The 285,740-nt window shown below is 42.5% G+C and overlaps 10 protein-coding genes and 1 non-coding gene across 21 annotated transcripts; 5 read left to right on the top strand and 6 right to left on the bottom strand.

Moving 5' to 3' along the window:
• Window positions 1-7,739: 7,739 nt before the first annotated feature.
• PPP1R14D (protein phosphatase 1 regulatory inhibitor subunit 14D) lies at window positions 7,740-19,667 on the top strand. Of its 2 annotated transcripts, XM_025998488.2 has the most exons (4): window positions 7,740-8,084; window positions 19,100-19,180; window positions 19,363-19,395; window positions 19,602-19,667. In XM_025998488.2, exons 1-4 carry the CDS (start codon window positions 7,830-7,832, stop codon window positions 19,665-19,667), a joined length of 435 nt encoding a protein of 144 aa, XP_025854273.1. In that variant the 5' UTR covers window positions 7,740-7,829. The 2 variants fall into 2 exon arrangements, with proteins under 2 accessions (XP_025854273.1, XP_072594399.1); XM_072738298.1 differs by lacking the exons at window positions 19,363-19,395; window positions 19,602-19,667 and having other exon boundaries at window positions 19,100-19,294.
• On the bottom strand, window positions 18,607-28,141 carry ZFYVE19 (zinc finger FYVE-type containing 19). 2 transcript variants are annotated; one of them, XM_025998482.2, is made up of 11 exons: window positions 27,790-28,141; window positions 26,417-26,538; window positions 26,196-26,249; window positions 25,681-25,799; window positions 25,436-25,581; window positions 25,052-25,160; window positions 22,422-22,631; window positions 21,911-21,990; window positions 21,507-21,605; window positions 21,288-21,415; window positions 18,607-21,203 (listed from the first exon to the last, which is right to left on the bottom strand). In XM_025998482.2, exons 1-11 carry the CDS (start codon window positions 27,841-27,843, stop codon window positions 21,125-21,127), a joined length of 1,200 nt encoding a protein of 399 aa, XP_025854267.1. In that variant the 5' UTR covers window positions 27,844-28,141; the 3' UTR covers window positions 18,607-21,124. The 2 variants fall into 2 exon arrangements, with proteins under 2 accessions (XP_025854267.1, XP_025854268.1); XM_025998483.2 differs by lacking the exon at window positions 21,507-21,605 and having other exon boundaries at window positions 27,790-28,050.
• A 29-nt stretch (window positions 28,142-28,170) lies between these two features.
• Window positions 28,171-57,927, top strand: DNAJC17 (DnaJ heat shock protein family (Hsp40) member C17). Of its 2 annotated transcripts, none has more exons than XR_011997339.1 (11): window positions 28,171-28,287; window positions 47,821-47,890; window positions 48,202-48,260; window positions 48,476-48,563; window positions 49,947-50,032; window positions 50,276-50,372; window positions 50,925-50,968; window positions 51,424-51,572; window positions 52,042-52,122; window positions 52,478-52,588; window positions 57,736-57,927. XR_011997339.1 is itself a non-coding variant. In XM_025998485.2 (11 exons), the coding sequence occupies exons 1-11, from the start codon at window positions 28,210-28,212 to the stop codon at window positions 57,856-57,858; spliced, it is 915 nt and encodes a 304-aa protein (XP_025854270.1). In that variant the 5' UTR covers window positions 28,171-28,209; the 3' UTR covers window positions 57,859-57,927. The 2 variants fall into 2 exon arrangements, 1 of the variants encoding a protein (XP_025854270.1); XM_025998485.2 differs by having other exon boundaries at window positions 51,424-51,501.
• Window positions 53,564-57,737, bottom strand: C15H15orf62 (chromosome 15 C15orf62 homolog). Its single transcript, XM_025998486.2, has one exon. The coding sequence runs from the start codon at window positions 55,481-55,483 to the stop codon at window positions 54,956-54,958; it is 528 nt and encodes a 175-aa protein (XP_025854271.1). The 5' UTR covers window positions 55,484-57,737; the 3' UTR covers window positions 53,564-54,955.
• A 192-nt stretch (window positions 57,928-58,119) lies between the features above and the next one.
• On the bottom strand, window positions 58,120-61,736 carry GCHFR (GTP cyclohydrolase I feedback regulator). The gene is made up of 3 exons (XM_025998489.2): window positions 61,493-61,736; window positions 59,714-59,808; window positions 58,120-58,617 (listed from the first exon to the last, which is right to left on the bottom strand). The coding sequence occupies exons 1-3, from the start codon at window positions 61,526-61,528 to the stop codon at window positions 58,494-58,496; spliced, it is 255 nt and encodes an 84-aa protein (XP_025854274.1). The 5' UTR covers window positions 61,529-61,736; the 3' UTR covers window positions 58,120-58,493.
• A 5,347-nt stretch (window positions 61,737-67,083) lies between these two features.
• Window positions 67,084-84,731, top strand: RMDN3 (regulator of microtubule dynamics 3). Its single transcript, XM_025998481.2, has 13 exons — window positions 67,084-67,181; window positions 67,505-67,698; window positions 69,943-70,135; window positions 70,563-70,706; window positions 76,808-77,093; window positions 77,894-77,996; window positions 80,695-80,755; window positions 82,419-82,494; window positions 82,627-82,704; window positions 83,123-83,221; window positions 83,418-83,471; window positions 83,559-83,639; window positions 84,069-84,731. The coding sequence occupies exons 2-13, from the start codon at window positions 67,512-67,514 to the stop codon at window positions 84,120-84,122; spliced, it is 1,416 nt and encodes a 471-aa protein (XP_025854266.2). The 5' UTR covers window positions 67,084-67,181; window positions 67,505-67,511; the 3' UTR covers window positions 84,123-84,731.
• A 442-nt stretch (window positions 84,732-85,173) lies between these two features.
• On the bottom strand, window positions 85,174-122,052 carry RAD51 (RAD51 recombinase). The gene is made up of 10 exons (XM_025998480.2): window positions 121,573-122,052; window positions 115,537-115,639; window positions 112,551-112,688; window positions 103,803-103,920; window positions 102,575-102,666; window positions 98,406-98,500; window positions 88,160-88,273; window positions 87,440-87,569; window positions 87,122-87,243; window positions 85,174-86,663 (listed from the first exon to the last, which is right to left on the bottom strand). Exons 2-10 carry the CDS (start codon window positions 115,621-115,623, stop codon window positions 86,540-86,542), a joined length of 1,020 nt encoding a protein of 339 aa, XP_025854265.1. The 5' UTR covers window positions 115,624-115,639; window positions 121,573-122,052; the 3' UTR covers window positions 85,174-86,539.
• Window positions 122,053-143,508: 21,456 nt separating this feature from the next.
• Window positions 143,509-207,766, bottom strand: KNL1 (kinetochore scaffold 1). The gene is made up of 26 exons (XM_025998325.2): window positions 207,405-207,766; window positions 200,455-200,508; window positions 198,696-198,735; window positions 197,711-197,770; window positions 191,436-191,497; window positions 184,540-184,592; window positions 184,261-184,294; window positions 182,004-182,038; window positions 178,412-178,464; window positions 172,675-177,606; window positions 170,290-170,413; window positions 169,800-169,867; window positions 169,328-169,426; window positions 158,688-158,803; window positions 157,166-157,256; window positions 156,449-156,565; window positions 155,486-155,573; window positions 152,894-152,968; window positions 152,699-152,738; window positions 151,531-151,632; window positions 151,022-151,122; window positions 146,426-146,494; window positions 145,669-145,778; window positions 145,352-145,470; window positions 144,524-144,646; window positions 143,509-143,760 (listed from the first exon to the last, which is right to left on the bottom strand). The coding sequence occupies exons 2-26, from the start codon at window positions 200,487-200,489 to the stop codon at window positions 143,646-143,648; spliced, it is 6,861 nt and encodes a 2,286-aa protein (XP_025854110.1). The 5' UTR covers window positions 200,490-200,508; window positions 207,405-207,766; the 3' UTR covers window positions 143,509-143,645.
• Window positions 207,767-207,868: 102 nt separating this feature from the next.
• Window positions 207,869-207,950, top strand: TRNAS-GCU (transfer RNA serine (anticodon GCU)). The gene has a single exon. It is a non-coding gene; the product is annotated as a tRNA-Ser (tRNA).
• Window positions 207,951-221,829: 13,879 nt separating this feature from the next.
• On the bottom strand, window positions 221,830-280,353 carry RPUSD2 (RNA pseudouridine synthase domain containing 2). Of its 5 annotated transcripts, XM_072738296.1 has the most exons (8): window positions 280,173-280,252; window positions 265,838-266,045; window positions 264,607-264,656; window positions 254,516-254,699; window positions 250,804-250,887; window positions 225,742-226,517; window positions 223,887-224,183; window positions 221,830-222,769 (listed from the first exon to the last, which is right to left on the bottom strand). In XM_072738296.1, exons 6-8 carry the CDS (start codon window positions 226,366-226,368, stop codon window positions 222,035-222,037), a joined length of 1,659 nt encoding a protein of 552 aa, XP_072594397.1. In that variant the 5' UTR covers window positions 226,369-226,517; window positions 250,804-250,887; window positions 254,516-254,699; window positions 264,607-264,656; window positions 265,838-266,045; window positions 280,173-280,252; the 3' UTR covers window positions 221,830-222,034. The 5 variants fall into 5 exon arrangements, 3 of the variants coding, with proteins under 3 accessions (XP_072594397.1, XP_072594396.1, XP_025854263.1); XM_072738295.1 differs by lacking the exon at window positions 265,838-266,045 and having other exon boundaries at window positions 264,614-264,656; window positions 280,173-280,286; XR_011997338.1 differs by lacking the exons at window positions 221,830-222,769; window positions 223,887-224,183; window positions 225,742-226,517; window positions 265,838-266,045 and adding exons at window positions 246,930-247,066; window positions 247,190-247,306 and having other exon boundaries at window positions 254,516-254,702; window positions 264,576-264,656; window positions 280,173-280,353.
• CCDC32 (coiled-coil domain containing 32) lies at window positions 231,703-242,779 on the top strand. Of its 4 annotated transcripts, none has more exons than XM_025998474.2 (4): window positions 231,703-231,791; window positions 233,828-234,083; window positions 238,807-238,963; window positions 241,788-242,779. In XM_025998474.2, the coding sequence occupies exons 2-4, from the start codon at window positions 233,840-233,842 to the stop codon at window positions 241,924-241,926; spliced, it is 540 nt and encodes a 179-aa protein (XP_025854259.1). In that variant the 5' UTR covers window positions 231,703-231,791; window positions 233,828-233,839; the 3' UTR covers window positions 241,927-242,779. The 4 variants fall into 4 exon arrangements, with proteins under 4 accessions (XP_025854259.1, XP_025854261.1, XP_025854262.1 ...); XM_025998476.2 differs by having other exon boundaries at window positions 231,712-231,791; window positions 233,833-234,083; XM_025998477.2 differs by having other exon boundaries at window positions 231,713-231,766.
• Window positions 280,354-285,740: the final 5,387 nt, after the last annotated feature.

Genomic DNA, 285,740 nt, shown 5'->3' with positions numbered 1-285,740 from the left:
GGCCTTTAGACTCAGGCTCCTGGGTTTAATTCTCATCTGCCACTTAGTGTCTGTGTGACCTTTGGCAAGTTATCCCCTCTATGCTGGTTTCCTTGAACACGATGTGGGGCCTTGTAGGTTATTATGAGGCTTAAATGAGCTAATACAGATCAAACATTTGATACCATGAGTGCCCAATATATGTTACCGGTAAAAGGTAACAGAGCCAGGATTTTATTCCAAGTCTCTCTGACATCAAAAACCGTACTTTTCCCACTACCTTATGCTGCTTCCTACATATTGAAAAGAATAACTGCACGAGACAGAGGAAAAAAGACTAGGATAGTCCACCCAAGTGGTGAAAGTGATGACATTGAATGGTGGGAAGATGGGGTAACATTTTCTTCTTTCTCGTTTTTAAATTCCCAAGTTCCGTTTAGTGAGCAAGGAAGACTTCCGTAATGAAGACAGAAATATATCATGACAACCTCTACATTAATCATATTTATCCCCAGATCATTCCTCTCTCCACATTCTCTCCTGGCCTCATTGTCCCTGCCACTTTGGAGTTATCTGTGCCCCCTGCCTTTCCTTGCAAACAACCAGCCAGCTCCTGGGTCCTGACAGTCTTCCCTGGGAATGGATCCAGATCAGATTTGTCCCTGATTTCTTCAGAGACACAGAGAGAGTGTGCAGCAGAGGTCACCTCCACACTTCAGGTCTCTTGACTACCCAGTCTTGGGCTCTTTATATGATTTTGCCCTGTCTTCCTGCAAAGTATTCCCAGATTCCTAATTTTTTTTTTTAAAGATCTTTATTTGAGAGAGACAGAGGCAGAGATAGTGAGAGAAAGCACAAGTAGGAAGGAGAGGAAGAATTAGGCTCCTCGCTGAGCAGGGAGCTGGATGTGGGACTCCATCCCAGGACCCTGGGATCACAATCTGAGCTGAAGGCAGACACTTAACCGACTGAGCCACCTAGGCACCCTGGTTTCCTAATTGTTTATTGCGAGCCCAAGAGGAACTGTCTGGATGCGCTAACTCTTTTGTTAAACCATGTGGCTTACCCTCCTCTGTGAGGCTGGGGAAGAGTAGGCCTGGGTTTCTGCTACAGGCTTCATTCTTATTTGCCATATCACTGGTACCAACCATTGCTCTTGGGACTGGGTGTTTTGGTGAGAATATTCAGTCCCTAACACGACTGCTAGAAAAGGAATACTGAGTGCCTTGTCCCAGATGGTGATCTGATGGTTTCTATAAGTAGGTGTGCTGGGTTGTCTACAAAGCTGGCCAGCAAAGATGGTAGACCATACCTCACCTTCCTGTATGTGCACACTGCTCCTCCCACCAAGAGGTGGTGTCTATCTTCCCTTGCCTTTGAATCTCTTTTCCTTTGACCAAAAGACATACAGAAGTGGTACCCTGTGACCATATGCTTACATTTTTCCCTCTTAGAGCCAGCTGTGATATAAAGAAGCTTGACTACCTTGCAGTAGAGAGAGGCCCCCCAAAGAGAGCCAGCCCCTGGATGATGGGAGATGTGGAGGGAGTGAGAGGCATGCAGCTAATCTCACAGCCACCCTGGCTGAGTGAAGCCATCTTCTAGCCAGAGCCCTAGTTGAGCTCCCTGGCAGAGACCAGCTGCACCTGCCAAGCCCCGCCCAAGATACAGAGTCATGAGTAAATAAGTGGTGGTGTTTGTGTTATACATTTACATTTTGGGGTGGTTTGTTATATAGCAATAGTAACTGCAATAGAGGGATATTTACAGAATAAATATTAGTTTAATTATTTAATGATAATAAACAATACACTTTATAAATAAACTTCAGTTTGGTTTTTAAAAAATAGTTATTTATTTGAGAGAGACAGAGGGAACATACCTGTGAATGGGGGAGGGGCAGAGGGAGAGAGAATTCTCAAGCAGACTCCCGGCTGAGCACAGAGCCTGAGGTGGAGCCAGATCCCAGGACCCTGAGATTATTCATTACCTGAGCCAAAACCAAGAGTCAGACATTTAACCGAATGAGCCACTCAGGCCCCCCCTAAATAAATTTCAGTTTTAATGTTCTAAGTCAAAGCCCATGAATTCTCTTGATAATGCAGAACCAACAATTTTTAGTAAGGAATTTGGGGGAAAGTAATGCAATACTTTTCAAGGTGAGGTCACTATCATTGGTTCAATCTTTTTTTTTTTTTAATATTTTATTTATTTATACATGAGAGACACACAAACAGAGAGGCAGAGACATAGGCAGAGGGAGAAGCAGGCTCCAGACAGGGAGCCCAATGTGGGACTTGATCTGGGAACTCTGGGATCACGCCCTGAGCCAAAGGCAGACGCTCAGCTGCTGAGCCACCCAGGCATCCTTATTCAATCTTTATTTTAAAAAGATGGGTCCTCTTGGATAATACCTAAAAGAGGCATTTTGAAAGAACTCTACTAGTGTCAGAAATGCTCACACAACATTCCAGTGTGGTAGGTGGTCTTTAAATGGCTACCAGTGATCCAGACCTGCTGGTATCACACCTTTGTGTAATCCCCTCCCTTTGAGGGTGACTGGGCCCAGTGACAGGGCTTTCGGTGAATAGAATACAGCAAAAGTCATGGGATGTCACTTCCTAGATTAGGATACAAAAAGACTGACCTCCATCCTGCTTGCCTACCATCCTCCTCTTAGAGCCCTGGCTCTAGTGGAAGCTAACTGTCATGTGGTGAGTAGTTCTCTAGAGAGGTCCTTGTGGCAAGGAACTGATGTCTGTGACCAGCAGCACCTGACTTGCAGCCTTCTGAGAATCCCTGCCCCAGTGGAGCCAGCTAAGCCACCTACTAAGGCTGTGATATAGTAAATAAATAAAATCTTTTAAAAATAAAAATACAAAATGAAAAGATAAACTTATTTATTGAATAATAATATTATTTAAAGTTTCCAAAAAAAAACAAAAAAATAAAGTTTCCCAAATAATTACATATTGTATATTAGCATTTTCTCAACTGTGTTATATTTGCATAGATAAAAGATTAGAAAGAAATTTGCCAGAATATCAGCAGTGGTGGTTTTTATGTGGTAGAATTTAGGGAATTTTTAATGTTTTAGAAAATTCAGAAGTGTTTCTAAAATGATTGTTTTTCTTTTAAAATAAAAAACTTAAAAAATTTTTTTAAGTAATCTCTACACCCAATGTAGGCTTGAACTCATGACCCCAAGATCAAGAGTCACAACTTCTAAAATTTTTTTTTTTAATTTTTATTTATGATAGTCACAGAGAGAGAGAGGCAGAGACACAGGCAGAGGGAGAAGCAGGCTCCATGCACCGGGAGCCCGATGTGGGATTCGATCCCGGGTCTCCAGGATCGCGCCCTAGGCCAAAGGCAGGCGTCAAACCGCTGCGCCACCCAGGGATCCCAAGAGTCACAACTTCTACTGACTAAGCTAGCCAGGCACCACTATAAATAATTTTTAATAAGAGAAGAGGCATTAATAAGAGAATAGCCTAGTTCTGATGGTGTCTATCTGTGGCTCATTTTATCCCACCATGGGACCTAGGGCAGGCCAGGGGAGCAGGGCAGACACCCTCGCCTCTGCCCAGACTGGCACCCTCTTTGTTTGCCCAACCTGATATGGCCCTGTGGTCTTGGTGCTTTTTCTTTCCATGTTATCTTGGGGCATGATTCCTTTATCTTGGGCAAACTAACTGATGAATGGTGACGCACGTATGTCAGTGAGAAGTGCATGAATGTAGAAATGGAAGAATGTTAATAAAGAGCCTTACACATAAATAATAGCCATAGCTCATTTGTGTGCCATTGAGCTTCATGGGAGCCATTCTGCATGTTCTTACAAAATCTCCCCAACCTCCAGTTTACAGATGAGGAAACAGGCTCACAAAAGCTCCACGCGTGAACTTGTCCGTGTTCCTATGTGGGCATCTATGAAGTTTGCAGATGTTGTGTCCCCAGTCCATCACCAAGTTCTGCTAAATAGTACCCCCTAAGTAGCTCTCCACTGTCCCCTTCTCACTACCGACACTAGTACCTCCCCCAGTCGAGCCCCATAGCAGTGGCCTCCTAACTGATATCCTTCAGACTTTCTGCACCCTCTGATTCTCTCTTTAACAGGCAGCGTGATCTTTTGCAAATTTAAAGCCAAACATGTCAGCCTATCCCATCACTGTTACTTAAGATTTTGCTGTGACTCCCAATGCTCTTAGGATAGGGACAAAAATTCCTTAATGGAATTTTATTTTTTAAATTTTATCATTTTTTAAAAGATTTTATTTATTCATGAGAGACACACACACAGAGAGGTGGGGGCAGAGACACAGGCAGAGGGAGAAGCAGGCTCCATGCAGGGAGCCCGACGTGGGACTCAATCCGGGTCTCCAGGATCACACCCCGGGCTGAAAGCAGTGCTAAACCGCTGAGCCACCTGGGCTGCCTGATAATTTTTTTCTTCTTTTTATACAATACCTATTGGTAGACCAAGAAACTAGTGTTCTATAAAATATACTTTGGGGCAAATTTTTTTTTTAAGATTTTATTTATTTATGAGAGACAGACAGAGAGAGAGAGAGGCAGAGACATAGGCAAAGGGAGAAGACATGGGACTCAATCCTGGGTATCCAGGATCACGCCCTGGGCTGAAGGTGGCGCTAAACCACTGAGCCACCCAGGCTGTCCTAATTTTATCCTTAATATGGATCACAGGACCCTGTGTAGATACCTCTGTCCCTTCTGCCTCAGAACTTGTGTTTCCCTCCCTCCTCTCTCTGTTCTAGTCCCATTGACCTTTTAGTCCTTGTATTCAGTGTCTCCCTCCTGCCACAGGGCCTTTGCATTTGCTCTGACTTCTGCCAAATTCACTTCTGCTGGTCTCTGTGCCTAGTTAACTTCTATTCATCCTTCAGAATTCAAATCAGACTCTTACCACTTGCTAGGTCACATCCTCAGTAGATATTTTTATAGTACCTTTGGCCTTTTTTTTTTTTTTTTTCAGATGACTGAATGCAATTGTAGCTTTACATTTATCTGATTGGTTGATTAACATTTGTTTATTTTTACACTAGACTATAAGTTCCATGAAGAGAGGAACAGAGTTTCTTTCGATCACCAATCCCCAGGATGGAACATAATGCTTGGCCTACTAGAGGAGCTCATAAAATCTTTGTTATTAAGTGAAAGAGGTAATGAATGAACAATACCCATTGAGTCTTCTGATCTGGTTCCTTTTCCTGAAAGGACTCCCAAACTCTTCACAAGACAGGAAACAGAAGATGGAGGGAACTATCATAATAATGCCTGCCCATCACAGAGAATAACAGGTCATCAAAATAACAGCTGAGTCTACAGGCTGCATTCTAGAGGCCACCCTACCACCGCTCATTTCTACCCTCTTCCAAAGAAGCCCAGGAAGGAAACCACTGCAGGAAAATGTGTCAGCAAGCCTTTGGCAGACAGAGCTTCACCAGGAAGGCAGAGAATGAGGAGACAAAGAAAGGAAGGGAATGGATGTTTACTGAGAAGGGACTCTGTATTTGGACATATATATATATATGATATTATATATATCAACTCATTTAATCCCACCCCCCTCAAAACGCTTTGGCAGATGAGAAAATGGACTCAAAGAGGTTGTGAAATGTGAAGGTTATATAAAGCCAATGCAGGGCAAAAAGCTGAGTTTGTCCAAAGTTTGGATCTGTCAGCCTTCCTCCAAAGTCTGGGCTTTTCAGGCTACTTTCATGTGGCGTGCAGCCCTCAAACACCTCCCCCACTCTGTCAACTTAGAGCCCCAGAGCTTTTCATCATTAAAGACTCATCATATTGGAGGTACCTGAGTGGCTCAGTCAGTTAAGCATCTGACTCGGTTTCGGCTCAAGTCATGATCTCATAGCGTGCATACTCTCTCAAATAAATCTTAAAAAGCAAAAGACTCATCTGTTAGTTATTATCTAAAGCTCTCTTTCAGGAGTCAGTGTAGGATGGTTTTGGTCAATACATTGGAAACAAACTCAACATTTTATTATTTTTAAAAAAGATTTTACTTATTTATTTGACAGAGTGAGCAAGCGAGCATAAACAGGGGGAATGGTAGAGGCAGAGGGAACGGGAGAAGTAGGCTCCCCGCTGAGCAGGGAGCCTTATATGGGGCTCCATCTCAGGGTCTTGGGATCATGACCTGAGCTGAAAGCAGATGCTTAACTGACTAAGCCACCAGGTCCCCAGAAACTCAACATTTTAAAGGAAACTAATTACTGCAAGACTTAAAAAGAAATATATTAACAAAAATTGGAATGTAGAAAGTAAAAGGGGATGATAAAGTTAATTTCCCATTCTTATTGAGGAGACAAGAGATACTGTTTAGAATGGAGAGGTGACAAATATATGATATTACACAAAGGGATAAATGTTGATCACAGGGGAATTAAAACAGAAGCTGTTGGTGGTGTTGCTTCTGGGGAGTAGAGCTGGGGAGAGGAGAAAAACTTTCATTTTTTGTTCATTTGTCCTTCTGAGCTGTTCATCTTATTAAAAATGACAGTGTTTTTCTGTAACTTTTCTAAAAAGTTTAGAAATTTTTGTTACAGGGTACCTGGGTGGTGCAGTCAAGTACCCTACTCTTGATTTCGGCTTGGGTGGTGATCTCAGGGTCCTGGGATTGAGTCCCGCATCAGGCTCCTCACTCAGTGGAGAATCTTCTTGGGGTTTTCTCTCCCTCTCCCTCTCCTGCTCATTCTCTCTCTCTCTCAAAATTAATAATTTTTTTTAAGATTTTATTTTATCCGTGAGAGACACACACATAGAGAGAGGCAGAGACACAGGCAGAGGGAGAAGCAGGCTCCATGCAGGGAGCCTGATGCAAGACTCGATCCCAGGACTCCAGGATGAAGGCAGGCGCTCACCTGCTGAGCCACCCAGGAATCCCCCAAATTAATAAATCTTTAAAAAAAGACAGTTTTTGTTATAAAAGACTAAACAAACATACATTTCCTTTACGATGCAAGTACTATATGTTTAGAACTAGTAGTCTTGTCACCTGGGTAAAAGTTAGGTCTGCAGGTTTCCTCAGTATCAGGAAGAAGAGTCAGGGGAGAGTCACGTGATGATCAACATGGCTTCCCAAGCAGTTGCTTCTAGGGAATGGGCCTGGGAGACAAGCTTGATTGATCTACCTTTGCAAGCACAGGACCAGGCTGACAGAGGAGCACCTCTTCCCTCACTTATTCATAAGGCAGCTCACGTTCAGACACACCCAGACACAAGAGGGTACCGATCTCTGATGAGGGCCAAGGATAGCCATTCGTCCAACTATCCCTGGTGACACTCAGGCCCCATCAGTGCCACCCTCAGAGCAGGAACTCCTACCTGCTCAGGACCCTGCTCCGGCAGGATCTATGGACTCCAGTTCCTCTTGACCCAGGTGGATCTAGTCCTAGACTAGATCTGCCATCAGGCTCTCAGGCGAGTGTGACTCCGGTCTTGTTCACAACTGGCCATAGAGCACCAATCAGAGCCTTGCACCCCTCAGAACCCAAGGGTCCCTACTTCCTCCCAAGGCATGGGAGGCTCTTGACCTTTGCTTATCAGAAGTGTATATCACTTTGGGCTCTAGTAGCTGCAAAAAAAGAGGGCTAGGGCACAGCTCAGGAGTGCCTCTCACTGGCAGCAAAGAGCCAAGAGACTGACATTCCCAGCGCCAGAAAGTCCTATTGATCTTTGACCCTCTGCTCCTCCTCCTTCCTTTCTTCCCTGCTGGCCTCTCCCTCTGTTCTCTGTCTCCTCACTTCCTTGGCACCCTTGCTCTGACCGGTGGTGTTTCCCAGATCCTTGCTCACGCCAACCCTTCTTCCATGCTGTCTTCAAGCCCTACTTCCTGCACATCTCCCAACCCTGATGGGGAGAACCCAATTAAGAAGGTCCAGTGGACTTCTGGGAGGAGGAGGACGTCATCCACAGACTCAGAGTCAAAGTCCCATCTCGACCCCTCCAAAGTGCCCAGGTCCCGGAGACCCAGCCGCCTGACGGTGAAATATGACCGGGGCCAGCTCCAACGCTGGCTGGAGATGGAGCAATGGGTGGACGCCCAGGTTCAGGAGCTCTTCCAGGTGAGTGACAGTGAGGCAACAAGGGAGAAGGCAGGATGCCTGGGACAGAGCCTGCTGGGAGACCTCAGGAGGAGCTGGAGGGCCAATGTGAGATGCTCCCATGGAGAGAAAGCTTCTCCTAACAGGTGAAGATAGATTTGCAGTCCCAAAATCTGCCTCCCTCTGGCCTGGGCTCTGCCTCTAATGCTCTTCAAAATCAGGGCCAGGTCTTTTTAACATTCCCGAGACTTAGTTTCCTAATCTATAAAATGAACCTATCAATGCCTATCATATCTCTTTTGTGGGATTTTTTTTTTTTTTGAAGTTCAAATGAGATGGAAGAGCTATTTTTATTTATTTTATGTCTTACTCTCATCCTCAACACACATACATGTCGAGAGCTACATTATCAAATACTATCGTTATCAGCCATGTATAGCTATTTACCTTCCAATTAATAAAACAAGTTCAGTCCCTTGGTGACACTGGCCACGTTTCAAATGCCGATAGTCCCATGTGGCGAGTGGCTGCCATATTGTCAGCATGTATATAGAGTATTTCCTTCCCTTCAGAATGGACAGCTCTGGACTAGAATGAGTCCTTGGCCCTGGCTCTGACTGACTCCTCTCACCTCCCCCTGAGAAAAGGACGGGTCTCTGCCCTTTGTCACGAGAAGTGGCACTTTTTTCCTCAGATAACTAAAGATCGGGATCCTAGAATAGTAACAACTGCTGTTTCTACAATGGGAATAACATTCTGGGGGGAGCCTGGGTGGCTCAGTCAGGTAAGTGTCTGCCTTGGGCTCAGGTCATGATCTCAGCCTCCTGGGATTGAGTCCTGCATTGAGCTTCCTGCTCAGCAGGGAACATGCTTCTCCCTCTCCTCCCTGCTCATCATGTTCTAACTAGGTATCTCTGTGACCCAGGATCGAGTCCCACATCGGGCTCCCTGCGTGGAGCCTGCTTCTCCCTCTGTCTGTGTCTCTACCCCCGTCTCTGTGTCTATGAATAAATAAATAAAATCTTTAAAAAGAGAGAGAGAGAGAGAGAGAAGAACATTCTGAACACTTAGTTCTGTGTTAGGCACGGTGCCTAGCACTTGACATGCATTACGCATTCGGCTGTCCCCCCCACTCCCTTAGATAGATATGTTTTACCGTGGAGGAAATGGAAGCTTGAGATGTTGAGTAACGAGCCCAAGGTCACACAACCAGGAGACCTGGAGCTGGGGCTCTGCCTGCAGAACCTGGGCATTAGGTAAACAGCTTAGTGGGTCTCCACCCCTGAGGTACTTCAGAAAAAGCCTGATGACCTGACTGCACCCCAACTGACTAAATCTATTAAGGTGGGGCCCAGACACTTGTCTTTCTTTATAATCTCCACAGTTAATTCTAGCATGTGGATGGCTGAGAACCACTGCGCCAAGCCAGAGACCAGGAGTCCTCCTTGTCTACATACCGTGGGTCCTTCCTTTCGCCTCCTCCATTCCTATCTTTTCTTTTCGGGGACAGTGGCGTGGGGGGCGCTTGTCACATTTCCAGGTAAGGGCTGTTTCCGTGGCCCTGCTGTTGGGGGTGGAGAAGAATGATGCATGTGGCCCGGACTGTCTTGTGAAGCTCACTGGGTCATGTGTTAGTTTGGTCCAGGTGTCGACCCTGCCCTCTGCAGTGTCCTGGGCTCACTTGTGCAGGGTAGGTAGGGAGGTGCTCTTGAGCTGGGCGCAGGAGAGGCATGCTTTCTTGGCTTGCTTCTGCTCTGCCTCCACTGCCAGCACCCTCCCTCTCCGGATCAGTTTCAGTTTCAGACTGTTGGGCACTTGCATAAAAAGTCTCATATTTCAGACACCTCAGAGCAAACTTTCTAGGCATCAGAGAAAGACACTAGGCAAAGCACCAGGTTTTGCAAGATCAACACGGCGGGGGAGAGCAATATAATAAAGAGCTCATAACTTTGGAAAACAGGATATGTGGGAGGACCACTCCCAGGCAATGACGGAAATAAAATACCTGGCCTGTGGTTGCCATGGCAATTGTCCAAAGGTGCCAGGCAGCAGTTCCTCTCCCAATCCCTGCTCTTTTCAGCAGGAAGCAGCCAAGTGGTGGGGGAAGCCCCAGGTGGCTGGTCATCTTGGGAGAGATTGAGGCAACAGTGTCTCCAGGCTTAGCCTGACCCAGTTTTACCTTCATAGAGCCTGTCTCCACCCAGCAGGCTCTCCCCAACATACCCACCTTGGATAGCAGTGCCGGCAATGGTTGCAGGGATGCATTGATACTTGTTCAGTTCGATTTGATGGAATCCAACCTTACTTTGTTGGAGGGCCCCACCTCTTCTCACTGGATATGCAACCTTCTCTGAGGTCTTCAGAGGAACCAAGTCTGGGTTCAACAAAACAAACAGGGATCCCTGGGTGGCGCAGCGGTTTAGCGCCTGCCTTTGGCCCAGGGCACGATCCTGGAGACCCGGGATCGAATCCCACATCGGGCTCCCGGTGCATGGAGCCTGCTTCTCCCTCTGCCTATGTCTCTGCCTCTCTCTCTCTCTCTCTATCATAAATAAATAAAAATTTAAAAAACAAAACAAAACAAAACAAAACAAACAGACTTGGGGCCTTAGAATTCCTATTGTCCAAAGGTGGAGTGTGGATTTGGCTCTGAGCAAGGATATAAACACTAATGAGTTTTTGCCAAGGGCACCAATCACTGTACAGGATATTGTCGACCACTCTGGAGTTTTGAAAACATTCCTTTCCTATAGCTTCTATGATAGCATCTTTTCCTGGTAGCAGCTGGCATTTTGATGTAGCCCTTCTGATGTGATGACATCTTAAGAAACAATCTATTAGACTTCCAATTTTATTTTTAAAAATATTTTATTATTTATTCATGAGAGACACACACACACACACACACACACACAGAGAGAGAGAGAGAGAGAGGCAGAGACACAGGCAGAGGGAGAAGCAGGCTCCATGCAAGAAGCCTGATGTGGGACTTGATCTCAGGTCTCCAGGATCAGGCCCTGGACTGAAGGCGGCACTAAACCGCTGAGCCACCTGGACTGCCCCAGACATCCAACTTTAAAAAAGTATGGTTAACGAACATATGAAACAGACACTTGTTAGCTCCTCCCTGAGCCTTGCTCCACTGCTGGTTCTCAAGGCAGAGAGTTCAGGAGGAAGGGGACTGAGTATAGAGTGAAGGTTAGAAAGCAGTCAAAACAGGCAGCATCTGGCAGGAAACCGCTATATGAAATATTGAGTCACAATTTTACACTTGTTCATTTCAGCAGAAGTCATTTGATATATCCACTCATTTTCTGAGAATTCAAAAAATACTTGAGGGAAAGAATATCTGGTTTATAAAAAAATAAAATCTGGCTTATGATATCAGCTCATAGTCTCAACTTCAGACTGTAGCTGCAATCTCTCAGTAATATGCATACCTTATATTCAAAATACATGTGGATAATATCATAAGTGATGTGAAAAGGTTTTTGGGGGGGCCAGACTACTACTTTTTATTTTTGTTTTTTTTTTTTAGAGGTTTTATTTATTTATTCATGAGAGATACAGAGAAAAAGGCAGAGACACAGGCAGAGGGAGAAGCAGGCTCCCTGCAAGGAGACCAACACGGGACTTGATCCCAAGACCCCAGGATCACGACCTGAGCCATAGGCAGACGCTCAACCACTGAGCTACCCAGGCGCCCTCAAACTAGTACTTTTTTAGAGGTAGAATTCTAGTAATTAGAATGCAGCTTTACTATTCAGCCCCCTGCTCCACCTTCTGAGATTCCAATTGCACATATGTTAGACCACTTGATATCATACCACAGGTCATCAAAGCTCTGTTCTCTTCTTCCTCTCCCTTGCCTGCCCCCTGTGAAGGTTTTTTTCTGTGTTTCATTTTGACTAGTTTCTGTCACTGTATCTTTAAGTTCAACTGATCTATTTTTGGCAACATCCAAATATGCTCTTAACTTATCTAGTAAATTTTTCATTAAAAATATTGTATCTTTTGAGGCGCCTGGTTGACTCAGTCAGTAGAGCATGTGATTCTTGATCTCTGGGTTGTGAGTTTGAGCCCCACGTTGGGTATAGAGATTACTTAAAAATAAAATCTTTTAAAAATATATATTGCATTTTTAAAAAAGATTTTATTTAATTATTTGAGAAAGAGACAGAGAGAGAGAGACAGAGAGAATATAAGCAGAAGAGAGGCAGAGGGAGAAGCAGACTCCCTGCCAGGCAGGGAGCCCCATGTGGGACTCGATCACAGGACTCTGAGGTCATGCTCTGAGCAAAAGGCAGACGCTTAACCGGCTGAGCCACCCAGGTGCCCCTATATTGCATTTTTCATCTCTAGAGGCTCCATTTGTTTTTTTTCCCATATATTTCATTTTTCTCATTACTGTGTTCATGTTTTCCTCATCTGTTGATTCCACCATCTCTGTCATTTCTCGGTCTGCTTCTATTAACTGATTTTTCTTCTCTTTATAGGTCACATTTCCTGATTCTGGTATGACTAGTGATTTTTGTTTGGATACTGGACATTTTATGAATTTTATCTTACTGGGTAACTGGATTTTTTTCTTCCTTAAAGCATTGGGCCTTGTTCTAATAGGCAGTTTAGTTACTTGTGGCTCAGTTTGATCCTTCTGAAGCTTGTTTTTAAGTTATGCTGAGTCTAGAGTAGCCTTTCATCTAGAGAATAATTTAACCCCCAGTAAAGTATGGCCCTTCTGAGGTCTCTACTGAATTCCTGCATGATAAACGATGACTGTCCACTCTGGGTGAGGGGAACTTGATATTCCTCCCAGTCCTGTGTGAGGTCTGTTCATCTCTGGGCCCTTGGGACCTCACAGTACCTGGCCTTGTGAAGCTTTACCCTATGAATGTGCATCTTGTGTTCGGCAAAGACCCAACAGAACCGTTATGCAGATTTCTGGAGGTCTCTTTCTTCATGACTTCCTCCTTTCCACAACTGTGCCTAACAACTTCCAACCACCTCAACCCTGAACTCTGATGTCTGTCATATCAATATAGTGAGACCACTGTGCTCTGCTTGGGAACTCCCTCTGCTCTGTGGTCTGGAAATTGTCTCTAGGAGGAAATTCAGGGAAATTACAGAGTTTACCTCTTCTGTTTCCCTTCTCTCCCAGGTAGTCCTGAGCCACCTGTTGTCTAATGACTGTTAATATATTTTTGTTTAGTTTTCTAGTCCCTTACGGTAGGAGAATAAATACAGACCCTGTTACTCCATCATTTCCAGAAATATAAATATCTGGTTAACTCTTACTTAGCCTTCAGGTCTCAGATTAGAGGTCATTTCCTCCAAGAAGGCTTCCTGCACCCCAGGTTTGGTTAGGTTCCCTTTCCATGTGTCCTCAAAATATCTTGTCAGAGTGTTTATCATTCTGTGTCATAACGGCCATTTCATTTGTCTGTATCCTTCAGGAGACAATAAGCTTTGCAAGGGCAAAATTATGTCTGTCTGTCTTGCTGTTATGGCCCTAGCACTTATCATAACACTTGGTGTATAGCATGCACTCCATTAAAAGAATGAAAACTGAACCAGATGAGCTAGAAACTAAGGAAGCAAAAAGGAAAGTCTAGAGCTTAGGGTGAAAGAGCTAACTTAGAACTCTAGCATTATTTATTTTAAAAAGGTATGGAAGAACCAAAACTGTTAACAGTGATTACCTGTTGGCAGTTGGAGGAATGAGAGGACAGGTGAGGCTTCTTTTTTCTTTCCTTTTTCGTTTTTAAGATATTTATTTATTTATTTATTTATTTATTTATTTGTTTGTTTGTTTATGAGAGAGAGAGAGAGCATGAGCAGGGGGAAGGAGCAGAGGGAGAGGGAGAAGCGGACTCCCTGCTGAGTAGGGAGCCCGATTCGACTCAGGGCTCCATCCCAGGACCCTGAGATCATGACCTGAGCCACAGGCAGATGTTTAAGTGACTGAGTCACCTAGGCACTCCTTTCTTTCCTTTTTTTTTTTTTTTTTTTAAAAAAAACATTATTGAGATATAACTGACAGAAAATAAAATTTGAAGTGTATATTGGGATGCACTTTGCCAGGTGTAACTGCTACCCCAATTATGATATGGAACATTTCTGTTGTCTAAAAAGTTCCTCCAAATAACCTTTAGACAAATTATACTTGTTACTTATTGTATCTGTTTCTTTTTCTTTTTTTTTTTTTTATTATTGTATCTGTTTCTATTATGTTTCTTCCACTTGCCTCTAACATGTGGACTCTTGGAGGACAGGATCTTTGTTTTGTTCACTGAAATTCCCAAGTTCATGGTACCACATTAATAACAGTAACTGAACACATATTTGTTGAGCAAATAGTTTTTAAAGGATTAAATAATCAAAAGGAAAAAGTGAAATTATCAAACCTCTAGAGAATGTAAAGGTGAATATCAAATATTTATTCAAATGAGTATGAGAAGAACTTACCAAGCATTAAAGGAAGAAGGAGAAGGAAAAGAAGAATAGCAGCAGCAGCAGCAGCAAAATCCAACCTGTAAAAGACTATTAGTTACATTAAACTATATAAACACAGATATTTCCCCAACTCCTTCCTCACACATGAATGGTATTTCCAGGGGCACATGGGTGGCTCAGTTGGTTAAGTGACAGACCCTTGATTTCGGCTCAGGTCAAATGATCTTACGGTTGTGAGATTGAGCCCTGTGTCCAGGCTCTGTGGTCAGCAGGGAGTCTGCTTGAGATTCTCTCTCCCTCTCCCTGCCCCTCCCACCACTTGTGCTCTAAACAAACAAACAAACAAACAAATAAATATTTAGGGTGCCTGGGTATCTTAGTCTGTTAAGTGTCTGCTTCAGCTCAGATTCATGATCCTTGAGTCTTGGGATCAAGCTCTGCATCAGGCTTCCTGCTCAGTGGCGAGTCTGCTTCTCCCACTGCTCCCCTTCTGCTCATGCTATCTCTGTCTCTCTTTCTCAAATACATTTTAAAAATATTTAAAAAAATAAAAATTAAAAAAAATAAAAGTTTAAAAAAAAATCTTCATTTTTAAAAGATTTATTTATTTATTATTTATTTATTTATTCATTCATGAGAGACACACAGAGAGAGGTAGAGACAAAGGCAGAGGGAGAAACAGGTTTCCATAGGGAACCCGGTGCAGAACTTGATCCTGGATCCCACAGTCATGCTCTGAGCCAAAGGCAGATGCTCAACCACTGAGCCACCCAGGCGTCCCAAGACAGCAGCTCTTGAAGCATATTCTGGTGACCCTGGTGTTCCCAAGACCCTTTCAGAGGGCTTACAGTTATTTTCATAATAATAATACTGAGATGTCAATTGCCTTTTTCACTATGTTGACATTTGCACTGATAATACAAAAACAGTGGTGGCCCTTAGTGAGAAAGTGGCAATGGGGGCACCTGGTTGGCTCAGTTGGAGGAGTATGCAAGGTCTTGGGGTTGTGAGTTTAAGCCCCACGCTGGATGTAGAGATTAGTTAAATAATAAAGGAAAGAAGGAAAGTGGCACCATCCTGTACTAGTGTTACAGGAACTTTTATTCCCTTAGTGCCTGTGGTCTTGGTCAGAGCACTTTGAAAAAATGAAGAGGCCCCAAAGATACAGATGCAATGAAACGCCGGGACACCTGCACCCCAATGTTTATAGCAGCAATGTCCACAATAGCCAAACTGTGGAAGGAGCCTCGGTGTCCATCGAAAGATGAATGGATAAAGAAGATGTGGTTTATGTATACAATGGAATATTACTCAGCTGTTAGAAACAACAAATACCCACCATTTGCTTCAACGTGGATGGAACTGGAGGGTATTATGCTGAGTGAAGTAAGTCAATCGGAGAAGGACAAACATTATATGTTCTCATTCATTTGGGGAATATAAATAATAGTGAAAGGGAATATAAGGGAAGGGAGAAGAAATATGTGGGAAATATCAGAAAGGGAGACAGAACATAAAGACTCCTAACTCTGGGAAACGAACTAGGGGTGGTAGAAGGGGAGGAGGGCAGGGGGTGGGGGTGAATGGGTGACGGGCACTGAGGGGGGCACTTGACGGGATGAGCACTGGGTGTTATTCTGTATGTTGGCAAATTGAACACCAATAAAAAATAAATTTATTATAAAAAAAAATAAAAAAAAAATTAAATTAAATTAAATTAAAAATAGGAAAAAAAAAAAAAAAAAAAAAAGAAAAATGAAGAGGTAAGCCAGACAAAGCGTGATGGGCAGGAAGGCAAAGTTTATTGAGCAATAGTACAAAGCTTCCAAAGAGAGTGGGGACCCGAGAGGATTGCCATTTTGGCATTCAAATCTAGGGGTTTTTATAAGCTGTTTTGCAGAACTATAATGAGCATCCTGAGTGTGGGGCCCCTGTGGATTGTCTCCGAAGGTGTGCCAATCAGGGCTTTGATCGTGTACCTGTATACCTATCAGGTTATTGTTCACGTGTTAATGGTCTTCTGGGCTGACATTTGGAAACCGTCTCAACTTGTGATAGTGACAAGTTGAGGTTTATGGTTAATTGTTTCATTTCAGGCAGTTTTGCAAAAGTCACTTCTGCAGAGGGTGCTAGATGGGATGCTGTTGTGGTCTCATCTAAGCTGTAAATCAGAATTCTAGTGCAGTTTTGTCTTAGCTATCCCAGCTAAGACAGCTGTTTTCTTGTTGGGGACCCTGGCCCTGACTACCGAATTGTCCAACTAACTCCTAACACAAGTCATTACCACCGTGCCACTTTCACTTAAGAAAGTCCTTGATGAAGCAGTAAACCACTAAGTTAATTAAAACTTGGTGAATTGAATTGACACCTTTGAATTCACCTTTTTAATAGACTTAATTTTTAGAGCAGTTTAGGTTCACAGGAAGACTGAGCAGAAAGTAGAGTTGCCATGTTCCCTTCCCCCCCCCCAACGTGCACAGCCTCCCCCGCTATCAACATCCCCCACTAGAGCAGTATCCTTTTACAATCAGTGAACCTACACTGATCCATCATTAGCTCCCAAAGTTCATAGTTTGCTTTTGGTTCACTCTTGGTGTTGGACAAATGGTTTGGACAAATGTGTAATGACATGTATCTACCATGATAGTATTGTACAGAGTATTTTCTCTGCCCTAAACATCCTCTGTGCTCCACCTATTCATCCCACTTTCCCTGTTAATCCCACTGATCTTTTTACTGTCTTCATGGTTTTGCAGACAGAATGTGGTATAGTTGGAATCATACAGAATGTATGGCCAATTTCAGATTGGCTTCTTTCACTTATTCTAGGTGTTTACAGTTCATTTAGATCTTTTCATGGCTTGACAGCTCATTTCTTTTAGTGCTGGTAATGCTCCATTGTCTGGATGTGCCACAGTTGATTTATCCATTTACCTATTGAAGGACAGATTGATTGCTTCCAAGTTTTGGTAATTACGAATAAAGCTGCTATAAACATTTTTATGCTGGTTTTTGTGTGGTTGTTTCAAATTCACTTGGGTAAATATTAAGGATCTTGATCACTGGATCATATAGTATAAGTGTGTTTAGTTCTGTAAGAAACAGCCAAAATGCTTCCAAAGTGGCTATACTATTTGACATTCTCACCAGCAATGAATGAAGGTTCCTGCTGTTCCACATCCTCACCAGCATTCGGATTTGGATTTTTTGCCAATCTAATAGGTATGTGGTGTATCTCATTGTTGTCTTAATTTGCAATTTCCTAATCACATATGACGTTTAACATCTCTTATGCTATTTGCCATCTGCATATCTTCTTTGGTGAGAGATCTGCTCAGATCTTTGGCCCATTTTTTTTATTGGGTTGTTTCTTTTTTATTGTTGAATTTCAAGACTTGTCTATTTTGGACAATAGTCCTTTATCAGATACATCCTTTGCAAATATTTTCTCCCAGTCTGTGGCTTGTCTTCTCATTTTCCTGAGCTCCTTGCATTTTTAATTATAAATTCTATTGTTTCAATTATTTCACTGACTATAATAACTTTTGAAGATAGCCTTATTGAGATGATTCACAATGCCATACAATTTCACCCACTTACAATGCACACTTCCTAAAGTTTTAAGTATCTTTGGGATTATACAACCATAACTTAATTTTCAGACATTTTATCACCGCAGAAAAAACCCTGTACCAATTAGCAGTCACACCTCATTCCTTACCACTACCACTCCCAGCCCTAGGCAACCACGAATGTACTTTGTGTCTCCATGGATTTACCTATTCTGGACATTTCATACAAATTGAATCATGTAATATGTGGCCTTTTGTAACTGGCTTCTTTCACTAACAATGTTTTCAAGGTACATCCATGTTGTAGCATGAGTCAATGCTTTGTTCCTTTTATTGCTGAGTAATATTGTATGGCTACATTATATTTTATTTATCCATTCATCAGTTGATGGAGATATGTTTTGTTTTCACCTTTTGGCTGTTGTGAATAATGCTATGGGCATTCATGTGCAAAGGTTTGTGTTTCCATTTCTCTTGAGAGTAGACCTAGGAGTGGGATTGCTGGGGCAGATGAAAACTTTTTTTTTTTTTAAGATTTTATTTATTTATTCATGAGAGACACACAGAGAGGAGCAGAGACATAGGCAGAGGGAAAAGCAGGCTCCATGTTGGGAGCCTGATGTGGGACTCAATCCCAGGACCCTGGGATCACAACCTGGGCCAAAGGCAGATGCTCAATCACTGAGCCACCCAGGTCCCAGATGAGAACTCTATATTTAACATTTTAAAGAACTGCCAGACTGTTTTCCAAAACAGCGGTACTATTTTATATCTTTACCTACAATATGCATAACTTTTGAAATTAAACACTCTTTTTAAAGAACTCTAGCCTTGTTTCAGATAGGAGACAGTAGGTCCTAAGTGTTAAATGGAAGAATGGTGGTTTGAGGAGGATGAGGAGATGGATTGAACATGAGAAGCAGGGTAGGAAATGGGGGAGCCCCTGACAGTGACTTTTACTCCAGCACCAGCTGGCAAGGCCTCTCTGAGCCCCATGTGATTCCCAAACAGGATCAACCAACTCCTGAGCCTGAGATCGACCTTGAGGCTCTCATGGAACTATCCACAGAGGAACAGAAGACTCACTTGGAGGTAGAATGTAGGGCTGGGCTTAGAGTGGGAGGAACCCAGCAACCCAAGTTTTGCCTCCTTGAGTGGCATGGGGAGAACCAATTCAGAAGGGAGGACTCCTGGGAGGTTGCATAGAGGCTGCATAGAGGCTTGTGGGAGACTGCTTTGGCTCAGGAACCCACTCTTTGCTCTCTTCCACTCAGGCTGTTCTCCAAAACTGTCCCCGCCCTACAGAGGTAAGGGATGCCCTTCTGCTCTGGGGGTAAGAAGGGCCTAGGGGGGAGGCAGCTAATGGAAAGGAATATTTGAGAGGAAGGCTTGGCTCTAGGTTCTTCCCCTCTTCTCCAGCTCTAGAGACATGGGGTCGGGGGGAGATTAGGGAGGGCAGTGTGGTGGGTGGGTGTGACCCCATGCCTTGATCTCACCCCTGTTTCTCTCTCAGCCTTTTATCTCTGAGCTGCTCAGTGAACTCAAGAAACTCCGGAGACTCAGTCGGCCTCAGAAATAAGCCTTGTGAGACTACTGTCAGCAGCCTCAGCACTGCCAGGCCTGCCCTGAACCTCTGAATCCTGGGCTGAGAGGGCAATGGCCCTTTGGGACACTGACAAGGAACATGGAAGATGAGGAGGGACATTTGGACACCCCTAGTATATGTGCAGTTACAGCTGGGCTTTCTGGAAGCCATTCATGGCTGTTGCCCAGTACTTCCCTTGGCAGCTAAGTGGATAAAGCCTTTGGGAGTGCCAGATGAATGGAGTGTGGAGCATATCTGTCCTGAGGGATGGGCAGTGGGGGGATGGGGGTGGGGGTGGGCAGGTGAAGTGATATACCAGAGGGTCAGCATCCTGAGCCACCAGGCTCTGTCCATACCTCCTCTGTCCTTCTATCCAAACTGGCCTCAAGAATTCAAAGGTCACAGTTCTGCTTTAGAGCTCATAATCTAGCAAGGGCCAGAGGCCAAGCGGAGGGCACCAGACTAGGACACACAGCATCCTCCATCACCAACGACAGGAGCCCAGGTTGTAAATACTAGTTCTGAATGCCAGAGGAGAGGTAACAGGGAAAACCTAGCTGTCTCCCTAAATGAGTCAGGAGGCATCAGGCTGAGGACTATCCAGAGCTGGCTCCAGTCAAGCAGCAGAAAGAGAAAAAGCAGAAGCTAAGCAGAGAGGCTAGGAGTCAGCTCTGGAGGTGTTGCTGGAAAGATACCGGGTCTGAATGGCAGGCAGGTTGAGACAGGAGCCCGGAGAGGTGGCATCCTTTGGGAGTTAGGCAGGAAGCAGGGTATGCATTCACTATTTGTGCATGCATTGTCTGAGTACCAGGGAGGCTGAGAAATCCAATATGGCGGAGCCTGGGGGCTACACTGGGGTGCCTGGAGCAGGATGCACAGTTCAGATCAACCAAGCAAATACAAATATCCATGCTTACTTCATGTGAGGCCTCCAAGGTGGATGGGACTGTTTCTGCCTGGAGAAGCCTGCAGGGTGGCCCCACCTTTTTGCTCACACCACAGGACCGAACTTTGTGTCGAAGTCCTGGTCTTGCTACCTCTCTAGGGGCTCAGGCTTAGAGTCCACAGGGTTCTAGAGATAAGAGATGCTGGGTTTAAGGAGTCAACATTTTTTATTAGATCCACTAAGTCCCAGGGAAGAGCCCTAGGCCCTTGACCAAGCTTCAAGGCTCATCACCCTTAGATTCAGTCTCATCTTTCCCCACCATGCCTCACTCTCAGTCCAGACTTGGCTGTTGGAGGGCTCCTGACTTCTGCTTTCCCTCTGGCTCCCCCAGTTATCATCTCGAATAGAGAATCCTTCCTCCTTCTGGGGACACTGAGGCTCAGGAAAGGGCACATCCACGAGCAGTCTAGCCTGACGCATTCCTCCATTGGGTGCCCTGAGGCTGGGCTCAGGGGCAGGCACACTGGCCTGCACGACTGCCTGTGGGCTTGCCTGCCTGGCTTCCTCAGTGCTCTCGGCCTGCATGCGGGGGGCAGTAGGCAGACGTCTGATGCTCCTTAAGTTCAAAGGCATCGTGGCCTTCCCTACGGAGCAGAGACAGATAGGTCAGGGATCATAGGTGGCCCTTGACTTCTCCCAGTGGAAAAGAACATTCCACCTGCCCTCACCGGAAGCAGCGGGCACAGTAGAGGTCCCCGTCACAGTCAGCGCAGCGCATGGTGGCATCCTCATTGCAGATGCAGCACCAGGGGAGTTCTTCTTCCTCAGCCTCAGGCCTGGTGGCCACGGCCTCCACCTGCCAGGACCAGAGAGGAATGGGGAAAGTAAGGTGTGGGAGATCACTGCAGGAGCAGATGGCTGTGGTGGTGGCCAGGGGCTTTTCTCACCTCAGGCTCTGCCCTGCAGGACTGGGCCTGAGCTCGGACAGCAGGCTCCGCAGGGATATTAAAGCCACTTGCCTCATCCAGGGCGGCTTCTTCAGTGAGCTGTGGACAGGGTGAAGAGGTGCAGCTCCCTGTTCCAGGCCTAGACACTGACCCTCTTCCCCACGAATAATCCCATGCTCTGTGGCCTTAACTTCTCAACTCATCTCCCTTTATCTGTTGCCTGTGGCTACTGATACCCCATCTCAAGGGGCCAGTGGGCAGGAGAGTGGGGCCCCAGCCAGAATATGAGCTGCAGAGTGGCTTCAGCATGAGAGCGGAGGCAAGGTGAATGGGGCCCAGTAGGTGGTGGGGCAATGAGACAGGGACAGGACAGGAGGTGGTCAGGTGGGTAAGGCAGGGCCTACCTGCTGCAGAACTCTCTGGATGGCCGTCTCCTCATCCTCATCCTCATCACTGTCTGGGAGGTGATAGTCCTGGAGGGTCACTTGGAGGAACAGGTACAGGGGGGGAAGGAGTAATGTGTAGAGAGTTCACCTCAGTAGCTGTACTTTAGCCCCCAGGAGCTGGTTTGCTTTCTAGTGGCACTTGTTCCAGAGCTAGGCAGCCTCTGTCACCACTGATCAGATCCTGCCCCTCCCTGCCCTACCCTTCAGGGCTAGAGGACAGGAGCGGAAGACTGCTCCTGAATGGACTGAGGGTCCCCAGGCCCTACAATGCTATGTATTCCTTTTCCATTTCTTTGCCCCAGTACCTTCCTTGTGGCTCTGGGCAAAGCTTGAGAGACCTCTGAGCACAGGAATTCCCAGCACCTGGCTCAGCGTGGCAGGGAGTAGTCATTTTGTAGAGGTTGTCCTGGGGGTGTGAGTGGGGAAGCCTGCCCGATGGACACAGTGAGCTGCTACTTTCAGCCTCTACCTTTGTCAGGGTCTTGTCCCCGCAGTACGGCCAAGCGCTTGGCGAGCGCCAGGATCTTCTCCTGCCTTGTGTTCTCTTCCCGCAGCTCAATGGCTGCTTGGGCCAGCAGCCTGCTCTTCTCCTCTTCCAGAGACTGAGTGGCCTGCCCCTTGGAAGTAGCACTTTGGCCCCCAGGGCCCCCTCGGTTGAGGTCATTCTGGATAGAGGCAGCTGGAAGGAGAGAAATAGTCAGAGAGGCAGAGACAGTCCAAGATCTCTCATCAGAAGCCAGTGAGCCCATTTCTGAACTTCCTTTAAAAATCACAGGTTAGCGGGGGATCCCTGGGTGGCTCAGTGGTTTAGCACCTGCCTTTGGCCCAGGGTACGATCCTGGGGTCCCAGGATCGAGTCCCACGTCAGGCTCCTGGCATGGAGCCTGCTTCTCCCTCCTCCTGTGTCTCTGCCTCTCTCTCTCTCTGTCTATCATAAATAATAAATAAATAAATATTTAAAAAATAAAAATAATAAAAATCACAGGTTAGGGATGCCTGAGTGGCTCAGTGGCTGAGCCTCTGCCTCTGGCTCAGGGTGTGATCCCAGGCCAGGATCCAGGACTGGGTCCCACATCCCACACTGGGCTCCTTGTAGGGAGCCTTCTTCTCCCTCTGCCTATGTCTCTGCTTCTTTCTCTCTCTGTCTCTCATGAATACATAAATAAAATCTTAAAATAAAATAAAATAAAATAAAAATCATAGATTATCAGTTTTTTTGTTCAGCACTAGCTCCTGTGGTTTATATTACAAATAAAATGAATCTTTCCTCCATTTTTCCAAATACAAAATACTAGTAATCTTAGGCATATTTTTTTTCTCAACTACATCCATCTCTACTCCTGATATTTTTACATGCTGCCCTTAGAGTGGGTATCCCATGGTATGAGCATCACTGCCCAAGATGAGGACACAGGGAAGCTAAGCCTCAGCCAGCCTCTCTGCCTCACAGGCTGGACTGCATATTTACAGAGAGCAGCACAGAGAGGACACAAAGAAGATGAAGGCTAGGCAGGAAGAGCTTTACCAGAGTGGCTGTGGCTTTGACATGGTTCCTTTTAGCTAAGCATTTCAGAACAAGAGGTTCAAAATCAGATAGCTTTGGGTTTGAGTCCCAGTTCTGTCACTTAATACCCCATGACCTCGATCAAATTCCTTAAGCTCACTGAGCCTCAGTTTTCTCACTTATAAAATATAGATAATAGTATATACAAGATTATGGAGGACATTCAATGTGATTATGTCTCTAAAGCAGGGTTTCTCATACTTGATTCATTGATATTATGGACAGGATAATTCTTTGTTGTAGGGACTGTCCAATGCACTATATGATATTTAGCAGCATTCCTAGCCTCTGCTCTCTGGATGCCAGTGGTACCCTCTAAGCTGTGACACCAGAGAGTCTCCAGATATTGTTATATGGCCCCAGAGGGAAAATCATCCTTGGTTGAGAACCACTGCTCTGAAGCATTTGAAAAGAACTGTCCAACACAATTTTTTTTATAATAACAGAAATGTGGGCAGCCTGGGTGGCTCTGTGGTTTAGCGCCGCCTTCAGCCCAGGGCATGATCCTAGAGACCCGGGATCGAGTCCCACATTGGGCTCCCTGCATGGAGCCTGCTTCTCTGCCTGTGTCTCTGCCTCTGTGTGTGTGTGTGTGTGTGTGTCTCTCATGAATAAATAAATAAAATCTTAAAAAGAAATAACAGATATGTTCCATATCATGGTCTGTATTTGTGCTGTCCAAGACTGTAGTTTATTAGCCCTTGAAATGTGGCTGTACCACTGAGAAACTGAATTTTATTTATTTTTAAAGATTTTATTATTTGAAAGAGAGAGAGCACGAGCGCATGAGTGAAGTAATGGACAGAGGGAGAAGTAGACTCCCTGCTGAGTAGGGAGCCTGATGTGGGGGCTCAATCCCAGGATCCTGGGACCTGAGCCAAAGGCAGATGCTTAACTGACTGAGCCACCCAGGTGCCCTGAGGAACCAAAGTTTCAATTTCATTTAATTATTATTAGTTTTAAGTAGATCCCACCCCCAGTGTGGAGCCCAACACAGACTTGAACTCACAACCCTAAGATCAAGACCTGAGCTTTGAGATTAAGAATCAGATGCTTAACCGACTGAACCACCCTGGTGCCCCAAATTTCACTGAGTTTTAATTAAATTTAAATAACCTGTTCCTCATCCTTATCATCATCATCGCAGAGAACATTCACTGAACACTTACTATGAGCCAGGCAGGGCCTTAAGTGCTTATTAGATGATCTCATTTACTTCTTGTGATTTCCCTGTGAGATGGGTTTTACCACATATGCCTCCATTTTATAGATGATGATAGTGATGCTTAGGGCAAGTAACTTCCCCAGGGTCACAGAGCTAGTTTAAGTGGTAGTATAAGAAATCACTGTCTGATTCTGAAGCCCACACACTTATCTGTGAGGCTTACACTGGCTCCTATTGGAGCAAACCATGGTTTACAATGTTGATTGTTCTCTGATTTACATTTGTGTCCCAGAGAGTGGGCAGCAGGGTTGTTCCCACTTGGGGAAAGAGTGGGGGGCAGGTCTCTGGGGGATTCAGGTGCAGAAGTTACCTGGGCCTCCTCGTTCTGAGCTCTCATCAATAGCCACTTCCGCTGCCAGCTGTGTCAGCAGATCCTGTGCCTGCTGGGCTTGGGTCCTGGTGTCTGGTGGCTGATGTGCCTGCTCAGAGGAGGGAACTTCAGTGGGGAGCAGGTTAGGGGGAGGGCAAAACTGTGAGGTTCAGAACAGTCTAGGTTAGGGGTGGATGCTGAAGAGTTTCCAAGGCTCAGGGAAAGGGGACTAATCTTACACTCCTTCCTGCCCCACCCCTTCCTACTGCTTGTCCCTGGTTCCTTGGCTAGAGGCTCAAGAGGTGAGGGTGGGAGGTTTTGCCAATGAATCTGGGCTTCTGCTAGGCCCTTAGCCTAGGACCCCTGTCCCCCACAAGCACCTACCAGCTGGGAGGTCTGTGAAGGCAGAACTCTGCCCTGTAGTGCAGCAAGCCGTGCCTCCACCTCCTGGGTGGAAGGGATGGAACCCTGGGGGTCATCCCTCAGTGCAGCTAGCCTGGCTTCTATCTCCGCCTGTGAGGCCACTGACTCTGAAATTGGTATAGAGAAGCCTTGTAAGACCCAGAGGAATCCTAGTCCCAGGAGGCCTAGATGGTACCTTTTAGGTCACCCTGTCTGCCCCAACTCACTGGGCTTGTTCTGTTGGCGGAGCCGTGCTAGGCGCTCAGCGATGACTTGGTCTTGCTGGATCAGTCCCTGGCTCTGAGGAGTTTTGAGCTTCCGCTTGGCTTCCAAGGCTGCCACGCGCCTGGCAGGGTATGAGATAAGGTTCTTGAAGAATGCAGAAGGAAGGGGTGAAGGCACCTACTCACTATTTCCCACTCAAATAATTTCTAGGCATCCAGGGAGGCCTCCAATGGACAATATTCTGTAGTCCTCATTCATGTCACCCTGCAACCCAATCCAGCTGACTAACCGGAGGGTCTGGCTGAGAAGACAAGGTCTACCAAAGACCTTGCCCAGCCTTCTGGGGAGAGGGCTGATGAGCTACTTTTTGAGCCCAAGAGGGCAGTCAGGAGGCTGAGAGATAATATTCTCCTGACCTTGTGCTCATTTGTTCTAGAGGCTGGGAAGAGAGTCCTACTCTTTGGCTCCCTTGTCTTTTCCCCATCCCTATCTGCCTCTCTGTCCGTTCAACACTTACTTCTTATAGTTCTGAGGTGGTGACCACTTGGAGGCATTGGCAGGAGAAGATCCTCTATAGAGAAGAAAACTGGTATCAGAAGTCCTGCCATCTGCCAGTCAGTACCTCCCACTCCAAACACGTCCTGAGCTGATCTTTAGCCACAGAGCACAAAGTTGTGTGGGCTGGCCAGCTGCCTGGTACCATGCTTGGCTAAACTCTTGCCCATGTCAACTTCTCACCTGGTCAGGACCTCATGGCACTGCTTGCAGACTTTCTGCTGAGTATTTCCAGTCCGGGGCACCGCTGCACTGAAGCTAAGGCAGCCAGAACAGAAGGCCCGGCCACAATTCTTACAGCCGTACTATAAGAAACATGAAGTAGGGGATCCATCTCTCACCCGCCCCTGCAGGCTCCTCCCTGGGACTCTCCAAACACACAGAGAGGGAAGACACTGAAGTTGTGACCAGCTGCTGGGAGGAGGAGGAGTGGGGCCCCTAAGGCCTGAGGAAAGACAGGGGTGGAGGGTAAAGCGATTCCTCAGTCTCCAGTCTTTTATTCAAATCAAGTAAAGCTTTATGCAAAATTCCCATGTTTTCTATCCTGTCTTCAATTCCCCGACACTGGGGTGTAGAAAACAAATAGGTAAAACTTCATGCTGCAGGCCACTGACTCTTCAACATAGGAGAATCAGAGAGTGCAGAGCTCTATCTTTTCTGCCTTAGCAAAGATGGAGGATGGCTTGTCTTCAGTATAACAATAGCCTCCATTTATTAAACACTTATTGTGTGCCAGGCACTAAGTTCAGTACGTAACATTCATCATCTGACAAAATGCTCACAATTTATGCACTGTAGTTACTCAATCCTGATGACCACCATTATTATTCCTATCTTAGGGTCAGAGAGGTTACATGACTTGCTCAAACCAAGGTCATTCCATGGATAAGACAGCTGAGCTCAAATCTGAACCCTGACCACCCTGATTCCAAAACCCAGGTTTCAAGTGCTACACGATCTGCCCCCCTAACTGTGCTATTCATTCATTCACTATGGTACCTAGCTCCTGGTCACAACTGAGCAGAGGAAGCTCACTAGGAGAATTTAGGGGCCTGTGCAGAAGACAAAAAGAGACGTTGCCATGTGCCCTGGGAGCAGGATGAAGTGCAGTAATCTCACTCAAGAAACCTGGTAAGGGCAGGCTGTGTGATGAAGATTTCAGGACACAGAGTAAGGGGCATGGTGTGATGGAGAGTAATCGCAGGATAGTAACTAAGACTGGGCTGCAGAGGAGCAGTGTGGAGAGAAAGAAAGAGCTGTATCTCATACACTTGGTGGACAGAAAAGCCTACCTTTCTAGAAAGGGCAGAAGGGTGCTCTCCAGTTTATAGGGTACTTTCACCTCCAGCAAGCACATCGCTGGACCCTCGTGCCAACCCCGAAAGCGAGGGAGCGCTAGCCCCATTTTATAGAAATGGAAACTGAGGTTCAGTGACTTCATCAAAACCACACTGCTGTAAGGGGCCATAAAACCAAGTCTACGGACTGCAAGTCCTGTGCTTTTCCTCCACGCCCCGTCCTCCCTGGCCCTTCGAGCCCGCGGGGAGAAGACTCGCCTCCTTCTTGAAGAGGGTAAACTTGACAGCACAGCCGTAGCACCTACTCTCCATTCTCGTGGCCGGCGCGGCGACGCAGGGTCCACAAAACCGAGACCACTCCAACCCGGTCCGGGGACCCTTGGACTTTCACTAAGTCCCGCCCCACGCCCCACACCCCCAGCGCGTGCTTGCCGCGGCCTTGGCAGGAAAACCGCGATCTGCTAGCCCGGGAGCGGGAACGGCGGGCGCGGAGGCTGCTGGGAGGCGTAGTTCATTCACGGCTGCTTCCTTCCCTCAGAGGCAGTCAAGCCCGATCCAGTACACATTTCCCAGGGGGCTAAGCGCCACTCAGTCCGTTTGGGGTGACAGTCCCCGGGAATCCTTACGCACGCTTAGACTCTTGGGAGTTGTAGTACGAATCCAGTCAGGGTTGGAACCATGGCGGTGGCCAAGGAGCTCTTACAGATGGACCTGTACGCGCTGCTAGGTATCGAGGAGAAAGCGGCGGACAAAGAGGTGAGAAGGTGGCGAGGAGGGCCGAATCCCACCGGCCTGGAGGTTCTTCCTGCCTTGGCGCCTCGACAGTCCTGGCACCCGCTTTCCGGGTTTGGGCGAGCTCTAGGCGGGGAGTGAGGGGCGGCCCGAGGGCCTCAGAAGGTGCTTTTCCATACATTTCCTAGATGGTCTGAGGGTCTCAGAGGAATTGGGGTGTACAGAATGGAGGCTTCTCGCACGCGGGGCTGTGCTTTCCCTCTGGCCCTTGCGGCGGCAGCTGAGTGAGCCTGAGAGGGAACCCTAGTCCCCTCCCCGCGCCTGCGCAGTGTCAGTCTCTGAGTCTGCCTCTGCCTTTTTTGTGCCTCGAGGTACTTCATGTAGTCACCCCCTTGAAGGCTGGCTTTGCTAAGAGCCTAGGGCGGAAAAAGGCCTGTCTCAAGGCTCCTCTACTCTCTTTTCATCCCTTTCTTGGCAGTGTGACCTGTGACTCTGCCATCCCTGTTCTCGGCCCGTTGTTGCCCCGTGAAAAAGTGCTAATGGGCTCAAAGCCGGAGGATCAGAAGAATAAAGGCAGATGGCCTGAAGTTCCTCGGGAAGGTGTTGATAAAGATGCCAGGGAGTGGGATACTAACCGATTAAGCTGTAATTAGGATTTCTGTTATCTTCCCCTGGATAATGGTGGAGGTTGTAGTGGTGTAGGAAGGGGAGGCAGGTAATTCATCAGATGAAAATTAATGCTTACAAATGTCCCTGTACTTCATGGGCTGAGTGAGCTTGTGAGAAGCAGCAGCTTTGGGCAGAAAAGCAAGGAGGCAGATAGGGTCCTGAAAGAGAGATTGCTGGAAACCTGCACATCACTGTCCCAGGCAGCGGCAGCTGAAATCAGAAGTGGGTCATGGATGTGTACAGAGCACCAAAAGCCTCTGCCATACCTGTCTCATAAGTATTAAAATTTCAGTATTAATAATGCCCACCACCTGTATAGTGCTTATAGTGTGCTGGGCACTACTCTGGGTGCTCTACATTTGTAAATTGTTAAATTTGTTCTTCATTAATAGTGAGAAATTACCTTGGACATTTTGCACCAAATATGCCAGTGTGTTGGAATCCTGAAATTGGAACTTCTGAGGAAGGCAATTGGGAGCCTTTTTTTTTTTTTTTTTTTAATTTTTTTTTATTATTTATTTATGATAGTCATACAGAGAGAGAGAGAGAGAGAGGCAGAGACACAGGTAAAGGGAGAAGCAGGCTCCATGCACCGGGAGCCCGATGTGGGATTCGATCCCGAGTTTCCAGGATCGCGCCCTGGGCCAAAGGCAGGCGCCAAACCGCTGCGCCACCCAGGGATCCCAATTGGGAGCCTTTGATCTGAGTCTATCACTCAGAGGTGGAGGGGATGGATGAGCTGCCCCTAAGGGAGTTGGGTGAGACCATTGTTTAGCCAAGAGACCAAGGTCTAAATGGGCCAGTATCCAGTTTTCACTCAGATGAGATAAGGAATGTGAGAAGGCTCTTTATAAAGGGTAAAAGGTGCTGTTCTTACCTATTAGGAGGGGAGGCACAACTATAATATAAGGGAGAACATAATTAATTCCTTAAGAGGGATACAGACAGAGTTCTGGGAGTGTTCAGAGTAGGATGAGGTGGCTTCTAGTTTGAGAGAAGGGGTGGGGAAAATAGAGAAGGCATCCGAAGCCTTAAAAAACAGGCGGAGTTTGGGTGTGTGGAGATGAAGAAAGGATATTCCACTATACTATCTGTATAGTCCAATTTGCCTAGAGCATAGGCCAAGAAGAAAGGGTAAAAGAAGATAAACTTTGAAAAGTAGATTGGAACCTTTGCATACACTGGCTAGCTTCATGGTAATGCATACTTTTTGGTAGAGAGCAAGGGAGACCCAGGCCCTAGTGTCCCCTCTCCTTGGTCCCTTGCCTGTCCCATTCTAGGGGTGCTGGAGGACTGTCATATATAGAGCATATACAAGGAAGGCCTTCTAAGCTTTTGTTGTATGGTCATATAGTCTAAGGTTTATTTTGGGTCCATGGAAAGGTGACACAAATTGAGTAAACCCTGAAATCATGTATAATATTGTGTATTCATATTTGAGGAGAGGAGTTAATTCTCACTCCAAAAAGGCTAAAGAAGCCATGGTCTAGGCCAATCTTGTATTAGTGATGGTGAAACAGAAGCTCAGAGAGGTGCCCAGTGGGGAGTCTGCCTCTCCCTCTCCATCTGCCTCTCCCCTACTCATTATCTCTCTCCCTCTTTCTTGCTCTCTCTCTCTCAAATAAATAAAATCTAAAAAAAAATTTTTTGTTAATGAATGAAGTAGTGGCTACAGAGACCACTACAACTTGACATGAGAGTGAGGAGACTTGGGACAGTCACTGGCTCTCTTAGGGGCTCACTGTCCTCAAATGTAAAATGAGGGAGTTGGGCAAATTCTGGCCTCAGGGGTCAAATGGCCCATGACATGTTTTTGTAATAAGCTGTGAGCTGAAGAATAATTCTTACATGTTTAAAGGATTGTAAAAAACAGACTTAACTCAATAGTAAAAAATCAAACATGATTAAAAAATGGGGAAAGGGGGACGCCTGGGTGGCTCAGTGGTTGAGCGCCTACCTTTGGCCCAGAGCATGCTCCTGGAGTCCCAGGATCGAGTCTCACATTGGGCTCCCTGCATGGAGACTGCTTCTCTCTCAAACCTATGTCTCTGCCTCTCTGTCTCTCTCTCATGAATAAATAAATAAAATCTTTTTTAAAAAATTATTTTTATTTTATTTTATTTTGTTTTTTTTTTAATAAAATCTTTTTTAAAAATGAGTAAAGGACTTAAATAGACGTTTCTCCAAAGAAGATACATAAATGGTCAATAAGTACATGAAAAGATAGATGTTTAATACCACTAATCATTGGATAAATACAAATATCTTAAAACCACAGTGAAATACTACTTTACACCCATTACAATGGCTATTAATAAAAAAAAAAAAAAACCCACAGAAAGTAATAGGTGTTGTCAAGGATGCGGAGAAATTGGAACCCTTATGCATTGCTGGTGGTACATCTGCTGTGGAAAACAGTGTGTTCAGGGAGCCCTGGGTGGCTCAGTGGTTGAGCATCTGCCTTTGGCTCAGAGCATGATCCTGAGGTCCCAGGATCAAGTACCATATTGGGCTCCCTGTGGGGAGCCTGCTTCTCCCTCTGCCTGTGTCTCTGCCTCTCTGTGTCTCTTATGAATAAATAAATAAAATCTTTTTTTAAAAAGGAAAACAGTATGGTGAGTCCTCAAAAAATTAAACAGAATTATATGATCCAGTATATACCCAAAAGAAGTGAAAGAGACCCAGATAGATATTTGTACACCCATGTTTGTAGTAGCATTATTCACAATAACTAAAAAGTGGAAGGAACCCAACTGGCCACCTCATATTCCTCTTCTGTGAGTTTCCTCAAGTAGTCAGATTCATGAGATAGAAAATAGGAATGGTGGTTGCTGGCAGGAATGGTGGTTGCCAGGGGCTGGGCAGTGGAGGTGGAAGGAGGAGTTAATGTTCAACTGGTATAGAGTTTTAGCTTTACAAATGTAAAAAGTTCTGGAGACTAGTGGCAATGGTTGCACACTAATGTGAATGTACTTAATAACAGAAATGTATACTTAAAAATGGTTAAAATAATGGAGTGTGTGGGTGGTTTAGTTGGTTAAGCATGTGACCCTTGATTTTGACTCAGGTCATGATCTCCGGGTTGTGAGATCCAGCCCCACATCGGGACTGTGTGCTGGGCATGGAGCCTGCTAAAGGTTCCCTCTCTCCCTGTCCCTCCACCCTGCTTCCCCACCTTGCTCTTGAGCCCTCTCTCACTACCAAATCAAATCAAATCAAATAAAAAATGGTTAAAATGGTAAATTTTATGTTATGTATATGTTATTTTTTGATTTTTATTTTTTTAAATTAAAATTAAATAAATATATAATAAAATATATGTATAATATATATATATAATAAAATATATATTGTTTTAGAGAGAGAGTGTGAGTGAGCTGCAGAGAGGAGGGGCAGAGAAAGGGAGAGAGAGAATCCTAAGCAGGCTCCATGCTTGCCTGACACATAGCTCAGTCTCATGACCCTGAGATCATGACCTGAGCCAAAGTCTAGAGTCAGAGGGTCAACCAACTGAGCCACCCAGGCTCCCCAGTTACAAATATTTTATAATGAAAACAGCCAACTAACCAAACCAAACCAAAACCAACCCAAAGAAGAATGTTTGACAAAGACCATATGTGGCCTCCTAAAATTTTTGGCCTTTTGCAGAAAATGTTTGCCTATCCCACCTGGAGTTAGGGGAAGTTCAGTTCCACCTTTCTGTACATTGAACTACCCCTTCTGCCATCCTCCCAGCGCAGCAAACCTAGGAGGCCCAGAAGTAGGTTAAAACACCACCACTGGTAGAAATTTAAAGACTTGGGAATTCCTAGGTAGACATTTTTGTCCACATTCAAGCCTCAGGAGATAGGCAGGGCACGGTATGATCATCTTGTAGAAAAGCCTTGAGTTGAGGATTTGATGTAGAAATGCTCCCAGGAAGAGGATCGTGCCCTGGGAATCCAGTCCCTTGCTAGAACCTGAAGCTATGGGCCTGATTCTTACGTGCTCATGTGCACGTGCCTCTGTGTGTGTGTGTGTGTGTGTGCACACATCCTGCACACACATGCACGATCCCCTTTTCCCCCACATTCATTCATTAACTCTGTGTCTGCTGCAGCAGTGCCCCAAGGCCTGCCAAGATGAAGAGCAGGTCATGAATGAATGCCATTTGCAAACCCCTAAGAGATTCTGAGTTAATCTCAGGAATTATCCAGGTTCCTGCAGTGGCCTTCTAGCCTTCTTTCTAGTTCTGCTCTTGCCTCCTTGAGCCTCTTCACACAGCAGCCAGAGTGAGCCTTTAGAATGTGAATCAGATTGTGTCCCCATTGCCCCAACGTCCCAGTGGCTATTCCTCAGTCTTAGAATGAAACCTGAAGGCCTTCCCTGGCCAGTGGGGCTCTTGTTGCCTTTCCTCTATGTGCTCTACCATCCTCCCCTTACTCACTAAGCTCCTGTCATCTCAGTCCTCCTGTGATTTTTTTTAATTGTGCTAAAATATGCATAACATAAAATTTACCATCTTAACCCTTTTTGAGTGGACAATTCAGTGACATTAAATACATACCCATTGTTGTGCAATAATCACCACAGTCTGTCTCCAGAATTTTTCCATGATTCCACACTGAAATTCCATACCATTAAACATTAAATTCCTCATTCCTTTCTCTACTATTCTACTTTTTTTTCTCTGTGAACTTGACTATTCTGTGTACCTCATGTAAGTGAACATACAAATATCATATATTTGTCCTTTTGTGTCTGGCTTAATTCACTTAACAATCTTCTCAAGGTTCATCCATGTTGTTGCACATATCAGGATTTCCTTCCCTTTTAAGGTTTTTTTTTTTTTTAATTTAAGTAGGTTTTTGTTTTATTTATTTTTATTTGTGTTTGTTTGTTTGTTTTTAAGTAATTTCTACACCTGATGTGGGGCTGGAACTCACAACCCTGAGATCAAGAAGCGCATGCTCTCTCTCTCTGTGTCTCTCATGAATAAATAAATAAATAAAATCTTAAAAAAAAAAAGAAGTGCATGCTCTGAACCAGCCAGACACCCCCTTTTTAAGTTTAAATAATATTTCATGGGATCCCTGGGTGGCGCAGTGGTTTGGCGCTTGCCTTTGGCCCAGGGCGCGATCCTGGAGACCCGGGATCGAATCCCACATCAGGCTCCCGGTGCATGGAGCCTGCTTCTCCCTCTGCCTATGTCTCTGCCTCTCTCTCTCTCTGTGTGACTATCATAAATAAATAAAAATTTAAAAAAAATATTTCATTGAATGTATATGCCATATCACCACATTTTGTTTCCATTCATCTGTCTACAGACATTTGGAGGATTTCTACCTTTTGACTATTGTGAATAATGCTCCTGTGAATAAATGTATAAATATCTGTTAAAGTCCTGCTTTCAGTTCTTTTGGATATATACCCATAAGTGGGATTGCTGGATCATATGATAACTCTACGTGTAATGTTTTGGCAAACCTCCATACTGCCTTCCATAGCGGCTACACCATTGCACATTCCCACCAGCAGTGCACAAGGGTTCTAGTTTCTCCACATCCTCCATAACACTTGTTATTTTCTCTTTTTTGCGGGGATAACAACCTTCCTACTGGATATGAAATGGGCCTCCAGTGACTTTTTTCAAACTCATCTGATACATTCTTGCTTCAGGGCCTTTATACCTGCTAATCCTTCTGCTTAGAACATTCTTCTCTGGCAGTTGTGTATCTTATATCTCATGTCTGCATCTTACTTGATTGCTATTCAAATATAAATGCCCTCAGAGAGGCTTTCCCTGACCACCAATTTAAATTAGCTACCCCACACCACTACTCTGCTATATGTTTCTAAGTAGTACATCTCCCTACTGATGCTCACTACCACAATGTATCACATACCCATCTGCTTACCATTGGTCTCCCCAATAGAATGTAAAAAATCCAGGAAGGAAGGGACTTCTGTTTTGTTTATTGCTGTGTCTCTAGCCCTAAAACAGTATCTAGCACTTGATAGATGATGCTCTATAAATCCTTGTTGGGTGATTGGATGAATATGCATTATTATTTTCTTAGACAGCAATACTTTGTGATGAAGTGAAATTACTAGACCAAAAGTAAATATATTTAAAAGTTTTTAAGACATTAAAAAAAATCTGTATACCCAACATGGGGTTCAAACTTACAAACTCGAGATCAAGAGTTACCATGCTCTATAGGCTGAGCCTACTAGGCACCCCTAAAAGCTTTTTCAAAGTTGTCTTTCAGAGAGGTCATACCTACTTCACTCTTGCCAGGTAGGCAGGATTGCCCATCTCTCTGCTTGGAGCCCTGGCCCTGACTCTTGAAAGCAGCATGCTCTGTGCCCAGTGCCTTGTGTGTGCCCAATGTCCTGCCTAGAACATTGGACCTTTATTGAATCAAATTTTACAGTGTTCTCCGTATTTCTCTTTTGTTTCCTTTCCTATTCTCCATGTGTGTTTCAGAGGAGCATAGAAACACTTACCACAAATATCTGATTCCACAAACTTTTATTAAGTGCTTTCCGCGTGTCAGCCTCAGAGTCTGGTGCTAGGGTTACAGATGTGAAGAGAGCGGTCCCTGTAGGGTTGCCCCATCTTGTTTCTACCTTTCCATCTCTTGCTCCATCATTTTGGAACACGGAGGTTAAAGTTGATAATTCTAGAAGTTGATGTTTTCTAATCAGATGATGATTTCTTAGGGAGTTATCTTAACAAGTAAGGCCAAGAATTGTTGTTTGTTACATCCACCATGTGTCAAAAGTAGATGAAAATTAGGGATCCCTGGGTGGCGCAGCGGTTTGGCGCCTGCCTTTGGCCCAGGGCGCGATCCTGGAGACCCGGGATCGAATCCCACATCAGGCTCCCGGTGCATGGAGCCTGCTTCTCCCTCTGCCTGTGTCTCTGCCTCTCTCTCTCTCTCTGTGACTATCATAAATAAAAAAATAAAAAAAAAAAAGTAGATGAAAATTATAATACAGAATATCAAGCACTGTTGGGAATTGTAAATGTGCTTTTATCATCACCTTAGTACTTATTAGCAGTGATAGTTAGGTAAGTGGACTTTGACTCCAAATCATTGTAAGTCATTGTCTCCATGACTTACCTTGTTGTGATCTTGATTGAATATTTTACCTCTGTGTGCTTTGGCTTCCCTGTCTGCAAAGTGAGAATGATGGCAATTGCTCCTTGCCAGCATTGTGTGAGGCTTGATCCAGGTCAAGCATTTATTTTTTTATTTTATTTTTTAAAGATCGATCGATTGATTGATTGATTAGAGAGAGAGAGAAAGAGAGAGAGAGGGACGCTTGGGTGGCTCAGTGGTTGGGCACCTGTCTTCGGCTCAGGGTGTGATTCTGGAGTCCCGGGATTGAGTCCCACATCGGGCTTCCTGCATGGAACCTGCTTCTCCCTCTGCCTGTGTCTCTGCCTCTCTCTCTCTGTGTGTCTCTCATGAATGAATGAATGAGTGAATGAATGAAAGAGAGAGTGCACAATTGCGGGGGAGGGGCAGAAGGAGAGGGAGAAGCAACTTCCCCGCTGAGCAGGAGCCTGATGTGGGGCTTGATCCCAGGACCCTGGGATCATGACCTGAGCAGAAGTCAGATGCTTAACTGACTGAGCCACTCAGGTCAAGCATTCAGCATGGTGCCTGGCACAGAGTAAATACTACATGTTAGTTCTTGCTGTTAACCTTGCACCTCCATCTTCCTTACACTGTAAGCACTAAAGTCAGGTACATATCTACCACAACTCACATCTAAGGTTGCCCTTCACCCCACAGCCCTACTCGCTCATTTCAGTCCTGACAGACCAGTGCTGACTCAGTGATCCTCACAGTAGTCAGGGTTGAAAGGAGGTGGAGAATCAGGTAGAGTAAATTTGAGGATCAGCAGAGTTCACTGTTTAGTTCAAATCTACAGCTGAGTGGAGTATATCACTAAGGACAAGGTACCACGTGGGCATGGTGGGGTTTATTTTTATTATTATTTTTTAAAGATTTTATTTATTAATTCATGAGAGACACAGAGAGAGAGAGAGAGACAGGCAGAGACACAGGTGGAGGGAGAAGCGGGCTCCATGCAGGGAGCCCAATGTGGGACTCGATCCCGGGTCTCCAGGATCACACCCTGGGCCGACGGCAGGCGCTTAACTGCTGAACCACCCAGGCATCCCCCCCACTTTTTTTTTATGGTAGGGTTTAGAACTGAGTAAGACGTCAGTCTGCTTTCTGCCAGCTCACACAGTATAGTGAACAATAACTACATAATAGTGGAGGTAGAATGAAAAAGGTTCCATTAAAGTATTTAAGGAATGTTGGGATCCCTGGGTGGCGCAGTGGTTTGGCGCTTGCCTTTGGCCCAGGGCGCGATCCTGGAGACCCGGGATCGAATCCCACATCAGGCTCCCGGTGCATGGAGCCTGCTTCTCCCTCTGCCTATGTCTCTGCCTCTCTCTCTCTCTCTCTCTGTGACTATCATAAATAAATAAAAATTAAAAAAAAATTAAAAAAAATTAAAAATAAAAAATAAAGTTTAAAAAAAAAAGTATTTAAGGAATGTGCTCACTTTGGCAGCACATATACTAAAGTATTTAAGGAAGATGCTGTAGGATTGAGGAAAGTATGAGTCATACATGGCCGGGTTGGGAAGACTTTCCAGAGAAGGTGTTTCTGTGCAAGACCTTGAGGAGAGAAAAGCATATATCGCAGCAGGGATCTTCATGGTCGTTGACTTTCTTCATTTTATAGACAGGAGGATCGTGGTCCAAAGAGGTTATGGAACTTGCTCAAGATCACCCAAAGAGTAAGTGTCAGACCCAGACTGGAGCCCCAGTTTAATATTCTTCCCACTCCAGGACGCCTGGGTGGCTCAGTGGTTGAGCGTCTGCCTTTGGCTCAGGGCGTGGTCCTGGAGTTCTGGGATTGAGTTCCACATCAGGCTCCCCGAGGAACCTGCTGTGCCTCTCCATCTGCCTATGTCTCTGTCTCTCTCTCTGTGTCTGTCATGAATAAATAAATAAAATCTTTAAAAATATATATATTCTTCCCATTCCTGTGTAGCTGACACATGTCTTTGTTGTCTGTTGTAGCCTTACTTTTGATTTGAAGCCCTTTGAAGGGTGCATAACTCACTGTCTTGGCACGTATTACTTGATTAAGCTAGTACTTGAGATTGCATTTTGATGAACTCTTTCAAGATTCAGACTTTTTTTTTTTTAAAGATTTTTATTTATTTATTCATGAGAGAGAGAGAGAGAGAGAGAGAGGCATAGGGAGAAGCAGGCTCCATGGAGGGAGCCTGACAAGGGACTTGATCCCGGGACCTCAGGATCAGGCCCTGGGCTGAAGGCAGCGCCAAACTGCTGAGCCACCCGGGCTACCCCAGACTTTTTTTTTTAAGATTTTATTTATTTATTCATGAGAGACACACACAGAGAGAGAGAGACAGAGACAGAGACAGAGGCAGAGACACAGGCAGAGGGAGAAGCAGGCTCCGCGCAGGGAGCCCGATGTGGGACTGGATCCCGGGACTCCAGGATCAGGCCTTAGACCGAAGGCGGTGCTAAACCGCTGAGCCACCCAGGCTGCCCCTCAAGATTCAGACTTTAAGTCTGTTTACCAAGAAAACTACCAAGGGCACTTGATTCTGACATTTTCAGGAAGGGATGTTATATTATAGCATGTAAGTTACTTTAAGGAAAAGGCTATTTTACCTGTGTGCTAGCTAATACCTTTATTTAAACTCCATATATCTGTTTTCCTCTAGAAGGGGATACACCAGTATTCTTTCTTCCATAATTAAGAGTAAGTCTTTGAGTACAGAGGACAGAGAAAGGCTTCAGGGAACAGCATGAGCATATAGGTATAGAAGTTGTAGTGCCTGGCATCACAAGGAATGGGCAATTGCCTAGGATGTGTTGAAGATACGGCAAGAGATCAATCTGAAAAATGTGGTATCTTTGGACCTCTAGGCACTACAGTGGTTGGACTTGATTCTATGGGCATTTGGGAGTCCTTTCTGGATTTGAGATATGCCTGAGTCATCTACCATCTCTCAACAGGAACCTTTCCCAAAGCCTCTTACTTCCAGGCCAGGCTTTGAGGCCCTGAGGTTGGGCACCAAGCCTAGTTTCTTATAATGACAGTCATTCGTTCATCAAGGACTTGACTAGCACTGGGCAGTCCCAGAAGCTAGGTCTCTAGTCCTCTCAGCATCTCTCTGATGGTTAACTCACTCTTGAGTCTGGCTGGAGCTCTAGATTTTTGAAGTTACTCGGCTGCCTCTTAAGTCAAAAGGAATGATTCATTTGTATTTGTAAGCTGAAAGTTGTTCATTAGCGTTGAAGATAATACCTCACATTTATATGACACCAAAGTGCTTTCACATAAATTATCTCATTTGATGTGATCTTCAAGACAGGCCTGTGAGATAGTCATTGGCTGTGGCTGCAGAGCTGTCCAATTTATAGATGAGAAGACTAAGATTCAAGAATTTAATTGATTTGCCCAGCATAAGATGGCTAGTAAATGCAGAGTGCTTGCCCAAACCCAAATTTCCTACTCCTTTTTCAGAGCTTTTTCCATGACCCACACTTCAGGAGCAATTAGGGCAACAAGAGATGGGTTTGTGAGCCCTAGAGAACCTCATGTGTATATCTATATCTGTGACACAGATATAGATTTGACTCTGAGTAAAGCTGCGTCAACCTAAGAGGTAGCCAGCTTGAGGGAGGGCGTTAAAATGTGCGTTCAAACTACCCGTATGCAGTTTTCATTTCAGGTAGGGCAGCATTCAAAATATTCCGCATCCAGGGATGTGTGGCTGGCTTAGTTGGTAGAGCATATGATTCTTGATCTCAGGGTTATAAGTTCGAGCCCCACATTGGGTGTAGAGATTATTTAAAAATAAAATCTTAAAACAAACAAACAAAAGGGTATCTTGGGTGGCTCAGCAGGGAGTCTGCTTGAGATTCTCACTCTCTGCCCCTCCTTAGAGAAAGAGGGAGAAAAGTATTTGAGCAGGGGGAAGGGCAGAGGTAGAGAGAGGTAGAGAATCTCAAACAGACTCTACACTGAGCATGGAGCCTGACATGGGGCTTGATCCCAGGACTCTGAGATCATGACCTGAGCCAAAACCATGAGTCAGATACAACCAACTGAGCCATCCAGGTGCCCCAATAAATAAATCTTAAACAAAAAATCCGAAATGGTCTTTATCTGAATAATTGCTTTCCCAGTTTTTACTGTTCCTGAGTACTGTTATCTAGTTTATTATCATTTTTCCTTGAATTAACTCATTTCTACTAATATAAATTTGTCTTTATAGGAAACCAGTATATTACAGGGAAAAAAGAAAGTGAATGATATATACGAAGTATCAAGGCCTATAGAGGAGGAATTCTGTACTCTGAGAAGTGCCAGAGACAGGGCAGAGAGAATGGCTTCGGGCCTGGAGACCCAAGTCTCCAGGGGTTGAGGGTGACAGCAGGCAGTGGGGAAAAGTGTGGGGCATTCAGACCCAAGATATCTGATAGATGTGAGGGGTGGGAATCTACAATCTGAGGGAAGCAAGTGGGCAAAAATTTTGGAGTCAGTCTAATACAGGGATGATTAGGGTAAGGAAGGGAGGGAGGAAGTGGGGCTGTAGATGGGGCTCCAGGTGGGTAGCTGCTTTGGGGAAGTAGGCTGAGAAGAATGGCAGGGCAGGGGTTGAGGCCCAGGAGGGAGTCCTGGGAGGGCAAAACGAAGGGGGAACCTAGAGGTGAGAGCCTGAGGGATGGGAGGAGCTGAAGAGTGACTTCAGGGATGGTCCAAGGACCCAGATCCAAAGGGGGCAAAGGGCAGCATTTGGGGAGAAGCAGGTCAGGCCCTGTGCCTAGTCCCAATTGTTCCAGGCTGTATAGGTCACTGGGTCTGGGCCATGCGCCATGGTTAGCAACCTGAGAAAGATGTTGGTGTGAGGTTCAAGTTCCCCCCGAATCATCTCAGTACCACCAGCCAGCTCACATTTGGGAGTACTGACCTGAGGGAGCTGGTCTGGGGGTGGCTGGCACCCTGCTTGTAATGAGCCTTAGGAGCAGTACAGTTTTTGTAGTACCAGGCATCTGGGGATTTCTGCAGAGCTGTTGCAGAGTGGGCCGCAGGCTCTCAGGAATGAAAACGATCAACATATCAGACAGAAGGGACTTTTGCATCAGTGCCCAGAGATCTTTGGTTCACTTCCTGCCTGTGACATCAGGCAGTCACATAACCTCTGGGGTTCCAGCTGGTGCAGGGATGAGGAGATGTCTGCCTCTCCGAGGCTTGGGGGAGAAATTAAATTGCTGCTTGGGCCGTGATTACTGACTGTTCCCATTCCTGCACCCAGACCTGATAATGGTTTTCTTGCTGATTCACTGGGATGGTTTGTTCTTTCAGTACCTGTTGTCCCACAGAGTGGTCCCCTTATCTGTCTTCTGTATCTGAGTATGACCTGTGAGTCTGGCTTTTGAGAACCAGGCTTAATTACCTGTACCACTTACTTACCTGGTTCCAAGTTTTATTATAAGAAAGGACAGCAGCCTTTAAAAAAAAAAACTAACAATGATCTCTTCTTTGTAGGGCACCTTTCTTTTAAGTTAATGATGGCTATTTTATGTTTATGGGACCCCTTAGCACCTTGCTTTTTTTGAGTGAGTCAGGAGTTCATTCCCCCCAAGAGGTGAAACTGGAGTCAGGTGGACTGTCAGAGGTCCTGCTGTGTGCCTGGCACAAAGCCCAGTGGAGATGATGGGGGACCCGCTTCCCAGCCCACTCCCCTGCTCTGGGCTCAGATTGCTACAAGTGGCAGAACCAGTTATGGAGCCTCTGGGAAAGCCTGGGTGGCTGGTAATTCATGATTCATTCTTCCCCTTTGGGATGTGGGTTCTGGGGGATAACATTTAGTTCCCATTGTGGTCTGACAGTCAGCTCTAGTGATTTTTTCCCTTTTTTCAGACTTGGTTTCTCAAGAGTGTTAGCAGGTGGAAGGGTAAATTGTGAAATAGTGATGAGGTCTCCCAGGGTCAGGACAGCACTCACTTCTGCTCCTCCGTGGGCCTGAAGTAATTGACAGAGTTGAGGCTTTTTCATTGCATTTGGTTAAGAACAAATGAATGTTTGCCCCTTTCACTCAGTAGGTGTGCTTACTGAGTGCCAGGTACTATTCAGTGCACTGTTCTGGGCCCTGGGGATAAACAAAACTCCCTGCCCCATAAAACACGTTCCTTTTTTTGTAAGGGAAACACTCATACTTTCCTATACGTGTGCACTCTCATTTGAGATACAATTATAACAATTGTAAAATGAAAAAAATGTTTTAAAAGATTTTATTAATTTATTTAAGAGGGACAGTATGTGCTTGAATGGGGGAGGGGCAGAGGAAGAGAGAGAGAGAGAGATAAAAGGAGAGGAAGAAGCAGACTCCCTGCTGAGCACAGAGCCTGATGCCCAGCTCCATCCTAGGACCCTGAGATTGTGACCTTGAGCCAAAGGCAGACGCTTAACTAAGCCACCCAGGCACCCCTGAGAAAAAACGTTTTAAATTAAAATTTTTTTTAATTTTAAAAATTGTAAAATTATTTATTTATTTATTTGTTTGTTTGTTTGTTTGTTTATTTATTTATTTATTTTGAGATTTTATGTATTTGACAGAACAAGTGAGCACAAGCAAGAGGAGGGGCAGAGGGAGAGGGAAAAGTAGGGAGCCTGAGGCAGGGCTCAATCTCAGGACCTCCGATCCGAAGGCAGACTCCTAACCAACTGAGCCACTCAGGCACCCCCAAAATTGTAAAATCATTTTAAAAGAACCAAAGCAGTTGGTGTGCCTCTCTAGTTTAATTGGTAGAGCCTGTGACTCTTGATCTTAGGGTTGTGAGTTTGAGCCCCATGTGGGGTATAGAGATTACTTAAAAATAAAAGATTTTAGGGGTGCCTGGGTGGCTCAGCCGGTTGGGTGCCTGCCTTTGGCTCAGATTATAGTCTTGGGGTCCTGGGATTGAGTCCTGTGTCAGGTCCCTGCTCAGCAGGGAATCTGTTTCCTCCTCTCCTTCTGGCCTTCATCCTACTTGTGCTTTATCTCTGTCTCTCAAATAAATAAGTAAATAATCTTTAAAAAATAGAAAAAAAAAATCTTTAAAAATTAAAAAAAATAAGAGAACCAAAACAGTTTATCTGTTTTTCCAGACCATACCAGAAAAGAAACAGCAGGTTAGAAGCACTTTTAGGGAAGAGCTGGGTTCTGGCACCAATTAGTAGAGACTGACTAGTGAAGAGACAGAAAAACTATAGAAAGAGTAGAATTTAAAATTATCACCTTCTAGGGAAGCATAGGAAAAGCTTGACTCTTTGCCTTCATTGGCACCTGAATGTGTTGCTCTATTCAGTAGTTTATGTTCTGGATGTTAATCCTGAAACATAGAAGTCAGACTAAACTCAAGTAGTGTCCTAGATGGGTGCCTGAGTGGCTCTGTCGGGTTAGTGTCTGCTTTCAGCTCAGGTCATGATCTCAGGGTCCTGGGATTGAGCCCCATATCAGGCTCTCTGCTCAGCAGGGAGCCTGCTTCTCCCTCTGCCTGCTGCGCCCCCTGCTTGTGCTCTCCCTGTCAAATAAATAAATAAATTTAATTTAATTTAATAAAAAGAAAAGGAAAGAAAGTAGTGTCCTAGGATGGAAAAGGGGAATAGGGAGACAAAAACATCTTAGAAAGATGTCGGGAAAAAGACTAGACTTCTGCAAATTAGAATGTAAAGTTCTCATGGAGCTTCTATTCATCTGAGATCTTTGTCTTTCTGGGGCTGGGCCTTGGAGACAGCCTGGTCTTCTGAAAAATCATGTCTGTTCAGGGAACATTGGGTGGGAAGCCACTCAAATGTCACCTGGCTCTTCCTTTCTGTGTAGTCTCAGGCAATGCAAATGAATGTTTCCAAGTGCTTAGGGAGGCCAAGGATTTAGGGGAAACCCACAAGTAAAGAAAGCTGCAAGTGTTAAAATCAATCCAGTAGCCTTTGGCAAAATTTTTTCTTTTTTTAAGAATTTATTTATTGTGATCCCTGGATAGCTCAGCGGTTTAGCGCCTGCCTTCAGCCTAGGGTGTGATCCTGGAGTCCAGGGATCGAGTCCCACATCGGGCCCCCTGCATGGAGCTTGCTTCTCCCTCTGCCTGTGTCCCTGCCTCTCTCTCTCTCTCTCTCTCTCTCTCATGAATAAATAAAATCTTTTTTATTTTTATTTATTTATTCATGAGAGACACACAGAGAGAGGCAGAGACACAGGCGGAGGGAGAAGCAGGCTCCATGCAGGGAGCCCCACGTGGGACCAGATCCCGGGTCTCTAGGATCACACCCCGGGCTGCAGGTGGCGCTAAACCGCTGAGCCACCCAGGGTGCACGAAACACATGATACTTTTAATGCCCCATGATACAAAAGAAACTTTTTCACAAAATGTCCTGACATTGGTAGGCCACAGCCTTCATCCTGGTCTTGAAGTGCATTCTGATGGCAGGTGGCTTTCACGTTTAGGTGACAGACACCCTCTCGTCCCTGCTTCTTCCTTTCACCTGTCTCAGAGAGAGAGGAGGGAGAGAGAGTCAGAAACAAAACACAAAAGACTATTTGCTGGCACGATCAAGGAGGAAGGTTTATTTATTTTATTTTATTTTATTTTATTTTATTTTATTTTTTTTATTTTATTTTATTTTATTTTATTTATTTTATTTTATTTTATTTTATTTTATTTTATTTTATTTATTTTATTATTTTTTTAAGGAGGAAGGTTTAAAAGGTTACTCACCATGCGGTTAACCCTGGAACCTTGAAGAGAGGGTGAGGGAAATGGGGAAAGAACATTAGTATTGGGATCCCTGGGTGGCGCAGTGGTTTGGCGCTTGCCTTTGGCCCAGGGCGCGATCCTGGAGACCTGGGATCGAATCCCACATCAGGCTCCCCGTGCATGGAGCCTGTTTCTCCCTCCGCCTATGTCTCTGTCTCTCTGTCTCTCTGTGACTATCATAAATAAATAAAAATTAAAAAAAAAAAGAACATTAGTATTGTTTTACTTATTGAAGAAAAAAACAACAAATAAAGGACCCTAAAACATAAAGAATATATAATAAAGAAAAAGAAATGAAGCCAGGGGCACAATAGAGGTGGTGAAAGAAAGAGAAAAGACAAATGATAAGGGCTTCAATGTTTCAAATGTAAACCGTATATAAAACCAGCACCTCTTCCCTTATTAATATTTTAACAGTGACAACAGAGCTAGATGTTATTTTTTAATGGTGAAAGGCTAGATTGGTTTGGGGAGGCAAGCAGGTGGGCCGGGTGAGCACAGGTAGACGATTGGGAAGGTGGGAGTGTAGGAAAGCATATCTACTCCCTGGCTGCTCAGAGCCTGTCCTGGCAGTAGGTTCTGTCTCCTGGGCTGAGCCTGCAGAGCCCTGAGAGCCCGGAGGTTGTGGTCGCCCAGGAGGGGAAGGTGTGGTGTCCGCCGCAGCCCAGCAGGTGGCAGCACATCCCAGAGATCCTGGGCTGGGTGGCTGCCCTCCCTTGGCCCCAGAGGTGCTAGTGGAGTGAGTGCGGCACCTGTCCACACGCCCTCCCTTGGTGGTGCTGGCTGCTTTGCCTCTGAGGTCCTTACTCAGCAACTTTGGGTAGAAGTATTTATTGGCTTTCCTCTGAGAAGCCTAGAAAGCCAGTCAGCTTAGCTACTTGAAGAAGTCCTGGGTCCAGAGACTCCTTGCAGGAGGTTTGAGTGGCAGGTAAGGCGTACAGGCAGAAATGAGGGTAAGGCCTCAGGAAGCAGAGGCAGATTCTGGGATTTTGTGCTCTCCCTTGTCCTTAAAACAGCTGAGTGGGCAATATATGATAGAGAATTTTGGTGGCTATGTTTTTTTATTCTTTACTAACATAAGAAATAAAACTTTTTTCTTTTTAAATTAGAAATACAAGATAAAAACTAAACCTCTCCACCTAGATAACCCCTGTTGGCAATAAAAAATGATAAAATAAGATCTGTTTAGGGCTTGAAAATTTGAACTACAGAAAAGTATATAATAAGTAAATGGGGTGCCTGACTGGCTCAGTTGGTGGAGCATGTGACTCTTGATCTCGGGGTTATGAATTCAAGCCCACCTTGGGTGTAGAGAGAAGTGTTTCCCCCCCATCCATCCTAAGCCTCTCTCCAAAGGAAATCACTCTTAGGTTCCTTATGATAAGAAAAAAAATTTTCTGGGTGGCTCAGTGGTTGAGCGTCTGCCTTTGGCTCAGGTCGTGATCCCAGAATCCTGGGATCAAGTCCCACATCAGGCTCCCGGAAGGGAGCCTACTTCTCCCTCTGCCTGTGTCTCTGCCTCTATCTTTGTGTCTCTCATGAATAAATCAATAAAATCTTAAAAAAGAAAAAGAAAACAGAGGCACCTGGGTGGTGTAGTCTGTTAGGCATCCAACTCTTGGTTTTGGCTCAAGTCTGAGCCCCGCATCGGGCTTCATGCTCAGCAGGGAACTTGCTTAAGTTTCTCTCTCCCTTTCCCTCTGCCCCCACCCCGCTCTCTCTCTAAAATAAATAAATCAATCTTTAAAAAAAAAAAAAAGGGAAAACAAAGGCTATGCACATGTCCGAGTATTTCTATTTATAGTATTTGTATTTATTTTAAATCCTGAAGTGATCATATCATATATAGTGATCTAAGTCTTGTTTTTTTTCATGCTTCATGTACCTTGAAGATCTTTTATTTTTGAGGTATAATTGACATAACAATATTGTCTTGGTTTCTGGGGTACAACATAATGATTTGGTATTTGTATATATTGCAAAACCATCACCACAAGAAGTCTAGTTAGCATCTGTCACCATATATAATTACAATTTTTTTTTTGCTTGAGATGAGGACTTGAAGATCTTTCTAGTCAACACATATAGACCTCTGTTTATCATAGTATTTTTGATGTTGATTCTGCACAAAGAGCAATGGAGCTGCCCTACATGTGCCACTCATGATAGAAGCCCTTTTTAAAATTTTTTTAAATTACTTTTTAAAATTTATCATAGTATTTTTTAATGGGTGTCCCTGTTGATGGAGATTTTGAATGGTTCCCATGGGAGCTGATATAAACATTGCTGCAGGGGTACCTGGCTGGCTCAGTCAAGTGGAGCATGTGATTCTTGATCTTGTGGTTATAGGTTTGAGCACCACATTCAGTGGAGAGATTACTTAAAAATAAAATCTTTTAGGGGTGTCTGGGTAGCTCAGTTGTTTAAATATCTGACTTCAGCCCAGGTCTTGACCTCAGGGTTATGACTTCAAGCCCCATGTTGGGTTCCATGCTGGGTGGGAGCCTGCTTAAAAAAAACACACACACACACAAAAATAAACCCACAAACTTTTAGAAAATAAATAAACCCTAATGCAGTGGACATCTTTGTATATTTGCTTTGGGATACTTTTACAAGTCCAAATTCCTAGGAGTGATCAGAAGGCAAATACATTTTAAACCTTGATGGCTAAATTTTTTTTCAGGACGGGTGCCCCAATTTACATGCCCACCAAGAGTGCTTATTTCCAGGTGGCTGTAAAGAAATCTGGCCCTGCCCAGAGCCCTTTTACATCCTTTCTGTTGACACTGGTGCTCAGCAGGAAGGAGACCCAGCTCCTCTGCTGCAGGACAGCAGTCAGCTCCCTCTATGGCTTTTGCCTCCTCCACTGCAAATCTCCTCAGAGTTTGTGAGGTGACTGTTTCAGTATGGGAAACAACAGCCTTTCTTTTAGTGAGGGGGAGTACACTTGGATTCCCTTTATTGCTTCAGTGAGATTTTCCTGTCTGTCCTGGGGTGAGAGAGTGAATAACCACATCTTCTGACTCTTCCAGGTGAAGAAGGCATATAGACAGAAGGCCCTCTCCTGCCACCCAGACAAAAATCCGGATAATCCCAGAGCAGGTGAGACTCTTCTAAATGTGGGAAGGTGAGACCTGCTCACCTGGGCATGGTGTCTTCCCATCTCTGCTTCCGTGTGAGTGCTGGCATACACGCATGCAGCCTGGCTTTGGGTGTGTAGCCCCAGGCCTGCACTTTGCCTACTGGGGGTGTCTGGTCAGCTGCCTATACGTCCCCCTTCCCTTGCTGGTCCATCATCTGCTGATGTCGCCCTTCCTACCAGCCTGTGGCTTCTTTGAAGTGCTTTTCCAAGGGAGCACACCATCATCAAGCCTGACTTCATTTTTCTCCTCTTTTTTGATCTGTATTTTTAGCTGAGCTCTTCCACCAGCTTTCTCAGGCCTTGGAGGTACTGACCGACACTGCAGCCAGGGTAAGCTCCTCCTCCTCTATGAATTGTCCCCTGTGGTTAGAGACCACTCTGACACCTCGGCCTCAGTCCCCCATACTCTGCCATGCAGCAGTCCTTGCTGCCCCAGCCCGGAGGCCTGGTCAGCAGGCTGCCTCCTGACCACTAGGGGGCTACATGGCTACGGTCCATGCTTGTCCTCAAGCTGATGGCTCCCCCGTGTTCCTTTCTCCTGCCAGGCTGCATATGACAAGGTCAGGAAAGCCAAGAAGCAGGCAGCAGAGCGGACCCAGAAACTTGATGAGAGAAGGAAGAAAGTGAAGCTTGGTAGGTGACATCATGGTGCTGGGTGGCCTGTGGTTTCCCTGGGCCATCCGCGTGCACCCCTCACCTTTCTTCCTAGAACTGCAGTTCTAGCATCTCACAGCTTTTTGGCTGCAGCTCTGGGCAGAGCCTTGCTCTCAGGGTGGATCCTAAAGGACACTCTTAGGAATAACAACAATGACTAGATTTACTATTAGCTAGCATTGTGACAGATGCTTTACAGTCTCCTTTAATTATCACAACTATCCAAGGAGGTGGGTATTACTAAGTCCATTTTTTATAGATAAAGAAGCTAAGGCATTAAAAGGATAAGAACTTGCTGAAGCTGGGATTTAAACCCACGCAGTATGAGTAAAGTCTGTGTTCTTGTTCAGCATGCCATTCTGGGTCTTTTGATGCATTCCAGCCTCACTTCTGCACAGAGCTTTCATTCTTTGGAGGTGTATTTTTATTTTGGTGTATTTTGAATATCAACATCTACCCACTCCAAGCGTACAATTCAGTTATTTTTAGTAAATTTCCCAAATGGTGCAACTGTGACTATAAATCAGTTTTAAAATATTTTCATCACTGCAATAGGATTGTTCCAGGTAGTCTTTACCCAGTTTTTCTCCCCTTCTTCTTGTCTATTTGACGTGCATATATTTAATATGTACATATACCATCCCAGTACATTTATCTTGCTATCAAAACCAAACAAAAAACCCAGAGATTCTAGGTAAGTAATTGCTCAGAGAAGAAAGCCATGAGTCCCAGGCCTGGGATGATGGTTTGTCACAGCACCTGGCCTGGCCTAGGGCCACAGCAGGTTTCTCTTGGAAGGTGGGAAGGGCTCCAGGTCATGGGGTGATGTGTGCTTGCTTCGGCAGCACATATACTAAAATTGGACATGGGGTGATGTCCTCACACAGAATCTGCTATCCCTATAGGAGCCACCATGGTTGGGTGGTAAATGTGAGCTGAGAGGGAGGTAAAGAAGACAGTGGGGACTTTATCTCTGTGGTGGGAGAAATATCAACACCAAGGTTGAGGTCAGGTTGTGATGCCAAACCACAGGAACAGGCCAGCAGCTCCACCCTTGGCATCCCTGCCACATGGCCCTGGGCTGCTGACATAAGCACCCACCCACACCCTGTTCACTGATCAGAGAACCAGCTTGGTCAGCGTGAGCTGACTTAACTCTTCCAGACCCCAGCCACTGGAGCCTATATTTCATCTGTGCTATGACGTTTCTCAATTCAATAAACACTAACTTGGAAGCTCATGGGCATGGAGGGAGGGTGCAGAATTACTATATGTTTTGATCCTGCATGAGATTTTGGGCGGGCTGAGGACATGTAGAAAGTGCTTAGACCAGCCATTGGGTCACTCACCTCTTGTACCCAGACCTGGAGGCCCGAGAGCGCCAGGCCCAGGCCCATGGCAGTGATGATGAGGAGGAGAGCCGGAGCACCAGGACGCTAGAGCAGGAGGTGAGCATCCAGGCATGCTCGCCTGAAGCCATCAGCAAGAGGAGGAGGGTGGGCCTAAGTGGCTGTTGTGGCGGGGATGGCATGCCCTCTCCCTGTTCTTCTGTGGGATCTGGGTAATCTGTCCCACCCGCAGGTTGCTGAGCCCTAGCTTACAGGTGGAGCTTCCCAGGGACCTTCACAAGGTGAGCCAACCTGGAATTGGATCTGCACAGAATTGTCACTCCCCCCAACCCTGCTCTGCAGATCGAACGCCTTAGAGAAGAGGGTTCCCGGCAGCTGGAGGAACAGCAGAGGCTGATCCAGGAGCAGATACGGCAGGAACGGGAGCAGAGGTTGAGAGGTAAGCATCCATCACCCTCACCCACTTGCCCTCTGAGGCAGCTCCAGATGCCAGAGCAGCCACACTGGCTGCTTGGTGGAGTTGCTATGGAGGCTTCCACCTGCTTGGAACCCTGGGGGCACCTGACTCACATATGCCACCTGTTCCTTCTTCCCACCACTTCTCTGAGGCCAATTGTCTTTCACTCTGCCTGAGATCTCCTGGCCCTTTTTGTCGGAGTCCTAAGCAGAGCTGGCTCTATTTTGGAGCAGATCAGTAGGGGAAAGTCTCTGGAATACTTTGTTTCAGTAGAACTGTGGCATTTGTGCCTCCATCTCATCCTCCAGGAAAGTGTTCAGAACCCTTCGCTGGCAGAGTGCTAATCATGGCCCTCAGCAGGCTGCTAGGCAGACCACCCCTGAGGTGGCAGCTTCTCTGGATGGGGGTGGGATTGCCTCTACCTTCCCCGTGAAGCTCATCAGCAAGGCAGGCAGGCAGTTCTGGGTTGTGTCTCCTATAGAGAACCTTCTGGCTCCCTCCTGTCTACCTTGCTAATTTTCCCAAATTTTTTAGGAAAGGCAGAAAATCCTGAAGACAGAGGAACCCCCAAGCTAAAGGTGAGCCTTGTGGGATCCCTGAGGAACTGCACACTACCTCTTGCAGCAAGAACAGATGCTTCTGGGGGATTGAAGGGTTCTGGTAGAGACACTGGGTCTCTGGGAGCCAGCAGCACTACCCACATCCTTCCATCCTCCACTGCCTGGGGATCAGGATGGCCTCTCAGAGCTTGCCACGAAAGGCCCTCCTAGCCCTGGTGGTTGCTGGGCAGCACTCCTCAGAAGCCCTGGAAGGAGAGCATCTCATAGGGCTGGAAGTGCGGCTCTGGGTGAGCAGGCCGCCCTGTCTGTCCATCTTTAAGAGGAACACGTTTTTGCGGGGGTGCCTCCTAGACTACAAGTGCCTGGAAGACTAAGTACCTGGTGTCGCTCAGACTGTAAAGCTCAGGTGTCGCGCTGGGACCATTCAGGCCAAGGTCAGTGTTTAATAATGACCCTCCCTGCTGTCCTTTCAGCTAAAATGGAAATGCAAGAAGGAAGATGAGTCAAAAGGCGGCTACTCCAGAGATGTCCTCCTGCAGCTTTTCCAGAAGGTCTGCCCTGCTGCCTTCCCCTTTTCCCATTATCTCCATCTGCATCTCAGCCGAAACACCAAATCTCTGTGGTAAACTTCCCTTAACATTTCTACCAGCCTTTTTTTCTGTCTCACAGACCATAGGGCAGCCTGGAGGCTTTCTCCAGCCATGGCCCTCCAGTCCCTGTGTTGCCGTGTGCCTTCCGCCCTGGTCTCACCTTCCCTGCCCAGCTCTCGCCCTTGCCATCTGAGTGTGTGGGGAGAGACGAGGTGGGGAGGTGGCACAAGACCCCCGTCCCCTTCCCCACCATCCGGGGCAGTCTGAGTCTTCTTCCTTTGCCCAGCTCTCCTTTGCTGTTCTTCCGTATCCCAGCAAAAATCTTTCTTTTTTTTTTTTTTGCAAAAATCTTTCTTTCCCATATCTGATCCCTCTCCGGGGATCTCAGCAACAAAGCATTATCCCCTAGCTAGAAATGCTCCAGCAGGCCTCAGGCCAACGCAGACTTGTCTTGCTCCTGAAGGCTGAGCCATGCTTACTGGGAACCCCTTGTCCTCACAGTACGGAGAGGTGCTCAACCTGGTGCTTTCCAGTAAGAAGGCTGGCACTGCCGTGGTGGAGTTTGCAACCATCAAGGCTGCGGTGAGTGTTGTGTGAGGCTTTGGGGGCCACTGGTGGCCCCACTATTCCAGACTAGGGAGCCAGTACTGTGGGCCCTCTCAGCTTAGGTATCCACAATCCAACCCCATTCCTGGGAGTAGAGGTACAGCCAGTGAAGGTAAGGGCAGAAGAACGCTCTAGGGATGAAGGAGAGCACAGACTGACTCTGTTTCCTACTGCCTGGCTCTATACCCTCTGCCCTCCTGTAGAAGCTGGCATGCCTGTGAAGTTGCTTGGTTTTGCCTGGAGGATGAGAGTGGTGGTTCTAGTTCTTTCTGAGAGCCACTTTATAGCTGTTTGGAGCCGTGTGACCAGAACTGGGTACTGTGTTTGGCAGGAGCTGGCTGTCCAAAACGAAGTGGGCCTAGTTGATAATCCTCTGAAGATTTCCTGGTTGGAGGGACAACCCCAGGGCACGGGGGGCCCCAGACATGCAGGACTGTCACAGGTAAGGAACCATGCCTCTCAGTTGAGTCTGCTCAGGGTTTGAGGGACCTTTTCCTGTTTGGGCTCTTCTCAGGGCCCTTTCCTCCCAAATCCCAGTTTGTCAGGAGCAGAGTGAGAAAGGCAGGTTTGCCAACCTGAACAGGACTGTGGTTCTGTTGTCTTCTTGTCTCTGAGTGCCAGGACCTACCCCGACCCCCCCTCCTCCCCGCCCAGAATTCTTAGACCTTACTTTCCCCACATGTCCCGGTCTCTTTTGGGCTCTCACTGTCGCCCAGAGGGGCCTTCCTGGCCCATGGGCTGCTTGGCTGTGGTGAAGCATTCTTAGACTACCTGGTGCTGCAGGGAAGGAAAGGGCAGGCCATGTGAGCAGCTGCTTGCTCCCCAGCTCTGGTTCTTCAGGTGTGTCTGTGGCTGCTCCAGACAGGGGCTGACCATCAAGAGGCAGAATTTCCTTAGAAATGACGCCGGCTACCCTGCTGGCACTGGGGCACGGCCTGGGTGCACGCCTTGTGGTGAAACACAGATTGCTGCCGATTGGCGCTGGTGCTGGCTCTTAGTCCTCACAGCTCTCTGTGAGGGCTTTTGTTCAGCACCTGCACAGGCACACACGCACACGTGGTCCTGGTCACACCACCCCACCTGGGTGGGACAGAGAGCGTTTGGGCCCAGAGCTGTCCCTTCTTCGAAATGGCCTGCAGATCTGTGTGGAAACCTGAAGCTGCTGTGTTCACAGCCTGCTGGCGGGGGGGCGGGCTCACAGGGCTTTGCTCTAGTTGCCTCAGCCACGCCCCCCCCCCCCCCCCCCCCCCCCCCCCCCCCCCCCCCCCGTGCTCCTCAGCTGGCTATGAGGACGGGAAGCTCCCTAGGAGTGTGTCCTAGACAGGGGAGGAAGATGAACTGGTCAGAGGCCTTCTTTAGAGACCTCATTCCCCACTGTTAAGTTGCAGCATTTCACAGCCCCAGATGACACTCCATAGGCCATGTTACAAAGAACTTTATTCATTATCTTCTGCATCCAGAGGGGAGCAACAAGTCTGCACAGAGGAGGGAAGGGGGAAGACACAGATCTGGGTATGAAAGTGTGCATCAAAGCTTCCTCTCTCCCTCTGCCATGCTCAGAGAGGCCTGGAGGGTCAGAACCATGTGACCCATTGTGTTCTGGTTTCAAGTCTTCTGTCCAGGCCATAAGACAGGGGCAGTAGCATACCTTTGGTCTTGACCAGTGGGCTTGGCACTGGATGGCAGGCCCCCTTCATCAGCAGGTGTGGGCAAAGCAGAGCTCCCCAATCCTGGTGGAGGATTCTGGAGACTAGCTGAGCTCCTTGACTGTAACAGTCACGAATTTCATGCCCATCCTTGATCCAGTCTTCCTAAGCTCTTTGGGCAGAAAGGGAAATCTGCCACTTTTGCTGCTACATTTCCCAAGTGTTCCCATCACTAATAATTCTGGGAACTCCCCCAAGCAGCCCTTTGCAAGCTGTGTCTGTCCTTGGGCTGGCGTTCCCTACCACCACCTACCTCGGCACCAGGGAGTGCCTTGGGCAGCTGCGTTGGAGGCTTGTTTCTTTTGTCCCTTTTCTGCAAATGATTTGTTTGGCTTTCTCCCAAGTATAAGAGTACAACTCGGCCCCTCTGCATGCCTCACCAGCCCCTCCCTTCCCCTGTAGGTCCTGTTGGGCTCCCCCTCTCCACCACCCCGTGCTGCGGCACTTGTGGCTCCAGGCTGTGGTCTAGACCAGTGCTGCCCAGTAGGGCTTTCTCGGGTGATGTCCGTGTTCAACCTGCACTGTCCCGTGGTACCATTAGTCACATGTGGCTGTTGGACATCTGAAATGTGGCCAGTGCAACCAAGGAACTAAATTCTTAATTTTTCTTAATTTCAATTTGAACAGCCATAGGTAGCCAGTGGCTTTCCCCTCAGGTCTCCCCACTTTGCTCTTTGGCCTGGGTTGAACCGCTCTTGCCTAGACCTATCTGTGATGTCTCTCTGTTAACCGTGGCTGCAGAGGGGGCTGGTGCCGGGCACCTGACTGATCTCTGCAGTGCATATATCCTCCTCTCCCCAACTCCCCCACTGTTGGCCTGTGCCTGCTTTCTATGGTTACAGGCATGGCCTCCCTTTCCCACCCTGGCCAACTGCCTTCAGGGCTCCTGCCAGCAAGTGCCCCCTCACAGCACTTCCAGCTTGTCTCTGTGCCTCTGTCCCCCCGCTCCAGAGTGACAGAGAAGACTGTTCAGGACCTGGAGGGCAGGCAGGATCCTGGATTCTTATCCCTACCTTTTTCTTCATCTGGAACTGACCCCTCCTTCCTGGGTCTCCAAGCTTCTGCTCTTCCAGTTACCCCACCGCTGCCCACCTGCACCCCATTCAGAAGCTAGGTTCACTTGGAAATTGCTCCCTCAGCATCTGTAGAACTTCCTCAAGAAGTGAAATCCCCAGGTCCACTTTGAAGGAGAAGAAGGGATCATTGAGGTCTGGAGCAGGTGTCCTCTGGGAAGGGGGAGTGTCCAAAAAGTTGTCCTCAGAGTAGTGGTGGAGGGCGCCCGCCAGGGACAGCGCTGAGGGCAGGGTGGCCGAGTAGTCAGTGGTGTAGGCAGGTGGGGGCTCCAGGATGTTGGGGCAGCTGGAGCTCTCTCGATAGAGGCGTGGAGGCTTGGGTGGGGCCAGCAGGGTGGCCCGGGGCTGCTCGTCCCCCCACAGAGGCAGGCGCCGACCATCTGGCCGGCCTCGCAACTCCCGGATGACCTCTCGGTTGCTGTACTCCTCATGGTCCCCACCAGCTGTGCTGGCCTGGCTAAGCACACTGCCCTGTCGCCGGAGTCGCCTCGGCCGCCCCAGGCTCAGCCGCTTGAAGAAGGAGGCGTTGTGGAAGGAGCCTTTCCGCCAGGTCTCCATGGCACCCAGAGGAGCCAGCAGACAAGCCTGGTACCTCAGCAGCCCAGTTCAAGAGAAGCCAGGGACCATTAGGTTCCTGCTGGAGCAGCGAATGGCAAGAATCCGGAGACAGCCCTAGTGGGCTAGAAGCACAGACCTTTGGCCAGCATCTTGGAGGGTGGGAGGAGATCCTGGGAAGAGGGTGTTTTTGTCCAGGAGAGCAGAGAGGTGGAGTTCCTGGTGACAGGGGTCTCCCAGAGTGACAGGAGTGGCCTGGTGACTTGATAGGGCAGTGGGAAAAAAACCCAAGAGGAAGAAGCAGCACTTACTGGAGTCAGAGTGCAGGGGGCTCCCTGAGGTGCCAGAGCTGGATCTTGAGGTGCTAGGGCAGCCTGTACAGCTTCCTCAGCATCCGGCTCCTCCAGGTGGGCCCGAGTTCACCTTCCCTCCCCGGCCCGTGCCCTTGGCTTCAGGGCAGCGCGGGGCCAGGCCTCTCTGCCGCAGCTCCCGGACTCTGATTAGTGGCTTGGCTGTTTGTGCCAGTATGCGGCAGTGGGGATGTGTTGTTTTCAGGTGACTCAGTCAGGTGGGAAGCCGGGTTTCATGCTCTTAGGTAATTGCAGCATCCGGGGACCGGGATTGGGCCAGCTATGGCCAACACCCCAGGGCAGTGGGGAGCTTTGGATTCCCCTGAGGATTCTCTGGGGGCAGTCCTGCTTTGTGTCACCAGTTGCCTCCTTTTGCCCCCACAGCCGTATGGCCTCGGAGCCCTAGCTGGTGGGCCTGGATCCCCAACCCCGCTCCATCCCCCAAGTGTCTGGGAGGGAGGAGCTCAGGGAGGGTGGGAATTAATTGAAAGGCAGGCATGTGGAACAGTTGTTGGGGAAGGAAGAGAGACCTGTCACTGGTGTGGGTGACTCAGTCCTGAGGCCTGGTGACGGCCCTCATTAGCCAACCCTGCAGGTATGAGGGGGAAGAGGCAGAGGGTGTGTTAACGGGAAGCAGCCCCATGCCTATAAAGGGCTGGCTCCTCCCTTGGCTGGGCTCAGGGCATGCCTGGGTGACTCTTAAGTTTGCTCTGCAGAGCAGCATTACCTGAAGGTGGGAGAACTGTCCTCCCCTCAGTTCCTCAGCTTCCCGGATTTACTCCTGTGGCCTCAGGGTAGGGGGGAGCACTTGAGGGCCACAGTCCTGCTGCTTCCTATCCTGCCTTGCTCCAGTCCTTTCCCTTGGGTTGCCTGGGCCTTATTTGGGGACCCTCTGTAGAAAAGGCTGGGCCACATGGGGCTGCACTATCAGCAGTGCCTGGGCCTGGCTGGGAGGGCACCTGTTCTCGGCGCTGCCACAGCCTGGGACAGATGAGAAGGCTGGGACTGTCGGAGAAGCAGGGGGATCTAGGCTGAGTCACACTTCCTGGTTCTGTGCAGCCCTTGCTTCAAACCTGTTGGCCACGGTCTGGCATATTAACCCCAGCCACTCCCTTCATAATCCCCAGGTCACTGACCACTGAACTTCCCTCCCTGGCTTTTTCCGTGAGTGCACACTCACTGGGTCTCGACCAAGGCTCAGCAGTCGGCCCTGTGTTGCAGCCCCTGGCCTGGCTCACTTCTGCGCCAGTTCGGGTGGGCTTCACACTTCCCACAGCTTCGGCTGTACTGATGGAAGAGGTGATTTCATTCCCACTGCAGACCTTATCAGGGCGTGGAGTTGGTGGATCCGAGCTCCGCCAGAGCCTTGGTGCACTGGGTTGGTTGTTTATTATTCTTTTGATTACTAACGTAGAGCGCTCTTTAATCCCCCGCACTGTGCTGGCAAGATCATAAAAGAAAAAGACACAGGCCCTGCCCTCCGGCAGCCCTGGTGTGTATTTTTAGGAGGAAGCGGCCTCATGCTTGCTTCTCCCAGGCCGGGCCCATTGAGGCTGCGTCTGGGGTAGGGCTCCCTCCCCTCCGGCCTGGCAGGAGCCTGCAGCTGGGAGGGGCTGTGCTCTCCGAGTACGGTGAGAACCAGGAAAGGAGAGTCAAATACAGGGCAGGGAGGAAATGAAGGGGGCCAGGGCCTGGCTGGCCATGGAGTGATTCAGCCCCAGATGAGAAGATGGTGCAGGGCTGAGCCATGGAAGGCCTGGGGGCAGGGGGCTGAGGGCTGCTGGAGATGGAGAGGGAGCCCGTTGACAGGGCCCGGGCATCCCCACTCCTTGACTCAGGTTCAGCCTAGGCCCAGTCCTGCCCTGCGGGCACGGCCCTGACCGCTGGTGCCCCACTGTCCCGCAGGGCTCAGTGCTGTCGGAGAGGGACTACGAGAGCCTCGTCATGATGCGCATGCGCCAGGCTGCAGAGCGGCAACAGCTGATCGCCCAGATGCAGCAGGAGGATGAGGTGGGGCAGCCCACGTAGCCCTCAGCCCCAGCGCACTCGCCCACAGCCCTCTTCTTAAACGTCACCAATAAACTTTTTTTTTTTTTTTTACAAGAGTCTATCTCTATTGCATATGTAGGTGTAGGGTGCTGGCTCCCCCATGTGTGGCCCTGGTTCCTGGGCTCTGCCTGAAAGGGTTTCCCCCAGGCCTGCTTCTCCCTTCCCCGGGGAGGGCAGACGTCGCAGGAGGCGTTCCACGCAGCGAGGGTCGGTGGGCCAGCAGAGCAGAGGAGCCACCACTCATCACAGTCCTTTATTGGCTTGGACTAGCTCCACAGGACCCTCCTGCCCGTCCCAGGGCCATCCTCTTGCAGGGCTCCCCGTCCCGGCAGGGACAAGCTGGTTCTTCAGGCCCCTCAGCCGGCTCGCAGAGCACAGCCTCCTCCGGGGCTCTCAGCTGGGCGAGAAGCTGGAGGGGCAGCTGGCGGCGGGGGACGGGGGCCCTGCCTCTCCCACTGGCTGAGGCAAGTTTCAGCAAAGGCCATTCACTGCCCAGTGCCACCAGGCTAAGGAAAAGGACAAGTTGGGAAGAGAGGGGCCAGGCAGTGAGTGACTGGGGATTCAGGACTGGGGCCCATGGCAACCGCTCAGAAAAGGGGTGCTCGGCGTGAGAGTCACTCCTTGTGTAGGCACCACACCAGCGTCTGGCCCACCCCTGTCATGCTCAGCACACGGAAGCCCTTGCGTTCCAGCTTGTCCAGGACAATGCGGGGAGGATCGTTGACAAAGTACTCATAACTGTGAAGAGAAGGGGGAGAGGGGACAGCATGAGGGGGACAGCAGAGACCCCATACACACCTGGTATCTGCTGATGGCCAGGCCTGGCCAGGAGTCCTGGTATTTGCTGAGTGCCTTCTAGGTACTAGGCTAAGTGCACACTCCTTGCCCCCTTCCCTGTTAGGCACATGGCTTGCATATTTTGTTTCTTCTTCCCAACAACCTACAGAAGGTTCCCATTTTATAAATAAATCTTGGAGGGGTTGGTTGCTTTCCAGATGTCATACGGAACCCACGTAAGTCTGCTGACAGCCCCATGTGCCCTGGGCCACTGTACTATTTAGAAGGAATGGCCTTTTCTCTCAAGGCCCTCCCACCCTACCAAAGGGCTCTGCCCTGCAGTCCTGGAGCAACAAGTTGGCCCCTAATAGCTCCTGGCTCTGGGTGCTGCTCCCTAGCACAGAGAATGCTTGCTGTCCCTCCTTTCAGGGTTAACTGAAGGTGAAGGGCTCCAATCAGATAAAGAGCTCGAGCCCCAAGGTGGGCATCTTGAGACAAATGCCTCATGGTAAAGGAATGGGGTTGGCTTCAGCCCTCCAACCTTGACCCAAGGGGCTCCTCCTTCCCCTCTTTGAACTGGGGCTCATTCTTACAACACTTCTCATGAGTTCCAAGCCTGTGGAGCTGGTATGAAGAATGCCAGGGGAAGTGGCCAAGTTCCTAGGCAGCAGCTGAGCTGGAGGTAGGACCCAGGCTGCCCGCAGAGTTGAGCTTGCTTACTCAGCCAGTTCAGGACAGAAACCTTTCTCCCTGTGCCTGTCTTTGTCTCTATAGGGTCCAGCTTCAAGATAAGAGGACAGGATAAGGAGTATTCCACTTACAGAGTCCTCCATCCAGTCTGACTCTGTCCTGGGGTTCCCTTGTGAAGGGAGGGCCAGTGAGAAAGCTTTCAGAGCAACCACAGACAGGACCAACCCTCAGAGGACGGATCCCCGTGGTGTCGGCAGGGCCTCTGAGGCTGGGCAGTGGCATCATCCCTGGGCTTGGTTGGGTAAAGGAATTAGGAACAGGTCTTGGGACCAGCATAGAAAAGATCCTTAGGAATGCCATTACTTACAAGTTGTTTCCCAGGACGCTTCTCTTTGAGGCCCCCAGATAGCGCATCAGCTCTGGATCTGAGTGCTCATCACCCACCATGGTAGGGCCCACCTCCTGCAAGGTAAGCCACAGTGGCTGCTGGGCTGGCTGCCAGAGAGAGGTGGAAGGTCTCCGTCCTTCCTCCCCTGCCTGCTGGCCCTGAGCCAGTCTCAGTTCAAGGCTGGTGAGGGTGCTGAGGGACCTGGGGGCTAAGCACAGGCTGGGGAGGGGTGGAGCCCTCAGTGTTCAGGCAGGGCAAGGTGAGGTGTCCCTAGACCCTCCAAGCTGAGCTGCTCGTTGTCCGCCTACTGGCAACTTCCTACCAGGCATCACTACCCAGGTTTGTGTATATCAGAATCACCTGGAAAACAGAAATGAAATATACGTCCCCACAAAAACTTGTACAGGAGTGTTCAGAGCAGCACTGATTCACAAGACCCAAAAAAGTGGAAACAGCCTAAATGTATGTCAGCTGACAAATGGATAAAATAAACTGATGTAGCTACACAATGGGATCTTACTTGGCAAAAAAGAGGAATCAGCATCCTACAATATGGATGGACCCTGAAAACCTGGAAGTGAAAGAAGCCAGGCCCAAAAGACCATGTATTGCCATGGAAAGTAGATTAGTGGTTACATAGGGCTGGGGGCTTGCGGGTGCGGGTAGTGAGGAGTGACTGCTAGGATACAGGGTCTGGGTACAGGCTTTCTTTTCAAGGGGATGAAATGTTCTAAAATTATGGTGATGGCTGCACAACTCTTGAGTATGCTTTAAAAATACTGTACACTTAAAGTTGGTGAATTCATGACCTATGTATGCTATATATCGACAAAGGTATGTATTTATATATATTTACATATATATATTTATACATTACATATACACACACACACATATATATATTTATATATATTAAAAATCCCCCGCAGAGCACTGAATGCCCGAGCCCCAGGGTAGTTTGGGAGGTCTGGGAAGGGGCCCAGGAGTGCACATTTTACCTGCACAAGTATCCGGTTCTCCAACCACTGCCCTAAGGCACTGCCAGGGCCTCACCTGTGCGCGGTGGCCTCCGCGCCTCCCCCCACCCCCCGCCCGCCCCCACCTCCACCTCAAGGGAGCTGTGCACCTGCTGACGGATCACCCAGCACTTAGGGAGTGCGAAGGGACGCAGGTGCCGGCTGGGGTGCCCAGTCATACCGTTCTGAAGTTAAAAGGTTTCTGGGGCAACCAGCACCGTCTTGGACGGGGAAACTGCACCTGACTCCGAATGGTCTCCCCCTCCTTCTAGCCTAAAGCCTTTCCGGAAGTGCCCGAGGATGCCGTTAGTGGCTGCAGGTGGGCCAGGCGCCTGGCAGAGGTGTTCTGGCGTCGTGGCGCGTCTTTTCCAAACCTCTTTCCCCCAGTACTTCCGCGCCCCCCCCCCCCCCCCGCGGAGCTGCTCTGCGTAGGGCGGTGGGTGCTGCCCACGTGAGGCCAGGGCGCCTGCCTCTCTCGGGCGGGCAGGTGGGGCAGGAGCCGCCAGCGCCCCGGGTCACGGCCGCGGGGACGCCGGACACCACCCGCTCGCCGTGCGGCCAGAGCTCCCCGGGAGCCCGGCGGGTGGGGGCCCCCGCCCCGCCGCCCGAGGGGGCGTGTCCCGGGCGGCCCGGGTCGCGGGCGGGCGCTGCCCGAGAGGGAGGGGCCGAGGTGCGGCGGCGGCGTCGCGTGCCCCGGCCGGGCCCCAACTCTGAGCCAACTCGCGGGGCGGCGGCTACTCACCATGCGGATCTGGGTGCTGATGAGCACGTAGGGCATGGTGCGCGCGTCCGGGCCGGGCTCCCACCAGGGCTTCGGGTGGCGCCGACGCCTGCCCCTCGGCCTCGGGACTGCTGCCCGGCGCGCCGAGTCCACTTACTCCGGCTCCGGCCTGGCGCGGCCCCAACCCCTGGGCGCCCGGCCCGTGACCGCCGCGCCGGCCAATCGGGAGCAGGCGCCCGTGACGCGCCCCCGCACTAGACGATTCGGGGCCCGCCCCCTGCCCTGGGGGCGCAGCTCCCGGACCCCGCCGCGCGCCGCTGCCCCGAGGAGGGAGAGGCCCGCGGGGCTCGGGCCCTGCGTTCCAAAGTCCTGCTGCTCCCCACCCCCGCCCCGTCCCCGCCAAGCAGAGCGGGGGGCAATCGGCGACCCTCCCGAAGGCCTCTCCCAAGCTCCAGCCCAGCCCACCCGGGACACCTTCAAGCCCCGGGCAGATGCCCACTGCCCGTCCCAGGACGCGGTCTCCGCGGACTCCGTCGGCGCTCGGGAGGCGGGGGGGGGGGGGGGGGGAGCTGAAGTCCCACCCCGCGCGCGCTGCGTCTCCGCCTCTGGCCCTGATTCCTAACGGCGTCCGGACCTCGCATTTCTGTGCCCCCCCCCCCCCCCCCGGGTACATCGGTAAAGGGACTGAGCCCTCGGCTGTGCGCGGGTCGCGCGGGGCTTGAAAGCGACGGAACGTGGCCCTCGCGTCGGAGAGCGTCCCGCCAGGCCGACGAGATGCGGCGCGCGGGAAAAATCCGACAACTCCGAAGATTCTTTACGTGCCCTGTGATTCGTTCTCTAAAAAACAAAGCGAAACCGGAGCAGCCTAACCTTCCCCGGCCCCGAACCACCTTCCGGTCACTGAAGGGCCCCCGGAGGGCGCGCTCTGTGCCTGCGGCAGCTCCACGGCCTGGAGAGCGCGGCAAGGGAAGCAGGAGGCTGCAGTCCTCAAGGACTCTTACTGGTCTACTGGATTATTCCGTACTTGCTACCACTATTCCTCACCTCCAAGACTGACAATTTAGCTAGAGAGATAGGGTGGTCATGCCTACCAAAGGGTTCGTTAAACTGACAAAGGATTAATACTCAGGGTGTGTTAAGAACTCCTGCAAATCAACAAGTCAATAGAAGAAACTTGGGCAAATGACTTGACTAGACACTTTCAAAAGAGAGAATGGAAATGGCCAATAAACCTATAACATGACATTCAATATTATTAAAAATCCCAGATATGCAATCAAACTACATTTTATTCTTTTAGAATTTATTTATTGGGGTGCCTGGATGGCTCAGGTCATGATCCCGGGGTCCTGGGATGGAGCCCCACATCAGGCTCCTTGTTCCACGGGGAGCCTGGCTCTCTCTCTCTGTCTAATAGATAGAGACAGACTGCACCACAGGGAGGGGCAGAGAGAGAAGGAGAGAGACAGTCTCAAGCAGACTCATGGGCTGAGTTCAGAGTCCATACTGGGCGAATCCCACCAGCCTGAACCCTGAGCCAAAACCAAAATTCCAAGGCTTAATCCACTGAGCCACCCAGGTATTCTTCAAACTACATTTTAACTGAGTGCCTGGTGGCTCAGTCGGTTAAGCGTGTACCTTTGGCTCAGGTCGTGATCCTGGGGTCCTTGGATTGAGTCCTGAGTCAGGCTCCCTGCTCATCTGGGAGCCTGCTTCTCTCTCTCCCTCTGCCCTTACTTCCCACTTGTGCTTGTGCTTTCTCTAATAAGTACAATCTTACAACAACAACAACACACTACATTTTAAACTACAATGAGATACTACTTCAGTGATTTGCCAAATCAATCAATCTGTAGACATTGAGTATTGGTGAAAAGGTCTAACAACTGGAATGCTACTGTTGGAATTGCAAAGTGTTGTGATTGATACAGTCACCTTGGAAAACAACTTGGCATCATCTAGCAAGGCCGATGTTGTGCATGGGTATGACCCAGCTAAATGCCTCCTAGATAAACCTCAAGAAAATTCACTCACCAGGATACATGTATTAGAATATTCATCACAGCACTGTACAGACTTAGCAAAAAAAAAAAAAAAAGGAAAAGGTCTTTATGTCCATCACAAGTGGAGTACGTTTTTGGTTGATTGATACAGTGGAAACTGCATAGTGATGAAAAATACTAAGTGAAAAAGTAAATTCTGGGAAAATAGAGAATAATTCTACTTGAAGCTCAAAACCTGCAAAACTAAACAATACATTGGAGATAAAAACATGATTAAATTAGACTTCAATAAAAAATATGTAGTTAAATTATAAAGAAGAGTAAGGGAATGATAAATGTAATATTCAGGGCAGGGTTTACCTCTGAGAGAAGTAAAAGAAACCAGGCAGGGACAGCCATTCAGGAGTCTTACAAGGCAAAAGTGATGTTCTCTTTCTCACAGTAGGATGTGGGTGCTAAGGGTTATACATGTCCTCAATCTTTATTGTATTATATGTATAATTTTTTTAGCCATTAAATATTTAATAAGGACAATTGTTTAAGTGTCAGTTACCTTAGTGGTTAGACGCTGGGTTGGGGGGGCGGGGAAGCCACGGTCTGAGGCATTTGACTATGTTGCCTCTCTTGGAAGAGCCACGTGGGCAGATCTCTGGCTGTTTGGGGCAGAGATGAGAACAGGAATTTGAGATCTGCTCTGCTTTCCTCTCTCTGGTCAGGATGGGGTGAGGAGGAGGAGACAGGAAGGCAGTGCATATCTCAGGCTGCCAGGGCTTTATTACATTTGCAAAACTGGTCTGCAGATGCCACACAAGATAGAGAGCTCGCTCCATCCAGAATCACCCACCCCGCTGCTGACTGCTCTGGCAGCCACATGCCCACCAGATAACATCTTTAATATCCAGGGGGAAATGAATTCCCCTGCTTGGTCTGCCCATCTGGCCTTGCCTCTTGCCACAATTTATCTGGCAGATCTTTCTCCCCTGCAGAAAGAGGAGAAATTGTTCTTCTACAATTCAGTTTTTCATCATGAAAGCATTATCTAAGTGGCCAGGCCTGGATATTGGTTATTCTTTCTTTCTTTTCTTCCTCCACATTCAGCTTCTATGGGTGGCGTCTGCATTGGAGCTCAGGGGATGTGGAGATGAATTGAGCATGAACCCCATCCTGGAAGAGTGAACACTCCAGTTGGGTAGCCAGACTAGAAAGCTAATAATCATGGCACCAAATGTAATGGAGGTAACGAAGCCCCAGGAATAAAGAAAAACAAAAGATTAAGTCCACTAAGGTGGTAGTCTGGGAAGGTTCCCCAAAGGAAATGGCTTTTTATTCTCTCTAAAAGTTAATATTTTTTTCTTATTACTAAGGAAACACATGCTTATCTCTTTAAAAATGAGAAAAAAATATGGGAAAAGTCTATAAAAAAACACTCTTTTCTCACCAGCAAGACAATTATAGTGTATTTCAGGATATACCAACTGAACTAAATCCTTAAAAATTAATAGGCGTTATTGGTAAATTTCTATTCCTTAAGCTGTGGGGTGGGAACCTTGTTGTCTTTAAATTGTTCTTGTTCGTTACAGAGTACATTATATTAAACATACTCTCTTATTTGTAAAATATCTCACAATTAAAAAGTAAATAGAATATCTAGTCAAGGATTTGAGAAGGACTCTTAGATGTTTCAGCTGTGTCTAAACAAAATTTTAACTTGAAAGAAATGCTGATGGTAAAACTGGAATCATACTCCTGTATTTTCAGTTTTTAAAAATATAAGAAGTTACATAAAATCTCAAAAGTAAAGTGGAATTATAAAAATCAATGGGCCATGGTGATGTTAATATAAAATAAAAATAAAAACTTTAAAAAAAAGATTTTATTTATCCATTCATTAGACACAGAAGAGAGGCAGAGGGAGAAGCAGGCTCCCTGCAAGGAACCCAATGCAGGATTCGATCCTGGACCTCAGGATCACGCGCTGAGGGGAAGGCAGATGCTCTACCGCTGAGCCACCCAGGTGTCCCTAAAAATAAAAACTTAAAACTGTCAGTTATTTTACCAGCAAAAACATAGATTTATTTAGGAATAGCAGAGGTTTGCAATCCAGGACAAGGAACCTGCAACAAAACCGTAGGCAAGTTCAACAAAGAAGAGGAATGTTATTTTATGGAAAAGAAAGAATTTGGGAGGAGTTGTTTTGAACACCAATCTATTGAAGAGAAGCAAGAGTTTAGGGTGATGATGGTTTCTCATTGGCGGGTTTGTAGGGGCAGGGTAGCCCATTTATTGCAGGAGATGCAATGTACATCTTTTTCTGTGGGAGCCTGTAACTTATGATTCTCTTCTGTTGAGATTCTTCTTTTAGGGGTCTGTAATTGACAATTCTTCCTGTAATTGACATTAAGTGGTATAGTTGCCCCTTCCAGCCTTCCTTTCTAGCAGCCTGTGTCCACTGTAGTGGTTTCCCTTTATTAATGTTCGCAATGGACACAGAAATCCTGAAGAATACAGATTTTTAAAAAAATGAAATAGTTTCTGAGTCAATTTAAGCAGAGATCAACTCAAGTTAAAGCCAAGTGCTTAAAAAGTGTTATCATTAGAAGAATGAATCTCATTTACATTTTGGAAATGGAAAACCATTTTTTTTTTTAGATTTTATTTATTTATTCCTGAGACACACACACACAGAGGCAGAGGCAGAGGCAGAGGCAGAGAGAGAAGCGGGCTCTCTCTGAGGGGGGGGACTCCATCCAAGGACCCTGGGATCACGGCCTGGACCAAAGGCAGACACTCAACCACTGAGCCGGCAACCCAGAAAACCAATTCTTTTTTAAAATAAATTTTTATTTATTTATGATAGTCACACACACAGAGAGAGAGAGGCAGAGACACAGGCAGAGGGAGAAGCAGGCTCCATGCACCGGGAGCCCGACGTGGGATTTGATCCTGGGTCTTCAGGATCGCGCCCCGGGCCAAAGGCAGGCGCCAAACCGCTGCGACACCCAGGGATCCCCCAGAAAACCAATTTTTAACCCTATTCTTGATTAAGGTGCTACAGATCATGTAAGGTTTAAGGTTTTTTTTAGTGCTGGGGTTTGCATCTATTTTATGAATTTTTAAGCGCCAGCCGGCAGGAGCTGGCCCCGGAGTCGGGGACCTCGCGCAGGTAACCACCAATTCACCTGTTGTAATCTGAACTGCCAAACGGGCCACTATCTTGTGCTCAGTAATCGAGTCGAGTAAAAATGCATAAATAAATCAAGTCGAAATCAAATAAAGTCTGAGTTCTGACAGAGTGTCAAGGAAAGGTGGGGAGCAGGTGGGGTTGTCCAGATTGATCACGCGTTGGTCTAGGCACAGGGGACGGTGGACGCAAACGGAAACAGACGTTCGGGAACTGCAGAAAAACTGGTGTGACTGGAGGGAAATGGAACCTCATCTGGCCAGACAAGGTGCTGCGGGAGCCTCCGACCTGAAGTCTCCCCGGCTCCTCCTCCCCACCTCCCTTTCTCGTTCCTCCGTTCCCCTCTCCCGCTCCCTGCGGGCACCGCCCCTTGGGAAGAGCGTGGGCGGAAATGGAGCCTTACAGGTCATCTCTCCGCGCCTACCTACTGGCGCGCCGGGCTGCTGGCGCCGCTCGATGACGTCACGGTCGTTGACAGCGTGCGGCGGCGGCCGCGGTGGCTGCTACCTGGGCTGGGAGCGGCCGGGTAAGGGTCTGAGTCGACCTGCCCGGCCAGGGCGTCCTCCGGGGGCGCGGGAGGTGGCCCAGGGCTTGCAGCCGGGGGGCCGGGGCTGTGTGCAGAGTCGTGGGTTGGGGGAGGGAGTTAGGAGGCCCAGAAACCTGACTCTGAGAGGAGGGCGGCGGGGGTGCTGGAGGGGAGGCTGCGTCCAGGTTGGGGCACCGGGGTCTGGCGGAAACCTCCGGGTCGGGATTGGGGTGAGGTAGTCGGGACCTCGGGAGCTTCGGGGTGGGAGGAGCGCGCTCACGAGTCTCTCTCCCCCTGCCCCCGGTGCCTCGCGCGGGCTGCAGGTGCAGCATGTCTAGACTGGGGGTCCTGGGCGGCGCCCAGGCCGGGCTGGGACTGTTGCTGGGCACCGCCGCGGGCCTTGGATTCCTGTGTGCCCTTTACAGCCAGCGGTGGAAACGGAGCCAGCGCCATGGCCACAACCAGAGCCTCCCTAATTCCCTGGACTACGCGCAGACCTCAGAGCCAGGACGTCAGGGTACGAGCCAGTCTCCTGAGACCAAAGTCAAGGCTGACGGATAGGCCTAGGGTCCTAGGGTCCGGGCTGCCTTGAGAAGAGCCTGTGGGACAGGAAACGGAGGGCGGTGGGTACCTGAGGGTTTCACCTTTGTGTAAAGCTTACTGAAAAGGCAAGCAGTCTTCCTCTTCTGTACTTTTTCCTATAATTGCAGGAAAAGGCTTGTAAAAAGGCTGTTTAGCTGTCACTTTTAGTTCAGGCCACGTTTTAAAGGTACTTAGTGGGGATCCCTGGGTGGCGCAGCGGTTTGGCGCCTGCCTTTGGCCCAGGGCGCGATCCTGGAGACCCGGGATCGAATCCCACGACGAGCTCCCTGCATGGAGCCTGCTTCTCCCTCTGCCTATGTCTCTGCCCCCCCCCCCCCCCCCGTGACTATCATGAATAAATAAATAAAATCTTTAAAAAAAGATAAAAAAAATTAAAGGTACTTAGTGTTGGGTGAGATGTTTAATAAGTAGAGAAAGTCCAAAATAAGGCAAAAGGGAAAACTAACCTCAGGGGAATTAAGGCTTACGTGTTCAATTATGTGTTGGAATTTGAAGGGAACTTGGAGACTATCCAAGTATTTTTTTTTTTTTAATCCTTTTTAGGAGAAAATCGAGATTCAAAAAGATTATGTAACTTTACCCAGGTTGTCACAGAGCAATTAAGTGGTAGGATTGGGCCTGGTCACCTGGTCCTGTGGACTTCCAGGGCATGGATGTGGGGTGCATATACAGTTGAAGCTTACTGTTGCTGGAAGCCAGCCACAGCTGAAATAGGTAGTGCTTTTGTCACTTTGACCTTAAGTCATTTGAGCAAGGTATCTAGGGCTGGTTCAAACCACTCTCAGGTGTGTGTAATAGAGGAGCATTGCGGTCACCTCATCCCACGTTAATTGGGAATGAGTGTTTTCTCTGATTACCAAATGCCAGATGGATTGGAAAAGTTAGCTTTAGAAGAGTCTTCAAAGAGCTATCAATTTATTTTATTTTTTTTAAATCTTTTTTTTTAATTTTTTTGTTAACTTTTATTTATTTATGATAGTCACAGAGAGAGAGAGAGAGAGGCAGAGACATAGGCAGAGGGAGAAGTAGGCTCCATGCACCGGGAGCCCGATGTGGGATTCGATCCCGGGTCTCCAGGATCGCGCCCTGGGCCAAAGGCAGGCGCTAAACCGCTGCGCCACCCAGGGATCCCGAGCTATCAATTTAGATTGCAACTGTTTGTCCACATTTTATAACCTACTGGTAACCTAGTATTGTAAATGTACTTGTCTTTCCTTTTCCTTGTGGTTTGTAATTTCTTGGCAGTAGATGTTTGGAAAATGTGGGCCAGGTTCCCAGAGATTTTTTTTTTAAGTTTCATTTAAGTAATCTCTATACCTGACATGGAGCCCAAACTCACGACCCCAAGATCAAGAGTCGCGTGCTCTACCAACTGAGCCAGCCAGGCCCCCCAGAGATCTTTCTTGCTCCACATTCTTGAATAATGTTGGGTGTGTACTGTAATCCAACCTAGACCCTTAACTAGATTTCCTTGAGCACATTTGTGCTTCCTTGGACTGTGGGTCCTGCCTTCCTGGTTTCTTTATTTTTACATTTTCCAGTAGAGTTGCCTTGGGTAGCTACCAGTTTATTAGCATTTATTGTTGGAATTGACCGGGAGCTCAGATGAGGGCTCAGGAATGGTGTTTTTCCTATGGGGTGTGGATGGGCTTTTCTCAGCATACGTTTTCTCTAAGTGCCTGCTTTCTCCTTGCCTTTCTCGAATGATACTAAATGAAGTCCCTGGGAGGAGCTCAGAGTTTTCCTGGCTCTTCTTTGTGAAGTGAAAGCTCAGAATTTGAGTAAATTCCCTTTAGTTTTGCTGTATAGTTAGTACTGGCTGCCTGGTATCTGGGAACTATCCCAGCAGGCCAAGGGTTTGTTTTCCTCTTACAGGGCAGTGCTCTTGGCAAGCATTTTACATTACCTGCTAAAGACCCCAATGTGGAAGGTTCTTGGAACAGAGCGGGCTCTTGTTTAGAAATTGGGATCTTGGTTTTTTCTTTGAGTAGTTACTCGAGACTTAATACCAGGACGTAGCTGTGAACATAAACTATCTGAGCCTCAAGGGTTTTTGTAAATTGAGCTCCAGTGAGAAGCAAGTGTTCTTAAATTCCAGGTCCAAGGTCTTTCCCTCACCCTGCCTCAGGAGTGTCACTGTCTGCTGTCCTTCCTGCAGTGAGGCTTCTACGATCAGTCCCAGGGGAAGCGGGAGATGCTGCAGTGCTGCTCAGCCTTCCACGAGAAGGGCAGGAGGAGGTGCTGGATCGCCTGGACTTTGTGCTGACCAGCCTGGTGGCCCTGCGGCGGGAGGTAGAGGAGCTGAGGAGCAGCCTGCAGGGGCTTGCTGGGCAGATTGTTGGGGAGGTCCGGTAAGTGATGCAGCCCTCTGTCCTGCCTTGTTCCCACCCGCCAACTTTTCCCAGCCCTAGAGCTTTTTCAGCTGGGCTGTGCCCTGGCCTTTGTTGCTGTGTCTAAGGAAGAAGCCAGTTTTATAACTTCTCACACAATTGGCAGGGAAGCTGTGTGCTTGGTACCTTGCCTTCCATAAGTTCCTTGCCGCTTTTGGGCTCTTATGGTCTGCTGTAGCAGCTGAAATGCTTTGTTCTGATTTACCTGGTCTGCCGCTGCAGGCTGGATCCAGGGAGAAGCCTTTCTTGTTCTCCTGAGGGTAGAAACCCAGGATTTTCTCTGGCTTCGGCCCTTTAATGAGCAATAGTAGTAAGACGTTCCCTCATGGGGAGGGGAAAGACAGGCTGGGGCTCAATAGCACCGTCTCTAAAGGGGCCTGCCTTTCAGATCTCACATGGAAGAGACCCAAAGAGTGGCTCGGCGGCGAAGGTTCCCATTTGCCCGGGAGAGGAGTGACTCAACTGGGTCCAGCTCTGTCTACTTCACGGCCACCTCCGGAGCCACGTTCACAGATGCCGAGAGCGAAGGCGGGTGAGTCATTTCTCTTTTAAGCACTTGTGGCTTCAACCAGGTTATTTTTTGTAAAAGTACTATTTACCTATGGAAAATTCACACTGAGCTGCTATAAATAATTTTGGGAACATGGTAAAGGTATAAATGAATAAAATAAGGAATTGGTTAAACAAGAAAAACCATCCACCTTATGTCACCCAGGCAAATGAAATGTTAACAGTGCTTATTGTTGCATCTGTGCTTTCCTCTGAGTAGGTTTTTAACACAGTTACTATAAATCTTATTTGACTATTTTTTTAAAAAGATTTTTTATTTACTCATTTGAGAGAGAGCACAAGTACAAGGGAAGCAGAGGGAGAGGGAACAGCAGACTCTTTGTTGAGCAGGGAGCCCAGTGAGGGGCTTGATCCCAGGACCCGGGATTATGACCTGAGCCGAAGTCGCTTAACTGACCGAACCACCCAGGAGCCCCTGTTTTCATTTTTCCTATAACATTAGTTGGGCATTTGCCTGTACTATCACAAGGACTTTATAAGCATTTTTTTTTAATTTTTATTATTATTATTTATTTATGATAGTCACAGAGAGAGAGAGAGAGAGGCAGAGACACAGGCAGAGGGAGAAGCAGGCTCCATGCACTGGGAGCCCGATGTGGGATTCGATCCCGGGTCTCCAGGATCGCGCCCTGGGCCAAAGGCAGGCGCCGAACCGCTGCACCACCCAGGGATCCCTATAAGCATTTTTTAATGACTTTATTTCCTTCAGTCAGTGGCTAAGCCAGGTTTATAGAGCCCTCTAAGCACTAACTGTGCTCCCCTCTCCTAGAGGGTCCTTTCTTCCCACATGGGAGGCTTGCTCATGCTCCCTTGCCTTTACAGGTGGGAGCTGGCTGTCCTGAGTGCTTGGTAGCTCAGCAGGTCTGACCGTAGGCCTTACCGTGATAACGGGGAACAGCAGCAGGAGTCTTGTGGACAGCCTCCAAATGTGGTCAGACTAAGGACTTTTTGATTTGAAGTCACTAGTACCATTTTGAAACTTTGGTCTCAAGCATGGAGTCTGAATGAACATCTTTGTTGTGGTGCCTGATGCTGTCATTGGCAGCTTCTGCCCTCGTCTGCTGGTAGCTCTTTGAGGTCTCGAGGCGACCTTTCTTCCTCCCCGAGGAAAAGACTGGCACAGAGAACAGCCCAGCCTTCTGCTGGGACAGAAGGACTGATTCAGCTATAAACATGCAGGGTGATCTTTGCAGCAGTGGCCTTCTTTAGCGGAAACACCTTATGATATTAACTAAGTTATTTTTCCCCTGTGGCAGACACCTCGCCAAGGACTTTAGAGCCATTTCCTTATCTAATTGCCCTGGGGATCCTATGAAGTAGGTGCTATTCTTCTTCCTTTTTCTCCGATGGAGACTTTAGGCTTAGCAATGTTTGATGCCTTGCCTAGAGTTATACAGCTATTAAGTACAGGCTCAGTTGGGCTCATCTGCAGGGCTGTGAGGATCTGTGATCTAAGGCATGGCTTGGTTGTGGGGGTGTGGAAAGGCTTTTACAAGAAGACAAGTCCTATGCAGCCCTTGAGAGTTCTTCCCAAGCTGCCACAGCTCCCTGCCCAGGGAAGACCTACCTATGGCAGCACAATCTATTCAGTATATCTTACTCAAAAAATTTCAGCCTCATTTTCTTGTTTGGGACAATACATTCTCCTGCCTCTCCTCATTTGGTTTTCTAAGAAAATTAAGAATAATATTATTCTCTTTTTCCTTTTTACTGCCACTGGGCATCTGTCCTGGATTTATTAATTGCTCAGACACCTCTTGCAACAAGCCAAGTCTTGGTAAGAGCTTTAGTCCTCCATTTGTGACTACTGTAGTTGAGGTTATCTGATCATTCTTATCTGTATTATCAAGGGCTAGTGGGCGTGGCCCTTTTCAATTACCTAACACTTCTGTTTCCAGAAGCCTGTGTTTAGAGGAGGCAGCAAAAATGGAATTCATATTTGACACATCTGGACTGAAAAGAAAGAAGAACAAAGTAATTGATAGTGGATCCTGAGATTTGAGTTTTTCTTTTTTTTAAGACTTTTAAAATTTATTTATTCATGAAAGACAGAGAGAGAGGCAGAGACACAGGCAGAGGGAGAAGCAGGCTCCATGCAGGGAGCCTAATGTGGGACTCATCCCAGGTCTCCAGAATCATCACACCCTGGGCCAAAGGCGGGGCTAAACTGCTGAGCCACCCGGGCTGCCTGAGACTCAAGTTTTTCTTTTCTTTTCTTTTCTTTTCTTTTCTTTTCTTTTCTTTTCTTTTCTTTTCTTTTCTTTTCTTTTCTTTTCTTTTTCCTTTCTCTTTCTTTCTTTTCTTTCTTTCTTTCTTTCTTTCTTTCTTTCTTTCTTTCTTTCTTTCTTTCTTTCTTTCTTTTTTTTAAAGATTTTATTTATTCATGATAAAGAGGCAGAGACACAGGCAGAGGGAGAAGCAGACTCCATGTGGGGAGCCTAATGTGGGACTCATCCCAGGTCTCCAGGATCACACCCTGGGCCAAAGGCAGGCGCCAAACCGCTGAGCCACCCAGGGATCCCTGAGACTCAAGTTTTTCTCTGCAACCCGTTGAAGCAGGTCACTTGGGTGGGAAACTGACATTTGTAAGAGGATGGAACAGAAAGAGATGTCATAGCTCTGCCCAAGATCAGGACATAGAACTCAAGGCCTTTAATGATGATTTTAAGAAGTTGTACAAGGGACACCTGGGTGGCTCAGTCAGTTGAGCAGCCGATTCTTGATTTTGGCTCAGGTCATGATCTCAGGGTGGTGGGATTGAGCCTCCAGGTCAGACTCTGTACTCATTAGGGAGTCTGCTCGAGGTACTCACCTTCTCCTTCTGTTCCTTCCCCCACTTCACACATGTATGTGCTCTCTCTAAAATAAATAAATCTTAAAACAAAAAAAGGTACAAACTTCTGGGAATTGTGAGAGCCAGGGGACTTAACCAGGGAAGCTTGTTTTGCTGCTTAGGGCACTCCCTGGGGCTCTGAGGGTCATAAAGGGAAAGACAGGCCTATCAGCCACCTGTATGGGACCAGAGGAACTGGTGGTTTTCTTAATTACCAGCAGGCTTAGCCTGTGACTGATTGTAGCATGTAGAAGCTGATGGTGGTACATGGTGCAAGACTCTGGTTTAGCTGGCTGCTATCTGGGGCAGTGGCCATGGTGAATAATTCTTTTTGCCATGGTTGGTGCCATATAGGTCAAGGGGGAATTTTGGGAGGAGACCACAAACTATGGAATGGTTTTGAACATACGGGACCAAAGGAGGAGTGCTTCTTTGAGGAATGAAAGGCTGAAAATATTTAATAGCCTATGCCATTTTTTTTTTTTAATTTTTTTTTTTTTTTTTTTTTTTTATGATAGTCACAGAGAGAGAGAGAGGCAGAGACACAGGCGGAGGGAGAAGCAGGCTCCATGCACCGGGAGCCCGACATGGGATTCGATCCCGGGTCTCCAGGATCGCGCCCTGGGCCAAAGGCAGGCGCCAAACCGCTGCGCCACCCAGGGATCCCTAGCCTATGCCATTGAAAGCTGTATTCCCTTTTTCCTTTACCAAATAAAATAGCAACTTTGAGCTCCCAGGGGACCAACTGTGGCAGAGGCAGAATCACTGTGTGATCCATGTGGGTCCATGAGCTTGTTCTCTTTTTTTTTTTTTTTTTTAAGATTTTATTTATTTACTCATAAGAGACACACAGAGAGAGGCAGAGACATAGGTAGAGAGAGAAGCAGGCTCCATGTAGGGAGCCCGACGTGGGACTCGATCCTGGGTCTCCAGGACCAAGACCCAGGCCAAAGGCAGATGCTCAACCGCTGAGCCACCGAGGTGCCCATGAGCTTGTTCTTAAACACAGGACCAAACATAGCTTTAGTTCTCTCCTAGTCCAAAACCACCTTATCCTAAAACACCAGCTTCTCCAGCAAGCCTTCTCAGCCAAGGATTGCCCGAAACCTCATTGCCACTCCTTCTTGGCCATTTATCACCTCATTTACATTGCTCTTATCTACCCCACCACTGGCTGTCTCCCAGCCCTGGTTGCCTTTGAATGCTTTAGCTCAGCCCCTCTAACGGGGGGTTAGGAGGAGTCAAAAGAAAGAATGTTAATTATCAGAAGGGAATATGTGTATAACTGAGTCCTTGATCACTGACTTATGGGCCCTTCTCAAGGGGTAGAGTAGGGTAGCTCTGGCCTCCTTGCTCCGCGGGAGCCATGGGTTCTCTTCCGTTTGTGGGAACAATGTGTTCCAGCCAAGGGCACAGCTCCAAAGAGCCATCTCAAAGGTCCCTCCCAGGCCCTGGCAGATCTCAAAAGCCCCAGGGCATGTTAAAAGGACACCCCTGTCCCTGGTGGATTTCTCCCGGGGCTGGATTGGTGTTCTGAGATGTGTGAGAGTATGGTGTGACTATAGAGACAGCCTTCATAGCTGTGGAAGCCCCGGAAGCTCATAGGGGCTGATGTCTGTGCTCACTGAGCAGGTGCTTGCCCGCCCGCTGCGTGCCAGCCAGCAGGGTGGCAGATGAGCGAGGCAGCTCCCTGATGTGGGGCTGAGGTGTGATAAGAGCCTCCCTGCCTCACAGGCCCCACCAGCAAAGTCCCTCCTGACCACTCCTCCTGCTCAGCCATGCGAGCTCCCTGGCAGTGCTGGACATTCCTCCTGGCTCAGCTCACTGGAGAGACTATGCTGATACTTATGCTCTAGGAGGGAGAAGAGCAGGGGTCCCTCGCTGGGAGACTCCGGATTTGAATGCCTCATTGGAGGGAGTTCAGCAGGCAATAGTGTAAAAAAATAACCTTTTTTTTTTTTTCAAGGTATATACACATTTTATTTTAAAAAGTTTACAGTTTTCATTATACACAACTATTAAGAGGTTATAGTCAGAGGAGGCATTTGTCCTATTGACAGAAGTGCCCGCTAGATCATCACAATGCAAGGAAAAAGGTGGAAGAGAGGAGATAGGGCAAGGAAAAAATAAGCGATAAAAAGCTTAGATTTCAATTAAGGGCTGGTAAGTCCCTTTTCTCTCTTCAAGTATCACACAATATGTACCAAATACAATCAGTAAATAATGGCCATTTCTTCCCAAGCCCCCAGCCAAGACGAGTATTTGCTGAAGTGAGAATCCTGGCCCTCCCTCAGGTGGGTGGAGAACTTGCCCACCCAAGGGCTGTTAGCTTCCCTTCCCCAAGGGGCCTCCACTCCAGTCCCTGATGGAACAGCCAAAGTGTTCCATGGCCAGAGAAAATATGAAAAAAAAAAACAAGAATAGACCTATCCTTGGATAGGTCCGGCTTGTGGCGGCCCCAGAGATACCTTCCCAGGTGGTTCTGTTTGCATCTTCCTCTCCTGAGTGTAGCTGCAAAGTGGCCTTTCCCCTCCCCCAGCAAGTTCCTAAGGTTTCCAGGTGCTCTTTCTACTGTGGTTCAGGTTTGGTTGCTGACAGGACAGAGGTGTACCTTGAATTGGGAAAGAAAATGTAGATATTTGGGTTGCCCATGGCCTCAGAGGCTGGCACCCACCCATGTTGTTTCTGGTGGGTGCTTTTGGCTGATAAAGCAAACGTGACTGACAAACCCTTAGCCAGGCTCACATCTACTTCAGATCAGCTCCACCTACATTATGGTTTTTATTTTAAGTATTCCTTTTTTACTTATAAAAATGTATGTTCACTAAAGCAATCATATATGTTAAAAAGTAGAAAAATTTCCTTTAGTTCTTTTATCCTGAGTTCTACTAGCAAAATTTTGATGCATTCCCTTCTAGGCTGCTGCTTTCTAGCCTTTTTCTTTTTCTGATTATCTAACCAACTTGGTGGTAGCTCAACAGGGAGTTCTCATATTGCCCCCAGCTGGTCACTCTTTCCATCTAGGATCATTTTCCCAGCCCATAGTTCCCATAGGAAGCTTTCTCTCAAGCACTAATTTCTGCCCCTAAGTGGTAGAAATGGTTTTTACATGGGGGCTCTGGACAGCAAGCAGCATCATAAGAGCCCTTCTTTGTGGGTGGGAGATAGATCCTAGAGTCCTGAGGCTAATACTCTCCCTTGACTCTGTCACTTATATTTCTCTGCCACAGTTACACAACAGCCAATGCTGAGTCTGACTATGAGCGGGACTCTGACAGGGAAAGTGATGACGGGGAAGATGAAGTGAGCTGTGAGACTGTGAAGATGGGGAGGAAGGATTCTCTGGACCTGGAAGTGGAGATGGCTTCGGGCCCAGTGGCCAGAGCCCTGGAGACTGGAGGCTTCCCTGGCCTGGACGATGTGCTGCCCCTCCTGCAGCAGGCTGACGAGCTTCACCAGGGCGGCGAGCAGGGCAAGCGGGAGGGCTTCCAGCTGCTGCTCAACAACAAGCTGGTGGTAAGGCTCCAGCTGCCTGTCTGCTCTTATAGCCTCCCAGCCCCACTGTGAATGGAAGAAGGCCACTGTAGTTTCTAAGCCTGCAAGGTGACATAGGAAGGGAAGTGAAGGTGAGGTGACTGGTTCTGCATGTATCCCTCAGGGTTGCACATCCTATTCCAAGTAGGCCATGCACTGCCTCTTGGGGCCTAGGTGTACCGCCTGCCCCTGAGCTTCCTCCCTACGGTCGTCTGCCTCCTAGAGAGCTATTGCAAAAGAGCTCTCCTTCTTAGAGTAGAGAGAAATGTAGAAAGAGCTGGAATATTCTTTTCCTCTTTTATTTCGCTTGAGGTAGAGCCCAAGCTGCCTGCCCCACTTGAAGTTTCCATCACAAGTGACAAAAGTGTAGGTCACTCAACCAGTTCCCTCTTCTGGTTAACTGCCAGAATTTATGCTCACCAGCTATAAATGCCCCAGTTAGAATTTTTCCTTTTCTTGGGCATTTTCACATTTTTCACTATCAGCAAGACTTCTCATTGTGCCTCATTTCATCTTGGAGTTGACCTTTCCTCCTCACAGTATCAGGCCAGAATGCCCTCACTCTGAAGGTTATGCAATCTACTGGCTAGAGATGACACAGCATCAGTTAGCTAACTGCAGGTGGGAGGTCGTGAGGGGGTGGAGTGCTATGCATAAGGCTGGCCTGATGTCAGTTTGTAACACTAGCTTGGAAACTCAGAGGTAGGGCATGGGGCCAGAGCCCCAATTCTCTGCAGCTAAGGAAGAGGGGCCTCATCCATCCCTCTCTGTTTGGTCTGCAGTATGGAAGCCGGCAGGACTTTCTCTGGCGCCTGGCCCGGGCCTATAGTGACATGTGTGAGCTCACAGAAGAGGTGAGCGAGAAGAAGTCGTATGCCTTGAATGGTAAGTGCTGACAGATTCCTGGCGGGAAGGTGACTGACTCTAAGCATAGAGCTGGCCCGTGTGTTTGGGGCTCTGGGGAGCCAAGATTTAGGCTGTGGGGGCAGTTGTGGCTCATTTTACTCACTAGGGACAAATCTGGTTCTCAGGGACTTCTTCCTTCTTGAGATAGCAGTCTCTGCTTTCCCTGCACATCGTGATTAATACAGGTGTAAATGTTTTCAGGGATAGCCATATCATACTAGCATAATTCTTTGTTCTCACTCCGAAGCTGCAAGAGAGGCCAAAGCCTGCTTTCTTAATCTAATCAAAAGGAGGTGGTTTTCTTTTTTTTTTTTTTTTGCTGCTGCTGCTTAGAAATCTGGTTTGAGTTATGGAGGCTGTAAGGCAGGTATTCTCTAAGAATATGAGTAGAGTGTGTTTGGTGAATGCCTACAAGAAGCAGTTTGAAAGAATGGTACTAGCTTAGGAGTCCTAGGGATCTACCTAACAACTGTTGCCAAAATCTGTATCCTGGCAGGTAGGGTGCATATGAATTATACCAAACTCCGGGCTTGTCCCTATCTGTCATGTCATGTAGAATCATGGGACTTTGAAAAATCACTGGTTTTGTGGGGAAGATGTGTCCTGTTTAGCCACACAACACAAGTTGGGCACGGTCAGCAGGCTTCAAGGTCTTGTGGTTCAGTTAGACATCTAAAGTTAACTATTGGGCAGCCTGAGTGGCTCAGCGGTTTAGCGCTGCCTTTGGCCCAGGGCGTGACCCTGGAGACCTGGGATCGAGTCCCGCGTCAGGCTCCGTGTATGGAGCCTGCTTCTCCCTCTGCCTGTGTCTCTGCTTGTCTCTCATGAATAAATAAATAAATCTTTAAAAAAAAAAAAAAAAAAAACTATCCGGGGCGCCTGGGTAGCTTAGTCGGTTAAGCATCTGCCTTTGTTCGGCTCAAGTCATGATCTCAGGGTCCTGGGATCGAGCCCTGCATTGGACTCTCTGCTCGGCGGTGAGTTGGCTTCTCCCTCCCTCCCTCCCTCCCCCTCTCTCCCTCCCTCCGTCTGTGATCTCTCTGGATCTCAGTCTCTATCAAATAAATAAAACCTTCAAAAGAAAAAAAAAGACACCCACTTTGGATAATTACTACCTCCTCACTTAGAACATTGAATCTTTGCTAATGTAGAATGTGACAATACCTCAAGGTCATTGTTTTAAGCATTTGTAGAATTGTCAATAAAGAACAGGCCAGTTGAGTTGAATGTTTATTGATACAGATCCTCCGAAAGATGATCTCCAAGTTTTAACAGAAGGTGTTACTGTTTGCTTTTTTCTTTTTAAAAATTTCTACATTCCTTTCTAAGTTTCACAGCCCTGTATTAGTCTGCTCCTGCTGTAGGACAGATGGAGTATCGTTAGAGGTCCTCCTAGAATTTCCCTTTTTAGGACCATCCTTCATGGGTCTAAAGGTTTTCATTTTGTTCTCTCAAAGTTGGATTACCACGAGGCAGCCATTCTGTGGGATCTAAGGGGGGTTATCTTTTAACCCCTCCCAAGTTGGCAGGAAGGTACTCTCAGCTCTTATTTTTCTAGTAAGATCATGCTTTGAAGTGGGTAGAGAAAAATCCACTAAGACCGTGTCCCTCACTGATGGAGCCACATAGTTTAGAAAGTGGAAATTGAGCTTGGGGTGAGGGGAGTTTCTTATCAATCAGCTTGAAAAATATTTATACATTATACCATAATTACTATCATTTAAGTATGAGGAAATATTTCACATCAGCCAGCCTATCACCTCAACCCATTACGTTTGCTCCAGCGTCTCCATGTTCCTTTTAAAGTCATCTCCATTTTAATCAAAGGAGAAATCCCATTTAGCAGTGTGTTCCTTTCTCCAGTGTTGTAGGCATGATGTTCCTCAGCTAGAGATCCTTGTCAAGAGCTTTCATGTTTAGGCCTCGATTTATCAGTCTTGGTGCCTAGAAAACTAAGCAAATGTCATTTCTGGTCAGACATTTGCCTCTGTTGAGTTTTGGTCTAGAGCCCTGATTAATGTTCTTAGATCATAGAGTTTTTTGAGAGTTTTTTTTGTTTTGTTTTTTTTGTTTTGTTTTTTGAGAATTTGATCAAAAGTCAAGGTAGTCCTTCTGAATAAAATGCACATGTACCTAAAATTTCATACAACTTCAGAAGGATTCATAGACCTCCTGAAGCATGCTCATAATCCTCTAGGGTAGGGTTTTGTTAGGGACAGTTTGATTGGCATTGAGTTCTTTTATATTTAAAAAGCTGAGGGGTACCTGGGTGGCCCAGGCGGTTAAGCGTTAGACTCTTGGTTTTGGTACAGGTCATGATCTCAGGAGGGCAAGTTTCACAGGGGGTTCTGTGCTCAGCATGGAGTCTACTTGAGATTCGCTCTCCCAACCCCCACTGCTCAAGCACACTCTCTCAAAAAAAAAAAAAGGCTTTGAACACATCAGGTAGGTGTTGTTAAAAGGTAGCTGAACAGCTGATGAGAGAGATAGGAAGATTGAGGTAAAGCAAAAGTTATCCCTGAGAAACTATTTGCAGCTTTCACTCTGTTCAAGATCAAAATTATTCCAAACAAGTTCAGGTTGGGTAGGGTTTGGTAAGAGCTAGAGCAGTCATTCTTGCCACAGCCCCTTGTGGAAGTGTGCCCTTGTTAACTCTGGATCACCTTTGTCCCTACAGGAAAAAAAGAAGCAGAGACTGCCCTGGAGAAGGGGGATGAGAATGCTGAATGTCACCAGTGGTAATAACACTCTGCAGGGTTCTGAAAAGAGCTAGCATGAGTTGAGTGGAAGAGAGCCAATTCTCTGCCAGAAGAAACAAGGAGAGGGAGCTCTGGCCTTTATTACCATATGGTTGGGCCTAACCCAAACCAGGGACACAGGGGAGTTTTCTTTGGAAGGGGCCCTGGAGAGTGAGGCAATGGGGATTTTGGAGATTTTTTGTTGTTGTTGGGGCTTGGAGAAATATGTAGCTTTTTTTTTTTTTAAGATTTTATTTATTTATTCCTGATAGTCACACAGAGAGAGACAGAGAGGCAGAGACACAGGCAGAGGGAGAAGCAGGCTCCATGCACCGGGAGCCTGATGTGGGATTCGATCCCGGGTCTCCAGGATCGCGCCCTGGGCCAAAGGCAGGCGCCAAACCGCTGCGCCACCCAGGGATCCCGAAATATGTAGCTTTTTAAGAGTCATCCTAGCTACAAAACTTGTGGGTTCTTGGCTTTTCATGGAGGCCGGCATAATTTGTAGCTCCTTTGCCCTGCACAAGCTTTTCTTTCCCCTAACTGCGATCCCTGGCTGGTGGTGGACTTGGCTTCTTTGCTTGGCTTGCATGACTTAAAGTGAATGTGAACTCACCCCCAGGAAGTTTAGCTTATTAGTTTACTAAAATATCAGTCCTGCTTGTTGTCTCATGTGAGGCAAAGTTCTGCCAGCTTCCATGGGTCAAGGCCAAGTTGTGTCCTAGGGCCTTGTTCCAGCACCTCAGAGTTTTAGTGAAAATTCCCCTCCCACCTCCCCCTTGCTTTCCATATTTCTGTCCTCAGATTGTGTCTGCAAGAGTTCTTAGAGGCCAGGTCATTCATTGCCACTTCCCTGTGGAATTCCTTTGAGCTCCTAGACTCCCAAGGGTAGAAACTAGTCCCAATACTTTATTGGGGAACAGCTGGCTGGATGAAATAATGAACCTCTGGAAGTGTCTGATACAAATGCCCTTGGATATTTGGTGAATATATGAAAAAGCAACATGGGTCTCTAGACACTCATTTGTCAACTGTGCTTCTAGAAACAATGCCGGGAGGTGGGGGTGGGTAGTGAAGCTATTGTTTTTGAAGACCGAAGATGGGAAGCTGGCTGGCTGTGTGTTCCCTTGGGAGGGAGTGGAGGACTGAAATCTGAAGCCTTTCTTCCTTTGCTTCTTTTGGCTCCCAAATTAACATGAGAATTTCCTGGAGTATCCCATCCCAATTTATCCTGGAGTACAGCTTCCCAAGGACATGCTTATATGCTTCTTAAGCTAATGAGACCTGCTCAGGAGATAAGAAGCAGTGTACTTAGGTTCCTTACATTTTGATGCTGATTATTAGAGATCTGCTTTTTAAGTTTTTATGATCCCCATTGGCTCTACTCATTCTATGGGGAAATGGGTGGAGACTTGGACTGAAGCATTGCCTAAATGTTAAGTATGAGAAATTTACTGTGGTGGATCCACTTTTTTGTACCTGGCATACTTTGGAGGATTATGAGACTACCAGTGTTTGCCAAAGAATATTGGGACCACAGATCTGTGAAAAAGAGGAATTTTTATACATATGGAAATGCTATTTTCGGCTCTAGAATGGGAAAGGGACAGTGGATGGGAAGCCCGTTCCTTGTCTCTGAGCTTGCTGCGGCTTTCCCCCTTAGGTATGCAGTGCTTTGTGGTCAGCTGGCTGAGCATGAGAGCATCCAGAGGCGCATCCAGAGTGGCTTTAGCTTCAAGGTGAGGAAAGGCTTCTTTTCCTTCCCTTGTGCTGCTCTTTCCTAGCTCCTTGCAAAGGGTGTTCCTACAGTCTCTATGACTTGCTCTTCTTCCCTTAGCAATTCTGATGTATATTTACATTTTTCCTCTCAGGAGCATATAGAAAAAGCCATTGCTCTCCAGCCAGAAAACCCTATGGCTCACTTTCTCCTTGGCAGGTGGTGCTACCAGGTAAGCTCAATTTCAGGGCCTGACATTGGGGTTTTAAGAGTCCTGTTAACAGGGATCTTGCAGTGAAAACCTGGGAGCAAGATCCTCAGCCTGGTCTGGCTCAAGAGCCATTTCCTCTGAATGGTGCTATTACTGGTGACTTGACCAGACCTCTTTGACCCTGTTTTCATCATATTTGATGTTCTTAAAGATACTAAATTTTTTATTCATGGGGCATCTGGGTAGTTCAGTTGGTTAAATGCCCGACTCTTGGTTTTTGCTCAGGTCATGATTTCAGGGTTGAGAGGTGGAACCCATATCAGGCTCTACACTCAGTGAGGAGCCTGCTTGAGATTGTCTCTCTCCCTCTGCCCCCCTCCTCCCCAGCTTGCACTCTCTCTTAAAAAACCTTTTTATTCACTTTGATCTTTTGTGGCAGGTCTCTCACCTGAGCTGGCTTGAAAAAAAAACTGCTACAGCCTTGTTTGAAAGCCCTCTCAGTGCCACTGTAGAGGATGCCCTCCAAAGTTTCCTAAAGGTATCAGGAGGGGAGGGATTTCTTTCTGGTAGGGGGCAATTTTATGCTTGCCTGTTCTATGGGAAAATCAGAACCACCTGGACAGGATATAAATATAGAATCCCCTGGATCTAGACTGGAAAGTTCTATTTAATAAACTTCAGCCTAACTTAAATTTGGCAATTCCCTAACTGAAATGCCTTCCTCCCTTTTCTAGGCTGAAGAACTACAGCCAGGATTTTCCAAAGCAGGGAGGGTATATATTTCCAAGGTAAACTCACCTGCCTTTTGCAACATAGATGAAAGTCCAGTCTCCTGGTGGTGTTTCTCCCAGGTTTTCACTGTTGTCTCTTTTCAGTGCTACAGAGAACTAGGGAAAAACTCTGAAGCTAGACAGTGGTTGGAGTTAGCCCTGGAGCTGCCAGATATCACCAATGAGGTAATACTTTGAAGATCTTTTTTTTTTTTTTTTAAGATTTTACTTTTTATTCACGAGAGACATAGAGGCAGAGACACAGGCAGAGAGAGAAGCAGGCTCCTTGCAGGGAGCCCAATCTGGGACTTGATCCTGGGATGACACCCTGAGCCACCCAGGCATCCCTGAAGAGCTTTTCTAATATCAGATTCCATTATTGAATCACATTGACCTATTCAGGAAAGAAAATCTTCCCTTAAGGTCTTATTTCTCTATATAGAGTCTATACTTTTGCATATAGGCTCCTTTGTATATATCTTACCTGGGAAAGGAGGCAGATTCTATAGGCGGCAGGCTATCCTAGGAAAAACAGAGCTCAGAAGGGGGACAGTATCACTGGTTTGGGAAATGTTGGCTTAGATTTTTGAGTACTGTCTTATTTTGTCTCCCTAGGATTCAGCTTTCCAGAAGGACTTGGAAGAATTGAAAGTAATTTTAAGAGAATAGTCACATTTCAGTGACTTGAAGGAACTGCCCTGCTTAGATCATCTGGAATCTAAGACTGCTTAAGTGAGGGTCCTGACTCCTGGGTTTGACCGGTATACATAATCATTCCCCAATTTCTTTCCTGTTGCCCACTGGTTAATTTATTCTAATCCCTTTTCTGAAATTGGGGAAGCACTTAAGGCCTGGGTTGCTGTAGAAGTGAATTCTTGAAAAATCAAGAGTAGTATACATAGCACTGAAGGCTGCCTTCAGCCTGCTGATGAGGTGGATGAACTTCAAAGAGCTATAGAAAAAAAACACAGAACTTGTACTCCCTAATCTTTTCTATTAATATTTAACACCAAAGTATAGAGTTCTAAGGCTGTCTATCTGGGTAAAAGGAAAGATCAGGGCAGCCCATGGATAGTGCCCTCTTCTCATGTATCATGTGAATTTTAACTCTTCCTGGGCCGAGAGGCTGGACGACTTCACTTCCAAAGTCCTGGTAGCTTTTGGAAGGACACCAGTGTGTAAGGCTTAGGAGATTGTGGAACAATGTTCTGAGGAGTTGCCTGGAATATATTTTGGTACAAACCTGAAATAAACCAAATTTGATTATATTCCCCTTTCTATGTTTGCCATCAGCTCCTTTCTTTTTTTTTTTTTTTTTTTTTAATTTTTATTTATTTATGATAGTCACAGAGAGAGAGAGAGAGGCAGAGACACAGGCAGAAGGAGAAGCAGGCTCCATGCTCCAGGAGCCCGACGTGGGATTCGATCCCGGGTCTCCAAGATCGCGCCCTGGGCCAAAGGCAGGCGCCAAACCGCTGCGCCACCCAGGGATCCCCATCAGCTCCTTTCTTGCTTGACATTTCCGTAATTGTTTCCTACTACTGAAACTAATGCAGACAAATAGAAGAAAAATAGCACCAAATAGTTTAAGCTCTTGGGTTAGTTATATGTAAAGCACAAAGAGCTTATTTTAGCCTAACAAGGCCTATTCCACCTAGTTCACGCTTAGGGCCAAAATCTCACCTGATAAATTCCCATCTACAAGAATAATTGAGACAAGTTGAATTAAAATACTTTTATACAAGAACCAAACTTCTATTCCAGAATCTGCCACTCTGCCTTACTATATACCATTCCAGGTTTGGTTTGTGGTACAGAGATGAAAGAGAAGACCAGAGACAAAGCTGCATTGACTGGGTCTTCCTATCTCCCTACATATAGTATGATCAACAAAGGCAACAGCAGAGATTTTCTAGGCCTCTCTTCCCAGTCCTGGCTGAGAAGCCTTTGAAATTCAAAGAGCTGTTTAAAAGCCATCCTGAGTAGAAGTCCGAAGGGGAGGATCCCAAACCACTAAAGTAGAATAATCTAGACAAGTGTCAAGATTCTACAACACAACTCACAAAAGGCCACTGGAAAGTCATGGGCTATTCATCTTGTAATAATCTCTACTAGACCGAATGATAATAAGCTCAATCATGAATCTATGACTTCACTTTAAAATTTTCAGTTTAGTGCTGCCTTTGGCCGAGTGCTACCTTTGATCCTGGAGACCCGGGATCAAGTCCCATGTCAGGTTCCCTGCGTGGAGCCTGCTTCTCCCTCTGTGTCTCTCATGAATAAATAAATAAAATCTTTAAAAAAAAATTTTTTTTTTCAGTTTTAAACCATTAAAAACTGATGACCCAGTGCCAAAAAGTTATTTTATGGCCCTATCTTGAAATATTCAGCTTATACAAAAATAATTCCTATAAACAGCACAAATAACTACTTTATTAGCAGCCCCACACTAAATCTACTTAAAGAACCTCTGAAATACTTTGGTATTTCAGAATTATCTTGAGTTACTCTTAGTAGTTAAAAAACCAAGCAAGTAGACGGTAACGGACTGATGGCCCAGTAGGCTTGTTCTGTAGCCCTTAACTAAAAACAAACTTTTACCTAAGATAATTCAGGCAAACTAACTTAACCTGCTTCTGATGGATAAGAGATTTACTGGCAGAAAAAAAAGAACCTGTGAGGAGATCCACTTTCTTTGCCACTTAGGCATTTTAACATTACCCAAACGGTGAGAAAAGAATCCAGTCTTCCCAGCTTATGTCTGCAAGAAAACCAAAGATTGGCCAGTAGATAGCTGTTAGTCCTGAATCAACCCCAAGGCACTATGTCAAAGGTATTCCTTACTTCCCCTGAAATAATTCACATAGAAATTAATACACTTCAGTCGGAATAAACATTTCAGATCAGTCTGTGACTACTGACCTGTCTCCTGTTAATACCATCAGAAAAGCCGATACAATAACTGTTTTTCCAGAAGCCTTTTTCTGGCAGTCACAACAGGAAGAGGCCTGTGAAGAACCCCAGGGAGCAGTCCTCTTCATTAGGCTGCAGCACTTAAGGTTTCTCACAGGACAACCCCCAATGCTTCAGTCTTTGGCATCTCCCACTCCATCTGCATTGATGGCAAACATAGCTTCAGCTTCAGGAAGACAGGGAGAGTCGTAGATTTTGCAGATTCTGGTTTCCCCTCTTCCTTTCCTCAGATACAGCCTGACCCAAAGAGACAGACCAGTTATTATAATTTAAAAATCTTTTTCCTATTCATGGTAGATCTAAACTTCTTCAGACTTAAATACTTCTTAGGACTTTGGGGTATCTTTCTGTATTCTTTGGGGGCATTTCCAACCTGGAGGAATCCACGCCTACTCTGCCCGCCTCCCCCCCCCCCCCCTTAGTGGATTTTCCATATTGAAACAATTACATTCTTAATAAGGGAGAGGGATATCCTTCATATTCATTCTTGCATATTTGAGGGCTTTTAATTCCTTTATAAACTAAAAGCAAACATACGCACTAACCAGAGCATGACAGTTCTGTCTAGCCAGGGACTCCTGGGTCTAATTATACAAACGTAGCTTTAACTGGTTTTAAAAGGAAATGCTGCATCTTCATGTCTACTTTCGTTAATATGACATTCCAAGACAAAGTCGCCTATTCCATCACTTTACCTGGTGGTTGAGGCATGAGCAATGATATTTCCTCCAATAGGTTTTTTAGGATCTGCAGCAAACATGGCTGCTCCATCCACTTGGGCTACCACCTGGTTGGTGATTACCACTGCTACACCAAACTGACAGAGAAAGGATAAATGTCATTTTTTTTGTGGCCAAAGGATCTTATTGCTGCCACCCCTTTCCCCACAAAGTAATGAATGATTAATATATCTCTTCATATCTGTTATTTTTATGACACTAGGCTCTGACGTTCTGGCCTCCCAGCAAGGCCCCTGAAAATTGGGCATTCTCTGTCCCCATCCCCCAACTTACCTCATCAGCAAGTCGCAGAAGCATCCGCAGAAACCTGGCCAAGTGCATCTGCCTGGCAGAAAGCTCCCCTCGACCTGAATAGTCTGTTCTGTAGAGGGCAGTGGCACTGTCTACAATTAGCAGTGCATACCTATAGGAAACAAGGACTCTATGAAGCCTATTTCGAGCCTGTGTCAGATTGTGCTCCCTTTCTCAGTACCTTAAACTTTCATATTTGTAGTTACACTCATACATAAATGTTTTATTAAAATATTTGTACAGCATTCATGTCTGAGGCACTATATAACAAGTAAAATTTTCAACAAGCTCAAGAGAATTACGGCTTCATTTCTTAGTAGTGACTTGACCCAAACCCCAACACAACAGTGTCAGACTAAGAAGGACCAAAACTTAAATCTTCCCTCTTCCCATTTCTTTCTTTCTTTCTCTCTCTCTCTCTTTTTTTTTTTTTGGTAAATTTATTTGACAGAGCACAAGCAGGGGGAGTGGGAGAGGGAAAAGCAGACTCCCTGCTGAGTAGGGAGCTGGATCCAGAGCTCAATCCCAGGACTCCAGGAGCATGACCTGAGCTGAAGGCAGGCACTTAACCAACTGAGCCACTCAGGCACCCCCTTAATCTTCCCATTTCTAATTCAAGTTATCAATTTGGCCAAATAGTCTATATAAGACTTAGGGTTAAGGGCTCTAGGCCATATTCGGTGTCTTCTACTGAGCACATACCTAGATTCTACCATCATGGCTGATGCTTGATAAAGGAGCTGGGTCTGGTGGTCTGTGTTGAACCCTCGAGCATATGCTACATTATCCAGGACATCACTGCCAGAGAGGCCATATCTAGAAGAAAATACAGAACATTTTTAGACTATAATGAAAACTCAGGCAGACTGGAAATTATTCTCTAGCAAAGAGATTGCTTGATTAGGTAAGAATTGTTAAGGCTAAAGAATACTAATTCCCGGGGCACCTGGGTGGCTCAGTGGTTGAGCATCTGCCTTTGGCCCAAGGCGTGATCCCAGTCTTGGGATCGAATCCCACATCGAGTTCCTTACATGGAGCCTGCTTCTCCCTCTACGTCTTTCATGAATAAATAAAATTAAAAAAAAAAAAAAAGAATACTAATTCCCTTTTTTTTTTAACTTTATTTTTTTTTTAATTTTTTTTTTATTATTTATTTATGATAGTCATACAGAGAGAGAGAGAGAGGCAGAGACATAGGCAGAGGGAGAAGCAGGCTCCATGCACCGGGAGCCTGATGTGGGATTCGATCCCGGGTCTCCAGGATCGCGCCCTGGGCCAAAGGCAGGCGCCAAACCGCTGCGCCACCCAGGGATCCCCTAATTCCCTTTCTATTAGAAGTCCAGGCAAACTAGAGAGATGTCAGCAGCAACTGCTTTGGAGTAGATCTACTGAGCAGGACTTCAGGATAAATCAAATTTAGTCTTTGAGGACTCCTGAGCAAAAACAAATTTCCAAATATAATGTTTCAAATGTTCTCCTGGAAAATCCAAGACAATAAGACGGAACTGAAACAAAAATAATGAATCATCAATTAAATTCATATAAACTACTTTTTTTTTTTTTATGATAGAGAGAGAGAGAGAGAGAGAGGCAGAGACACAGGCAGAGGGAGAAATGGGCTCCATGCCGGGAGCCCGACGCGGGACTCAATCCCGGGACTCCAGGATTGCGCCCTGGGCCAAAGGCAGGTGCCAAACCACTGAGCCACCCAGGGATCCCCATATAAACTACTTTTAGGAATAAAACTTTCTTTTCTTTTTTTTTTTTTTTTAAGAGGGAGGTGGAGGGGGATCCCTGGGTGGCTCAGTGGTTTGGCACCTGCCTTTGGCCCAGGGCGCAATCCTGGAGTCCCGGGATTGAGTCCCGCGTCGGGCTCCCGGCATGGAGCCCATTTCTCCCTCTGCCTGTGTCTCTGCCTCTCTCTCTATGTCTATCATGAATAAATAAATAAAATCTTAAAAAAAAAAAAAGAGGGAGGTGGGGAAGGGTAGAGGGAGAGAAATTTAAGCAGGCTCTACACCCAGCACAGAGCTGGACTCAAGGCTCGATCTCACAATCCTGAGATCATGACTCGAGCTGAAATCATGAGTCAGATGCCAAAGGCAGACGCTCAACCGCATGAGCCACCCAGGCACCCCTAGGAAGAAAACTTTCTAAACAAGGACTAGGGATGCCTGGGTGGCTCAGCGGTTGAGCATCTGCCTTTGGCTCAGGGTGTGGTCCCAGAGTCCCGGGATCGAGTCCCACATCAGGCTTCCTGCATGGAGCTTGCTTCTCCCTCTGCCTGTGTCTCTGCACTGTTTTCCTCCACCCCGTGTCTCATGAGTAAAATGAATAAATAAAATATTTTAAACAAGGACAAAACCTAGAAGTTCAAAAGAAACAAGTAGATTTCATTTCTCCTATTCTCCTTTCTTGCTAATGACTAGTTACAGTTAAGACATTATATGACATGTATCCAGTATGGTTAAATAAGTAACACCTTAATTCATTATTATACCTCAATCATTTTTTCCTTTGCATTAAAAAAAAAAAAGGGCAAAATAGGGGCACCTGGGTAGCTCAGAGACCGACTCTTGATTTTGGCTCAGGTCATGATTTCAGGGGGGTGTGATCAAACTGCATATGGCTCCATGCTGATCATGGCCTCTGCTTGGAAATCTCTCTCTCCCACTCCCTCAGTACCCCCTACATACCTCTCTCTCTCTCTCTCTCTCAAAAGGTAAATAAGGTATTTCTTACTTTAAAAAAATAATCTATTTTTTTCCACCTTTGTAACAGCTACCTAAGACATGAATGCTCAACGTGGTATGAGGAGGACAATTTTTATTCTCATTAAATATACCATAATGGGGTTTTCTTAAAGATTCATTTATTTTAGGAAGAGGGAGAACAAGGAGGGGAGGGGCAAAGGGAGAGGGAGAGAGAATCTCAAGCAGATTCAACACTGAGTACAGAGCCCCACACTGGGCTTGATCTCACAATGTTGAGATCATGACCTGAGCTAAAACCAAGAGTGGGACACTCAACTGACTGCATCACCCAGGCACCCCAATGGGGCCCCATTTCTTCAAAGGTATTTTGATTTTATCCATCTATTGAGACACAACTAAACGCCTGCATTTCTACAAAGCTTCTCTGCATTTTTCAAATAGATGTGATTCTCCTTCTGCACTTCCGAAAACTTGCTTTAGGCCTCTTTATGGCATTTGTGAGGAGCTACCTTATTATTCTTTTACTAGCCTACAAATTCCTTGAGGGAAAAGCACATTTTTCAATACCTAAATTCTGTTTATTCATGAGAGACAGAGAGAGTGAGGCAGAGACACAGGCAGAGGGAGAAGCAGGCTCCATGCAGGGAGCCTGACATGGGACTTGATCCCAGGTCTTCAGGATCAGGCCCTGGGCTGAAGGCAGTGCTAAACCGCTGAGCCACCGGGGCTGCCCCACAATACCTAAATTCTGAATAAAGCTTTTATCTACAACCCAGAGAATCATCTTACATTCACTTTAACCCAAGTAGTATTTTCATATTAGTGTTACCTAAAATTATTATAGTCCAAAAGTAAAACACTGACTCCCTTATGTTATAGTTTAAAAGAGAATCTATTTAAATAAAATTCAAGGCATTGTAATTCTTTGAAAACCCCAACTTCCTTTGTTTAGATTTAAGATTTTATTTATCTATTTAACACACAGAAAGAGGGAAGAATACAAGCAGGGGCAGCAGGCATAGGAAAGGGAAAAGCAGACCCCCCCACTGAGCAGGGAGCTCAACATGGAGCTCGATCCCAGGACCCTGAGATCATGACCTGAGCCAAAGGCAGATGCTTAATTAACCCACTGAGCCACCCAGGCACCCTTATGTTTATGTTTTTATCAGTCTTTGACAGAAACAGTCTATTCTATGTGGAGACTCTGATATTCAGAAAAGCATGCACTGCATTAAACCTATTCTTCTGAGATTTAGCTTTATTTGTCTTCCTCTGGTTTTTCCTCCCAGAAAGAATAGAAAAACAAAAGAATATTCTATCTAGGAGTTGGAGAGAACACTATAATAAGTTAGTGATCAATATCAAGAGACCCTACTCTCACCAAGTTTATTTTCCACATCATAAAATGGATTCTTCATACTAGGGACAGACTTTGTAGTTTCCTAGACAATTCACCTGCTATTCTTTGCCATCAACAACACAAGTAGAAGTTTACTTTTGGCATTAAGTGGATGGATGATGATAAGTTATAAAGTCTGGGCATGAAGGTAAGAAGATAGACTAAGGATAGAGTTTTATCTTGGAATCCTGACCTAATACATTGGGAATAAGGAGATAAAATTTGGGATGCCTGGGTGGCTCAGTGGTTGAGCTCAGCCTTTGGCTCAGGTTGTGATCCCCAGATCCTGGGATTGAGACCTGTAGCATCAGACTCCCCACAGGGAGCCTGCTTCTTCCTCCCCCTCTGCCTATGTCTCTGCCTCTCTGTGTCTCTCATGAATAAACAAAATCTTAAAAGGAGATGAAATTTTCCATATTTAAATCATGGCTGTAAGAAAAAAAAAAATTCAAGAGGCTTAAGTACCGTACCACAAAAGTCTAGATTTGTTCAAGAAACACTGATCCTGGGACACGCCTGGGTGGCTCAGTGGTTGAGCATCTGCCTTCATCTCAGGGCATGATCCTGGGGTCTGGGGATAGAGTCCTGCATTGGGTTCCCCACAGGGAGCCTGCTTCTCCCTCAGTCTATGTCTCTGCCACTCTCTCTCTCTGTGTCTCTCATGAATAAATAAATAAAATTAAAAAAAAAACACTGTATCATCTACCAGGAAAGGAGATTATCTTTTGCTATCAGAATATGGGTGATTTACCAGGAAAAGAGTTATCCTGGACTTTTGGGTCAGCAGTGTTCACAAAAAACACCATAGGGTTCTCTGTGATTACATTCCTGAAATAGCACATGGAATTTTCAATTCCCAAAATGTGGAAAAAGCTGGCTGGAAATAAGTGTCATCATCGCATAGTGTTTCCAGAACTTCCTTAAAAGAATAACCTGTTAAATACATCAGGTGATTCTTAACATATAAATTTGAAAACCGGCTGTACTACCTCAAGGAGGTTCTGGCATTCTTTCCTAGTATTTAAAAGAGATGGTAAAAAAAAAAAATTAATAAAAAATAAATAAATAAAAGAGATGATGACGCTGGGGTGCCTGGGTGGCTCCATTAGTTGAGCATCTGGCTTTTGGTTTTGGCTCAGGTCATGATCTCATGGGTTGTGGGATGGAGCCCCATGTTAGGCTCCATGCTCAGTGGGGAGACTACTTGAGATTCTTTCTCTCCCTCTTCTCCTCTCTAAAATAAATCTCAAAAAAAAAAAAAAAAAAAGTGGTGACACTGTACCTATCAATTATGGCCATGGTCCTTAAACTTTAGCAAGCATGTGCATCACCTGGAGAGCTTGTTAAAACGTTGCTGGACTAGGGACACCTGGGTGGCTCAGCGGACACCTGCGTTCGCCTCAGGGCGTGATCCTGGAGTCCTGGGATCAAGCCCCACATCAGGCTCCCTGCATGGAGCCTGCTTCTTCCTCTGCCTGTGTCTCTGCCTCTCTCATGAATAAATAAATAAAATCTTAAAAAAAAAAAAAAAAAACTGAATGAGGGGATCCCTGGGTGGCTCAGCAGTTTGGTGCCTGCCTTTGGCCCAGGGTGTGATCCCGGAGTTCCGGGATTGAGTCCCGCATCGGGCTCCCAGCCTGCTTCTCCCTCTGCCTGTGTCTCTGCCTCTCTCGATCATGAATAAATAAATAAATCTTAAAAAAAAAAATACTGAATGACCTTTTCCAGGGGTTATGGATACAGTGAGTGATCAAAACAAAGCCCTGTCTTCAGGATCAGCATTCTACTATCTCATCTATCCTATCTGAACACTCAATTATGTTAGTGGGCAAAATTTTAATGATTTTATCAAAAAAACTCATCTACTACAACAATGTACTTAAAAATTAAAAAGTATGAAGTATGATTTCTGGACAAGAACAAAAATAACTTTAGGACGAAGATACAGTTTAGTATACTCATCATTATAAACCTAAGATCAGGCTGCAAGAAAGAAATTCTTTCTTCCTGACAGATTCTGTAAGCAGATGCAGAGCTACAATTATTGTTCCAACCAATTTTTTTGCCTCAGTGGTGTATATTCGATAGCTTATATTCCTCGAATTTTTAACTGGGAAAGATAGTTTCATTATAATTCTAAAACTAAAAAAGAAAATTCTCCAATTAGCCAGGCAAGTTCCAACTTGAGTCTGACTTCTCAATATTCAATTAAATTATATTTAATCACTAGGATTCAGGAAAATGTATGGTACAGAACTAAATTATCACATTTGACCCCTAGACAAGGAAATATATGTAAAACAATTTTGAGAGTTTATTTGAAAGATGTATGAGGGGACAGAGAAAATTTTGCATTCTTTACCAGCTTTACTGAGGTATTTTATATGCCATCAAATTGAACTGGTTTAAGTGTACAATTGAATGACTTTTTAGCAATAAAATTTGCATAGTTGTACAACCATCATCACAATCTAATTTTAAAACATTTCCATCATCCCCAAAAGATCTTTCAAATCGATTTGTAGTTACTTTTTTTTAAATTTTTTTTATTTTATTATTTATGATAGTCACAGAGAGAGAGAGAGAGAGAGAGAGAGAGAGAGAGGCAGAGACATAGGCAGAGGGAGAAGCAGGCTCCATGCACCGGGAGCCCGACGTGGGATTCGATCCCGGGTCTCCAGGATCGCGCCCTGGGCCAAAGGCAGGCGCTAAACCGCTGCGCCACCCAGGGATCCCCTGTAGTTACTTTCTATCCCTACTCCTTTCCCCAGGCAACCACTAATCTATAGACTTTATAGATTTTTCCCTTCTGGAAATTTCACATAAATGAAATCATACAATATGAGGTCTTATGTCTAGCTTCTATCATTTAGTATATCTTCTGAGGTTCATCTATGGCATAACATGCAGGGGTACTTCATTCAATTTTATTGTTGAAAAAAAAATTTATTGTTGAATAGTACTCCACTGTATGCATAAACCAAATTTTGTTTATTCATTCATAAGTTGATGGGACAATGGAGTCATTTCCGGTTTGGGGCTATTATAACAATACTATAAACATCTACATACAAGTCTCTTATGTGGACATGTTTTCTTTTTCTTTTTTTAAAGATTTTATTTATTTATTTATGAGAGACACACACACAGAGAGAGGCAGAGACACAGGCAGAGGGAGAAGCAGGCTCCTCGCAGGGAGCCTGATGTGGGACCCAATCCCAGACCCTGGGATCATGACCTGGGCCAAAGGCAGATGCTCAACTGCTAAGCCACCCAGGCATCCCTGTGGATATGTTTTCATATCTCTTGGGTATATAACCAGAGTGAAACTGCTGGGTTATATGGTAATTTTATATTTAACTGCCACATTGTTTTCCAAAATGGCTATAGCACTTTACATTCTTACCAGCAATGTATTAGGGTTCCAGTTTCTCCATCCTCCCTCACATTTGTTACTACCTATTTTATTATAGCCACCTGAGTAGTGGTAGCTCATTGTGGGTTTTTTTTTTTTTTCCTTCTCACTGTGTTTTTTTTCCCCTTGACTAACGATGTTGAGCACCTTTTCATGTGCTTCTTGGCCATTTATCTTCTTTAGAGAAATAGCTGTACAAATCCTTTGCTCATTTTTTAATTAGGTTGTCTTTTTATTGGATTTTTAGAGGTCTTTGTATACTCTGGATACTAGACCCTTCAGAAATATGATTTGCAAATATTTTCTCACATCCTTTGGGTTGTCTTTTCACTTTCTTAATAATGTTCTTTGAAGCACAGGACTTTTATCAATGTTTTCTTTCATGGAATGCTTTTTGGTGTTGCATCTAAGAAAAATCTGTCTGCCTCAAGCTCACAAATATTTTCTCCTGTCTTTTTGCCTGAAAGTTTAATGTTTTAGTTCTTACATTTAGGGCTATCATTCTTAAAATAATAAACGTACATGACATACAATTGACCATTTTAACCTTTTTAAAAATATATAGTCCAGTGGCAATAAGTACATACCTATGCTGTGCAACCATCACCACCATCCATCTCCACAACTTTTTATCATCCCAAACTGAAACTCTGTATCTTTCAAATAGTAACTCCCAATTCTCCTATCTCCCTGCCTCTGAGGACCACTGTTCTATTTTCTGCCTTTACAAATTTGACTATTTCACATAACTCATAGAAGAGGAATCATTACAATCTTTGTCCTTTTGTAACTGTCTTATTTGACTTAGCACGTTTGTAAAATTCATCCATGTAGCATGTGGGAGAATTTCCTTCCTTTTTAAGATTGAGTAGTATTCCATTTTATGTTTATATGACATTTTGCTTACCATTCATCTAATGATGAATAATTGGGGTGTTTCCACCTTTGACTATTGTGACTAGTGCTGCTATGAACACTGGTGTACAAGTATCTGAGTCCTTGTTTCAATCCTTTATATACTCAAAAGCAGAATTGCTTAATTATACTATAATTCTACATTTAATTTTTTGAGTAGTCACTAGACTATATCCATTTTTGTCAATTTTATGTAAGGTGTAAGGGTCTAAATTTATCTTTGCATGTTGATATCCAACTACATTAGCATCATTTATTGAAAAGACAACTACTGAGGAACAATTAAATTTACTTGGCATCTTTGTCAAAAATCAAATGATTATATATATATATTAAAGATTTTATTTATTTATTCATGAGAGACAGAGAGAGAGAGAGGCAAAGACACAGGCAGAGGGAGAAGCAGACTCCATGCAGAGAGCCTGACGTGGGACTCGATCCCGGGTCCTCCAGGATCACGCCCTGGGCTGAAGGCAGCGCTAAACCCCTGAGCCACCCAGGCTGCCCCAAATCAAATGATTATAAATGAAAGAGCTCACTTCTGGGCAGCCCCGGTGGTGCAGTGGTTTAGCGCCGCCTGCAGCCAGGGCGTGATCCTGGAGACCCTGGATTGAGTCCGTCAGGCTCTCTGCATGGAGCCTGCTTCTCCCTCTGCCTGTGTCTCTGCCTCTCTCTGTGTGTGTGTCTCTATGAATAAACAAATAAAATCTTAAAAAAAAAAAAAAGAGCTCACTTCTGAATTCTCAGTTCTGTTCCACTGATCCACCTGCCTGTCCCATTCCAGCACCATACTATCTTAATTATTGTTGCTTTAAAACTAAGTTTTAAAATTAAGACCAAGGCCTTCAATGTTGTTCTCCCCTGCTACCCCAGAATGTTTTGACTATTCTGGGTCCTAGACATTTCCATATAAATTTTTTCATCAGCTTGTTGCTTTCTGCCAAAATGCTTCCTGAAATTACAGTAGGGATTGTATAACTCTCTAGATCAGTTTGAGGGAAAATTATGACTTAAAAATATTGTTTCGGGATCCCTCGGTGGTGCAGTGGTTTGGCGCCTGCCTTTGGCCCAGGGCGCGATCCTGGAGACCCGGGATCGAATCCCACGTCGGGCTTCCGGTGCATGGAGCCTGCTTCTCCCTCTGCCTGTGTCTCTGCCTCTCTCTCTCTCTGTGACTATCGTAAGTAAATAAAAATTAAAAAAAAATAAAAAAAATAAAAAATAAAAATATTGTTTCTTTCAATCCATGAATATGGACTATTTTTCTATGTAGATCTTCAATTTCTTTCAGCAATGCTTTGTAGTCTTCAGTATTTTCCTATTTTGATTTTTGATTGTTTTGACAGTGAACGGAATTCAGTGCTACTGTGAATGATGGAATTGTTTTCTTAATTTTTGAGGTGTTCCTTTCTTATATATTGAAACACAATGGATTTTTGTAGTGACAATGTATCCTACAACCTTGCTGAACTAATGTAGTTCTAGTAGTTTTGTGTTTATGTAGATTGCTTAGGATTTTCTACACACAGGATTATTTCATCAGTGAATAGAGAGTTCTAGGGCGGTTGCAGTGGCCCAGTGGTTTAGCACCGCCTTCAGCCCAGGGCCTGATCCTGGAGACCCGGGATCGAGTCCCACGTCAGGCTCCCTGCATGGAGCCTGCTTCTCTCTCTGCCTGTGTCTCTGCCTCTCTCTCTCTCTCTCTCTCTCTCTCTCATGAATAAATAAATAAAATCTTAAAAAAAAAAAAAAGAGGTCAATATCTTCCATCCAATCTAGATGCCTTTTATTTCATTTTCTCACCTGTCGGCACTGACTAGGACCTCTAGTACATTCAGTATACTTCACCTTCAGTGGAAAGTAAGTGGTGAGAATGGACATTCTTGTCTTGTTTCTAATCTTAAGGAGAAAGCATTCAGACTTCCACCATTAAGTATGATAGCTATATGTTTTTTTGAAGTAAGACATGGTCCTCAACAACTATGGTTAAATTGTCCCTTTTGCCTTTCAATTATGTCAGTTTCTGTTTTACATATTTTGGGGCCTGTTATTACAAAGGAATATGTTTATAACTGTTCTATTTTCCCAATGAACTTTTTGTTAAAAATGTTCCTCTTTGTCTCTAGTAATATAGTTTTGTTTTTTTGTTTTTTTTGTTTTTTGTCTTAAAGTCTGTACTGTCTATTAGTATAGTCATTCCAGTTCTGTTATGGTTACTGTTTAGATGCAATATCTTTTCCCATTCTTTTTCAACCTATTTGTGTCTCTGAATCTAAAGTTTCTCTAGAAGAAAGCATATAGTTGGATGTAGTTTTTTATCCAGTCTGATGATAACCCATAGATTTTGAAGAGTGCTTCCCTCTACTACGGAAGGTCATACTTCTGAACATATAACTTCGGGATACAGAGCATTAAGGAAAGAAACACTCTTCAGACATACTAAACCTGGTAATCACTACAGTGACAGGTGTAGCCAGATTTCTCTCATCTAATTCAGCAACGTACCTCTCAGCCACTGCTAGCAGCCGTTCTGGCCTAAAGGTACCTTCAGTGTCAATGTACATGGCCTTTCCTTCTCCTCCACCTCGGTCAATGGGAAGCTAGACAGAACAAAAAGAACGGTGTGGAAATGAACACTGTACTTGTGATATAACTAACCAGCTTTCCTACCCATCCCAATAAGGCAAAGGGAAAAAACACTTTCAAGAGTCAATCAGAAGCTGAGAAGAGGCATTCCCTTCTGACAGAAATAGAGCTAGGAGATATGAAAGTATTCCAAAGCATGAGAAGCCACAGTCATGCCGGAATTGGATTGCTTAGATATACAGTCCAAGGGGTGCCTAGATGGCTTAATTGGTTAAGCATCTACTTTGGTTCAGGTCATGATCCCAGGGTCCTGGGATTGAGCCCTGTATCAGGCTCCCTGCACAGCAGGGAGTCTGCTTATCTTTCTCCTCCTGCCCCCCTACCCCAAGTAGTGCTGTCTCTCAAATAAATAAACAAAATCATAAAAAAAAACTATAGCCCCAAATAGGTGATAAAATTCTATGACTGAATACCAAAACAAGATTGAAGAATTCTCTCGAGTACAGACCTTTGAAATATCATTTACTACCTTAGCTTTAATAAGTTAGAGACCCTGATCCAATATCCAATTAATTTTGTCACATCCAGACCACATACTTATTAAGCAGAGCTCGCTTCTGCAAGTTCCTAAAGGGGGTTGGCAACGCCCCAGGGGCATTCTTATTAAGTTTAAAGTATGACTAAGAAAGAAGAAAAAAGGTGTTTATTCCAACAGTAGCTACAGATGTTAAAAATAAAAGGAAAAGGAAAAGGAAAATAAAGTTTAAAAAAAAAAGGAAAGGAAAGAGGAATGCTATCAAAACTATCTTACAAGCTTAAGGAAATCTTGGTTTTAAGCTTAACCATCTCATGCCACACACCTTGGAGTTCTACAAAATTTTAAATGAATGATGCTAAAGGGTAGTTTCCATCCTAGCAATCTACTCTGGAGCCATAATTCACTTTTAAACTCTTAGGAAAATCCTTTAGGACATTTTACATTAAGGGCCTAGAAGCATCAAATTTTCTTTCTCTTACATTTCTGAGAAAAAAAAAATTCAAAATTATGCAAGTACTATATGCTTGTATTATAATTCACACAAGGGACGCCTGGGTGGGTCAGCGCTTGGGAATCTACTTTGGCTCAGGGTGTGATCCTGGGTTCCGGGGATCAATCCCACATCGGGCTCCCTGAGAGGAGCCTGCTTCTCCCTCTGTGTCTCTGCCTCTGGTTGTGTCTCTCATAAACAAATTAATAAAATCTTTAAAAAAATTCACACAATACAGAAATAAGTACAAATTGAAAGCTTTTCTTCAGGGATGCCTGGGTTGCTCAGTCAGTGTTAAATATCTGCCTTCAGCTCAGGTCATGATTCCAGGGTCCTGGGATCGAGCCCTACCTCAGGCTCCCAGTTCAGCCTCTCCTCCATCCTCATGCTCTCTCTTAATAAATAAATAAACAAACAAATAAAATCTTTTTTTTTAAAAAGCTCTTATCATTCCCCTCTTCCAGAAGTAATCTTCCAGATCATTATCTACATATTTTCATACAAACACTCTTTATATGTGATTGTGCCATTACTATATGACCTTGAGAATATTAATTTTTTTTCTATAAAAGGATCCCTTATGGGATCATTCTGAAGATTAAATTTACATAATGCGTTTATTAGCACAGTGCCTGACATACAGAAAGCACTTTAAAAACTGATGATATTATCCACCTCTAAGGCACTGACCTTAGCACTCAGAGGATTTGTTAATCTGGAAAGGGAAAAATGATTATGTTATCATTTCATCAGTTGGCAGATAAATCTTTCAAATCCTAAGAATCCATGGAAGGAAAAAAGGATACGTATACCACAAAAGAGGGTCTTGACAGAGGAAAGGTTTGGAATCACTGGCCAAGAGGACAGCAAATGCTGTTTTTTGGGGAGGAGAAAAATCTTGACACTCAAGGGGTTAAGACATTAAGGAATTAAGATGAATGAAGATCCCCATTTTCCTCACTTTCTGTTATCTCTAGTACTAACATGAAAGGGCGTTCTTTTCCAGCTCCATAGACTTCTTTGGGCAGAAAGGAGACCGTAAGTGGCCAGGTATCAGTATGAAGACTGATAGAAAAGGTCCCAGTGTATTATTGAGCCAATTTGAAGGGGATGGACTGCATACTCTGCACTCCAGCCCATTCTGTTCCCTCCATCTTGCCCTCCAGTTCCATTGCAGTCATTGTGTTACTGGACTGGGGCACAGCCACCAAGTTAGCTATTTTTAATAACTACTTAGTACCATAATTTAACTCTTCTTCCGATTTTACAGTGATGCAGGTTGTTTTGAACTTTCATCATTTTATAATGCCGTGATGTAAATTCTTTATATATTTATCATTGACTACATGCAAATAGTTGTGTAAGCCACATTTTCTGTTAAAGAGCATATGCATTTAAAATTGGAATTTACAGGGATCCCTGGGTGGCGCAGCGGTTTGGCGCCTGCCTTTGGCCCAGGGCGCGATCCTGGAGACCCAGGATCGAATCCCACGTCGGGCTCCCGGTGCATGGAGCCTGCTTCTCCCTCTGCCTGTTTCTCTGCCTCTCTCTCTCTCTGTGTGACTATCATAAATAAATAAAAATTAAAAAAAAAAAATTGGAATTTACAATAAATTGTCTTCTCTGAATTTTAACATTACTCTAGTACTTTAAAGGAACATGGTCTGTTCATTTTTGTAATCTTGGCTCTCAACTTTATATAACTTCATTATTAGACAGAGTTTTACAGATAATGTTTCGATTTAAGCAGTAAGTCTAACATCCTCTCTATACCTCTAGCTCCAGCTCTTAGACTGCTGAAATGTAATCCTTTGTTATTAATGAATTAGCATCCTTTCTCTCTCTTCTTTTTTTTGGGGGGGACCAGGGGGAGAGAGAAAATCTCAAGCAGGCCCCACGCCCAGCACAGAGCCAGACATGGGATTTAATCTCATGACCCTGAGACCATGGCCTGAGCTAAAATCAGGAGCCGGACCCTTAACCAACTGAGCCACCCAGGCATGCCCTGTATCTATTATTTCAATAAAACATGATTTTAGGCATTAATTCACTGGGTCTGTTTCCAAATCCTACAATGAATGACAGCATAAGTAAAACAAGTTTTGTAGGAGATACTTCTTACAGAGGTAGAGCAGAAAACAGAGGAGTAGAGTTCCTGAAAAGGTGGCAGGAAATAGTAACCAAATATACCATCACACTATAAGTAACCAGTAACCACCACACTATAAGATGGGGCTTTGAAAAGGAAAGAGACACTTTTCTCACTGTAGATGGTTATAAATGAAGGTGGATTTATAAATTTGATGTAAAGAATAGGTTGGTCATTGGCTGAGTGAGGGCTGAAGAAAAGCATGAAGGTTTGAAAAGAAAGGACATGGGGTGTCTGGGTTGCTCAGTGGTTGAGTGTCTGCCTTTGGTTCAAGTCGTGACCCCAGGGTCCTGAGTTCAAGTCCCGCATCGGGTTGCCCTCAGGGAGCCTGCTTTTCCCTCTGCCTTTATCTCTGTGTCCCTCATGAATAAATAAACAAAATCTTAAAAAAAAAAAAATGGGAAGAAAGGACAAAGCACAAGAACTATCCTATTGAATGGGAAAAAGAATGCCTACATAAATTCAGTAGGTCTACCAAGCAGTACTGAATGTTAATTTAAGGTCTGTCAACTTGAATGTAAAGTGAAGACAATCAGCTTTATGGTATGACTTTTCTCCAGTATGATCAGCCATTAAAAAACAGGCCCTAAGAAGACAGTTCTCAGAGAAGACTGAGAAAGGTTCATCTAAGACTGACATCTCTTTAGGTGGGGAATGTAAATTTAAGGAATGACTTCAATGATGAATAATAAAATCTAGACTAGTGAAGAGGGCAGGTGAAGATAGGGGAGGCCTAGTGGATGATAAAGTATCTGAAATCAATGATGTGAAAGTTTCTAGGACGTGGAAGAATTCTGCAGTAGGTGTCTAGGAGTCTTAGGGATAAAGTGCCCTTAACGTCCATCCCAAGAGATACTCGCAAATAGCAGGAATCAACTCATTTTTGATTTGGTTAGACCCCAAAAGCTCACCTGGCATGTAACAGCCAGTGTATGACAGATTTGAGTCTTCCCAGTTCGGAATTCTCCAAACATCTCTGTGATGGATCCAGTCTCAATTCCTCCTAAAAGAGCAGTAAGAAACACCTCTTAGCACAATACAAATGTTTAGAAACAATAATCAGCAGTGTCCTTGGAGCTCATCAGAAAGATGTGATACATAATTTGGAAATCCAATTTTCAATAGGCAATAACTTTTAAAATACTTTTTAAATTTTGATATAATTCTAGATTTACATAAAATTGCAAAGAAATGTACAGGTCCCATGAAACCTTCATTCAGCCTCCCCCAGTGTTAACATTTTACATAACCACAGTACAGTATCAATATCAGAAAATTGTAGCCCAGAGTTTCAGATTTCTCTAGCTACAGATACACTCATCTCATTTGTATATATGTGTAGAATTCTAGGCAATTTTACCATATCTGTAGCTTCAGGTAACTACCACCACAGTCAAGATACAGAACTATACCATCACAAGTCAATAAGCAGTAATTAAAAAACTATAGATGCGGGAAGCCTGCGTGGCTCAGCAGTTGAGTGTCTGCCTTTGGCCCAGGGCGTGACCCTGGGATCTGGGATCGAGTCCTGCATCAGGCTCCTTGCCAGGGAGCCTGCTTCTCCCTCTGCCTATGTCTCTGCCTCTCTCTTTCTGTGTCTCTCATGAATAAAGAAATAAAATCTTGAAAGATATCATCTAACATTTACTAAATGTTTCCTCTGTACCTGGCATTGGGCTATACATATATACATAGGATTTCATTTAATTCTAATCACTTATAAGATAGGAAGCCAAAAAAAAAAAAAAAAAGTAGGAAGCCTCTTTTTTTTTTTTTAATTATTTATTTATGATAGTCATACAGAGAGAGAGAGAGAGAGGCAGAGACACAGGCAGAGGGAGAAGCAGGCTCCATGCACTGGGAGCCTGACGTGGGATTCGATCCCGGGTCTCCAGGATCGCGCCCTGGGCCAAAGGCAGGCGCCAAACCGCTGCGCCACCCAGGGATCCCTAGGAAGCCTCTTTATTCTTATTATGAAGATAATAAAACTGAGACATAGAGATATTAAGTAATTTGCATACTTCTCTTATCTCTTATTCATAACTAACACATAAATTCTACCCAAATACTTTAGTTTTGTTCTGTGACCCGAATGCTTTGTCAACTGCAGTTTACAGCAGAGGGTAAGGATTATTATACCTTGGAGTAGCTTGTCAAGTTCTTTGGAACCAGTAGTAATTTGTATGATCTCTGATCGCCTTTGGTGGAACTCAGTTGCAGTAGTGAAACCCATTGGAACTAACTTAGCTGCCTCAGTCTGGGAAAAAGAAAAAATGTCAAATCCACAAAATTTGATTATCAGTAAAATAAAAATCAGACACACTACAGGAAGATATAACATTTAATAAAATTTCCAGAGTGATTTCTCTTTAAAAAGTCATCAAAATACTAATAGTTCTAGGATTATTTTCTCTCTCTGGCAAATAAGGAAAAACTAATTTAAAGACTCCATTAAGACTAATTTTTTAATTGCTAGTTCAAGTAATATATCCACATAGTAAAAAACAAAACAAAAAACCCAAAAAAACTATTAGACACCCACACATAGGTACTTTGCCTGACTTATGACAAATTTGACAATATAGTGCGAAGTCTAACAAAATATGTAAATCTTCCTTTCCTATTCCAACAACCACAGACTGTATCTCTTAACTTTCTACTTTGTTAACTGAGAACCTCTGTCCTTTGATCTCCCTCCATATCTACTTCCCTATTTCTGTAAGCTGTATCTTTTCTTTTATGCTATCAAGGCTGAAAACATTAAATCTCATCTGCGGTCATTGATAAGTCTTCAATAATCAGTCAATTGATTAATCCCAAAATTTATTTTTATTTATTTTTTTTTTAATTTTTTATTTATTTATGATAGTCACAGAGAGAGAGAGAGAGAGAGGCAGAGACATAGGCAGAGGGAGAAGCAGGCTCCATGCACCGGGAGCCTGATGTGGGATTCGATCCCGGGTCTCCAGGATCGCGCCCTGGGCCAAAGGCAAGCGCCAAACCACTGCGCCACCCAGGGATCCCCCAAAATTTAAAAATAAATGCACTCAGGGGCAACTGGGTGGTGTAGCTGGTTAAGAATCTGACTCTTCATTTCAACTCAGGGTTATGAGATTGAGCCCTGCATTGGGCTCATGCTCAGCATGGAGTCTGCTTGAGATTCTCTCTCCCTCTTCCTCTGCCCCTCCTGCTTGTGCTCATGTGCATGCTCTCTCTAAATAAATCAATCTTTAAAAAAAAATACTAGAAAAAGCACACTAAACAAAGCAAGCAGAAGGAAGAAAATAAGATTAGAGTAGAAACTAATAAAATAGAGACTAGAAATAAAATAGAGAAAAATCAATGAAACCATGAGTTGGTTCTTTGAAAAGACCAGGAAAATTGATAAACCTTTAGCTAGATCAAGGGGGAAAAAAAAGACTCAAATCACAAATCAAGAATTAAAGAGAGGATTTTATTATCGACCTTACAAAAACAGAACTCTATGCCAACACTTAGATAACTTCAGTGAAATAGGCAAATTTCTAGAAAGACACAAACCATTAAAATTCACTCAATAATCCAAAACTCACAAAAATCATCCAAGTCAAGACACAGATGATTAGTTGAATCTAAATTTGGTAAAATAAACTTAGTCTGACTACAATAAAAAAAAAAAAAAAAGAAAAATCTGAATACACTCCTATCAAGTAGTGATTAAATTTGTCATTTAAAAACTTCCCACAAAGAAAAAAGAAAATCAAGGGTACCTGGATGGCTCAGTCGGTTAAGCATTTGCCTTTGGCTGAGGTCCTGATCTTCAGAGTCCTGGGATTAAGCTCCACATTGGGCTCTGCTTAGTAGGGCAAGGAGTCTGCTTTTCCCTCTGCTCCTCACCCCACACATGCTCTCTTAAATAAAATCTTTTTTTTTTTTTTAAAGATTTTATTTATTCATTCATGACAGACACAGAGAGAGAGAAGCAGAGACACAGGCAGAGGGAGAAGCAGGCTCCATGCCAGGAGCCCGATGCAGAACTCGATCCCAGAACTCCAGGATCGTGCCCTGGGCCAAAGGCAGGCGCCAAACCGCCGAGCCACCCAGGGATCCCAAATAAATAAAATCTTAAAAAAAAAAGAAAAGAAAAGAAAAGAAAAAATATCAAGAATAGTTGAGTAGTAGGTTTAAATTATTCTCTAAACTTCTCTAATACTATTTTACTTGAAAACTCATTACAGTGTTTATATTACAGCTTTATAAAATTAATTCATTGTAGAACCAGTGTGCTAGAGGTACAATTCTTTCACTTAAGTTCCGTTAACAACTCAATGTCCTTCCTTCATAGACTTCTGCTGTTAAATTCAAGTGATTTCTTTATATGCTACCCATTTCAAAATCATGGTTTTACCTTGCTTTTAAATCTGAGTCTTTCTCTAGTGTTTTCTATCATTTTTCAAATTTACCAACCTCTCAACCTTACCATGTATTCTCCTGAAACCCTTCCACCTGAAGTTCCTTCTCCTCTCCAAATTGGGCTGTCTGCTCTCTAAGCTAACTACTATTCCTGATCCTCATTCACTGAGTACTTGAGTTGGAATTTAACATAGTTCTTTGTTTTCCACCTCATTTTGTTAAAGTATGTCCTCAAGTAACTTCCTAAGAAAGTGAATAAGAGAAAAATGTACTAAATTACTTCCCAAAATAATTCTTCTGCCTGAGTACTTAATACAATTGTTGCAAAAAATAATAAAAAATTTTTAATTAAAAAAATAATTTTCCTAAATATTTTATTTATTGAGGGAGAGAGAGAGAGAGAGAGAGAGAGAGAGAGAGAGAGGCAGAGTCACAGGCAGAGGGAGAAGCAGGCTCCATGCAGGGAGCCCGATGTGGGACTCCCTGGTCTCCAGTATCACACCCCAGGCTGCAGGTGGTGCCAAGCCACTATGCCACCGGGGCTGCCCCTAAAAAAATAAAATTGCTGCAAATAGAATTCTAGATTTAGGGGCACTTGGGTGGCTCAATTGGTTAAGCATCTGCCTTAAGTTCAGGTCATGGTCTCAGGGTCCTGGAATCTAGCCTCAAGTTGGGCTCCCTGATTAGGAAGAGTCTGCTTCTCCCTCTCTGCCCCTTTTCCTGCTCGTGCTCTCTAATAAATAAAATATTTAAAAAAAAATTCCAGGTTTAAAATTATTTTCCCTCAGGGGTGCCTAGGTGGCTGGCTCAGTCAGCCTGTGACTTCAGCTTGGATCATCATCTCAGGGTCCTGATATTGGTATCAGGGTCCCAGGTTGGGCGTGTCCCTCTGTACCTCCATTTACTTGTTAGCACTCTCTCAAATAAATAAAATCTTAAAAAAATAAAATAAAATTATTTTCTCAAAGAAGTTTGAAGGCATCCCTCTACTAGCTTCTACCAGTCAGATTTCTTTTTTTTTTTCTTAAGATTTTATTTATTTATGAGAGAGAGAGAGAGAGAGAGGCAGAAACACAGGCAGAGGGAGATGCAGGTTCCATGCAGGGAAGGGAGCCTGACGTGGGACTTGATCCAGGGTCTCCAAGATCAGGCCCTGGGCTGAAGGCAGCACTAAACCGCTGAGCCACCCGGGCTGCTATACCAGTAAGAAATGTGGTCTTGGGCAGCCCTAGTGGCTCAGCGGTTTAGCGCCACCTTCAGTCCAGGGCCTGATCCTGGAGACCTGGGATCGGGTCCCATGTTGGGCTCCCTGCATGGAGCCTGCTTCTCCCTCTGCCTGTGTCTCTGCCCACCGCCCTCTCTCTCTCATGAACAAATAAATAAAAATCTTTAAAAAAAAAAAAAAAGAAAGAAAGAAAGAAATGTGGTTTTTCTGGGCACCTGGATGGCTGTTGGTGAAGCATGCCACTCTTGATTTCAGGGTTGTGAGTTCAAGCCCCACATTGAGTATAGAGATTATTGAAAAAAATAAAATCTTAAAAAAAAAAAAAAAAGAAATGTGGTCTGATTTTTGTTCCTTTAGAAAATTGCTTTTTTCCCTCTGAATGCTTTCAGAATCTTCTTTTTATGATTGGTATACTAAAATTTCACACTCATGCGTCTAGATGTGGGTCTTTGATACTTCATGAGTTCTTACTATGTGAGACTTCTTCCCTTCTTCCCTTTTGCTCTGGCAAATTTTCTGCTATTATGTCTTTGAGAATTTCTTCCCTTCTTTTTTCTATGATCTCTCTTCCTGTAACTTCTATTAATCTTCAGGAAAAAACAAGATTAATGAGAATTAGAAAATAAAAATACCACAGCAGGAGGGTGGGTCAGATTGTAAACCAATATTACTTATCACTACTACTATATCACTACTTAACATATGCTAAAATATTTAGGGGGAAATGTACTGACATCTACAACTTTCTTTGAAAAGTATAAAAAAAAAATCCAAGATGGACTGATTGCTGGATAGAGAGATGAATAGACAGGTGGTAAGTCAAATATATTAAAATGTTAATGGCAGAATCTAGATGGCGGGTATATGAGTTTTCATTGTAAAATTCTTTCAGCATTACAGTAAGTTAAAAAATTGTAGTAATAGGAGCACCTGGATGGCTCAGTGGTTGAGTGTCTGCCTTTGGCTCAGGCTGTGGGGAGCCTGCTCCTCTCTCTGCCTATGTCTTTGCCTCTCCCTCTGTGCCTCTCATGAATAAATACATCTTTAAAAAATGTTCTTAATAACAAAATGCTAAGAAAAAAAAAACATAGGAGATGCTTTCCATCTTTGTCACTTTAACTCCTAAATTTTCCAGACTTACAGGAACATAATATTATTACCAAAGTGAAAGGTGAAGTGAAAAACCATGCAACAGCCTAATTTGGGAGAACTACTATTCTCACACTTACATGATAAGTTTAGTTCATCTGTGCTAGGGCAAGTCTTAAATCGATAGTTTTGAAATAACCAAGAACCATCAAACTTTGTACATAAAACATAGAATGGTGAATAAAAGGAAAATCCGGGGCACCTGGGTGGCTCAGTCCATTAAGCGACTGACTCTTGGGATGCCTGGGTGGCTCAGTGGTTGATATGATCCTAGAGTCCTGGGATCAAGTCCTGCATCAGGCTCCCTGCATGGAGATTGCTTCTCGTTCTGCCTGTGTCTTTGCGCCCCCCCCCCCCGCCCCCCCTCGGTCTCTCATGAATAAATAAAAAAAATATTTTTAAAAAAGTGACTGACTCTTGATTTCGGCTCAGGTCTTGATTTCTGCTCAGATTGTGATCTCAAGGTCCTGAGATCAAGCCTGCATGGGGCCCTGGGCTCAGCAGGGAGTCTTCTTGGGATTCTCTCTCTCCCTCTACTTCTTCCCCAACTGCACACATATGTGTGCGTGCTCTCTAATAAATAAATCTCAAAAAAAGTAAAATATTTCAATAAATAACTGCTGAGTCTATCAGTGCTCACAGTACACCAAGAGAACACAGTTTAACCAAAGCTAATTATAATTAAACTTTGTAAATGTGGAAAAGATCACATAAAACTCTGTTCTTGCTGAATGAATTATTTCTTTATAAAATCTTTCTCAACAACTTTGATTTATATACAAAAATGGATTTTCTTTATTTTCCTTTCTCCCCTGCAAAAGTGGATATTCTTGCTAAAAATCTCAATTTCAGGAATGCCTGAGTGGCACAGTCGGTTGAGAGTTCAACTCCTGGTTTTGGTTCAGGTTGTGATCTTAGAGTTGTGAAATTGAGCCTCATGTGGGGCTCTGTGCTCAGCATGGAGCCTGTTCCAGATCTCTTTCCCTCTCCCTTTGCCCTACTCATTCGTGCTCTTCTCTCTCTAAAAAAAGAATAAATCTTAAAAACAAACAAACAAACAAACAAAAAACTCAATTTCAAAGACTTTGGGGGAATGAGAGGGAATAGCCACAGTGACCGAAGAAATCTTTAACCTTTAAAAGCAAATAACATCATCAATCTTTACCCACTAGAAATTCACAATTATAAAATGTCTGAAAACAAAGAGGACAGAAAAATAGACCTAGCTCCATATCATTTTGTAAATCTCATTTTACTTTATTACAGGTTTGTATTTGTATTTTCTTTTTTTTTTTTTTTTAAGATTTATTTATTTATTCAGAGAGAGAGAGAGAGAGAGAGAGAGAGAGAGAGGCAGAGACACAGGCAGAGGGAGAAGCAGGCTCCACGCAGGGAGCCCGACGTGGGACTCGATCCCAGGTCTCCAGGATCACACCCGGGGCTGCAGGCAGTGCTAAATCGCTGCGCCACTGGGGCTGCCTGTATTTGTATTTTCATAAAAGCAGGACACTGATCTGATTTCTAAAACTAAGGTCTGACAAGGCATAAGGAAAGATCCTGTTAGGATTTGTTCTGTCACAAATATTAATGCCCAGAAAGAAAAAACAACAAATAGGACTTTAGGGATATCTACAGGTTTAGTATCAGACTCTTTTGATGTGTTATTAGGGGCTCAGAACTGTCCTCTATCAAGTCACTACTTCCACAAAAATATTTGAATAATATAATAAATGCCAACTTCAAAGGCTCCCAGGCAGCCCAATTGGTTAAGCACCTGACTCTCGGTTTCAGCTCAGGTTGTTATCTCAGAATCTGAGCTCAGTTTGGAGTCTGCTTGAGACTTTCTCTTCCTCTCCCTCTATCCCTCTCCCCTCTACGTGCTCATGTGTGTGTGCACGCACACAGGCTTTCTCTAAAATAAATAAATCTTAATAAATAAATCAGTCTTAAAAAAAAAAAAAGACAATTTCATACTTCCATAGATCGCAACATCTTTCCTTTAAGGTCTTAAATTAAGAATTAAAACTTTTAGGGCACCTAGGTGGTGCAGCTGGTTAAGCATTCAACTCTTGGTTTTGGTTCACTCAGGTCATAATCTCAGACTCTTGAGACTGAGCCCCATGTCAGACTCCTCAGTGCACTGTTGGCTTAGGATTCTCTCTTCCTTTGCTCCCTGCACCCCACCCCCAATACCTGTGCTCTCTCTCCTTTCTCTAATAATATATAAAATGGGTCCCTCGGTGGCTCACTCGGTTAAGTGCCTTCAGCTCAGTTCATGGTCCCAGGGTCCTGGGATCAAGTCCAGCAATGGGCTCCCTAATCAGCTCTGCTTCTCCCTCTCCCCCCAACCCTGCTTGTGCTCTCTCAAATATTTTTTTAAAAAATAAAATAAATGTTAAAAAAAAATTACAACCTTTCAGCCCCGAGTTACTATTACAAAGTGGTCTAAATAAATGAAGTAAAACCCCTGCCAGTGCTTAAAAATTCAAAGCTCTTAATACTCAATAAAACAGAATTCATCATATTGTGCATATATTAATATCTCTGATATGAGATAGTAAGTACTCATACTCAAAACTCTCAGCTATTATTTATTTGACACTGTAAGACAGTTAAGCTACCCAATAACAAAGGATGCAGTCTTTTTTGAAAATTCCTTAGCCTTTGAAGATCTTTTCAGAGAAAAACTTCTGTGAAATTATAATAACATAAAATATGAAAATGTAATTTTATGGATATTTACGCTATATAAAAGTTCAGGGGTCAAACTGTGTAACCATATAAATACCAAGGGATGCCTGGGTGGCTCAGCAGTTGAGCATCTGCCTTTGGCTCAGGGCATGATCCCGGAGTCCTGGGATCAAATCCCACATCGGGCTTCCTGCATGGAGCCTGCTTCTCCCATTGCCTGTGTCTCTGCTTCTCTGTGTCTCTCTCATAAATAAATAAACAAAATCTTAAAAAAAAAAAACAAAACCGAAAGTACATAAAATAAAATGTAATCATACAGAATTGTGAATGGTAAAAGAAAAATAGTAATTGTAAGATACTGGAGGGAAATGAGAAAAGATCATAATATAATAGAATGAAAATAACTGGATTCTAGTCTTAGTTCTTCCATTGCCTACATGACTTTAGGTAAATAATTGAGCCATTGTACCTTAAGTTTCCTCATCTGTAAAACAGAGGTAATACTAGCCCTATTTTTCTCAGTGTTGTTATGAAAGTTAGATGAGAATATATAAGAAAAGGATGGGATTCCTAGGTTACTACTTCATTTCCATTAAGCCAGTAAAATCACCTTTACATCATTAAGGTTAAAAAAAAAAAAAACAAACTAAAAACTAAATGTATGATTTGAAATCACATTCTTTCATCATTAAACAATCTTGCCTGTGACTAGTTAACAAGAAATAAAAACAGCTTTTCTACCTGAAAGTAAAACCTGTTTATTTTACAAAATAAAATTTTGACTTCAGAATTAACCCTGCATGGGGCCCGCTTCTCCCTCTGCCTGTGTCTCTGCCTCTCTCTATCTCTCATGAATAAATAAATAAATAAAGTTTAAAAAATTTTTTTTCATGTTCTTACCACCTAGAAATAACACCATCAATATTTTAGTGTATTTATCCTGTGTATGTGCTATATATAACAAAATACACATTTTTAAAACCATGTATGTGTGTGTGTATATATATATATATATATACACACACATTTACATGTTTTATGATGCTGCTTTCTTATATCAGGAACATCTTCCTATGTCAATGAATATTTTTTGAAACTTTTTAGTGGCTACATACTAATGAATATATTTCTAAGGCATGAAATCATAATTTCTAGAAAGATAAGAAACATACCACTCACTGCTGGTGGGAATGCAAACTTGTAAATCTGGTAGGACTCACATCCCATGAAATTGTCATTTCCTTGAGAGAAAACCCCAATTTATGCACAGAGGCACATACTAAGATAATTAACTAGGGCACTCACCTCTGGATAGGGGAATTCAATGACACAATGAGGAAGGGAGGAGGAACACTGTTACCTTTCACTGTATATCTTTTTGCACTTTTCCTCCTAATGCCTCCCCCTAAGGCTACATAAGCAGTACTTACCAGAATTTTGTCAGCTTTGGCTTCACTAATCCCTTTAATACTTATTAGGTCCTTCTTTGGTGCATAGGCAACAGCCTCCACAGTATGGAATCCAGCTTCTTCCAATTTCTTCACATCATTGGCATTTATGCCACATTGCTGCAAGGGAAGAAAACCATGGATAAATTTATGTAAGCTTTGGGACGCCTGGGTGGCTCAGCGGTTGGGTGTCTGCCTTTGGCTCAGGGCATGATCCCAGAGTCCCCGGATCGAGTCCCACATTGAGCTTCCTTGCATGGAGCCTGCTTCTCCCTCTGCCTGTCTCTGCCTCTCTCTCTCTCTCTCTCTGTCTCTCATAAATAAATAAATAAAATCTTTAAAAAAATTTTTTTTAGTAAGCTTCAGTTCTCTAATGTGGATGGATATTTGCCCTACCCACTTCAGAGGTGTTTTGAAGAACTATGATATTATATGCAAAAGCTTTGAAAAGTATGCTGTACATATAAGGTATTTAATAACAAATTATCAACCTTTTCATTTTGAAAACCAATAGTTTCAAAGTAGTACTATCCCATGAACGTATTCACATCATGAATTGGGACTAAACCCCTAATTCACAGGTACTGGGAATAAATCTGTAACTCAAACTTTTACAACTAGGACTCTAAATAAACTGAGAGCCTAAGCCCTAAAAAGCCACCTTAAAACAGTGTTTCCAATGTTTTCTACATTAAGCACACATAAGAAATGATTTTTTTTTAATTTTTATTTATTTATGATAGTCACAGAGAGAGAGAGAGAGAGAGAGAGAGAGAGAGAGGCAGAGACACAGGCAGAGGGAGAAGCAGGCTCCATGCACCAGGATTGCGCCCTGGGCCAAAGGCAGGTGCCAAACCGCTGCGCCACCCAGGGATCCCGATTTTTCTTTTTTTTTTTAAACACTAAGGTAGAGTAAATAGGTAAGACTGCCTCAGGGCTGGGATGCCTGGGTGGCTCAGGGCATTATCCCAGATTCCCAGGATCAGGTCCCGCATTGAGCTCTTTGCATGGAGCCTGCTTCTCCTCCCTCTGCCTGTGTCTCTGCCTCTCTTTCTGTGTCTCTGATGAATAAAAAAAAAAAAAAAAAAAAAAACTCTTAAAAATACTGCCTCAGGGCTAAGGGTAGAAAAATGACTAGAAAGCTCTAATCTAACAACTGACATTAAAAATGGGGGAAAAGGGATGCCTGGGTGGCTCAGTGGTTGAGCTTCTGCCTTCAGCTCAGGGCATGATCCCAGAATGCCTGAATCAAATCCCACATCAGGCTCCCTGCACAGAGCCTGCTTTTCCCTCTGCCTATGACTCTGCCTCTCTCACTCTCTCTGTCTCTCATGAATAAATAAATAAAATCTTTAAAAAAAAAAGTGGGGGAAAAGTGGAGTGCTCTGGGTGTCTCACTTGGTTAAGCATCTGCCTTGGTTAAGCGGCTGCCTTCAACTCAGGTCATGATCCCAGGGTCCTAAGATCTAGCCCCTCATCTGGCTCCCTGCTCAGTGGGGAATCTGCTTCTCTGTCTCCCTCTGCCCCTCCTCCTACTGGTGCTAGCTCTCTCTCGAATAAATAAAATCTTAAAAAAAAAATGGGGGCAAATTACTTTTGGTCAGGGATTCATACATCAGTTCTCAAAATAAACCACCCAAAGGCACCTCTTCCTACTTATATTGCAAATTCAGCTTTGGTTTTATTAGCCACCACAACCATGACTGCTAGGACAATATTAGTTGGTGGTGGAATGTGTATGTATTTGCAAGTTGGAGAGGGTTTGTGAGAGGGAAGACCATAGTATTTGCCCATAGAAACAAGATCTACTATTTAAAAATTTTTTTTTTTTAAATTTTTTATTTATTTATGATAGTCACAGAGAGAGAGAGAGAGGCAGAGACACAGGCGGAGGGAGAAGCAGGCTCCATGCACCGGGAGCCTGATGTGGGATTCGATCCCGGGTCTCCAGGATCGCGCCCTGGGTCAAAGGCAGGCGCCAAACCGCTGCGCCACCCAGGGATCCCAAGATCTACTATTAATATTTAGGCAATAAGTGGGACGCCTGGGTGGCTCCGTGGTTGAGCGTCCGTCTTCGGCTCAGGTCCCACATCAGGCTCCCCATAGGGAATCTGCTTCTCCCTCTGCCTGTGTCTCTGCCTGTGTGTGTGTGTGTGAGTGTGTGTGTGCGCGCGCACATGTCTCATGCATAAATACATAAAATATTTTTAAAAATATTTAAGCAATAAGCAAAATGCATGTATGGCTATAAGGATGCTCATGATACCAGAAGTTATGACTCTGAATATTTATCACAAACTTGTTTAAATTAACTTCTGGAGTCTTAAAGTTTAGCTAGGGATGGTAGGAATATGTATAAAGAGACAGAAGAATGAAGGCTTTCTCTGTTTTCCCTCCTACTTCTTTCAGCCTATCTCATCTGCACTCACACTGTGGGGGCCTCTATACAACGGGAAGAAATAGCACAAGGCCCTAGCTGTGGCACATGATGATCTCAGTCCTGAATTGGAGCTCGGCTCTTATACCTTAATAACCACAAACCCTTCTCCCTAACCACGACAGCTGTCTTACTAGTAATAGTAACTTCAGCACAGATATGAGTCAATGGAGAGCTACTGTTCCTCTCTCTTCTCGGCATAGCTGTCCCAGGCCACTGTAATTCCCTGGTAGGTAACACAGTATAAACATCAGAGACTCCACCTAGGAGTTTCTTAGTTTTTGAGAATCCAACTCTGAGAAAGAAAAATGATAAAGTAGAAGAATTCTTAACAGAGGAGATATGGCCAGACATGTTTAGCAACTATCTTAGCCTTTCCAAAGGATCCTTCACAACACTTCTGAAAACTCTAATTTGGGTCTTGACCTTAGGTAATAAATTAATGGTTTATATAAAGGTTGTGATGTCTCCCAATAGGTAGAATATTCTAATCCAGCATTATAATTCCAAAATTAACAATTAAGCACATACCTCTAATCGTGAAATAGGTTGTGGGCCAAAGCTCTCTTCTTCCACTGAAGTATCTGCATTTGCTTCAAGCTGCATTTGCATAGCCATTACTTTGCATTTAATACTGAAAAACATAGATGGCCAGAAAAAGTACAGAGCTGCAAAGTTAGTTTTAAAATAACTCTCTGAAGAATTGTTAGTCTTCTGGTCTAATCACTGACCTACCCACAGCAGGAAAAAAAAAAAAACATTTCTCACCAGCTTACCCTTCCATCGAGCTAGTTGTATCAGAAATAGTAGAAGAGAAGATCCCTAGGTGGCTTAGTGGTTTAGCTCCTGCCTTCGGCCCAGGGTGTGATCCTGGGGTCCCAGGATCGAGTCCCATGTTGGCTCCTAGCATAGAGCCTGCTTCTCCCTCTGCCTTTGTCTCAGCCTGTGTGTGTGTGTATGTCTTTCATGAATAAATAAATAAAATCTTAAAAAAAAAAAAAAGAAAGAAATAGTAGAAGAGCCAGGACTAGTCTGCTTCTTAAAGATGCACAGCTTACCTAGACCAATTATGCCCCCCATTCCCCTGTTTCATATTCCTTCAGGGTAGGAGCCAAGTCTTATTTATTTGTGTACATCCCATGATACATTACATGTTAGGTGTTTGGTAAGTTTTTGGTAGATGAATGTAGACTTTCCAAGAGTCTACTTAAAATTAAGAAAAAAAGAATCATGAAAGTTTGTTAAACTGTTTCAATTTCATTGTTCCTTTCCAGCAAACAGGGTTTGAGGGTGGTGGGAGAGGAGTAAACTAAAGGTACAGAATGACTGCCCATAAGCATCTACTTCTTTTTTTTTTTTTTAAGATTTTATTTTATTTATTCATAGAGACAGAGAGAGGCAAAGACACAGGCAGAGGGAGAAGCAGGCACCACACAGAGAGCCTGACGTGGGACTGGATCCTGGGTCTCCAGGATCACGCCCTGGGCTGCAGGCAGCGCTAAACCGCTGCGCCACCGGGACTGCCCAAGCCTCTACTTCTGATAAGACATTAAGTAGACTGAGAGAGGTACTTCCCATCTTAGCCAAGGATCATAGCTTGTAGTCACATATTCTGCTTCTAATAGGAATGTATGAAATTAAAACATCACAATTTTAATCAATTTCCGACCTCAATGAATGCACAAACGAATAAATAATATTCAAGTACCCTGCTCAGTCTAAAACCTTTTCTATAGGCATTAAGTCCATACCTAGTCAGGTTATTATGATAGTTAAGATTGCTCAGGTTGAAAAGAATGGAGAACAAAACTTTTAATTCTCTTCAGCGGTGTTAGTAAAATGAAAAAGTCTTATTTATTTATTTATTTATTTAATTTTTAGATCTTGAGAGAGAGCACGTCGGAGGGCAGGTAGCAGAGGGAGAGGAAGAATCAAAGAATCTTTTTTTTTTTTAAGATTTTAATTATTTATTCATGAGAGACATGTAGAGAGGCAGAGACATAGGCAGAATGAGAAGCAGGATCCCTATAGGGAGCCTGATGCGGGACTCGGTCCCAGGACTGCTGGATGCTCCAACCACTGAGCCACCCAGGTGCCCAGAATCAGAGAATCTCTTTTTTTTTTTTTTTTTTTCCCAGAGAATCTTAAGTAGGCTTCAGACCTAGCACAAAGCCCAAGGGGGCTGGATCACATGACCCTGAGATCATGACCTGAGCTGAAACAAGAGTCAAAGACTTAACCAAATGGGCCACCTAGGCACCCTAAAGGTAAACAAGTCTTAATGTTCACAAGAACAAATGAACTTAAACCACACCAAAACAATCTGGACAATTTAACAATCAGGATAAATGTCACTCAAAAAAGAACACATATGAAATCTCTATTCTTCAAGATGTGACAGAAGGGGACCATTTCTTTTTTTGAAGATTTTCTTTTTTTATCTGAAAGAGGGAGAGGAAGGGAGCCCATGAGGTGGGGGGGAGAGGGCTGAGGGATAGGGAGAAGCAGACTCTCGGCTGAGCAAGGAACCTGATTGGGGGGGGGTCCCCCCCGCCCCCCATGAGATCAAGACCTGAGCTGATGGCAGCTGCTTAACAACTTTTTTTTTTTTTAAGATTTTTTATTTATTTATTCATGAGAATACACAGAGAGGAGAGAGAGAGAGAGAGGCAGAGACACAGGCAGAGGGAGAAGCAGCCTCCATGCAGGGAGCCTGATGTGGGACTTGATCCCGGGTCTCCAGGATCACACCCTGGGCTGAAGGCAGGTGCTAAAACGCTGAGCCAACTCGGCTGCCCATCTCCCAACTTTTTTAAAGTAAAGTTGATTCACAATGTCACATTAGTTTCAGGTGTCCTAGTTTCAGGCGTACAATACAGTGATTTGACGAGTCTGTATGTTATGCTATGCTCACCATAAGTGTAGCTACCATCTGTCACCAAACAACACTATTACAATATCACTTACTATATTCCCTATGCTCTACCTTTTATTCCTGTGATTTATTCATTCCATAACTGGTAGCCTGTAGCTCTCACTCACTTTCACCCCTCTGCCCATTCCTCCTCCTCCCCTCTGGGAACCATCAGTTTGTTCTCTGTATTTATGGGTCTGTTTCTGCTTTTTGTTTGTTCATTTATTTTTTTACATTCCACATATAAATGAAATCATATTTTTTTCTCTGTATGACTTATTTCACTTAGTATAGTACCCTCTAGGTTCCCCCATATTGTTGCAAAGGGGAAGATCTCGTGTGTGTGTGTGTGTGTGTGTGTGTGTGTGTGTATCCTTTATCCATTCATGTGTGGATGGATACTTGGGTTGCTTCCATATCTTGGCTATTATAAATAATGCTGCAATAAACAATGGGTTGCATATATCTCTTCAAGTTAGTGTTTTTTCTTTGGGTAAATACCTAGTAGTGCAATTACTGGATCACATGGTATTTCCATTTTTAATTTTTTGAGGAATCTCAATACTGTTTTCCATAGCAGCTGCACAAATGTAAATTAGTGCACCAACAGTTCATGAGGGTTCCTTTTTTTCCACATCCTTACCAGTCAGGCTCCCCTATTTCTTATCTTTTTAATTTTAGCCATTCTGGTAGATGGGACATAATATCTCACTGTGGTTTTGGTTTGCATTTCCCTGATGATTAATGATGTTGAGCACCTTTTCATGTGTCTGTTTGCAATTAATTTGTGTCTTCTTTGGAAATGACCATTTGTTCTTAATTAGTTCAGATGCAGATCTCTTAGATGGCAGATTTAGCATAATGTATGTCTTTGATAATGTTAAATACTGGAATCACCTGAATGCAGTTTAAATTTAAACATCTTGGGATGCCTAGGTGGCTCAGCGGTTGAGCATCTGCCTTGGGCTCAGGGCGTGATCCTAGAGTCCCAAGTCCCACATTGGGCTTCCGGCATGGAGCCTGCTTCTCCCTCTGCCTATGTCTCTGCCTCTCTCTGTGTCTTTAATGAATAAGATCTTTTTTTTTTAGGATTTTTTTTTTTTTTTTTTTAATGAGAGAATGAGAGAGAGAGAGAGAGAGAGAGGCAGAGACACAGGCAGAGGGAGAAGCAGGCTCCATGCAAGCAGCCCGACCTGGGACTCAATCCAGGGTCTACAGGATCAAGCCCTGGGCTGAAGGTGGCACTAAACCGCTGAGCCACCAGGGCTGCCCAGAATAAATAAAATCTTAAAAAAAAAATTTTAAACATCTCCCTTCATAATTTATGAAGAAGATGGAATTACAGAGAATGGAAAAAGGATGTTTTTTTTTTTTTTTCCCAGTAAAAAGTGCTAGGTTGATGGGAAAGCCTTACAGAATAAGAAAAAGAACAAAAACAAAATAAAACACTGCACATACAGAAGAAACATCCGTTTCCAATTCGATTACATATCTAAATATAGGAGGTAAAACAAAGCTTTTGGAATATAGGTGAATGTTTTCATGACTTTGGGATAAAGATTTCTTAAACATAAAGCAGCAACGAAAAAAGAAAAGACTGAAAAATCAGACTACATTTAAACTTAAAACTTCTATCCATCAAAAGACACTATTAAGAAAATGAAGTCAAACTACAGTTGGGGGACAAAATATTTACCATATACACAACTAAGGGCTGATAATTAAAATATATAAAGAACTTCAAATCAGCAAGAAAGGCAACCCAATAGGGACACTTGGATGGCTCAGCGGTTGAGCATCTGCCTTTGGCTCAGGGTGTGATCCCGGAGTCCCGGGATCCAGTCCCACATCAGACTCCCTGCATGGAGCCTGCTTCTGCTTCTCCCTCTCCCTCTCTCTCATGAATGAATAAATAAAATCTTAAAAAAAAGGAAAAGAAAAGAAAAAGAAAAAGAAAAAGAAAAAGAAAAAGAAAAAGAAAAAGAAAAAAGGAAGAAAGGCAACCCAATAGAAAAACAGACAAGAGATTGGAACAAGTACTTCAGGATAGAAGATGTCCAAATGGACCAAAAATGATGAACCAATGCTCAACCTGACTAATTAACAGGAAAATCAAAATTAAAACCACGAAGTATTACTATATGCCACCAAAATAGATAAAATTTTAAAAGATTGACAATATCAAGTGTTGGCAAGCATGTGAAAAAACTAAACACTCATACACTGCTGGTGTAAATGTAAATTGGTAGCAGAAAACTGGCAGTAGGGATGCCTGGGTGGCTCAGCGGTTTAGCACCTGTCTTTGGCCCAGGGCATGGATGCGGAGTGTCGGGATCCAATGCCACATTGGACTTCCTGCATGGTGCCTGCTTCTCCCTCTGCCTGTGTCTCTGCCCTTCACTCTCTTTCATGAATAAATAAATAAAATCTTAAAAAAAAAGAAAACTGGCATTAAATGTGGAAGTTGAATATAGACAAATGCTATGACCCAGGAATTTCAACATTATATTACTAACTAACTGAAATCCATACACGTTTGTACCAAAACATATGCAGGAATGTTCTCTGCAGCTTTTCTCATTTAAAAACTCAGAAACTAGAAACAACCCAAATGTCCACCATGGGCAGAATGAATAAGGAATTCAATACAGAAACAAAAAAGAACTATTACTATATACAAAAATAAGTATGAATCTACAGACAGAATGTTGAGCAAAACCAAACACAAAAATATACATAATATGGGGCAACTGGGTGGCTCAGCGGTTGAGCATCTGCTGTCGCTCAGGTCATGATCCCGAGCTTCTGGAATCGAGTCTTACAGCAGGCTCCCTGAAGAGCCTGCTTCTCCCTCTGCGTCTCTCATAAATAAATGAATAAGCAAAACCTTTTAAAGACAGATAGATAATATCAGTTATACAAAACTCAAACACAGGCAAATTTAGTCTTTGGTGTCAGAAGTCAATACAGAGGTTACCTTTGGAGAGAACAGGGGACATACTAGAGGGGGAACGAGGGATGTTTTTGGGGTGCTGACAACATTCTATTTATTGACCTGAGTAATGACTGCACAGGTATATTCTTTTTGAAATCAGAGGCGTATACTATACACTTCTGATTCGTATATTCTTCTATACGCATATCACACTTCACTTTAGCAGTCAAAAGAAAGCACTGCACTACAGATCATTCCCCAGGCATCATCACACGAACGGCCCGAATTAGCTAATGAAAACGCCTTTTAGGAAATTGGAAGCGGGTACTCCGTAAGCAAAGCAGGGTGTAATGGAAAGAGGATTAACCAGAAATCCGGAAACCCTGGCCCCGACAGAAACAGCTGCGACGTTAAATCACACCACCTCTCTGGATCTCGGCTTTCCCGCCCCCGCCCATAAACCGGGTGTTGGAAATGAAGGCCTCTGCGGTTCCTTCTAGCTCTGGAGCCTGGGGACCACTTCAGTTTTTGCCACAACGAGCGCCGACGGTGGGTTGGGCCCGGGCATGGCCCTGCTCCGCCCCGCCAACTCCGGTTTCTCACTTGGCGCAGAGGGGCCCATAAGCCGGCTGCCGGCGGCACGGGCTCCGCCCGGTTCGGCTAGTGCGGGGACGCACCGGCAGGCAGAAGGGGCCGAGTCTACGCCTCACACGCTCACCTCGGTCCACAGCGCTCCTCACTCTGAGGGGCTGCGCGCTCCGACTTCTGTCCGCTGGTCCGGTCCGCGCACGACTCTGGGCGGGCTCTGGACTCCCTCCCTTGCTGCCAAATCTTCTACCCCCTTTTTGCCGCCTTCCGCACACAACCCAAGCGAGCTTCAGCTCCCAGCTACGCCCCTAAGGGCGCGTCAGTCTCCTCAGGCTGGGGTCTCAAACCGCAGAGCTCCCTCCCCGGGAGTGTTTGGAGATCCCGCCAAATTCTCCGGCTGGGTCACGCCAGCGTCAACGTAACGTCTCCCCGCCCCTCGGCCCCGAGGTCTAGCCCGCTCTGCGGCTGCTCGCGAACCCTAGTTGAGTCCAAGGAACTTGATGTTGCCTCTTGTTAGGCATTTCCCTCTTCCCTTTACCCCTAAAAACTAATTCACAGTGTGGGAGTCGCCGCTTCTTTCTCTTTTACCAGACCAAGGACTACAACTCCCAAGAGGTAGTGGGGTGGGTCGGAGACTCCATCTCCCAGCAGGCACAGGGTCTCGTACCACTTTTAGCGCCTCACCCCTGCTGGGGGAAGGTCTGGCTCCAGAGAGCTGCCCTTGATGTGCCTCTTTAGTTTCTAAACCTGGATGTTTAGTCTGAGCTTCCGATTTAGTCAAATTCCCGGAGCCTGGGGTTTTCCAGGCCCCTGGAGGTGGTAGAGCTGAGATGGAACTGGAAACAGCTAACGAAGGGGAGAAAAATGGCTGAAATATTAGTCAAGCCCTGGTACTTGAGATTTGGAAGACTCCAAGGGCAGGAGACACTGATTTTGAGAAAGTAAACCTTGTTTACTGGGAGGTTGGACCTGTGACTCCGGTTTTAAAGCGTTAATGGGGTTTCCTGGGCAAAGAAACGGAGATGGGAGACTTAAGCATAAAGAGCACTGTGGGGGGGATCCCTGGGTGGCGCAGCGGTTTGGCGCCTGCCTTTGGCCCAGGGCGCGATCCTGGAGACCCGGGATCGATCCCACGTCGGGCTCCCGGTGCATGGAGCCTGCTTCTCCCTCTGCCTGTGTCTCTGCCTCTCTCTCTATCTCTCTGTGACTATCATAAATAAATAAAAATTTAAAAAAAATTAAAAAAAAAAAAGAGCACTATGGGTATGGAAATAAGTGATCAAGCCATAGAATTGTCTGATGAGGGAGGAAAAGTGTCCTAGAGACACTGATACTGGAAAATTAACATTTCATTCAGGTTATGATCTAAGGCCATGTGTGGAGCTTTAGTCTTTATTCTTTAGGTAATGGGGAAATCATTAAAAATCTTATTTTTTTTTTTTTTTTAAGATTTTGTTTATCCATGAGAGACACCCAGAGAGGCCGAGGGAGAAGCAGAGGAAGAAGCAGGCTCCCTGGGGAGCCCAATGTGGGACTCATCCCCACTACCCTCGGATCATGAACGGAGCCAAAGGCAGGGGCTCCACGGCTGAGCCACTCAGGCACTCCTCATTGAAAATTTTTGAACAGAGGAGTTCTACGGTTTGATCAATCTTTCCCCTACTACTACTTTATTTAGATCTATTTTTCCCCCACTACTACTGTATATTTGTGGAGTGCTTTAAAGTTCATAAAGTTTTTATTTAATCTTCCCATTGTTGTGGCAATGAAGGAGAGAGTTCAGGAAAGAGATAGTAAGAACAGCCAACTCTTAGGAAGTTCTTGCAATATTTCAAAGGATGAAGGTTTGCTTGTTAGAGCGATGACAACAGATTCAGGTAGCATTCTAGAGGCACCTCAATCTAATTTAGGGATTATATATAGTACCCGGGGATAATAATGAACCATACCAAATATACCCGCCTTTACCTCCTAGTCTTCACACCCCTTCACACCCTACCCAACTGCACACCCATAGCCCCTCTTGGCTGAATGGAGTCACCTGTGACTTTGACCTTTCACATTAAAATGAAATTCTTGTGGGACACCTGGGTGGCTCAGCGGTTGAAGTTGAGCGTCAACGCCCCTGATGGAGTCCCATATTGGGCTCCTTGCAGGGAGCCTGCTTCCCCCTCTGCCTGTGTCTCCACCATTCTCTGTGTGTGTCTCTCATGAATAAATAAATAATATCTTTTAAAAAAATAAATAGGGCAGCCCGGGTGGCTCAGCGGTTTAGCGCCGCCTTTGGCCTGGGGCGTGATCCTGGAGACCAGGGATCGAGTCCCACGTCGGGCTCCCTTCGTGGAGCCTGCTTCTCCCTCTGCCTGTATCTCTGCCTTTCTCTCTCTCTCTCTCTCTCTCTTTCTCTCATGAATAAATAAATAAAATCTTAAAAAATAAATAAAAATTAAAAAATAAATGAAATGAAATTCTTATGGCTGCATGGATGTCAAGCCAGAGAAACCTCATCTGTACAAAGATCAAGAAATTGAGAGACTAAAAAAGTGGGAGAGAAGGGGACAGAAAGAAAAGAGTTTTTAAATCTGACATTTTCTTTCTTTCTTTCTTTCTTTCTTTCTTTCTTTCTTTCTTTCTTTCTTTCTTTCTTTCTTTCTTTCTTTCGATTTCTTTATTTATCCATGAGAGACACAGGGAGGCAGAGACATAGGCAGAGGGAGAGGTGGGCTCCCTGCAGGGAGTCTATGCAGAACTTGATCCCAGAACCCCAGGATCATAACCTGTGCTAAAGGCAGATGCTCAACTACTGAGCCACCCAGATGCCCTAAATCTGATATTTTCCAAATTTTTCCAATTTCTTAGGATCCCAGTAGTACTTACTGTTCTTGAGATCTATGAGATACTCCTACATTCCAATAAATCTCCCTTCCATTTCTTCTGCTTAACCAGTTTGAGTTTTCTGTTCCTCACTTCCAAGACAACCCACTAAACACTTGGAAATAAGATAAGCTAGAGTTCTTACTAACAGTTAAAAATATATAACAGTTAAATTAGCAAGCCGTGTGACTATTTACAAATGTGTAATTGAGGGGCATCTAGGTGGCTCAGGTGGTTAGGTGTCTGCCTTCCCCTTGAGTCATGATCCTGGGGTCCTGGTATCCAGCCCAGTGCAGAGCTTCCTGCTCAGCAGAGAGTCTAATTCTCCTTCTGCCTCTCCCTCCCTCTCACTCTCTTTTTTCTCAAATAAATAATATCTTTAAAAAAATAAATGTGTAATTTAAAAGTTTGGGATATATCCTAAATCAGTCTAATGACCTATCTGAAATCCTAAGAAGGTAACCTCTAGTAAAACCAAAACTTAATCATCAGAAATCTAATCTTTTGTCTCAAGAAAAATGATCTGGCATAGTCAGCCTGTAGCAGAGTAAGGGAAATCCAGAAAGGGAAACCCACTGTCAAGTCCAAGTGATCCAACTGAGTAGTACAAGGTTGATCCAGCGCACCGGGGTGACTCAGCAGCTGAGTGTCTGCCTTCAGCTCAGGATGTGATCCTGGATCCTGTGTCTGGGGATTGAACCTCACATCAGGCTCCCTGCAAGGAGTCTGCTTCTTCCTCTGCCTGTGTCTCTACCTCTCTCTCTGTGTCTCTCATGAATAAATAAATAAATCTTAAAAAAAGAAAAAAGGAGGGAAAAGGTAAAAAAAGAATTAGATGTTTCCTTAGCATGATCAAGAAAAAAACATAGATACCAAACAAGCTGCCATTATCTACTTACTGGCGAAATGTTAGAAATACTTCTGTTACAACCAGGAGCTGGGGCTCCTGGATAGTTCAGTAGGAGGAGCACGTGACTTGATCTTGGGGCCATGAATCTGAGCCCCATGTTGGGTGTAGAGATTAAATAAAAAAGAAACAAAATTGTATACTGCCACTATTATTTACTATTGTCCAGGAAGTGTCACTGGGCATAAAAAAGATAATAATAAATAATAAAAGATGTAAATGTTGGGAAAGATTTACAGATATGATTATATATTTGGATAGTTTAATATAAACTAAGTACATTAGTGTAACCATTATAAAATATAAAAATATCACTTTATTACATCTTAATAACTAATTAAACAATGTAATAGAAAAAAGATTCCATTCACAATAGCAACAAAAATGGTAAGTGTCTAGAAATATACTTTTAGAAATGTTCAGGACCTCTATGGAAAAATCTCTGAAAGTATCTTTCCAGAGGAGAAGGCTCAAAACTATCAAGTAGAAAACTCTTCAGCATCAGCGAATTCCCAGTAGAAATCCTTTTTTTTTTTTTCAAGAGAATATTAAATCGTTTATTGATTACACATGATAATGGACGATACACAAGCTTTAATCCCATCTATAATTTTATCTGATACCATAATTCAATTTAAATATATTGCATAGGATGTGCCAACAATCATAATAACCAAATAAACTCCAGGACTTTGCTTGGGTGACCCTTTTAACGGTGAACTCCAGGTCACAACACATTAACTGTCAGTTCAACCACACCAAGGTTTGTGGAGACAATGGCTTCTGTGCCCAAGCAGGTTGCAAATAAATTTCGAGTGGAACCTGGCATCACCCTGAAGGAATTCTAACTTCACACTGTTGGGGTAGTTTACCAAGATGGCTTCAGAGTAGACTAATTTTACACAGCACATTTAAAAAAAGACACATTTATTCAGCGTCATGATCAGACTATTACATTTAGCAATCAACAGCATGGGTGCAAAAAAAAAAAAAAATCTACATTAAAACCCTTTGTTGGAATGCTTTACACTTTCCACAGAACAGAAACTAAAATAACCTGTTATACAATTAGTCACAAATACAGTCCTCGAGTTTTTTGCCCATACACATGAGTATTGTCTAAAACATGTCTTTTTTGTAGCAGCTAGGCCCTGCCACCACTGTGCTTGGCTGAGTTCACAAATCTGTTGTAACCTGTAGCTTCCCTGTCACTTCTCTGGCTCTCCTCTCCTGCTAAGCTTTGTTTCCTGGCAGTAATTAAAACCTTCTGCCACTGCCATAGCTGCTGCTGCTGCTGCTGCTGGAACCGCCATAGCCACCTTGGTTTCGTGGTTTGGCAAAGTATTGGCCTCCACCACCATAGGGGCCAGAGCTTCTGCCTCCAAAATTTCCTCCTTTCATGGGTCCAAAATTTGAGGATTGATTGTTGTAATTGCCAAAATCGTTATAGATTCCGCCACCTCCAAAGTTGCTTCCACTACCACCGCCATAGCCGCCTGCGCCTCCTCCGTTGTTATAGCTGTCATAGCTCCCACTCCCGCCATAGCCACTGCCCTGGTTTCCATAACCCTGTCCACCACTTCCATAGCCTCTGCTTCCTCCAGAGTAACCAGGGCCGGCTCCTCCATAACCACCGTCATTACCAAATCCGTTGTAGCCATCCCCACTGCCACCGTATCCACCACCACCTCGACTGCCACCGAAGCCACCTCGACCACTGAAGTTCCCTCCCCGACCAAAGTTGTCATTCCCACCAAAACCACCTCCACGACCACCACCAAAGTTTCCAGAACCACTTCGGCCTCTTTGGCTGGATGAGCACTAGCCATCTCTTGCTTCGATAGGGCTTTCCTTACTTCACAGTTGTGGCCATTCACAGTATGGGATTTTTGAATGACAATCTTGTCTACAGAGTCGTGGTCGTCAAAGGTCACAAAAGCAAAACCTCTCTTTTTGCCACTGCCTCGGTCAGTCATGATCTCAATCACTTCAATTTTCCCATACTGTTCAAAATAATCTCTAAGGTGATGTTCTTCAGTGTCTTCTTTAATGCCACCGACAAAAATCTTTTTCACAGTTAAGTGGGCACCGGGTCTTTGAGAATCCTCTCGGGAGACAGCCCTCTTTGGTTCCACGGCTCTTCCGTCCTCCTCGTGCGGCCCAGCGTTCATGGCCGCGTCCACCTCCTCCACGGTGGCGGACGTGACTAACCCAAAGCCTCTGGAGCGCTTGGTGTTGGGGTCTCTCATTACCACACAGTCCGTAAGCGTCCCCCATTGCTCAAAATGGCTCCTCAGACTCATCGGTCGTTTCGAAGCTCAAACCTCCGATGAAGAGCTTCCGCAGCTGCTCGGGCTCTTTGGGAGACTCTGACGTAGACATGACGGCGGTGGGAGGGGAGACTTTAACGATGCTTACTCGGGCAGAAATCCTGGATTTCTGGAATTCGATCCAGTAGAAATCCTAATGTGATTCGTGGCAGTCACCAGTGGTTGCCTACCCAATAGCCATTGCTCTTTATGGTTAAGAGAATTTAGTATGTGGAAAGATGCTCACTAGTGAGATTTTGGATTACTCTGCTTTCATCTGTATTCTTTATATATTATTTGAATTTTTCATTTGAATTTATTTTGTGTTTATCATGATAATTTAAAAATTGTAAAAAATTGTAACAGGTCAGCCCAGGTGGCTCAGCAGTTTAGCGCCGCCTTCAGGCCAGGGCCTGATCCTGGAGACCTGGGATCGAGTCCCACGTTGGGCTCCCTGCATGGAGCCTGCTTCTTCCTCCGCTTGTGTCTCTGCCTCTCTCTCTCTCCTCTCTCTCTTTGTGTGTGTGTGTGTGTGTGTGTGTGTGTGTGTGTGTGTGTCTCATGAATAAATAAATAAAATGTTAAAAAAATAAAAATAAAAATTGTAACAAAAATGGGCAGCCCCAGTGGCTCAGCGGTTTAGCGCCGCCTTCAGCCCAGGGCGTGATCCTGGAGGCCCGGAATCAAGTCCCACGTCAAGCTCCCTGCATGGAGCCTGCTTCTCCCTCTGCCTGTGTCTGTGCCTCTCTCTCTCTCTCTCTCTCTCTCTGTCTCTCATAAATAAATAAATAAATAAATAAATAAATAAATAAACAAACAAACAAATAAATAAATAATCTTTTAAAAAATTGCAACAAAAATATAAAATGCCTTGGAATAAGTCTAACAGGAAAAGTACACACCCTATATAAAGGAAATTTTAAGATATTAACGAAGGACACAAAACAGAAAAGCATACTATTGGAAGACTCAATATCTTAAAGATACCAATTGTCCATGAGTTGTTCTTTAAATTTAATATAACATGATCTTAGTAAATACTACATTAAGAGTTTTTGGGGAGGAATGCCTGGGTGGCTCAGTGGTTGAGCCTCTGCTTTCGGCTCAGAGTATGATCCCAGTTTGGGAATCGAATCTCACATCCGGCTCCCTGTGGGGAGCCTGCTTCTCCCTCTATGTCTCTGCTTCTCTCTGTGTATCTCATGAATAAATAAAATCTTAAAAAAAGAGAGAGAGAGAGAGAGAGAGTTTTGGGGGGAAAACAAACAAGCTAGTTCCTACCTTTATATGACAAAATTAAAAAACAAGAAGAGCTAGGAAAACCCTGAAATAAGAGGGCCTGAACTGACCAGATAAAAACATCTTATGAAACTATAATTACAGGGGCTCCTGGGTGACTCAGTTGGTTATGCGTCTGACTCTTGATCTTTGATCAGGTCATGATCTCAGGGTCATGAGATGGAGCCCTGCTCCAGCTCCAAGCTGAAGGTGGAGCCTACTTAAGACTTTCTTTCTCCCTCTCCCTCACACCCTCTCCCGCTCTCTATGTCTTTTTTTTTTTTTTTAAGATTTTATTTATTTATTTTTTTTAATTTTTATTTATTTATGATAGTCACAGAGAGAGAGAGAGGCAGAGACACAGGCAGAGGGAGAAGCAGGCTCCATGCACCCGGATGCCCAAAGTGGGATTCGATCCAGGGTCTCCAGGATCGCGCCCTGAGCCAAAGGCAGGCGCTAAACCGCTGCGCCACCCAGGGATCCCGCTAGTAGAATTTTTTTTAAAAGGTTTTTTAAAGATCCGTTTATTCACAAGAGACACAGGCAGAGACACAGGCAAAGGGAGAAGGAGGCTGCATGCAGGGAGCCCGATGTGGGACCTGATCCCGGACTTCAAGATCACGCACGCCCTGGGCCAAAGGGAGGCACTCAACCACTGAGCCACCCAGGCGTCCCTGCTGGTAGGATTAATACAACTACAATATTTATGAAAGCAATTAGGCGGTATCTGTGAAAGTAATAGATGCAACTGGGCTTTGAATCAACAGCTCCTTTTCTATATGGTTGTCCTATGGATAAACTTACAAATACGTGACATGTTGGCATTGTTTACAGTAGCAAAGGTTGATAAATGTCCTACATGCTTATCAATAGAGCTATGATACATTCATCCAGTGGATTACTATATAATTAAAAGGAAAAAATATATGTCGGAAGTTCTTTATGTACTGATCCCAACCTATCAAGATACTTAGTTAAGTGAAAAAGGCAAAATGGAGGACTGTGCGTATTAACAAGCTATTATCTGTGTAAAAAAGAGGGAGAGAAGAAATATATACTTACATACTCATACCTACTCGCACACATGGTCTCTTTTGTACATAGGATAGCTTTGGAAACATAGACAAGAAACTGGTAACAATTGGTTGTCTCCAAGAAGGGAAACGGGGTGTCTGGGAGACTGAATAAAAGGGAAAATTTTCCTTTTTTTTCTGTACTATTTGAACTTAGGTCATGTGAATGTGTACCCAGTCAGAAACTAAAAATAATACAGACTTAGATTCAATTATTTAAAAAGAATACTTAATAAAACTTTTTGGAAAAATTTTAAAGGATGGGGGAACATTAAGAGCAAGAATTTGCCATAGTCTGGGAAGAAAGAAATCATATTTGATATTAAAGATAGTTGAAGAAAGGGGTGCCTGGCTGGCTGTGTTGGTAGAGCACGCCACTCTTGATCTTGAGGTTGTAAGGTTGAGCCTTATACTGGGGCTAGAGTTTCCTTAAAAAAAAAAAAAAAAAAAGTCATAGGAAGATACCTCCCTTATGGAACAAAAGTAATTCATCAGACTTTTCTACAGCCTAGATGAAATCACTCTCAGAACTATACTACCTTTAGTTACCTGGTCTCCAAGCCAACCTTTTTTTTTTTTTTTTAAATTTTATTTATTTATTTATGAGAGACACAGAGAGAGAGAGAGGCAGAGGGAGAAATAGGCTCCATGCAGGGAGCCCGATGTGGGACTCGATCCTGGGACTCCAGGTCCTGGGACTCCAGGTTCACACCCTGGATCAAAGGCAGGTGCCAAACTGCTGAGCCACCCAGGGATCCCCAAGCCAACCTTTTTATTTCCAGTTTTTTGTTTTGAAAAAAATTAAGCCTACAGAAATGTTGAAAGAACAGTGCAATTAAACACCTATGTACCTATTACCTAAATTCATTGATTATTAATATTGTGCTATATTTGTTTTCTTTCTCTTGTTTTTTTGCTCTCTCACACATACATTTATACACATAAACATGTACACTTTTATTATCATTTTTAAGTGTGGATCTTGAGCTTTTGACTCCAAGATCAAGAGTTGCATGCTCTATCAATTGAGCCAGCCAGGCACCCCACACATAAAGACTTTTAAAAAGCCATTTGAGGGGTGCCCGGGTGGCTCAGTTGATTAAGCATCTGCCTTCCCCTGAGGTCATGATCTCAAGAGTCCTGGGATTGAGCCCCACATCAGGCTCCCTGCTCATAAGGGAGTCTTCTCCCTCTCCTTCTGCCCCTCCCTCCCACTTGTGCTCTTTCCCTCTCACTCTGCTCTCTCTCTTTCTCAAATAAATAAAATAAAAAATTTAAAAGCCATTTGAAAGTAAGTTGCAGACATGTATTTTCTAATAAGGACATTCTCCTCTATAATACCATTATCACACCCAAGAAATTTAACATTGACACAAAAATATTATCTAATATATATAGTTTATATTCAGATTTCCAAGTGTCACCAAAATACATTTAATAGTTGTTAAAAAGGAAGCAACAGATTCAAAATAGTTATTTGTGCTAAGCCCCATGTCAGCAAACCAAGACTTAATACCTAACCATTCCCTGGAATGTAACCTTTAGTCAACATGGAAAACCTGGTCAACACTAGTCAGATAATCCACAAGATGGATCCCTTCCATTCCCCTCAGAAGGGCAACTTGCCTGAAAGAACGCATTCTTTACTACTAAGTTCCTTTCCCTGCCCTCTTTTGGCCTTCGAAACAACCTTCAATTCTGTGCAGTCCTCAGAGTTCCTTTCTATTGCTAGATGGGATGCTGCCTGATTTTTGAATTGTTGAATAAGTTACTTCAAGTGTAAATTTAAATTTTAAGATTGAATTTTTGTTGTTTAATATGGGTTATGTTTTTATTTTTCTTTAAGATTTATTTATTTATGAGAGACACGGAAAGAGAGGCAGAGACACAGGAAGAGGAAGAAGCAGGCTCTGTGAGGGGAGCCCGAGGTGGGACTCGATTCCGGGTCCCCAGGATCACGCCCTGGGTTGAAGGCAGGCGCCAAACCGCTGGGCCACCCAGGGATCCCCTGGGTTGTGTTTTTTAAATACAGGATTCAACCAAGGATCAAGCGTTGCCTTTTGAAAGTCTCTAGTTTCCTGTAATCTAGGAGTGTTCCCCTACCTGTTTGTGTTATTTGATTTCATGACATTGACTTATTTGTTTGTTTGTTTGTTTTTAAAGATTTTATTTATTTATTCATAAGAGACACAGAGTGAGGCAGAGACATGGGCAGAGGGAGAAGCAGGCTCCATGCAAGGAGCCTGACATGAGACTTGATCCCAGGTCTCAGGGATCACGCCCTGAGCCAAAGGCAGATGTTCAACCACTGAGCCACCCAGGCGTCCCAACATTGACTTTTTTTAAAAACGATTTTATTTAGGGGATCCCTGGGTGGGTCAGCGGTTTAGCCCTGCTTTCTGCACGGGGTGTGATCCTGGCACCCCGGGATCGAGTCCCATGTCGGGCTTCCTGTGTGTGAGCCTGCTTCTCTCTCTGCCTCTCTCTTTTTCTCTGTAACTCTCATGAATAAATATAATCTTAAAAAAAATTAAAGCTAAAAATTTAAAAAAATATATTGTATTTGTTTATTTATGAGAAATACAGAGAGAGAGGCAGAGACATAGGTAGAGGGAGAAGCAGGCTCCCTGCTGGGAGCCCGATGCCAGACTTGATGTGGGACTTGATCCCAAGACCCCAGGATCCTGACCTGAGCCAAAGGCAGGCACTCAACCACTGAGCCACCCAGGTGCAGGGCATCGACATTTTTGAAGAGTCCAACCAGTGTCTAGAAAATGTCCCACAATCTGGATTTGCTTACTTATTTCCTCATGATTAGATTCAGGTTAAACTTTTATTTTATTTTTTTAAGATTTATTTATTTATTCATGAGAGACACAGAGAGAGGCAGTACATTGGCAGAGGCTCCTCACAGGGAGCCTGATGTGGGACTCGATCCCCCAACTGGGATCACGCCCTGAGCCAAAGGCAGACACTCAACTGCTGAGCCACCCAGGCGTTCCCAGGTTAAACTTTTATTTATTTATTTATTTATTTATTATTTTTTATTTACTTATGATAGTCACAGAGAGAGACAGAGAGGCAGAGACACAGGCAGAGGGAGAAGCAGGCTCCATGCACCGGGAGCCCGACGTGGGACTCGATCCCGGGTCTCCAGGATCGCGCCCTGGGCCAAAGGCAGGCGCTAAACCGCTGCGCCACTCAGGGATCCCTAAACTTTTAAAAAATATGAATACTAATATGTATCAAACAATCTAATCTCCTTACCAATCCAGTTTTCCAAGTACTCTGAAAAAATGGAAAGAGTGCTTGGGAAGCATACATGCATGATAAATAATTGAAATACATTTCTAGAAGTATTTTTTCTAGTTTCAGCTAAATAGTTTTTTATGATTTTTTAAAAGATTTTATTCATTTATTTGACAGAGAGAGAGAGAGTGCACAGCAGGAGTTGCAGAGGGAGAGGGAGAAGCAGGTTTCCCGCTGAGCAAGAAGCGGTATGCAGGGCTTGATCCAGGACCCTGGGATCATGACCTGAGACAAAGGCAGATGCTTAACTGACTGAGCCACCCAGGTGCCCCTCTAATGATTCTTTAATATTCAATCAGATGTGAATTTCAGCCAATTTCACATCCAAAAATCTTCTAAGCATCCAATTTTCCCATTAAAACTAATCCCAGCTGAACCTTGGGAAACACCTATGTATTAAAAATATGTTATGTTTATATGTTCACCATTTGTTGAGTACTTACTTTGTGTAGCATTTTACTTTTTTATTTTTTTATTTTTAAAGATTTTATTTATTTATTCATGAGACAGAGAGAGAGGCAGAGATATAGGCAGAGGGAGAAGAACCTCTGCAGAGAGCCTGATGCAGAACTTGATCCCAGGACTGAGCCAAAGGCAGAAGCTAAACCACTGAGACACCCAGGTGCCTCAATGCAGCATTTTATATACATGAACTTATTTAATACTAATAGATGAGATTTGTACCACTATTATTTTACAAATGAAGAAAATAAAATTCAAAGAGGTTAGTTGCTGCCAGCAATTGCCATAGAGAAGACACTATCCAGGATGTTTATAGCAGAAACTTGTGACAGACTTAGCCACATTGGTTCATATCAGTCTTAGAAAAGGCCTCCAGAGATGAGAAAGAAAAGGAGAGAGCGTACACCTTCCTCAGAGCAGAGACATTGCAGAGGCAATAGAGTCTAAGTTCTATCAGAGGATGGTAAAAAATCTTCATTCCTATCTCAGCAAGGCCTAGCCTTGGACACACTCCCAAAACAATTTTATCCAAATACAGGAGAAATTCAGAGGAAAAGCTGAAAAACTTGATTGGATTCAGTAAACCATTTGAACCAGACAAGCTGGCACACAATCAGCTCAGACTAATTTTCTGGACACATTATCACCAGATACACTGACCAGTTGGACACTCCAATCATCCCTAATAATGAATATCCCCAAGTAACCATCTTGGGTTAGAAAGATGGGTTTGTCCTACCTCGAGAATGCTGGGAGCTCTTTACTCATTCTGCCCATTTGCAGGGTATGGGAATGGGAATGTTAGAACCCAAGTCCCTAGCAAGCAGTCTTCTCTTTAAACCAAATGTTGATTTCCCTTGCTCCCACTTGTGTGGTGGCTGGCACCAGGTAGGTCCTGCAGCCAAGTGCTAGCTCCACAGGGCTCCCTTCTGCCATATGCCAGGTGCACCCTCCATGCGCAGAACAAGTCCAGCCAGTTTGTGGACCTGTATGTACTGCATAAATGCTTAGCCAGCAACCATGTCATCAGTGCCAAGGACCACACATCTCTGCAGATGAATAGGGCTGAGATGGTCAAGCAACAGGTAGGTTGAACAGTCAGTTTAAAACCTTCACAGGATGAGTGAGTCAGATGACTCCATTTTCTAGCTACCCAAGGCCATGTCTCAACAAACTTCTGACCGGGGAGAATCATGTATGTAGAGTATTTGTCATTAGTAAATAGTAAAAAACCCAACATAAATAAAATATTGATGAGTGTTTCCTTGGGAATTCAACTGGATGTAGTTACCTCATGATCGCTCTATCAGCATCCTTGGATAAATTGAAAACCATACTAGTTATATAAATACTGATATAGACAGTTAACAAGTTGACAGTAACTGTTTCTGACAATTTGTGCTTTGTAACTTTCTTATTAAATCTGACATTTTAATTTTAGAATTAATTTAATTTTAGAATTTCTAGGTGTAATGCTTAAAATGACAGCCTTTTGAGCTTTCAGTTGCATAAAAGAGAATTGCATGTGCTTCTTAGTTTTACATTCTCGCTAGCAATCACAAGGTTCTGAATTCTCCATATCCCCTCCAACACTTATTTCCCATTTTATTTTATTTTATTTTTTTAAAGTAAATCTATGCCCAATAGAAGGCTCAAATTCACAACCCAAGATCAAGAGTTGCAGGCTCCACTGAGCCAGCCAGGGGCTCCTTATTTTCCATTTTAGAAATTACCCATTCTGTGCCTGGGTGGCTCAGTTGGTTAAGTGTCTGCCTTTGACTCAGGTCATGATCCCAGGGCCTTGGGATTGAGCCCCACATTGGGCTCCCTGTCCAGTCGGGAGCCTGCTTCTCCCTCTCTCTACTCATTCTTTCTCTCAAATAAGTAAATAAGATCTTTAAAAAAAAATTCCCCATTCTATTAAGTTTAAGGTGGTATCTCATGGTGGCTTGAATTTGCATTTTCTTAATGACTGATGATACAGCATTTTTTTTTCACGTTCTTGTTGGCCATTTGTATATTTTCTTTGGGAAAATGTCTATTCAAGTCTTGGTTTCATTTAAAAAATTGGATTGTCTGTTGTTAAGTTGCAGGAATTTCTTATATAATCTGGATGCTAGATCCTTATCAGATATATGATTTGCAAATAATTTCTCCCATTCTTTAGGTTGTCTTTTCACTTTTTTATTTTTTTTAAAGATTTTATTTATTTATTCATGACAGACACACACAGAGGGAGAGAGAGAGGCAGAGACACAGGCAGAGGGACAAGCAGGGTCCACGCAGGGAGCTGGATGCGGGACTCTATCCTGGGACTCCAGGTTCATGCCCTGAGCCAAAGGCAGACACCCAACCGCTGAGCCACTCAGGTGTCCCTCTTCACTGAAAAAAAAAAAAAAAAGATTTTATTTATTTATTCATGAGACACAGAGAGAGGTAGAGACACAGGCAGAGGGAGAAGCAGGCTCCCTGCAAGGAGACTGATGTGGAACTTGATCCCGGATCCCGGGATCACGCCCTGAGCTGAAGGCATACACTCAACTGCTGAGCCACCCAGGCGTCCCCGTCTTTTCACTTTCTTAATAATATCCTTTGATGCACAAATATGTTTAATTTTGATGAAATTTTTCTATTTTTGTTGTTGTGTTTTGGCTGTCATCTCTAAAATTCCATTGCCACATATCTGGTATCATGAAGATTTATCCTTATGCTTTCTTCTGAAAGTTTTAGCTCTTACATTTTAAGTTCTTGATCTATTTTGAGTTAATTTTTGCAGGTGGTAAAGGTAAGGGTCCAACTTCATTCTTTTGTATGTGGATATACAGTTTTCCCAGCACCATTTATTGAGGACTGTCCTTTCCCCATTGAATAGCCTTGGCACCCTTGTAGAATCATTTGGCCATATATGTGAGGGTTTATTTTTGGGCTATTCCATTATATTGGTCTTTATGACAGTACCATATTGTTCTGATTACTGTAAATTTGTATTGTTTTGAAACCAGGAGATGCGAATCCTCCCACTTGGTTATTATTTTTCAATATTTTTTTTTCACTATTCAGTGTCCTTTGCAATTCCATATAAAATTTAGGACCAAGTTTCCATTTTGCATCCTGCAAAAATGGTTGATGGGATTTTGATAGAGGTTGCCTGCTAGCTGTACATACTTTACATAGTATAGCCATCTTAACAACTTGTCTTTCAACCCATGCATATGGGATGTCTTTTCATTTATTTAGGTTTTTAATTTCTTCCAGCAGTGCTTTGCTGTTTCCAGGGTACAAGCATTGCACTTCTTTGGTTAAATTTATGACTAAAGGGGGATCCCTGGGTGGCTCAGCAGTTTAGCACCTGCCTTTGGTACAAGGTGTGATCCTGGAGTCCTGGGATCGAGTCCCACGTCGGGTTCCCTGCATGGAGCCTGCTTCTCCCTCTGCCTGTGTCTCTGCCTCTCTCTCGGTCTTTCATGAATAAATAAATAAAATCTTCAAAAAAATTTATGACTAAATATATTTTCTTTCTTCTTGGGGGGCGGGGCAGAGAGAGAGAGAGAGAGAGGGGAAAGAGAGAGAGTAGTGGCAGATGGAGAGGGAGGGAAAGAGAGAATCTCATGCAGCCTACATTCCCAGCATGGAGCCCAACAAGGGGCTCTATCCCACCACCCTGTGATCATGACCTGAGCCAAAATCAAGAATTGGACACTTAACCCACTGAGCTATCCAGGCACCTCATAAATATATTATTCTTTTTTTGATGCTATCATAAATGGAATGTTTTTCTTAATTTCATTTGTGGGTTGTTCATTGCCAAGTATATAGAAATACTATAGATTTTTTTGAGGTTGCCTTTCCAACTTTATCGAGGTGTAGTTCATAAAATTATATATTTAGATTATAGAACATGATGATTTGGTATATGTACACACTGTGAAAGGATTCCCAACATTGAGTTAATTAAACACATCTATAATCTCACGTATTTATTTTGGTAAGAACACTTAAGTTTTACTCTCTTAGTAAGTTTCACTATACAATACAGTATTATCAACTATAGTCACCAAAATACTATTGATTTTTGTTTGTTTTAATACTATTGATTTTTGAATATTGACCTTACCTCTTGAGACTTTGCTGAACTCTTATTAGTTTTTAAAAGATTTTATATATTTGATTCATGAGACAGAGAGAGAGAGAGAGAGAGAGAGAGGCAGAGACATAGATAGAGGGAGAAGCAGGATCCCTGTGGGGAGCCTGATGCGGGACTTGATCCTAGGACCCCAGGATCATGCCCTGAGCCAAAGGCAGATTCTTGACTGCTGAGCCACCCCGGCATCCCTGAACTATTATTAGTTCTAATAGTTTTTGGTGAATTGCTTAGGACTTTCTCTTCACTATATCATGTCATCTGAAGAGTTTGACTACTTTCTTTTCTAGTCTGTATGCCTTTCCTTTTTCTTCCTTAATTGCCCTAATCATGTATCAACAAAACTCGGAACACTTTTTATGACAAAATATTATTTTGTCATAAAAAGGAATCAAGTACTGCTACACACTTTTTTTTTTTTTTAGATTTTATTTATTTATTCATGAGAGAGAGAGGGAGAGGCAGAGACATAGGCAGAGGAAGAAGCAGGTTCCCCACAAGGAGCCTGATGGGGGACTCGATCCCAGATCCTGGGATCATGCCTTGAGTCGAATGCAGATGTTCAACTGCTGACCAGGTGTCCCCACACTATAACTTGCCTGAACCTTGAAACCTTATGCTAAATGAAACTAGCCATAAAATACTACATATTATATGGCTCCATTTACATGAAATGTCTAGAATAAGCAAATTTCTGATGATAAAAAGTAGTTACTAGTTGCTTTAGGGTGGGGTGGCTGGGACATGATGTAAAGATAGGGAGCAATACCTAAAGGCTATGGTTTTTATTTTTCACACACAAAACCCAGCATTTATTACATGTAGTGGAGGGGACTTCAATCTAGTGGTGAATGAAGCATAGGGCCTGGAGACCTCTCAGCCCCTGGCACTGAGCAACTCAAAGAACACTGCCTCCTTGTGGCCTCAGTTTTGGCATATGTGGTGCTTAGTTGTTACCCAGAAGGGGTCCTGGGACTTGCCAGTGATGATCTGGGTTAGTCTACTTGTTGTGTGATTAGGCTGACATAGATGCAGCTGTTGTCAGCTTCCTGCTGGTAATCACAATTCTTGCACACAGAATAGATGGCGTTCTCCTTGTCCTCCTTGGGATAAAGAATGTTCTTACATTTCTAGCAGAATTGACTGCCCATGAAACCCAGCTAGTAGGTCCCATATAGTTCCTTAGTGATACCTAGAAGTTTAAAAAAAATTGTGGTAAAATACACATAAAATTTGATATTTTTATCTTTAAAGATTTTATTTATTTATTTAGTAAAGATTTTACTTATTTATTCATGAGAGACACAGAGAGAGAGAGAGAGGCAGAGACACAGAGGGAGAAGCAGGCTCCATGCAGGGAGCCTGACGTGGGACTTGATCCCAGGTCTCCAGGATCACATCCTGGACTGAAGGTGCCGCTAAACCGCTGAGCCACCAGGGCTGCCCTAAAGATTTTATTTATTGACTGAGAGAGAATGTAAGTGGGGAGAGGAGCCTGTCATGGGGCTTGATTCCAGGACTCCAAGGATAATGACCTGAGCTGAGGGCAGATGCTTAACTAAGTCATGCAGGCACACCTGACAATCATTTTTTTAAGTGTACAGTTTAGTATTGTCAAGTACATCCATTATTATGCACATAAGCTCTAGATCTTGCAACAGGTAAATTCTATACCTAATAAACAACTCCCCTTTTGCAACTTCTTTTTTTTTTTAAGATTTTATTTATTTATTCATGAGAGGCGACTCCTTTTATCTCTATGAATTTGACTACTCTAGGTATCTAAGTGGAATCACATAATATTTATCTTTTAGTGATTGGCTTATCATATATATACATTATAGCATGTCAGAATTTCTTTCCTCCTTAGGGCTATCTTATTGTATGTATATAATGCCACATTTTGTTTATCCATTCATCTGTTGGTAGACACTAGGATTGCTTGCACCTTTTGGTTATAAGGCAATGAATATGGGTGTACAAGTAGCTGCTTTCAGGATGCCTGGGTGGCTCGGCGGTTGAGCATCTATCTGCCTTTGGCTCAGGGCGTGATCCCAGAGTCCTGGAATGGAGTCCTACATCAGGCTCCCCACAGGGAGCCTGCTTCTCCTTCTGCCTATGTCTCTGCCTCTCTGTGTCTTTCATGAATAAGTAAAATCTTAAAAAAATAAAAAAACAACAACAAAAAACCCCCCACACAAAAACAAGTAGCTGCTTTTACTTCTTTTAAGTATTATACCCAGAAATGAAATTGCTTGATCACAGAGTAATTCTATTTTTAATTTTTCACGGAGCTACCATGCTGTTTTTCCATAGCAGCTGCACTCTTTTATTCTCCCACCAATGGTGCACAAGGGTTCTAATCTCTGCATCCTTGTCAACACTTGTAATCTTTTCGGTTACCTTCATTATAATGGTTGTGAGTGGTATCTCTCTTTTTTTAAATTTTTATTCATTTATGATAGTCACACACACACACAGAGAGAGAGAGAGAGAGAGAGAGAGAGAGAGAGAGAGAGGCAGAGACGCAGAGGGAGAAGCAGGCTCCATACACCGGGAGCCCGACGTGGGATTCGATCCCAGGTCTCCAGGATCACGCCCTGGGCCAAAGGCAGGCGCCAAACTGCTGCGCCACGCAGGGATCCCTCTCTTTTTGTTTTTGATTTGTATCTCCCTAATGTGAATGATGAGCATCTTTTTTTTTTTTTTTGTCATTTATGTATCTTCTTTGGAGAATTATCTACTCCAGCATCCTTTACTTTTTTTTAAGATTTCATTCTAAGTAATCTTTATACATAATGTGGGCCTCGAGCTCACAACCTCAAGAGTCGCAGACTCCACTAGCTGGACCAGCCAGGAGTCCCCCTTTCCTCATTTTTTTTTTTTTTATATAAAACCTTTTTTGTTTTCTTATTATTATTTTATTTATGATAGTCACAGAGAGAGAGAGAGAGAGAGGCAGAGACATAGGCAGAGGGAGAAGCAGCTCCATGCACCGGGAGCCCGACGTGGGATTCAATCCCAGGTCTCCAGGATTGCGCCCTGGGCCAAAGGCAGGCGCTACACCGCTGTGCGACCCAGGGATCCCTTTCCTCATTTTTTAATTGAGTGGTTTTATTGTTGTTTTTGAACTGAAGGAGCTTTTTGTGTATTTTAGATATTAAACCCTTGTCAGATAACAAGACTTACAAATATTTTCTCCCATTCTTTTATTTATGTATTTGAGAGACAAAACATGAGTGAGGGGAGGAGTAGAAGGAGAGGGACAAGCAGACTGCCCACTGAACATGAAGCTCAATGTGGGGATCGATCCGACAACCCTGAGCCGAAATCAAAAGTTGGTTGCTTCCCTGACTGAGCCACCAAGGTGCCCTATATTTTCCCATTCTATACATTGCCTGTACATTATGTCCTTTGATGCACAAGTCTTAAATTTTGATAAATCCAATTTATCTATTTTTACTTTTGTTGCCTGTGCTTTTTTGGTGTCATATTCCAGAATTTATCGCTAAATTCAATGTGGCAAAACTTTTCCCCTATGTTTTCTTGTAAGAGCTTAATAGTTTTAGATCTTACATTTAGTTTCTTTGATCCATTTTGAGTTAACTCTTGGATGTAGTGAAGATAAGGGTCCAACTTCATTCTTTTGTATGTGGATATCTATATTTCCCACCACCATTTGTTGAAAAGTGGATTATTTTTTGAGGTGATGAAAATGTTCTAGAATTGTGGTTAAACATATCTGCGAATGTACTAAAAAATCACTTAACTGTGCACTTTAAAAGGTGAATTACATGATGTCAATTAAATTTCAGTAAAGTTTTAAGAAAAAGAAAGTTAAAAAAAATAAACACAACATGGAATACTGGTCTTAGTGTTTCTGATTCAGCAGGTTTAGGGTAAAGCTGACACTAGTAGTCTAGGGACTATTAGCTCAGAGAAATGATAGTTTCCGGAGAACTTCAAGTAGTTTTCTTTTACTATCTTTCAGAGACACAGACATAGGGAAACTATGGTTTGTGTCTGGTTCTTATTCTCAGGTCCTGACATATTTTAATCTTATCTCAGTTTTCAAATAAGTGGGTGTTTCTAGAAGGGGCTTCCTTCAAAGGTCTACTGAATACATGGTAAAAAAACCCTGAAAAACCTCTTCATAAAGAAACACTACTTAAAAAGATTTCATATAATAAAGTTATTTTAATAGTGAAAAAAACAATTTCCAAAAAATTTTATAAAAATAGCCAATCCTTTGAACAAATGCAAATAATTAGGTAAATGTAAATATTACAATTATGTAGAAACCCAGGAAGCAGAGACCATAATTACAAGCCAAATCATTCTTGGAGTTGGTCATTCCAGGTTACCAAAATGGATAAAACAAAACTACTTCTCAGGTTTGCAGAAAAGAAAGAAAACAATTCTAGTAGGAGAACTAATTTAAGTTTCTTGGGAAACAGACCATATTGTGGTGACTTTGTTTTTCAAGGAGTTCATGGAAATAAAAAACATCTACATTTTGATTTTTATGGAAAATAAATTTTATGTTGACTTTTGAAGCTTAAAACAGACCATGTGATCTTTTTTACCAATAGCTCAGAAGTAAAAGGCAATTTAAGAGCGAAGATGAGGGGGCAGCCCGGGTGGTTCAGCAGTTTAGCATGGCCTTCAGCCCAGGGCATGATCCTGGAGACCTGGGATCGAGTCCCAGGTTGGGCTCCCTGCATGGAGCCTGCTTCTCCCTCTGCCTGTGCCTCTGCCTTTCTCTCTTTCTCTCTCGATGTCTCTTATGAATAAATAAATAAAATCTTAAAAAAAAAAAAGTGAAGAATATTCATTGGACCCATAGGACTTTAACCTGATCCTAACGTATAAAGCAAAATTGTTAAGGAGTTAGTTTAAAAATGAAAATATATTTTAGTTTAGAATTAAATATAAAAGAAACAAAAATTATCATGATTAGGATTTAACTAAACTTTGGGTAAAAGTTTTTTTAACTCACATTAAATTCATTACTATTGCCAGAACTTGACAAAATTGGTGGTTCTGAATGTGATATTGCTTGAAGTACAATTATCTGATAGAAATAGACTGAGAATCTTGCTAAAGCATCCTTCAGAAAGATGGAAATTGCCCAGGCAGAAGAGTATCTCTCTATACAGCTCTATCTATTATCTCCTTACTACATCACAAACACACAAAAAAGTTAATATATTTACATATGTGTACTGAGCCAAAATGAATTAACTTTCCCTACAAAATTATACTTACTAAGAAAACATTAGTAGACATCATATAATAAAAGAAGGCAAGGCCCTCAAGAAAAGATGGCAGCCGTTTGAATAGCTAAGAGCTATTGCTTTTTCTTAATAACAGTTTTGGAATGGAGAAAAAGAAGGATGAGTAGTTTGTAAACAGATATATCTCTATATATTCAGAATTTCTGATAGGCAGACGCCAGGCAACTTAAAAATCATAGCTCTATATATGAGGAAATGGCTAATGTTTTTGTCAGTGGTGACAGCTCTTCTTATACCGCTTAAGTTACTTCTTAGGGCTTTACTATAGCAGAGAGCACAACTTTAATTAGAAGAAATTTTCCCTAAGTGTTCTACTATTTAAACCTTTTGTAAAAAGATGAGCAGGTTAATATGCTATTTGAGGCCTTCCATCATTCCTGACTAGAGACATTTAAAAACTAACCATACACATTAACTGTAACATCATCAGAAGGAATTTTACTAAGCTTCTTTCTATGACCTAAAGACAAAGATTAAACAGCAATGGATACTCTGACATAATATCGTTATGAAGTACACTGTTCTTGGCTGTTATAACTGTAGTCCATTGGGTCTAGTGATAGAAATGGCAGTCCTGAAGCAGATCTTGGTAAATTTGCTTGACTACATTCTTTAGGTAGTTGTTCTTCAGTGGCACTTTAGATAGAATCGCAGTGATTTCATCTTGGCTGGAAAGAACAAAAGGTTTATTAATTTTTCTGGGAATTCACTTATCTTCATTTCAGTGGAATTCATGTTTTTGGGTATGGGCTCTCAGCCTCTTAGGAAGCACAAATAGGCAATTCTAGAAAGTCTGTCCAAGTTGGAAATGAGATTCCAAAAATAAGACCTATGAGCAAATCTGTATAAACAGTGAAGTATCTTGACTTAGCTAAAAATCTAAACTGTTGGTGTTTGTTCATGGATTTGAGGTGGGTACATTCTAAATTCCTTAATCTTACAAACTGTTAGCAGTGTGTCTAAAAATTCACAAAATATATAGTAGGAATGAAATATTGTTATATCTGGTTAGAAAGACTAATTGAGAAAAGCATTATGACTGCACAGCTTTTTAAGTGATTAAGTGATTATCCTGTTTTTAAGGCCATAGAAGTTGTTTATATATGATCTGGGCTAAGTTTATATCCATTTTTTCCTTCCTCGTTCCTTGTTTTAGGTAAGAGTATTGAAAAAGTAGAGCAAGTATAAAAGAGACCAATGGTCTCCAGCATCCACTGGAGCTAGAAATAAAGGCCACTGACTTTAAAAGAATAAAATTTTCAAAATGAAGTCAGAGGGAAGCATCATTCGGCACTCACTATGGATTATCCATTACTGGTATATCCAATAATGGTATATCCATTATTTCTGATCACTTTGAGAGATCTTTCAAATGATATAACAAAGGTAAAAAGGTAGTTAGGAGCCCTATCCTGCTGGCCCTTTACTTACCCAATGTTTCCAAGGTGCTTTTGAATGGAGAAAGGTAATGGAACAGTTGGAAAATGGACTGAAAGAGGCAAAGTTATCTCAAATTTTGCAAATGCTGCAGAGCTGGAGAATAAAAGCCTCAATCTATAAAAGACAAATCCTTAATTAAACATACAAAACAAAAACAGAATGAAACAAATACATTTTCCTTTTGTACTCATATGAAACTTAGGTGGCACATTATTTCTTGTCCTTATCAAATGGAAAGAGGGTAAAACATTTCGAACAAAGTAGTATTATGGTTGTTCATTTTCACTGTCATAAAACTCATTAAAATAAATCATTTTAATAATTTTTGAGTAATTACCTACTTTTATGAATTGAACTATGTCCCTCCCTGTCATCCAAATATTCAAGCCCTAGCCTCCAGTAAGTCAGAATGTGACCTTATTTTGGAAGTAAGGTCATTGCAGACTTAATTAGTTAAGATGAGGTCCTACTGGAGTGGGATGGTACCCTAATCCAAAATGATTAGTGTCCTTACAAAAAGGGGACATTTGTATACAAACATGCACACAGGAAAAAAAATCATGTGAGGATGAAAGTAGATACTGGGATTATATATTTATAAACCAAGGTATGCCAATGACTGCCAGTAAATCACTAGACATTATGACATGGGTATGGAATAAGATTCTCTTTCACAGCCCATCAGAAAGAACCAACCCTGCAAACATCTTAATCTCAGACTTTTAGCCTCTAGAACTGTAAAACAGTAAATTGCTATTGTTTAAGCCCCTGAGTCTGTAGTACTTTGTTATGGCAGCCCTGGGGAACTAATATACTTACTCAGTATTAGTCACATCTATGTTCATTAGGTTATAATTTGGTCCCCATCTCTTTAAAAACTCAATTTCCTCTCCAAGGAGTCTACAATGGCTCACTACCAATGAGATTTCTTGAAGCATCTAGGAAAAATTGGAGGGAAAAAAAGAAATTGTGAAAACATTTCAGTTTTCAGTGGCTCTTTCATAAAGAATCCCCTAAAGTTAAATAATTTAATGCATTTATAGTTTCAGGATCTAGTATTAAATATATACACTTTCAGTTCTGCTTTCTGGGACAGGTAACATAACTTTCCTTCAAAATGCTTCAATCAGATTTACCTTGGGTATTTGATGCTGTGTTGTACATTTTTTCTTCCAGGATTCCTTTTCCTCAATGTACTGGAAAATAAGCTTATGAACTAAAAGGGAGGAAGGAGGAGCTTTATCCTCTGAGGAAGGAAAAAAAAAAAAAATCAAAACAGGGCATTACTTACTTTCAAATAGTTTTTTTATACATAAGCTAGAAATATTATATAAACTAGGAATACTTTCCAACTATTAGATGTCTAAGTATCTTCTCCATTTTTAAGCACATAAATCAACATATATATAGTGAATATAGATATTCTTATAAAAATCCAAGCCTTTATCATATACAGAATAGAACTTGGTTAAAAGCATGGGCTTAAATATAACCTAAACCTGAGTTTAAATCCTGCCTTTCCTTACAACCTAAGTGATCCTGAACACACTTACTTTTGAGTTATCCTTAATTTGTAAAAACATGTCAAACTGTTGATATAATTTTCTTAAACTGTTGATATAATTAATACAAAAGCCTGATATAGTATAAGTACTCAGAATAGTAGTTTTTCAATTGTAGAAATAGCTATTATTAATCTTTGCTTAAAATCTAGCAATAATCCTACCTAATATTCAGAACATTATCCAAGAAATTTTATGTCTAATACACATATTTAAGGACAAATTATTATTATTGTTTATACTTAATTTCCTATGCGAAAAAGTTCTCAAGGAGCAAAATTAAATTTATAAATATTCAGAAAATTTTTAGTGGATAAATGTTTGGACTTACCATCTAACCGAGATTGAAAATTCAAGTCAACAATCTTCCTACAAGCCTTGTCCAGGAAAGGGAGATCAACTAGGAAGAACCAGAATAAAAGTAGTACTTTTTTTTTTTTTTTTTTAATGATTTTATTTATTTGAGAGACAGAGTGAAAGCAATGGGGGGAGGAGTAGAGGGAGAGGGACAAGCAAATGCCACGCTGAACACAAAGCCCAACATAAGGCTCAATCTCATGATCTGAGCTGAAATCATGCTGGGTGCTTAACCAATTGAGCCACCCAGGTGCCCCAGTAGTTCTTTTTATTATTTGATTTTAAGCCACATACAAACCTGTACTTTAGAATCCTATTCTTTCTAGGTAGCAGGGTATTTTATTTGGCAGTTAAAGATGTATCCTTGAATAGTATTTTTCTTTATGTATGTTAAAGGCTCCCTGCTGAGACTATTGAACTACACTTACTGGCAAGTCTTTGAAGGCAATTTAAGGTATAGTACATTTATTATAAATATATCAAGGCCTCCTCTATTGACTTTTGTGCAAAGAGAACTATTCTCAGATACCATATAAAAAAATGACTATGATCTCTTCACACCTACATATGAAATATATATTTATATATATTATATATATATTATATTATATATTATATTATATTATATATATATTATATAATATATATATTATATTATATATTATAATATATTATATTATATATTATATATATTATATATATATATATATATATAATATATAATAATAATATATATATTATATTATATATATTATATTATATATATTATATATATTATAATATATATTATAATAATATATATTATATATATATATATATATATAATATATTATATATATAATATATTATAATATATATATTATATTATATATTATATTATATTATATATATATTATATAATATATATATTATATATATATTTTTTATTCATGACAGACACAGAGAGAGGCAGAGACGCAGGCAGAGGGAGAAGCAGGCTCCCTGCAGGGAAGCCCAATGGGGGACTTGATCCCAAGACCCAGGGATCATGACCTGAGACAAAGGCAAACGCTGAACCACTAAGCCACCCAGGTGCTCCCTATCTTTTTATAAATACAGTGAAAATGATTTATGCTTTTAGCATTACAGTAATGAGTTTAAGGAAGCCAGGAGAGCTGCTTCCTCTTCCAAACTCTAGAGTTACCTTCTATCTCTTAAATTCAGATTCTTATTATTTTGTTGAATATTTTCTATGCTTCTAGTGTTAGGCACTAGGATATGATTGTGAGACAGACATGATCAATTTATATTCTCAAAAAGCTTACAGCTCAAGAAGATACACAGATTAATTACACTAATAAACATACTAAAAACTACATTCAGTGTAAGTGCTATTAAGGAAAACTGCAGGAAGCAATAAGAACATATATAATAGGAGGGCATTAGTAGAGGGAGTTGGTAAAAGGAGAGTCAGGGAAAACTTTTGTGCAAAAGTGATAACTGAGCTGAGCTCTTAAGGATTATTAACAGAAATCTATTTTAGTGAAGAGGGATGCTATGGTCTGAATGTGTCCCTCATCAAATTTATATATTGAAATCCTCATGCTCAATGTGATAGTATTAGAAGATGGACCTTTGGGAGGTATTTATTAAGGTCATGAGGGTAAAGCCCTCAAGAATGAGATTAATGCTCTTATAATAGAGACCCTAAACAGCTAGCTTGGCCTTTCAGTATGTAAGTACACAATGAAAAGTCTGCAACCTGGAAGAAGGTTCTCACCTGACCATGCTGGCAGCCTGATCTTGGGACTTCCAGCTTCCGGAAATGTAAGAAATAAATTTCAGTTGTTTAATAAGCATTCTTATGGCTTTTCTTTTTTAAAGATTTATTTATTTATTCATGAGAGACACACAGAGGGAGAGAGGCAGAGACACAGGCAGAGGGAGAAGGGGGCTCCATGCAGGGAGCCTGATGCGGGACTGGCTCCCAAGACTCCAGGACCATACCCCTGGGCTGAAGGCTGGAGTTAAACCACTAAGCCATCCAGGGATCCCTGGGGCTTTTCTTTTTTTAAGATTTTATTTATTTACTTGAGAGAGAAAGCAAGAGACAGAGCATGAACAGAGAAGATGGGGATGAGGAAGAGGGAGAAGCAGACTCTCTGCTGAGCAGGGAGCCCAACGCAGGGCTCATCCTAGGACCCTGAGATCATGACCTATGCTGAAGCCAGACGCTTAACTGGCTGAACCACCCAGGTGCCCCAGTTTATGGTATTTTTGTTATAGCAGTCCAAATGGACAAAGATGAGGGAAAAAGGTTCTAGGCATAAAAAAAATCATTATGAAGGTCCCATGGTAGGATGGAACATGATTGAGCATGAAAAGACCAGGATCTTTTTTTTTTTAAGATTTTATTTATTGAGAGAGAGAGAGAGAGAGATAGCAAGCACAAGCAGGGGACATGGCAGGCAAAGGGAGAGGGAGAAGCAGACCCTCCCCCTCCAAGGAGCAGGAACCCAATGCAGGGTTGATCCCAGGACTTTGGGATCATGAACTGAGCTGAAGGCAGACGTTTAACCACCTGAACCACCCAGGCACCTCCTGACCAGGATCTTTTAAGGAAATGAAAGAGGGGGATCTGGCTGGCTCAGTTGGGAGACATGTGACTTTTGATCTCAGGGTCATGAGTTCAGGCCCCATATTAGGTGTAGAGCCTACATAACAAAAAAAAAAAAAAAAGAAAGAAAAGAAATAAAAAAAAGAAAAGAAATAAAAAAAAAGAAAAGAAAAAGGGAATGAAAGAAATCCACATGCCAAAGTACAGAGGATAGTTTAAAATGAGGCAGGAAAAGGAAGAAACATTCAATTCATGCAGGATGTTATAGGCCATAGCAAATGTTTTGATAATTAGTCTAAGAATATTAGGTGCATGATCAGATTTTCAACAATCACCATTGCTGCAGGAAGGAAGATGAAGTGGAGAGGAAAAGGAAAGGATCCAGAAAGGCCTGCTGGAATGTTATTGTAGTCATTTGATTAGAGATGACTATTGATAGGAAACCATGAAATGTGGATAAGTATCATGAAATTAAAATCAAGAAGTCTTATTGATAATTAGATACGCCTGGTAAGGGATAAAGAGGTAGAGAGTGATTTCTAAGTTTTATTTTTCATTTTTTTCTTTTTAAGGTTTTATTTATTTATTCATGAGAGACACAGAGAGAGAGAGGCACAGACACAGGCAGAGGGAGAAAGCAGGCTCCATGCAGGGAGCCCGACAGGGACTTGATCCCCGGACTCCAGGATTGCACCCTGGGCCAAAGGCAGGCGCTAAACCGCTGAGCCACCCAGAGATCCCCTTATTTTTTTTTTTTTTTAAGATTTTTTCCATTTATTTATTTGAGAGAGAGATCTGAAACAGGAGGAGTAGCAGAGGGAAAGGTACAAGCAGACTCCACGCTGAGCACAGAGACTTATGCAGGGCTCAATCTCATGACCCCAAGATCATGACCTGAGCCAAAACCACGAGTTGAATACTCAACCAACTGAGCCACCCAAGCGCCCCAATGATATCCTATGAGAAAGGAACTTTTGGGCAGCGCTAGTGGCACAGTGGTTTAGTGCCACCTGCAGCCTGGGGTGTGATCCTGGAGACCCAGGATCAAGTCCCAGGTCAGGCTTCCTGCATGGAGCCTGCTTCTCCCTCTGTCTGTGTCTCTGCCTCTCTCTCTCTCTTTCTCTCTCTCTTCCTGTGTCTCTATGAATAAACAAAATCTTAAAAAAAAAAAAGATTTAAAAAAGAAAAAAGAAAAGGAACTTGTAAGGAGGATCATGTGTGGAGGTTGGGAGACTGTGAAGTTTGCTTGGCCATGCTGAAATTTTTTCAGAGAAATGACCTGAAGATACTACCAGGAGATTCTCAACAAAACAGCTAGGACTCTGTCATCATACAATGATTCTACCTACTTTGATAAGTCTATCAATACATACAGAACTTCCAACTAACTTTTTAGGTTAACTTAGGTACCAACAGAAAGTTAAATGTCACCAATCATTAGAGTAAATCCTCTACCACAAAACACAGATGGAATAAAGGAACTCAGAATAAATAGAGGCAAATAGCATGTTGATCCATTATTTGGATATATAAAATTTTTCTTTTTTTTTTTTTTTAAAGATTTTATTCATTTATTCATGAGAGACACACACATAGAGAGGCAGAGACATAGGTAGAGGAAGAAGCAGGCTTCATGCAGGAAGCCCAATGTGGGACTTGATCCTGGGACTCCGGGATCACGCCCTGAGTCAAAGGCAGGCGCTCAACTGCTAAGCCACCCAGGCATCCCAGGACATATAAAATTTCTATCATCTTAACGTAATTCAACAAAGGTCAATTTTCACTAGTCGAATTTTTTATTCTTTATCTAATAAAATTATATTATCACAAATTAAAGTGAATGCCTCTTCTAAGATTTTCAGCAGTGCTTTTGTTATGTCAATAGTTATTATTGTATTACAATAAAGATTGCATTCTTTAATGAGTTTAGTCATACATTTTTCTGCAAAGGAATTCTCTTTTTTTGCTACTCACCTACTGTCTCTCCAAAGGTGATAGTAAGTTCTATTGTGTCATAAAGAAAGGTGAATACAGCTTGATCATCACTCCACTCAATGGCTTCCCACTCAGACAAGCTGGAGAGAAATAAACAAGACAAAAAAGTTTTTTCTGAGGTAAAAGAGGAGAGTTAACTTCTGATAGCAGGCAAACATACTGGAAACAGCCGCTGAAGTTTCTCTACTGGCTTGGGGGACAATCAATATTTTGATTCAAATACTGTGAATGTACAAACATGTTTTTCAAAGAATTGACTCAATTTTGAATTGTGTATCAAAGAAAATCCAAGTTTAGGCAATATAAAGTGTTAAGTATTTTTAAAATTATAATTTCGTAGCTTTCCCACCTTGTATACCTTCTGCTTGATGGTACATTGACTCTGAGAATGTATTGTACTATAGGTTAAAATAGTGATAACAAATTACAAACACATGTCAACTGTGGTAATGGGATAAAACAAACTAATGATACTTGCTTTTCCTTACCTCAACTGATCCATTAGCTCTTCAGTTCTATCTGTTTGTTTTTGTACAAAGTCTATTTGAGCAAGGGTCTGCTCTTTCTGTACTTCCAGTTCTAAGAGATTTCTGCAAATCAAAGTAGGTAGTCATATAGAGATAATGCTGTTGTCAGAGAATTTGGACTCCATTAAAATAAAATGTTTATAACAAGAAGTCACATGCTAGATAGTTCCCCACTGAAGTGAATGGCATCCATTTTTATTTTCTTAGGGTCTTTCTTTCTTTTTCTTTCTTTCTCTCTCTCTCTCTCTCTCTTTTGGATAAGCATTAATCAGAAATGTGGGTCTAATTAGGAAAGGCTTAAATCAATGGTCTCAAAATTAGGATCCATGAAGGTATCCTTGAGGATTTGTATATTAAGATTATTAAAATTTACCTTTTATTTAGGTGATAAAATATAAACATAATGTAGATCATAAGAATGCCCACCTTAAAACTGAGACATGCCATAATTTTGCTGCCAATGTTTGGTTTTGTTTAGTTTATTAGAGCTAAATAGAACTTATACCTTTTTAGTCAATTTAACTTTAGCTAAACATTATCACCTGTCAAATTAATGTCAGTTGGAATTTTATGGGTTTGTCATTTTTTGTATTTGATTCCTTTTAGTCTTTTTTTTTTTTTAAAGATTTTATTTATTCATTCATGAGAGACTGAGAGAGAGAGGCAAAAACATATGCAGAGGGAGAAGCAGGCTCGCTATGGGGAGCCCAAAGAAGGACTCAATCCCAGGACCCTGGGATCACTGCCTGAACCAAAGGCAGACGCTCAACCGCTAAGCCATGCAGGTGCCCAATTCCTTTTAGTTTAATAAGATCCATGACAGTAAGAAAACTATACCTCATTTTCTACTTAGTAGAATATAAAAATACAATATAGAAACAGCTTAATGCTAGGTTTATTTTCTTCAAAAGGATTCTACTATTCAAGCTTGAGAAATAGTATCTTGGATTAATGCTTTGTAAATAGTAAGTGCTTAGAAAATTTTGTCAACTAAGATGGGTCAAGTTCAAGGTGGAGCAGAAGTCCTGAGTCAGTCTTAAGTCAATACTCATGTGCCAAATCGCCTCAGTTTTTGGAGGCAGGAAGTCATTAAGCCTTGTAAAGTTTAGCTTATTTTCTGAAGGCTGACCTTTGGAGCTCATCTTCTTCAGTTTTCAGCTGTTCTAGTTCTTTGGGAAAACAAAAACAAAAAAACAATTATATCAGAATGGACACATTAAAATGTTGCTACAAAAATCATCTGTTCTATTCTGTATCACTTATTCTCACCTAAATAAAGATAGGTTGTTGATTTCCCATTTATCTCCTTAATTAATTCAGTTACCTTTCTCTGCGGCTCTCATTTCAGAATCCCATTCTTCCATAGGATTGTCTTTCTCTTCATCCAAATTCTTAGTTTCTAAGTAGGCAATATGAATTAGAATAACTCAGTCAAAAATAACCAGAGATGAGAAAAAAAGATGGACCCAAATGAAGTATTAACAATATTTCACAAACACTTATCATTCCCCACCTTTCCTCACCAATAAAGCACTAAACTATAATTATAGTTTCATACAAAGACTTGCTTCTAGTGGCAAAGTGATATGGCAATATTTGATCTCCAATAGCAACTTCTCAGGGATAACTCTGAGGTGTGAATTGTTTATATGTAATTTGCATACATCAATGTTATTGTTAGGCAATCCATGGGTAAGAAGCAGGAACACATACCCATACACAAATGCATACATGCACATTTTAAAATTTTGTTTTTGAGACCTTAAAACCTCATCCTTAAAAAAAACCTCTTTCCCCTTCCACATCCAAACAAGTTTAGATTTTTACCTCAAAAACCTAATTTGAGTCTACTTTTTTCTTCATCAACATAAGCCTCCCTTAATATAACCTACTGTCTTTTCTTTGTTAACCTTACCAGTCCAGTAAGTACTTAAATCATGTAAGAAAGGAAGATCTAAAAAGGACTATAGGAAAAACTGATTGTAGAGAATGTTAAATGTTAAGCTCAGGCATTTGGACTTAATTTTGTTCTAAATAGAAAGACAAGTTTTTCAAGGAAGTAACAATGAAAATTGTTTTTCATAATTACTTAGTCTGGCAGCAATGTGCAGGTTGGACTAGAAGGAGACAGAATAAAGTTAGGAATGTATAAAGATTAAAGACTTGAAATAGCATGTCAGAATTGATAGCCTTAATGGGAATGGGAAAGAATACAAGAGATGCTGAAGTAGTAGATATGACAGGACTTGGTAAGAGAGACTCACAGTTTTTAGCTTTTTACAGTATATAATAATAGTGATGCCTTTCATAGAGGTAAGAAACATCATAGGGAGAGCAAGTTTTCAGATTTTATTTTGGAAATGGGAGAAAACAATAAATTCCACTTTATTCACAGAGAGTTTAAGGTGCTTAAAGACATTTATTTTGCATAGTGGTTCAGCAGGAAGCTAGAAATGTTAAGTCTGGAACTCAGAGAGAGGAGGCTAAAGATGTCCTCACTCAGAATAATTATAAGCTACTCAAGGTGAAAATCTGTGTTTATAATACCTTTTTCTCTGCTGGTAAGCACAGCATCAGGCATGTAGTAGGTGTTCAACAAATGATGAATTTAAATGAATTTGGGAATCATTCATACAAAAACAAATGTTAAGGGCAGATGAAAGCATTAAGGGAGAGAATACAGAAATGAGTGGATGATAAAATCTTAATGCCTACAAAGGAGGCTAGAGAGAAACCAATAGAAAGGCTAAAAGGAATAGTCAGAAAAAAGCATACGGTCATAGTAGTACAATATCACAGAGGTTTATTTTATTTATTCTTAAAAAGATTTTATTTATTTATTCACGAGAGACACAGAGAGAGAGAAAGGCAGAGACATAGATAGAGAGAGAAGCAGGCTCCATGTAGGGAGCCCCATGTGGGACTTGATCCCAGGACTCCAGGATCATGCCCTAAGCCGAAAACAGACATTCAACCGCTGAGCCACCCAGGCGGAGGTTGAAATAGATGAAAGGTTCAGAAAGAAAATAATCATCTGCGTCAAATGTTCAAAGAGGTCAAGATGGCTAAGGACTAAAAGATTCCAAATTTGATAATTATGTGGAATTTTGTGTTCAAGAAAGCAGTTTCAGGACAAAAATACTAACAATTCAGGACTATGAGAGGTCAAAGGGAAAGGAGAGATAATTTTCTTTCTTTTTTTTTTTTTTGAGAGATAATTTTCAAAGAAATAAATTCATCTATTTAAAAAAATAAGATTATGATCTACGTTATGAAGAGCTTTCTTTTTTTTTTTTAAAAGATTTTATTTATTTATTCATGAAAGACAGACAGAGAGAGAGAGAGAGAGAGAGAGAGAGGCAGAGACACAGGCAGAGGGAGAAGCAGGTTCCATGCTGGGAGCCTGATACGGGACTCAATCCGGGGTCTCCAGGATCAGGCTCTGAGCCAAAGGCAGGCACCAAACCACTGAGCCACCCAGGGATTCCTCCCCCCCCCCCCTTTTTAAAGATATGAAGAGCTTTTTTTTTTTTTAAATTTTTATTTATTTATTCATGAGAAAGAGAGAGGCAGAGACATAGGCAGAGGGAGAAGCAGGCTCCATGTAGGGAGCCTGACTGTGGGGCTTGATCCTGGGACTCCAAGATCACCCTGGGCTGAAGACGGCGCTAAACCACTGAGCCACCCGGGCCGCCCCTATGAAGAGCTTTCTAAAGAGATTTATTTATTATCTTGGGCATCTCTTGTTGATTATGCTATGGATGACCACAGGAAAAGAGTTTTATTTTGCTCTAATTTAATGTCTCAAGTTGCTAATACCAGGCTTCAACATAAGTGATCCTAGCAATCTGTACTGTAGGGAAGTATTTAGATAAATTTAAATTATCTTTTTGGAAAAGTATTCAAAATACTTTACCTATTTCAACTTCAGCGAGACAGTTCTCAATCTTCTTAAGTATGTTGTCCATCTCATCTATCCTTATCTGAAGTTTCTTCCTCTCATTCTAAACACACAATATTATATTGTCAAGTTAAATCTCTAAAACAAACTTCTAAACAAATATTTTAACATTTATAAACGGTTAAACTTGCTGACATATTGCTATATCATGAATTCGCAAACCTTAAAATGAAGGTCAAAGCTTCAACTCTGGGCTTAAAATGTTTTTAAAAAGCATACATAACATAAACTTATATTTTGTACTTTCTTTTATTCCAATATTTCCATGTATGTAAGATGTTAAACATATTACTGAAAACAAAATTCTATTTTTTTTCCCTTAAGATTTTATTTATTTAGGGATCCTTGGGTGGCGTAGCAGTTTGGCGCCTGCCTTTGGCCCAGGGCGCGATCCTGGAGACCCGGGACCGAATCCCACGTCGGGCTCCCAGTGCATGGAGCCTGCTTCTCCCTCTGCCTGTGTCTCTGCCTCTCTCTTTCTCTCTCTCTGTGTGACTATCATAAATAAATAAAAATTAAAAAAAAAAGATTTTATTTATTTATTCATGAGAGACACAGAGAAAGAGGCAAAGACATAGGCAGAGGGAGAAGCAGGCTTCATGCAGGGAGCCCGTTGTGGGACTTGATCCCAAGACTCCAGGATCACCCCTGAGCTGAAGGCAGATGCTTAAACAGTGAGCCACCCAGGCATCTCGAAAATTCTATTTTTTTTAAAGATTTGGTTTTAAGTAATCTCTACACCCAACATCAGCTAAACCACTGAGCCACCCGGGCTGCCCCGAGATTTCCTACTTTTAATAGATAGAACCCCACATCTTTGTGAACCATGTTCCCTAGGAAGCACTCTTCATATTCTACAACCACTATAAAGAATTTTAATAGATCTTTCTTTTTGTGCTTTTCACTGTCTCAAATTACCTGAGCTGACTGTACCAGCTTGGTATAGAGAGCCACTTTTCCTTGGTGAGTAAAAACTTTAGTCATCTTGGTAAAATGTGATTTTATTTTGTTCAGGTAAATTCCAAAGACCTTCAGCTGCAAGGGAAAATCAAAGGTTAGAGCGTACTAAAACAAATGAGTTAAGAAAAGCAAATGGTCAAGGAAGGCTGGTTCAGCTCTCTGTGCTAAGTTTTGCCCATGGTAGACTGATTCCTAAAGCCGGGCACTTCTCATTTGCAAATTTAATTACATTTCGTAGTTTAAGAACAGAACCAAAGATCTCAACTTTAATTCTTGCTTTTAATTCATTCATTCATATTGCAAACTAGAAAGTGACAAGCTCTTAGTTAATAAAACTTTTTAAATATATTAGAGCACATATAAAATGAGTTGCTAATTATTTAACCAATTAAAGTAAATATTTTCCCCATTTAAATCTTAGTGAAAAGTAAACAAGTAGGAGGAAATTCTAAATAAACTTCAAATATATTTCATATATTAAATTGATCATTTCAGGTTTCAAAGATTATATATTTTAAGTTACTCCCATATAATTAAATAAAATCCTTTGTAACATACTATATTTGAGAAGTTAAAGAACTCGTCACTAATTACCAAGTAACAATTACTTATTTCACAATAAACAGGTTCAAAATGTCTATACTGATTCCCATTCAGAAAATGAACTAAAAATACCTCTTCATCAGAGCAGTGTCTCATTTTTTCCCACAGGTTCCTATTTATGTCAGTCAACAATTTATCCTGGTTCAATGCAGAAAGCTTTAATCTAAAATATAGAAAAGTTAATAATTAGCACAGGGTTCAGAAGTCAGCTTGGATGAGCCAACGGAGATTTACAGGCATACTTAATTTAATTCTTCCTAGTTCTTTTGTATATTAAAAAAGGGGAATTCATTCAAGAACAGTGGTCAGCCTGATTATTTCAATACTTGTAGTACAGTTTAAGAATTTTATGCATCAAAAAACTTCGCTCACAATCTTAATCAACTTGTTCCAATATGAAAACATGTTGCTATTAAAGAATCCTTAAGGCCTATCAATGCATAGTGATTTTGAATTTGTAACTGCCATTTTAAGTAAAAGTTCCCAATTCAGTCTTATCTCACCTTTACACAAAAGCATTTATAAAAGTAGCAAATTATATATTAGTTTCTTTTTATTAAGAAATTAAAAAAAAAAAAAAGAAATTTCTATCAGGGTTAGAAGATACTAAATACAGAAATGTGTAAGTGTAAAATCAAACAGTAGAGCACATCTAAACAGACTGCATTGCATGTGAGATCCTACATTATTCAAAATAAAACATTCTAAGACAAATTTTGAGACACTTAACTCTTTTAAACATGAAAATAAACTTTTCTGTCTTGTTCATTGATGAGCCCCAGTACATAGTACTTAGTACTGGCACATAGTAGGTGTCAATATACAGTTGAATGAAAAACCAGAATCAGACGAATCTGTAGTATTATAATTTAACAGCATCTTAAGTTTTTAGTTTTAAAACTACATAGTTCTTTAAAAATCATTTTATTTCTTTTCTGTTAGATTGGTACAAATTTAGTGGGATAGTTCTAAGTAAGTATGATATAAATATATTTTGGGTTGCAAGTCTAATTACCTGAGGAAGTTTAGATATACCTCATCTGTAAATTAGTACGCAGCATCTACATACACCAAAGCACTGAGCAATATAGTCTGAATAATACCATGTTCTTTCATATATCCAAATCAAGGGCAAATGTGATAAAATTACAAAACTAAAGGCAATCTTGATTTCAGGCACTATATTAAATTTCTAGAGGGTATTATCTTCTTTTGAAGATGTTCTTTTGTAATCAATTTATGGTATCATACCCTTATAACCATTTACTGGGGAGATATTTTTGCTATGAGTGGCATGAAAATGTTTTACACACACTATTTCTACTGCTCATTTCTACCTGCTGAGTAGGATTATTATGCCTTATTTATTGATGTTGAAATGAAAGTTAAATGATTTATATAGTTACACAGCTAGTGCTGTTGCCAGGATTGTACTTCAATCTTTTTGCCTACAAAACTGATTTTTTCCATATACCGTATCACACTGCCAACTAATGCCATGAACTTTTTCCTATGCCAGTGTTTTTCTAATTAAAACTTTACCACAAAGATTATACATCCATCCAACAAAGCACACACAAAAATACTTTCGTACTCTTCAATCTTTTGGCAAAGAGCTTCACAATCTTCTCTATAAATCTGTATCTTGGGTCGGTAAACATACTGACTTAACATCAGGTCTTCCAGAGTAGGTGGTGTGTTTACAGTAAACTGGAAAAAAAAAAGAAAATCAGTTCCTCAAAACTGGTAGTTTGAAGATAAAACCATGTTTAAGAGCGGTTTCAAATTTCAAAGTGCTTATTTTATAGTTCTACAAAGAAAAATGTGATTATTCTATGAAAATGATACATTGGTAAGCTACTAGTTGGAATGTGAATACAAATGTCTGACATCAAAGTCCATTTCCCACAGATGTGTAGTGGATGTTCCACTCACATGTGATTGAACAGTAGTTTGAAAATGGTTATGTGTTGTTTTCAGAAAATCAATACCTAAAAGTTCAAACTTACCAGGAACCCTTTCATTAAAAGAAAGAAAGATGCCAGTTTCCTAAGATAATTCTTTTCTTTTCCCATTCTCTAGCTGATCCTTACTTCTATCCCAGTTTGAATTCAAACTTTTCTGACATATGTAAAATAAGGCAGTAAAAATTTGGTTATTTATTTTATTTTAAAAAGATTTTATTTATTTATTCATGAGAGACAGACAGAGAGAGAGAGAGGCAGAGACACAGGCAGAGGGAGAAGCAGGCTCCATGCAGGGAGCCTGACGTGGGACTCAATCCTGGGTCTCCAGGATCAGACCGTGGGCTGAAGGTGGTGCTAAACCCCTGAGCCAGGGATCCCTGGGTGGCGCAGCGGTTTAGCGCTTGCCTTTGGCCCAGGGCACGATCCTGGAGACTCAGGATCGAATCCCACATCAGGCTCCCGGTGCATGGAGCCTGCTTCTCCCTCTGCCTATGTCTCTGCCTCTCTCTCTCTCTCTCTCTGTGTGACTATCATAAATAGTAAATTAAAAAAAATAAAATAAAATAAAGATTTAAACCCCTGAGCCACCCGGGCTGCCCAAAAAATTTGGTTATTTTATTTTAATTTAATTAATTGATTAATTAATTTTAAATTTGGTTATTTTAAAAAACATTTTATACCTCTAATCCAATGACTTTTTTTTACAATTAAAAAATATTTTATTTATTTATTCATGAGAGAACCAGAGAGAGGCAGAGACACAGGCAGAGGGAGAAGCAGGTTCCTCGTGGGGAGCCTGATATGGGACTTGATCCCAGGACTCCAGGATCACAACCTGAGCCAAAGGCAGATGCTCAATCTCTGAGCCCCACCTAGGTGCCCCCCCCCCTTTTTTTTTAAGATTTTAAGTAATCTCTACACTCAATACGGGGCTCAAACTCACAACCCCGAGACCAAGTCACATGCTCTTCTCACTGGATCAGCCAGGTACCCAAAATCCAATGACTTTTTGATGTCCTTTATACAATACTGAAAAAGCCAAATCAGCTCCTTATATCACATTACATATAAAAACCAAACAAAAATCGCACAACTGCCCATTATTCATAGCCAGTATGGTACAGAATAAGTCATTTTACAACTCCAAGATCTGGTCTCATCTATAAATTGGGCACAATATTGACCAGTCTTTTAAGGGTAAATTTTTTTTAGGTTACCAAGTCCAGGCCTGATAAATCTAATAAACGTTAGCTTCTTCTCACTCTCTTTTATTTAATAGATTAAAAGGAAGTAACTGAAGTTTTTTTTTTTTTTAAGATTTTATTTATTTATTCTTGAGAGAGAGAGAGAGAGAGAGAAAGAGAGAGAGAGAGAGAGAAGCAGAGACACAGGGAGAAAGAGGAGCAGCCTCCATGTAGGAGCCTGACACAGGACTCGATCTTGGGTCTCCAGGATCATGCCCTGGGCCGAAGGCAGATGCTAAGCTGCTGAGCCACCCAGACTGCCCCAGTAACTGTCTTTCCTCTATCCCTAACACAACTAGCAGATGTGCTAATAAAGTATATAAAAGTGATAAAAACAATTATGACTGAAGTTGACTCTCTTTCTTAAAGGCATTTTAAAAGCTAGATTTGTAAGTAAAAATCAAAGCTTATGCACTGATTTCAAAAAGAAATGGAAACATTAGAACTCAGATTGTGCTTTTTATTTATTTATTTATTTATTTATTTTATTTATTTTTTTAAAGATTTTATTTATTTATTCATGAGAGACACAGAGGGAGGCAGGGACATAGGCAGAGAAAGAAGCAGGCTTGCTGTGGGGACCCTGATGTGGGACTCCATCCCAGGACCCTAGGATCATGTCCTGAATTGAAGGCAGATGCTCAACTGCTAAGCCACCCAGGAGTCCCATATTGTGCTTTTTTTATTTTTTTAAAGATTTTATTTATTTATGCATGAGAGAGAGAGAGAGAGGGGCAGAGACACAGGCAGAGGGAGAAGCAGGCTCCATGCAGGGAGCCCAATGTGGGACTCGCTCTCAGGACTCTGGGATCACGCCCTGAGCCAAAGGTAAGTGCTCAACTGCTGAGCCACCCAGGCATCCCCATATTGTGCTTTTAAAACATGGTTTTCTCACTCAAAGACATCAAGCCTCCTAGGGAAAATGGCTAACTGCCAAATGGTTGGCAAAGAAATATTTCTTTTTATAGAAGTATTTGGACAATAAATGAAAAATAATTAGTTTACAATTACTACTTTACAACTCCTAGTGAATGACTAGATCTAGATAATAATCATCAATGACTATCTGTGCATCATCACCAGACATTATTTCCTGATGGAAGCATGACTTAAAAAACAACCTCTGAATCTGATAAAGCCTATGCCAATCAATAAAAAGTATAAAAGAACAGGTTAAAATAAATCTGGGGGGATCCCTGGGTGGCTCAGCAGCTTAGCGCCTGCCTTCAGCCCAGGGTAGGATCCTGGAGTCCCAGGATCAAGTCCTACATCGGGCTCCCTGCATGGAGCCTGCTTCTCCCTCTGCCTGTGTCTCTGCCTCTCTGTCTCTCTCTGTGTGACTATCATGAATAAATAAATTTAAAAAAATCTAAAAAAAAAAAAATCTTTAAAATAAATAATAAAATAACATAACATAAAATAAAATCTGGGTGTGCACAATTGACAAAATGCATATTTTGGTAACTCTACAGAAAAACCTGGTTTCTTCATTAAAAAGAAAAAAAAGGAGAGAGAGATGGAAGGGGACTTTACAATTTAGAAGATGACTAAGAGATAGCAATCAATTAGAATATATTGACCTCATTTGGTTCTTAATGTAGTAAATGGAAAAATAATGCTTAAGACAATCAGGGAGGAGACCTGGATAGCTCAATAAATTGAGTGTCCAACTCTTGATTTCAGCTCAGGTCATGATCTCAAGGGTTGTAAGATCGAGGCCTGAGTCAACTCCATACTGGCAGTGGTGCCTGCTTTAGATTCTCTCTCTCCTCTGGGGTGCCTGGGTGGCACAGTCAGTTAAGCCTCAGACTTTTGGTTTCAGCTCAGGTCTTGAACTCAGGGTCATGAGATGGGCCCACATGGGTTTCACCTGGAGCCTGCTTAAGACTCTCTCCCCTTGTCTCCTACCCTTGCTCATGCTCTCTTTCTCTCTGGAAAAAAAAAAAAAAAAGGAAAGACAATCTGGGAAATATAAATCTGAATAGTCATTTTTTTAAAAAAAGATTTTATTTATTTATTCATGAGAGACACAGAGAGAGAAAGAGAGAGAGAGAGAGGCAGAGACACAGGCAGAGGGAGAAGCAGGCTCCATGCCAGGGGCTTGACGTGGGACTTGATCCTGGGGCTCTAGGACCAGGCCCTAGGCTGAAGGCAGCACCAAACCTCCGAGCTACCCGGGCTGCCCTGAATAGTCATTTTAAGGTATGACTGTTATATCTCTGTTATATCTGGATATGTTTTTAAAGTCAGTCTTCATCTTTTTATAGGGGTACATACTGAAATGCAGATAAATTGATGATGCTTGGGATTTGCTTCAAAATAACAGGGGTGAGGAGTAGGGAAACGTAGAGATAAAACAAAAGTTGATGATGTTTGAGTTGAAAAAGAGTAGGTTCCCTCTCAGACCTTCATAACCACCAGTGAAACACAGGGCCGTGCTCCCAGAGATTCATCAGGACAGCAAGTGTCAATGAGTATCAGGCTTACATACTATGGGTACATACTGGCTGCATCCGCCTATACTGTATGCAATAGCTAGGTTAATTTGCTGAACCTTGAGCCCAGGGCGATGTACACAAGCAATCTTCCTCTCTTCACATATCCATTTTGATTAAGTACCCAATTTATGCACAATCAGTTCTTGGGTATTTCAGGCCTGGCAGGGGTACCTGCCATAAATATTTCTTTGACCTGATTGAGAAGGGTAAGAGTGTAAATTATAGTACTTCTGCCCAAGGCACTCCATGGGCATGTTGATGGTCTTGGGGTACCGCAATAACACCTTTTGCTTGTGATGCCTGCTGAGCTCCTATAACTGCAAATACATATGGGTGCTGTATATGCATCTGTAAGGGGTAGTACATACTTCTCTACTTGCCTCAAGAATACTTTCCCCAGGGTTACCTAGCTGGCTTGGTAAAACATGAGACTTTTTAACATATGACTCTTGATCTCAGGGGTTGTTGAGTTCAAGCCCAACACTGGGTATAGAGCTTACTTAAAAAAAAAAAAAAAAAAAAGAATAAAAAGAATAAAAAGAATATTCTCCCCAGTTCCGCCCTAAGAGACTCACAGTTATCCAAGTCCTGTATCAGATGCCCATAGCTGTGAACTTCATTTTCCATGATCCATATATAATCTATCTTTGGTCTTTCCCTACTTTAGGATCTTTAATTTCTTTCCTACGATAGCATAAACTATCTAGATGGGTTTGTTCCCAGATCTATTTCCCTAACACTGACCCTCCTGATCTCTGCAAGGCCTGAGAGCAAAGAAAAAGATTTAGACCCTTAAGTGTTAACTCCTGAGGTATTCTCTCCTTCTTCAACCCTCTCAGCAACTCTCTGTTCCTATCTATCCCTTCTGTTTCTCCCTAGTCCCCTGGTACTTTTTCTGCTTTTCCTAAGGATGTAGACTCTGGATCCACACCTAGGCAGCTTTCCACTCCCCATATAGAGCTGAAGCAAGAAAATTCTGGTGAGAAGGGGCAACTATGGTGATAAGAATAATGATGTTGGGGGACGCCTGGGTGGCCTAGTGGTTGGGCGTCTGCCCTTGGCTTGGGGCGTGATCCTGGGGTCCTGGGATCGAGTCCCACATTGGGCTCCCTGCATGGAGCCTGCTTCTCCTCTGCCTAGGTATCTGCCTCTCTCCCTCTCTGTGTCTCTCATGAACAAAAAAATCTTAAAAAAAAAAAAAAAAGGAATAATGAGGTTGGGGACCCAAAAGATGTGTCCCATTTTCCCATTTCCATCTTTGATTTACACTTCACATCTATTAATTTATTTTTTTTAAATATTTTATTTATTTATTTGAGAGAGAGAGAGAGAGAGAGAGAGAGAGAGAGAGAATGCTCACACAAGCAGTGAGATGAGCAGAGGAAGAGGGACAAGCAGATTCCCCACTAAGTGGGGAGCCTGACAAAGGGCTTGATCCTTGGACCTGAGATCATGGCCTGAGCTGAAGTCAGATGCTTAACCAACTGAGCCATCCAGGCTCCCCTACACTTCACATTTAGATATACAATACTCCTGGAATTGATTTTTTTCTAAACAGCCTTATTTGAGATTTAATTCACATACCATATAATTCATCCATTTAAGTATACAATTAAATAATTTTTGAACTATTTTCCTTTTTTTAAAAAATTTTTGAACTATTTTCACAGGGTTGTGCAACTATCAATCACAACCTAATTTAGAGCATTTTCATCCCCTATTAAAAAACCTTGTACTCATTAGGTGTCACTCTTCATTCTCTTCTACCCCCATCCCAGCCCCAAGTAACTAGTAGTCAGTTCACCTTTTGGCTATTATGACCAGTACTCATGTACAACTTTTGTGTGGATGTATATATTCAATTCTCTTGGGAATATACTTAGAAGTAGAACTGCTGAATCATATAGTAGCTCTATGTTTAACCTTCTGAGGAAATGCCAAACTGTTTTCCAAAGTGGGTGTGCCATTCCCACCAGTAATGTATGAAAATCCTAATTTCCTGACATCCTTGCCAACACTTTCTATTTTTTTTTTTAAAGATTTTTATTTATTTATTCATGAGAGACACAGAAAGAGAGAGGCAGAGACACAGGCAGAGGGAGAAGCAGGCTCCATGCAGGGAGCCCTGTGTCGTACTCGATCCTGGAGTCGAGTACCTGAGCCAAAGGCAGATGTGCTTAACTACTGAGTCAGTCACCTAGGCGTTCCTATTTTCTGTCTTTTTGTTTTTGTTTTGTTTTGTTTTGTTTTAATTTATGATAGTCACAGAGAGAGAGAGAGGCAGACACAGACAGAGGGAGAAGCAGGCTCCATGCACCGGGAGCCCGATGTGGGATTCGATCCCGGGTCTCCAGGATCGCACCCGGGCCAAAGGCAGGTGCCAAACCGCTGCGCCACCCAGGGATCCCCTATTTTCTGTCTTTTTGATTGCAGCCATTGTAGTCGGTGTGAAGTAGTAATTCGTTGTGGTTTTATTTATTTATTATTATTTTAAAAGATTCATTTATTTTAGAGAGAGAGAGACAGAAAAAAAGAGCACACCTGACCAAAGGGAGGAATAGAGGGAGAGGGACCAAGAGAGAATCTTAAGCAGACTTCCTGCTGAGTATGGAGCCTGACTCGGTGATCAAGCCTGAGGTCATGACCTGAGCCAAAACCAAGAGTAAGTTGTTCAATGATCTGAGCCACCCAGCTGCCCCGCACTGTGGTTTTACCTTGCATTTCCTTAATGACTAATGATGCTAAACACGTTTTCCTATAATTACTGGCCATTTGTATATGTTCTTCAGAGAAATGTTTATTTAGATCCTTTTGACTATTTTAAGATTTTTTTTTTTTTTTTTGACAGAGAGAGACGGAGAGAGAATGCACACAAGCCAGGGGAGGGGTGGCAGGCAGAGGGAGAGGGAGAGGGAGAACCAGGCTCCCCAAGGAGCAAGGAACCCAATGTGGGGCTTGACCCCAGGACTCTGGGGTCATAACCTGAGCCAAAGGCAGATGCTCAACCAACTGAGCCACCCAAGTGCCCCCTTTGACTATTTTTTAAGTTGGGTTGTCTTTTTATTATTGAGTTGAAAAAGTTCTTTATATATTTTGGATACAAGTCCTTTATAAAATGTATGATTTGCAAATGCTTCCTCCAATTCTGTGGGTTGTCTTTTCACTTTCTTGATGATACCATTTGTAGCACAGAAGTGTTTTGATTGTTTTTTCTGGAGAGAGTGAGTAAGCAGGGGAGAGAAAGAATAAAGAATCTTATGCAGTGGAAGCCGAACATGGGGCTCGATCTCGCAACCCTGAGATCACGAAATCAAGAATCAGATGCCCAATTGACTGAAGCACCCAGGTGCCCCATGTAACACAATTTTTAATTTTGATGAAGACCAATTTCTGTCACTTGTGTTTTTGGTGTTCTATAAAATTGATTTTTGTGTATAATATGAAATATGAGTCAAGGGTCATTTTTTTCCTATGGATATCCAATTGATACAATACTATTTATAGAAAAGACCACTGTTCTGCAGTGGCATCTTGGTCATAAACCAAATGTCCATATTTGTTTTTGTTTTTAAAGATTTTATTTATTTATTCATGAGAGAGAGAGAGAGAGAGAGAGAGAGAGAAAGGCACAGACACAGGCAGAGGGAGAAGCAGGCTCCGTGGAGGGAGCCTGATGCGGGATGTGAACCTGGGTCTCCAAGATCACACACCCGGGCTGAAGGCAGTGCTAAACTGCTGAGCTACCAGGGCTGCCCCAAATGTCCATATTTGTGTTGGTCCCTTTCTCCCTCGCTCCCTTCTTTGTTTCTTTTCCCACTCTCCTTCCATTTTATCTCAAAGTTTTTTTTTAAGTAAGCTCTATCCTCAATGTGGGGCTTAAACTTATGATCCTGAAACCAAGTCTCATGTTTTACTGACTTAATCAGCCAGGCATCCCTGTGAAGGTCCATTCTTTAAAAATTAGATAGAACTCATTTGGGGGATGCCTGGGTGGCTCAGTGGTTGAGCGTCTGCCTTTGGCTCAGGACGTGATCCTGGGGTCCTGGTCCCACATCAAGCTTCCCTGCAGGGAGCCTGCTTCTCCCTCTGCCTATGTCTCTGCCTATCTTTCTGTGACTCATGAATAAATAAATAAAGTCTTAAAAAAAAAAAAAAACTCATTTGGTTCTAGTGACAATTTTAATGGTAAATTATAAAGTTTTCAATAATAAAAGTTTTCCAGTTTTTAATTTTGGTAATTTATATTTTGCTAAAAAATAATCTCGGTCTTAAAATTTGTTGTCAGAGTTGATTAATTAAAAAAATTCTTGGGGGGCAGCCTGGGTGGCTCAGTGTTTTAGAGCCACCTTCAGCCCAGGGTGTGATCCTGGGGACCCATGATTGAGTCCCATGTTGGGCTCCCTGCATGGAGTCTGCTTCTCCCTCTGCCTGTGTCTCTGCCTCTCTCTCTCTGTCTCTCATGAATAAATAAATAAAATCTTAAAAAAAAAATTCTTGGGACGCCTGGGTGGCTCAGCAGTTGAGCACCTGCCTTTGGCTCATGGCATGATCCCGTCGTCCTGGGATCGAGTTCAGTGTTGAGCTCCTTGCCGGGAGCCTGCTTCTCCCTCTACGTGTGTCTCTGCCTCTTTCTCTGTGTCTCTCATGAATGAACAAATAAAATCTTTTTTTTTTTAATTTTTATTTTTATTTGTGATAGTCACACAGAGAGAGAGAGAGAGAGGCAGAGATACAGGCAGAGGGAGAAGCAGGCTCCATGCACCGGGAGCCCGACATGGGACTCGATCCTGGGTCTCCAGGATCCTGCCCTGAGCCAAAGGCAGGTGCCAAACTGCTGCGCCACCCAGGGATCCCCAATAAATAAAATCTTTAAAAAAATTTCTTTAGAACTCTGAACATGTCTTCTTTTTTTTTTTTTTTTTTTAAGATTTTATTTATTCATTCATGAGAGACACAGAGAGAGAGGCAGAGACACACACAGAGGGAGAAGCAGGGTCCCAGTGGGGAAGCCGACACTGGACTCGATCCCAGGACCCCAGGATCACGACCTGAGCCGAAGACAGATGCTTAACAACAGAGCCACCCAGGTGCCCCACACGTCTTCTTTCTGAACTGTCAATATTTTAACCTTCTGTTTTTTAAATTAGGCTCTTTAAGGGTTTTCTTATATTTTTTTTTACATTTTATTTAAATATTTTATTTACCAAAAGTCTAATTTTTGCTGTATGTTCCATAAGGTTTGGTATTATATATCCTCCCTTACTTTGGTTTCTTGTTTTTTTTTTTTTTTTTCCTAAGATTTTATTATTCATGAGAGACACAGAGAGAGAGAGTCAGAGAGAGAAGCAGGCTCCATGCAGGGAGCCCGATGTGGGCCTCAATCCCGGGACTCCAGGATCACGCCCTGGGTTGAAGGCAGACAGACATCCAACCACTGAGCCACCCAGGCATCCCGTTTACTTTGTTTTCTTAACATTCTTGATTAAGACTGTTATCTGATCTCAGAGTTATCTACAAGTGTATTTCTCAATTTCCAAGAAGCTAAGAATGTTTTAGTCCTTTTATTAGTTCTAATTTTATTGGATTAAGATCAGATTATATTGTCCATCAAATCTCTCATTTTTTTTCAATTAGTTAATATTTTCTTTGTGGCCAAGGGCATAACTAATTTTTGTAAATGTTCGACAGACTTAAGATATTCCTATTAAGTGACTCAAATTTTCCTATTAATCTTTTGAATTGAGTTTGTGTAATTCAAATATTATGTAATCTTATTATGATTCTGAAAAATGTTTACTAAAAACTTCTGCTGGGGTACCTGGGTATCTGCCTTCTGTTCAGGTCATGATCTGGGATAGAGCCCATATTGGGCTCCCTCCTCAGTAGGGAGTCTGCTTCTCCCTCTTCTGTGCTCTGTCTTGCTCAAACTCTCTCTCAAATAAATAAATTGCAAGGAATGAGAAAAAAATAAAATTTTACCTTATCAAAAATCTATAATATTTTTAAAAAATCAATTTTCTGTTTTTAAGTAGGCTCCATGTTGAAGCCCCAACGCAAAGCTTAAACTCATAAGCCTGATATCAAGAACTGAGCTGCGACCAAGAGTCATGTAGCCAACTGAGCCACCTAGGCAACCCCTCCTAAACCCAATTTTAATGCTAATCACAATGTATTTACTGTAGAAAAACTTTCTTTTCCTTTTTTAAAATTTTTTAAAGATTTATATATTTATTCATGAGAGAGACAGAGAGAGAGAGAGAGAGGGGCAGAGACACAGGCAGAGGGAGAACCAGGCTCCTTGCAGGGAGCCTGATGTGAGACTGGATCCCAGGATCATGACCTAGGCCAAAGGCAGATGCTCAACCAATGAGCCACCCAGGCATCCCTAGAAAAACTTTCTGTAGGAAAAAATGCTTCCTTAGATTCTTTTTCTATTTTTGAATAACACTTATTTTGATACAGTTTGATAAACAAGTAAAATACATTTTAACTGAGATAACTATTTTGCCAAGAAATTGCACTTACTTTGGCTGGGAGATTGCTCTGTCGGGGTTTCTGTATCAAAATGTGGACCTGAAGAAGTATAAAGAACTCCTTTATTGTAATTTTCCCATCTTTGAGTTTCTGAGGAGAGAAAAAAGTTTGCACAATTTTCAAAGTGAGCTCATTTTACTATAACCACCCTATTTTGTTTCTAAATAGCTCATAGTATTTTGCATATATTTGTGGAAATATCCAAATATTTGTAAGCTATACACGAACAGATTTTTATCTAATTTCTTAAGGTTATTCAGTAACAAAAGAATTGATAAACAACAAAACATAGATCTTCTAACTGCGATTTCTAATCCATATGATTAATTACCATGCTGGGTTCTGAACAAAAAAATCTAATTTTCTGTATAGATGAAACATATCATAATTTAAAAAAAAATTAAAAAGTGAAAACTAAAGAGGAAATATAGTTGCATTAGAAATGAAAAATAGTTTGACATACCTCCTTCAAGCTCTCTTCACAAATAGTGTCTCTGAGAAACTGTGATTCCATTTGACTATTGTGCTGTGCTAGAAGTAAGGTAAATTCAGGTAATAAACTAATCAAAAATAAACTGTAAGCTTAATTTTAATTATCATTCAGGCTTTTGTGCAGTTCATGATCTTGTAGCTAGATCTTTTTGGGAAAAGTCATTTATAGGGCAGATTATGCTACCGTTTTAGGGCCCCATTTAATATTTCTTTACTAATTATAAGCTTCTTAAGGAAATTACCCTTTATGGTCTTAAGAACATTACCCTTTATGCTCTGTCATTTCTCAATTTCTTAAAATAATTAAGAATTAAAAATAAATTAAAATTATTTTACTTGTCAACAATGTATAACTCCCAAAAAGCTTACATAAATTTCAAATATTTCCTGAACTGAAATACATTTATTACTAGTCAAGTAAGCAGATGACTTCTATTATTTAGCTTTCATAAAGATCTTACTGCTGAAGTCCAGAGAGGTCCCATCAGCCTTTATCGAATCCAGAGAACTGCTGCAACTAGATGGGGTTCTGCTCAGGCTGTTAGCATTTTTATCTATATCCCCTTCAGCATGGTGATCAAAAATCTGAAATAATTAAGGAACATTATTAGCCTAAAGTTACGACTCTTTATACTTACAATAACTGTTTGTTGAACACTAACAAATACTACTTCAACATAAAATTTATCTATAATTTATATGAAACCCCTTAGTAACGAACTAGAATAGTAACAAGCAACTTATTAGGCCTTTATTTTTTTTTTAAAGATTTTATTTATTTATTCATAAGAGACAAAGAGAGAGAGGGGCAGATACATAGGCAGAGAGAGAATCAGGCTCCATGTAGGGAGCCCGATGTGGGACTTGATCCTGGGACTCCAGGATCATGTCCTGGGCCGAAGGCAGGCGCTCAACTGCTGAGCCACCCAGGTATTCCAACTTATTAGGCCTTTAAAGTTTCAAATAATTTTATTTTAATTTTTTAAAAAGTTTATTTTTCTTAGTAATCTCTACACCCAACCTGGAGTTCAAGCTCATAACCCTGACATAAGGGTTACATGCTCCTGTGACAGGGCCACTCTAGGTGCCTCTAGAATTAAAAATAATTTTATTTAAGAATATATAGAAATCAAAAAAAAAAAAAAGAATATATAGAAATCAGCTTGTACATTATACAATATGAGCAAATTGTTTCTCAGATGTCTAAGTTAAAGCCAGATCCTATGAGCTGACAAATGTTGACCTACTCAATTATTCAACTACTAGCCACCAGGGTCAGAGCTACCACACTGAAATAAACCAGCACAGAATATTGGCTATTCAAGGGACTTGTGATAGAACACAAAGAAACTTATTTCCAGGATTTAGTACTTCTTTCCCCAGATGACCAAGATACTTTTGGCTGATATCAAGTAAGTGATATGCTGCTTTTACCACTTTAACCATTTGACTTTACAGCCTTAAATGCCATTTTCATCTACCTATTTACATATTTTTTTGAGGACAATATATCCCTTATCTAAATGTTAGAATGTACTCTCCCTAGAAAAGATTTTTCTATAAATTCCTACTGATGAATTCCCAGCACCTAAACAGTACTCAGGACACAGGGGATATTCAATATCTACTGAACAAAAAATACTCATTTTCATAAAGTCTGTTCAGTTATAAATTATTTTAAAAGATTTTATTTATTCATGAGAGAGACAGGCAGAGACACAGGCAAAGGAGAAACAGGTTCCATGCAGGGAGCCCGATGCAGGACTTCATCCTGGGACCCCAGGATCACACCCTGAGGCAAAGGCAGCCGCTCAAATGCTGAGTCACCCCAGTGTCCCAATTATAAATTTTTTTTTAAATCACTGATACTACTGTCTCAAAACTTCACAGATGAACCATTTCCTCAGGACCTCATCTTACAGAACTACTGAAATACTTTTCTAAGCTTACTTGTCTTAGTTTTTTTTAAAATATATTTTTAAAAGATTTTATTTATTTATTCATGAGAGACACAGAGGGAGAAAGAGAGAGGCACAGACACAGGCAGAGGGAGAAGCAGGCTCCATGCAGGGAGCCCGACATGGGACTCGATCCCGGGTCTCCAGGATCAGGCTCTGGGCTGAAGGCAGGCGCTAAACCGCTGAACCACCTGGGCTGCCCTGTATTAGAGTTTAAACTTTGTTTTCTATGAACCTGATATTTTCTTTTCTTTTTTTTTTTTTTTTGAACCTGATATTTTCTAATCTTCATTTCTCCACCTGAGTTACTCAGTTTGAATGACAGCTTTTATTCTCTCCAAGTTGTCCAAATGAGTGTTCTCTCAACTTTTAAAAAGATCTATGACTTCTTCCATAAATTCGAAACCTCACTTCTTCACCTTGAGATACTGGGCTTGACCCAGGCATTTTCTCATCCACTAAAGAAATGGATTCTCAGATTTTACAAATCCTCATTAGCCAAGAAAATTCAGGCAAGCTTTTCTTTATGCACTTTACATAACAAAAAGGCTTTTTACTCTCCAGATATTTAGATTGAAGATAACTTTTCAAGCTACATATACCCTGCCTAGAGAGTCTCCTATGCAAAACTATAATGACAAATTACACAATTTCAACATTAATTTTTGTTCTATTTCCTATTTCATTTTTTGTGATGATTTGTCACTTCAAATTGTTTTTACGTCTAGCTGTTAGTCAAGTAATTCCTTAACATTCCAAATAGGAATATTTCTCTAGACCTATAATAGGAAATGACCAATTCCTGCTCATCCAAGACTAAAATTAAAATTCAATACTCATAACTTAAAAAAAGACCCACCACATTCCTTAGTTTAAGACAGAGCTTACCTCCTGATCTTGTGTAGTATCACTACACCTAATCTCACTTTTCCTGATTTTTTTCTCATTCTGAATATCATCATCTTCTTGTACCCAGGTTCTTTTTTGGTTACTGCAGATTTCTCGTATTTTATTTTCAGATGGTGGAATCCCTTTTTGATATGTCTCAATCAAAGCCTTTTCCTCAGTTTCTATGGTAATAGAATCTGAGGAATTAATCTCACCAGGATATATAGGAAAGTTTTCCTCATTTATATACTGAGATGGACTTAAGGTCAGTTTAGTTGCAACAAATTCAATGCTTGGCTCCTTATTGAAGACTGGCTGAATTTCTAAGTGATTTAAATCAGTTGTGTCTGCTTGAATCTGCTTCAGGTCATTAATACCAGTGACACTACAATTTCTCTTGTTTGGCAATCTGGGCAAAAATATTCCCAAAGAACATCTCTTCACTTTATCTTTTACAACTGTCTTGAGTGGTACAGAGTTGGTTTCAGCTCCATTATGAGAAATTTTGCTTTCTTCATCTCTATCATCTTCAACATTGCTGGGCGCTGTGTTAATGTTCTGTATTTCTGTAGCTTGCACTATACTCATATGATTGTGTGCCTTGTTTATTAATGCAAGTATTTGCTCTGGAGAAGATGGAATATGGGGAGTTTGGAAATCTAAAAATTCTTCAGTTTTTCCATTCAAATTATTCAGATTTGATCTGACACTATTAAAACTTGCAGTATTAGATGCAATTACAGTATCTGATGCTTCTCTAGAATTAGTATGAGTTTGAATAACTTGCTTAGTCAAGTCTGAATTACTGTGGAAATCTGTATTACATTTAGCTGTCTGAGTATTTTTCCTCAGCTCATTTTTACAGACTATGGTAAATTGTTTATCATTGTTGAGCATTTTGGCCTCGTTTTCACATGTGGGTACAAAGGAATTTCCTATAACAATATTTAAATTCTTATTTCCAGAATTAGATGATATTGTTTCATCTTTATTCAAAATTATCCGTCCTTGTTGAGGTAATGGAGGTACCTGGCTTGAGAGATGAGGCTGAGAAGTAACACAAACATTATCATTATCAACAACAGTCTTCTTTAAATTATGTTCTGTGGTATCAACAAAGCCCTCCATTTGATCCTTTGGGGGTTTAAAGGATACTCGATTTGAATTAGGTTTAATCATCTCTGCCAGCTCCTGACTATCTTGTAAAGTTTGATTAGCTATTAGATTCTGGGACTCCTTAATCATATCTTGATCTTTAAGCACTGTTGTAACACAGTCTAACTGTCCATTGGTATTGGTTTGAGTCACTTTTTCTTTCTTTAACAAAGAACAAGCAGAGGGAGGCAGTCCCTCAGGTTTCAAGTAATATTCATTGGCTAAGTCCTTTACATAAAAAAGATCATTTTGCACTGGGCAGTTACTGGCTTTCTTATCTTTATCACCTAAGGACATGACATTCCCCTCCAAATTATCAAAACAGGAAATAGCATTTGGTAAACAGGAATAATTATCACTGGATTCACACGTAGCAGTTGCTTGACTGTTAGTAAAGTCCATGTTTCTTCTATCTGTACTATTTAACTGACAGCTTCCAATTCTGGCTTTTTCCGGTATATAGGTCTGGTCTACTGCCAATGCTTGTTTTTCAGTGATTTCTTGAACAGAGCTACCATCATTATGAAAAGAAATACCCAAGGGTTTTCCTGTAGCTATTCCAAATTTAGGGCACTCTTGATTAATTTTCTCTGTATCTTGACAGTCAATGAAAACAGTATGGGACTCGGTGACTTCCAGATCACCATGATTATCAACAAACATTACAGTTTTATCTATGGGCCTAGTAGTTATTTTATCCGGTGAGACAGTTTTACATTCTAACGCAGTCGTATGACTTCTAGTCATCTCCATGTCATCCTGCCCACATGAATACAAAACAGTTTTAGAAGCTCCTGTCAAAGGCACCAAATGGGAATCCTGTCTGTCTTCTGGGGCACCTTTATAGTTTATTTTCACTGTACAACTCTGGGTGATATCCATAGCATCATCATTTTTAGAAAATGCAGCAGTCTTGTCATTTTTGAGTCTAAGGCTTTTCCTTCTCTGACTTTTGTCTGATATAGTGTCATTCAGAAATTCAGGCTTTTGTACATCTTTGCCATTTTTCCAAATGGTGAATTTAGATACTTCCATGTTATCACCAGCTATAAATCCTACTGCTTTCTCTATAGGACCATTATTAGACCATTCCCTCAGTAGTGTTAGCTTATTGACGTTTGCTGCTAAATGGTCACTTTCACCATTTTCCAGAAAGGAAACACTCTCCTCAGCAGAAGCAGGTGTCATTTTTGGCTTTTCTATGCTTTTTCTTCTTTTGGATAGTTCCGAGTCAAGTTTGTCTATACTCACAGTCCTCTCCTTTGCTTGGTAGTCAATGAAAACAGTGTGAGACTTTGTCATTTCCAGTTCATTGTAATTATCTACAAACATTACAGTTTTGTCCATAGGCCTACTGGTTATTTTATCTGGTGAGACAGTTATACATTCCAAGGCAGTTGTGTGACTTTTAGTGATCTCCACGTCATCTTGCCCACATTCATACAAAACAGTTTTAGAAGTTCCTGCCAAATGGGAATCTTGTTCAAGTAATAAAGGTTTATGATTTATTCCCACTGTAAAAATCTTGGTGATATCCATATCATTCTCATCACCCTCTGAAAATACAATAGTCTTATCAACTTTTTGTCTGCCAATACTTTTTCTTCCACAAATTTTGACATCTTGCTTTTCATTCAAAAATCCAAGTTTCTGTATGCTTTTGTCCTCTATCACATCTAGGTTATCCTTAGAAACAGATATTCCTGTTTTTTCTATAAGACTTTTACAACATTTTTCAACTTTTATAGCTGTCTGTCTGTTTGCTGTTGTTAGCAGACTGTTAGTATTTTGTAGATTAGTCTTACCCAATTCTTGTATTTCAGAAGGACTAAATCCAATGACAACAGTGTGACTCTTGGTTAGATCCATATTTTGTTCCTCCTCTGAACAAATAATTGTTTTGTCATGAGAATAGTCAGGTGATGGATTGCCTACACTCTTCCTCAGTGGCTCAGGCAGTTTAGAATTCTGGCCTGGCACAGATTTCATTGCGTAACTGTTAATAGCAATATTATGGTTTTTCATGTTAGACTGTCCTAATGAAAATGACTCTGTAGTAGGAAACAAAGATTGCTCACGTGGAACAGTATTTCTATTATTTCCTAGTGCTACTTGTTTCTCAAGACTTCTATCAGAGTATACTATACTATGGCTTATTGCTAGGTCTTGATTAATATCAGCTGATTGAGGAGAATCTTTATCAACATAAGGTGCAATCTTTAAAACTTGAACTTTTTCTTTGCCCCCGGTGTCCATTGGGATGTTTTTAGATATTATGTCTGGCTGCTGGGATGGTTCAGTACGACTTTTGGTCATTTCTTGCCATTCATCTGAAGGGCTTTTGTTGTGAGAGAGAAATTTACTGGTATTCTCAGATGTTACATTGTAAGATGTAAGTGGAGCTTGACTTCCTAAGTTAGTTGTGTGACTTTCAGTCAAATCCATATCTTCACCTGTGAAGATTTCAGTCTTTTTGTCAGTCAATGAAATAGATAAAGAGTTTGCCAGGCTCTGCTGTAATCTTCCCTTAGATATATGAGGAACTGAGCTACAATTTATATTCATTTTCCCGTCCTTTGATATGGTTATGAGATTTTGGAGCATTATTTCTTTTTCAGATATTGATGTGTCTGCTTTCTGTATATTTGTCTGATCTTGTTTAAAAATCTGATTATCTATTGCAACTGTATGACTCCTTGTAATGTCCATGCTATCCTCTCCTGAATAAATAGTTTTCTCTGTAAGAAGAGAGATGGCATCTGGATTGGGATACATTTTAGAATAATTATCATTCTTCAGCAAATTCTTCTCTTTTCTCATACCCGAGAGACACGTGGTCAGTTCCATGGCATTATTACTGCTAGAATAGAAAAATGTCTTATAATCTTTAGTAGCTGGGCTGGAACATATAGATTCTGGGATTATAGTCAATGTTTTGGCATCTTGGTTAGAAGTCTGTGTGCCTGTGTGAGTTTCTGTCCCTGTAATATGACTTTTGGTAATATGTATTTCACCATTAGGGTTTAAAGGGGTTTGAAAAGGAATATTCAGTTTATTAAAGATTGTCTTCCCTCCTGGAGCTTTAGTTCCATAATCTGTCATAACCTCCATCATGACATTCTGAGTTTGATTCTCTTTATTAGATGAATTATCTGCTGAGGGTAAATTCTGTATAGTGTGGTTAGTTGTCAAGTCCATAAAATCACTGCCATAAATTGTAATATCATCACCTTTAAATTCCCTTATGCTGGCCTTACTGGATGTGGGAACCAAAGTCTGAATATTGGCTGTATGACACTGAGTGAAATTCATCCCATCATTTTGTTCTCCGAAGATTCTAGTTGTATTACTACTATTTTCATCTACCCTAAGAGATACATGCATTTGATGTACAGAAGAGGCCTTCTTTGTTTTTATGGGATGAACAGATATTTCAAAATTTTCTTTATCAGGTCCTGTAGGAAAAGCATTAGATTTTCCTGTTTTCAATCTTTTTATGAAGTCATTAAAATGTATTTTCTTTTCTGAAGAAGTGCTTTGATCCATGGAAAAATTTAATTCTTTTTTCATTCTTGAATCCTTAGTATGGAGCTTTAAGTTAGCCAGAAATGATGCAGTATCTATCTTAATGGACTTTTCACTTTTAGTACAATCTAACAGGTCTTTGGTAATCATTACGGTGTGACTTGCTGTTAGGTCCATCTGGTTTTCATCTGAAAAGATGACTGTTTGGTCATTTGCAGGTTTCATTTCATGGTTGTGTTCTGTAATTGAAATCTACAGTGAAAGCAAAATATAGGAGATCAGATCAAATGCAAAGTTTCAGAAAGGTTTTTACAACATGTACTACATCAGAGTACTTAATATAAACAATCCTCAAAGATGGTTTCATGATACACTGGTTTGTTTGAATCAGTGTGGTATGTAGCATGTAATCTGTTATTACATTTTTTTTCAAAGTCTGTAAATGCTTTTAGTGTTTTTGGATAAATTAAAAGTTTCAAGGTTAATTATACATCAACTAGAATGACTAAAAATGAAAAAGACCGAGAATATCAAATACAACTCTAATGAAAATTCTAATTACTATATTAGGTCATTCTAAGTAAAAAAAAAAAAAAGGACTTAGAGCTAAGAGCATGATGGCTAATTTATAGTACACTCTACTCTTGGAAGTTGGGTTCTCTTTGAATCTTAATGCAGTGGTTTTATTTGTAAGGAAACAGTCTAATTCCTTGCTACTCAAAGTATGGTCTGTGAAGTAATGCACTAGTATCATTAGGAGATTGCTGGAAGTATAGAATCTCAAGATGTGCCGGAGATATACTGAAAAGGAATCTATATTTTAACAAAATCCTGCATATGCCCATTATAGTTTGAGAAGTCCTGACATAATCAATATATTTCCTTATTTAAACTGGCAATAATTAAACTGCCCTTAGTTAACTGAAAAGGTAGGAAGTTTTCCAGTCTATGCTGGTTGACTTTGGTAAGTAATCCCTAAACAATGCCATAACATTATTTTTTGTGTGTGTTAACTATAAGGGAGAATAAATGAAAAGGCACATGCATGAACTCCTACCTCTCTCTGTTGCATCTGAGTCTGAATAGGAGCAGAAAGCAATGTGTTCATCCCTATTGAAAAGGAGGAAAAACTACAGTCAATAACAAGAATACATATATCACCAAGAGCCTGCTTTTTCTTTCTGTAGGTTCTTCATCATTTATGAGTATTTATTGAAGTTTTATCAGTTACTGAGGCCTTCATAAGGGCTTAGGTACTAAATTTCATTAAGACTTCTAATTGTGGGATCCCTGGGTGGCGCAGCGGTTTGGCGCCTGCCTTTGGCCCGGGGCGCGATCCTGGAGACCCGGGATCGAATCCCACGTCGGGCTCCCGGTGCATGGAGCCTGCTTCTCCCTCTGCCTATGTCTCTGCTTCTCTCTCTCTCACTGTGTGCCTATCATAAATAAATAAAATTTAAAAAAAAAATTAAAAAAAAAAGACTTCTAATTGTGGGATCCCTGGGTGACGCAGCGGTTTGGTGCCTGCCTTTGGCCCAGGGCGAGATCCTGGAGACCTGGGATTGAATCCCACGTCGGGCTCCCGGTGCATGGAGCCTGCTTCTCCCTCTGCCTATGTCTCTGCCTCTCTCTCTCTGTGTGTGTGTGACTATCATAAATAAATAAAAATTAAAAAAAAAAGACTTCTAATTGTCCCTTGGAGCATCTAAGTGGCTCAGTTGGTTAAGTCTTCAACTCTTGATTTTAGCTCAGATCCTGATCCCAGGGTTTTGAGATTGACAGGCAGCAGTCTGCTTCTCTCCCTCACCTTCCCACATCATGTGCTTCCACTGACCCCTGTCTCTCACTCTCTCAAATCAATCAATCAATCAATCAATCTTTCATTTTTTAAAATATTTTATTTGAGAGAGAAAGAACATTAGGGAGGATAAGAGCAGAGGGAGAGGGAAAGAAGCAGTCTCTGCCAAACATGGAGCCCAAGATGGAGCTCGATCCCAGGACCCTGAGATCATGACCTAAGCCAAATTCAGAAACTTAATGAACTTAGCTACCCAGGCACCCCTACATAAATCTTAAAAAATAAAAACTTATAACAGTCCCATTTTAGGGACAGAGAGATCTAGATTATTATATTCTCTATGTGACTGAAATTTTTTTCAAACGTAATTTTAAAGGGGGAATTTTAAAGGTAGAAAGTTTGGACTTCTTTCCCCCTTCACTTCTTTATTTTTACTCCCTGGGTAGTAGAGGTTACATGGTAAAGAGTACTAATTCACAAGACTGAAATGTCAGAGTAAGATTTTGAAGCATCCTTTATTCTATGTTAAGGAATCTAGATATTACCATGATGAGACATGCATTTTATAAAAAAACTCCAGAGAAGGAGAAAAAAGTAGATTCAAGAGAAGATAAACCAATTAGGAGCTGCTGTCATAGTGCACATACAAGCAAGTAAGAATCTCTTGGTAAGAGAAAATAAGAATGGAAATAGAAGATTAGACTCAGCACATTTTAGAATTGAAATATAAAGATTTAGGTAACAGACAGACTTTGGAAATAAGGAAGGGATTGAAGATGCTATAATAAAACAGGAAATACATTTTATAATACTTAAGTTTAAAGGCAAATCTCTAGAATATTTTAAAAATGTTTTTATTTAAATTCCAGTTAGTTAACATATAGTGTAATATTACTTTCAGGTGTACAATATAGTGATTCAACACTTCCATAAAATGCCCAATTCTCATCACAAAAATCTTTAGAACATCTAAAGAGTTTATGGCAACCTCAATTGAATATGATGAAGTAATTACAGGCTTTTTGCTAAAAATCTTACTTATATATCAAGCTTCCACACTTATTCAAAAATATTTACTCAGAACCTATTATGTGTCCCAAACTCAACTATCTACACTAAGGCACAAAGAACGGACAGAATTTCTGGACTCAGAGTTCCTACTTTAATAAACGAGCCAGAAGTAAATATCTAAGATAAGATACAATGTGATAAATTCTTCAAAAAGTGAGAAATAAAGGGGTATTATGACATTACAGGACTGAGCGACCCCTTGGTTTTGTCAGAGAAGTCTCCATTTAAGCCAGTACAACTTAATGTGTGGTGCCAGTCTGTGAGCTGCTTGTTACCAATTCATGATGAAATAAGGAGCTTCCAGCCAATGTAAATTATGTGATATTTCCTTCATCAAGAAAGCTTTGCTAAGAAAAAAATGTCAGTTAGCTAAACAGTAGGTAACCGCCATAGATGATTTACATTCTAATGCAAGGTCTTTTTCTGTCATGGATTATAACAGTTTGTGGACTAGGTACTTTTTTTTTTTTTTTTAAGACTTATTTTTTTAATAAGTCTTTTTTTTAATTTTATGTATTTAAGATAGTCACACAGAGAGAGAGAGAGAGAGAGAGAGAGAGGCAGAGACACAGGCAGAGGGAGAAGCAGGCTCCATGCAGGCAGCCCGACGTGGGACTCGATCCCGGGTCACGAGGATCGTGCCCTGGGACAAAGGCAGGCGCTAAACTGCTGCGCCACCCAGGGATCCCGGTACTTTGTTTTTGTTTTTTATTTTGTTAAGATTTTATTTTTAAGTAATCTCTACATCCAGTGTGGGGCTCAAACTCACAACCCTGAGATCAAGAGTTGCATGCTCCACCAACTGAGCCAGTAAGGCACCCTGGATTTGGCTACATTGAATAGGAATGAAGTTAGGCTAAGTAAAAAACTAAGTTAAATGAAAATGAGAAGCTGATAGGCCACTTGGAGTAAGAAGGGCACTTCAGAGAGAAAAAAACATCATTTGTAAATGGATACAGGAAGAAAAAAATCAACATGGGGATCTGTAAATACTTCTTCATAAGCTAAAGCTTGGGCTAAAGATGTAGATATCTAAATATCTAATGGGCAAGAGATAAAATGGGAGAAGAGCTTTCAAAGTCTATGCCAAAGAGTGTTTTATCCTATAAGCAAAAAAGTGTCATTGAATAATTTTAAGTTGGGAGGTAATATCAGATTTAGAAATATGTAGAATGGATTAAAGGGATAAGAAACTAAATCCAGTAGCCCATGAGAGAATAATGAATAATGAAGACACGAACTCAAACAGTGGCAGAAGGAACGGAGAGGAGGTAACAGATTTGCAAGATATTTAGGAGAAAGAATAGAGTGAAGTCCAATGGATATGCGGAATGAGGAAAAATTTTTAAAAATGACTCAATTTCTGACTTGAATGAACGAGTGGGAATCCAAAATAGAGAAAACAAGTGGAACAGCAGGTTTAGCAGAAATAATAGCAAGTTTGTGAACTTTCATATTGAAGTTTTTATTTTTTAAAGATTTATTTATTTATTCATGAGAGACACAGACTGAGAGAGAGAGAGGCAGAGACACAGGCAGAGGGAGAAGAAGGCTCCTCACAGGGAGCCGGATGTGGGACTCAATCCTGGATCCTGGGATCACAACCTAAGCTGAAGGCAGGCGCCCAACCACTGAGCCACCCAGGCGACCCTTGAAAATTTTGTGTAAAGAACAGAGCTCTCTTTACATTTTTTTCCTTAGTTCTTTTACAAATTACTTTGTATGAAATTTGGATGAAGAAAAAGTTATGTGGTAAGGAAAGTATTTTGGTCATACTCACCAGTAATCTCACAGGTTTCTTCTGGCTTCTTATTCCTAAAAATTAAAAAGTATTTTCAAAATCTATACCCCAGACAATTACCAAGAATCACAACACTTGAAAGAGCAGGGAAGGTGAAAAGTTTTTGTATGGTGACTGGCAGAAAAATACAAAGACATCTTTAAAAAGATTCCTCTAACTCTGGCAGAAAAAAATTACAAGGTAAAGGACCATTTTCAGAATGGTCTTAAGGTTTTGTTAATTTCAAGGATACTATAAAAATATACTTAGTACAGGCTTTTTTTTTTTTTTTTTTAAAGAACAACCTACAAAGCAACTCATTTTCTAGAGATATAGCTTTAAAAAAAAAGTAAATAAAAGGAAACCCCAAATGTCCATCAATAGGGAGCTAATTGTTGATGCAGACATACAACAAATTATGAAAGACTGAGGTACATCTACATATAAAAATATGTAGGGATCCCTGGGTGGCACAGCGGTTTGGCGCCTGCCTTTGGCCCAGGGCGTGATCCTGGAGATCCGGGATCGAATCCCACGTCGGGCTCCCAGTGCATGGAGCCTGCTTCTCCCTCTGCCTGTGTCTCTGCCTCTCTCTCTCACTGTGTTCCTATCATAAATAAATAAAAATTAAAAAAAAAAAAATGTAAAGTGGGCAGCCCCGGTGGCACAGCGGTTTAGCGCCCCCTGCAGCCCAGTGCATGATCCTGGAGTCCCGGGATCAAGTCCCACGTCAGGCTCTCTGCATGGAGCCTGCTTCTCCCTCTGCCTGTGTCTCTGCCTCTCTCTCTCTCTCTCTCTCTCTCCATCTCTATGAATAAATAAATAAAATATTTTTAAAAATTAAAAAAATAAATAAAAATATGTAAAGTACTATAAGACATATTATTATTTTCATTTTTGTCTTTTTAAAAATAAAAATTAAAGATAAACATGCACTTGGATATACATTTAAGTTTTTGCAAAGACAACCAAAATTACTGGGGCTTCTGTGTGGCTCAGTCAATTAAGCATTTGACTCTTGATATCAGTTCAGGTTTTAATCTCAGGGTCATGAGTCAAGTCCCATGGTGGGCTCCACACTCAGCTGGTTAACTGCGAGGAGCCTAAACTTTGAGAGTTTTCTGCATTAGTATATAAAAAGAATCTTTTCTTCCAGTTCAACAGTAGTCAATTACATGGAAAATTTTTATTTATTTAACCAGTTCGGTACTGATAGATCATTAGGATCTTTTATATCCTTTGCCATGAGTAACCGTTTATGTTCATCATTTTAAACATTTACAAGTATCTTAATGAAATACTTTCCCAGACATGAGATTACCAAGTCAAAGGGCATGTGTATTTAAAATTTTGAATGATACTGCCAACTGCCTTCTTCAATTTATATCCACTAGCAATGAGCAACTTTTACCCTATATTCTTTATTTTTTTAAAGTTCTATTTATTTTATTTTTTTTAATATATATATTTTTGTTGGAGTTCAATTTGCCAACATATAGCATAACACCCAGTGCTCATCCCACCAAGTGCCCCCCTCAGTGCCTGTCACCCAGTCACCCCAACCCCCCGCCCACCTCCCTTTCCACTATCCGTTGCTCGCTTCCCAGAGTTAGGTTCTCTCATGTTCTATTTTTTCATTTGAGAGACACAGACAGAGAAGAGAGCACGAGCAGGAGGAGGGGCAGAGGGAGAGGGATAAACAGACTCCTTGCTGAAGCGAGGCTGACACACAACTTGATTCCAGGACCCTGAGATCATGACCTGAGCTTAATCGACTGACCCTCCCAGGTGCTGCTTACCTATATTCTTAACTGATTAGATGAAAAGTTGTATCTCAATAATAATCTAACTTTGTATTTCTCTTATGATGAATGAAAATAAGCATCTTTCCATTTGTTCAAGAGCAACCTGTATTTATTTTTCTATATATTAACATGATAAGAAAAACTAATGAAAAAAAATCTGAATATTTGGTTTCATTGTTTTGCACTAAATGTTGTACTTAAGGATTTATATGTGAAAGTAGAATTTCAACACTCTGTTAAAAGGAAAATCTGTACAAGTGTGTTAGCACACACTCATCAGATACAGCAGTATATTAAATTCGGCAAAGAATCTGTTTTCTGAATTACTCCTAAGTATTCTACAAAAGAATCACAAAAATAAAAGCAAAAAGATCATTAATTTAAAAAATACTGCATTTGATAGGAATAAACAGCTTTTCAAATATAATTTGAATCACATTTTCTCTACTTACTGTATATATAGAACATTTTCTCCTGCTTCTGTTTCTAAAAATAAAATAAAAATTAAAACTTGTTCAAGGACACACTGATAAAGCATTAGAAAAATTGCATAAGAACATTAACAACAATTAAAAAAAAAAATTAACTATCCACCTTACTTTCTGCCCCCCATCGCTCAAGCTATACTTTTTAAGCAATAAGATAAACAGTTTTATCAATTACCTGGTTAGACAGCCACACCAAAATTTTAGAGGAAACAGATTAAGCAGGGATTGCAATAACATATTTACCTGCAATTTCTGACTTTCTTACTATTTTCATATGAGACTCTGTCTGGAATACTCTAGAAAAGAAAATACAAATTACTGAAAATCTGCAATTTTTTAAAAAATATTTTATTTATTTAATCGGGGAAGGGGTAGTGCGGAGGCAGGAGAGAGCCCCATGCACCCATGCAGCTTGAGGCCAGGCTCAATCTCAGGACCCGGAGATCATGACTGACCTGAGTTAAAACCAAGAGTTGGATGCTTAACTTACTGAGTTATCCAGGTGCCCCTGAAAGACTGCAATTTTTATTTTATTTATTTACTTATTTATTTATTTATTTATTTAAAAGATTTTATTTATTTATTCATGAGAGACACAGAGAGAGAGAGAGAGAGAGAGAGAGAGAGAGGCAGAGACACCGGCAGAGGGAGAAGCAGGCTCCATGCAGGGAGCCCGATGTGGGACTTGATCCCGGGTTTCCAGGATCAGGCCCTGGGCTGAAGGCGGTGCTAAACCACTGAGCCACCCGGGCTGCCCCCTTTTTTTTTTAAAAAAAAGATTTAAGACTGCAATTTTTAATTAGAACCCTATGGTGTTAATTTATAGTCTGTTTTGAGATACGTAAAGAGAACCAATTTCAGCTTCCTATTTGCTACGTCATCATGTACTATTAATATTTCAAGTGCCAAAATTTATTCACATCAAAATCTGTTGCTTTTTTAAAGAACTCTGACAAAAATCATTATCCTCTCAATAACCTAAAATATTTACTTTATTCAACAAAACATTTATTAAGCACTCACTATATACTTGATGCTAAATACCAGAGTCTGATACATTATCTTTGACCTCAAGGAGTTTTCTCTGTAAGCAAGAGCTGGAGCAGTGATTATGAACATTACTTCACTGACTTTTGTTATTAACAGTTCAGATAAGGTGGCATGGACTACAGAGGAAAGGATCTCTTTTCATTGGTATGATTAAGCTTCTGGAGAAGCAGCATTTGATATCAGACTTAAAGAATCTGGCTAGTTCATTTTCATTCTAATATTAAGTATCATTCATTACTGGGAAGCTATTCTTAATAAGAAAGAAAATTTAGTTTCAAATACAAAAAAAGCAATGAACATTTACATACATATTGTGTGACAAGCATTCTATTCTTTATATACATATATTTTTAATTATTACAACAATCATCATGTTATCTTACAGATGTAGATTTTATTTATTTATTCATGAGAGACACAGAGAGGCAGAGACAAAGGCAGAGGGAGAGGCAGGCTCCATGCAAGGAGCCTGATGTGGGACGAGGTCCGGAACTCTGGGATCACGCTCTGAGCTGAAGGCAGACGCTCAACCGCTGATCCCCCAGGTGTCCCTACAGATGTAGATACTGAAGGTCATAAAGTTTTTTTTTTTTTTAAGATTTTATTCATTTACTCATGGGAGACAGAAAAAGAGAGAGAGAGAGGCAAAGACACAGGCAGAGGGAGAAGCAGGCTCCATGCAAGGAGCCCGACGTGGGACTCGACCCAGTAACTCCAGGATCACGCCCTGGGCCGAAGGCAGGTGCGCCAAACCGCTGAGCCACCCAGGGATCCCCCATGAAGTTCATAAAGGTTAAGTAATTCCCAAGGTCATATACCTAATAAGTGGCAGAGCCAAAATGCAAACTCAAATCTGTCTGACTTCAAAAACTGAGCTTATAACTACAAAGCTATACCTGACACAACTTTTCTTCAAATGATTTGCAATAGAAGACTTTTTTATTCAGTATGAGCAGGATCAGTATAGTTGTTCAATTAATTTTAAAAATCTTTAAAATAAGGAATCATGGGGCACCTGAGTGGCTCAGTGGTTGAGCATCTGCCTTTGGCTCAGGTTGTGATCCTGGCGTCCTGGGATTGACAGGATTGAGTCCCACATCCGGCTCCCTACAAGGAGCCTGCTTCTCCCTCTGCCTATATCTCTACCTCTCTCATGTTTCTCATGAATAAATAAAATCGTTCAAATAAAATAAGGAATCACGACTGATCCACACACAACTTAAATATTTAAAAGAATTAAAACACATAAGTGGGTTTTAATTTACAAATCTTTGAATGTCAATCTGATATCTTTACTTTTGAGTGGATCTACTAGTACAACTTTAGTGTATTTAATATCCCAGAGCCATTTTAAGAAAGTTAGTAAAGTAAGTAGATTATATCCAAGGAAAGGAGAGAGTGGACTAGGTTTAAAAGCATTTGGGAAGGGTTATCAGAAGCAGTAGAAAAAGCAGTAGACTAGAAATCAGGAGACCTATAATTGTGGTTCTGTCATTACCTACATAATCTTCTCACTAAAATAGAAAGAGTTTGGGGTATTTTTACTTAATTACTTATTTAGTAGGCTCCAGCTCAGCATGGAGCTCAAGGCAGGGTTTGAACTCACAAGACTGAGATCAAGACCTAAGCTGAGATCAATCAAGAGTCAAACACTTAACCGACTGAGCCACCCCAGTGTCCCATAATTTATTATTATTTTTAAAAAATAAACTCTACCTCCAACACGGGGCTTGAACTCAGGACTCTGGGATTGAGACTGAGTGACATACTCTACTGACTGAGCCAGCCAGGCGCCCCAGGGTACTTCTAATTTTTAATGTTCCATCAACCAAAACACAAATTTAAGTAGAAAATGCTGAGTTTTCTTATATACCTATTTGTATGATATGGATAAATAGGAAAATAATCCTATCCCAGTTACCCTTATTGTTTCCAAACTTCCCTGTTGACTTCTTGGAACATGTTTATTAGCCAAGTTCATTATAAAACAAACAAAATAAACAGGATAAACAACACATCTAAGAAAAAAAAGGAAAACAGGAAGAAGCATTGTAATAACAATAAGATAGACTCAGAAAATATAATACAGCCTAATCCCACAAATAATTAGAATAATGAGAGGAAGAGAAAATACCAACAATGTGAAAAACACAAGAAGTCATGATAATATAATGATTAAGAATAGTCTGGGGATCCCTGGGTGGCACAGCGGTTTAGCGCCTGCCTTTGGCCCAGGGCGTGATCCTGGAGACCCGGGATCGAATCCCACGTCAGGCTCCCGGTGCATGGAGCCTGCTTCTCCCTCTGCCTGTGTCTCTGCCTCTCTCTCTCTCTCTCTCTGTGACTATCATAAATAAATAAAAATTAAATAAAAATAAAAACAATAATAAAAATTGTTCCATCTTACTTATTAACATCAAAATAAATTCTAAATAAGATATATAAAAAATGAACCTATAAAAAGACCAGAAGAAAATATAGGTGCCTTAAAAACATAGGAAGACCATATAAAAAATTAAAACTTTTAACACCAGAAAATATCCATTAAACAAAATTAAAACAGGTTAAAAAACTTGCAATACAGATGAAAAAGGGCTTTTATCTATCTCTAACAGTTAATGACTTTAACAAGTTAAAAGAAAAAGACAAGTATTCACATCAATAATTGTTAGTAAGCCTTCTTATATTTTATTTTTTATTTTTTTAAGATTTTATTTATTCATGAGAGACACAGAGACAGGCAGAGACATAGGCAGAGCAAAAAGCAGGCTCCCTGCAGGGAGCCCAATGCGAGACTCAGTCCCCAGACCCCAGGCTCATGCCCCAAGCTGAAGGCAGATGCTCAACCACTGAGCCACCCAGGCATCCCGTGAACCGTCTTATAAACCTTAATAGTTGAAACCAGAAACAGACAAGACTGCTTAACTCATGCTTTAACTAAAACCCATGTTTTCTCTTTAAAAAAAAAAAAAAAAAACTATTTGAAAGCACACAAGCAAATGTGCAAGCAGGGAGAGAGGCAGAGGGAGAGGGAGGCTCCATACTCAGCACAGAACCTGACATGGGGCTTGATCTCACAATACTGAGATCATGACCTGAGCTGAAATCAAGAGTCAGATAGATGTTTAACCTACTGAGCCACTCAGGCACCCCCACTATTTTTTATTGCACTTTCTTGAGGCATTGATGAAGATGTTTTGCAATGAACTCAAAATCACAAGATACCAGACCAGAAAAGCCTTGATAGCAAATAGAATGCCTAGAAAACAACACTCCACATGTCTCCTTCCCTGATTATGAGCATGGGCTGAACACATACTGATCCCTACTCATGATCACACGCTGCCTGCCTTCTTGCACATACACCCCTGAATCTCTCCCTAAAAACTCCAGGTGTCCATCTTGTGGGTACAGAGGTCAGTTGTTAAGGCTTGAGCCTCTCACCTTCCCCAGCTGCCAGGACTCAAAATAAATTTCTCCCTTTCTCTTTTCCAAAACCTTGTCTCTTCAGTAATTGGCTTCTCTTGTGAAGAGTTCATCCAAGTTTACTGGGCAGCAGTGTTGGCAAAACCAGCCAGGAGCTAAACTTTCAACTTGTCCAGTCCCCTCCAGATTCCCTACGATGGAGGAATTGGCTGCCACAATGAGCCGGGGTTCACCCATTTGTTTCTTAAGTTAGCAGTTGTGATAGATCGGTAGACTGATAGATTTGGTAACAGAATGGCCTAGAAACAATGACTAATTCAAGAATAAGGAGAACTTAAGCATCCAGATTGTGTTTTCTAAATGTTATTTCCTACTAAAAGGAATTATACTTGCTTGTTGGAAACATGGCTAATTTCAGGTCTGATCAGACAATACATGAACATGAGTATCTTGGTATACTATAAAGCAAAGCGGCTATCAAAAATTATTGGGGTTATATCAAAAGATCAGAAACTAATCTGAAGAGATTCCACTAATCAAAGAGAATAATTCAAGTATTAACAAAAATATTAACTATAACATGCTAAAACACATTAAATATGTTTTTAAGTTCATGATTTAGATATTTGGGTAAACATATTGGAAAAAAAAATCTTTATCAGTCTTAGTTTGAAAGAAAGTAAGAAACCAACTCATTGTTCTTAAACTAGTAAATAAAGGGATCCCTGCCCCCAAGAATTTAATATACCTTTCCTTTATGAACCATAACTCAGAATGATATTATTATCAATTAGCAATCTCTAAGGAAATAATGGATCTAGGGTGCCCGGTTGGCTCAGTTGGTAAGTATCTGCCTTTAGCTCAGGTCATGATCACAAGGTCCTGGGATTGACCTGCATCGGGCTCCCTGCTCAGTGGACAGTCTTCTTCTCCCTCTCCCTTCTCCCCTCCTCCTGTGTGTGCTCTCTCTCTCCCATGCTCTCTCATAAATAAATAAATAAATAAATAAATAAATAAATAAATAAATAAATAAAATCTTAAAAAAAAAAAAAAGAATGGATCTAGGCAATGATCATCAGAGAGATAACTGGACATCAAGGGCTGTCTGATGAAAGTCCAGGAAGAATTTGACTTAAATTTGATGTTTTCAACAAGACCTGTGTTGGACTCTTGTTTTTGGCTCAGGTCATGATTTCAGGGTTGTAACATAGAATCTCACATCAGGCTCCCCACTCAAGTGTGGAATAGTCTTCCCTTTCCTGTCTCCCTCTGCCCCTTTTCCCACTTGCACTCTCTTTAAAGTAAATCAATAAATCTTTTAAAAGGCTCAGGTCATGATCTCAGGATCCTGAGATCAAGCCCCCAGATCAGGCAATCTGCTCAGTGGGGAGTCTGCTTCTCGTTGTTCCCCCTCTACTGCTCCCCCTGTTTGTGCACACTATCTCTCTCAAATAAATAAATAAAATCTTTAAAAAATATAAAATGAAAAAACAATTAATTTAGGGAGAAGTAACAGTTTTGTGATGTTGAATCTTTTTATTCAACTTGTTACAATTTTTTTAGTATTCTCCAGTAATGGTTTATCCTTTATAAGTTTTGATTATTAAATGCATAGCAACAAAATATAACACAATAGGAAAAAAGACATTTATTTTCTATCTAGTTATTATTTATATATAGGAAATACAATAATTTTCATATATTACTTTTTTACCCTGCTCTTTATTGTCTGTACAGGTATTTCAATTGATATTTTTATATTTTGCTAATATACAAGCATTTAATCTACAAAAGGTATTAGATTTACCCCCATCTTTTCAATTTTTAGAACTCCACTTTCCCTATTTTTTATTTTTATTGGAGTTCAATTTGCCAACATATAGCGTAACACCCAGTGCTCATCCCGCCAAGTGCCCCCCTCAGTGCCCATCACCCAGTCACCGCAACCCCCTGCCCACCTCCCTTTCCACTACCCCTTGTTCGTTTCCTAGAGTTAGGTGTCTCTCATGTTCTGTCATCCTCACTGATATTTTCATTCATTTTCTCTCCTTTCCCTTTATTCCCTTTCACTAATTTTTATATTCCCCAAATGAATGAAACCATATAATGTTTGTCCTTTTCCGATTGACTTATTTCACTTATTTCAGCATAATACCCTCCAGTTCCATCCATGTTGAAGCAAATGGTGGGTATTTGTCGTTTCTAATAGCTGAGTAAAATTCCATTGTATACATATATCACATCTTCTTTATCCATTCATCTTTCAATGGACACCAAGGCTCCTTCCAGTTTGGCTATTGTGGACATTGCTGCTATAAACATTGGGGTGCAGGTGCTCCGGCGTTTCACTACATCTATATCTTTGGGGTAAATCCCCAGCAGTGCAATTGCTGGTTTGTACACTTTCCCTATTTTTATTAGCGCCTTCAATACAACAATAAATTAACTGTGGTAAGACATAGCTGTTTTGTTTCTGATTTTAACAGTGATGCTTTTAATGTTTCTCAAGCATAATACTGAATAACAACCTTTTAAATAATAGTTCCTTAATGCTTATGTCATTAAAACCCAGATTATCCAAGTCAGTTAGTATCAACATACCTGGTTTGATGCACAAAAAATCATTACCTGTAACATTTTAATTATTCCTCTTTCCAACTTACTTTATGGTATCTGCAAAACTGACTCGACGAGAGCTTTTCTTATTTCTCAAAGCATTAGATTCCTAAGGGCAGAGAATATATGGTATGATCTTTTTTCAAGATAGTTAACATACAGTATATTATTAGTTTCAGGGTAGAGTTTAGTGATTCATCAGTGGCATATAACACTCAGAGCTCATTACATCACATGCCCTCCTTAAGGTCTACCCAGTTACCCAATTTCCCCACCATCTCTCCTCCAGCAATACTCAGTTTGTTCCCTATAATTAAGAGTATCTGGGCAGCCTGGATGGCTCAGTGGTTTAGTGACGCCTTTGGCCCAGGGTGTGATCCTGGGGACCTCGGGTCAAGTCCCGTGTCAGGCTCCCCGCATGGGGCCTGCTTCTCCCTCTGCCTGTGTCTCTGCCTGTGTCTCTGCTCCCTCTGCCTGTGTCTCTCTGTGTGTGTGTGTTTCTCATGAATAGATAAAATCTTAAAAAAAAAAAAAAGGGTATCTATGATTTGCTTCTCTCATTTTTTTTTAATTTTTCCTTCCCTTCCCCCATGTTCATCTGTTCTGTTTCTTAAATTCCACATGAGTGAAATCATATAGTATTTGTCTTTCTCAGACTGACTTATTTTGCTTAGCATAATACACTCTAGTTCCATCCGCACTGTTCCAAATGGCAAGATTTCATTCTTTTTGATGGCTAAGTCATATTCCAGCGTGTGTACACCTGTGTGTGTACACAGTGTGTGTGTGTGTGTGTGTGTGTGTGTGTGTGTGTGTGTGACATCTTTTTCCATTCAACCATTGGACATCTGGGCTCTTTCCATATTTTGGCAATTGTGGACATTGCTACTATAATCTTTGGGGTGCATGTGCCCCTTCGAATCATTGTTTTTGTATCTTTTGGATAAATACCTCACAGTGCAATTGCTGAGTTATAAAGTAGTTCTATTTTTAACTTTTTGAGGAACCTCCATACTGTTTTCAAGTAGCTGCAACAGTTTGCATTCACACTGACAGTGTAAAGGGCTCCCCTTTCTCCACATCCTTGCCAACATCTGTTGTTTCTTGAGTTGTTAATTTTAGCCATTCTGACCGGTGGGAGGTGATATCTGATTGGGGTTTTGATTTGTATTTCTCTGTTGATGAGTGATGTTGAGTATTTTTTTCATATATTTGTTAGCTATCTGGATGTCTTCTTTAGAGAAATGTCTGTTCATGTCTCCTGCCCATTTCTTGACAGGATTTTTTCTTTTTTGGGTATTAAGTTTGATAAGTTCCTTATAGATTTTGTTTATTAGTCCTTTATCTGATGTATCATTTGCAAATATCTTCTCCCATCCCATAGGTTGCTTTTTAGTTTTGTTGATTGTTTCCTTATGTGGTATGATTCTTACTGAAACTACTGTGAATTAGGTATCCAGAATACTACAAACAGAGGTCAAGTCTTATTCTGAGTTAATGAGGTATCATTAATTTTGGTATTTATCTCTCTGAAATACGCTTAACAAACATGAATATGATTTTCCATGTAAAATGGTAATAAGCATACTGACAGAAACAACATATATTTAAGGAAGCTGATTACTGTCCCTTACTTTTTCTCTCTCTTTTTAAATGAATGATTGTTTTGCTATCAAGAAGAAGAAAGACTGGGGACAAAGCAAGTGATATGTGGCCTGTTATAGTAACCTTACCATACTATTTTTAGGATTAAAAAAAAGTTAACTGTGGTAAAATACATATAACAAAATTTACCGTCCTAACCACTTTCTAAAATTTAATTTATGGGGTGCCTGGGTGGTTTAGTTGGTTAAGTGTCAAACTATTAGTTTTGGCTTAGGTCATGACCTCAGGGTCATAGACTAAGCCCTGCATTAGTTTCTGCAGAGCTCAGCGGGATTCTGCTTGAGATTCTCTCCTCCTTCTGTCCCTCCCTGCCTTTGAAATAAATAAATCTTTAAAATATTTTTAATTTTATTTTTTTAAAGATTTATTATTTATTCATTCATTCATTCATTCATTGGAGACACAGAGAGGGGGGCAGATATACAGGCAGAGTGAGAAGCAGGCTCCCAGTAGGAGCCTGATGTGGGACTCAATCCCATGGATCATACCCAGGATCATGCCCTGAGCCAAAGGCAGAGGCTCAGCCTCTGAGTCACCCAGGCATCCCTTAATTTTTATTTTAAAAGTGGTCAGAACTCTTAACTTAAGATCTATTTTCTGAACAAATTTTTAACTGTATAATACAGTATTGTTAACTATAGGCATGATGTTGTGTAGCAGATTTCTAGAACTTACCCTGTATCCCTTAAATTTCAGACCTGTTAGCAACTTCCCATTTTGCCCTTCTCTATGACCCTGGCAACCCATGTTCTGCTCTCGGCTTCTATGAGTTTGACTATTTTAGATACTTTATATAAGTGGAATCATGCAGTATTTGTCTTTCTGTGACTAGCTAATTTCACTTAGCATAATACATCTTAACCATTTTTTTAAAGGTTTTATTTATTTATTCATGAGAAACACAGAGAGAGAGAGGCAGAGACACAAGCAGAGGGAGAAGCAGGCTCCCTGCAGGGAGCCTGATGTGGGACTTGATCCCAGGACCCCGGGATCACGCCCTGGGCCAAAGGCAGGCGCTAAATTGCTGAGTCACCCAGGGATCCCCATCTTAACCATTTTTAAGTGTACAGTTCAGTAGTGTTAAGTTTATATGCGCTGTGGTGAAACCTATTTCCAGAACTCTTTTCATCCTGCAAAACTGTAACTCCATATATATTACACAAATCCTCTTTCCCTACCCAATATCCTAGCACCACCATTTTATTTTCTGTCTCTATGAATTTGATTAGTGGAATTATAAAGTATTTGTCTTTTCTTTTAGTTATATTTTTATTTACTTTCTTTTTGAGAGAGAGAGTGCAAGTGCACACACAAGGGGAAAAGGAGAGAAATAATCTCAAGCTGATTCCATGCTTAGCATGGAGCCTGATGTAGGGCTCGATATCACAACTCTGAGATTATGACCTGAGCCAAAACCAAGAATCAGGCCCTTAACCGACTAAGCCACCCAGGTGCCCTGTATTTGTCTTTTTGTGACTTCTTTAATTCACCTAGCATAATGTCCTCAAGGTTTATCTTTATTGTAGTGTGTGTCAGAAATTCTTTTTTTTTTTTTAATTTACTTATTCATGAGAAACACAGATAGAGACGGAGGGAGGAGCAGGCTCCATCCCAATGTGGGACTCAATCCTGGGATTACACCCTGAGCCAAAGGCAGAAGCTCAACCACTAAGCCACTTAGGCATCCAAGAACTTCCTTCTTTTTAAAAGCCAAATAATATTCCATTGATACCACATTTTGTTTATCCATTCATCTGTCAATGGACACTAGTTTGCTTCTACCTTTTGGCTACTGTGAATAATGCTGCTTGACAGGGGTATATGTCTCTTCAGGACCCTGCTTTCAATTCCTTTGGGTATACACTCAGAAGTGGAATTGCTAGAGCATACAGTAACCCTATTTTAATTTTTTGAGAAACCACCATACTGTTTTCCACAGTGGCTACAACATTTTACATTTCTACCAATAGTGTACAAGCATTCTAATTATTCTACATCTTAGCCAGCACTTATTATTTCTGTGGCTTTTTTTACAGTAGATCTTTTAATGGATATGCAGTGATATCTCAGTATGGTTTTGATTAGCATTTCCCTAATGATTAGTAATGGTGGGCATCTTTTCATTATAATATGCTATTTTTATTTTCCCTCATCTTCTTTAACAAGAGCAAACATTTTGACTCAAAATACCAAACACAAAAAGCAAAAGACAGAGAAACAAAATCCACAGAGACTTTTACTATGTTAATTCTTAATTAATGCCTAAGCAAGTCTTACTATAAGGAATAATCATGAATGTTCATCCTTTCTGTTAACATCCTAGCCACTACAAGTGGTCTCGAGCTTAATATAACAATAATATTAACACAGTAAATGCTGAAACTAACAAACTAATGTCTTATTAAAAACAAAAAAAAGGCAAGATAAAAAGAAAAAATGAAATTTGTGTGCTATATTGGAAAAAGCACTGAGCTAGAAATTAGATTACAGCTCAATTGTGAAGTCTGCTACTAACTAGCTGTGTGGGCCTAGATAAAAATTTAACCTCTTTGGACCGCATATTTCTCATCTATAAAACTAAAGAATTGGATTTATGATTACTGGTGAGGTCCTGTTGGTTTTAAAGCTTTATGAATCTAAAAAATAAATAAATAAATAAAGCTTTATGGATCTATGAATCTGTTACTTATTCAGCATTCATTAAAATTTTAAACACACACACACACACACACACACACACACACACACACACACCAGGTCCTGTGCTGAGTGATGGAAAAGTAGTGGTAAAGGAAACAAATATAGTCCCTAATCTATTGGGGATTAATGTCGATACAGACATTAAAACAAAAAACCTACAGAAATATAAAATTCAAGCTGTGGTGAGTGTTATGAAGGAAAACTATGTTAAAAAACAAAACAGGGGGATCCCTGGGTGGCGCAGCGGCTTAGCGCCTGCCTTTGGCTCAGGGCGCGATCCTGGAGACCCGGGATCGAATCCCACATCAGGCTCCCGGTGCATGGAGCCTGCTTCTCCCTCTGCCTGTGTCTCTGCCTCTCTCTCTCTCTGTGACTATCATAAATAAAAAAAAAAATTAAAAAAAAAAACAAACAAACAAACAAAAAAAAAAACAGGGGGACACCTGGGTGGGCTCAGTGGTTGCGTGTCTGCCTTTGGGTCAGGTCATGGTCCTGGGGCCCCAGGATCAAATCCCACATCAGGCTCTCCGTGGGAAGCCTGCTTCTCCCTCTGCCTATGTCTCTGCCTCTCTCTGTGTGTCTCTCATGAATAAATAAACAAAATCTAAAAAAAAAAAATAAACCCAACCACTAATCTAACCTAAGAATCAGGGAAGATTTCTTTGAGGAAGTATATTTGAGACCTGAAAGATTAGTTAAAAATTAGTCAGTTGGGTAGAGAGAAAGCAGTCTAGGCAGAATGTGTGCAGAGCCCCTAAAGCAAGAAAAAGCTTGAAGTATTTGAGAAATAAAAAGATTAGACAGACCAAAATAGAGTCAGCACTCAGAATTATATGGTCTCCAAAAATACATGCATTTCATCAATCAATAAAATGTACTGAAAGTCAACTATACCAGGCACAATGAATTGAAAAAACACATGATAAAGTTCCTACCCTCAAGGAATTCTCAATTAATAATGGTAACTAGCAAACAATTATAAAGGAAGGAAGGTATTGAAGGATGATTTTCTAAGAGAAGTGATATCAACGTTGAGTCTTAAAGGACAAATAGGAATTACCAAATAAAGAAGGCTACAGACTTATGATAAATAAACCAAGTATGATAAAATATTAATTATAGAATCTAAGTGATGACTATATAAGCATTCCTGCTACTTTTCAGAATGTTGTGAAAAACATTTTTTTTAAAGATTTTTATTTATTTATTCATGAGAGAGAGAGAGAGAGGCAGAGACACAGACAGAGGGAGAAGCAGGCTCCATGCAGGGAGCCCAATTCGGAATTCGATCTCGGGACTCCAGGATCATGCCCTGGGCCAAAAGCAGGCGCTAAACCACTGAGCCAACCAGGGATTCCCCTGAAAAAAAAATTTTTTTTTTTAAGATTTTATTTATTTATTCATGATAGTCACACAGAGAGAGAGACAGAGAGGCAGAGACACAGGCAGAGGGAGAAGCAGGCTCCATATAGGGAGCCTGACGTGGGATTCGATCCCGGGTCTCCAGGATCGCGCCCTGGGCCAAAGGCAGGCGCCAAACTGCTGCACCACCCAGGGATCCCTGAAAAAAATTTTTTAATAGAATTTTGGGAGAACAAAGAATGAAGGATTAATTATCTAAACAGAGAAGATATTACAGTAAATTCTTTCAGGCTTGATAGTTTGTGTCATGTTTGCAGAATAGTAACCAATGGTGAGATATATGTGTGAGAGTGGCAAAAAAGGCAGGAAAAGTAAACTGGAATTAAAAATCAAGAGTGCAAAAAAAAAAAAAAAATCAAGAATGCCAGCTTACTCAAGACTTTGGATTTTAACCCGATAGCCATAAGATGTTTACTTGTACAGATTCAACTAGAAATAATTTATGATGTTCTCTCTTCATATAGCTAATGAAGTTCCTGACTTAAAATTATCACTGAACATAGTCATCTATAAAGCATTTGTACTAGAGACTTACCTGAACTGCTTCATTCCCACCTCTGAGGTCCTGAAGAGGACTCCTTGGGGGTTTCAAAATCTAGATGAATTAGGATTATTCAAGAAAATTGGGGATTAATATTAATAACCAGCTAAAATTACATCACAGGAGAAAAGGTAGAGATGTTAAAATTTCTGTGAAAACCTCTAAAACTCCTCAAATTTATACTGTTCAGTACTATACTTTGTGGCCAGTTTAAATATCTGGAACCTATTCCCTTCTCCCTGCCCACCTTCCACAACTATTTTGCCTATTCTCATCCCATGTGGTCTGTGTAAAGCTCTACCTCAACCCTAGGGTACAACATGTAGAGCTGGTCTAGGATAATATGCAAATGATATTCTCTCATCAATATTAGGAAGGAGGACCTGATTCATAACAAGATAGTAAAGCTAATATGATTCAATCCTGAGTCTTTTGTTTTTGTTTTATTTTGAGGAAATAGACCCTTTTTCATTTAGGACTTGAAACTGCAAGTTAAAAGAACTGGAGGTACTGTAGTACTCATGGAGAGAGAGCCCGTCTGAAAATGGAGATTACCCAGAGGAAGCAGTCAGAGTGGAAAAGTGAGAGAAAATCCTAGTATTGGTGATATTATTGGATGCCCTGGTCAGTTACATTGTGCAAAAGTCATCCTTATCTCTGGATTTTTCAGTTTCAAAACCCAATAGATTTTGTGCTTAAATCAGTTTGAGTTGAATTTTTTGTCTCACTACACTAAATATATACTTAAACTTTATTGAAGTATAAATTACATAACATACAATTCTCAAAATTTCCATAAAATTCATAAAGTACAAGTTTTAGTATATTTATAGAATTGTGTAACCAAGTACATATCTGAGTCTTTATCCAGACAGCAATAGGAGCCAGTGGGAATGGGATGGTGATGTTAGAGTTAAAATTACTGTGGCATATAGTCATCATTCAATAAAAAGTAATTATTAATTTAAGTGTTTCTTACTGAGGAATGTCGTCTTCTAACAGGTCTCTCCATATTGTCACTGAAAAAGGAAAAAAAAATTTACAGACATATTGGTAAAAGACTGAATTTTCAAGTCATCACCACAGCATCCTCTACATGCTTTTAAGTTGGCCATCACTTTCACTTAACACATGGCATCACCCTCACTTAGCAAAATTTATAAGACATTAAATTCAGGATTTAGAAGACTAGTGTTTTAAAATACATATTGCATACTATAAGAATATCTCTTGAAAAACAATCATTGTAACATAATGTATCATACTTATAGAGGTACAATTATAAGATAAATGGGTCATAAACCAAGAAACTAGCTCTGTTTTTACTACTCTGTGATTTTTTTTATTTTTTATTTTATTTTTTTTTACTCTGTGATTTTTAAATCTGGTTTTAAAAATTCAAATGCTGGGATGCCTGGGTGGCTCAGCAGTTGAGCATCCACCTTTGGTTCAGGGCAGAGGTTCTAGGATCGAGTCACATTGGCCTCCCTGCAAGGAGCCTGCTTCTCCCTCTGCCTATGTCTCTGCCTTCTCCCTATGTCTCTCATGAATAAATAAATAAAATCTTAAAAAAAAAATTCAAATGCCTATGGAGGCCAAACAGATCATCTAGTAGATGTAAGAAAAATAGGCGGTGTTCAGATGATAACAGAGAATTCCTGCTTGGTCGAACTGTCACAATCATTCAGATCAGGTTAGCTGTTGCCATAAGAATACGAGCCCAATGTTGCTACACTCAATTTTTCTTTCTCTTTCTTCTTCAAGATTTTATTTATTTATTTTAGAGAAAAATAAAGAGAGTGCAACAGAGGAAGGATCAGAGGGAGAGAGAGGATCTCAAGCAGACTCTGCAATGAGTGCAGAGTCCCACGTGGGGCTGGATCTCATGACCCAGAAATCATGACCTGAGCTGAAATCTAGTGCAGGATGCTCGAGGGCGCCTAGCTGGCTCAGTCGGTTAAGCATCTGCCTTTGGCTCAGGTCCTGATATCAGGGGGCTGGGATAGAGCCCCATATTAGGCTCCCTGCTCAGCAGGGAGTCTGCTTCTCCCTTCCCCTCTGCCATTTCCCGTTTGTACTCTCTCTCTGTGTCAAACAAATAAATCTTAAAAAAAAAAAAAAAAGGAAATATAAGCATAGAAATTTAAAGAGTCCTCAAAGAATTACAGTGCCTCGATTTTGTTTAAACAGATTCTCTTTTAAACTATAGCATAAGGGAGTCAGTGTTTTACTTTTGGACTATAATAATTTTAGGTAACACTAATATAAAAATACTAGATTTTTTTTTTTTTTTTTTTTTTTTAAATACTAGATTTGGATGTTCAACTGACTGAGCCACCCAGGTGGTTCTACACTCAGTTTTTCAAGAGAAAGTTTTAACAATTAATTCAAAAATTTAAAAACACTGTTTAAGGGGAAATAAAAGTCTGTCAGCTATAAACAGGCCACCAATTTGCGATGCCAATTTTAGATCAATCATTTCATCTCCCTGGGCCTCAATTTTCCTATCCTTAAACTGAAGGGATGAGAGGTGGTCTCTAAAGTCCCTCTTAGTTTTGACTCTAGATATATAAACACAAAGATATGGCAAAGAAAGCTATGACTTTGTAACATTTATTTCTTTTCCCTGGAACAGAATGGAAAAAGATTTCAGAAGTTATCAATAGGTCTTACTAGTAGGAAAAGTATCTTTCTCTGATAAAGAGTTTAACATTTTTAGCTATACTTCATGAACTTACTTCTCTTCATTAGTCTCTGAAGACATCCCATCCATTTTTGAAGAAAACCTTTTTCTGTAACAAATACACAACATTAGAACAGGTGAAAAAGAAAGAAAAGAAATTAAAAACTATGAAGAGATTAATAGCAAAGTTGTAACTTCAGGATTACTTTCTGGGGGAAGACCAGAAAAAGGGAAGAAAAAGTTATACCATGGAGCTATAAAACATGAAATGAGAAATTCTGAATTTAAAGTACTCCATTATAATTAATATTTCTGGAAAAGTCTCATATTCGATATAAAATCAGTGACTAACTCTGGGATGATTTGGGCATTAATGGTTCAAATAAAAATTTGATCTAGTTTATAGGAATTTATGGATTATATAATTCAGTCCCAAAGTGAAATCAATTAGGTATCAAAAAACAGTGGATGAAAAAAAAAAAAAACCAGTGGATGTGCATAACATACATGTTTGTTATGAAAATTCAACTATTAGTATTCAGCAAAAAAACCTTCCGACCTTCACATTTTTAAAAATGTAGCCGATAATGTTTACAAATCTACTCAGTGAGTATTTGTCTTGGAAAGAGTATGAAATAAGAGGCATAACCTGAAGTTTCCTCAATTGGTCTCACTTCCTACCTACCCGTAACTATACTAAATGTTCATTTTATGCATTAACTTTAGAACTTCACCTCTGGGTAAGAAAATTTTCTACTGTAGAATTCAAAAAACAGAAGAACTATATATCAGCAAAATCAAACTCTCACTCTTTACAGAATACATGATACTCCATATGGAAAACCCAAAAGACTCCATTTCAAAATTGCTAGAACTCATACAGGAATTCAGCAAAGTGGCAGAATATAAAATAAATGCACAGAAATCAATTGCATATCTACATACTAACAATGAGACAGAAAAAAGAGAAATTATGGAATTGATCCTGTTTACACCAAAACCATAAAGATACCTAGGAATAAACCTAACCAAAGAAGCAAAGGATATGTACTCTGAAAACTATAGAACATTCATGAAAGAAATTGAGGAAGACACAAAGATATGGAAAAACGTTCTACGCTCATGGATCCCAAGAACAAATACTGTGAAAATGTTTATGCTGCCCAGAGCAATCTATACATTCAATGGGATCCCTATCAAAATACCATCAACTTTTTTCACAGAGCAGGAACAAATAATCCTAAAATTTGTATGGAACCAGAAAAAATCCTGAATAGCCAAAGGAAAGTTGAAAATCAAAGCTGGAGGCATCACAGTTCCGGATTTGAAGCTATATTACAAAGCTGTAATCATCAAAATAGTATCGTACTGGCCGAAAAACAGACACACAGATCGATGGAACAGAATAGAGAACCCAGAAATGGACCCTCAACTCCACAGTCAACTAATCTTTGAGAAAGCAGGAAAGAATATCCATAAATGGTGTTGGGCAAATTGGATAGCCACATGCAGAAGAATGAAACGAGACCATTTTCTTACCTGATACAGAAAAATACACTCAAAATGGATGAAAGACCTAAATTTGAGACAGGAATCCATCAAAATCCTAGAGAAAAACATAGGCAGCAACCTCTTTGACCTCGGCCACAGTGACTTCTTGCTAGACACATTTCCAAAATCAAAAATGAACTACTGGGACTTCACCAATAAATCAATCATGATAAAAATAAATAAATAAAATCAGGATAAAAAGCTTTTGCATCAAAAGAAACAGTTGACAAAACCAAAAGACAACCAACAGAATGGGAGAAGATATTTGCAAAAATCTTATCAGATAAAGGGTTAGTATCCAAAATCTATAAAGAACTTATCAAACTCAACACCCCAAAACCAGATAATCCAGTCAAGAAATGGGCAGAAGATGGGACACACATGAGTGGCTCAGTGGGTTAAGCGTCTGCCTTTAGCTCAGGTCATGACCTCAGAGTCCTAGGATCCAGCCCTATGTCAGTTCCCTGCTCAGTAGGGAGTCTGCTATTCCATCTCTCTCTCCTATTCCCCCTGCTTGTGCTCTCTGGTGCACATACTCTTTCTTTCTCTCTCTCTCTCTCTCTCTCTCTCTCTGTAAATAAATAAATAGAATCTTAAGAGAGAGAGAGAGAGAGGCAGAAGATATGAACAGACATTTCTCCTAAGAAGACTTACAAGTGGCCAACAGACATGAAAAAATGCTCCGTATCACTTGGCATTAGGGAAATACAAATCAAAACTACAATGAAATACCACTTCACAACAGTTAGAATGGCTAATATTAACAAAACAGGAAACACCAGATGTTGGTGAGGATGTGGAGAAAGGGGAATTCTCTTACACTGCTGGTAGGAATGCAAGCTGGTACAAGCACTCTGAAAAACAGTATGGAAGTTCCTCAAAAAGTTAAAAATAGAGCTCCCCTATGACCTAGCAATTGCACTACTAGGTATTTATCCCAAAGATACAAATATAGTGACCCAAAGGGGCACCAGTACCCCAATGTTTACACCAACAATGTCCACAAGAGCCAAACTATGCAAAGTGCCCAGATGTCCAACAACAGATGAATGGATAAAGAAGATGTGTTGTATATATAAAATGGAATATTACTCAGACATCAAAAATGTACGAAATCTTACATTTGCAAATGATGTGGATAGAACTAGAGGTATTATGCTAAGCGAAATAAATCAATCAGAAAAAGACAAATACATGATTTCACTCATACATGGAATTTAAAAAACAAAACAGAGGAGCATAAGGGAAGGGAGGGAAAAATAAAACAAAATGAAATCTCTTAGGGAGACAAACCCTAAGAGATTCTTAACCATAGGATACAAAGGTAGGTACTAGAGGTATTATGCTAAGTGAAATGTCAATCAGAGAAAAGACAAATATCGTATGATTTCACTCATATGTGGAATTTAAGAACCAAAACAGAGGAACATAAGGGAAGGGAGGGAAAAATAAAACAAAATGAATCTTTTAGGGAGACAAACTATAAGAGATTCTTTACCATAGGATACAAAGTGTGGGTTGCTGGAAGGGAAGAGCATTGAGGGGTGGGGTAGCTAGATGACAATCATTAAGGAGGGCATGTGATATAATGAGTACTGGGTATTATGTACAACTAATGAATCACTGAACTCTATCTCTTAACTAATAATACACTATATGTTAGTTAACTGAATTTAAATAAAATTTAAAAATAAAAAAATAAAATTAAAAACCCAACACCAAACATCAACTTAATGGTAAACCTCTGAAGATGTCCCACTGAGATCAAACAAGTATGGTACCTATGTCCAATTCTGTTCATCACCAAATCTTTGTAGTTCTATTTCATATATATATCCCAAATGCATCTACTTCTCTCTTCAGTGCCTCCACCACGGCTTCAAGCTATCACTATCTCTCATGTAAACTATTGCAATATTCACCTCAGTGGTCTCTCTGCTCTCACTCTTATTCTCCATAGTCCTTTCTCTACATAGAGAGTTATCTTCTTAAACATAAGTCACATTTAAGAGACCCCTCACTACTTAAAACCTTCAATAACTTCCCATGGTACTGAGAATGAACTCTAAGATGTGGTCTCCACTTGCCTTTCAGACTACACACTTGATCTCATGCCACTGTCTTCCTCACTATGCTAGCCACACTGGCATTTCTATTCCGGTACACACAAAGCTTTTTCCTGAGCCACTGAATTTATATTTGCTATTTTCTCTTGGCAAAAAAAAAAAAAAAAAAAAAAAGCACTCTGCAGCACTATGTAGGTCTCTTTTGTAGCATTACCACAACTGAAATTTAAGTCTGTTATGGGGGCACCTGGGCGGCTCAGTCGGTTATGCGTCTGCCTTTAGCTCAAGCCATGATATCAGGGTCCTAGGATCGAGCCCCATATATTGGGCTTCCTGTTCAGCAGGGAGTGACTGGCTCACCCTCTACCTCTGCCTCTCTTCCTGCTTGTGCTCTCACTCTCTCTCAAATAAATAAATAAAATCTTAAAAAAAAAAATGTCTGTTATGCAAGTTAATTATTCCTGGTATTTCCCCAAACTACTTGTGCCCCAATGGCAAATTCTATGAGAATAAGGCTGGTGTCTCTTAAGCTCACTGTTACATTCTGAAAAACTAGCATGTGCTTTGTATATAATAGGAGCTCAATAAAAATTTGCGAATAAATATGAAACAATTCTTTTAAATTACTTTTACTTTATAATCACTGACTTGCAGTTTTTCTCCTTTTGGGAATATTTTCAAATTCAGTGACATATTCAAAATTCTCAGATAAAAATATTAGATACTATCAAATCAGGATCACCTAAACATCTTCACTGTCTGAAATAGTCATTGAACATTATTCCTGTCTAACCTGCAGACCAGGTGGCACTTAATTATGTGATGACATTCAAAGCTTACTGAAGTCCTCTTTTTAAAAAAATCATATTTATTATATAATTGTAAGTTCAACCTTCAACAGAAATAGGGTACCCCAGATCATCATGTTAAATTTCATTTGTAAAATGCTGTTATGGTTGAACTCTTGGTCACTGCCACAGTAACTAATTGACTGGTTCTAAAACCATGCACCTGGCACCCAAAGATGCTACAGCAGCATAGTCACAGAAGCGTTCTGGGATATTTTAAATTTTGAGGGAAATGGCAATTTTTAACAGCTGTCAGGCACTGTGTGAATTACTAGCTCAAAATAGTACCTATTTGTATCATATTCATTTAGATAACATATTATTGCAAAGCTGGATTTTTGGCAAGTACTTTTTATCAATGTGGTACTGGAAATGAGGGTGGCAGTGTCCAGTATGATTCCAAGATTTGAGAAGTTGTGTAGTGTTCAACAGGCACATATAACCAATTAGTAAATAATTGTGATTAAGAATAAAATAAAAATATTATCGTTTCCTTCGATTTATGTTTTTTTTTTTTTTTTTTTCAAATGGCTACTAGGCAATTAGGACATAAATTTATTTCAACTTAACTTTTTAAGTTGTTTGGACCTAATGACTTAATAAATGGAACTGGTAGGTATTTATTCTGACCTAAGGGACAAGAAAGTTTAGGAATTACTAGTCTAAATAATCCCGAGGTCTTTAAACTACAGCTACTGGGCCAAATGGGCCCTTAAGAGTGTGTTTTGTTGTTTTTGTTTTTAAACATTTTGAATGGGTTGTAGGAAACAAAAGAACAAAAAGAAAACAAAAGAAAAAACAAGAACATTCAACAGAGACAATGCTGGTGACTATACAGACTGCAAAATCTGAAATATTTACTATCAGGCTCTTCGGCTACTTCTGCATTTACACTAACAGTTTCTAGAGTTAATGTATTCCATTGTGTCCACTGATAATAGGCTCTAGACCTGTGCTATCCGATACAGCAGCTATTTAAATTTAAATTTATTTATTGAAAATATTTTAATTTATTCATAAGACAGACACAGAGAGAGAGAGAGGCAGAGACATAGGCAGAGGGAGAAGCAGGCAAACCGACTTGCAGGAAGCCTGATGTGGGGCTCAATCACCAGACTCCGGGATCATACCCTGAGCCCAAGGCAGGCGCTCAAAGGCTGAGCCAGCCAGGGGTACCAAATTTAAATTAAATGAAATAAAACTTAAAATTCAGTTCTTCAGTCACAATAGCCACATTCCAGGCTCTCAGTTGTCATTTGTAACCAGTGGGTAACCATGTTGGTCAGTGCAAATATAAAACGTTACCATTATCACTGAAGGTTTCATTGGATAGCACTGTCCTACTACCAATATCTAGGGCATCTTCTGTTATGCTCTCTTATTCAGTAAACATGTCACTGACACCATCACTCCAAACATTTTTGTATCTATTTGTCATCTTGTAAACATTTCCAGCCATTCACATAGTCGAGAATTACACGGCTTTGAACCCAATCTTTCCATTAGCAAAATCTTACATTGACTCAACTCCGTAATGCATCCTTCCCTTCCAGTTCCACCTCAAGTGCCCCCTCCTCCACAAAGCCTCCTTTAGTCTCCAGGGCCCAAAGCATCAAATAAGCTCTCCCTTTCTTGTGCTCCCATGGCACCTCACAGGGTCCCATAATCTTTTACATTGTCTTGTATTAGTTATTTGTGAATATTGATACTTTTCTGTTCTGGACTGAAAACTCCTCCAGATTAGGGTCTCTGAATCATTGGCTCTCGGCTCTGGCACAAGGAACCCCATCAATACTTGAGGAATTCGACGGATCCAATTCAACTGAAGTGAAAGCTTCAATCTTAATATCTAGAGTCAACTCTGCTCCGGTTTTCTCCGTCACCTCTCTACAAAAGTATCTCTAAAATCCCAATCGGCAATATTTTGAGTTTGCTTGTTTGTTTTTTCTTAAACTCAATATGGAGGTCAGCAGCAAGAAAAAGGAGCTTTAACAAACTCCGAACTACTAATGGAGATTTTTCCAAAACTCGTTTGTGGCTCACTTACACTGACTCTTGTCAACGTTACTGTAACTGCAGGAAAACCAATGACTGTTCAGTGCTGCTAGTACATAAACTACGCCCAGCCGAGCACTTGAAACCACTCAACACTGTCACTTCAGTTACAGCTTCGAAAAGACAGAGTCGGAAATACAAACCGCCGGAGTCCCCTAGGGAAGGGGTGCGCGCCAGACGCAGTCCCGGAGCCCTGACAGACGGCGGCGGGGCGGGGCGCCGCGGACCCGAACCCGAGCAGGCCCGAGGCGCTCAGGTGTGGAGGGAGAAACGCCAACACAGGCGGAAGGCCCTGGTAGCTATAGGGAGTAATAAAAGCCCCGCAAACGGGCGGAAACTTCTACTCCGCGCCCCTCGCTTTCGGAGGCCGCCAGGCGGACGAAGCATCCCAACGCCCCACCGCGGAGCCTTCAGAGCGCCCAGAAAAAAACCTGAAACCCACAGCCCTGGAAGCCTGGAACGAAAGGGTCATTCTCTTTACCCACCGCAGTCCAGCTGCTTGACAAATGCTCCTCAGACTTGCTTTGGGTCCGCGCGCTCCTCAGAGAGGGCCCGCCGCCGCCCACCGGCTTCACCTCACAACACCCAGACTACCTCAGCGCAGCATTCAAATGTAACCGCCTAGCGGTTGCACATGCGCAAAGCCGCTCTACGCGTCGGCTCCGCCCCTTAGACTACGGCGCAACCCCGTTCCTGACACCTTTAATTAAACTTCCCAGTTTGTATATCAATTTTATTTCCTTGAAGTCTATCTCATTTTCTACCGAATTTTCCTTTGTCCCTCCCCACTGTCGACCCCTCACATCATGGGAGCAGCCATTTTCTTTTGATTACTCGCCGTAAAAATGATCGAATCTTTGTTTCCGTACAAAATGGCGGCCTCCATAACGTTGCGTCACATCCCCCTAGTATTACTCCCTATAGTTACCAGGAAGCAGTAGGCTTCTGGGACGAGGTGGCCGAGTGGTTAAGGCGATGGACTGCTAATCCATTGTGCTCTGCACGCGTGGGTTCGAATCCCATCCTCGTCGGTCGTATCTTTTGCTTCAGAGGGACGTAAATTTATTTACGAATGAAAATAGTTGATTCCGGTTACGATTTACTAACTCAATTTACTCTGGCACCGTCAATTTCTGATTTGAGGTATTTGGAAGCCAGATTTTGGAGCATCCTAACGTTACAGATAAACAAGAGGGAAAGAAACATCCCGCAAAACGTGTGTGCTTGATTCAGTACCTTTTTATATGAAGTGGATAGCAGTGCATAGAATTCTAACATTATTGCCATCCTTATGTGTTCCAGTGCTGGTCCGCACCATCTTAATTAACCTAGTTTCTGAGTTGAGGGACCTTAGTTATTATAAACCTTCACCCAGGGTTTTTAATTCCTTGCTATGACATACCAGGTTTTGAATGCAAAAGTTACTGTAAGGCACAATGTTCGAGATTCTCTTCCAGCCCCCAGTGGGTTGCATGCGCTCAAGAAAAGTATACACTGGGAAACATTAAAACGATGTTGGCAACATGCAGAAACTTGGCGGTATCTAGAAGCCAGAGCCTGAAGACCTGAAACAATCCCCTCTTCAGAGATCATCAGGAAGATTCATTCAACTCATATTTAATCTTTATTTATCCAGTGTTTTATTATCTGCAGTCACCACAGTGAATCACTTTACCTTAACTCATCATGACCATGGTCATGAGAGACATTTTTATTACTCCTTTTAACAGATGAGGACACAGAAAGATAAACTTGTCCTAGGTTATACAGCTTCTTCTATACAGCAGGTTTGCCGGCTTCTTGCAGTGACTACTTCTTACAGAAAGCTGACGAGATCTGTCAATGTGTCCAGTCCGTACAAATAAAAAGTGAGTGGGTTACTCTCCTAAAGGAAAATCTTCAGCTGTAGAAATTCTGAAAATACAAAGCACCGGAAGCGTCTAGAGAAAAGCAACAACAAAAACCTTGTGAGTGGAAGCTCACTTTTCTATTCTTCAGTTCTTTACCTGTTTTCACGCTTAGGTCATTAGTGGTTTCTTTCATATGAAATTGCAGTAGTACTTGCTAAGGCAGTTCCAGTTGTTTGCATTTCTATAATCTCTTCACCTGTAAGAACTGTGCTCACTTTTGACTTTTCCTAAGAGAATCAAAAGAATCAACACGCCAGATTATTTAAAAGCCCATAGTGGGTTGGGGGGGACCTTGGATTAGTGTTGATAAAATACATTTGAAATGAGGCAGGAAAAGAGTTAGAGGCGCCATCTACTGGACTTGGACGCGGTACTTCTACAGACTGCTACCTTTGGAAATAACCTCTACTACTCCCTGAAATTTGTCAACAAAACACGGGCAAGAGAAACCATTCTCCATCAACACCAGGGTTCTTCTTCACAAGACCTATCCTGAACTATTTCAGGACTCAACATCTGGAAGACAACAAGAGAAAAAAATCATTGCACAGTCAAATATGCTACCAAGATATTCCAGCTTGTTCACTTCTTCAGTGCCAGGAAGTGGGTCTTCATTCTCCAAATCTAGCTTCAGGAAAACCCATTCTCTTTGGAGAATGAGGTGCTCTGGGAAGAATTGTGCGGTGTTTAATTGGTAATGGTCAGTAGTCCTTCTAGGACATAGCTATGAAGGAAGAATTTAAATCTAATGAGTTTTGTTTTGGTTTATGGGGTTTTGTTATGTTTGGTGTGCCTCCAGTTTGTTTGTGAATTGTTGCAAGAAAAACCGAGACCTTGGGCTATAAAGCTCGCAAAGATTGGTTTTGAGGGGTGCAAATGACAGAAGTGGGTTCGGTCTGTTCCTACCATTAGGAAGTATGGTCTCACTGGAGAACCATTTCTGGGAAGATAGTCATGACAAAGCCTAAAGAAGTTTAAGAGTGAATCCAGGTATTCTTTGCACCTGCAGCACCACCTGGAAACATTTTGTTTGCTCAGATCATCCCCTGAGCTGCATGCTATCACGTGAAAGCAACTCCTTTGCTACAGCTTCTGGGAATGCCTCCCTAGTTGAAAACTAAATGTTTTCATATTGAAGATTAATAGAGCAAAAACTGAAATCCAGTTTATAGTAACCTTGCTTAGGAAAGACAACATGAATAAATGCCAAAAGACTAAGGGAACTGGGGAATAACACTTGCTGTATCCCCTTGCTGTGTCTTCTGCTGAGGTAGCTATGGATAGTTAGCAAACAACAACCAGTCACCTTTCCTTCTCATCACATTGTGGAGGAACAATGCTCCACATTTCTAAATTTCAAAATTTCCATTTGGAATCTTCCAGACTCTTTATCTCAGGGTTGTGGGTTTGAGCCCCTGGTTTGTGTGTAGATACTACTTAAAAATAAAATCTTAAAGAAAAGTTGAGGGGCACCTAGGTGGGTCAGTCGGTTAAACATCTTCCTTTGGCTCAGGTCATGATCTCCGGGTCCGGAGATTGAGCCCCATATTGGGCTCTCTGCTCCACGGGGAGTCTGCTTCGCCCTCTCCCTTTGCCTGCCACTCCCCCTGCCTGTGCTCTCTCTGTCAAATAAATGAAAGAAAGAAAGAGAGAGAGAGAAAGGGAGGGAGGAGGAAGGAAGGAAGGAAAGAAGGAAGGAAGGAAGGAAGGAAGGAAGGAAGGAAGGAAGGAAGGAAGGAAGGAAGGAAAAAGTTGAAATAAGTCCTGGACAGTGGTTTCTGTGTACTCACTGAAAAGATCACTGCAATAAACTCCCGTTTCAATGCCGCCAGCAGTCATTTTTGGTATAACCTAGCAAGTAACAGAGGCAGCCTTTATTTTAGCATCATAGGCTAAACAGAATTGTCTTGCAGTTCTGGAGACCAGAAGTCTGCGATCAAGGTGTCAACAGGGTTTGTCCTTCTGAGGGCTCTGAGGGTGAATCTGTTCCACAACATTTTCCTACTTTCTGGTGGTTTGCTGGCAATTCTTAGCATTCCTTGGCTTGTAAAATTCTTAACCTTTACAATTTTGCCTCTATTTTGATTCTGGAAAATTTAGCAATTAGGATTGGATATAAGGCTATTCTTTTTTTTTCAAAAAACATTTTCTTTATTTACTCATGGGAGACACAGAGACAGACAGATGGAGGAGAAGCAGGTTCCACACAAGGAGCCCAAAGTGGGACTTGATCCTCAGAATCCAGTATCAGACCCCGAGGTAAAGGCAGATGCTTAACTGCTGAGCCACCCAGGCATCCCTAAAGTTATTCTTTTCATAATTCTTAACCTACCTTAACTTCAACATTTAGAATGTTGTAAAGTTTATAGGAAAAAGAACCAGAAAAATTGTCATTTATTATTTACTTGAATTACCGAAGTATTTTCAAAAATCTGTCTAGAGGCTTCTGGGTGGCTCATCAGTTAAGTGCCTGACTCTTGGTTTCAGCTCAGGTCAGGATCTCAGGGATCCACATCAGGCTCCGTGCTTGTGGATTCTGCTTGAGATTCCCTCTTTCCTTCTTCCTCTGCCCCTCCTGCTCATGCTGTTTCTCTCTCTCTCTCTCTCTGTCAAATAAATAAATAAAATATTTAAAAAATAATTTGTGTCTAGATGCCATGATATTAAGTGTTAGGAAATGCAAGGCAGGGGATCCCTGGGTGGCACAGCGGTTTAGCGCCTGACTTTGGCCCAGGGCGTGATCCTGGAGACCAGGGATCGAATCCCACATCAGGCTCCCGGTGCATGGAGCCTGCTTCTCCCTCTGCCTGTGTCTCTGCCCCTCTCTCTCTCGCTCTCTCTGTGACTATCATAAATAAATAAAAAATTAAAAAAAAGAAATATGGATAATATCTTGAAAAAAAAAAGGAAATGCAAGGCACAGAGCTCTCCATGTCTGAAAGCATCCCAAATCTAGAATACCAAAACCATAAACTGCTCTTAGATCCCTGTTCTTTTATGACAAAGAGCAGTGTTTGGATCTGCTAAGGTATATTAAAGTGGCCACTTTCACAAATCATTATATATTGCTTATCATTATATTCCCCCAAATACCAGACATATGGTGCTCTCTATCCCTGGTAAAAGCGATCTATGGGCTGAGCACTTGGAAGTGCTACCACCAGCTACAGGGAGGTCTAATAGACTTTAGGTGTTATGTGGTGGGTGACTGAAAGAGACTCACTATTTCAGAGATACAAAGGTTAAACAAAGAGAAGTCTTTTAACATTTTTATTAATTTTTATCTTAAAAGATATTATACAATGATACAATACATTATGTATATCATGTGTACAATTTAAAGGAACAGTAATAAAACCAATCCCATGTAAATGTGACCTAGTTTAAGAAACAGAACATTAAAGGCACCTTTGAAGCTTCTCATGTGGCTCTCCCTGCTGCCATCCTCCCACCAGACATAACTACTGAATTTTGTGTTGATCCTCTTTTTTTTTCTTTTCAAGTTTTTATTTATTTATTTTTTATTTTTTATTTAAGGAATCTCTACACCGCATGTGGGGCTTGAACTCATGACCCTGAGATTAAGAGTTGCATGCTCCTCCAACAGAACCAGCCAGGTGCCCCCATCCTCTTGCTTTTCTTAACCAGATATGCATGTATATATCCCTAGAAATGTGTAGTCTTACCTGTTTTTGAATTTTATATTAATGCAATCTTATTATACTTATTCCTCTGTGTCTTCTTTCATTCAACCCTATTTTATTGGTATAACTCATTCATTTTCACTGCTCCTTAATACACATTGTCTGAATATACAGTTGGGTATCCATTCTCTTATGGATGGATATTTTGGTTGTCTCCAGCCTTTTGCTATTACAAGAATCCTATTGTGAATGTTCCCATACATGTCTCCTGGGATACATGTACAAGTGCTTCTCTAGTTGTACTTCTCCCTATCATTAAATGGACAGAGTGGAATCATTAATTACGTGAATGTTCAACTTTATTCGGCAATTCTTAACAGTTTGGTGTGGTTAATGGCTGACGAAAAAATGGTGCAGATTTTTTTTAATTCATGAGAGACACAGAGAGAGGGGCAAAGACATAGGCAGAGGGAGAAGCGGGCTCCCTGTGGGGAGCCCGATGTGGGACTCAATCCCAGGATCACGACTGAGGTGAAGGCAGACATTCATCCACTGAGCCACCCAGGTGCCCCTGTTGCAGTTTTGAAAACTTGGACAAGCTTTCAAACAGAAGGAAGAGGAGAGAGTACACAGAGGATCTGGAGGGGAAGAAAATAGTCATAATCATAGCCAGTATTGCTTACCATGCACAAAGCAAGTGTTCTAAGCAAAATGAATGCCTTGGAGATGACATCTATGACTGCAGTAAACTTATCCATCTAAAACCTGGTCATGCTCTACTTCCATCTTTGGTTTTCAATCATCCTCAGTCCTGAGTACCAGTGATCCAAAGACCAAAGAGACTCAGTCCTGCTCCTCTGACTGAGCAGGCCATGAAAACCAGTGATCCAAAGACCAAAGAGACTGTGAAATGAGCCCATTTTCTCTTTGGGAGAAAAGATTGACCAACGCCAATCTAGGTCATCCATTGAGAGGTGCAGACATTCCAGGAAACCCATGGTTCCAATCCACAGTTTGAACTAAATCATGGGCAGTGCGGGGGCTCAGCAGTTTGGCGCCGCCTCCAGCCCAGGGCATGATCCTGGAGACCTGGGATCCAGGGCGAGATCCTGGAGACCTGGGATGGAGTCCCATGTCCCACTCCCTGCATGGAGCCTGCTTCTCCCTCTGCCTGTGTCTCTGCCTCTGTGTGTGTGTGTCTCTCATTAAATAAATAAATAAATAAATAAATAAATAAATAAATAAGAACTAAAGCCAACCTTGAAATGCAGAGCCAATCTGAAAATGCAGCTGCTTGACCAGCTGTTTCAGTCACTACATTCACCTGCTTCTGCCTCTCACACTACTCACTGGAAGGAATGTAAACTGTCATAATCCTTTTGGAGGGCAGTGTGGTATTACCTATCAATATATATATTTTTTAAGATTTTTATTTATTTATTTGATAGAGAAAGAGCCAGAACAAGCAGGGGGAGAGGCCAAAGGAGAGAGAGAAGCAGGTTCCCTGCTGAGTAGGGAGCCTGATACGGGGTTTGATCCCACGACCCCAGGATCATGACCCAAGCTGAAGGCAAACAGTTAACCAGCTGACCCACTCAGGTGCCCCTCAAAAACATTTAAAGCCATCAATCTCCCAATTACACTAAAAATTTGTTCTACAGAAACACTGATATGAGTGAAAACTGATATTAGGATGTTCATTACAGTTTATCATAACAAAAAACTGCAAACACGTAAATTCCACCAATAGGGGATGGATTATAGTGTAGTCACAGAGTGTGATACAATGAGGCTGGGTTTTTTCAAAAAGATTTTATTTATTTATTTGAGAGAGAGAGAGAGAAAGCACAAGCAGGGTGAGGGGCAGAGGGAGAAGCAGACTCTTTGCTGAGCAGGGAGCCTGATACAGGGCCCAATCCTGGGATTCTGGGATTATGACCTGAGCCAAAGGCAGATGTTTGAGCCACCCAGGCACTCCAATAATGAAGCTTTTTTAAAAAAATGTCCTACAGGGGCACCTGGTTGGCTCAATCAGTTAAGTGCCTGCCTTTGGCTCAGGTCATGATCTCGGGATCCTAGAATTGAGCCCCGTATCTATCGGGCTCTCTGCTCAGCAGGGAGTCTGCTTCTCCCTCCCCCTCTCCTTCTGTTCTCTCTCTCTCTCTCTCTCTCTCTCTCTCAAATACATACATACATACATACATTCTTCAAAAAAATGTCCTACAGAAAAGCACATGCAGCACTATTTGTATGGCATGATCCCACTTTTTTGCATGATCACATTTTTATTTTAAAAAATACATAAACATTTATGCATCTATAGATAGAAAGCAGTCGGGAAGAAAACCACTTAATTATTAGTAGTGGTTACCTCCAGAGTAGGGGTAAGGAGAGTAGGGCTATAATAATTAAATTTTTTAAAAGGGTATCATTTTGCAAGTGGAAAAACTATAGGAAAGATCAACTGGGTCAACCTGAGCTGCTTTAGGGCAATACGTTTTTCAAAGGTCTTTATAAAGATTCTAGCACCTAGCTCAGCATTTGACTGACATAGAGACCAATTACTCGACTAGTATATGCAAGATGGAAGAATACATGCATGTGCGTGGACACACAAGCACAATCTCCATTTATTAAGGCTCCGTAGATTAGTGGAATCATTGTACTCAAGAACTCTTGTTTACAATAAAGGCTCTTTGAAGTAATGCTGTTCAAGAGAAACCTTATGCAATGATGGAAACATCCTGTGTCTGTGCTACCCAATAAGGTAGCCACTAGATAAATGGCTTTGAGTACCGGATATGTGGCTAGTGCAATGGAATAACTGCATGCTAAGTTTTATTTAATTAGTTTAAATTTATTTTTTTAATTAGTTTAAATTTAAATAGCACAGGTGGCTAGTATTAGACAATTAAGATTTGAAGATCTGTTGAAATATATGAAAAATATACACATACACAAAATTTTGCATACCATTTCAAAGGGATCCAGGAACCCTCTCGAGCCCATTCATGTGTCCTTACATCAAAAACCCTTAAGGCTTACTAAGAGAATAAGATCAACAGGACTAGAAAGAGAAAAAATACAGAACTAAAGAGCCGAGATGGAAAATGCTACCATTCAGAACCCCAGAAAGCAAGAGACAAGGTATGAATTTAGCCTCTGCTTCCTTTGTCCCCCCATCACGGAGAACATTTACTTAATGTATGTTAACTGTTTACTTGTCTTCCCCACACTGGGTTGTACACTGTAGACTATATACTCAGAGCAGGGCGCACATCTATTTTATTCACCATTTTTTAAAAAAGATTTTATTTATTTATTCATGAGAGATAGAGAGAGAGAGAGAGAAGCAGAGACCCAGACAGAGCGAGAAGCAGGCTCCATGTAGGGAGCCTGATGTGGGACTCGATCCCAGGACTCCAGGATCATGCCCTGGGCCGAAGGCAGGCACTAAACCACTGAGCCACCCAGGGATCCTCTATTCACCATTATATACAAAGAACCCAGTATAAACTAGCACACAGTTGGTACTCAAATGTCTGCTGAATGACTTACCAGGCATCTGATTCTTGCCTGTCCTGGGAAACCAGAGATCCTGAGTTAAGGAGGGTCTCAGTGATAAAAGGAATTAGCTGGCTCATGAGAGACAGAGATAGAGTTTTCACAAAGTTGAGTAGATACTCAAATCCATTGAAAATCTTGTCCCCCCCAGGTTGTTCCTATCCCTTATAGTTCAGAGACCTTGTTGATATACAAGCCATGCAAAGACTTAAGTAGTCAGTGACAGTGTATGTATGTACGTATGCATGTATGTATGAAAGTGTATGTATGTATGTATGTATGACAGTGAGCCATACATTAAAACTTTTCTCCTTGGATGTCTCCTCTATTTCTCTACCTTTGGAATTTACCTACCTTCTTTCACATTGCTCTTCTACCTGTAATCTTTCTCTTATGTCTGTTGGGCAAATTCTAACTTATTCTTATGTGCCTTTTCCTCTGGAAAACCTGTGCTGTACTTCCAGCTAGAATTATGATGTATTTCCACTGTTTCCTTCGTATTTGGCACATTTCATCATGTTTATCCTGGCAGGGCCTAGTTGTTTATTTTTGTATCCCAGAATTAAATGTTTGACATATAGTGGGGGGCCAACAATCAGTATGGACCACTGAAAGAACATAAACTCAATTGTTTTTTTCCCCACCCACACCACCACTGCTTAGTGTGTGCTGATCAAAGTCTACAGATTAGGTATTAACAAGCCTGTCTCATTCATACTGAAGAAGCCTGAAAGTAAAAAGTCAGGGTTTATGCATACTCCAAAGAAATAGGAAATACATTACAGATATGTAATAAAAGTAACAGAAAGGAGAAAACTTCCACCTGAACAGAAGTCAAAAGGCTAACCAGGCAGAAATGCAGGGCAAAAAAACAAGCAGTAAAAACATCCTCAATATGGTAAAGGGAATTTATGAAAAGCCCACAGCTAACATCATACAATCGTGAAAGACTGAAAACTTTCCCCCTAAGCTATGAACAAGACAAAGATGCCCACTTTCACTCTGTTACTTCTATACAACACTGTAGTGTAATCACAATGAGATATCCAGAGTAACTGGACAGGAAGAGAAATAAAAAGGCACCCAATCGGAAAAGGAAGAAGTAAAATGGTCTCTAGTCTCAAATGACATGAAAAAATATATACATTCCACATGTATTTTAAGAATCCACACACAAAAAAACTATTAAGCTAATAAATTCAGGAAAATTGCAGGATAAAAAAAAATCAGTTGTAATTCTATACACTATCAATGAACAATCCAAAGACAGAATTAAGCAAACTATTATTATTTGGGGGCATTTTATTTTATTTTATTATTTTTAAAGATTTTATTTATTTATTTATTCATGAGAGACACAGAGAGAAGGCAGAGACATAGGCCGAGGGAGAAGCAGGGTCCTCGCAGGGAGCCCGATGTGGGACTTGATCCCGGAACTCCGGGATCACGCCCAAGCCAAAGGCAGATGCTCAACCGCTGAGCCACCCAGGGGTCCCTGGGCATTTTAAATAGTATCAAAAAGAATAAGATACATGGGAATAAGTTTAACCAAGCAGGTATAAGACTCGTATACTATAAATAACAAAACACTGCTGGAAGAAATTAAAGATCTAAAAAAGATGGAAAAACATTCCATTTTCATGGATTGGAAGACTTAATAATGTTCATATGGTAATACTACCTAAAAATAATTTATAGATTCAATGCAATCCCTGTCAAATTCCTATCAGCCTCATAGGCAACAAAAGCAAAAACAAATGGAACTACATCAAACTTAGAAACTTTTGTGGATCAAAGGACACAATTAACAGAACAAAATGCAACCCATGGAACGGGAAAAAATATTTGCAAATCATATATCTGATAAAGGGTTAACATCCAGAATATGTAAAGAACTATAATTCAACAACAAAAAAATAAAACCTGATTGAAAAATGCATAGGACTTGAACAGTTTTCTAAATGACATACAAAAAGCCAATAAGCAAATGAAAACATGTTCAATGTCACTAATCGTCAGGGAAATGTAAACTAAAATTACAATGAAATAACACCTCATACCCTGAAAAGAAAACTGAAAACTCCCAAAATAACAAGTGTTAGCAAAGATGTGGAGAAAATGGAACACTTGTGCATTGTTAACAGGATTGTAAACGGTGCAACTGGTATGGAAAACAGTATGGTGGTTACAAATTAAAAATAGAAGGGTGCCTGAGTGGCTCAGTCAGTTAAATGTCCAACTCTTGATTTTGGCTTAGGTTATGATCTCAGGGTCATGGGATTGAGCCCCATGTGGGGCTCTGTACTCAGCAGGGAATCTGCTTCTCTCCCTTTCTGCTCCTCCCTTTGCTCATGCACTCTCTTGTTCTTTCAAATAAATAAATCTTTTAAAAAATTAAAAATAGAAATACCATATGATTTAGCAATCCTATTTTTTAATATATATACCCGTAAGAATTGAATGCAGGGTCTTAAGATAGTCACACACCCTGTTCATAGCAGCACTATTGATGATAGCCAAGTGGTGGAAGCAGCCCAAGTGTCTATCAGCAGATGAATGGATAAACAAAATGTGGTGTTATTCGTCCTTTAAAAAAAAAGAGATCCCATACAAGCTACAACGTGGATGAACCTTGAGGATGTTAAGCTAAGTGAAATGAGCCAATCATAAAAAGACAACTACTGTATGATTCCACTTATAGAAGATATTGTGATACTGTGATTTATAATATGTATTTGGTCTTCATTCCTGTTCTTGGCAGAGCTCCTAAGACCCTAGGGATTTCCTAAGTGATGAGAGTGATGAAGGTGTCTTTTGTTACTTCTAACACAATCCTTTCAACCACACCTGAGTTTGTTAATGAGGTGACTTTTGGAAAGCACTTAAGGATGGGCATTAATTGGCAAGGGGAATCAACTTTGTTAATAAGGGGTTGGAACTTTCAGCCCACTTACTAACTCAGGAGGGTTGTGAATAGGGAACTGGAGATTAAGTTTGTTGTTGTTGTTTTTAATATTTTTATGTATTTATTCACGAGAGACACAAAGAGAGAGGCAGAAACACAGGCAGAGGGAAAAACAGACTTCCTATGGTGAGCCTGATGCGGGATTCAATCCCAAGGCTCTAGGATCACTACTTGAGCCACCCAGGCACCTCCTGGAGATTAATTTAATAGCCAGTGGCCAATGGATTAATCAATCATGCCTAAGTAATGAACGACCCATAAAAATCCCAAATGGCTAGATTGAGAGTTTCTGGGTTGGTGAACAAAAAGGCATTCACATGCCAGGGCATGGCATACCCCAAACTCTACAGGGTCAGAGGCTCCTGTGCTCAGGACCCTTCAAGACTTTGCCCTATGTGTCTCTACATCTGGCTATTCATTCACTTCCTTTAATATTCTTTGTAATAAACCAATAATCTAGTAAGTAAACTGTTCTTAAATTCCGTGAGCCATTTCAGTAAATAACTGAACCCAAGGAAGGGGTTTTGGGAACCTCTGATTTATGGTTGGTCAGAAGTACAGGTGACAACTTAGACCTGTAATTGGCATTTGAAATGGGGCAGTCTTGTGGGACTGAGCCCTTAACCTGTGGGATCTGAGGCTAACTCTAGATAGACAGTGTCAGAATTGAGTTAAATTGTAGGACACTCAGCTGATGTTAGAATTGCTTGGTGTGGAGAAACTCCCCATACATTTAAGTACAGAGTATTCTGTGAAAAGTCAGTAAAGGAAAACAAAAAAAATTTTTTTTCAGGTATTTAAAACAGTCAAACACATAGAAGCAAAGAGTAGGGGGCAGAGGGAAATAGGAAATTGCTATTTAATGGGTATAAAGTTTTAGTTACATGAGATGATGAAGTTCTAGAGATCTGCTGTATAACATTGTGCCTATAGTTAACTATATGGTACTGGAAACATAAAAATTTGTTAAGGGGTAGATAACATGTTAAGTGCTCTTACTGCAGTTAAAAAAAAAGAAATTAAAACTTGTGAATCAAAGGACACTATAAACAAAATATATAGACAACTTACAAAATGTGAGAAAATAGGGGTGCCTGTGTGGCTCAGCCAGTTAAGCGTCTGCCTTCAACTCAGATCATGATCACAGGGTCCTGGGATGAAGCCCTGCATTGGACTCCGTGCTCAGAGGGGAGTCGGCTTCTCCCGTTCCCTCTGCCCTTCCCCTCTCTATGTCAAATAAATAAATAAAATCTTCAAAAAATCCCAAAAAAGAAAATGGGAGAAAATATTTGCAAACATGTATCTGATAACATGTCTTATATCTAGAACATATGAAGAATTCTTGTAATTCAATAACAAAAGACAAACAGCCCAATTTAAAAATGGGCAAAAGACTTGAATAGACATTTCTCCAAAGATATGTAAATGGCCAGGAAGCACATGCAAAGATGCTCGAAGATACTCAATAGGGAAATGCAAACCAAAACCACAATGCAAGAACACTTCATTCCTACTAGGTTGGTTATAATCAAAACAACGGAAAGTAACAAGTATTGGTGAGGATATGGGGATACTGAAACCCTTGTGCATTGCCAGGGGGAATGTATAATGGCTCAGCCACTGTGAAAACAATTTGGTGATTCCTCAAAAAGTTAAACATAGAATTATCATATGACCCAGCAGTTCCATTCCTTAGTATATACTTGGAAAAACTGAAAACGTGTATTCAAATATAAACTTATACACGAATGTTCATAACAGCACTCTTCACAATAGCAAAAAGTGGAAACAACCCAAATGCCCATCCAATGATGAATGGATATACAAATATAGTATACCCATATGGAATATCATTCAGTCATAAAAAGGAATGAAGTACTGGGGTGCCTGGGTGGCTCAGTCAGTTGGGTATCTCCCTTCGGCTCAGGTCATGATCCCAGGGTCCTGGGACAGAGCCCCACATCGGGCTCCCTGCTCAGTGGGGAGTTTGGTTCTCCCTCTGCCCCTCCTCCCACTTGTGTTCTCTTGTGCGTGTGTGCATGGTCTCTCTCAAATAAAAAACTTAAGAAAGAAAAAAAAAAAAAAAGGAATGAAGTACTGATGCTATAAATTGGAACAAAGTACTGATATATGCTTAAAAATATGCTAAGCAAAAGAAGATAGACATAAAAGGTCACATATTGGGATGTCTGGGTGGCTCAGCGGTTAAGCGTCTGTCTTCAGCTCAGGGCGTGATCCTGGAGTCCGGGATCGAGTCCCACATTGGGCTCCTTGCATGGAGCCTGCTTTTCCCTCTGCCTGTATCTCTGCCTCTCTCTCGGTCTCTCATGAATAAATAATTTTTTTTAAAAAGTCACATATCAGGGATCCCTGGGTGGCGCAGCGGTTTAACGCCTGCCTTTGGCCCAGGGCGCGATCCTGGAGACCCGGGATCGAATCCCACGTCGGGCTCCGGTGCATGGAGCTTGCTTATGTCTCTGCCTCTCTCTCTCTCTCTCTCTCTCATAAATAAAAAAAAAAAAAAAAAAAAAAAAAGTCACATATCATATGATTCCATTTATATGAAAAGTCCAGAACAGGCAAATCCATGCAGACAGAAAGTAGATTAATGGTCACCAGAGCTGGGAGGATGGGGAAATGGGAGTAACTGTTTAATAGGTATGAGTTCCCTTTGGATGATGGAAATGTTTTGAAACTAGATAAGAGGCGATGCTTGCACAATTTTGTGAATACAATAGATGTCACTAAACTGTGTATCTTCATTGTACATTATATGAATTTTACCTCAATTTTTTAAAAAAAAGATAAGAAAACCAGATACACAAGGTGTTAGAAAAAGATATATTTACAAACCAATATGTTCCCTAACTCTAGCTAGAGGGAGAGGAAAGAAGGAGGTAGCAAGTATAAGCAGATCCTGTAAGAACCTCACTCCTATAGAAACCCTGAGTACTAGCCCACAAGGTCAGATCCTACTCCATGGCCCATTCCTTTTCCACTTCAAGAAGCAATTGCTCCATTGGCCATAGTCCTCAGTCTTCTTGCCAATCATCCTGTGCCCATGCAGGCATGGGTGAAAAGTACTCAAACCCTGGTCCTTTATAGCACAGAGCATGCAGGAACATCACAAGGTCCTGGGGCAAGGGGTCTTGTCGCACCAACCGGCACTCTGCACAGAGGGGGTCTATCTCTTGATTCACAACATCTGTTTCAGCTGCCTTCCCTGGTGCCAAGGTCATTGTGTCCAGATCCTGAGGGGTTGCCTCAACTTCTCCATCCATCTTCTGGGCAGATGCAGCCAACTCTTCTATGTGGTCCTTGCCCACCTCTGAGGAGGGAGCTGTAGAGTCTATGAGTCCTGGGGGCAGATCGCCCTCACAGAGATCTAGCACATCCAGACTCTGTTTGGCTTGGTGCTCTGCCACAAGGTCCCGAAGCAGTTCCTCATCTGTCTTGGGAATGTGGCCACCTCGTCCCCGGGAGGGGCCCCAGGCAACTGAGTTGTAGATGGGGTCATTGAGGATGGGGTGGCCCAGAAACTGGAGGTGAACTCGGATCTGGTGAGTGCGGCCCGTGAGAGGCCGGCACCTCACCACACTGGAGTGGCCATTGTAGCTTAGTCTCTGGAACACTGTCTCACAGGGCTTGCCCCGAGTATCTACACGGCACACTCCTACCTTGTAAGATACCACCAAGATGGGTTCCTTGCAGGTCACTTCCTCCGTGGGGAACTCCCCCTCCACCCGGCACACATACTCCTTCTCCAGCTACAAAGGAGAGTAAAGGGAGGAAGTCAGCACAAAGCCTAAACTCATTACCCAATATAGTGATAAGAAATGCATCAGTATCAGATGGAAGAGGATTCGGGACACCTGGGTGGCTCAGTGGTTGAGCATCTGCCTTCGACTCAGGGCGTGATCCTGGAATCCCAGGATCAAGTCCCACATCAGGGTCCCTGCATGGAGCCTGCTTCTCCCTCTGCCTGGGTCTCTGCCAATCTCTCTCTCTCTCTGTGTCTCCCATGAATAAGTAAATAAAATCTTTAAAAAAAAAAAAAAAAGATGGAAGAGGATTCAAACCCTAGCTCCACCATTTGCCAATTTCATGATTCTGGGTACAATACTAAGCCTCTTTAAATTCCATTAACTTGTCTAGCAAATGTTAAAATTAGAAAAGCATTTACTTCACAGGACTATTACAAGGATTCCATAAGTTAGACTCTAATGTACTTGGTACTGAGCCTGGCAGAAAGTAAACACTCACTAAATGTATCACAATCAGATCCAGAATTACAAGTGTCAAGATGATAGTACTACCATTTAACCTTCTACCTAAGCCTCTTCCAACTTCATCCAGAATCTTTCTACTAAGTAGTCTGTCCCCATAAACTTAAAAAAATTAGTCATAAAAAAACAAACAAAACCAACCAAAAAACACCTTGGTCAGCCTGTCAGCACTTTATTATTATCATTTTTCTTAAGATTGTATTTATTTTATCATAAGGGGCACAGGCAGAGGGAGAAGCATGCTCCCCACCCACAGGGAACCTGATCATACTATATATATATAGCTCCCAGGATCATACCCTGAGCCAAAGGCAGACCCTCAATCGCTGAGCTACCCAGGGGTTCCAGCCTGTCAGCACATAAAACTTCAAAACAGCAAACTACCAAGAGAGGCAGTGTAAAGGCCATCTCTAAAGATCTTTCGAAGCATAAGAGAAAATAACCTGTCCTTGGTGTTTTCAGTGTTGACCTTCCTGAGGATAGGAAGCTTGGCCAGGTAACATGAAGGCCCACTTCAACAGAACTCAGTGACACACTTTTGATACAAAGCATTTGTGAGCCCAGGAATTTCCATGCAGGAGACAAAAGCCCAGCTCACCTGCCGGTCCCGAACTTGCTCATGAATTCTCTCTGAGACAGCCGCTGTCTTGGCAAACATGAGTACCCCCGAGGTAAGGCGGTCAAGCCGATGCAATGGGTGTAGCTCCTTGAGTTGGTGCTCCTTGCCCAGGATGAAGATGACAGTGTTGTGTCGGAAGCGGCCACAAGGATGGACAGGAATGGAAGAAGGCTTGTCTACAACCACCACATCCTCATTCTCAGCTAGCAGGCGGATAGGCTCTGCTGTGACTGGTGGCTCATGCCTGTGCACTCTGTTCCGCAAGAAGTCATTGTCCTGCAAATGACATAGGCAACTCATCAGCCCGGAGGCCAGCAACCTGTAATTAACTTCATACAACTTCCTGTTCCTTATTGATACAGAATGGTCATAGTACATCTTTAAGCAGAAAATGCAGTGTCCATATTATATTCATATTTTATAAAAATATTCATATTTTATAAAAATAGACACACAGGCAAAGAGCAGGTATTGAAAAAGTACTAGGAGGATATACACAAAAATGTTTTGGTGGTATTTCTGGGTGGTGGGATTATGGGTGTTTTTTGGTTTTATTTGTATTTTCTCTACAATAAAGTTACATTTTAAGGGTAAAGTTTTGGGTATCTGGGTAGCACAGTCGGTTAACCATAAGCCTTCAGCTCGGGTTGTGATCCCAGGGTCCTGGGATTGAGCCTCACATTGGGCTCCCTGCTCAGCAAGAATCTCCTTCTCCCTCTCCTTGTTCATGCTAAAATGGACAGTTAAAACCTCCATAAAATCATCACTTATTGTGACCTTGAACAAACAATACCAAGCCGTAAGACAGACAGCTGGTCTCTAGATTTGGATTCACCACAGGCTCACTGTATGCCACTTAACTTCTCTGAGCCTCAGCTTCCTCTTCTGTAAAACATGTGGATTAGGCCAGACCTGTAATTCTCAAAATAGGGATGTTAGAGGGAATTTAAACCACTCATTTCCCAAATGCTGAAATCATCTTGTCTCCCGTCACAACAAAGTGTTAGTCTGTCACAGTTAGTAACTCTTAACTGTGACAGAATTTTAAAGGGTCAAAGCATTGTGCTAGACAATTCTAGTTTCTATACCTAACATTTCACAATTCTATCGTATCAGGCTCTGTGATAAATAAAGTATTAGTTACAAGAACACAGGCTTTGGAGGTGACATCATTGCCTTACTTGTCTTAAGTTTACCTTAGTTTTGTTTCCTCACAGGTAAAATGAGGTGGCAATACCTACCCCACAAGGCTGTCATTAGAATTTAATGTTAAGTACATAAAATGCTTACCTCTGTGCCAGCACACAGTAAGGAGACATAAATGACAAGCTCTATTATTCCTACTTGTACAGAGACCTACAATGCAACATAGCGATCAGTGCCAGTGCCACAAGGCAGTGCACAAAAGGAGCCTTAAGAATTCCAACTTCTGGGCAGCCCTGGTAGCTCAGCGGTTTAGTGCCGCCTTCAGCCTGGGGCCTGATTCTGGAGACCCGGGATCCAGTCCCATGTCGGGCTCCCTGCATGGAGCCTGCTTCTCCCTCTGCCTGTGTCTCTGCCGCTCTCTCTATTTTTCATTAATAAATAAATAAAATCTTAAAAAAAAAAAGAATTCCAACTTCTGTCCCCTGGAAACAAGGAAGCCGCCTGGATGCAGGGGATGCGTGGATTGAGTTTTGAAGCAGACACTCCTTTGGGGGGATGGGATAAGAGGAGTGGGCTAAAGTAAAAGCGAAAATGCTTCAGAATCACCTTGATTTTACTTCAGTACCTATGCCCTGTTAACTCTGAAAAGACCCCTGCCCCCTTTCCGCTTTGGGAAGGCCCCATTTACCTTGAGCATAATGCTGAGGTCCTGTACCGGCTCCTCGTTGAGATGCAGGCGCCCCGCTCGGACTGCAGCCTCATAGTAGGACAGGGGCTGGGCTCGGAATTCGGTGCTGAAGACGTGCAGCAAGCTGTGCCCCACCCAGCGGCCTTTGCAGTAGGTCTGGAAGTCAAAGTAATAAGGCCGCACTTTGCGCAGGCCGCCCTCGAAGTAGTAGCTGGTCTCTGTAAAGTGCTCATCGCCGAAGCTCACCCCTGCCCGCCGCTTCTTCGGGGGTGGCACGACGCGCTCCCTGGTGGCGTCCCGTCGCTTCTTACGCTTGCCTGGGCCCGAAGCTGCAACCGAGGCCTGTTCCTCGCTCAGTGGGGTCTGCTTCCCGTCTTCCCGGGCCGGCTCCACTCCCCAGCCCACAGGCTTCCGGCTCCCGGCGGGTAGCTCACCCCTCGCGTCGCCACTAGCGTCTCCGTTTTGTTGAGCCGGAGCCTTCAGCTCAGACGGTGCCTCGGCCCCAGTCGAGAATGTTTCCGCCATCTGACCCCTACAACCACCCCAAGTCCTGGCAGGGCCGAGGCGACGGAGGGTGAGGCTCCCCTGCAGAAGAACTGGGAGCCACCGGTGGCGGCCCAGCCACATGACAGCCGGGCCGCAGGTCCCGGGTCGCGATCCGAAGACGTCACCGGGCACCAGCCAATCAGCGAGCCCCAGAGGCGGGGACCGAGGGGAGGAGTGACGGAGGGAGTTGAATGAGTGGAGTTGAACGTGTTGAATTGTCAGTTGAGAGGCTGTGAATGAGAGTAAGGCAGTGAGTTGAATTGAGAGACTGTGAGAATGACTTATCAAAAGTGTAGATTCCAATTTATTATTTAAAAAATAAAATAAAATAGGGGATCCCTGGGTGGCGCAGCGGTTTAGCGCCTGCCTTTGGCCCAGGGCGCGATCCTGGAGACCCGGGATCGAATCCCACGTCGGGCTCCCGGTGCATGGAGCCTGCCTGTGTCTCTGCCTCTCTCTCTCTCTCTCTCTCTCTGTGACTATCATTAAAAAAAAAAAAAAAATTAAAATTAAATAAAATTACAAGTCTAAAAAAAAAAAAGTGTAGATTCCAGGGACTCCTGAGTGGCTCAGTGGTTGAGCATCTGCCTTCGGCTCAGGTCTTGATCCTGGTGTCCTGGATCCTGCATGAAGCCTGCTTCTCTCTCTACTTATGCCTCTCTGTCTCTCTTTATGTGTCTCTCCTGAGTAAATACATAAAATCTTAAAAAAAAAAAAAAAAAGTGTAGATTCCGTGCAGGTATGCTGAAAGTCCCTTGGATCTGGTAAAACAAAGGAGTTTTATTCAAAACAAATCATAATGAGCCTTGCTAAACTCTGACTATACTAAAAAAAAATCTTGTATACATTAAAGGGGGAGTATCCTATTCATTTATTTTTAAGATTTTGCTTACTCTTGAGAGACAGAGAGAGGCAGAGACACAGGCAGAAGGAGAAGTAGGCTCCATGCCTGCAGGGAGCCAGATGTACGGATGTAGGACTTGAACCCTGGGACTCCAGGATCACACCTGGGCCAAAGGCAGACACTGAAACCGCTGAGCCACCCAGGCGTCCCTAAAGGGGGAATATCATAGTATGTAACTTATAACTCAATAAAGCTGTTATATTTGTATCTAAACATACACACATACCCCAGAAACAACGTCTTCACACCTATCATTCCTGAGGATTAGAAAGTTCCCATTTGCCTTCCATATGCTCCTGTCCCCTTAAAAAGGGAAGTACATGAGAAGATGTATTTGTCAGATCTCTTAAATGCAAAATACAAAACCAACTCTGATTAACTTCGTCGGAGAGGCAATTATTGAAAGGATATCAATGCTTCATAGAATACATAAGAGAGCTGGAGAACAGGCTCAGAAACAGAGCCAAATCAAGAGAAGATAAGGCCTCAGAACCAGACACATGACAAAATATGAACTTTATTTTATGACTTTGTTTATTTATTCATGAGAGACACATAAAGAGGGAGAGACATAGGCAGAGGGAGAAGCAGGTTCCCTGCAGGGAGCCCCATGCAGGACTCATTCCCAGACCCAGACCCGGACCTGGGATCACACCGTGAGTCTAAGACAGATGCTCAACGGCTGAGTCACCCAGGTGTCCTGACAAAGGATAAATTTTAAAAGAATGTTTTCCTAATGTGTCTGAAGCACAGACAAGGAATGATTTAACAGAATGTTCTAGAGAGGAAGTCCTTGTGGGATTGTATAAAGCTTTGCTACTCAAAATGCGGTTTCTGGATTAGCAACATGGAAAACACCTGGCAACTTCTTGGAACTAGAATATTCTGCCTTCTTCCCTCTTGACCTACCGAATGAGAATCTGTTTTTAAACAATATCCCAAGATGATATGTCTGCATATTAACATTTGAGAAGCTCTGGTATAGACCATGTAGACAGTTGTACTTTTTTGAATATCCAGCATCTTCTCAACACTCTTCTTTTGTGTGAGGAATTTCCCACATTATAAGATGTTGAAACCAGAAACTGGCCTTCCCAGATTCCATTGCAGCTTGGGCATTCATCACTTGGGCTCCATTGATCAATCAGGGCCTTCAGTTCAGAGGCACACAGCAGAGGAAGCAGGTACAATGTAGAACCCATGTGTGACAACATAGCATTGGAAACATCTGATTTGGAGGGCTAACAGTAGGGGCGATTCTTGTGTCTAGTGGCCAGTCAGCAATGCCAGCTGCAGTATCTATGTTTAAAGGCATTGGGGTAGGGCAGCCCCAGTGGCTCAGCAGGTTAGCGCCGCCTTCAGCCCAGGATGTGATCCTGGAGACCTGGGATGAGTTTCATGTCAGGCTTCTTGCATGGAGCCTGTTTCTCCCTCTGCCTGTGTCTCTGCCTCTCTCTCTCTCTCTGTATCTCTCATGAATAAATAAATATAATCTTTAAAAAAAAGGCATTGGGGTATCCCCTGAGCAGTCCCTCCGTGAGGTTTAGATACCGTTCCTGGCTATATAGACCCAGACTCTGGCCCATCTTAAGATTCTGTTAACTACTTAATATCCTTTAATCCTGTGCTGTACAATAAAGTAACCATTAGTCACATGTGGCTATTTAAAATAAATTAAGTAAAATTAAAGAAAAATTAAAAGGAGTTCTTCAGTTGCACCAAACTGCATTTCAAGTGCTCAACAGCCACATGAAATTAGTGGCTCCTTATTGGACAGCTCAGGTACAGAAAATTTCTATCACCACAGAAAGTTCTATTGGACAGAGTGGCTTTCATCAATTTCTTTTACTGCTTAAACTGGTTATATGAATTCTATTGTTTGAACTTAGAACTCCAACTAACTTCTTGTGATAAGGGTTTAAGTCTTTATTGTAAGAGGAATGGGAAATCATCAGACTTTGTGTGTGTGTGTGTGAGATATGATCTCCACTTCCAAAAGATCACCTTTGTTGCAACATGAAGGAACTGAGGAGGGAATCGCAAGTTTTAGTTCCCATTCAGTGTGGTTTGACCATGAGAGTTCTAATTCAAACATTCACATACCAAATGAATTTTGAACATTTGCCAGACATCATTTGGCTCTGGAGATAAAGAGGTAAGAAAGACATGGTTCCTGATCTTTTTTTTTTTTTTTTTTTTTTAAGATTTTATTTATTTGGGCAGCCTGGGTGGCTCAGCAGTTTAGCATCACCTTCAGCCCAGGTGTGATCCTGGAGACCGGGGATGGAGTCCCACATGGGGCTCCCTGCATGGAGCTTGCTTCTCCCTCTGCCTGTGTCTCTGAGAGACACACACACACACACACAGAGAGGCAGAGCCATAGGCAGAGGGAGAAGCAAGCTCCATGCAGGGAGCCCGACCTGGGACTCGATCCCCGGTCTCCAGGATCACACCCTGGGCTGAAGGTGGTGCTAAACTGCTGAGTCACCCAGGCTGCCCCATGGTTCCCGATCTTAATGAAGGCCTATACTGGTCAAGCATACAAATAAAAAATATGTTTGTGCTAGGTTACACTGTGGTTAAAGCAGAGTTTGAAATAGATGGATACTGCTGCCCTCATGTGGCTTCCCTATATGAACAATCCTCAGGGAGTAGATCACCATAGCTTTGCAAGACCAGCATCTGGTTTTTCTTTTTTCTTTCTTTCTTTTTTTTTTTTTTAAGATTGTATTTATTCATGAGAGACACACAGAGGCAGAGACACAGGCAGAGGGAGGAGCAGGCCCCATGCAGGGAGCCTGATATGGGACTTGATCTTGGATCCTGGGATCAGGCCCTGAGCCAAAGGCGTAGATGCTCAACCTCTGAGCCACTCAGGCATCCCAGGATCTGGTTTCAATTTATTCAGCATACACACTAATTAAACTCAGAGGACATTGGTAAATCTGTAAGAGTGCAATTTGATAATTTACAACTGTAACTTTAAGTCAGAAAATTTATTCCATTTTATATCAGCAAATACTTGTACCTACTGTTAAAGAACCCTCATCCTTGTTCAAGATATTTGAGAGGCCACATTTGAAATCAAGACTTTCTTTGGGGAGCAGATGAGAGAAAAGGGTGTAAGTGAATTGAAAGGTCATGAAGTAGCTTGATGAAGCACCCTTAACCCCAATGACAATGACCTTTTCTATGAATCAGATGCTGCAAGATTCATGTCTCTAGTTCCGGTGGCAGAACTGTAGACTTGACCTCCAGCCCCCTACTTATTCTCTATGAATAAGCACTGAAAAAATCGTGGCTGTTATTTGCTCCTTTGCTTTCTAATCTTCTTGCTTTCCACTTCCTTCTGCTTGCATATGCTAAGGATGGTTAAGGATGGTTATAAATATGAACAGTGGATTTCCTGATAGTTCCCTTTTACACAGTGGTAGTTAATACCATCAGAGCCATGGTGATTGGCTTTGGACACATCCAACGGCTACAGCCTCAGTCAAGTTATATCTACTGATGGTTGGCTAATGTCTTTAGTTACATGTTTCTTTGGGAGAGAGTAACCGCCCCTGGAAATTGGGGGTGGAGTGTGGGGGAGGAAGGATTGCATCATAGAGATACCACAAGCCCCGAAAGATATCAAAAGTAACCATATTTTTTTTTAAGTGGGCTCCATGTGCAGTGTGGAGCCCAACGCAGGGCTCAAACTCACAACCCTGAGATCAAATCTGAGCTGAGATCAAGAGTTATACCCTTAACTGACAGGATCACCGAGGCGCCCCGAAAGTAACTTCCTTAAAAAAAAAAAAGTCTGACACTTCCTTACCACCCTCTCCTTCATGTGCACTGGCCACACTTGTCATATCTTCTATAACTCTTAGCTGTTATTTGTAAAATTGTCTGCCCTATGGCGCACCCTCCGTTTAGCTGTAAAGAGCTCTGGGACCCCATACCAACTCTTACCTGTCTTGAATTCCTGCTTAACACAACGCCTAGAACACAGCAGGAGGGGCTCCTGCTTATTGACTAAGAGAAAGCTCATGACTTGGCTAATGGAACCTGGGTCTCCGGTAAGAGTAGCAAAAGTAGTCTCCTCCACCTGAGCCGCCGGAGTGCTCTAATTTGGGTAGCAAAGGGGTGAAATTTCCAGACAAAACACCAACCTAGAGGATAGCCAAGCAGGTGAATTTTCTCAGGGAAAAAATTAAATTCAAAGGCCTTAGCAACTGGGCTTCCCTCTCGGAGAAGGTGAGGGGCGGAGGACGCTGTCCTCGCGCCAAGACTGCTCAGGCGCTAGTGGAATCCACCTGCCCCAGGGAAGGAGGGGGCCCAGGGCACGTGACTCCACTGTCTCCCCCCCCCCCCCGCCCCCACCCCCACCCCCACCCCTGCGACAAGTCCCGCCTACCTCTCTCGCTCGCTCAGCTCCTCACTTCCTTACCGGGCCGGGCTCCTGTCAACCAATCCACGCACAGAACATCGCCAGGTCGGGCGGTGGTTGGAGGACTCCGGGATCCGTCACTCGGAGACTCCGCCCCCCCAGCCTCCTAGCCTTCAGCCACGGAACTGAGCCCAGCGCTGGTGAGCAGCTGGACAGGCGGTTGCGGTAGGTGAGGAGGGGCAGGGCTGCCCAACGTTTTAGATCCCCGGCCCGGGTTCCATCCCGGGATACCACAGAGGGGCCTCGGGGCCTCTCATCCCGTCCAGCCAGTCCTTGAGGCCAGAGTGACTGAGGCCCGGGTCTGGACACCGGGGTTCCCTGCACTGTTCTGGACTTCCCTAGGGAGAAGCGGGGAAGGCCCGGGGCTTCGGGGCGAGCAAAGTTGTGCTTTGGGTGGGTTCAAACGACTTCGGAAGGGGGTTGGAGGGTCGTTGTGGATCCTGGCATCAATTCATTCAGGGCCACTGTGACATATCTGTCCCTTTTTACTTCTGGGCCCTTGCGCTGGCTGGGCTCTCACTCCTAGAATTATTCAGACCTTACCCCAGGCAGCCTTCATAATCTCAAAGGTCTCTCCTGAAAGAAGGTGTCAACCCATCCTGTAAGAGTATATGAAAGCCCCAGGCAGTGTAGTATTGAATAAGAACTTGCATTTTGGACTGGCTCAGGTCTGGTTTCCAGTTAAGGAATCACCATATATCAGCCAAGTACCCTTGACTTGTTACCCTTCTGATCCTCAGTTCCTTCATCTGTAAACTGATGGAAATATCTCTTTCAGTGTTTCTAACTCTTAAAATAAGAACTTATAAAATAGGGACGCCTGGGTGGCTCAGTGGTTGAGCACCTGCCGTCCACTCGGTTGTCATCCAGGGGTCTTGGGATCGAGTCCCACATCAGACTCCCCACCAGGAGCCTGCTTCTCCCTCTGCCTATGTCTCTGCCTCTTTCTCTGTGTCTCTCATGAGTAAAGAAAATCTTAAAAAAATAAAAAAGAATTTATAAAATAAGAATAAGGTATAAAGCCCAGCTTCTACATGTAATGAGCACATGGGCTTTACATATGACATTACTTTCTCACAGTTTTCACCAAGAAGCAGTTTTATTATCCTCATGTATTTGGAACTCTGCAAGGCCTTTAAGTCTATGTCTTATTGAAGACAGATTTTAATTGGCTTGGACAGAATGGTTGCATTTTGGAGATCTTTGGAGAAAAGTGCAGAATTGTTGTCTCCATTGGAAATGTCTTAGAAATTGTGTATGTTAAAACATACTTAAGATTGGCCATTTAACCAGTTTTATTTTATTTTTTTTAAGATTTTATTTATTCATGAGAAACACAGGAGAGAGAGAGAGAGAGAGAGAGAGGCAGAGACACAGGCAGAGGGAGAAGCAGGCTCCATGCGGGGAGCCTGATGTGGGACTCAATCCCAGGTCTCCAGGATCACGCCCTGGGCTGAAGGCAGCGCTAAACCGCTGCGCCCCCCACCCCGCCCCGCCCCCGGCTGCCCTTAACCAGTTTTAAATGTGCAGTTCAGTGACACTCATATGGTTGTGAGACCATCAGGATCATCCATCGCTAGAACTTCCCAAACTGAAACTCCATACCCATTAAACGATAACTCCCATTCTCTCCTCTGCCAAACCCCTGGCAACAACCATTCTAGTTTCCTACTCTATGAATTTGACTGCAGTAGGTACTTCATATAAGTGGAATCATTCGCTATTTGTCCTTTCGTGTCTTGCTTGTAGATATTTCATTTTTAAAAGAACTTTATTATGAAAACAATTTGAGTGCAGAGCCAGAAGAGGAATACAACTATGCTTTTGTAATCTTTATATCTGTAACACAGGACTCTAATAAAAGACATTTTAAATTTAGAGAAACTTCTTGAAAGCCTGTTACCTTCCTTCATTGGGTAAACAAATATCTGAGTACTGTATACTAATACTATATCCTTTTTTTTTTTTTTTTTTTTTTTTTTTTAATTTTTTTATGATAGGCACACAGTGAGAGAGAGAGAGAGGCAGAGACACAGGCAGAGGGAGAAGCAGGCCCCATGCACCGGGAGCCCGATGTGGGATTCGATCCTGGGCCTCCAGGATCGCGCCCTGGGTCAAAGGCAGGCGCTAAACCACTGCGCCACCCAGGGATCCCCTAATACTATATCCTTAAAGCCAGTCCTTACATTTCTGTTTTTCAGCTCAGATTCCAAATGAAAATGTTTGAGAGCATTGACTCTACAACCACAAGATCTGGCCCTGATCTTTGGGCTGAAATCTGCTCCTGTTTACCAAAACCTGACCAAGAAGATGGTGCCAATAATGCCTTCTCAGACTCCTTTATGGATTCATACCCTGCGGGTACAGGCCACAGGGAAGCCCCAGATTTTGCTGTTCAGCCAGCTACAAAGCCGTGGGCTCCCTTGCAGGATTCAGAAGTGTATTTAGCATCTCTAGGTAAGTTATATGGCTTTTCTTTTTATTGAATCAGAAGTTGGTGGCTTTAAGGAAACATGTTGAAGTTCTGTTACATCACCTGGTTTCTATTCTTAATTATTACTGTTTTTTTTTTTTTTGTCTTCACCATATTTATTGTTGGATCTACTTCTAGGTGGATATTTCAGGTTGATTGTTGGGAAGGAGCACCCTTTTCTTTTTCTTTAAGATTTTACTTTTTTTTTTTTTAAGATTTTATTTATTTATTCATGAGAGACACACAGAGAGAGACACAGGCAGAGGGAGAAGCAGGCACCATGCAGGGAGCCCAATGTGGGACTCAATCCTGGGACTCCAGGATCATGCCCTGAGCCAAAGGCAGACGCTCAACCGCTGAGCCACCCAGGCGTCCCAGGATTTTACTTTGTAATCTCTACACCCATCATGGGGCTTGAACTCACAACCCCGAGATCAAGAGTTGCATGGTCTACTGACTGAGCTAGCCAGGTGCCCCAGGAGCACCCTTTTCCTTGTATTTTCCTTAAAACTGTCTTTGTTACCTCCTGCCTTGACTGTTTCATTTGAATTCTGCTTCATTTCTTGGCATTCTGTAGAAGCCTCCTGCCTACTATTGATAGCGCATATATTCAGAGAACCCCAAAGTGTCAGACATTATGTCATCTGAAAGAAAAGGTCATGGCCCCCGAGCTGCACATGGAATTCTGATAAAACCTTTGTATTGAAAAACTACTGTAGGGATCCCTGGGTGGCGCAGTGGTTTGGCGCCTGCCTTTGGCCCAGGGCGCGATCCTGGAGACCCGGGATCGAATCCCACGTCAGGCTCCTGGTGCATGGAGCCTGCTTCTCCCTCTGCCTGTGTCTCTGCCTCTCTCTCTTTCTCTGTGACTATCATAAATGAATTAAAAAAAAAAAAAACCAACAAAAAAAAAACTACTGTACTAAAAAACTTATATTAAATTGATTGTTGGACTAGGAACTTTTTTTTTAAGATTATTTATTCATGAGAGACACAGAGAGGCAGAGACATAGGTAGAGGGAGAAGCAGACTCCTAGTAGGGAGCCCAATGTGGGACTCGATCCCAGGACCCCAGGATCACACTCTGAGCCAGAGGCAGATGCTCAACCGCTGAGCCACCCAGGTGTCCCAGAATGGGAGCATGTTGACATAAAATTCATTCTACCTCTTGTTAGTCATTTAATTTTTTTTTTTAGTCATTTAACTTTTAAAATATTTCCTCAAAACATCTGTCCTGTGCCCGTAAGTGTCAGTATTTAGAGAGACTCCAAATACAGGAAAAAGATTCAGATTGTCCCATGCAAAGGGAAAGAAAAATATCAGTCTAGGGCAGTGATTGCTTTAGAATTGTGGTATCCTTTTACTAAACATCCATGAGACCCATCTATGTGTCATAAAAACAAACCTGGGAATAATTATTTGAGGAAGAAAAGAATCAGAATAGAGTTTTCATGATCGCTAACTAATACCTTGGAAGAACAAAGGGAATTTTGTTAATGATCTACTGGAGGAAAAAGATATGAGAAAAACACAAGTGGAATGATGGGTAACAAGAAACTTACAGGTGTAATGTGAAATTTGTCAAGAAGCCCCCAAAGTTCGGATAGTAATACTTGCAGCCATGGCCAAGGAGGTTGACAATTCAGTTCTGTGGCAGTCAGAACATCTGCTTAATGATGATAAGGAGAAGACACAACAACAATCTGAGAAAACTGGAGAACCAGATCCTACGCTTGTTGGTATCCTGTGCCCAGGGGTTGTTAGAAACTTTAATGGATTTGGTGGTGATTTGATTGGTGAAGATTGGTTCGGAAAGTTAAAACTCCACTGATCTTTTCTAAAATCAGCTAAGAAGATGTTTAAGGGGCACCTGGCTGGCTCAGTCAGAGCATGTAATTCTTGATCTCGGGGTTGCAAGCTTGAATCCTATGCTAAGTATAGAGATTACTTAAAATCTTTAAAATTAAAAAAAAATATGCTTAAAATTTCATTTCTAAGGAATGAATAAGAGCCATTTCTGTGGCTGTGGCAGAGCCTGGGAGGCAATGGCAGGCAGATTTGGAGTATGCAAATTTTCTTTTTCTTTTTCTTTTTTTTTTTTTAAAGATTTATTCATGAGAGACACAGAGAGAGGCAAAGACACAGGCAGAGAGAGAGAAGCAGGCTCTCCGTAGAGAGCCCAACTCGGACCGATCCCAGGACCCCGGGATCACTACCCAAGCCAAAGGCAGATGCTCAACCACCGAGCCACCCAGGTGTCCCTGGAGTATGCAAATTTTCTGTTGCCTGTTTCTGCCTGCCCAACTTAGATCACACCCAATTAAGTACTGAGCACACAGAAAAAGGAAGACTTTTTCCAGCCCAAAAGAGTGCCTTCCACCTTTAGAACCAAGGCCAAACAGTGTAAAGATTGTTTTTATTGCCGGATAGATCTGTATCAAAAAGGGGTGGCTTAATTGGTTGAGCATCTAACTCTTGATTTTGGCTCAGGTCGTGATCGCAAGGTCGTAAGACTGAGCCCCTGGTTGGGCTCTGCACTTGGTGGGGGAGTCTGCTTCAGGTTCTCTCTCTCTTTCCTTCTGCCCCCCCCCCCCCCATCAAATGCACACACGTGCTCTCTAATAAATAATCTTTTTTAAGTTTTTTTTAAGGTTTTTTAAAAAATATATTTTTTTAAAATTTTTATTTATTTATGATAGTCACAGAGAGAGAGAGAGAGAGAGGCAGAGACACAGGCAGAGGGAGAAGCAGGCTCCATGCACCGGGAGCCCGATGTGGGATTTGATCCCGGGTCTCCAGGATCGCGCCCTGGGCCAAAGGCAGGCGTCAAACCGCTGGACCACCCAGGATCCCTAAAAAATATTTATTTATTCATAGACACATAGAGAGAGAGGCAGAGACACAGACAGAGGGAGAAGCAGGCTCCATGCAGGGAGCCCGATGTGGGACTCGATCCCGGGTCTCCAGGATCACACCCCAGGCTGCAGGCGGCGCCAAACCACTGTGCCACCGGGGCTGCCCTAATAAATAATCTTTTTAAAAAAAGTATCCACTACAAGCAACAATTAAAAACTTAGCCAGCTCAATATGAATCCACATAATTCTCTTCATATCCTCAAGGAGGTAAAAACTCCTCAAATATTTAACACTTATCAACTACAGGCTTTTTGCATGGGTGAACTGGTGATAACTTGGAGCAACAAAAGGTAGTAGTTATTTTGATATATAAGTGCAAGCTGATGTGGCTTCTTTAGAAATGAAAGCAGGATTGCAAATCATAAAGTTCCAATTAGGTCTGGGCTTGATATTCACCCCTCTCCAAAAGGCCATCCTTTACCCATTTACTATCGTTGAAGGCAAGGCTACATTAAAGCAGAAGGCAAATGGTGATACCCTTCCTTCTCTTCTTCAGTTGTTCCACACTTACACTTAAATGCAAAGAAGAGTAATTAAACATCTATCATCAGTAAGCCATGTGCACCATTCTCACTGGGATTAGAAGATGTTTGTTTTTTAAAGTTTTTTTTAAAGATTTATTTATTCATGAGAGACAGAGAGAGAGAGAGAGGCAGAGACACAGGCAGAGGGAGAAAGAGGCCCCTCGCAGGGAGCCCGACATGGGACTCGACACCCTGAGCTTCCAAAGGCAGACGCTCAACCACTGAGCCACTCAGGTGTCCCAAAGATTTTATTTATTTATTCATGAGAGACATGGAGAGAGATAGAGAGGCAGAGACATACGCAGAGGGAGAAGCAGGCTCCATGCAGAGAACCCGATATAGGACTCGATCCCAGGACCGTAGGATCATGCCCTGAGCCAAAGGCAGATGCTCAACTGCTGAGCCACCCAGACGTCCCAAGATGTTTGTTTTTATTAGGTTCCAACATCCAGGCCACAAGTTGAGTAACTTTAAAAAATGTTGGGAGATTGCTTTTCTTTAATCAAGAATTTAGGGGATCCCTGGGTGGCTCAGCAGTTTAGCGCCTGCCTTTGGCTCAGGGCGTGATCCAGAAGTCCCGGAATCGAGTCCCGCGTCGGGCTCCTGGCATGGAGCCTGCTTCTCCCTCCGCCTGTGTCTCTGCCTCTCTCTCTATCATGAATAAATAAATAAAATCTTAAAAAATAAAAAGAATTTAATTACACATAGAGATCTTAAAGGTCTCTTATTATTGAGTTCTCATTAAGCCAATTTTAATGTCTAATGAACCATTAGATCTTTCATCATTTTCTCTAATTCTTTCTCATGAGATTTGGAAACTACTTCATGTCACTGTAACAAAAAGAAAAACCATTTACTCCTCAGAGAGACTATTTTCAAAGAGGTGACACGTGTGTCAAGCCAGGGAAAACAAGTTATGCCTTTGAGAGATACCTGCTGGCTTCTGCGATTTCAAAGAAAATGTGCCATTGATTTATTTATGAGAGCCTATGGGGTTAAACATGTATTTGACATGTATATGTATTTGATGTATACATGTTTGCAAAACATGTATATGTATTTGATACAATACAGAGTTAAGACGTGGGGAAGGTAAAAGAAAAATGTATGTTCCCTCTACCTGTCCTTAAAAAAAAAAAAAGAGCTCTTTTGCAGGGAGTGTGGATGTACTCATCAGTGAGAGAATTTTTAAGTTGTCATCTTGCATTTTAGATTTAGTTTCATATCATACTCACTTTCCTTGTTAAGCTTCTTCTCTTCTCTTTAGAGAAGAAACTGAGAAGAATCAAAGGTTTAAATCAGGAAGTGACTTCCAAGGACATGCTTCGAACCTTGGCCCAAGCCAAGAAGGAATGCTGGGATCGGTTCCTCCAGGAGAAGTTAGCATCAGAGTTCTTTGTGGATGGACTTGATTCTGATGAGAGGTAATTGGTTCTCAGTCCAGACAGCATTTCTCTTTCTCAAAGGAATTCGGGGAGAGTGACATTTGAGTCCAGAAATTGGTCAATATTAACATCAGCTTATCTGAGCTCAAAATAATCGTTTTTAATAAGGTTGCTCTACTTCATCTTGGTGCAGTAGATTTTGATAATTATTATTTTTGCAAAAAAGCAAATACTCTATCAATATCTTGATCACAGATTGAACAGAACTGAGGAGAAAGCACTGTCTTCATTTCTAAGTATACAGTGTGTTTGGGAAAGTAGTAGCTGATCAGCAACTAGAAGTGTGTCTTACCTGTGACTCGCCAGTGCCTTACAGAATTTCTGCCATACTGTAGGTATTCAAATCTGTATAGACTAAGTGAATGAATTTCTTAAGCATCTACTGTGTGAAGACCCTGCCCATGATATAATGAGGCTGGGGTGCTGGGAAGATGTAAGGAAGTTTTAGGCCCCTTCCCCGCCCTTTTTTTGTCCCCACAACTATCTGAGGAAAGATGACAAATATATATAAGGACACACCTAACAAAAGAAAGCAGTATAAGAAAAAATCTGGGTGAGTGGAAGTGATAAAACATGCTTTGGGAGTTGAGGGACCATTGAACTCCCTGTGGGCTCTGGTGTTTGTGTCAAAGAAGGCAGGACTCGAACCGTATGTGTAGGTGGGATGGATACAGAGAGGAAGAGGAGAGGAGAGGGGGAGAGGGCCTTCTGCCACAAAGAGCGGGATGGTGCTCGACACCTGGGAAAGTGACTCTGCTGCTTACTGGTTGTTCTTGAGGAAGAAACCTGGGTGTGCCTTAGTTCCCTCGTCTGTAAAGCAGGAATAGGAGCTCTTCCCTCTTTGGGTTGTTGTGAGGGTTAAATAAGTTACTGTGTGTGAAGAGCTTAGAACAGACCTGGCACCTGGTAAGTACTATGTAACTGTTAGCTATTCATATTAGTCCTAAGGGAATCTTAAAGTTCGGTAAGAAATCATTCAAAATAAAAAAATTAGTGAGGGAAGTAAAAGCCTGAATTCTAACCAAAGGTCCTAGGGAAACATCACCTAAGTTTGCAACATATCATTAACATTGATTTTAGGAGTCCCATGATGTAAGATAAAGATATGGCTGCTGAAATCAGGGACAGTAGGTGAATAAAGCTTAATAGTTACATTTTACTTCTTAATTTGCAAAGCATTTTCACTTACATTAGCTTAAATATTGCATCAGCATGTCCCCTAGATTCTTCAGAAATCGGTGTGGCATCTAAGGGCAGCCTAACTGCCTACCTTCTGAGGCCTCAGCAAATAATACGCTGTTTTCTCTTTTCTGTCTCTAAAGACGCAACCCAGTTGAACCTTAAATCACCCCAAACACAAAAGACTTGAAGATGCCCACCTTCCCAACCCACCAGTAATTTGGTATTCTCTTCTCTCTCCCGTTGAATGTTTGCCTCCTTTCCAATACTGTGAAGAAAAGAACATTTTGTCCTGCATAATTCTCAAGTAGGAATTCTTTTTCTTTTGAAACCAGATCAGCACCAAGGCACGAGTTACTGTTTCTGTGTTTTTATCAATACCTAAAATGATGTGAGGTTTCCTTTTCTATAGAAGCAAGTTGAAACAATTCTAGGAAAAGTGTGCTAGATGAAGATGAAATGCACCTGGAGTACCTTAGGCCTCTGAGCTGTGCACACTTGTTCCCCTGAGCTGCCATCTGTGGGAACGCTTCTATAAGCATTATTACAAGTACACCAGAAACAGTAGATATGCATTTATTTGCAGATTTCAAAGTTTCTGTTTTAAACAGAAGCCATTTTGTAGTGGAATTGTGTGATTCTTCATGTATGTGAAGGCCAGGTAGTAATGGGCTGAGGAGTAATGGGCTGAGAAATCCTACTGTCTACAACACAATTCCCCCAGTTTTGGGTGTCTAAAATCTGCTGGTAGTAATTGGCAGAGGAGTAATGGGCTGAGAAATCCTACTGTCTACAACACAATTCCCCCAGTTTTGGGTGTCTAAAATCTGGTGGTGACGACTACTTCTTGGCTTAAGACTTTGGGCTATTGAAAAGCACAGAGTAAGGTTTACATTACTTGTTGTCATTTATAGTTTACTATGAACATCTCATAAGCTTTAGAGTGGTAGGTCTTGGGTACTTAAGGAAGATAGGAGGGGGCACTTTCCCCCACCACACAGATCCAAACCAAAAAAGAGCCCTCTGGCGTAGTGAGTATTTCTTCGTGGGAGAAATTGCTGTGCAGATGTTTCCATCTTGGGGACTTGCTATAGGATGAAGTAAACAAACAAACAAAAAACTCTCCAAAAAATGATGCTTAGTGTAACTAAGTGTTGTAAGTATAATCTAGTCTCAGATTGCCTCAGGTATAGGAGATTTCAAGATGCTCACTAATAATTTGCTATATTAAAAATAAATAAATAAATAATAATAATTTGCTATATATTTGAATGTTTCCTCCCTTGGACAATTTCCTCTCTAGTTTTGAGGGGAAAAAAAAAACAGAACTGAGGCATAAGCTCTTCAGTTATTCTCACCAAGCCTTCAGAGGCTGTGCATTTGAAGGAGGCCTGGTGCTGCTTATAGCCAGAGTGCCCACTAGGGGGTAAATTATGCTGCTGAGCTGCCAGGATGCACAGCTGTCCGAGGAGTATCGTCATTCTCCCCCGTTAGCAGTGGAAAAACAATTGTAGGAAGAAACTGGTGGTGGGCGGGAAGGCAGCATTTGAGTAACTGAGATAATCATTAAGTAATTAATCAGCCGGGTCTGATGCAGCCACCCTTTCCTCCTGCTCTCTCCTAGCACCTTGGAACATTTCAAGAGGTGGCTCCAGCCAGATAAAGTAGCCATCAGTACAGAGGAGGTCCAGTATCTGATTCCTCCAGAATCCCAGGTTGAAAAGCCAGCAGCCGGGGACAAGCCAGCGGCAACGGAACAATAAATTACACACACACACACACACACACACACACACACGCTGAGCAGCTGTCTTGGGTCCAGAGGGAACAGCGGAGAGCTCGTCAGAGCAACAAGGAGAAATCTAGGGAGGAGGGGAAGCCCACCCTCCCACTTAACAAAGCAAACAGCTGTGGGCCCCCTGAGGACTTGCTTGGGGCTGGCATGTGTGACTGTTGTGGATAAAGTGACTGACCCAGTGCATGCTGGATCAAGATACTGCTTTCCTCTGCATCTCACAGCTTGCCTGAGCTCTGTTGCTGCAGGTGAGAAGTCCGCAAAGAATCTTGTGAAGCAGCAAGTACAAAAGTATTTGCAGAAACTGGGTACCCTTGTGTATAATATATAAGCTAAGTGAGCCATATTTTTTCTTGCCTCTTCTGGATGTTCCTGCCTGGGTTCCCTGCATTCCCTTGGTTAATTGTCAGGGGTGAGTGGGGCCAAGGAGAAGAGAATCAAATCTGCCTCCTTGGATCCACACCCCATGTGGGGCTTCTCTAAGTTTGTAATAAATATAGGGCCTTTAGGGAAAGAGGCTGCACTTTTCCTTTGTCTGATTTGTTCCTCATGGAGAAAATGGACAAAAGTATGAAAACTTGGGTGTTTGTGTGTATATATATATTTTTGGCTTCATGCATGGCTTCTCCCCTAACTTCCTCTTGCACTTAAAAAGAGCCAGGCTTCAAATTAGACTTGTAAATATAGTGTTGCTATTTGACACCACTCCTGAATAGTTCCAAGCTTGCTTGTGGCAGCTTTCCTGGCGGAGCCTGTGCTTCCCTCCTTTATCATGTTCTTGTTCAGTAAATGTTGTTCATATAAAACTTTTCTCATCATAATAGCAGTGCGTGTTGTGCTCTTGGCCTGCTTTCCCCCTCAGAGAGATGCTCCCAGGCACTATAGAGGTAAAGACAAGTGTGTGACAATGTAGGAGAGCTGATTCCTTTGCCAGCCTTCTATTTTTAACATGCACGCTGTGACAAGCCAGGCCTCGGTGCTCTTAGGGTAGGATTCTGTGGCCAGGATTCTGTGGCTGTGGCTCTATGGAGCTTCTTGCTGGGTAATAGGTTTCAAATCCCTAATGATGAGCAGGGTGACCATAAAAATCTGCAGAGAACATGTGCTCCTATCTAAATCAAGTATTTGCCTTGTCTGAAAGGATAGGAATCAACCAGATAATTCTATATACTTGCTAAATTATACAAAGGGAGGTAATTTCCAGACATACTTTCCTTTTTTAAATTGATTAATGGTGTTAGCTTTATTCCTCCTGCTTTTTAACAGTAAGGTAGCTTTGACAGAGAGTGACCCTCTGTGTTCCCTAAATACTTTGAGGAAGCCAGACACTGACAATCATCTGGGCCTGGACTGAGCTTGCTAGTTGCCATCCCTGCCTAGGTTCAGGTGCTAGACCACACTCTTCCTACAAGGTCCTCTGATGGCTTTCAGGTGGATGGATAGTTTTTTTTTTTTTTTTTTAAAGACTGAGTTTTCTTCTTGCTGCATGATAAACAAAAATGATTCTTTCTCAGTAACAACTTAAGAAATAAAGCAGTAAGGTCCCAAACACTCTCCTAAAGAGCAGCTGATCATCCGACAGAGAATGTATCCATACCAGAAAAGTGATTGTAATTCAGGCAAGATTCTAGCTTTGCCTATTCCCTACCTTCCATTTTCTACCTAAGAAACAGAAATTTTAGTGTGAGGAGGTGGCAAATTGAGTTAGCGGAACCAAAAAGGAACTTTTGGACTGGAAGGCTTTTAGCCCCATGTGAAAACCTGGGTAAAGTATGGGACAAAGATCCTGGATTTTCGGCTGCCTGCTCATGTAACTCTTTAATAGAGGCTGATTGCAAGAAGTGAGTCCAGTGAGTTGCAATTTTGATTCCTGAATTGGTTTAGAGATGACAATCTAAGTGATGGCCTTTTTTTTTTTTTTTTTTTTTGAGTAGGCTCCATGCCCAGCATGGGGCTTGAACTCACGGCCCTGAGATCAAGACCTGAGCTGAAATAAAGAGTTGGATGCTTAATGAACTGAGCCACCTAGGTGCCCCAGTGATGGCTCTTAAAAAAAGGTAAAGCACCATTTACCAAAAACAAATTTGATATTAGCTCCCAAAGCTAACTTATTAATATAGACTGAACTTAGCTATTGAAATGGTACTATATTTGAATCTAAGAGTGTTGGGTGCTATCTTTATCTATCTTGTGGCTTATTGTGTGATCACAAATCAAATGACCTCTTTGTGTTCCAGTTCCCTTTTAGAAATTCAACTAACCAGAGGAAAAATTGTATTGGCCAGAAATGCTGATTTATTTCCTTTGACCCTGGAAATTCCCAAGGAACTCCAGTTAGCACTTCCTCAAATCAGTAAAATGTGAGTTGAGAGGGCACTTTTTGTTACCCCAAGTGAAACAGAAAGAGCAAATGGAGCAATATTTAATGCTAACCCTTAGAGCCAAGTAAGGACAGTTACCAATAGGGCAAAGCAGAAATGATTTGGCATACCCAAAGAAGGTTGGGTTAGAGCCAGGGAGATAAGTGAAGTGACTGTGACCACCACTGTTCTCTCCTGGCACATGGTGCTCATCACCCAGGGCTTGGTAAGATCAATGCTGGAATGGCACAGGCTTGCGTCCAGTACCTGTTCCAGAAATAGGCTCTGGATGTAGGCACAGAAAGTAAACAAACATCCCACCAGCTGTTGCTGAGATGTATCCCTCTCAGGCAGGCCTACCCACCAGGACTATTGCTGGAAGAGGGAAACCACCCTGGAGCCACTCCCTGGCCCTGCCTTGGGATGACTCCCCAAGGTTGAGAAAAGCTCCAGGCACATGAAGAAAGACTATTTTCCTGAACATTCCAAACCATCCCAACCAGCTTTGGCCGTACTTGAGTTACAAGATTCAAGACAGGATGCTGCCGTAGCAATCTTAGATTTGCAGGAGAGCTGTTTACTTGAACCCAGAAATGGGTTGTTTAAGGCACAGATTCATTCACCTTGCCAATATTTATTGAGGCCCTGCATGGTGCATGGTGGTGAATAAAGCAAAACCACATCTTCCACATGGACTGATGGAGGGAGAGATAGGGCCTAGCTAATTAGTGCTGTAATCCCTGGTGCTGCAGAGTCAAGGCATTACAAAGGGTGCTTTACAGCATATGGGGAGGAGCTATGAGAGCCCTAGGCCAGTCAGGGTGGGAGGTAGGAGAAAGGTTCTGTTAGGGAAGCTGGATCCAGGAAAAATGAGTAGCAGTCAGACTGAGAATAGAGGGAGAAAAACATGGGGGCATAGCAAAGTCCCAGAAGAGGAAAACAGCACATACACAGGCCTAAAGGCAAAAGAAAGTTTGGAGACAGGAAAGTAGTTCAGTGTCATTGGAGCATAAAGAACAGAGGAGGAAGCATCAAAGGGTGAGGTTGAAAATGAATAAACCGAGGTCAGGTATAAAGGGCTTTGTAAGCCATGTTAAGGAGGTTGGATTTTATTTTAGGGTCAAGAAGGAGCTAATGGGTCATTTGTTTTTAAAGATTTTATTTATTTATTTATTTATTTATTTATTTATTTATTTATTTATTTATTTATTTATTTAAGGGATTAGGGGAAGCAGAGGGAGAGAGACAGGCAGACTCCACACCAAGCTCAGAGCCCAACACGGGGCTCAATTCCATGACCCTAAAATCACAACCTGAGTGGAAATCAAGAGTGGGACACTTAACTCACTGAGCCACCCAGGGGCTCCACTAATGGGTCATTTTAAGAGGGGCAGTGACAGGATCAGAGTTGCATCTAGAAAGATGGTTAGGGCTGCCATGGGTAACACATGATTAAATTGATTAGGGAAGCACAAATTCACACTTGGCAATGATAGTTCTGTACGAATTATGCAATTAGGTGGTTTGTGGTTTTCCCTTATTTATATTTTCTAGCCTAATTTCTTTGAAGTTATTGTTTCACTGTTACAGAATAAGTAGAATTATGTTTGGTATATTGCAAAGATGGACATATCAATACATCACACCCCCCCTTTCATCCTACAGTATGATGGGGCCACTCCTCTTTTGGGATTTTAGGCCAATACTCCCTCCCCTTGAACCTGGGTAGACCTATGTAATTGCCTTGCTAATAGAGTACAGGACAAATAATGTGACTTCTGAAGCTAGGGCATAAAAACATCCCACCCTCCCCCTCCCCCACTCCAACATGTTCCTTGGTTGTTGTAAGCCAACATGTAGTATGTCTGGCTACCCTGAAGCCATCATACTATAGAAGCACCATGGGAAACAGGTGCTCCCAGCAGCTTAGCCCCCAGCTGTGAGTCTTCACACCCCAGGCATAAGACATAGAAGAGATTTGAATGATTTCAGGCCCCAGCCTTCAAGCCACCCCAGCTGACATCAAGTGGAACAGAGACAAGCTGTCACTGCAAAGCCCTGCAGATTTTATGAACAAAATAAATGTCATGGCTTAAGCCACTGAGTTTTGGACTCGTTTGTTACTCAACAATAAATAACTGGCACGCCATGACCTGGGTTTCAGGTTTTATGCAGCTAATTTCAAGTATTTTATTTTTCAGTCCCTTCTAGTTTCTAATGGTTACAGAATTTTAATACTTATACCGAATCCCGTATGGAGAGGAGCAAAATTGGATGCAGGGACCAGCTGTGAGGTGGTTGCAATTGTCTAAGGAAGAGATGACAGTGACTTGACAGTGACTTCTATTTCCAATTAGGATATGGAATATGCTGCAAGAAAATGTCACTCCCACCCTAGCAATGAGAAATAGCCAGATAATCTACAAAACCATAGTTTTTCTTGAGTTCTCAGGAAGCTGAGGTCACAAGGCAATGAAATAAAATCTCTTCATTTTTTAAAAGATTTTATTTATTCATGAGAGACACAGAGAGAGGTAGAGACATAGGTGGAGGGAGAAGCAGGCTCCCTGCAGGGAGCCCAATGCAGGACTCAATCCCAGGACTGCGGTATCATGCCCTGAGCCAAAGGCAGATGCTCAACCACTTGAGCCACTCAGGCGTCCTGAAATAAAGCCTCTTCAAGGAGAGAGAGGGACACACACGAACAGTTTCAACTTTAACAGAGCATGGAAGAAGGAGGTGACTGTCCTACAAGTGAGTAAGAGGAAACCAACAAAAATTTTAACAGAGCCTAAAAGGCTACACGTGCGCTAGCGTGTCAATTTAGAATAGCTTGGAGACTACTCCAGACACAGAAGAGTTTCTACTCACAGGTAAGCTTTCTTCCAGAGGTCTCTCCTGTAGTTCTGAGGAAAAGTGGGAGCAGGGCAGGACATGGGAGGGGGCTTTCCTCCTAGGTGGTGCGAGCACTCGGAGTAGATAAGGCAGCTGCTGGGGAGAAGACAAAAGGCCTCAGCTGCTTCCACAATCCTCTCTTCTTAGCAAAAGCCTTAAGCCACTGGGGAAGGGGCAACAGAGTCTTGCTTGGGGGGGAGGGGGAGTGATAAAAGCCAAACTCACCTGCTTCTGGGTAAGGAGTAAAAACGTTCTTGCCTTTTCTTTAATACTGGCAAAGATCCATTCAGTGAGGAAGAATGGAAGCAAAATCCCTCTATCCCAAAGGGAAAGCAGGAAACCACCACAGGCTGAAGATTCAAGCAAGGGTCTGTTCTGCTCTGGGGAGAGGGCAAGAAACTCTGGCCACCCCAAAACCAACCACAGATATAAGGCAGAATTTGGCTTTCAGAGGGAGTAGGGGCAGAAATAATGAAAAAGCCCCACTCTTGACCTTGGGGTGTGTCTAAGACTAAAGGGGAACCAGGAAAACACACACACATCCTCAACCCACTGTGTCCTGCCCCTCCAAGAGCCTAGCACCACACGGCAAGCAACAGCAGGCTACTGCTGGTGGAGAGGCAGGCATGCAGGGATGGTTGAAAAGCTGAGGGTAGAGCAGGAACCCAGAAAAACCCTGACACCCCAGTCCCTAGTCTAAGCAGCTCACCACTAGAGGAATTCAAAGCCTATTTTGCACTGAAGTAATGGTGGTAACAACAAGACCCAAACCCAACCTGATCCCTAACTAAACTGATTCAGCCCCTCAGACCAACAGAAGAGGAATGCCCACTTCAGGCCATAAATACCATATAGTTCAGGATCTGTTATTTACACAGGATGGGCACTCAGTACAAATTTATGAAACATACGAAAAGGCGAGAAAGAAAAAAAAAACCCCAATCCATCATCAAAAGATAAAGAAATCAACAGAACCAGACTCACAGATGACACAGATAGGAACTTTAAAATAATAATGACTAATATGTTAATGGGTCTAGTGAGAAAGGATGGGCAACCTGCATGAACATATGGGGAGTCTCAGCAGATGCATGGAAACTATAAGAAAGTCAAATGGAAATGCTAGAAGTAAAAGACTTGATATCAGAGATGAATTCCTTCAACAAGCTATTTCATAGGCAAGTACAGCTGAGGGGAAAAAAACAATGAACTTGGGAAAGGTCAATAGAACTCAACCAAGCTGAAACACAAAGAGAAAAAGGAGTAGGAGTAAGAAAAGGAAAACAAATGAAAACCAGGCTTCTGAGATCTGTGGGGAAACAGCAAACAGTCTAATATATTTGTAATTTGAGTCCCAGAAAGTGAAGAAAGAACAAATGGGGCAGAAGCAATATTTGGGGAGATGACTGTTAACACAAACGAAGACATGGCACTGAGCCTAGAGAGAGATGGATGTGGGAAGCATGGAGGGGTAAGAACCATGGGAACTTGGTATCTGAGTGGAATGAGAGTGGAGTGAGAGAAAAGGAAGAGAGAAGCATGGCTCCTGGGTTTCTGCATGAGGTAGTAGTGGGTGGTTAGCAAGTGGTGCCGGGATTGCCAGCCTGGCTTAGGTCTGCAGAGCCCATGTTCCATGGGCGCACCACCCTGCCTCCTACAGGCTAGACTGGAGTGACAGTGGGTGGGCCTCTGCTCCTTGATGCCCCAGCCTCCAGTGGGAGGCTATACTAAGCAGCAGTGTGCTGGCCCCCATGAGTCAATGTGTGGCTAAGAGGTGTATACATCTCCTGTCATTCTCCCCACCTCCCTTTCCCAAGGTCTACACATCACAGGCTGTTCTGAAGGAAAGGTTTTCTCTTTTCTCTTCATGCTGACCTGATCCACTTTTTAAAAATGAGTTCTTTTGCAGATAAGCAGGGAGGGATGAAGCAGAGGTGGGTGAAAGGAATGATGTCTGTGTGTGCATGTGTGCACAAGAAAGGAGATGAGTTACTGAGAGTTTATGAGTATTGTATTTTTTCCTTTTTTTTTTTTAAAGTAGGCTCCACACTCCACATGAGGCTTGAACTCACAACCCTGAGATCAAGAGTTGCATGCTCTACCTACTGAGCCAGCCACGCACCCTGGGTTTTTGAGCATTTTATAGAATAGTACCACTTTGGGTTTTTTATCTTATGTCCATTTTGGATGAGATTATCCACTGGTAACTCAGCAGATGCCAAGGTGCAGCATGGTCTTCAGCAGAGTGTCTGATCAAATAAATCATTAGATATGGGAGATAGGATGAAGGATGTAGGCTGGATAAGAGCATAGTAGTATAAATTCACAGTTGTTTGAACAACCATCTAGAAAGTAAGCCATTGATAAACTGATAGGATGCTGGTTTCTTTTTTCTTCTTCTCTCCTCCTCCCCCTCACCTTTCCCCTTCTTCCTCTCCTCCTTCTCCTCTTCTTCTCATTATTCCTCCTTTTTCTTTTTTCTGCTCAGCTCAACATTAAAAAAAAAAAAGATTTATTTATTTAAGAGAGAAAGAGAGCAAATGGGAGAGGGAGAGTGAGAGAGAGAATCCCAAAACAGACTCCCCACTGAACATGGAGCCCTATCTGGGGTTTGATCCCAGGACCCTGAGATCATGACCTGAGTCAAAATCAAGAGTCGGACCCTAAAGTGACTGAGCCACCCAGGCACCCCCAGCTCAACATTTTTATTAATGATTTGGCTAAGTGCATAGAAGGCATCTTTACCAAAAGTGAGAGGATAGGTAACTAGCCAACAGAATCAGACTAAAAATTTTTATAGACTGGAATGATGGGACAAAGTATGAAATCGAACAGGGATAATATGAAGCCCTTCATTTAGGATAAAAATAAATTAACTCTACAAATAGAAGACAAAAAAGAACTGTGTATTAGTTTATTCTAGTGACAGAAGCCAGACTCAATCTAGATTAAGCCATAAAGGGACATTGATTGAGAAGGACAAAAGTAGAGCTGGCCTCAAGGTCAGCTGGATCCAAGGACTCAAACAGGATATTCAATCTCCTCTTTCTTCCACTCTTAGCTTTTCTCTATTTCTTTCTGTGTAGGTATAGCAGGTAGACAACTGGAAGTTTTGCACATCATCCCAGTTCTGCACATCAATCCAGCCCTTCAATGCCATATATGAAATCCCAGGGAAGGACTTTGATGGCCTGGCCTGGGTTACATGCCCATTGATGAACCAATTGCTGTGACCAGGGACAGAATACTTTTACTGGCTGAGCCTAGGTCACGGGCCCAAACCTATGGCTAGAGGCACAGGGTACCATGGTTGGCAATCCCACCAGAACCATTTGAGAATGGGAAGTAGGGGAGAGTTGCTGTTACCTGCAGAAACACAAAAAGGATGCCGAGAAACCAAAACAACAGATGTTTGGTGTCTTTACGGTTCAATCGAGTCAGTAGTGTGTACCTGCCAACATTTATAATTCTAGGAATCAATAGCGGAAATGTACTTAGGGCTATAATAGTGTAAAAATACATTCTGCACTGGTCATATGACTCTGAAGCATCATCTAGGCACTATGAAAGAGGAACATTAACAAACTCACAGTGCTCTCTGGAGGAGGGGTCCAGAGTGAGGAGGCTCAGAAGATCATCTCATTTGAAGAAAGATCAAGGCAATACAAATTGACCTGGAAAGAGAAGATATGATAGACATAGTTGGCCTTAAAATATATGGAGGGGGCAGCCCAGGTGGCTCCAGTGGTTTAGCGCCGTCTTCAGCCCAGGGTGTGATCCTGGAGACCCGGGATCGAGTCCCGCTTCGGGCTCCCTGCATGGAGCCTGCTTCTCCCTCTGCCTGTTTCTCTCTCTCTCTCTCTCATGAATAAATAAATAAAATCTTTAAAAAATATGTATGGAGGAATCTTGAGTAGAAAAATGAAACACTGACATACAATGGACAAACTAGGACCAGTGGGAGGAAGTTTCAGGGAGATTTGTTACCATTCCTTACAAGGTAAACTTTCTAATAGCTGTCCAAGAATAGACAAGGCTGCCAGACACACAAGGTAGTGTGTCTGGGCAACCTGGGTGGCTCAGGGGCTTAGTGCCTGCCTTTGGCCCAGGGCCTGAACCTGGAGACCCAGGATTGAGTCCCACGTTAGGCTCCCTGCATGGAGTGTGCTTCTCCCTCTGCCTGTGTCTCTGCCTCTCTCTCTCTCAATCTCTCTCTCTCTCTCTCTCTCTCTGTGTGTGTGTGTGTGTGTGTGTGTGTGTGTGTCTCTCATGAATAAATAAATAAAATCTTAAAAAAAAAAAAAGTAGTGAGTCCCCGGTCACTGGAGGTGTTCAATCAGGCATCAGATGTAAAGGGGATTCCTGTATCTGACAAAAAGTTGGATCAGGTGCCCTCTAAGGTCCTTTCCAGTTATGAAAATCTATGGTTGTCCATTGGAGACCTACAGGCACTTCCTGCTAGTAAGTCCATCCCTGGACTCCCCAGAATCTGGGAAGGAGAGCTGGTGAGCTCTTTTCCCTTCCTAGATGATAATGATCCCTTCCAATGAACACTAGATCACTTACCAACAATCAGAGGGAAGTTCTCCTACGCACACCACCAAGCAATTCTCATACACCAGCAGGAGGTCCAAGAATCCAGCCCAATTCTATCACTATCTACCCAGAGATTGTATCAGATTCTGCAGGGTAAAGGTTCAGTCTTACAAGACTGTCCCCTAACTGCCACTTCAGATGCCCACTGCAAGCCCCGGGCTGTTACCTGTGCTTCCGACCAACTGGCTACAGATTGGAGGTTCCAACCACCTCCTCCTTAGGTTCAGTTAATCTGCTAGAGTAGCGCACAGAACTCAGGGAAACACAACATTTATCAGTTTATTAAAGGACGTGATAAAGGATAGAAATCAACAGTCGGATGAAGGGATACATAGGTGAGCTTCCATCCCTCTCCAGGCACACCACTCTCCACAAACTCTGTTCACCAACTCCAAAGCTCTCCCAACCTAGTCATTTTGGGTTATTATGGAGGCTTTATTGCATAGTCATGACTGAGTCACTGGCCATGGGCTGGTTCAGCCTATAGCTCCTCCCCCATCCCTGGAGGTTCCCAGCCTCTACTCACATAGTTGTTCCTCCTGGAGACCAGCACCTGCCTTTTTTTTTGGGGGGGGGGGTGCGGGGGGGTCCATAAGTCACCTTCAGTAATAACAAGACATCTATTTCACCTTTCTGGCTCTGAAGTGTTTTCATAAACTGTGGGTGAACACCAAATATATCTGAGAAATATATTTTGGTCATCTAAATGACCAAATATGCATTTCTTGTAAATCATTTTAACATAGATGGGAGGCTGTGAGCAGGCACAGGAACTGTCCATCACAGCTGCAGCCAGACAAAGAAGTGGGCCAAAGGGGTGTGGGGCAAGGCATCAACAGCATCTGCCATGGTCCCTTTCCCACTTGGTCCAGGACCTATCTTCCAGAGACAGCATGGGACCTTTGATTTTCATGTTCTAGCCTCTGTGACCCAGTGAAATCTCCAGGTCAGCTAATTCTGCATAATCTTTTCTGAAGTCCACCCCACAGCTCTTTTGGGTTGAAGTCTCCCTTCTGGGCTGAGCAACCTCAAGGGCTGTCTGGGCTGAGGTGCATGGGCACTGGACTCTCCAGGCTGCCACCTGTTCTGTTCTACACCCACATGTGAGCTTGGTACATGATGACATTAGGGCCACTGGCTGCATTGTTCACTCTACTATAGTCAAGGCCAGAAACAGGTTGAAGGCTGGATGGGCTCCAAGTTTCCTCTGCTGATGGTCTATTGTTTCTTAAGAAGAAAAGGCTAAGAATGACTGAGAACTCAAAGACCCTGAGAGACCTCAGTCAAAGCCTTGGAGACACTTTGGAAGATGGGAAATCAATGCACTAACATTAGAGGCAGGATTCCCAGTCCAAGTTGGTGTGCCACTCCAGTTACCACTCCTCTGGCCTTGTTCAGAGCTCTGAAACCCTTCTCTCTCGCTCCTGTTCCTCTCTCCCTCTTACCTTGCATTCCTGAGTCATACTCATTGTCTTTCCAGCCGTCCCTTCTGTCTTCCTTCATGTTAGTTACCTCCTGCTATGAGGCTACATTACCTCTGATGGTCACACGACTCCCTGATTTTGCCTCACTTCTTACCATCCCTGCTCAGTGCTCTGATACCCATTTCATCACCTGGGAGAAAGGGAGGCAGAGCTGCCAGTATTTATGGTGAGTCTGGGGTGAGATGGGCCTCCCTATGGGAAAGAGGGGGTGTGTGCTGGGGTGTGTTGGAGTGGAGTTCAGTTTTACCATTGTTAGATTAGGGCAAGGCAAATGGATGGCAGATGTTATCCAGCCAGTGGAAGAGCCTGGTCAGCAAATCAACTGAAACCCACCTGAGGTCTCAGGTGAGAGATGAGACAAAATACTGGATCCCACCTCAGCTCAAGACAAGGCACTTTACTGAGATGGGAGCGGGGCAGTGGGGGCTGACTCCTCTCCCACCTGTCCCCTCTTCCCTCTTTTCCTCCCTCAGGCTCCCTCCATCGCTCTTCCCTCCTCTTGCTCTTCAGTTGGGGCTTCTCTCCCCCTGTGCTGTCATGAGTTCCCTATGTCTCTCTTTGTCTCTTTTTATCTTCTTTCTGTCTCAGACTCTGCTGTGCTTTGTTCATCATCCCCCAGTCCCTTGTCACTGAGACCCTGTCACCATCTCACTTTTTGCCTCTTCACATTCTCTCGGTCCCTAAATATGCTTAGTTTCTCTTGGTCACCGTCAAAGAGACTGGCGTATGCCTCTGACTTGATCTGTTTTTCTGTGTCCGTCTGTCCATATTCCCAAAAGCCCTTTAACTCCAGAACGTCTGGCTGGAGTGGCTTTTCTGAGAACAGAGCCTGGGACAGCCACCCAACGTGTGTGTATGTGTGCGTGCACGCGGAGTCGAGGTGGCTGAGAACATTTCCAGCCCAGCGGTCGTCATGGTAACAGCCTGGGCGGGCCAGGCAGGGGACACAGCGAACCACGTGGGCTTGACCTTTCTGTGGGTGTCACGTTTGAGCGGGAGCTGGGGAAAAACAGCAACAACTGCTTCCCTCTGGCTTCCAGGCCACGCTGAAAGGAGAGAGGGAGAGAGGAGGAGAGAACTGGGACAGCTGGCAGCAGAGGGAGAGGAGAGACGTTAGCCAGAGCCATCTCGAGACGGGGCGGGAGAGGAGGGCGCGAGCACAGGCCCGCACACACGCACACACAGCTTGGGGTCGGCACCGGGACTCGCACCACGAGCTGACCTGTGGAGGGCACCAGACATCATTCCTGGAGGTTCAGCCCGCGCTTCGCCAGCAGCTGGCCGCAGCTCCGGGTAGGTGGTTACTAAAAGGTCAGTTCCCCACACTCAGAGCTCCCCTCCAGACTCCTTCGGATCAAATGTCACTTTTTCCATATTGCAGAAGCCTCTACTGCTCTAAGGAAAATCTGCTAAGAGAAAAAAAGAGCCAAATGATTCTTGCAAAAATAGAAATATTATAAATGCAAAAGTCCAAAGAAAGACACTCAAAAGGCATTCTAATCCTCCTTCCCCTTTTCCCAGCTCTGAAGGTCACTCCACAGTTGCTTCTCATGCCTCCCAGGTCAGGGGGGAGAGACGAGGCTGGGTCCTGGGTCCACTTCTCTGGCAAGGGCACTAGAAGGGCCTCCAGATCTTTTGTTGCCCGTGTGTGATGGGGGCTCGGACTCACAGCTTTCCTCCTTGCCTGTAACATACCCATTCTGCTCCTTATCTTTCTCCTATGCAGCAGACATACAGGTGCCAGGACGAGGTGTCCACCGGTGTCCTGTTAATCCTGTGACCTCTTAAGGAGACGTGAAGGGTACAGGGCAGCCTCAGGTCAGCTCTGTAGAGAACACAACTCACCTGTGGATCTCAATTCTAGACTTTCTTTAAAAAAATGTTTTTTAAAGATTTTATTTATTTATTCACGAGAGACGCAGAGAGAGAGAGGCAGAGACACATGCAGAAGGAGAAACAGGCTCCACACAGGGAGCCCGACGTGGGACTCGATCCCAGGTCTCCAGGATCAGGCTCTGGACCGAAGGCGGCGCCAAACCGCTGAGCCACCCGGGCTGCCCAATTCTAGACTTTCAAGTCATGGCCATGCAAGAAATCTCAAACCTTCGGGGAAACACGACTATGGAAAACAAGACCACCAACTCAGGGCAAAGTAAGGTCTTGCAGTGTACTGACAATCTACCTGCAGGAAAGACATGAAGTGGACACTCACCAGCCAAGAGGTGGGTGACTTAACACACCAGCATCCCAGCCTTCTTTTATTCAACAGTCAGCCCAAGATCCCCTTGGAGAACTGCCATTGTGCCACTCAGATAAAGGAAGGGGAAGTCTTGTGATTCTTGGCAGGAGAGGGGATGGCAGACCAAGTGGTCATGAGTTAGCATGCCTCCCAAAGGCTGTTTGAAATGAGTCCTGATTTTGTATATTTGCAAGTGCTTATAGTGTTTCCAAAACTCCAGCAGTTTTGAAGCTAACCTCTCTTTCTCTGACTCAGGTTTAGGTGTTGTGGGCCTCTGTTTGCAAGTTGATTTACATAACCTTCTAGTTCTTTCTCTACAGAATCACTGACTCCTTCTGTCCCTTCCCTGGGGACAGAGGAGGTTCTGGAAACCTTTGAGTACCTGTGACTCCAGAACAGTGGGCAGAGGACATGAGGGAAATTTGGGTGCCCTGCCGTCCCACACGAGACCCAGGCTGCAGCCTAGCACACAGGCCCTGCACCATCACTCTGCCTTGGCTGCAGCTATTTCTCTGTGTGAGCACAGGGCCTTTCTCTTCTGACCAAGCCCCTTCCCTCTAGATCTGCCTTTTTTCCACCAGCCCCTCAATTCACCCCTGATGCCCCTCCTGCTCAGCACCTGGGGCTGGGACAGCTCCCCAGGGGATTTTTATTTTTATTTTTATTCTATTTTATTTTATTTTTTTTATAGTCTTGAAGCATCTGCGTACCTGAAGTGATGTAAACTGGGGAATGTGGGTCAGACTGGTGATTGTTCCCACCAGATCTGTGGCTCCTAGAATCCATCTGATCTCTCTCTACTCATGCTCTGGGCCAGGCCTGCCTCATCTTCTGGATCTGGATGTTCATGCACTAGAACAGGCCATCCACTATTTCATGCCTATGCCTTTACTCACTCTATTCTCTTTGCTAAAAATCTCTTTTCTTGGGAATCCATGTTCTGCTTCAAGACTCAATTCGAATGCTACCATGCAAGTAGAGCTCCCCTCAATCCACTTCAGGCTACTCTGCTTCCCTTAGAATTTGTTCTTACCACTCTCATAGTAGTCATGTTTCTGTTTCCACATCTGCCTCCCCACTGGAGGGTGTGCTGTCTGGAACAGACTGGTCATATTGATCTGTGGATCCCAGAACTTGGCTCAATATTGCTCACTGAGTATTTGTTAATGCTGTTGGTTCTCACCCAGAGTAGACCCTTGGTGGAAGGTGTGAGCCAGAAAGGTCTCACACTCCTCAGAAGCAATGATATATCTGCATGCCAATGAGTCATGAATGGCATATGTCATGCTGCCCCTTCCTTGCCAGACAACAGTCCCATCCTGACAAGGTCCCATGGTGCCAGGCTGGTTGAAAGACAGGGTACCTCTCACCTCTAACAAAACCACAGCTTTGGCCTGTTGGCACCCCATGTGATAGAGATGCAACACCTGGCTGCCATCTGCATCCTTCCTCCCTAGCCTTGGACAGCTGAATCCTGTAGTTATGCCCTCATCCTTTGGCTCTACTGACTCCTCTTGCTGCACTAAACAGAGCCCTTGAGAGTGGTTTTGAGTGGGAAGAGAGGGCTGGAGGCATCCTTCCTGTCCTCCTCCCTTTCCCTCCTCCTGGCTGGCTGCAGCTGTGCTGTGTGATGGGGAAGTGAGCACAGTCTTAATTACCGCTCAGCCCTGCTCATTAGTGCCTCTGGAAGCCAGAGAAGCCCCGAGTTAGGATGTCTCGATCACAGTGGAGGCCAGGGCCCCAGGTTTCCTGGCTGATCGCTACTCCCATTTCTCAGGGATTGAGTCTGTGTGACTGTGGATCCCTTTTTGGGCCTCCTGAGGGAAATGTCCTTCCCCAGGATGGGAAAAGCGCTAGAGCTGGAGAGAAGAGAGGGAAGAATGGGCCCCCTCGTGGGCTCTCACTCATGTGTACAGAGCATCACGGGGACAACATATGGTGGAACATGTGAAACTCCAGTGCAATCAGAGAAAAATGAACAAATGATTAAATAAACCACATGTGCTTAAATCCAGCACATTTATGACTACCTTTGGAGGGACTTAGGCAAGCGACTGGTGCATTGTTCAGCCACTATTATTTTTTTTTTTTTTGTAGTGAAATGGAAAAAAAAAGAACGGTAAGTTGCTGAATACTGAACAAAAGAAAGCCGAGCGAAGTGGGGGGGTGGGCTGGAAATTGTAAATGAATACGCCCGGTACAAAGTCCTTCACAATACCAACTTGTAAACACCCTAGAAGATCATATGAGATAATACACATGAAAGCACTTTTTGAACTGTAAAAGGCTTTGGAAATATACGGTATTATTAGATAATATTTCTGCTCAGCGCAGACTATAGAACAGATGCTACGAGGAGGCTGGAGATTTATGATAATGACTCATCACCCACAAGGTACTCACACAGTTTAGGCTGTTTTATTTAATTAGTCATTGCCTCTCACATACACTACTGTGCAAGCCTTCTAAGGAGCCTGCCCACCTCCACCTTCTCGCTGTTCCATTCATCCTTTATGCCACCACCAGATTAATTTTCCTGATGTGGAGCTCTCATCAGATACTTACAATGATTCTCTTGCCCACTTCATAGAGCTTGGAGACCTGGGCTTAGCAATCCAGATCATACTCTGCTCCGACACGACTCTCCCAACCTAATTTCCCTCCTTCCACACTGTAGACGTAGACTTGGGGAGATCTAGTCATTTATCCAACACCACACAGACACAAAGGGGCAGATCCCCAAATCAAACCAACAAACCCCAGACACCGGACTCTAAAACCACTGCTCTTTGTAGCCCCTCTCTTTTTCCCTTTGATAGATAAGACACAATGAAGATCTTCCCACAAAGAGCTTTTTCTCTTCTTTGGAAAAAATTTCCTCAGGACAAACTCCCAAGAGTGGGATTACCAATTCAAAACACATTAATATTTTTATGGCTACATGAATTGACATATACTCGGCCAAAGGGCTGAGCGGATTTATATTTTAGCCGGTGATAAATACACACAGCTTTCACCAGACCCTCCCTGCCACTGGGGGGTAATCTTTGAATAAATTGCTTATTAAATAAGTTATTTCTTTGTTTGAGTTTCTTTGACTACTGAGGTGGAATATTTTTCATGATTCTGTTTACTATTTGTACTTTATCTTGTGTAGATTATGTGTTCATATCTGTGGCTCATATAATTATTAAAGTCTCCCAGGTTTCAGATGTTGCAGCTAGAAAAAAGGAAAAGAAAGGGCTATCTTTAAGAGCAGATATGGTGGGCTCTGTGAGATCAGAGCAAAGGTCTGTAAATAAGCTGTACCTTTTTTTTTTTTTTTTTTTAAATAAGCTGTACCTTGAGTGAATCTGTAAGGCAAAATTTAGGTCAACTGATTTAAAATACAGTCTGCAATTAAAGAGAGCACTTTGGAGGAGGCATTCCCTAGACTCAGTCAATACTTTTCCTCACCCTGTCAGTGTGTCATAACACTAACATCCACTACTTAATTTCCAAGTCATTTTGGTGACTACATATTTGCCCTCAAACAGCACTGCTTTATTTTTTTATGTTGTATTAAAATTATTTTTTTTACAGATTTTATTTATTTATTCATGAGAGACACAGAGATACAGGCATAGGAGAGATACAGGCATAGGGAGAAGCAGCCTTCATGCAGGGAGCCAGACATGGGACTGATCCCAGGTCTCCAGGATCACACCCTGGGCCGAAGGTGGCGCTAAACCACTGAGCCACCCAGGCTGCCCTTATTTTATTTTCTGACGAGGTAATGTATACACACAATACAAAGGTCAAAAGATAGAAAAGGATATAGAGTAAAAACATCTCCTTCCTCCTCTGCCTTGGAATCATTGCCTTTCCATCCCTGGGGACAGATGCTATTCCCAATTCCTTGTGTATCCTTCAGGGACATCCTATGCATATTTGAGCCTGTATGTGCATATTCTTAATGGAAATGATAGTATATAATATAGCATACAATACATGCTGATCTGTACTTTCCTGTTTTGAGAATATTCCATATCAACATATAGAAAGTTTAAATACATTTTTAAAACTGGAATATTGGGACGCCTGCGTGGCTCAGTGGTTGAGCGTCTGCCTTTGGCTCAGGGTATGATTCCGGAGTTCTGGGATCGAGTCCCACATCAGGCTCCCTGCAGGGGGTCTGCTTCTCCCTCTGCCTGTGTCTCTCTCTGTGTGTCTCTCATGAATAAATAAATAAAATTTTTAAAAAGAAAAGAAAAACTGGAATATTAAGTGGATGTGCTCTACACTAAGAGAACTCAATGAACAAAAATCCACATATATAAGGCAAATTTTCTGGAGGTACTTACTTTGCAAACTAAACCTCTATTTGTATAGAAATCTTCTAATATTAAGCCAACTTCATATATTTCAGTTATGATTCATTTCATCAATATTATGTTAATCTGTTTATACATAAACGGTCTATGAAAAACAAAGGCCATTTAACTTGGAAATTATTTATTAAGCATATAAATTGTTAAAGATTATACTTTGGTCAAAATGATATCCTGACCTGGTCAGAAAGTGTGATTATATGTTTAAAAAAGTCGATTCTAGGGACGCCTGGGTGGCTCAGCGGTTGAGCATCTGCCTTTGGCCCAGGGCGTGATCCTGGAGACCCGGGATCGAATCCCACATCGGGCTCCCTGCATGGAGCCTGCTTCTCCCTCTGCCTGTGTCTCTGCCTCTCTCTCTCTGTGTCTCTCATGAATAAATAAATAAAATCTTTTAAAAAAATAAAATAAATAAAATAAATAAAAAAGTTTATTCTATATTCATGTAATATTACAGGAAATGTCTTTGCCATTAAATTAATAATACTAGGATGTAAAAATCAGATTAGTGATTGCCTAAGGTAGAGAGTATGGAAAACTGATTGCACAAGGGTCTGAGGTATTAGAAATGTCCTGTATTTTGACTGGGATAAAAAAGATTTTATTTATTTATTTGACAGAGAAAGTGTGTACAAGCTGGGGGAGGAGCCATGGGAGAGGGAGAAGGGGACTCTGCTCTGAGCATGGAGCCTGACAAGGGTCCTGATTCCATGAGCCTGTGATCATGACCTGAGCTGAAATCAAGAAAGGGATGCTTAAAAAAAAAAAAAAAAAAAAGGGACGCTTAACCTACTCAGCCACCCAGACACCCCTATGTAATTCTTGTATTAACCTGGGTTGCTCAGTGGTTAAACATCTGCCTTTGGCTCAGGTCGTGATCTTGGGATCCTGGGATCAAGTCCTATACTCCATGGAGAGTCTGCTTCTCTCTCTGCCTATGTCTCTGCCTCTCTCTCTGTGTCTCTCATGAATAAATAAATAAGTAAATAATCTTAATAAATAAAAAATAAATTAAAAACCCACAAATGTAATAGCTCCAAATATAATAATTCCACCTGTCCGGTTTGTAATATATTTAACAAACATCAACAGGAAAAGGCTCTCAATGTTAGCTGATGTGAGATGTACAGTCCAGGGTCATCAGGACTTCTTGGTAGGATCCAGTCCACCAGAGCCTTGTGTCCTAACATGGCACAAAACTAGACTTTTGCCCTGGATCACATTGAAGGGTTGGGGCATGCCCTACAGATATCCCCAACTTCTTCCGATCACTGACCCCAGGGCTGACATCTCTGGGTTTATTATTTATGCTTAACCTACTGAGCATGCCAAGCACCCCCTGGTATGATCTTTTAAACTTTGATCTTATCTCTCCTTAGAATTTATCTTTTCAGACTTAGGGTCTTAGCTCTTCTAATGCCTGCTTTCTAACTGTATAGTTAAAATGTATCATACAATTAATTTTATTCCTTCATTTGTTCATTTACGTGATACTCACTTTCATCTCCTCCAAATCTTTGCTCAGATGTTACCTCCTCAATGTGGCCTATCCTAATTACTCTATTTAAAATTGAAACACCAGGGGTGCCTGGGTGGCTTAGTTGGTTAAGCATCTGCCTTTGGCTCAGGTCACCATCCCAGAGTCCTGGGATTGAGCCGAGTATCAGCTTCCTGCTCAGCAACGAGTCTGCTTATCCTCTTCTTCTGTGTACCTCCCCCATCCTGCTTATGCTCTGTCTTGGTCTATCTCAAATAAACAAAATCATTTTAAAAAACAAAAATTGAAACACCTGCTCCTCCTGCACCCCCTATTGTCCTTACCCTGCTCCATTTCCCCATATTATTTAGCACCTTCTAACATAGTATATACTTTTCTTATTTACTATGTATGTTCTTTACTGTACATCTCCTTCCTCCAGGATGTAAGCTCCATTTTGTTTACTGAATCACTAATGTGTTCCAAGAATCTAGAACAGTGCTAGTTGCATAGTAGGCGCTCCAGAAATGCAGTATTTGTTGAAAGAATAAATGATGTAAGCTCCTCCCATGTATAAGACTACACAGGGCTAAGCATGTTGAGCCTCCAAAGATGAATCTGCAGTGAGTCTCACCCTCAGAGGGTCCATAGTCTGGCCTCGGATTTGGGACATGGAATTACTAACCACAATACAAGATTGAAACTTCAGGACAGAAAAAGAGCCAGGAGTTTAGAGGAGGAGGAAGAGAAAGCTTTCAGTCATGGAAGAACCATGGGAAGGCATGAGCATAGGAGTCAGAGATGGGAATTGAATGCTGAATTCCATCAGGGCACCTGGGTGGCTCAGTGGTTGAGCATCTGCCTTTGGCTCAGGTCCAGATCCTGGGGTCCTGGGATTGAGTCCTGTATCAGGCTCCCCACAGGGAGCCTGCTTCTCCCTCTGCCTATGTCTCTGCTTCTTTCTCTGTGTCTCTCATGAATAAATACAATCTTTACAAAAAAGAAAAAAAAGAATGCTGAATTGTAGTGCATGAGATGGCTTGTTATAAGCTCCTTACCCACAAATTAAGCGTAAAAAATTTTTTTAAAAGATTTCATTTACTTATTCATGAGAGACACAGAGAGAGGCAGAGACACAGGCAGAGGGAGAAGCAGGCTCCACACAGGGAACCCGACACAGGACTCGATCCCGGGACTCAAGGACCATGCCTCGGGCTGAAGGCAGGCTCCAAACCGCTGAGCCACCCAGGGATCCCCAGGGTAAAAATATTTATCTTAGTATGACTATAGGGGTCAAATAAAATAATGCCTGTACATAGCCTTTGGTGGATAGCACCTGATACTAAGTTCATGATGAACCAAGATCAATCCCCGGCTTCCTCTGGAGTGCCCCTCAAGGGGAGAGCATAAACCATGACCTATAATGGAATTAAGTCATTTAAATGATAGTTACCAGCACTGTGTAACAGCACAGACAACAGTTTGTGACCGACATCAAGTGAAAAAAGACAGATTGTCCCTGATTACAACAGGGTAAAAATAATTCAAAATCTACACAAAAATTAAATCCATTCTTGGGCTTGTCAGGTGGGAATGAGAATTAATTTACCTAAATCTGCTCCTCTGATATTTACAATTCCACTTTCTTGGGTCACCATTTAATTTTTTATTTTTTATTTTTTTTTTAAATTTTTATTTATTTATGATAGGAACACAGTGAGAGAGAGAGGCAGAGACACAGGCAGAGGGAGAAGCAGGCTCCATGCACCGGGAGCCCGACGTGGGATTCGATCCCGGATCTCCAGGATCGCGCCCTGGACCAAAGGCAGGCACCAAACCGCTGCGCCACCCAGGGATCCCACCATTTAATTTTTTAAAAAGATTTTATTTATTCATGAGAGACAGAGAAAGAGAGGCAGAGACACAGGTAGAGGGAGAAGCAGGTTCCAGGCAGGGAGCCTGATGTGGGACTTGATCCCGGCATTCCGGGATCATACCCTGAGCCAAAGGCAGATGCTCAATCACTGAGCCACTCAGACGTCCCCACTATTTAATTTTGATACCATTTCAAACGTACAGAAAAGTTGCATTATATGAGGAGTTTCCAAATACCCTTTACCCAGATTCATCAAGTATTTGCATGTGTGGCTTTCTCACCCTCTGCATATACACATGCATTTCCTAAAAATAAAGACATTCTCTCACATAACTGCAGAAGAGATTTCCTACTGTTTTTACAAATAAAGAGGCCAAGAGACGGTATCTTCCTTAGATCCTGGACTACATTCTCCCTAGGCTCAGGATTCAAGACTCTTCTTTGCAGTCTTTGGGCTTCTCACATCTGAAAACACCAGCCAACTACCAGGTCAGTCATGCTGCCAGAGCGCACAGCCCACTTCATAGGCCTGGGTGTGGTGTATTGTGCCCCCCCCACCAACTTCCAGGCTGGGGGGTGCTGAGATGGCACCACCTTGAGGAACCTCCTGTTTGAGGATAAAAATCCTGAAGGTGTAGGGCCACAAGGGTTTTTGTGACCCTGGAAGTGTGTCCATGGGAGCTGAGCTTCCCCAGGAAACAAATGAACCCTCAAGGGAAAGACCCTTAGCTGCCTGCTGGCTCCCCACTCTGAGTGTGCTGAAAAGATTTTTTTAAACCACAGAGTCCTGAGGGCCAATCAATAAGTGCTGGAGCCCAAAGGGGTTAAACAAGTCTGTCCTTGGAATCCGTAGGCTTAGAGCCATGGTAATACAGGGATTGTTTAAGGGGGTGCTTTGTTTGGAGGAAGGAAGTCTATGCTGAGGGCCCTGGGTGGTGACTAGGGCAGCGGCCCGCTGGGAGGATGGAAAGGATAGAAGAGGTTTCTCATTAGCTCCTGGACAAGGACAAGGTTGCCACACATATGGTCCATTCATAACTACCCGCCACCACCTTCCTCCCCCGACCCTGCCCATCACCAGGCTAACAGTGCTCTCCACTCCTCCCTCGATCCTTCTGAGCTTCCAGAACCAGGGGGCACCTCTCTCCATACCTGTAGCCTTCACCTCATGCACAGCCAGGATGAGTGCGGGCATAACAGATCGCACACGCGGCCGCCCATGGAAAAGCACTGAGCACCATTCCAGACCACGTAATTCATCTGGTTCTGGCCTTGAGACCAGGTCAGGACCCCAGCCCCCCGGGTTAACAGTGTCCTTACCCTCACCGTTCTTTCCTTCACCGTCCGTTACCTGTTACCTTTATGATCTTGAGAAACCGGCCTCTTTGCGTGTCTCTCCTTCTGTAAATGAGATAATGACATTTATCTTAGAGAGTGGTGGTAAAGAAGAAAAGAGACCGTGGGCGTAAAAGAACACAATCTGAGCAAGTGTTAGTAATAGCTGAAGCTCACCCATGGGACTGGCTAGGGCTTGATCTCTCTCTCTTAAAAAAAAAATTATTGGGGATCCCTGGGTGGCTCAGTGGTTGAGCGCCTGCCTTCGGCCCAGGGCTGATCCTGGAGACCCGGGATCAAGTCCCACATCAGGCTCCCTGCATGGAGCTTGCTTCTCCCTCTGCCTGTGTCTCTGCCTCTCTCTCTCTCTCTATGTCTCTCATGAATAAATAAATAAAATCTTAAAAAAATAAAAATAAATGTTTAAAAAATTTTATTTATTTGAGAGAGAAAAAGACAGAGCACAAGTTTGGGGATAGGGGTAGAAGGAGAGGGAGAAGCGGACTCCCCGCTGAGCAGGGAGCTCAACGTGGGGCTTGATCCCAGAATCCTGAGATCATGACCTGAGCCAAAGGCAGATGCTTAACCAACTGAGGTACCCAGGTACCCAGAGCTTGACCTCTCTTAATTTGTAGCCTAGAGATGCCCTGTGCTGAGGGTCATAAGCTGCTCAGTCAGTATTAATGGCTGAGGTTGATTCCTATTGACAAGGTTGTTGCCCATTTTCACCTATCAGCTTGATAATATTACCTAGAGACCACAAGGAGCAGAGCCCTCTCACACATAAGTGGTGGGAGAATAAATGGACACAATCTTGTTACCTGGGAACAACAATTAGAAATATTCAGCACATGGGGCATCTCGGAGGCTCAAGTGGTTGAGCATCTGCCTTTGGCTCAGATCGTGATCCCGGGATCCTGGGATCGAGTTCCATATCAGGCTCCTTGCAGGGAAACTGCTTCTCCCTTCTGTCTATGTCTCTGCCTCTCTCTGTGTGTCTCTCATGAATAAATAAAATCTTCTTTTAAAAAAAGAAATATTCAGCACATTCTCTTTAATTAAGTAATCTTCCTCATAGGGGTCTATCAGAAATATTCACAAATATGCACAAAGTAATTTGACAACGGCATCCACTGTTGTATTATTTATAATAGAAAAGTATATGGAGGCAATCTGAATGTCTGAAATTAGGGAACTAGCTAAAGAAATTGCAGAGTTATGATGCTGCCATGCTATGGGGTACCTACCACGCAGCTGTCAAAAATAATGACAGATCTTGGGATCCCTGGGTGGCGCAGCGGTTTAGTGCCTGCCTTTGGCCCAGGGCGCGATCCTGGAGACCCGGGATCGAATCCCACGTCGGGCTCCCGGTGCATGGAGCCTGCTTCTCCCTCTGCCTGTGTCTCTGCCTCTCTCTCTCTCTCTCTCTCTCTCTCTTCCTCTCTCTCTGTGTGACTATCATAAATAAATTTAAAAAAAAAAAAAAAAAGAAAAAAAAAAAAAAGAAAAAAAAAATAATGACAGATCTCAAAGCAATCTACAGATTCAACGCAATCTCTATCAAAATTACAATGGCATTTTTCATGGAAATAGAATAAACAATCCTAAAGTTTGTATGGAACCACAAAAGACCCCAAATAGCCAAAGAATCTTGAGAAAGAACAAAGCTGGAAGCATCACACTTCCTGATTTTTAAACTATATTACAAAGTGATAGCAATCAAAACGTCTGGTATTGACATAAAAACAGACACACAGATCAGTGGAACAGAATAGAAAGCCCACAAATAAACCTATGCACATATAGTCAATTAATTTATGACAAAGAAGCCAAGAATACACAATGGGGAAAGGATAGTCTCTTCAAAAAATGCTGTTGGGAAAACTGGACAGCCATATTCCAAAGAATGAAATTGGATCACTCTCTTACACCTATACACAAAAATCAACTCAAAATGGATTAAAGACTTGGACATAAGAACTGAAACCATAAAACTCCTGGAAGAAAACATTGGCAGCAAGCTCCTTGACATCAATCTTGGTGATGATTTTTTGAATATGACACCAAAAGCAAAAGCAACAAAAGCAAAAATAGATAAGTGGGACTACATCAAAAAGGTCTCTACACAGCAAAGGAAACCACCCACAAAATAAAAGGCTACCTATGGAATGGGAGGAAATATTGGCAATCATATATATGATAAGGGATTAATATCCAAAATATATAAACAAATACAATTTAATAGCAAATAATAAACAATCTGATCATAAAATGGGCAGAGGAGCTGAGTAGATATTTTTCCAAAGAAGACATACAAATGTCCACAGGTAAATGAAAAGTGAGCACCCAACAGGGAAACGCAAATCAAAACCAAAATAAGATATCTCACACCTATTAGAGCAGCTGTCATTCAAAAGATAAGAGATAACAAATGTGGGAGAGGATATGGAGCAAAGGGAACCCTCTTGTCCTGTTGATGGGAATGCAAACTGGTGCAGCCACTATGGAAAGCAGTATGGAGTTTCCTCAAAAAATTAAAAATAGAACTACCCTATGATCCAACAATTCCATATCTGGGTGTATGTCCAAAGGAAACAGAATCACTATATCCCCATTTTATTTTTTAAAAAAATATTTATTTATTTATGAGAGAAAGAGAGAGAGGAAAAGAATCCTGAAGCAAACTCCCTGATGAGTATGGATCCTGATGTGGAGCTTGATCCCAGGACCCTGAGATCATGACCTGAGCTGAAATTAAGAGTTGGATGCTTAACTGACTGAGCCACCCAGGTGCCCCTGTGCCCCCATTTTCACTGCAATGTTATTTACAATAGCCAAGACAAAGAAATAACCTAAATGTCCATCAACAGATGAATGGATAAAAAACGGTGGTATTTATATATACAGTGGAATATACAGTGGAATATTAATCACAAAAAAGAAGGAAATCTTGCCATTTACATGGATCGACCTTGAGGGTGTTATGCTAAGTGAAATAAGTCAGAAAGAAAGACGAAAACTGGATCATCTCACTTATATGTGGAATCTAAAAAAACAGACTCATAGAAATAGAGAACAGATTGGTGGTTGCCAGAGCCAGTGGGTAGGGAGTGGGGGAAATGGGGAAAGGGGATCAAACAATACAAATGTCCAGTTATATTATAATTATGTTGTGGAGATATAAGGTACAGCATGGTGACTACAGTTAACAATACTGTGTTGTAAAAAAACAAACAAACAATACTGTGTTGTATATTTGAAAGTTGTTAAGAGAGTAGATCTTGAAAGTTCCTATCACAAGAGGCCCCTGGTTGGCTCTGGCACTAGAACATGTGTCTCTTGATCTCAGTGTCATGAGTTCAAGCCTCACATTGGGCGTGGAGCTTACTTAAAAAAAAAAAAAAAGTTTTAACAATGTGAGGTGATGGATGTTAACTAAACTTAACATGGTAATCATTTCACAATGTATACTTATATCAAATCATTATGTTGTATACCTTAAACATAATACCATGTTATATATCAATTATATCTCAATAAAATGGGAAAAAATAGAATTCCAGTCTTGCTCCTGCTTAAAACCCTACGTTGACTTCTATGGCTCTCTGTGTGTCCTCCAATGCCTTAGGCACTCGGATTCTACGTTACTTCTCCAGCCCTATCTCGCCCCCCACATGCTGTCTCCCAAACCCAACAAATTCCTTTTAGTATCAGCTATTGCAAATATGTAGATCAAAAATAGTTGTGCTAATCTAATTCTTTTTACAGATCCATAGTAGAAAGTAAGACTGAAAAATATTTTAACCCACAAGGGAGAAAGATTCTATGACTTAAATTCATAATCCTGCTTTTGCCTAATTCCCCAACCTTAGGAAATCTGTTCATTGCATCCCACCCAATAATGGTGATAAAAATAGCTAGAAGTACATCGATCAATTCTGTATTTATCAGAGCATAAAATGCATTAAAGTGCTAAGTGTGCTAAAGTTTTACAATGATGAAAAAAATAGGGATCCCTGGGTGGCGCAGCGGTTTAGCGCCTGCCTTTGGCTCAGGGCACGATCCTGGAGATCCGGGATCGAATCCCACGTCGGGCTCCCGGTGCATGAAGCCTGCTTCTCCCTCTGCCTGTGTCTCTGCCTCTGTCTCTCTCTCTCTCTCTCTCTCTGTGTGTGACTATCATGAATAAATAAAAAAATTAAAAAAAAATAATGACAGATCATTATGTATTGACATGGAAAGATTTTATGCTTTTAAGCAAAAACTGCCAGTTGCAGAATTATTTTCAGTGATCTAAAAGTGTCTAGCATATAGTAGATAATCAACAAGTACTTGCTGAATTGAAAGAATATTATCCCAGTCTGTTTAACAGAAAAAAAAAAAACCACCCCAACACACACTCATAAACAGGTCCATATATTTTCATATGCCTAAAAAAAGTTGTGGAAGGACAGTCAACTGTGTTTATCCCTGGGTTTGAGCAGCTTCTAACTTTCCTCGGCTCTGGTCTACAGAGCCCACATCACATGAGGTGAGGTTGCAGTGGGCAGCCATGCATTTACCAGGCAGCTCACAGGACTTTCTGTTGTAGGGGATCTTCAGTTCTGCTCTCCTGGTGGGAAAGAACAGGAAAGCCCAACCACTCCCAACCGCTACTCATGGTAGTGGTTCTGCATAGTTCTAATTTACAGGGTCAGGGGAAAAAAGGCTAAGGACAAGATGTGCAATTATTTAGGACACTGTTTTATTTATACCTAAGGAGAAACACCAGAGTATGAGCCCCCAAGGGCCTGGACATTCTGGGTGGGTGGCTTCTAAGGTTTGGAGAACCCATGCCCTGAGCAGGGGGTCATGCTTCATGCTCCAGCAGCTGAATCTGGAAAGTCCCAGGTCTCTATGCTCAAAGTTTAAGGGAAAAGCAAGGAGTCAAGCAGAGTCAGCCTGGATGACCATGTGAAGCCTCAGGGGCCCCGGGTGAGGTCAGAGGAACACTTGAGTGTGTGTAAGAGGTCACTTAAAGGCAGGAGGGTCAGGGGCGCCTGGGTGGTTCAGTCCGTTAAGCATCTGCTTTCGGCTCAGATCATGATCCCAGGGTCCTGGGACTGAGCTCAGCTCAGGGCTCTCTGCGTAGTGGGGAGCCTGCTTCTCTCTCTACTACTCCCCTGCTTGTGCTCTCTCTCAGTCAAATAAATAAAGAACTTAAAAAAAAAAAAAAAAGAAGCAGGTCAGTTACAGGGCCTGAAAAGGATGCATGGGATTTTGGAAATGAGTACAGAACAGTATGGTGGCTTTGGAATATTCAGGAGGAATTCTTCTAAATTTAGAAGACATAATGTAGTTCAGGAGACTTTTAGAGGAAGGGTCACAGTTCATCTCCTATTTGGCAGGATAAGGTTTGCCTTAGTCTGTTCAGGCTGTTTTAACAAATTACAATAGACTGTGTGGCTTAAACAACAGGTATCTCTCTCAGTTTGGGAGGCTGGGCAGTCTAAGGTCAGGTTGCCAGTACAGCTAAGTTCTTGGTGAGGGTCCTATTCCTGGTTTGCAGAAAGTTACCTTCTTGCCAGGTCCTCCCCTGGTGGTGGTGGTTGGGGGAGGGACAGTGAGCACACTCTGGTCTCTTTGTCTCTTTTCAAAGGCACTAATTCCCTTATGGAGGTCTCCACCTTCATGGCCTCCTCTAAATCTAATTGCTTCCCAAAGGCTCCACTTCCAAATACCATCCCATTGTGGAGTTAGGACTTCAACATATGAATTTGAGGGGATACACAAATATCCAGTCCATAACAAGGTTTCTGTGACTGCCGTGCAGCTCTCGACTGCTTCCAAACTCTCAGGCCAGTCAAAGCAAAGAGCATCTTGGGCCACAGGTAAGGGTTAAGAGGGTAAGGTCAACTCCAATTCCATCCAGGCACTCAGAGGCAAGGCAGATCCTAATGGCTTCCCCACCATGATCCAAGGGATCAGAGCCCTCAGGAGGTATCCATTTCAAGTATATTAATTTTAATGTACATCAAGTACATTAAAAGCAGCTTGATGAGCTTTTCCAAAGGTAATACACACATATAACGACCACTCCACTGAAGATGGAACATTTCTATCACCTCAGAAAGTTCCTTTAAGCCTCTTTGCATTTGGTCTTCCCTCCTCTTTTGTCCCTAGGAGACCAATGATCTGCAGTAATGATAGCTTAGTTTTGATTGTTCCAGAATTTCATATAAATGAAATCATCCAATATGTTTTCTTTTGTGTCTGGCTTCTTTCACTCAGTGTAATATTTTTAAGATTCACATATGTTGTGTGTATTAGCAATTTGTTCCTTTAAATTATTGACTTGTCAGGATGCCTGGGTGGCTCAGCGGTTGAGCATCTGCCTTTGGCTCAGGGTGTGATCCCAGAGTCCCAGGATCGAGTCCCACATCTGGATTCCTGCATGGAGCCTGTTTCTCCCTCTGTCTGTGTCTCTGCCTCTCTCTCTATGTCTCTCATGAATAAATAAAATCTTTAAAAAAATAAATAATTGAGTTGTCTTCAATTGTATTGAATATGCCACAATTTATTTACTCATTCTCTGGTCAATGGAAATTGGGTTGTATCTGATTTGTGCTTATTGCAAATATAACTGCTATAAACATTCATGTACAAATATTTCTGTGGATATATATTTTCATTTCTCTTGGGTATAGAATTACTGATCTGGGGAGATTGGCTCAGTCGGAGAAGCATGAAAGTCTTGATCTTGAGATTGTGATTTCATTCCCATGTTGGGTGTAGAGATTACTTAAAATTTTTTTAGAAAGGAAGGAAGGAAAGAAGGAAAGACTGATCTGTTTTCCAAAGTTGTACCATTTAATACTACTACCAGCAGTGAAAGAGAGTTCTAAGTGATTCATATCTTCACCAGTACTTGATATTGTCAGTCTTTTAAGTTTTAGCCATGCTGGTGGGTGCGTATGTTATCATGGTCTTAATTTGCATGTTGGCTAATGCTGAATAATGATATTGAACATATCTGCATTTGTTTATTAGAAACTTTTATATATCTTCTTTTTTTAAGATTTATTTATTTGAGAGAGAGAGAGAGAAAGCATCAGCAGGGGGAGGAGCACAGAGAGAGGGACAAACAGGCTCCCTGTTCAGTCCTACATGGGGCTTGATGCCTGAGATCATGACCTGAGCCGAAGTCAGATGCTTAACCAACTGAGCCACCCAGGCGCCCCTGTACACCTTCTTTAATGAAGTGTCTATTCAAATCTTTTGTCTTTTTTATTATTTTATTTATTATTTATGATAGAGAGAGGGAGAGAGGCAGAGACATAGGCAGAGGGAGAAGCAGGCTCTCTGTAGGAGCCAGATGCGGGACTCAATCCCGGACCCCTAAGCCAAAGGCAGCCGCCCAACCGCTGAGCCACCCAGGTGTCTCAAATCTTTTGTCTTTTATATTGTATTTTAAAAAATTCATTTAACCATTTTTACTGAAATGACTAAGGTAATCATCTTTGTTTCCTTTTTTACAAGAAGAGCAAGTCCAGAGGAGAAGTTTTGCCCAAGCTTTCTTAAAGTAGAAAACCAGCAGTTTGTTATAAGTAACCCTAAATTATTCTACCCAACTGTTCCACACAGGCAGAGCCTGTTATCCTCAAGCTGTGCCAAATGACACCCATCTGCTTAGTAGGCTTTATTCAAGGTACCTAAATGTTTGAAACTGATCTAGAATCATCTGATAATTTAGCTTCTTGCTTAGTAAAAATAAAAAATCAGACATGCACTTAATTAATAGAAGGCATCCTATGTTCATGGATCAGAAGATTTTAATATAGTTAAGATGCCAATACTCTTCAAATTAATCTACAGATTCAACATAACCAACATCAAAATTCTAGCTGGAATTTTTAAAAAAATTGACAGTCTGATTCTAAGATTCATATGGAAATTCCAGGGACTCAGTGTTGTCAAAACAATCTTGAAAAATTACAAAGTTGGAAGACTCATGTTTTATGATTTCAAAACTTACTATAACTTCATAGTAATCAAGACAAGGTGGTACTGGCATAAGGATAGACATAGAGCAATAGATAGAACCAAGAATCCAGAAATAAACCTTTACATTTATGATCAGTTGATTTTCAACAAGGGTGCTAAGACAATTCAATGGAGGGAAGAACAGTCTTTTCAACAAATGGTGTTGGGACAACTGGAAATCCAGTTTGAAAAGAATGAAGTAGACTCCTACTTCACACCTTTTAAACACCATATATTTCTTGTAAGAAATACAGGAATAAAATATAGGCATAAATCTCTGTGACCTTGGAGTGGAGAAAACACAACAGAAGAAAACAATAGATAAACTGAACTTCACCAAAATTACAAACTTCTAAAAAAAAAAAATTACAAACTTCTGTGCTTCAAAGAACACCATCAGGAAAGTAAAAAAACAACAGAATGACATAAAATATTTGCAAATCAGGTGTCTGAAAAGGGGCATGTATCTAGGATATATAAAGAACCCTTAACAATTCAGTATTAAAATGACAAATAGGGAGCAGCCCTGGTGGCTTAACAGTTTAGCGCCGCCTTCGGCCCGGGGTGTGATCCTGGGGGCCCAGGATCGAGTCCCACGTCCCATGTCAGAATCCCTGTGTGGAGCCTGCTTCTCCCTTGGCCTGTATCACTACCCCTCTCTCGCCCCCATCTTAAATAAATAAATAAATAAATAAATAAATAAATAAATAAATAAACAAAATGACAAATAGGGCAGCCCGGGTGGCTCAGCTGTGTAGCACCGCCTTGGGCCTGGGGTGTGATTCTGGAAACCTGGGATCAAGTCCTGCATCAGGCTCCCTGCATGGAGCCTGCTTCTCCCTCTGCCTGTGTCTCTGCTTCTCTCTCTGTGTCTCTCATGAATAAATGAATAAAATATTTAAAAATAAGTAAATAAAATGACAAATAATCCCACTAAAGAATGAGCAAAAGATCTGAATAGCCATTTCACCAAAGAAGATATGCAAATGGCCCCTAGCCATCACAGAAATGCCAATCAAACCACAAAGAGATAACTGCTTCACCCCTAGTAGGATGATTATGACCAAAAAGAGAGATAACAATAAGTGTTTGGCTATTCATAATAGTCAAAAAATGGAAACAACCCAAATACTCATCATTTGATGGACAAGTAAAATTCCATATAATGGAATATTATTCGCCAATAAAAAGAACTTAATTACTGGTACATGTGACAACATGGATGAATCTTGAATCTTGCCAAATCAGTCACTAAAGAGCATACGTTGTATGATTCCATTTAAATGAAATGTCTGGAACAGGCAAATATATAGAGACAGCAAGCTAGTGCTTGCTGAGGTCTTGAGGAAGGGATGTGGGGGAAAATAGTGTTAATGGAAACAGCAGCATAATGACTGCTAAAATTGATCGTTGGGGATGGTTGCAGAACTCTGAATATACTAAAAACATTAATTTTTATACTTTAAGCAACTAGATGAATTATTTTAAAACATGCCAATGTCCACTTTTATAAATTATTAAACATTTTCTTAATTGAGAAACAATTTTATAAGCCCAGAGAGCATAACACAAAATGATACCATTATTCAATACACCTCATATTGGGTTATTTGCTGAAATTATATCTGTATAAAGCATTGTATAGCAAGGACTTCCAATATGATGAACAATGTGTGGACTGAAAAGCAGAAGAAAATATGCAGAGAATTGGGTATGAAGTAAATATTATGTTTTCTTCAACATTCTATCCATATTGTTGTTTTGAAATAAAAGAACATGTTCTAAATATTAACATACACACACACAAACAAGAAAAATGACACAATCAGTAAAACATGCAGAATACATTCTTAACACATTCTCTCTCTCCCTTCTCTCTCTCTCTCTCTCTCTCTCTCTCAATCTGGCGGCCCTGCCACATCTAGAAACTAGACAACTGCGGGGAAAGCTTCCCCAACCCTGTATCCCCAGGGAAAGGAACCTTTCCCGACTTGCCATCTCCGCAGCGGGCACTATTTGCACCCCCTAGCCCAGGTGCAGAGAGGGGAGGAGCCCTCCTACACACTAGGTTGTCTTTCTTTTTTCAGGGGCGCTCCGGTGTTTTCAGGATAAGGGTGGGGTACGGTGGGGGGTGGCTTTGGACACGGGGGTGGCGGTGGGGTGCAGCCCAGGGTGCTCTGCGGAAGGAGGCGCCCTCAGCGAGCAGCACTGCCACCTTGTGGCCGGGGATGGTCCCACCTCTGGCTCCAGGGACACCCCCCACCCCACTCCAACTGGGGTTCCTTCATACTAAGCAGAAGAAAACATTCAGTAATTCACTAACATTTTTTCAAACATCATTTTGATCATTCTTTCCTAACATAAAAGTAATTCATGCTCGCTTTATAAATTTTAGAAAGTTGAAATAAGAGCGAATAAAAACTGAGCACTTGGATGTATATTTTTCCAGTCTTTAAAAAAAACAAGCAAACAAAAGTAGAATTACACAGTACATAACCATTTTTTTCATAAGCCAAATACATTGTGCCAATATCTTTTCACTTGCTAAATATTGTTCTGCAATTTTTATGTAAGGAAAAATAACAGGTCACCCAGCCTCAACAATTGTGAACAAATGGTTGATCTCACATTTTTGATGCCTGTTCCATATTCCTTTCTTTAGGTGATTGGGCCATAGTTCATTTAACCAACAATAAAGAGTTGAGAATTTAAATTATACACAACTTCTTCATTGATGTAATATTACACTGGGATGAACAACTCTGTTGCTGAATCTTTACAGAGTACATGATTACTTCTTAGGTAAATACTCAAATCAAAGTTGATATGAAGTTTGTAAGGTGTCTCATTTATTACCCAGATACTTTCCAGAAAGGCTAAATTAGGAGCCTTTTCAAATATAAAAAGAATTGAGGAACTTCTCCACATATAACAGTGAGGAGAAAACTCACAGTAATAAAAAAAATACTGTAAATCCAATAACACTTTTTAAAAAGACTTATTCATTTTAGAGAGAGAGCAAGTGCGTGTGTGAGTGGAGGTAGGGGAAGAGACAGAGGGAGAGGGAGACAAGCAGACTCACCGTTGAGCATGGAGTCTCCTTTGGGGCTCGATCCCAGGAGCCTGAGATCATCACCTGGGCCAAAGTCAAGAACAGACCCTCAACCATGTCTGATTTTTAGGCGCCGTAAAAATACAGCAACAGTTTAAAGGGAGTTCTATTTTTATTAATCACGACTATACCTATATATTTTATCTTCAAATTTTTGATTCTCAAAAATCCAAAACCACAGAAAAATGGAACGAATAGTAGTATGAGCATCCCTATACTCTTTAGCAAGCTTCAACAATTTTTAACATTTTACCACTTTGCTCTTTCTCTCTGTATATACATGAATGAATTTTTGCTGAGCCTTTTGTTTTTAAGTTTTATTTGAGTAATCGCTACACCCAACATGAGGCTTGAACCCACAACTGTGAGATCTAGAATCACATGTTCTTCTGACCGAGCCAGCCAGGCACCACTTGCTAAAGCTTCTGAAAGTAAATTGCCAACATCATGCCACTTCACCTCTAAATACATTAGCATTCATCTTCTAAAATAAGGGCATTCCCTTATAAAACTACAAAGCCATTATCATGCCTTAGAAAACCAACAAGAATTCCACAGTATCATCTAATATTGGTCTATATGAAAATTTCTTCAATTGTCCCCAATTACAGGTTTTTTAAAAATCAGATTCAATCAAATCTCATGAACTGTTGCACCATTTATTCCAGGTTAGTCACTCCTTTCTTTTCCCAAGACATCATCCTTTTGAAGACTGCACACTGGCTTTCTTACAGAATGCTCCACATTCCGGATTTAGTGATTGTTTCCTCATTGTGTTATTCAGCTTGCTCCTCTGTTCCCTGTGTTTGCAGCAAGTTTGCTGCAAATCCAAACTTAGGTTCAGAGGCCTTCCATAAAAGAGGTATACCATACTTGATTGTATTATTTATTGATCCTGATTGTAAACCATCCTTTCCTCTGATGTACATGGCTTATAGAGTACTCAAGTATTTATTAGATAAATGACTAATTTGCTTGCATCCCTGTGCAGTGATTTTTAAGAGCCACCGTATGGATCGCTGCTGATTTGAAGATGTTTTCAACAGGCAAGAGCAAATGAGGGAAATAGGGGCTATGGAATGAGTTTTCCAAAAAGCTGATTTAATTTCATTTAAAAGACTTGCTAATTCACCTGACAAATTACTTACCAATTCCAAGGGGAAAATAGTAATTTAACAGTAGGGAGACACAGTCGCCACCATTCTCACCAAGTGATCAAAATTAACATTTCTCAAAATAGGACAAACCAATGTCATGTGCCTCTTGATGTGATATACTGAGAAAGGACACATCACTTCTGTGGTATTCTTGGCAAAAATGCATGGCCTGAATACAATCATGAGGAAACAGCCAAACTCCAACTGAGGACATTCTACATAATAACTGGCCTGTACTTAAAAAAAGAAAAAGTCAATGTCATGAAAGACAAAGGCTGACAAATTGTTCCAGATTGAAGGAGACTAAAGAGACATGACAGCTAAACGCAATATGTGATCCTGGATGGGATCCTGGATCAGAAAAAACAATAGCTATTAGGAGGAGGGGAAGAGGGAGGAGAAGAGAGAGGAAGAGAGGGAAAAGAAAGGAGTTGGGGAGGAGGAGGGAGTTGCAGCAGCGGGGGGAGGGAACATTATTGGCAAAATAACCTGGCAAAATCTGAAGAAGGTACATAGATCAGATTAGAGCATTGTATCAAAGATGTTAAATTTCTGGGGATCCCTGGGTGGCTCAGTGGTTTTAGCGCCTGCCTTTGGCTGAAGGCATGATCCTGGAGTCCCGGGATCTAGTCCCACATCCAGCTCCCTGTATGGAGCCTGCTTCTCCCTCTGCCTGTGTCTCTGCCTCTCTCTCTCTCTCTCTCTCTCATAAATAAATAAAATCTTAAAAAAAAATATGTTAAATTTCCCAATTTTGATAATAGTACTACTCTATTTCAGGGTTAAGAGGTGCCATGTCTACAACTTACTTTCAAATGGTTTAGGTAATGAATTCTTTCCGTGTGTGTGTGTGTGTGTGTGTGTGTGTGTGTGTGTGTGTAATGAGAGAGAGCGAAAGAGAGAGAACAATAAACCAAATATGGCAAAATGTTAGTACTTCGTAAATCTGAGGGAAGGGTATATAAGAGTTCATTGTACTATTCTTGCAATTTCTCTGTAAGTTTGCAATCACTTCAAAACAAAAACTTCTTAAAAAGCAAAATCTGTTAGTAATGCATCAATGTCATTCCCATATTATTGGAATTAAAATTCATTTATAAATGAAATGATGGTGATAGTAGATGGTACTTACTGTCAATGAACTTGGCAAAGTAAAAAGTTAGCAAGCCCCTGTTGAACCCTATTTATCAGTGCTTTTTCCTGGTGCAAAAAAATCTGGGAAAATGAGAAACACTATTTTAGTGTGTATCCCTGAAAGGATGGACTCCTATTCTCATCTGGACGCAGGACACAGTGTGTCCTCAGTAATGGGCCAAGAATATTTTTTTATGGCCTTATGGGGCATGAGCGACCTGCATGCACATATCTTCTTGGGCACTCATCCACAGCACACATCCTGAGTACGCCTGGAAAGGGGATTCCATCCTCTCTTGGCATGCGACTGGCTGTCTGGTCTAGGTGTGCTGGGGTACACCAGGGCTGATCATAGGGACTGAGTAAACATCACTGTCTCTTACTGGAGACAGTGACAACAGAAAACTATGGAAAGTGATATAGGTGGGCTCTTAATTAAGTCCTTGGCTACATGGGTCTTGAGTCATGATGGAAGGAGTAGGATTTAGCTAAGCCAGGCAATAGGGTGATGATCTTCCTTTCTGGGGGTCCACTAACACAGTGAGTAGGTGCTCAGAAAGTGACATTGCCATTATGAACTCCAGGAAACAGAAGCAGCCAGGATTCTGAGGATTAAACCAGCTCTTGCTTCCTTTACCAATTTTTGGTGGAAATGTTCTGCTGCTCAAACAGCCACCCAGGGTGTGCAGAGGAAAGGATGAGGCAAGCTTCTCTCCTCCATCATCCTAGGAAGTCCTTGGAGGACAAGGACCTGCAAGAGCAGGTGAGATTCAGGAATGGGGCTCTGTTCTTTTGGGCAGAAGCAGCAGGAACCTGAATCTGCTCTTTGAACCCCCACAGGCCTACTGGACCAGAAGAGGGGTTTCTGTCAGGCGTCTGGATTCACCAACAGTTCTGTGAGCACAAGTGAGGGTACAGGCTGGGAGTGAGGTCCAAGGCAGGGCAGAAGCTGGAGTCTCAAGTGCGGACACCAGCAGGTCACACAAACTCCATCAGGCCCAGTCATGAGAAACTTCTGTGCTGGACTGGGCCAGTGATCCCAGATTCGAGAAGGCGCTGGGGACTGAGTCAGAGACCATGACAGCAAGGAAGGGCAGTATTTGGAGTCCTTGTTAAGGATGGATTGTGGTGATTTAGGGGTAAAGGGAGCCAAAAACAGCCACAAGGTTGTGCAGACAGGGAAACAAGGATGAGAATGAGCGTGGGGGCTCACTGCTGAAGGAGTTAAGGGAGCTTCAGCTGTGGCGAGGGTCAAGCGTCAGGGGTGGAGCTGAGGAAAGGTCTAGCAGAGACTGGGTCACGGGAAGACAGGGGATGGTTGGAGTGGGGGTACTAGGGGTGGATGAGGACCAAGAGGGCAACCCTAAGTCCCTTGGCAGGTGTGAGTGCCAGAAGCAGGGGAGTCCATGCCTATCCTCACAGCACGGGGAGCAGAGGGCCAGGGCAGACGCAGAGGGGATGGGGTCACCGGGAGAGGTCGGGAGCTCCCGACTTCCTGGGTGAGCGGGAGGCTGCCTGCCCGGCCTCGCCGGCATGAGGGCTTGGCTCCCGTCCACTGCTGCATCCTCAGCCAAGGACGCGGAGGCTCTGACCCTGTTTTTACACATGCCTGTTCCGATCCAAGCAACCTCGGGAGCGTCGTCTTAGAGCTGCGGCGTAAAATGTTCCGTTCGGACCAGGCAGAGCTCAGGCCCTCGGGGCAGCCGGCGGCCTGCGCCCCCCGCCGGGGGAGGGTACCCAGCCCGGGGCTCCCGCCCCTCCCCGCCGGCCGCGGGGGCCACGCGGGCGCCCAGTCTCCGCCCCGTCGGCGGCGGCGGCACCGGCTGCGCGAGATCCGCACGTTCCCGCCGGCTCCGCGCCAGGGGGCGGCGCTGCGAGCGAGCGGAGCCGCGACCTTGACCCCGGCCGGCCCCGGGGAGAGCGCGCTGGGCCGCGGAGCAGTCCCCGGCGCGCTCTGCGGCTCGCTCGGCGGGGAGTCCGGGCGGCCGGCGGGCAGGAGGCCAGAGTCCCGAGCGAGGCCTCAGGGAGCACGGGGCCTGCCACCGGCCCGGGGTGCGGGCCCCTGCGGCCAGAGCCCGGGAGGGCGCGGCGCGGCGCCGCAGCTGAGAGGCCGCTCGGGGCTCGCCGAGCAGCGCCGCTGACCGGCGCGAAGCTCACCTGGAGCGAAGCGAAGCGAACCTGGAGGGCGGCGGGGAATCATCTGAGCCCCAAAGAGGCAGGTTTCGCTGGTCCACCCCGCCCCGGCCACGTGCGTCCCCACGCGCACTCCGGGGCGCCCAGACGCCGTTGTCATAGAGACACTTGCGCCGGGCCCGGCCTCGGCCCGCCGCTTGCGCTCAGGCTCTTCCGCCCGCGGTGCACACGACGTGCAAATGTCTGTCATCTGTTAAGCACGTACGTACCCCGCACTGCGGACTGTGCGGGACACACGGATAACCCAGATGTGGGAATTTGCAGCCTACCTTACCTCCCTGTGCCACCCTTGATTGATGCCGGATTTAGCAATTCCTCTCACTTCTCAAAAAAAAAAAAAAAAAAAAAAATCCTCTTGTAGTCTTTTTTTTTTTTTTTTTTTTTTTGAAGGCTTGTAGAAGAGACCAAGGAAAGAGGGAATTTTATACATACAGCAGGGTGCAGTATTTCATTCCGTTAGACATCTCTTGCCTTAGTCGACTTTTTGGGTATTCCTCATCCACGCTCTCTCTGAGAGGGCCCTGAATCCAACCCAGTCCCAGGCACTCCCTTCAAGATATTCCTCGGGGCTAGTGCATCTCTCCCTCTTCCTCAGGCAGAGCAGTGCAGCAGGGTCCTGCCTTCCCAGACCTGCTCCTGAGGCATGCTCAACAAAGACCCTCTCCTCACCAGCATTCCCCTTCTGCAGAGATCAGCAGTTTTTCTTCCTGAAACACGTGCTTTCTCTCATGCAATCGTCCTCCAAGTCCACATGAGAAAGGTATTATTCCCATTTTACAGATGAGGAAACTGAGGCGTAGGGAGGTTAACATCCCCAATACCACATGTAATAAGGACTGAACCAACATTTAAACCAGAAAGGCAGTCAAGCTCTTTCTCTTGCCCCAAACAGCCTCACAGGGCGGGGTGGGGGCGGGGGGGGTTAAACAGCTGCGTCTTATGTGATGTCTTCCGGCACATCACAGAATTGCTGTCTGTGTGGTGTCCCTTGCATCATTCTGTGTTTCTTTGGTATTTGGACCCCAAGCACCATTTCTCCGATATAGATACTATGTCAGAAAGTTAAATTGGATGATTTAGCTATCCACATTCATGTCATTATTAGTCAAATAGACATGTACAGAGCTACATGGCCTCACTTAATCCTCACAACTCGCTAGGAGATTAGGACAGTGTAAAGCAAGTCCTCATCCAATGTGAACTCCTTTATGGAAAATTCTGACAGATAGTATTCTAAAATATAAGTCCCACAATGCCACAGATTTCAGATTAATTACAAACACTATAAAACTGTTATACAAATACTACATGTTCATACTGTAAATACTATATAAATGCTTATATGGTAATATCCAATACACCAGGCACTGCTCTAAACACTTTACATATTCACTCATTTACTTATTACAACAACCCTATAAGGTACTATTATTTTTTCAATTTTTTTTCTTTCAAAGATACTTTAAATTGAAGTTTCATTTACAGAAAATAAAACATACAAAAATTTAAGTATAATTCTGAGTTTTGACAAATGTACTCATGTAACCTTCACTTCATTCAGAATGCAGATGGGATCCCTGGCTGGCTCAGCAGGTTAGCGCCTGCCTGTGGCCCAGGGCATGATCCTGGAGTCCCAGGATGGAGTACTGGGATAGAGTCTGCATCAGGCTCCCTACGTGGAGCCTGCTTCTCCCTCTGCTTGTGTCTTTGCCTCTCTCTCTGTGTGTCTTTCATGAATAAGTAAATAAAATCTTAAAAAGAAAAAAAAAAAAACCAGTCAGAATACAGAACATTTCAATCACTCCAGAAAGTTCCCTCTGCACTTCTCAGTCCATACCATCCAAAGAAACCACTGTTCTGATTTCTTGTACCACAGGTTAGCTTTGGTTTTTACCTGGAATTTCATATAAATGGAATCATAATCTGGTTTATAGCATAATCCTTTTGAGATTAGACCATGCTTAAGCACATATATATTATCAGTAGTTTGTTCCTTTTACTGCTGAGTAGTATTCTATTGTATGAATACATCACAATGTGTTTTCAGTTTACTTGTTGATGAACATTCCAGTTGTTTCTAGGCTTTGGCTATTATGAATTAAACTGCTATAAAACAATTTGTAGGTTAGTGTTCCATGGCCAAAGATTTTAGTTTCTCTTAGAGAAATACTTACAAATTGAGTAGTGTGTATTTAACTTCATAGGACACTACCAAATCATTTTCTAAAGGTTGTAAAGTTTGGACAGCCCGGGTGGCTCAGCGGTTTAGCACCGCCTTCAGCCCGCGGCGTGATCTTGGAGACCCGGAATCGAGTCCCGCGTGGAGCCTGCTTCTCCCTCTGCCTGTGTCTCTCTCTCTCTGTCTTATGAATAAATAAATAAAATATTTTTTTTAATGGTTGTAAAGTTTGATAGTATTATACAAAAGAGGAAACTGAGGCCCGGCCAGATTCATTTATTGCTCCCAAATAACTTGTCCAAGCATGTGTGTTCTGGAGTCTCTCCTTGGATAGAGAGAGAGGTGGGAGGAAAGAGGGTAGGAAAGCCACAAGGAGCTAGCCCTGAGCTGCACTCTCTCCGTGCTGGGGGAGGGAAAAGTGCAGTCTGGGCGAGGCCCCTGGCATCCAGCTTGGGGGGGTGCAGACCACAGCCCCTGGCCGGCCACTGCTCCCCTAGACGCCCCCACCAGGAAGCAGCGCGCAGGCAGCGCGGTAAGCTGTCCTTGGGGCTCCTTTGGAACACGGGACTAGAGCGCTGTGCCCAGGATGATTCTCTGCGGATACTGGGGTGGGAGTGGGGGTGGGGCATCCACTCTGCCTTCAGAGGCTGGTGAAGGACGATTTTTCACCTCTTGGAGGGGATGGGGAGCCCCCTCCGGCCTTGGCGGGAGTCTTTCAGACTTAGCTGTCTCTGCCTCCCGCCAGCGCCAGCAGCCAGCACAGCACGCGCTGGGCGCTTAGGTCTTTTTGCCTCTTCTCCACTAAGTGATTTTTGAGGAGGCAGCTCACATGGAGAAGTGAGATCACATTTCAATCATAAAATTGAGCATCTCAGCTGAATTATCCTTTGGCTGGAAAGACACCAACTCACAGATTCTAACAATAGAGTTGTTGACATTGAAACAGGAGTGGAGGAAATAGATTTTTTATAGAGAGGAAATCGATTTTTAAATGTTGGCATTTGATACAGACAGCCATTTGAACCAGAAAATACCATCCAACATACAATAGGTAATTGATTAAATAGAAAACAAGCACATTTTCATCAATGAGATGGAAACTGTCTTTTTTTTAAATCTGAAGACACACTCTCAGGAAGCCCAGTTTACCTGGCAACTTTCTACCTTACTTGACCTTTCATACTAATATTTTGATTTATTTGAAAGGAAGAAGTGAAAACACATAAGAAGTGCTTATGATGAAAAGAGGTAAGTCTGAGAGGCTTAATTAATCAACAAGTTGTCCTGAGAACCATACTAAGTATGTAGGTTAGACAAGGTGGGGGCTCAGAAGAGGTGAGGGCTGGTGGTTTCTCTGGGGATACAAGACTTGGGCAGAAAAAGCAATCAGTGAGCCATACAAGATCCTCTAGACCATACAGTTATATCACTAGCCATGAAAATTCCCATTTCCCAAGGCCATCATTATCCTACCAAAGCTGCGTTCAAAGTTCTCTGAGGGCAGGCCTGGTGGCTCAGTGGTTTAGTGCTGCCCTCAGCCCAGGGTGTGATCCTGGGAACCTAGGGTCAAGTCCCATGTCAGGCTCCCTGCATGGAGCCCATTTCTCCCTCTGCCTGTGTCTCTGCCTCTCTCTCTCTCTCTGTGTCTCTCATGAATAAATAAATAAAAATCTTAAAAAAAAAAAAAAAGAATACTAGGGAAATGGATTTTTAAAAAAAGTTCTCTGAGACTCATTACTTTTTAAATTTTAACTTATTGAATAGGCAATACATTACCAAGGTTCAAACATTATGAGATGTTCGAAACATTTTCACAAAAAGTCTCCTGCCTGTGGCATCTCTTAGCTACTGGTTCTCATCTACCCCTCCTTCACTGTTATTAGTCTGATCCCTGAGTTGTTTTTTTTTTTTTTTTTTTTAAGTGTTTTTTTTTTTTTTAATTTTATTTATTTATGATAGACACACAGTGAGAGAGAGAAGCAGAGACACAGGCAGAGGGAGAAGCAGGCTCCATGCACCGGGAGCCCGACGTGGGATTCGATCCCGGGTCTCCAAGATCGCGCCCTGGGCCAAAGGCAGGCGCTAAACCGCTGCGCCACCCAGGGATCCCCCTGAGTTGTTTTATGTGCCAATAAGCACATAGGAATAATCTCTCCTCTTTTGCACAGAATGTAGCATACCGTTCACACTGTTTTTGCATCTTGCTTTTCTCCCTAATATATGTTGAAGATCTTTCCATGTCAGCATACAGAGAGCTTCCTTATTTAAAAAAAAAAAAAATGTTGGGGCCCCTGGGTGGCTCAGGTTTTGTCTGGCTCTTGGTTTCAGCCTTGGTTGTGATCTCAGGGTCGCAAAATCAAGCTCCGCTTCAGGCTCCACTCCACTTGGGTGTCTGCTTGTTCCTCTCACTCCCCCGCCACCCTCCCAACATGTGCACACACACTCTCTCTTTTTCTCTCTCTCTCACATAAATAAATAAATAAAATCTAAAAAAAAAAACTTTTTTTGGCACCTGGGTTGCTCAATGGTTGAGTGTCTGCCTTTGGCTTGGGTTGTGATCCCAGGGTTATAGGATCGAGTCCCACATCAGGCTCCTCTGCCTATGTCTCTGCCTCTTTCTCAGTGTCTCTCATGAATAAATAAACAAAAGCTTTAAATTTTTTTTAATAGTATGATAATGTTTCACTGTATGAAAGAGCCATAAATTAATTATCCACTCTTCTTATCTGTGGACATTTAGGTTGTTTCCAGTACTTGTGCTATTATAAACAATAACGCAATGAATGACCTAGCATTTGTGTCACTTTGCACCTATGTTATACCTTTGAGATGAATTCCTTGAAGTGGAATTTCTGGGTATAAAGGTAAGTGCATTTTCAGTTTTGAGGGATATTGTCAAACTGCTCTCTCAGAAGTTATCCCACATTACCCTCTGTGTTTCCCCACATCCTCACTGACACAGTGTTTCATCAGAGGTTCAGATTTTTGCCAAACTCAGTGAAAAATGTTCTCAGTGTCATTTTAACTTACATTTATGAACGAGGTTGAGCATCTTTTCTTATATGTAAGGACCTTTGTATTACTTTTCTATGTAAGGTCTTTTATATCCTTTGCTTGTTTTTCTAGAGTTATTAGTGGGTTTTGTTTCTTGTTTTTATTTCTAAGAGTCTTCGGTATAAAAGGGAAATTAGATTTTAGTTATTCAAGTTGCAAATATTTCCCCAACTTTTATGTTGTCTTTTGACTTTGCTTATAGCATTTTTGCCATGCAGGAGTGCTTTCTTTCTAATGTGATTACATATATCAATCATTTTGTGTGAGTATGGATGCTGGGATTTAGTCATAGGGAAAAT

The sequence above is a fragment of the Vulpes vulpes genome, chromosome 15 (assembly GCF_048418805.1).
Source record: "Vulpes vulpes isolate BD-2025 chromosome 15, VulVul3, whole genome shotgun sequence".
Classification (NCBI taxonomy): domain Eukaryota; kingdom Metazoa; phylum Chordata; class Mammalia; order Carnivora; family Canidae; genus Vulpes; species Vulpes vulpes.
Note: the sequence above shows the minus strand (reverse complement) of the source record. Positions and strands in the feature narration are given on the sequence as shown.

Coding starts and splice junctions, on each gene's coding strand:
- RPUSD2 (XM_072738295.1), bottom strand. CDS start 226,368: ATGTGGCTGGGCCGCCACCGGTGGCTCCCAGTTCTTCTGCAGGGGAGC. Junction 224,184..225,741: donor ACCTCAGCATTATGCTCAAG/GTAAATGGGGCC, acceptor TGTCATTTGCAG/GACAATGACTTCTTGCGGAA. Junction 222,770..223,886: donor AGCAAGTTCGGGACCGGCAG/GTGAGCTGGGCT, acceptor TCTCCTTTGTAG/CTGGAGAAGGAGTATGTGTG.
- DNAJC17 (XM_025998485.2), top strand. CDS start 28,210: ATGGCGGTGGCCAAGGAGCTCTTACAGATGGACCTGTACGCGCTGCTA. Junction 51,502..52,041: donor TCCTGCAGCTTTTCCAGAAG/GTCTGCCCTGCT, acceptor TTGTCCTCACAG/TACGGAGAGGTGCTCAACCT. Junction 52,123..52,477: donor TTGCAACCATCAAGGCTGCG/GTGAGTGTTGTG, acceptor TGTGTTTGGCAG/GAGCTGGCTGTCCAAAACGA.
- CCDC32 (XM_025998474.2), top strand. CDS start 233,840: ATGAAAATGTTTGAGAGCATTGACTCTACAACCACAAGATCTGGCCCT. Junction 234,084..238,806: donor AGTGTATTTAGCATCTCTAG/GTAAGTTATATG, acceptor TCTTCTCTTTAG/AGAAGAAACTGAGAAGAATC. Junction 238,964..241,787: donor GGACTTGATTCTGATGAGAG/GTAATTGGTTCT, acceptor GCTCTCTCCTAG/CACCTTGGAACATTTCAAGA.
- KNL1 (XM_025998325.2), bottom strand. CDS start 200,489: ATGGATGGGATGTCTTCAGAGACTAATGAAGAGAA. Junction 182,039..184,260: donor GAAAATGTTCTATATATACA/GTAAGTAGAGAA, acceptor TTTAATTTTTAG/GAATAAGAAGCCAGAAGAAA. Junction 152,969..155,485: donor TCTCGCTGAAGTTGAAATAG/GTAAAGTATTTT, acceptor TTGCCTACTTAG/AAACTAAGAATTTGGATGAA.
- RAD51 (XM_025998480.2), bottom strand. CDS start 115,623: ATGGCTATGCAAATGCAGCTTGAAGCAAATGCAGATACTTCAGTGGAA. Junction 88,274..98,405: donor CTGCTAGCAGTGGCTGAGAG/GTACGTTGCTGA, acceptor ATTTTCTTCTAG/ATATGGCCTCTCTGGCAGTG. Junction 87,244..87,439: donor TTCTGCGACTTGCTGATGAG/GTAAGTTGGGGG, acceptor TTTCTCTGTCAG/TTTGGTGTAGCAGTGGTAAT.
- GCHFR (XM_025998489.2), bottom strand. CDS start 61,528: ATGCCCTACGTGCTCATCAGCACCCAGATCCGCATG. Junction 59,809..61,492: donor TCAGCACCCAGATCCGCATG/GTGAGTAGCCGC, acceptor CTTACCTTGCAG/GAGGTGGGCCCTACCATGGT. Junction 58,618..59,713: donor AGCGTCCTGGGAAACAACTT/GTAAGTAATGGC, acceptor TTCTCTTCACAG/TTATGAGTACTTTGTCAACG.
- ZFYVE19 (XM_025998482.2), bottom strand. CDS start 27,843: ATGGAGAGTAGGTGCTACGGCTGTGCTGTCAAGTTTACCCTCTTCAAG. Junction 25,800..26,195: donor CCACCTCAGAACTATAAGAA/GTAAGTGTTGAA, acceptor ATACCCTGCCAG/GCGCGTGGCAGCCTTGGAAG. Junction 25,582..25,680: donor CCGCCAACAGAACAAGCCCA/GTGAGTTGGGGC, acceptor TACCAATTTCAG/AGTCAGTGGCCTCACAGGCG.
- RMDN3 (XM_025998481.2), top strand. CDS start 67,512: ATGTCTAGACTGGGGGTCCTGGGCGGCGCCCAGGCCGGGCTGGGACTG. Junction 70,136..70,562: donor CAGATTGTTGGGGAGGTCCG/GTAAGTGATGCA, acceptor CCTGCCTTTCAG/ATCTCACATGGAAGAGACCC. Junction 77,094..77,893: donor TGCTCAACAACAAGCTGGTG/GTAAGGCTCCAG, acceptor TTTGGTCTGCAG/TATGGAAGCCGGCAGGACTT.
- C15H15orf62 (XM_025998486.2), bottom strand. CDS start 55,483: ATGGAGACCTGGCGGAAAGGCTCCTTCCACAACGCCTCCTTCTTCAAG.
- PPP1R14D (XM_072738298.1), top strand. CDS start 7,830: ATGCTGTCTTCAAGCCCTACTTCCTGCACATCTCCCAACCCTGATGGG. Junction 8,085..19,099: donor AGGTTCAGGAGCTCTTCCAG/GTGAGTGACAGT, acceptor ATTCCCAAACAG/GATCAACCAACTCCTGAGCC.